Source organism: Mya arenaria, chromosome 10 (genome assembly GCF_026914265.1).
Source record: "Mya arenaria isolate MELC-2E11 chromosome 10, ASM2691426v1".
NCBI lineage: Eukaryota > Metazoa > Mollusca > Bivalvia > Myida > Myidae > Mya > Mya arenaria.
The window spans coordinates 49,782,830-50,052,005 of record NC_069131.1 but is presented as its reverse complement, the minus strand read 5'-3'; the positions used below and the strand labels follow the sequence as shown (position 1 = coordinate 50,052,005).

Below are 269,176 nucleotides of genomic sequence, written 5' to 3'. Positions count from 1 at the left end.
TTATTAAACGCTTGTGTAGGCGTTTTACATGAGATACAAACGAGTACCTATCTACTGCAAACATGGAGTACGCGGTTCGAATCCTGCTGCCGGTAGATATTTTTTCTTTTCCTTTTGAAAATTTTCTTATTTACTTTGTCAAATTAATTTTATTTTTTTAACACATCACCATGCTAGGTTTTGTGTATTTATCTTTTTATAATAGTTGATCTTATCGATACAGTAGCTTACGTGTTTTTAGCCCTAAGATACATAATAGTGTATCCTAAGTCATGACCAAGTAGGTAGTGCAACCAAACTGTACTTCCATTGAAAACATGACATTGTTGATGAATTACAGGAATTTGCAGGGCCTTGCCTAGATTCTGTGTATATGCATAATGATTAAAGCTTTATCGACATTCAACGAGGAATAACATGTGGCAACAAACGTAGGAATTATTGAAATGTATTTGTGTATCATCACATGTAGGTCCTCCTTGAAATTATCGACATTAATGGCGCTCATTGTGGGTTGATCTTGACCTAGCACGTATCCCAGCATTAAGTTTTTAAACACAGACCATTTTAAGCAAAAGTCTCTCAGCACGAAACAATGAATTAACAAGGTATTTAAAGACTGAAGCCAAAACAACAATGTCTTATAATTACTAAACAAAATAATTCGCATAGTTTGCAATATCTTCAAAATCGTTTAAAGTGTCATATTGGCAAAGGAACATAATAAATATCTTGATTTTATATATCCTTTCATGTATCTTGTTTGCATGATGCAATAATTTGGTAGTAGTCATAAAGTGGAATCCCAGATTGCACAACGTTTTCAGAAAATACGAATAACGCGGTTTACATCTCGTAGAAGGTTAAATATAGTCAGACATGATTCATAAACATTTCGGCTAGTTTGAAAGGGTACATAAGAAATATGTGAAGTCAATAGATGAAACACAGGTTGTTTCTAATATACTCAGGCCGAAAAAACAAATATGATTGTTTCCTTTTCCACATCCCACCCCCAACTCACAAATACTCCCAAAAAGAAAGGTGTGTAGGTCGGGATTCTTTCATTTATTTCTTATTACAAGTTTTTGTTTTTCATATTATTGTTACATTTAAATCAAGCGTCATTTGATCAGGGCAATATTCAAAGGTTTTGTATTTTTTCTTAGGCTCTTAATAGTTTTATATTGAAGAGGATGTCAGATGTCGGGATATTTTTTAAATATTACAGTTATAATTTTTAAAAATTGTTGCAGCTGTCGTGCTAATATATCGACAAACAATTAATTAATGGTAACAGCACAAAGTGTATAACACACTTACATTGTCAGGTCTTCAAAATTCAAGATTTAAATGTTAATTAATAGAAACCGTTAGGAAATGTTTTGATTGACTTATCTACTGAAGATGTTGCATATGCTTATTCTATATTAAGGCATATGTTTAGTTATTGTTTAAATTAGTATTATAGATGCATTGATTTATTTGAAAACACTGTATGGTGTATTTATAATTCAAACAAATGTCCCAGGATAAATCGTGTACCTATAACAAATTAAAAACAATGTATTAATTACAAAATGGTTCTCTGCTCTAGAACTAAACTGCCAATTCCTGAACCTGGGTTCATGAGCTTGTATAGTTCACGAACCATGGCTCAATAATATATGTAAGATTCATCTGGCAAATTGGGTAAGCCTTTCCAGATTAATATTTCATAATTATGATGTTCCACATAGTATTGGTATCCTATACTTCTCGTCTTAAGTCCACAGAAAACAGGGGGGAAACGAAAACACTAATATAAACATCATAATGCATAATGCAATGTAAATAACAGGGATACGCAGAGGGACGTTCTCAAATGAATATGGTGTATTTTGCTACAGCTATATATGTATGTCTACATTTAGTACATTGTGAAGGCAGTATTATTGAATACAAAATCACTGTTCTCTTCCTTACAAGTCGGATTCGTATGAATGCATCATACGAAGCGGTTACGAAATAGCGATAACAATTTTAAGCATGTGGAGTGTCCCTGGTATACACGTACCAGCAGTATCAGTAGTTCAAGAAAATGACCCCGTTTTCAGAATATAAACCCTACGCCTTTTCAATGAAAAGAGTATATATAAACTAAGTTAAATAATATCAGGCCTTGAACTTGGACAAGCGGCACTTGAAAAAGGCTTGGTTCAATAAAGTAGTGCCAAACACAATATTTTGGAAATCTGATCATCACGGAGGTGCTTATGGAAAGAAAACAACAAACGGTGGAAATTGGAAACGAAATAAGATGATGAAAATCAAAGACAGCAAACCAATGACGACTAATACAAAATTGGTCTAATCTATGATTATCATTTGAATTGGGGAATCGCTCAAAATGGAGAAGTTAATGCAATGCAGACCTGTCAGAGACCTTTTATAAATATATTTGCCTGTCCCTATCTGACTTACATACTTAGTTGTTTTATCAGTTCCTAAATGTAAAACAGATAAGTAAATTTTAAGTTAAGAGTTTAAAGGTTCAAATACTGTTAAATAATTGGTCTATATGCATACCCAAAACTTCTCAGGGGATATAATGACAGTGCCGACATGTCAAATTGTCCCAGAGGTTGAAATGTCCGGAGACTCTTTCGACACATGACCAGATAATATTTAATAAAATACATACACATGTACTTTACCGTGGAACAAGCGGTTTTAGTTTTTTACTTATAAAACTACGTCCTTAGTTTTGAAAAGGAAAGAACAATTTTGTGTTGTTAAGTGAGAGTCTTTGTGTCGTCGAATTTGTCTGTGTCGCAATGTTCTATGAACTGCGTTTAATTAGGTCATTACTCATTTCCAGAATATTTACATATCACATGGCACCGGTGGTATAACGCTCGTTTATGTTTAATACATATGCAAAAAGCTACAGAAACATGCTCAGTAGCAAAAAGTTTAAACATAACCCCGGTTTAGTGGCAATGGGCAAACGCCAAAGACATAGAACACAAAATCACACACAAGAAACATAGAACAGCACAAAACTCTACAAACAGCACAGTGCATAAATACTATATATATATATATATAAATAATTGGTATGTTTATCATGAATTGTTAGGTACCGCCTTGGAACGGTCAGTAAAATGTAAATTTACTGGGGGTTTAAACCAGTTTATGTGCACAAACCTCACTCTTATCCCAACAATTCTTAATAAAGATAAAACGCAAAAGGTAAATCTTATCAAAGTATGCATTAACTTGAGGAAACTTATCAATACAACAAATAATAATAAAAAACGAAAAGGTAAACCCCAAGTACTTCAATAATTAGAGATCCCAACTCTATCTGCAGACGGAGGTAAACAATTCAGAGCACCTAATGCAAATACTTTTCAAAGATACTTTTCAACAATCACCAATTGCGTTGCCTTTATTTGTGTTTGAGAAATAAAACCTTTATCGACAGAGAAAATGCAGCGTTGGTATACACTTGTCACCGGATGCTCTTACAAAAAACGCTAGCGAGTCTTAATGCAGATTTAACATTGTCAATTTTACTGATATGAATACAGAAATCAAATTAAGAATTACTATTTTTACAAATGCAGACAAAAGAATTGAACAAGAGTCCAACATTTCTGCTTAAACTACTATTTGTAAAGTAAGCAAACACGATTAACAGTTGAGCAAAGACATAAAGGTTAAGGTAAAACGGTTCCTCTAGCCAAGGGTCATTGTATGATACGGGTACGGGACTAAAACGCTATATATTTTTTGTCTCCGTATTTATTGATAACAAGAAGTACTAAATATTTTACAGACATATAACTTCTACGTAAGCATTTCGAATGGTCATGTTTTCAATAAACCGTATCATATGCATATTCTAAGCAAGGCTCAGTTGCAAAAAAAGAACAGTCTTGGCAACATCGCCAAATCATTCACGATTGGGAAAACTGTATATTTGCCTCATTTTATATATTTCACATATACATTTAATAAGGATCACATTCAGTTACTTAGGTTATCGGTTTAACAATCTGTCAACAAATAGCTGCAAGAAGGTATTAATTAAAGAAAAATGTATGTAGACGATTTTGCTGAAAGCCATTATCCGTTTTCCAATTCGAACTGGCGTCTATTTGAGGATTGTATAGTACGATTGATCGAAAAGAAACAAATCATTTTTCTTTTATAAAAATAAAAATGTCTAAAGGTTAAATTTCATAAAGGTAAATCATACAGTGTCATCGTTTATTCAACGGCATACAAGAGTTGTAGCCCTTAGCAGCATACTATGGTAAATATAAAGTCATTTGTGATAAAATGAATGTATTCATCTAATGGAATTGTGAAGAAATGGACAAGAAAGTAATGTATTGACATAAATAGTATATTATTATACAAATACTGAATGTCTGTAAACAGCAAGATATATTTATGATTCGTAGAAAATGTTGAAAGCAAATGATTTTAGCCACTTCCTTGATATAATATCAGTCTTGAAATATTTTACTTTAGCAATGCTAATATAACAATTAATGTGTCAAAATGGTATGCTATCCGACTACATTTGGCCGCTGGAATAGCCTGTTACAAGACTGCATACAACGTGGCGTGAAATCAGACGTATCGCAAAGGGTTGCATTGCAAAACACGTCCAGACCCTCTAGATCGGAAGAGTACTCAAAGTCTTGAAACATGAACGTGGTCTCGTGCGTTGACTGCGACATGATGTGTGTATACTTGTCGACCTCACACCTAAAATAATTGATGATGAAACATAAACAAAGGGCCATTTAACCAAAACACAAAACAAACATATATAACACGCTCTACCAATTCACACAACACACGTCTATTATAAAAAAAAATGTTAAATCATATTTAAATATATTTAAACTTACAAATACATATCACACTTCATAATATATGCACTTTGGTTTGCAGAAGTATTTTTCAGACTTAAATTTCGACGGGTATCTTTAAGATTTAAACACAAGGCTGTAACACAAAGACATCAATATGAATAATCAAGAGGTTACTAACGTTATATGGCGTACGAATTTAACAAAAACATTGCAATTATTATAAATTTAATATTCCGACGAGATTATAAGTATCTTCCATGGCCGAGAGTGTAAGATAGGTTCATTCCGACCCGAGCGTAGGGTAAACCTCGTTTCCGCAAAACACCCTGCGCGAGGGTCGGGATGAACCTATCTTACACGAGCGGCTATGGTAGATGCTTTTTCTCCCATCTCAGTTAATCAAAATTAAGTAAAAATGTATTTTTTTGCTGGAACTCGTTTGTGCTTAGTGAAAATAATTGCGTACGGATATGCGATAATTCGTCGTTGTCACGGATATTAGCGCAGTGATTCAGAGTATTTAAATGGTCTGATCCTTCTTTAAATAGTTCTAAGAAGAGTGAAGCATTATTTCTTGAAAGGTGCGTGAAAACTGTTTTCTGGTGACATTTGATGCAAGAAATAATTAACTAGCGTTCTAAATATTGCCACAAGACAAGGTTTCCATGATGCGCTACAGACGACAGTCTTCAACAAGGGAGGTAATTACACTGTGGTGACCATTAAAAGAAGTTCCATCCGGGCATTTTATCTTCGCCCGTGGGCAAGATAAGAATTTCTAGCATGGTTAAATGAATGGATCTACTTATCTGAGGTGGGAGAAAATAAGAGGTAAACATCATTTCGATTTGCTATTCTTACCCATCCTTAATAAGAAAATAATTTGTTGCGGCTCCTGAGCTAGTTTGTCTTGTGAAGCACGAGTGTAGCCTCAATTTCATTGACCAATCAGCAATCGTCGTAAATACTTTGACGTAAACATTATCACCAGTGTGAACTTCCACGGGATTGCCTTTTATCTGATCGGCAAAGTTAGCATCACTGTAAAAGGCTAAATTGATATTGTTTTGAACTGTTATGGCATGATCATGATGTACGCCATGGTGAATATGGGAGGAAGATTGGCCGCTTGTTACCAAATCACATTCTACTTCATACTCCCAAATATGTTGGCGAATGATCATTGCATTGTCTTCGTCAAACTTGGCGTATACAAGTCTGTTATTGTAAACAAAGAAATCATCATGTTTCTGAAAATGCAAATATTTGAAGCGATTATTTTCAGTGCCATATACACAACACGCCATGTAAAGGTCCTATGGATGACTTTTTCCAAGAAGTGTTTACAAGAAGGAAAAACAATAAAGTGAAAACACTTTTTCTCTAAACCTTCTTTCGTAAGTCGAATCTCACAATTAGCTTTTTTGTATGACTTTTTAAATAATTAATAACAACGTGTATGTTTGGTCGTATTACATTGTGTATCAAATAAAAATAACTGTTTAAACGAATGCATCAAATAAAATACATGTTGGTGCATATAACATTGTGTATGGAATAAGAAAATGTGTTTGTATATGCGACATTGTGTATCGAATAAAAAGCTGTTTGTATGTATGGTATTGTGTATGAAATGATATACATGTCTGTATATATTTCATTGTTTATGAAATAAAAAAGTGTTTGTTCGTATGTATGACATTGTGTATGGAATACAACAGCTGTTCGTTTGTTTGACATTGTGTATGGAATAAAATTACCTGTTTAGAAGTGTGACATTGTGTAAAGTCATACTCAAACTCGAGCAATGTTCCATTTATGACACCTTTGCAAGAACTTCCACCAAGAAAAACATCTGACTCCGTTATATTTGGAAACTTCTGCTGCAGCAATGCCAGGTCCATGCTTATGTTCCAACTGTAGCTTGTGCAACCATGTTGGATCGCCAAATTTATATAATCAACTGCAATCATAAGATCAGTTTTTACTTATATGTGCTTAAGATAATGTTCACTTATGTTTGTTATGACAGCGTGCATAACTATTTATACAATACGATACAAAGTTCCTTTTCATTCATAACAGTATATTTCTTGAACAATTACGTTTAGTAAATAATACAATGAAAACTACAGGGACAAACCAGGAAGTCAAAATTTCAAAACTACACTGTGTGTAGGAACACAAGACAATGGTTGAAACGAAAATGACCTAATGATTAAAATAATCAGTACTACATACACAATTTCAAACACCGAAAACAAACTAACACCACATACACAAATACAAACACCACAAACAACTCTTACTTTCAATGCATCTAAGACCCATGAATCCTTTGTCACATCCACTTGGACATGAGCCGTTCACTGGGTCACATACAGAATTGTTCAGACAGTTTCCACACATCTCACTGCAGTTCTGGCCATATGTCCCGTCATCACAACCTGTAAAATTGATTTGGTTTACTCTTTGTTTATTTCTAAAAGAACATACAAAGAATCTAAAATCAAATGTAAGGGAAAATATCAATTGATAATGCATTGATATGCTTAAAAGAGAACCTCCCTGGGATTTATATATATGAGTAACATACTTTATGAGCACATATATTAGAGTGGAGTGCATAACGTATGTGTACAGCAATAAACTAAAAGGACCTGGATTCACAGAAAAATCAGAGGTACTTTCTTTCTCATTGGCTTGAAATGATCATAAAACCGCAATAGATGTTGTCTAAATTTCACCCTTAGAGTAGGGAAATTGGTCAAAATCCCAAGGGACAGAGGAGTGTCCAGGCACAAAAATGTCTCCTTATACACATACACATACACATAAGTTTAAGATAATTTATTATAGTACGGTGTCATATTTTAACTGACTTTTTCATTGTAATTCAGCAATAAGACCATTTACAATTATAACTCTTAATTAATCAAAATCTAGGCAACGGTTACTTCTGTTGCAGTTCCGAAGTCATTGTTGTCATTAAACGTCACTATGATTCAAAGCACGTAAAAGCAGCGTTCAAAACATTAAAATACATTGAATTACAAACGAATTTCACCTTAAATTATGAAACAATCATTTTTAGAGGATTTTATCAGAAGTAAGCTGCAATAAGTTAAGTAAACATTTCTAAAAAATGATTAGCTGGACAGGATCTACTCTGCTCGTCAATAAAACGTACTTGTATTACAAAAAGGACCCGTCAAACCTAGTTTGCATACTTCTTTAGTTGGTTTCATGATATTTTCAAAGGATGATTCATTGCCATAAATCGTACAGTTTTCGATGCCATTCGAGTCACAACCTTAATTCATATAATATGAGTAATATATAAATGAAACTAAAGTGAGGTCATAAACAACATTTAATGAGTTCACCAAAAACATTTAGAGAGGTCCTCAAAACAACAATGTTTAGGAGAGGCAGATGCAATGCAATTGAAATTCGTTTTATGATTTATATTTGAGATTTCTACATGTGAAGATCCATATGTCTTGTATATAGAACTTTTCATAAAACAATCGAGTTCCACGTTGGGCAAAGGAAAAACGCAGTAGCAGTAAATATTAATAAATGAACATATGTTATAATACGAATCGACATTTTTATACGCTTACTAGTATGTGCACAATTACTCACCGTTAGTACTATATCCAAATACTTCTACCTCACACAGTACGATAGGTATGTCATATATACTATCGGGCATCTCTAGGCGCACAAAACGTGCATTTGTCGGTGAAAATCTCATGTCGAAAAGGCCATTGCTTGGATAGATACTTGTGTTTGTTTGTGTAACCATAGGGGTTGATGTATTGCTTCCCGTTACATTGGACATCGAGAGGAAGACCTTAAATCCTTCGAGCTGAACTGCATAGTGAATAATAATGAAAATATTGCAACGGTATCGCTTCGGATTAAACACTTGCTCACAACTGCCAAGATCGATGGTTTACCGGGCAATACAATAAGATTAACATGCTGTTTTCACTACGTCATGCATGGTGTTAAATTTCACAAATCTACATTTGATAAAAGACGAGAAATACGTAACACTGCACTTAGAATTCAAACAAAATGTGCTTACGGACAGAAAGGAACACATTTTATGACAGGGCTTTAGATAAAACTAGTAATATATTTAATGTAAAAACTAAAATAATGATAGAAGTAGGACTAGACACAGGAATGTAATAACAGATAATATGCCTGCATAATATGGTTCAACCATGTGTCCATTATCTTGATAATATCACTGTTATTTGAACAGAGAATAGTGTTCGTTTTGATTTTACACAGGGCGCCGAAAGGGTGTAATACCGAGACGATACTTTGTTGATCCGGTGTTTTACCAAAATCACGTCTTTCAATCATTTTTCAGACACATGACAGATCTATCATGATTTTTACATAATCGGTTTAACATTATTATAATTACCCGCAACGCCATCTGATCGCCCGTGGACCTTCATTCTCTCGATAATATAAGTAGACCCTAAATCGACTTGCCACCAGGCATTTTGCCCATACCCAGATAAAGTTAGGTGTCTACAAGATTGCACGATTTATTTCCGTCCACCGCGTTACTAGCGGACCAAATACCATCTGTGGTATCTCGATTATCAATGAACTGCCAGGCGTGCTTATTCAAAGCAATATTTTCTGAACAAAAGAAAACATATAGCAATATATAAGATAACAATCGATGATAAATACTCTTAAGTCAGCTGGGCATGTAGGAATGTAAACAATAATGCAATACGAATGGTAACGCTGTAGGATGAGAACATAATATTATGTATATTCCTCTGACAAATGATGCGTGGGTATGAGCTCTACCATTAGCATATGTATTTTCCTCTTAAAGGCACACTCGCTCATGTATTCGGAAAAAAATCTCTTTTTCACGGTAATGCATCTGAAACACTTATATCATACTTTGTTTACTCTTCGATACACAAAAGGCATAAATACAATTAAATACAATTAATGTATAAAAAACCTTGTTGTGGTGGGGAACGAACCCACACCGGTGCAGTCAAGGAGTAGATAAAGCTGTCACCAAAACTACTCGCCAACATGGACTCCTACCAAAGTGGACGAAACATTGAACCTTTTTCTCCCACCTCAGATAAGTAGATCCAATAGAACCATGCTAGATATATTTATCTTGCCCACGGGCCAAGATAAAATGCCCGTATGGAACTCCTTTTTTAATGGTCACCACATTGTAATTAACTCCCTTGTTGAAAAATGTCGTCAGTAGCATCAAGGAAATCTTGTCTTATGGTAATATTTAGAACGCTAATTAATTATTTCTCGATTCAAATGTCACCATAAAACATTTTTCACGCACCAATCAATAAATAATGCTTCATTCTCTTTAGAACTATTTAAAAACACCGATTTGACCATTAACATTAACTGTATCACTGCGCGCATATCCATGACAACCACGTGCTATCGCATATCCATACGCAATTATTTTCACTAAGCACAAAAGAGTTCTAGCAAAAAAATACATTTTTACTTAATTTTGTTTAACCGAGGTGGGAGAAAAAGCATCTACCGTAGCCGCTCGTGTAGGATAGGTTCATCCCGACCCTCGCGCAGGGTGTTTTGCGGAAACTCGGTAAACCTCGTTTCCGAAACGAGGTTTACCGAGTTTCCGCAAAACACCCTACGCTCGGGTCGGAATGAACCTATCTTACACTCTCGGCCATGGAAGATACTTATTATGTTACACATTGGAAGTATCACGTGATAGTATCAAGCAACCAATCACGCAGCAGCCATTTGTTCAATCGCGTTTCTAACGCTATTCAAAATTTTATACATCAATATTTGAGCATATATCAACATTTGTTGAAGCGTTTCAGTCGTAAGAATCTTTGTTCTTTAACATTTTTTATTTGCCACACTGTTTTTCGTTATAAAAAATTGAATTTAAAAAAGGACGAGTGAGTCCCTTTAAAATGACAAAAGAGCTCGTTTTGAGAAGCAATTTCTCTCAGATGAATATTATCGTTTTTAAAAACATGCTACCACAAATAAATATTAACTAATTATTCTTTGACTTGTCAATATAAATGTTGTTGTTAAATATAGATGGTATCACTGTTATGCATAGGATATCATCAAAAACTGAATAGACGAAACATAAAAAATAAAATTAAAAAAAATAAAAAATCACCTGTTTTTTATTGAATCGTTTGAATCTTTCAAACATGTGAGATAATATTTAAAAGGAACAAAATATAATCAAAATATAACTAGAAGTACATCGATGGACGTAGCTCTATTTTCAAATTAATGGTCCGTCGTGCGATTAGCCTTCGATAAGCTATGTAGCTTTGAAATACTAATGAGCAGAACGAGACTCAATGTGAAATAGGCGAAAATCCACATAGATATTAACCTTCATTTGCTCAATTGACCTATTTTGTCAAATGACTTACCTAGGTCAAAGGCCACTGTTACATACTGTGTTAAAACAAGAACACACCAAATTCGCCTCATCTGTAAAACAAGCATTTTCGGTATACATATCTGGACTACAATGTTGAAGGCTATCCACGTCTTTGACAAACGACATTTTATTTTTGGATATTGCATAATTAATTAATTAATTTGGATTAATGCTTCCCACCTGATTTGTTTGGTACTCACTCATCACTCACCAATTCTCATTTATCCGAATTTTACTACAACTTTGAAGCTTACGTTACGATTCGATATGTTAATCTAGCAACCCTTTCCCTTCGAAAGTGTTTTCTTAAGTACAAATTATTGTTTCAAATATAAACCTACTCATTATTATAGAAATAGCTTACAATACCTTGATAATGGAAAGCATTAAGTATGATATCCTCAAGTTTTGGCCGAACACTGCATTTGACTCCAAAACAATTATTCATTGATATTGAATTGCGAACTTCTATTCTCATCGAATGTTATCTGCTCCCACAACATATGGACGCTGAAGTCTTAACAAGCACTACACATAATATTCCTAATATGGAGGTCGAGTATTATATTTTGATAACTTTCATTTGAAGTCCTTTCAATGCCGTTTTGGTGATAAGAGTTATAGTTGTTTAAACAAACCATTCAATTTATTATGGTAACTTCATGAAACTAAAAACACTTCTATCACCACGAGACAGTTCGACAGATAAAAGGGGAATGTTATCTGTTTTAATTTTTTAAGTTGTATTTTCCAATATAAACATTTCAGATGGAAGAACATGAAAAGAAATGAAAGATAGATTCGCATTTAATTCAAAATACAAACAGGAAGTCTTAACTAGATGTAAGTATCATGATAAACGATGATAAAGTATAACCAGTCAGCTTTAAAAGCATGTGTCAATCTCCACATAGCGGCGTTGACATAATTATCAAACATGTCAATGCTCTTTCATCCCAACACAGGTAGCCGTAATCCTATAAGTTAAATCAACACATCCCAAGCGCTGAGAACTTTACAAATGATGACAATTAAAAATAGGAAAAGAAAACATTGCACACAGATAAGAATATTGAAAGGGGAGTGTTCTATCAAGTTTTATTTATCATCACCATCCATATTTCCATCCATTTTCTTTTCCCTGTGTTTCTTTTTACGTTTACGACGTTTAGAAACCCCAATTAAGTGTTCCTCTTTTTCACCTTCTGCTTGATCTTCATTTATATCGTTGTCATCGAGGTTTTCCGTGCGTATAAGCTTCTTCCTCCTCTTCCTCTTCTTCTTCTTCTTGGTTGCATTCCCAGTGTCGTTATCATTACAAACAGTCAATGATTGTTGCTGTAGGTTTAAAGGGGATAGTGTGCGCAGCACATAACTTATTCCGGCATCATCATTGTGTCTTTGGTTATGAAAAACTTTGGCAAATGCTGACGCGGGTGCTCTCGTGTTCGCCACGGTGTCACTTGCAGGTTTGTCATCCGATGGTTCGACTTTCTGTTTCTGGAAAAAATAAAACCCTTTCTATGATTAATTAATCTATTGTTGTTTTTGTATGATATATCAGCAGTGCAGAGATATTCAAAAATTGAAATGAAACATCTTAAATATCTATAAATTAGTACTTAAACTCTATTGAATACTATTGGCAAATTTTCGGCAGAAAGTCCGTAGTCATGGATAATTTATGAGGTGAAATCCGGAATTCTCATAAAATACGGGAAAAGCTGAGAAGTAACTTAAAAAAAAGAATATTCATGCGTTTCGCTAGCCTATTTTCCCACCGTATACTCTGTAGCGTAATAAAATGATATAGCCTGGACTCCGACCATGTACATTGAGTAGAGTCATTTAAAGTGCACATTAAAATATTTTGCCTCTAGATGTCAAATTTCATTCTGTTATACGTAGTTCATTTTAATCTCATATATTACCTGTTTCTTCTTCCTTATAATCACGATAATGATAACAATGACTGCAATGAGAACAATCAGTCCAGCTACGAGGATGATGTACCATGGAAACTCTATAAGAACAAATGTGAATTAATTTGAATTAAAACAAATAAAAGCTACTTCAATAGTACATGTCTATGGTATTCAACGTATATATTATAAGAGTATAAGTAATGAGGTCTCAATTTGCATAGAAAACATTTATTTCAAATATAACTGGTGTGTAATGTGTATTGTTTATATTTGTTGTTTGTATTACAGATACGACATGGGAAGATATGATTGATTCGATTTGTTAATTGAATAAAATGACATAAAAGGTTTGTTTATAACATATGAGTCGCGACGTTAAATAAGAGTGTGACGTCATCAGCGTTGTAAATTAAACTTACATAGCCATTAATTGTGATACTTACTAATCTTCTCTTCCGGTGGCTGAGATTTACCAACAGCTGGTGTTTTAGTGAAAGAAGAATTCGTCAGACTGCGAATAAAATAAAAAAGACAGAGTACTATTATACTTAAGGATACATAAAATACAATTTCTGTTATAATTCTTGGTCAAATGACTTACAATGGGGTTATTTAAGGAATGAATTGTGGGGTTTGTGTCATTATCGGGGTATGAACGCAATTGGGCTGGTCTAAGTGTGTGAAGTCCGAAGGACTCCACGCGTATTTTCACCAGCCCAATTGCGTTCATATCCCCGATAATGACATCAACCCCCTAATTCATTCCTTATATTGACACCAATAGTTCATTATTTTATTCAAGAAACGTTAAAAAAATACTTCATTTCATTTCGGATTACCTTTCAGTAATCCTTTCTTACCCATTATGTGAATAGGACGACCCGACTGTTACCGGAAACATTTTTTTCAAATGACGTTACAATAACGCGGGAAAAGATCAACCACTTGAAATCACTTTTAAATGTAAAATTAAAACACTTTTGACAACAAAACGTTTAAAATATAATAACTTAACACTTTCTAAAATGTTGATTTATATTTTACGGGACCTGCTGACAATACAAACAATAACAAGATCAATAGTTTTCATGTATATTGTTATGCGATGAATTGCGATCCGAACATATCCGAAGATGTTGCGTTCATATTGTTGAACGCAATTGCCGAAAGGCAGTTCATTTAAGGAATGGAAGTTGAGGTGTAAATATTAAAAAGTGAAACGTCGTTATGACTTCTTCATAATTGGCATTGTTAACTGTTTTCATAGTGACAAATTTAATATATCAGTACCAACCCAGAGTATGTTTTTGTTTTGATTGTCCCTGTGTGCCTTGAAAGGACTTACCTAGTTACGATCTTAGATGTTGACGAAATGTCATCTGTAGAGACTGTTTTTGGTGCTTTCGTTGTTGTTTGGGTTGCAGGTGTTGACTTGCCGGTTGGTGATGTTAGAGTTTCAGATGTTGACTCGTTGGTTTGTGATGTTTTAATTGCAGATGTTGGCTCTCTGGTTGGTGATGTAAGAGTTACAGATGTCGGCTGGCTTGTTTGTGATGTTTGAATTGCAGATGTTTGCTCGCTGGTTGTTGAAGTTTCTGTTGCTAATGTTGACGTATTCAGACCGATACCTTTTTCACATGTGACGTCTACTGTGCCATTTGTTACTATGTATGTATTTTACAATTACAGTGACATACGTGTACCATCAATTCAATTGTCGTTATAATTATGATTACAGTAAAGAATTGTATTGTATTTTTGAATACTTGAATACTTGAATGTTAAACTTTGTTCAAATAATTTAATTCTACCATCAATACAAAATAGATTAGCATGTTATATTGCTCAACTTTATATTTGTACAAAATATTTTAACATCGACATTTCCTTCAAAATTACAAAATTACCTTCTAATCCAATGAAGAAAAGCTCTTGTTCCAAATAATGATTAGCCCATTCTAATGACATATTTGTGTTCACATTTCTAAGCACACTGCTTTTACTTCTTACATCGGCAATGTTGAACGGAGATTCCCAATCCTGATATGTTGATCCATTGGAGAAAGTTAAATTCAACGACTGGCCATTGGTCAAGTTATAATCATATTTTTCAATTTGAAATTCCTCGGCATTTATATGTATATTGCATGTACAGTATCCCCTATTTGACTGAGCACCCGAGGCAATTGGGTAACTGTTGGTCCATATTGCACCTCTCAAATTGAATGCCTGACTGGTATGTTCGCATATTGTTGAAATATGCTCAACTGCGGAGAAAGAACACCTATATTTTGATATTTTTTGAACACATTGCATAATAAAATGAGAATCAGAAGCAAAATAAAACTTTAAGACCATATTGTTTGCATATTTTAAGAACTGCATAAAATCCATGTAACTATTTGAATTATATAATTATGTTATTGTGTGCTTTATATGATTTTTTTTGTTTCTGATACTCTCTTTGTTCTTGTTTTACCTAACTATCGCCATATATAAAGCAAAACATCGATATAGATAAGGCTTTTTCCATTCTCAATAACAACTAAAGAAACAAATAAGAATTATTTTTATACAATGGATTGATGTTAATAGCCTAACAAAGATATCCTGGAAAAAATAAAACATGTGGAAGAAAATTTGATTGACCTTAAAAACGTAACATAACAGTAAACGTAACAAATTATATTCTTACTTTGAGTACATGTAAAGTTGAACCGGTGAATAAGTCCATCGCACTTCCATTGTTCGATAATGGCTTTAGAATATTGTATTCCTGATATCGCTCTTAGCTGTGCAATCACCTCCCCACTGACGTCACCCTGACTTCCACCTATTAGTGTTTAATAATTAATTTAAAATCGATCAAAACACTAGATTTACCGTTTTTGTAAATAAAAGTACATAATACAGTCAAACAACATTATTTGTATACGGCGTACCTGTAGTAGAGCTTACCAAAACGTTGGTAAGTCCAACGCGATGGTCATCCTCATCACATCCCTCGGAACAGAGCCACTTTTTGGTAGGTAAACATTCACACCATTTTTCCGACAACGCGACTAGAATCATCCAATGCAATGATTACCTGAACAGGCATGTACGCAAAACCATTTAAGAAACCGGATATCCGATAAATACTGTGCTAGCTCCTACAATAAATAACTTCTATAAGACAATAATACCTCTTTGATTAAAAGTGAAATACTAAAACAAATACCTGATGTTGCCCGTAATAGAAAGAGAGCATAAGCTATTTGAAACATTAACATGATATTAAGTCCTGTTTCAATCAAAACATCATCATAACTGCAGTTCTACAGTAGTCGAAACTACCTATTTATCATGAACATTTGATAGAACGTCAATTTAATCTACATAATTGTCAGGATAAATCTAGATTATTGTATTTTAGTGCTGATAAGCAATAGGCAGATAATCAAATCTTGGTTGTTTTTGTATGATATTCTGATCACTTTTGTTGTTTTATTGATGATTTAATACAGCAAACTTCAATAAGGAAGCCAATGCAAACTCCCCAAGCTGTATGTGATTGATTTCCACAATATTGCAAGATACGAACAGCAAAGTAAACAAATGAACGCGCGTCTCAAAGGCGACTAAATCACTGTTCTCGGATTAAAGTAAGTGTCTCGTCCAAAATAGCTGATATTAAGTATCTGTTCTCTGTTTCATGATAAAAGAAATTTATTGCCTTTTCTCAATACAGTACAACCTTTACAATGCAACAAATAGAAAGAGTGTTTTGCATTGACAGGCTTTTATAAACACTACTTTATTTCGTATTCTACCTGGAGCAAAGAAGAACAGATGTGGCATTTGTGGAAACCCAAAGTAGCAATAAATCAATTAAACAATGGAAACAAAATGTTGAAGCATTTTATATTAAATTTAAATGTTTAGCAGACACACGAAACTGGTAAGAATTTTGGTAACAACATTGGCATGGTCAGTGAATACAAAGTTAGAACTCACTTGGACTTGAATTGTTAATTGGACGTTCAACTTTGCACTTGTAAAGAAAAAAACAAAACAATGCAGTTAAAAACTAACCTTTTAATACACCTAGCTCAGCAAGACATATGTATATACTTGGAACAAAACTAATTCCTTTTGACACAAATGTGATCAAAGAGGATAGCTTATTGAGCACAAAACTGGTATTGGTGTCCAGTTTGAGGGACCATGAAAATGTACCCCTGTTGGGGTTCGAACCCAGACTACCTCTTGGATGAGATGCCAGACCTATTCCACTAGAATACTCTTACCATCTAGTTTAACTGGTTCATGGTAACGTTCATGTTTTAAATATATATGTCATTACTGTTGCTGCAACTGGTTGTCGACATAATGGTCTGTTTCTTAGCCAATCTAAGTACAAATAATGTTTTCAATTATGTTAATATGTTCAATGCTTGAATTGAAGTTATGAAATGCTTAGACATTCAACCTATTGGTCCTAAATATTTCATCGCTATTGAGAGTGTCCGGAATACTACATTTTATCATGACCACGTAGTTTACGACAATAGCTGAATTGGCTACTAAGCACAAACATATATAGTTTCAAAGTTATGGTTTGAAACGGAACACTAAAATTCACATTAACCTTGAATAATCTACAATTCTCTAAAACCCAGTTGATACCAAAATTGTTCTCTAATCTCAACCAAATGAGGATTCTAATTCATTTCGCCCGATATCTCGCGTTCTTGCCTTCCAGACTGCTCTGCCTTCTGCCTTTTATCATGCTAGCATTTCAAGGACATTACTCGTCTCTGTCATTAAATCGTTTACTTCAGTTAAGCTTATTTGATATACATATTGGTTTAGTTATGAAAGAGGTATTAACACTTTGATGTTCATGAAAAAAGTAGTTTTAAAACAATATGTCTCTCTCTAATTGATTTATTATCCCCTTGAGTGTTGTATTCTCTTTTGATATAACAGACCTTACTTCAGACTGTATTATCATTTGGTGTATTATTTGCTTAACCTTTCAAATGTAAGCACACTTTCCATTTGTTATCAAAATTTTCTTTAGCATGAAGAATTGTGGGACTTATGCAATCATGCACCTAAGCCATATTTTGTTTTTGTATGTTTCAGAGCTGACGCATATACATGTAAATCCAAAGAGCGCATTGTTTTAGTATATGCCATCAACTTACTTTTAAGCATCAAAAGAAACTCTGAAAATAATGACATAATCATAAATTGTTTAACTTCATTGGTTGTGTCACGTTTGCATAATACTTTAAGAAATTTTCAGTTAAACCAAATCAATGAAGAGTACCTTCTACCCAAATTTGGACATGAATTTAATTGGACTTACCATTTGGTCTTTACAAGTATTCGCGAAAGTGTTAAAATTGTCAATGTATTTTGTTAATAATCGTAGATGAAACTTCATTCATCCAATCCCTTTTTTGATAAAAAACACATGCCGTTTCATCTTTACATCATTATTCTTTATCTGAATTATTTATTCACAGAAGGCATATTGATGGAAGTCATCGATTACATCTACGATGAAACGCTTAATGTGGCCTGCATTAGAAAATAAATGAAATGTACCTTAAATGCTAAACCAACGTGTACAATACAGGACAGCCTTCTAATTGTACCAACTAAGGAGTAATACGCTTTAGGACCAGAGTAGATCTAACCTTGGTTCTCTGTGAACTATGAAACGTTCCGTAAAAAGATGAATGCTACCACTGGGACCGAGGCCGACGGATGTATTTCTCTGAGATATCGTTTTATAAACGTAAATTCCCCTCTTTGTCGTCTTAACGCTCTAGGGCGAATTTGCAATACCATGACGAGCGTAAGCAATTCTGTGAAATTTGCAAAATCGTCCAAAGAGAAACATTTTAAGATACAATCTTTTTAGGTAATGTTTGAGACATTAATAAATTATCGGCACATTAATCCATTATCGGCGAAAAGGAATGGCGGATATTCGAAATTTTTCTTACTATTGGTCAAATGTTTCCTAATCAGATTTCAGCATTAAAATAAATCAACATATCATAATGCCGACATGTCCATCCAAAATAAACCTCATTTTTAAGCCAAAGAAAAGACTAGGAACGATATCGTTCCAGACCATATGTAAGCCGCCTTTAAACGTATCACACCAAACCACCTAAGCGTGACCATAGCTTTCATCTTTCTTCTACAGACTTACTTACTCCCTTTCGCGCGTAGCAAAGAGAACCTCGACTTTTCTAAAGTGTCTTAAAACAGGACGTTTGCCACAAACTTCTTGGCGAAAACAACATGTCGATAACGCTTATCCATTTCATCCGTATTTGGCCACTTTGACTTGTCATCCGAAGACCCTAGTAAAGTGTGTATGCCTGTATTTCGTCCTCACGCAGACGATTCCCCACTATATCGCCGGAGATCCGGTGATAGTTACTTGCGTGCACATACCCATCTCATCTGTGTCTGTGAATCTGATACTAAAGTATGCAATGCAAATCTGTTTGTTCTGTCTAACGTTCGTAGCACGTGGTTGTCCAATACTTAGTCTCGTCTGTTTGACAATTTTCACACGTGTACCATGTATTTGAGTGTCACCCAGCAAAAGCGATTATTATTATTATCATTATTATTATTATTATTATTATTATTAATTATTATAATTGTTATGATTATTATTATTATTAATAATATTATACCTCATTTATATAGCACTCTTTTCATAAAGCAATATACGTTCAAAAGTGCTTTACAATACATATACACAAACACAAAAATTCAAATCAAACAATTAAGCTATAAATTAAGCGTGATTACACTCATCCTTACATATTATTCTATGAACTTAATTTTCGGCCAATAAGAATATTGATAAAATCAATAAGACAATGCAACTTTAACTTAAATTAAAAGGTAAATGAAAAGGTTAATTGTTTTAAAGATAATGCTTGGTTATATTATTATGCATACATTGAATAAGGATCACACAAAGTTATTTCGGTTATCTGTTTAATAAGAGATCAAATGATCCAATAAGAAATAAAATAAAATATGCAGACGATTTTTTTAAAAACAATTATACGTTTCCCTATTTGAACACGTGCCTGGTTTTCAAGTACGATTTATCAAATAAAAACAATTTATTTATTGTATTGCTATAAAGAACTAAAGGTTAAATATCATAAAGGTAAATCAAGCAGTGTTATTAATTATTCAACGTCATACTAGAGTTGTAGCTCTTGGCATTATACTGTGGTAAATTTAAAATAATTTGTGGTAAAATATATTAATATATCGAATTGTTAAGAAACTGACAGGAATAATATGTACTAGCATAAATAATATATTATTGCTGAATGTCTGTACACAGCAGGAGATATTGATGATTCGTAGAAAATGTTGGAAAGTAAATGATTTTCAGCTATTTCTTTGATATAATATCAGGTTTGAATTATTTCACTTCGGCTTTGCTTGAATAACAATTGATGTGTCAAAATGGTATGCTATCCAACGACATTTGGCCGCTGGAATAGCCTGTTATAAGACTGCATACAACTTGGCGTTGTCCAGACCCTCTAGATCGGAAGAGTACTCAAAGTCTATAAACATGAACGTGGTCTCGTGCGTGGACTGCGACATGCTATGTGTATACTTGTCGTCCTCACATCTGAAATAATTGTTGATGAAATAACAGTTTTCCAATACACACAAAACTCATGTATATATTTTTTGTTAATTGTTTATTAATTAATTATCCGTTCATTATTCATACAAAACTACATGTAAATATCAAACGTCATTATACATGCATTTTGGGTTTACAGGAATTTTTCTACTTAAGATTCGACGGGTATCTTTTAGATTTAAATACAAAGTTGTAACACAACTCTTAAATTTATTAAGTTGCTTGATCAAGAAGTAAATTACTTTATATGGTGAACGATTTTAACCAAAAATGACAATATTGATATTCGACGAGATAATAAATTATTAACAACATTTCGCAATGCTATTCTTACACATCCTTAATAAGAAAATAATTTGTTGCGGCTCCTGAACTAGTTTGTCTTGTGAAGCACGAGTGTAGCCTCAATTTCATTGACCAATCGGCAATCATCTTAAAAACTTTGACGTTAACATTATCACCCGTGTGGACTTCTACGGGATTGCCCTTTATCTGATTGGCAAAGTTTGGATCGCTGTAAAAGGCTAAATTGATATTGTTTTGAACGGTTATGGCATGATCATGGCATTGACGCCATGGTGAATATGGGAGGAAAACTGGCCGCTTGTTACCAAGTCACATTCTACTTCATATTCCTAAATATGTTGGCGAATAATCATTGCATTGTCCTCGTAAAACTTGGCGTATACCAGTCTGTTGTTGTAAACTTATAAATCATCATTCTGAAAATACATTCATTTCAAGTGATCATTTTCTGTGCCATATTTATAAAAAAACATGTCGAGGTCCGATAGACGACTTTACCAAATCAAGTGTTTACACGAAGGCAAAAGCTTTCTTTTTTATACTAATTCTATTTAAAACACTTTTTCTCTAAACAGTCTTTAGTAATATCGAATCCCACAATTAGCTGTTTGTATGACTTTTGGTAACAATTAATGAAAAGCATTCTTGTTTGATTGTATAATATTGTTGTATATCAAATAAAAATGCCTGTTTAAATGAAAGACTTTATGTATTAAACGAAATACATGTTAAACTTTTAGCATATGACATTGCGTATAAAATCCAATTAGCTGTTTGTATATGTGTCATTGTGTATTGAATAAAAGCCTATTTGTAGGTATGATATTGTGTATGAAATGAAATGCGTGTTTGTATATATTGCATTGTGTATGAAATAAAAAATAACTTGTTTGTTCGTATGTATGACATTGTGTATGAAATAAAATAGTTGTTCGTATGTATGACATTGTGTATGGAATGAAATTACCTGTTTAGAAGTGTGACATTGTGTAAAGACATACTCAAACTCGAGCAGTGTTCCATTTGTGACACCTTAGCAAGAACTACCTCCAAGAAACACAACTGACTCCTTTTTTTTTTCGAAACCTCTGCTGCAGCAATGCCTGATCAATGCTTATGTTTCAACTGTAGCTTGTGCAACCAGGTTGGATTGTCATATCTAGAAAATCAACTACAATCATAAGATCAGTCTTTACTGATGTTCGTTATGACAACGTGTATAAGTTTTATAATATATGCGATACAAAATATATTTTCATTAATATATATTTCATAAACAATAATTATAATAATAAATAATAAATATATTATATTATAAGTAAGTTACTTAAACAATGAAAACTACACCACAAACAACACTTACTTTCAATGCACCCAAGACCTATGAAGTCTTCGTCGCGTCCACTTGGACATGAGCCGCTCACCGGGTCACAAACAGAATTGTTCAGACAGTTTCCACACATCTCACTGCAGTTCTGGCCATATGTCCCATCCTCACAACCTGTAAAATTAATTTGGTTTACTCTATGTTTATTTCTGAAAGACCATTTAATAGCTAAAACAATCCTCTTTATGGGGAGTAAGAGATCATCGTTAATACAAAATGAACGTCAGACATTGTTAATGTTCTGTTTTCACTAGTGAAAGGACAAATGCTGAAATTTACCAAGTAAAACTATGAAAACATGTAAAAACAATGCTTTAACGGTTAACAAAATTCAGTCATTTAAGGAATGAATTGCGAGGTTGATGTTTGAACGCATATTGACTCCACTCGTTCTTTGACCAGCTCAATTGCGTTCAAACCCCCGATAATGACATTAACCCCGCAATTCATTACTTATATTTACACCAATAGTTCATCATTTTATTCAAGAATTGTTTAAAAAAACTTCATTTCATGTTAGAAAACCTTTCAGAAATTCTTTCTTACCCAATCTGTGAATAGAGTAACCCGACTGTAACCGGAAACATTTTTTTTCAAATGACGTCACAATAAATTATCAACCACTTGAAATCACTTTTAAACGTACAATTGAAACACTTAATATGGCAACAATACAGTAACAATATTATAAATTAACACTTTCTATAATGTTGATTTATAGTTTACAGGACCTGCTGACACAGTACAAACAATAACGAGTTCAATTGTTTAATGCATATTGTTATGCGATGAATTGCGATCCGAACATATCCGAAGATATTGCATTCATTGATTGATAAACGCAATTGCCGAAAGGCAGTTCATATAAGGAATGGAAGTTAAGGTGTAAATATATCTATACGAATAGCTAAATATTCAACAAAAGTTTTTTTCATAAATATTACTTTAACAGAAGAAACTACACATTTGAAACGTTCTTTTACAGTAAAAATGTGCGCCATTGTATAACACAAAATTGTACTTTTACATTTACTTAAATAACATTTCAAATCCTTTTTAATTACTAGTTTTAATATAGTGCTGACAATGTCGTTAACATATAATATTATAACCTTTTAAATGAGTTAGTGAGTAAACATGATTATCACTTCAAATAGATAACTGGGCTCTCTCACGTTTATAGGACAAAGCAATGATTATTGAATGTTCATGTATAATGGGACAAAGTGCATGTAGCAACGCTAAATTGAAAGTAGAAGTTCACATCTGAACACGTTTGTTTTAAATAATATAATTATGAAAATACTTTATTTTGTTGAAAAACGTATAAAACGCTATTTTATTTAGTAAATTTTTTGTATTACAAAGTCTTTAAAAAATGATATCTGTAAGATAGTGTTAATGAATAATGATGCTAAAAAAGCAATTCTATTTCGTCATGAGCCATTATTTATTGTCAAATGTACATACGATAAAACTTCTATCGTAAACTTTGAATTAACCTCCATGCACTTTAGGTATGTATAATACACGTAAATGTGTCAGTTGGTGTATGATTAGGGAAGGAATATCGCAGAAGATATTTAATATTAATATATGAACATATGTTATACTATTCATAGGCATATGTAAGAAAACTGTTATGTGCACTCACCGCTAGAACTATATCCAAATACTTCTACCTTACATAGTACGATCGGTAGGGCCTTGATACTATCGACCATCTCTAGACGGATATAACGTGCATACGTCGGTGAAAATCTCATGTCGAAAATTGCCATTGCTTGGATAGATACTTGTGTTTGTTTGGATAACAATAAGGGTTGATGTATTGCCTCCCGTTACATTTGACATCGAGAGGAAGACTTCAAATCCTTCGAGCTGAACTGCATAATGAATAATAATAAAAATAATAAAAATTAATACAGAGGTATTACTTTGGATTAGAAAAATGCCTTGATTAATCCGGAAAGTAAAATAAGATATAGCATGCAGATTTCGCTATGCATGGTGTTCAAATCCACAAAATTTTATTTGATTAATGTGGACCAACACATAAACAAATCAAACAAAATGAATTTACGGACAAAAAGAAACACCGTCTGTGACAGGAAGTAAAATAAAAGTAATAGTGTAGTTAAGATAATAATATATACATAGATAATAGAACTAGGACTAGAAACAGGGACGTTTTGATACTATGCCGATATAATATTCATCAACAATGTTCGATGATCTTGATGAAATCACTGCAAATTGAGAAGAGAATAGTGTTCGTTTTGATTTTACATAGTACGACGAAAAGGTCTTTTACCTAAACGATAATTTGTTGGCCCTGTGTTCTACCAAAAAATCGTCTTTCAATACTCTTGCAATTGTTTTCAATTACATTACACAATTATTATAATATTTACATAATCGGTTAAGCATTATATGTTTAAACGTAACACCATCTGACCGCCCGTAGACCTTCATTCTCTCGATAATATAAGTAGACCCTAAATCAACCTGCCACCAGGCATTTTGGCCATACCCAGATAAAGTTAGGTGGGAGTTGTCTATAAGATTGCACGATTTTTTTCCGTCCACTGCGTTACTTGCGGACCAAATACCTGCTGTGGTATCTGGATAACCAATGAACTGCCAGGCGTGCTTATTCAAAGCAATATTCTCTGAACAAAAGAAAACATATAGCAATATATAAGATCACAATCGATGATAGATATTCTAAAGTATGCTGGGCAATGTAAATAATAATGCAATGTGAATGGTGACGTTGTAGCATGAGAATATAATATGTGTATCCCTCTGATGCGTGGGTATGAGCCCTACCATTAACATAATATATTAGCCCCGTAAATGGAAATGCTAATGTGATTTGACCAAGTTTCTTTTTTCACTGTAATGCATTTAAAACAGTAATACTTATTTATTTTACTCTTTGATACGATAATTGCAGAAAAACACAATCAGCGTATAACAAACGGGTTGCAGTGGGGAACGAACCAACTCCAGCAGTTAGATTCATTTTTAGAAAACTGACTCCTACAGCAGCTGACATGAAAATTAACCTTCAAAGAATACATTGGTAGCATCATGTGATAGTGTCAATAAACCAATCAATCAAGAGCCTTTTGCTGAATTGCGCTATTAACGCTGATTTCTGGACATCAAAGACAATATTTGAGCATATAACCACATTTGTTGAAGAGTTCAAGCCGTCAGTATCTTAGTTTCAATACCTGTTATTTTTTGCCACACTTTATTTCGTCATTTGAAATGTGTATTTTACAAAACATGAGCGAGTCCCTTTAAAAGTGAACAAGGGCTGGTTTCAAAGTAAACGATCGAGGGCGATATCTCTCAGATTACTATAACCGTTTAAAAAAGCATGCTTCCAAAATAAGTATTAACTAATTATACTTATTAACAAAAGTGCTGCCGTAAACAAAAACCTGGTGTCGCTGTTATAGTAAGGATATCATCAAGTACTGAATTTAAGTAACATATTTCAAAATAATGTGAAAAAAATGATCATTTTTCTTTTCACCTGTTGGTGATTAAAATGTCTTGCAGAATGTGAGACAATATTTAAAAGGAACAAAATCTAATCAAATCTAAATACAAGTACATCGTGGGCTCAATGTAAATTTTTGGTCCGACTTTCGCTGAGCCTTCTATAAGGGGCTGTAGTTTTGCAAATCTCATGAGCTGAGCAAGACTCAATGCTAGATCCACACCTTCTGTTGTCAAATGACTTACCTATGTAAAAGGCCACTGTTACATACTGTGTTAAAACAAGAACACACCAAACTCGCCTCATCTGTAAAACAAACGTGTTCGATACACTTTGAATACATTTCTGGACTAAAATGTTGATTTTGTCCACGTCCTTGACGAAATATATTTTATGCTCGGATATATGTAATGCGTTACCCCTGATTTGTTTGGAAATATGCAAAAGCAATTGATTCAAACAATATTTTTGTCCAATGAAATAAAACTCATTTCTTCTCATTAATCCGAACTTACTACAACTTGGAACTTCACGTTACGATTCTGTATGTTGATCTAGCCACACTCTGTAGTATGCTTGAATGTGTGTCTCAATTTACAAATTATTGTTACAAATTTAAAGCTAGTAATCATTTAAGAAACTTTAAGCTTACATTACCTTAAAAATGGAAAACATAAGGTATGATATCCTCAACTTTTGGTCGAACACTGTAATTGACTCCAAAAATATAAACGTTGCTTTTGACACACGACCTGCCTTTTACATCGGGTGTTATCGGCTATCACAAAAATAGAACGCACAAGTAGTCTTGTAGTCTAACAAGAACTTCACATAATATTCCTAATATGGAGATCTATTGATCTAAGTTCGAGTATTATAAGTTGATGGCTTTTATCTGAAGTCCTTTACATGCCGTTTTTGGTAATATGGGCTTTAGCTGTTTAAACAATCAAATCAATTTAATATTGTTAACTTCTGAAGGAAACTATTTTAAAACACTTTAATCATCGTGAGACAGTTCGACCGATAAAAGGGGAATGATAACGTGTTTTAAGTTGTATTTTTAAAGTAAGGTAGAAAAAAGTAAAAGGAAAGGAAAATGAAAGATAGATCCGCATATAATTCAAAATACAAACAAGACGTCTCAACAATATGTAGGTATCATGATAAATGATGATAAAGTATAACCAGTCAGCTTTAGAAGCATCTGATAATCTACACATAACGGCGTTGACATAATTTGTATCAAACATTCCAATGCTACTACATCCCCGCACAGGTAGCTGTAATCCTATAAGTTTAATTAACACCTCACGAGCACTGAAAAGTTTCCAAATGATGACAATTAATAAACGCAAAAAAACATCGCACACTCAGATAAGGATATTAAAAAGGAAGTGTTTTCCTATGGTTTATACATCATCACCATCCATATATTCATCCATTTTCTTTTCCCTGTGTTTCTTTTTACGTTTACGACGTTTAGAAACCTCAATTGAGTGTTCCTCTGTTTCACCTTCTGCTTGATCTTCATTTACATCGTTGTCATCGAGGTCTTCCCTGCGTTTGTGCTTCTTCCTCCTCTTCTTCCTCTTCTTGGATGCATTTTCTGGTTGATGTTCATTTCTCTCAGTGTCGTTATCATTACAAACTGTCAATGATTGCTGCTGTAGGTTTAAAGGGGGGAGTGTGCGCAGCACATCAATTGATCCGGCCTCATCATTGTGTCTGTGGTTATGAGAAGCTTTGGCAAATGCTGACGCAGGTGCTCTCGTGTTCGCCACTGAATCACTTGCAGGTTTGTCATCCGATGGTTCCACTTTCTGTTTCTGGAAGAAATAAAACCCTTTCATGATTTAATGCATCTACTGTTTTTATTGTATGACATAACAGCAGTGTAGAAGTATTCAAAACTTGAAATGAAAAATCTTGAAATCTATAGATGAGTGCTTAAATAGTAGGAAGAGAAAGAATACATGTAACACCCTCGGTTTCCAGTCTACTGATAACGTATAACTCCATTGAATACTATTGTCGGCAAAATGGCCGTACTCATGAATAATTCATGGGGTGGAATCCGGATTTTTCATAAAATACGGAAATACAAAGTTACGAAAAAAAGAATATTTGTACATTTCGAAGTTTCGCTAGCCTATTTTCCACCGTATACTCGTATACTCTACAATGTAGCGTAATTATAATAATATAACCTGGACTCCGATCATGTACATTGAGTATAGTCATTAAAAGTTCACATTGATATATATTGCCTCTAAATAAAAAGTTTCATTAATATCATTGTGTTATACATGATCGATTTTATACTCAAATAATACTTTCATAATTATACCTTTTTCTTCTTCCAGATAATCACGATAATGATAACAATGACTGCAATGAGAACAAGCAGTCCAGCTACGAGGATGATGTACCATGGGAACTCTATAAGAACACATATGAGACATTTAAATTAAAACAAATAAAAGTTTCCTCGATTGTACATTATCTATGGTATTCAAAGTACAGTTTTCAAGAGTATAAGTAATTAGGTCGAAATTTGCACGGGGAACATACATATCAAATATAACTGGTGAGTAATGTGTATTGTTTATATTTGTTGTTTGTGTTACAGATACGACATGGGAAAATATCATTGATTCGATTTGTTAATTGAATAAAATGACATAAAAGGTTTGTTTATAACATATGAGTCGCGACGTTAAATAAGAGTGTGACGACATCAGCGTTGTAATTTAAACTTACATAGCCACTAATTATGATACTTACTATTCTTCTCTTCCGGTGGCTGAGATTTACCAACAGCTGGTATTTTAGTGAAAGAAGAATTCGTCAGACTTGAATTGCGACTAAAATAAAAAAGACAGAGTACTATCATTTTTAAGAATACATAAAAAACAATTTCTGTTATAATTCTTTGTCAAATGACTTACAATGGAGTTATTAAAAAGTGAAACGTTGTTATGACTTCTTCATAATTGGCATTGTAAACTGTTTTCATAGTGACAAATTTAATATATCAGTACCAACCCAGAGTATGTATTTGTTTTGATTGTCACTGTGTGCCTTGAAAGGACTTACCTAGTTACGATCTTATATGTTGACGAAATGTCATCTGTAGAGACTGTTGTTGGTGCTTTCTTTGTTGTGTGGGATGCAGGTGTTGACTCGCCGGTTGGTGATGTTAGAGTTTCAGGTGTTGACTCGTTGGTTTGTGATGTTTTAATTGCAGATGTTGGCTCTCTGGTTGGTGACGTAAGAGTTACAGATGTCGGCTGGCTTGTTTGTGATGTTTGAATTGCAGATGTTTGCTCGCTGGTTGTTGAAGTTTGTGTTGTTAATGTTGACGTATTCAGACTGATACCTTTTTCACATATGACGTCTACTGTGCCTTTTGTTACTATGTATGTATTTTATAATTACAGTGACATACGTGTACCATCAATTAAATCAAAATTGTCGTTATAATTATGAGTACAGTAAAGTATTGTATTGTATTTTTTAAATCTTGAATGTCAAACTTTGTTCAAATAATTAAATTAAATTATCAATACAAAATAGATAGCATGGTATATTGCTCAACTTTATATTTGTGCAAAACATTTCAACATCGAGGACATATACCAACAATCAAAGTTTGCTTTACGGGCATGGACTATAAGTAGCTTCCATGGCCGAGAGTGTAAGATAGGTTCATTCCGACCCGAGCGTAGGGTGTTTTGCGGAAACGAGGTTTACCGAGTTTCCGCAAAACACCCTGCGCGTGGGTCGGGATGAACCTATCTTACACGAGCGGCTATGGTAGATGCTTTTTCTCCCATTTCAGTATGGATATGCGATAGCACGTGGTTGTCATGAATATGCGCGCATTGATACAGTTAATGTTAATAGTCAAATCGGTCTTTTTAAATAGTTCTAAGGAGAATGAAGCATTATTTCTTGAATGGTGCGTGAAAAATGTTTTATGGTGAAATTTGAAGCAAGAAATAATTAATTAGCGTTCTAAATATTACCATGAGATAAGATTTCCTTGATGCTTCTGACGACAGTCTTCAACAAGGGAGGTAATTACAATGTGGTGACCATTAATAAAGTTCCATACGAGCATTTTATCTTCGCCCGTGGGCAAGATAAGATTATCTAGCATGGTTGAATTATTGGATCTACTTATCTGAGGTGGGAGAAAATGTTGTATCATGTTAGACATGTCAAAACAATAAGCTATTTACTTCAAAATTACAATATTACCTTCTAATCCAATGAAGAAAAGCTCTTGTTCAGGATTAGGATTAGGATTAGTCCATTCTAATGTCATATTTGTGTTCACATTTCTAAGCACACTGCTTTGATTTCTTACATTGGCAAAGTTGAACGGAGATTCCCAATCCTGATATGTTGATCCATTGGAGAAAGTTAACGTCAACGACTGGTCATTGGTCAAGTTATAATCAAATTTTTCAATTTGAAATTCCTCGGCATTTATATTAATAGTGCATGAACAATATCCTCTATTTGAATCAGCCTCTGAGGCAATTGGGTAAGTGTTGGTCCATATTGCACCTCTCAAAGGGGATGACTGACTGGTATTTTCGCATATTGTTGAAATATGCTCAACTGCAGAGAAAGAACACCAATATTTTGATATTTTTTGAAGGAGCAAGCCATTTTATAGGCAATTTCCTTGCTAAATAACAATTACAGAAAGAAAGTGAAAATGAGTTTTGTTCATTACATAACATGCAATTATTTGGTGTAAAATTATCTTATGGAGGTACCCTCATTATGCTCAGACATCTTATTTGTCTATTTGAAATATGTTTGATTTATCATTGTAGCATTCGATCGGAGATTGATTTTTCTTTTAGCAAAAACTGACCGGAGCAATAAATTACCAAAACCTTAATTTTGCAGTATACAATGTAATTCTTACACACAAAACATGTTAAGTTGAAACTGTTTATTCGTCCATTGCAGTACGTAAGGTTTTTAATGGCTACAGAATATTGTATTCCTGATATCATTCGTAGCTGACCGATCGCCTCCGTCATTTCGTCTCCATGGCTGCCACCTATCAGTGGAAATAACGAAACAATATCAGCTTCTATCTTAACGAAATTATAGTTTCTTTTTTTTTCTTTTCTTTTTTTGTGCGTGTGTGGGGGGGGGGGTAAAAAAAATACAAAAACACAACAATCAAACATCATGTTAATTATATGGCTTACCTGTGGTTACGTTGACCAAAACGTTGGTAATACCAACGCGATCTTCCGAATGATCACATGCCCCATGACAGTTCCACTGATGTGTAGAGGAACATTCACACCATTTCTCCGACAACGAACCTAAAATCATCCAACATAATAAAAAATAACAAACGCACAAAAACATTCCAGAAAAAAATGCAGAACGTAGCATAGCATAGTATGAACACAGGTCCGTGGTTCAATTGAAACTGATCAATGACAGATAAAGTAAGTGAAAGATTGTCAACGCCCCATAGCAATCTACTTTTAAGATTCACTAAGACATATTAATTAAAATCGATGCCAAATACCAGACACTAACTGGCTATATAGTGTTTTTTTAATGTTATCAAAGAGGTTGAATTGTCATACTGGTCGATAGTTATATCTTCAAATGCTTTAACCTTTAATTAGTAAACGACATTTTTATGAGTGAGTTCTTTCTTGTTCTGTGACAATGTGTGTGTGTCTCGTTTAGAACCTGTTAAGCCTTAACATTGTCCGTCTAAGCTATATGTTATTTTCCATATGGGGATACTGCGCTAGGCCTTCCAAGTTCTTTTGTATAAGTTACTTCAATACATAGCTTGCTCTTTATTTATTTTGCTTAATTATAAATTATTAATTATATTATAACCTCATTTATATTTAAACGATTACCTGATGCCGCCAGTAGCAGAACGAAAATATAATATAATTGAAACATTAACATTGTATTACATGTATGTCCTGTTTCCTTCATAACATAACCATATTTTATATCTTAAAACTTATATCTACAGCTCTTCAGTAGTCGAAACTAGTTTTATGTATCATGAAAATATGATAAAATGCCGTTTTAATATACTCTATTGTCAGAATGAATCGAAATTATAGTATTTAAATGTGATAAGCTATTGGTCGATGAGATAACGTATTGAGTTTTGTGAGATATTCTGATCTCTTTCGTTGTTACTCTGACAGTTTAATAAAATCAAACTGGAACGAGGAAGCCTGTGCAATCACCCCAAGTTGTATGCGATTGGTGTCAACATTATTGCGAGATAAGAACAGAAAAGTAATCGATTGAGCGCGCGTAACAAAGGAGCCCAAACCTATTTTCTCCGATTAAACTTAAAGGGGCTGAACTCCGTATGATGAAATATGGGGAAAAAAGAAAATTGTCGAAAACTGACATAAACTCGGTATCATTTTGTACAATGCATTGAAACTTACTAACTGAAGTACCAAACAGTTAACAATTAATTTGTTTTCGCAGTTTTTTCGTATTTTTCCATTAAAAAGTATTACTATGTATGTCTACCTAGTAGAATTCATTCCATATGTGTGATTGGCTAGTCGATGTTATCACGTGATATTACCAAGTTAGGTATATAGTTTAAAAATTCCAACCTATTTAGGTCAGCCTTCGTAGCACAGTGGTTATGACACTATATTGCAATTTTGGAGACACGGTTCGAACCCGGTCTCCGACTCGATTTTTGTTAATATTTTGGTATATTTTTACAGTTATGATACCAAAGAGTAAAACAATTTATTAAATAATTGTCTTGAGATTCGCTACAGAAAAAATCTATTTTTGGTGCCAATCTGGTGTACAGTCCCTTTAAGTGTCGAGTCCGAAATTTCCCATATGATGTCTTTGTATTTTATTAAGATTATTTCATGATGAAGCATTAATTTTGTTTTCTGGTTCAAGATGAATATTTATATGAAAAACTACAGAAACAAGCCCAGTAGCCAAAAGTTTCATGAACCTCGTTTAATGACACAGGGTAAACACCAAAGACATAGAACACAAACAATCACCAACCAGAAACATTGAACAACAGCACAAAACTCCTCAAACAACCCAGTACATAAATACTATATAAAAAACTAGGTGTGTTTATCATGGATTGTTAAATGTATTGCCTTTTTCATAAATACAGTATCCAACTGACAATACATAAAGGGTTTATACGAATTGTTTTGTTTTCATGGGGTTATATGAAATATCGTATTCAGTGTACTACAAACAAGATGTAGCATTTGTGATTAATCCAGTCAAGGAGTACAGCAATAGATCAATTAAAATGTGCAAACAATATGTAGGAGCTCAGTACCCTTTAATTAAAATGTTAACCAAGACACAAAGTATATGGCTGATCAAACTAAATATGATACTCTGCGCTGAAAAATAACACACAATACCAAATATCCAAATATCGTCATTGGTGAGTGTTTGGGTAACTGACGCGGTTGTTATAACTAAGTAAAAACTCACGCGAGGTTTGAATTTGTAAACAAGGGTTCAACCTCACACTTGAGACCAAAAATGCAACAATGTTAACGTTGTTCAAAACAAATCTTTAAAAAGACAAAAATGTATATGGTACAAAATGGTTAACTGGTCAGTAATGTGCTTTTACCTCGCTTATGCTGAAAGCATATAACTAATAGAATCACTTTAAAGTCGGGGTTTTCCGGCAGAAACTAATACTGTTGTCTATTTGAGAGGCAATGAGAAAACATCTCTGTTTGGGATCGAACCTATTCAACATCTTAGGTTATACCACTAGACGACTCTCATTGCCTGGTTTAACTAGTTCACGGGTACGTTAAGTAGAATGAACATGATAAAGTTATAAAGTAATTTGTTCGCTGGATTACAGATACATTAATCTTATCTATAAACTTATGTTAGATGATATTGAAATTTAAATCCATCTAAAATATAACTGGGCTAATCAAGTCAAATTTGTTCTAAATACATTCGGATTATATCGTGTTTTGTTATCAAAAAGTGTTTACCCTAATTATAAGGAGATTTCCCTAAATTTTTGAAGATAACTTTTGTCCAAAATGTGTGCATGATAGACTTCACAATTCTTCTAGGGCCTTTTTATAGAAATATTTTTCATTTCCCATTTTATTTTAAATGTATTGCTATTTCAAACTATAGGAATACTCTCAGCAAATGTAAATTATCATAGGCTTAATGTTGAAACTGGGAGATGGAATAATACAGATATTAATGAACGGACTTGTCCATCATATAACATGAATTTCACTTCCTTTTTTAATATTTTTTTGTAATTCGAAATTAGACAAGGATACATGTCCGGATATAATTGTAGAAATCAAAGCATGTTTAAAACCATTGAGATTTTCATGTCAAAGAGTGTTAATAAAGTTAAAAGCCTCGTTGTATTTGTATATAGAGCTTTAAAAATGATAACAGTTAACTCTTAGCTTAAGCATGTTTGTAGATGGTATTATATTGTGTGAATGTCTTCTGAAAACGTAATAATCATTGACATGTCAAGGTCTAACCTACATTTATTTTTTAGAATCAAATTAATGTATTCAGGACAATAAATCATACTGTGTTCTTAAATAACAATTTCTTTTGTTTCACGTTGACTCGTCGATCGCTATGCATATAAGATGTATTATTTTTTGTTAATGATCAAGAGTCATTTTGATTTATTTCATTGCATGTTCTTATTTTGGTTGTTTGAACTGAAATAAATTTTCTGTTCTGTTATGTCATTCTCCTTACCAATTAAGACCTCACGGTTGCCCTAACTGATAAATGCCATACTAGGCATTGTCATAGACTAATATACGTTATATATTTGCAATACTGTTAATTCGTTAAATGCTGGAAATATCTTATTGCAGTGCTGTTCAATTCGTTATTAAGCACTAAGAAATTTAAATGATCGGCCCTTAATGTGTATACGGTATACAGAGATAAATATCTAATTACAAAGTGACAGTGATAAATGGAACACTATTAATGTGCATTAGCCTCATCTAACATGCAGTCGTCAATACCAAGCCGATACCAGGTTTCTGGACACAAAATTATTTTCTTATATCGACCCAATTACCCGATTAGCATGCAGTCTGAATAAATTGAATAGTTAATTCCAGAGTTTCGACGAATGAAAATGCCAAAACTTCACCACATTTACTTTTTCAACATCAGTTGGAAACGCCAAACAATTGGAACTATGATTTGATTATAATTATTTAATTTCGTTTATGTCCGATTGTCGGCATTAAAATTATTATATTTGGTGCAATGGTTAAAAGATAAAGATGCATTCTCACTCTCAAATATGATTTACCACAAATAATACAAATGTATTGATGTACCAAAAAGATGATTAAATGTCAAAATCCATGGTTCGTATAAAGGATACCGAGTTAAACTTGAAAGAAATGTGAACTAAACATGGTATTTCTACCTTTGAGACAAAAGAAGATCACAGTAAATATTACTTACCAATTATTTAATATTTTTGCGTTTTAGCTATTAAATACACGGTGGCAACCTTGTTATCAGTAATTAATCTTATAAATGCAATAATCAGTAAGTAGTTCAAGGTTTATCACTCGAAATTTATGTTTGTGTATGTTTTGGTATTGAATAAGAGTGCCACTTAAACGAAATCAACTTTAAGTATTTAAGTAAACCTGTGGTACGCCCTTGTCCTAAACATTATATAGAACTGAAGAAATATATTTTTGTATCGTTCATGGTAATTGATGTCGCCGCCGTGTCGCAAATTATTTTCAAATATTTTTTTTTATTGTACATTAATAACGTTTGATTATCGACTATTATAATATATCAAATAATAAATATAAACAGTTTTACCTTGCAAATCAAAACCGGCCTAATGTTTTGTTGAGTATTAGCTGAAGTGGACGACGTGAAACAAGGGCAATTACAAAGTGCCGCATGTTAATAAGCAGTTTTAGAACTTTGTGAAAATTAAGTGTGATACTGGTGTGGAATGTTGAACTATTCACCGGTCGTTTAACAGGTCAGACACCACTAAATAAATTTCCTGTATATGCTTTAGTCAAGTGAACAATTTGCATGTAAGATAATACTAATTTCTAGTTCTTTACTGCCCCCAACACCATCTATTAGGAAAAATGTCCACTTGGGTAACCTTTCATTAAACAACGTCCGTAAAAAGCTACGTTTCTCCTTACAAAACATTATATTGGTTGAATGTAGCCACTGCGTAATCTGTAAATTGACAATATCCAGTGTACGAGGAAAATCAATGCGGTGAAAACAATAAAAAGTAAATCTAGTAGATTCAGCATGGTCAGCCTAATTTGAAATCACAAACCATTCAGCTTCACAGCCTATACATATGGAAGGTAGCCAATCAGAGATGGTATAAGCATGGTTTGATTCATGGTCATGTTTCAATTAAAATAACAATAAGGCATGTAATAATGAGTTGGCACTTCTGAAAAGATGTAATTTGCCCTTCCTCAGTTAACCAATGGGAACAACACTAATTTCTTTGAAACAGGTAGCTGCTGTATTATTATGTAGTTGTATTATTTTAACAGTCAGGTACTTATGATTTTTTCTAGTAAAGTTAAGATTCATCTACTGCTTGAATTAATATTAATCTTACTTTTTCTGCCTGTTAATGTTTTTTTTCCTTGTTATGTTTTTTTTTTTTAAATTGCCAAATAGTTACTTGATTTTGAAACACTTCATGTTGTATTCACTCTAAATTGTGTGTAGTTTATTTTTACTCGCACTTGTCCATTCGGCGAGAGCTCCGATAAGATTGCTAGTCATTTTAGGTTTTTGGAGCATTGTGCACATACAGAATGTAACGCTGTTAAGAGCTTTCCTGGTTCTTTAAGGTGCACCAGTGTATAGCACTTACACAAGGGAGCCCCATTTTCAGTAATACATTTCAGTGAAATGTAAAAGAAGTACCCTAAGAAATTTGAAATATGATACCAGCTCATAAAGACTTTCAAAATGAAATAATTACACAGGGTAACTAATTCCCTCAAAGGGTGTTAAATTATTGTTCACGACATTTAATAATTACAAAAAGGTGTTGTTACCCAAAGAGATTCAAATGTCTAAAAGTCACCTTGTGTCGCTTAAAGTAAACATTAATTCAATTAATCAAATGTAATTACACACTGTTTACAAACAAACTTTGAATATTCTGCGGACGGTGGTTAGCAAAAGATCAAAGTGACAACATTTGAATTCCACCTTAATAGAAATATTTGAGTTATGCCAAACTGAAAAGAACAAAAGTATTGATCGCACCATATTAAGCAAATATAATGAAACATAGCCTACATTTTACCATATAATCATTGATTTACCTTGCATTTTCATTTTTGATACTGCAAATCCTTTAAATGATTAACAATAATTTTTTGGACGTGTTAGAAATAAAGTATGATTAAACAGTGGGTTAATGTGAAAATAGGCAATATATCCATGAACGCATATCCGGCTAATATCAGAAAAAAATGTATTGAACATGCTTAGATGTATTTGGATGTTTTACTGCAACTCAAAATCTGTTAGTTTAAGGTTCCTGCATAGCTTTTTGAAAAAACGTCTGATTGCTAAGAAAAAAACATGTTAACTGAGCAATCAACAGAATTATTTACCTGCCATTTTGAAACATTCAACAATTCCTTTTTTAGACCAAGTCGATTTAATTTTATGCGATCGATCGCTAATTATTCGATCGATCAGGTGTTGCCGATGCACATTTTTGGTGTCGATCTATGAGCCGATTGTTAGTCGACCGTAAGTCGTTTGCGAGGCGTTCGCGAGTCCATGCCGTCGAGAGATCTAGAGAATTAAAAGTGCTGATTTGTTTTTATCAAAGGACATTGGGGGATCCATGGTCTAGTGGTAACACACTTTCCTGTCTATCTAGGTGTCGCAGGATCGAATTACCGCCGCATCACTAAAATTCGAATTGTCTGCGGGAGTTACGTGTGACAGTGCTATACACTGGTGCACTTTAAAGAGCCAGGGTAACTCTAATCAGGGTTACATTCTGTCTGTGCACTATGCTCCAAAAACCTAAACAATCATATCGGAGCACTCGCCGAATGGGCACACCCGGTTGCAAGTATGAATAAGCTTATAAACCATCGGAGGATAGCCTGAATTTGGTTTAAGTTGTGATGTGGATAAGCAGCTTCTTCATTGATGCATACTGTGAAAGTGGGCAGAAAAGATAGTTTAGCAATATTTGAAAAGAGAGTTGTGGGGCTTGTGCATTGAATTTGTGCATATAACCCTCTGTCAGTTTTACAAGTTACCTGTCTGTTTCAAGTTTCATAGAAACCCCGCAAGTAGTTTTTAATTTAATTTTCAAACAAAAACGTACCGGACATTTGAAAGGACGGACAGACAGACATACCAACGACTACAAGCTCTCCCCTCGGAGAGCATAATTACCATCATTTATTCATCATCGCTTATTTGATAACAGAAATGACAGAAGGGCAAACTTTCGTTTTAATTTAACAGATTATTAAGTAAAATAAAAACTGACAAAATGTGTGTGATTCGGACAGTCTAAAGTAACGGAGATATCAGTCATTTTATGCATCAGGTTAAAAAGCGTGCTACCTTTATTGCTTTTTGTGATCACTTAGTTAAACTATTTTCGATCTTATACTTATATTCTACAAATATCCTCTACCAGTTTTCAAGTTATAAAACACTTGGTTATGCGCCCCTGTGACACAACATTTAAACCATGCTTATTGTTTCGACGACGGAGAGAGTAAATGTTATTTAACTGTGATCAGCGCATGCATGTTTACTAGCGTTTTCCTAATGTTTTAAAGTGATTTTTTTGAAGACAGGTACAAGTGTTTTAACATAGAGGAATGTATATAATTTGAATGTAATGATAATAAAGAATTTTAAAGACAATAAGGTTATAATTAAATTATTATATCGTGGGTTCAGAGAATCTGAACATAGGAAATTGACTAAAGAAGTTTTATTAATTTCGCCTCAGAGTTATATCTAATTTACTGTCTCTTTTTATTGAATTTGCTGTAGCATATCTAAAAAAGTTAAGCATTTATAGCATGCACATCGATCTACACAGGTATATGGAATAATCGTTTATCTTTGGATAAACCGTATCATAGGTAGTTCAATATACCCTAGGAAGGGCTCAACTGCAACAGCTCCGAACGATTGACGAATGTGAAACTGTAAATGTGTTTCTTTCAATGCATGATCATTATAAACATTCACTGTAATTTGATAATAAGAAGTCTTAAATCCTTTCCATACCAATTGATAAACGTCATATTAATCAACGACAATTGGCTGCTGGGATTGCCTGTTGCAAGATTGCATACATCTTGACGTGAAATCGGATGCTGTACAAAGAGTTGCGCTACAAAACACGTCGAAACCTTCTAGATCGGAGAAGTATTCAAAGTCTTGAAACATGAACGTGGTCTCGTGAGTGGACTGCGACATGATGTGTGTATACTTGTCAACCTCACAACTGAAATAATATCGCAAATAAATTCGTTTTATTTAAGATGTGAAACAAGCGTGAAAATCAGAACCGCTTTACCTCTCTCGTTCGCAAATCATATATGGATAAGCATACCAAACAGTACAAAAGATATGCATTGTCATAAATAAAATAAAATCAAACGGCATAAAAATGCATATGGGTGTTTTCTTAGGTTTCGACGTGTTTCCTTAAAACTTTACCGTAAGATTGTCACACACCTTTCAAACGTTTAAAATACTTATTTGTCCGACGACTTTAATGAAACTTTGCAATATAAAGGTTTAATTGAGAGTATAACTGTTTGACTTTAAAGCATAAACTTATGCTTATACTTATACTTACCCATCCTTAATAAGAAAGTAATCTGTTGCAGCTCCTGAACCTGTCTGTCTCGTGAAGCACGAATGTAGCCTCAATTTCATTGACAAGTCAGCAATCGTCGTAAACACCTTAACGTAAACGTTACTACCCGTGTGGACTTCAACGGGGTTCCCCTGTATCTGATTAACGAAGTTTGCATCGCTGTAAAAAGCTAGATTGATGTTGTTTTGAACGGTAATGACATGATCATGGTGAACGCCATGGTGAATGTGGGAGATCGACTTGCCGCTTGTTACCAAATCGCATTCTACTTTATACTGCCAAATATGTTGGCGAATGATCATTGCGTTGTCCTTGTCAAACTTGGCGTATACCAGTCTATTGTTGTAAGCGAACAAGTCATCATATTTCTGAAAATACAATCGTTTGAGTTGATCAATAACATAATTAATAATGTTTCTGTTCTTAAACCTTTACAAACGACTTTTCCGGAAATCAGCTATGTATGTATGACATTGTGAATCGAATAAAATTACCTGCTTGATTCTATGGCGTTGTGCACCGAATAAAATTACCTGTTTGTATGTATGACATTGTGTAAAGTCATACTGAAACACGACCAATGTTCCATTCTTCACACCTTTGCAAGAACTACCACCAAGAAGAATATCTGACTGCGTTACGTTTGGAAACTTCTGTTGTAGCAGTGTCAGGTTCACGCTAATATTCCAGGCGTGACTTCTGCAACCAGGTCGGATCGCCACATTTAAGTAATCAACTGAAAACATTATGTTCGTTCACAATTAACGAAAAGACTGTTTTAAAAGTTACTAGCGTTTTATATTCGCAATATTAATATTAGATTAATTCATGTAAATGTTAAGCTTACTTTCATTGCATTCAACACCAATGAAACCTTTGTCACACCCAAAAGGACACGAGCCGCTAACTGGGTCACAAACAGAATTGTTCAGACAATTTCCACACATCTCACTGCAGTTCAGGCCATACGTTCCATCCTCACAACCTTTCGATGAAATCAGCGTTAAAGGTTTTACATTTTAAACTTAAAGCTTAAAGCCGGTACAGGACCGTATCAGTCAATATAAATAAGCGCAAATACTTACACCTGGAAATAAGAAGCCGGTACAAGACCGAAACGGCCAATATAAATAAGCACAAGTGCACACACAAGGAACCAAGAAGCCCGTATAGGACCAAACCGGCCAATATAATTTGAATACCCCCCCCCCCCTTCGAATTAAAGAGTCGGTACAGGACCGAATCCGCTTGTATAAATACGCGCACAAACAATCACCCGTAACTAAGGAGGCATTTTTTTTTTCTTTCAAAAGATCACATGTTTCTCCTTAAATATATCTCGTCAAGTGAAGCAAATGTCGATTCAAAGAGGATAAAGATACAATATGTGGTTTTGTTTAAAGGTAAGGTATCTTATGTTCAATAATGTGCCATGTTGATGCTTGGTGAACCCATACTAATTTGGAAGGGTTAAAGGTCTAGATTTGAAACTATACACCTTCAAATATTGCATACACTCATTCTCGACCTTAAAAGAAACATTTCACTTTAATTTCGGCTGAAATCAAGAACAAGATTAAATGGCCGTAAGTTTATTTGTGACATTTCTTCGATCATTTCTTTTACATAGTAGTTATCATTTAGCAATACCTGATAGACATGGTAGCAAAATCACATGAGGTCACAAAGCATCAAAATGTATCATCGTCGGCGTTGGTTTGATGAAATGGCAAGATCATTTCTTCATCGGATACCTTTAAGATCCCCTTACTCCCAAATAAGATGTACCACAATTAATTCAATTGTTTTAATTGACCGAACAGGATGACTAAACATCGAAAACAATTGTTCTTATGGATAAGGATACCGTGTTATATTTAAAAAGGTGCAGAAAACACGGTCTTTCTACCTTATGAGACGATAGTTGGTTGATCACTGTTAATCTTTTAGCACTTACCAATCATTTAAAATGTATGCGTTTTCTGCTATTAAATACACAGTTACAATCTTGTTATCAGTAGTTAATAGTTTCCATAAATGTATCATTTAGTAAGTCGTTTTTAGGTTTATCATTCCAAATATATGTTTGTTATACATTTGTAGGTGTTGATCTGAAATACGAATGTCACTTTAAGTTCAAACTTCAGCAATCGTGATACATGTGTCATCAAGTACATTTTAGAATAAGAAGCAATATACATGTAGTGAACATACAATACCATACTTCTAATACCATAAGCACTACACTCATTTTAATGCTTAAAATTATTTGTAAATGTTACTCACCGTCAGTAATATTTCCAAATATTTCGACCTCACATAATGCGATAGGGGTATCTTTAATACCATTATAATTATCAAATACATCTGGCATCTCCAAGCGGACGAAACGTGCATTTGTCGGTGACAATCTCATGTCAAATATTCCATTGCTTGGATATATAGTTGTGTCTGTTGTAAGATTCATAGGCGTTGACGAATTGCTTCCTGTTGAATTTGACATCGAGAGGAAGACCTTAAATCCTCGGAGCTGAACTATATAACGTAAATAATGAATAAATAAACGTTATCTTTGTATAAAATCATGAAGTTAAGGTTTTGCAATACATTTTCACAAATGCCCTGAATCAGAAAACTATAGTTTTGAGGTTATCAAACATAAAACAGTTTTAATTATATATTAACACTTTTTCGAAGGCTAGAAAGAACACAAAATATAAAGTTAAAATGTATAAATACAACAAATAGACCAAAAAGAGAAGGAAACGAAGTGCAGTCTTAAGTGTTAAGGCTCCCAAACCTTGTGACATGTGACCTTCATCTTCGAACGAAGAATTATACACGGCCTGGCTTCTCATTGTGTTCTATAAGTCTTCGAAATCACTAAATACTTATTTCCATGAATCTATGCATGATACCATTTAACACTGAGTAGTATCTTTAAATGGTTTAAATTTAGGCTGTTGACCAAATCTGGTATTGCATTACTCTTGGCAGTGTATTCGACACTTATTCTATTAACATCATCGATTAAACATTATGCTTACCCTCAGCGCCATCAGTTCGTCCGTGCACCTTCATTCGCTCGATGGTATAAGTGGAGCCTAAATCGACCTGCCACCAGACATTGTAGCCGTAACCAGATAAGGTGTAGTGGGAACTGTCTACGATGTCACACAATTTGTCACCGTCCACTGCGTTACTTGCGGACCAAATACCTTCCGGGAACGCTGGGTGATCTGTGAACTGCCAGGCGTGCTTGTGCAAAGCAATATTATCTGAACAAACGAAAACAAAGAGCAATAACTCACTCAGCGAAAAGTTAATGACTATCACTCTTCGCCTTTTTGGCATGTTTACAAAAAAATGCAATATGGAATATCACGATATATCGTGATATATGACTATCCTACTTAACCACGAGCGAGGTCGAGGTTTCAGGCCCAATGGGATAAATAATAGCATGGCCTATACAATACTCGTTTTTCATTAAACGAACTCGGTGTAAATAGCAGGTTTAAAACGCAAGCAAAACATATTAGTATAACTTAATCTATAATAAAAATAAGATAAGACCAACACACACAGCATATCGCAACGCACTTGTGCTGCGTTGCATTTTATTCTTAGAATATTGATATAAATGTTTGAGTGTTCAAATCTGCACTAATTGTACTTTGAAATTTGTGTTTTATTTTAGTATAAGAAAATACCTAATTGATGTATCTGTAAACTTAAGACACTCAATCGGAATGACTGAATTAAAGAAACTGTTTTTAATCCCTTGATTTCCACCGGAATGACATGTTCAATAACAGTAGGGTAAAAAGGGGACTCTCGCGGCCATCTTTGGCGGTTTCCCGCGTTAGCGGCCATCTTTGGCGATTTCCCGCGTTAACGGCCAGGGGACTCTCGCGGCCATGTTTGACGATTTCCCGCGTTAACGGCCATGGGGACTCTCGCGGCCATATTTGACGGTTTCCCGCGTTAGCGGCCATATTTAACCATTGTTTGAAATCCAAGACAAAGGGTCATTGTTTAACTGGGTCTCCATTGATTAACAGTATTCATTTCAATAGAAGGGATATAAACAATAGCATTGTAACACTAACCACATCAGTGTATTGTATGTCAAAGGACAACTCATCCAACGTTTCTAACATAGGGTCATCGACCTAGGATCTATTTAATGGTATTGTTTTCCCTCATCAGACGATGGACTTATCATAACCTCCACCATCTTTATATGTGATCAAACGGATTCTTTTATATGTAAGATCACAGGTCATTGACAAACAAAAGTTCATCAGAACCCAGCCATCGCGTGATCGAAAGTGATTTCAAGAAATTGAATGACTAAAACCTGACCGTTTAGTGTCAATTCGTACAACAACACCATATCTAATAGCCACCCAATTACTCTCCGACGTACCCATTGTAATAACTTAAAAGTGAAGACAGTTAAATGAGCTGCTGATGGCTCAAAAGACGAGATTGTCGTTATCATATATCTAGTTTATCATTCAGGGTGACTAAAGCTCTTCCACTGTGGTGAGCTATCACAATAAATCACTTATTAAACCATTGTCAAATGCCAGCGCTCGATTCACTGGACTCTGTTTATCATTATGGACACCTCCGTTGAACCTTACAATGACATGAAAGTTTTTCAAACAACTTACTAAATAATCTTTTATTTTGACCACCAAAAGTAGGTTTTGAAGATATAACAGTTTTGTCCTCTCTTAGCTTCTTTTGAGTTTCACTATTTTTATTAAATCGGTAAAGGATTCACACAATTTCTTTATCAAATAACCTCATACCTTAAAGGTATGATGTATCGTTTACATTTCATTAAATCAACCCTACAGAAATGTTAAGATGTGTTCGATCTTATTGTAATGAAAACGTGAATGTTTTTTATTATTTATTTTTGTGTATAACTATTTCATTCCATTAATACAATATTTTAAAATTTAACAATACCAAATTGAGATTTATAAGTTGAGGACATGTCTGACGAGCTATTTTATACCATTCCGGTATGTTGTATCAATAAATAAAATATCAGACAAGATTTTAATATTTATTTTCTTAAAAATACAATACAATGCAAATACAAATAAAGTTGATTATAATTGAATTCAAACAATTTGTTTAACAAAGATCATACATTTTTATTTATTTTTTTTATTTATTTTAGGTTACATTTCAACAGTAGAGCAGTAGATAACATCACATGAAATTACATGAAATTAGATGTAATTTGGTATAAAACATAGAAATTATATCTCTTGTATCTTATAATGTCCATAAGCATATGATTTAATTCCATCTTCTAATAAAAATCTTTTGTCATCAAAACTAGATAATCCTACTTTGCTGATTGTTTCCAGATAAATTTTATGGTTATGACTTCTTAATGAATGCATTGTTGAGTGCATTTGAGAATTATTAAATAATACATGTTTATAATCATTAAGAGTCAATGATTTTTTAACAACCGCTTTTGATATCCCTTTTGCTCTTTTCTCGTCTATATCATCACACTTAAATGCATACATTTTCGATCGCAAACCGCAATATTCACTAATACTTTTCTCATTTGTTTCACTTTTCATTTTTCCCATTACTTTTTTGTTGAAGTCACTATATAAAAAATGATCTTTAGGGAAATCTGAAGTGTCAAACAAATGTGAATAGGCCAACATATCTTGGAAAATGTCCGGTGTTGTACATGATACTAAAAATAAATCTGTGTCCGTTAATTCTAGCTCAACGTTGCTACCATACACATTTTTCAAATGATTATAATAAAAATCGTACATGGTATATTTTGACAAATCAAGGATACTCATTCCAACAAAAATTGGTTTATTTAATTTAATTTTTTTGCGACTTAATTCAACACCAACAAGGTCTTCAGAAAAAATCCGGTGCATCTTATAAGTGGGTTTGGATGACACCTTCTGTAGTCGTTTTTCTGTATGAACAAGTTCTACGGACCGATGCTTCCGAAGATTTTCCATGGTTTTTCCTGAGATTAAACAAAATTTTTGGTAAGTAACTTTTCATCATGTTAATCTTTACTCTGAACTGCTCAATATATGTTTTTATGATGGTATCCGTCGTTATCTTAGATACCTGTGTTTTGGATGAGGGATATGAAAATGGGACCGAAAAATACACTTTTTACTTGCCGGTAGTTAGTTTTGGTCAGTTTTACTTTAGGTTCCTAATTGTACATGAGCACTTGTAAGCGTCTGATTCAAGATGAATGAAATACCAAAAAGTGAAACTACGCCTGACAATTATTGAACAGTTGTTTTTGTAGATAAGTATTAGTGGTATGGAAGTGACAATAAATTTATTGTATAAATTACATACGGGCAGATCATACAAAAATGATAACAATGCAATAATTAACACGAACCCCAAAAGAACAAACTAAAAAAACAACAATAAACAACAACCTTACCGAAGACCGAGTTGTTCATGAGTTTGAAGAAGTTCTTCTCGAAAGCAGTCTTGGCTTGTTGTCGCATTTTGGTGTTGAACTCAACGTAGGGTTTCATGAAAGCCTCTTGTTGGAACTCTAATACTTTATGTATTTTTTTCAATTTTAGACCGAGTTGGAGATACAGTTGCAGGTTGCGATAGTGAAGTACATAATTCTGTTTGTTTTCTAAAGTGGTGAGTAATTTTTCCACCTTTGCTCTGGGTGGAAGTTCCTCACTGTTGTGTAAATGTTTCAATACATGTTGAGCATAAGGAGATAATTTTTCATTGGGTGTGAATTTACGTTCCGGAGCTAATGGGTAGTCGTTATGACTGTCATGTAAATGTTTTGGATATTCTAGATCTACTTCTAGAATATACCCCTTAGATCCATCCTCTGGTATTTTTTCAGGTTCAAAAGTATCAATTTCTTCCTTCTGTAAAAACTTAAAGAAGCCTGTTGGTAGTTGTTGTGACATACTGTAACCATAAAGATTATTGACATCATAATAAGCTAGAAATGAGGTTTCTTTTGTAGGATCATAATCATTCAAATACTCATTGTTTGCTTTTTTGTATCTATTTGATATTTGACTAATACCACCTCGAATACCTTTTTCGATAAATAAAATTTGATCAATGTATGTCATGAGCTCTAGAGTGACTTCAGTCATTTTCAACATTGCCTGCCAGCTCAATCCCGGACTGGTGTAAAAGTGACAAGGGTCTAAACCATAACACTTCAGTGACATATCACGAAAATTTTCAAAAACATCAGCTAATAACAATATGTCTGTTTTTAGATAGAGATCATGGTATTCTCCAAGACTTTTTAGTTTAAATGTTTGATATACTTGCTTTTCATGTTCATAGTCTTCTTTTGATATATTTTCCTCAGTCAATGAAGAGTAAAAATTCTCTATTGCTGGAAGATCAGCATCTTCAAATTTATCCCAGTCAGTCATGAACTCGTAAGGATAAACCCCCTTTCTTAGCAGGAGGTTTCCATGATCTTTGATTTCTGAATGAAAGTGATGGAAAGACTGTGGGCCATTTTGAGCTAAGTTATCTACAAGGGTCCCAAGAGATGAAGGGAGAAAACCCAAAGAGTCAATAAACCTAGGATTTCCAATACTAAAACTGATATACTTTTCAACTGACTGTGGGATGCAATTGATTTTATAATTTTTAAATGTACCAATGCTTTGACAAAGCAAGTGACCATCAAAATTTTTAAGATTGTGGAAGATGACTGGGATGAAACTGGGTTGTTTACATTGTAAATTACAATTCATATGTGCAGCCCCTATGTATTTCCCACTTGTGTGATCATGATGTCTTGCTTTCTTTTCCTTGTTACCAAATACTTTTTGACATAAACAACATGTGTTTGCTTGTTCGAACTGTTTTTCTTCACTTTCCTTTAAAACTAGGGGTTTGATATTTTCCATATGTTCCTGTATTTCATGACTTTCTCGTAAAAGACATTCTAACAATTTTTTGGGTGCATCTGGACCTCTGTAGATAACAGTTTCTTTGGTTAATTTTGAATCAGTTGAAATAACTTTATATCCAAAGGAACAGGGTTCTAACAATTGATTTTTTGATGTTGAAGCTGTTTGGTTGTTAGTCTCTATTGGTTTATTTAATGTTTCAAAATCAGCCACAATAACATAAGGGACACGCAGTGTTTTTTCATAATCTTTAATTTCAAGAAAGCAGTCTGCTCCTGATGGAAGTTCAATTTTTTGAGCATCATGGACTTGACAGTATGAAAGGTGATCATCTAATAAACTTTGTTTACTAAATCCATGGAGGCAATATCGACAATAGTAATATGCACGATGTCCTTTCTTACCATGACTAAGAAACCTGTTTGTGTTTTTTATAAGCACATAATGTGAACTGTTTTCTGATTGCAAAAGCAATAAGTCAATATGATGGAGTCTGTTTTGGCAATTTGTAATGCGTAGTGGAAGAACATCATTGTCTTCAAAAGTAAACACATTTACAGACAAAAATGCGTTTTGCTTCTCAAATTGATTTATTTGATTCAATGACATTGGAAACAGCAGACCTTTTGTGTTTAATTCATTTTCAAATTGTTCATAATCACTCACCAGAGGGGAATCCAAGGGATGAAGAGATGCTAAACAACACCATAGAAAACACTTTTGGTCAAGATTTCTTATGTTTAGTAAACTTTTATAGTTATTAAGAGGCTTTGGTAGCTCTACAAAACTAGATCCGGACACTGGAGAATATTTCACAGTGTGCACAGTTATACTTAATACTTGTTTGAGAACCCACCCAGAGCTTTCTCTTATGTACTTTTCAAAACTTTCAAACATTTTTTGAAATGCTTCATTTTAGTTGTTTTCATCAAATGTTATCAAATTTAAACTTCTATAACTCTTAGATCTAAAATGTGGAGTTGATGTATTGTCTCCATCTTTTGTGTGTTTCACTAGCTCAACCTGCACTGATAAATACCATTTAATAGGATACAATTGAAGTCTTTTTTCTAAAATATTTTGAATGTTTTATTGGCATTGGCAAAAAATGCCAGCAGATCATATTGTTCATGTTGATTTGGTTGTATGGTGAAATCTTGAATGTTTTCATTAATAGCATGTTCATAACTGTGGTCCATTGTTGTAGATGATGGTGTTCTTGCAGTGGAAGTTGGTGTTGATGATGGTGTTGATGATGGTGTTCTTGCAGTCGAAGATGGTGTAGATAATTGACTGTAGTTGTGTTCATTTTGAAGGTGCGGACTTGGAGAGAGCGGTGTTCTTGCAGTAGAAGATGGTGTAGATAGCTGACTGTAGCTGTGCTCGTTCTGAAGTTGTGAAGTGGTGAGAAGTCCTGTTGTATGATCTACATTGCTTGTTGAAGAGGAGCTTTGGGTGTCGCTGCTTGGAGGTATTTGATTATATGGAGTTATTTTTCCACCAGTTTGTTGATGTTTTCTAGACAAGTGTTTTTTAAGATAATCTTTTCTTTTAAATTTGTCTCCACAAACTTCACAATTGTAAAAACTTTTGTGTGTGAGCGCATGAGATATCAAAGAAGTCTTGTTCTTAAAGTGTTTTCCACAAGTATCACACTCAAATATTTTTGAATCCAATTTTATCCTTTTTTGTCTCTGATATTCCTCATATTCATGCGCATATTTTGAAGTAAGGTAATCACTAAAACTTTGATCATCCATGTTTGAAGGTTAATGTTAAACTGATCCCACTTCAAGTCAGAAATGCTTTAAATATTCTACCTTTTCCCGCTTAAACATTGTAAACGATCCACTTTTCTTGGGTTGGTTTTTTCCTAACAATAGCTTTTGTCGTTTTAAGCTCAATTTTCATTTTTTTCTTTGGTGATTGTTCTGTCTTTGTAGTTGTTCTTTTACGACCTTTTGTTTCTAATAAATCTTTTGTAGTAGGCCATGCTTTTTCAAAAACAATATTTGATCGTTTTACAAACTTTTTTTTCTTTGGATTTAAAAGTTGTCCTCCTTTTTGATGTGAAGTATCCTTAATATCTCTTGTATCATCGTTCGATTTATTATGTATTGATGATTGTTCCAATTTTTTATGATGAAACTGGTTATTGTTATCACTTTTTGTAAATTCCTTCCTCATATGTTCATATTTTGATTTTGAAATCAATACTAGTTCTTGAGCCATGACTCACAAGGTTGTATTAATAAAATAAATTGCTTAAATTTTTTTAGGAGGAGAGCTCTTCTCTTTTTTTGTGATAGCCCTTTTACCACAAACTTACGAATGACATTCCTATATCTTTTCAATGACTTTTTGATATTGTCGGAATTTTTTAGATTTCCAATGAGAATATTGTAAACCACTTCCACAATCACACTCATTTGTGATTTTGTTAATGCTTTTATCAGCATTTTTTGTTGATTTTTACTTGTGTTTAAGAGAAATTTTAAAAAATACTTTTCCTTTTCCATTTTTTCACTCATATTTTTCTTTTTCAGGTCGAAAGACAATCAACGTCTGAGAGGGAAATATGTTGGTGCGCAATTTATACAACTTGTTTGAATGTGGGCTTACATCAACGAGTAAGTAAGAGTATTTGTTTTGTGTTGCTTTTTTATAGGCATCCATAAAATACTTTAAATCACCTGGAAACATTTGACGAGCAAGTGTTTGAATCTGAAGTTGGTCTCTCTGGTTATTAAACAATACAAAGTAATGACTATTCAGACTAATAGTTCGGAAATACTTTCCTCCAGAAAACAGATTTTGTACCACAAAAAACACTGAATTTTTTTTGTGGTGACTATAAATCGTAAATAAGTTCACAATGTCAATACTTTCTGAAGCCTTTTGCACTAAATCATCAATGACTAAAATCTTAAATCCAGAGTCGTATGCCCAAAGATCCATATCTTCTTTAGATGGTAAACCTTCAAAGAATTCTATGTTTTGCACATGTGTTTTCATGCTGTCATATAATGGTTGATAAGTTGAATAACAGTATATAATTTTTCTTGGAGCATCATTAAACATGGAATTTGCACTCTTAAAAAGTTCAAAAAGAAAGGTAGATTTTCCGCTTCCACTCGCTCCAGCTATAATGCAAGTAGCTGGACTTTCAAATTTCACAACAGTGTTTGTCATGATGTTTATACGAAGACTTCAGCAATATAAATGATCTTAAGATTGAAAAACAACAACACTTTTAATGTAGTTATACATTTTTTATTAATGCTCTATATGATTGGTTAAAAACACATTGATTTTGTACACAGTCATTAAACATGCTACTGACATAATTGTATACACATAAATCATTACTATGAACATCATTGGAAAACATATTTACAATATCATAAAACAATACACCATTCAATCTATGAATCAAGAAAAATAAACAGTACATTCCACACACATCACTATACAAACTTTGTAATTGCTTTGAATTTGTTATAAGTGATGAAAAATTTGATGTGTATTGAGGGAAATAGTCATTAAAGTAGTTGACAGGCATTCCATAACTATCAAAATATTCTATGGTGGTAGAGTTTGGAAAGTAAAAGGCACACCAATGCCTTCCTGTCTTTGTATGATCATCTGTATTTGCTATAAATCAACATGGAATATAATTTCTGTAGGAAGTTCATTTGCTGCATAAACACCAAGTACAGACTTTCTTAGCAAAGGGAAACAATCTAAACAACACTGAATTTGGGATGTATTCATTCTGTAATTATGTCTCTTTGTGAATTGATTTAAAAAAAAGCAGGAGAGCTACTATGTACAATACAACTTGTGGTATCTGTCAATGATGTCTTAAACTGAACCTCTAAACGCACATTGCCTGTTTTAACAAGAGAAAGAAATGTGTTGTCATCTAAAAAGTTTGGTTCTAACTGAAACGAAAAAAGTGTTGATGATTTGGCAAAGTCCTCTCTATTTATATCCAGTCCTGAGTTTTTGCCCCACTGTCCATTTGTTAGAAACATGTTTGTGTAGGCTCTCATAAAAGATTGCCCTTCAGATGCATCAAAATTTAATTTTAATGGGCTACCCCACACTGGAACACCATCCACATATAAACATATGCTTTGAATGTTACAGTTTAAGAAATGAAATGGATTGGATTTATAATCACCAGATAAAGCCTTTGATTTTACAAATGCCATAACTACTTTGTTTGGTTTTTGTCCTTGAAACAAATTATCCCATGTAAACATTGTACTTCCAGCAGCAAGACTTGGCGATCGACACTCTACTCTGTCAAATGGATATTTAGCTGTGCTGTTTTTCAACAACTCTGCATGAGCTACAATAAGAGCTGGATTGACTCTTACCTTCTTTGCTAGTAAGTAAATGTCTATAATCTTTATTTTATAGTTGGGAGATGCATCCCCTGCTGATAAACAAAATGCTGGAGAGCTTCGGTATAATTTCAATTTGACATCAACTTGATTTAGTAAATAGCGTTTAATAGTAAATAAACTGTGATATATTGGTCCTTGAAGCTCCAGAATCTTGGAGCCTGTAATGTATCCTGATCTTAAAAAGAGACCATTATTACCAGCGCTGGCATCCGTAATAACTGCTCCAGTACTGTCATTATCATCTTTAATTTATAATTGAGATAATAATTGCGAATGGCTAGCATCATGACCGCTGTGTAACAAAGTCTGAATCATTGCATTATATGGATTGTAATTTGAAGAAATTACAGCTTTGTTTTGTAATGAGACTTCAGTGGCTGAAAATAATGCTTGTAAGAATAAATTTACAGGTCCCACTTTAACACTTGTAATATCACTACCATCTGGATTTGTAACATTTAATTTCACACATAATTGTGTTCCTCGAAGATCGAGATAGTCCATTGAATTTTGTCCACTTATTTGGAACTCGATATGAGTATCATCTGACACTTGTGATAAAGGTCGAATTTCTTGGTAATGCACATCACTGACAGCAACTTGTGTAGGTGGTAAATCAAATAATAATAGTTCATTTGGAACACCCTCAGAAAATCCATCTTGTAAAAAGTATGACATTTTTAATAAGTGAATATGTCCTGGACTGGTCTTGAAGTTTTTCTGTTCACTTTTGTAGCACCGTTTTTAAAGTTTTTTTCTGTAGTTTTTGATGTCTTTTTCACAGATTTTGATGCCTTTTTCAAGTTTTTTAATCCTTTTTTAACGTTTATTTTGGTGGTATTTTGATCTATTTTCGCTGTCTTTCCGTGTTGTTTTACCTTTTTGATTGAACCCTTAACGTTTGACTGATTGGATGATGTATGCGAAAAAGATGATACTTCAGGTGTTTTTATACCTTCTCGTTTCAGTTCACTTTTCGCTTGATTTACAATTTGCTGTGTGGGGGAAGTCACGTTCAATGTCAAGTCACTGCTCTCTGCGGAAGCCTTATGAGATATGGCAAAGCCTTTCCCAACCTGTGATTTATTTTGTTTAAAGTAATTAATCCATTTTTCTGGGTTTGGTACATACAACTTAGAGCGATTCATAATTAGGGTAAAATGAGTAACGTTTGAAGTGAAGTGTGAGGTAGACCGGTGAATCAACAAATGTTGCAAAATTGTTGTCTACTGTCTTTATATCAAATTCCATTTCCTGAAACTCTGTTTTATTTAATGGTAAATAAAATGGGGTATCAAACACATAACTCCATTTTTATCGTAATTTTTTTCCACTCTTCTCAGTAATGCGTGTTCACTACCATTTACAATGCTTTCTTTAGATATATTCGAATAAATAAATATGGTGTCAGTTAAATCCTTCTTTTTAACTTTATAGTCTGTTTGTAAACAGATTTCTTTTAAAGCTACTTTCCAATATCCATCAAAATGAAGTGGTAACTTCAGCTGCCTTTTAAAGCTATATGGTTTATTATCAATAAAAATATCATTGCTCTCATTGTCTCTCACAAACACATAACGTTCCATTATTATTGTTCTTGAACTTGATCTGCATCAATCCAGCTATCAAATGATTTTGGAAATCCTTCCCATCGAACAAAATACTCTAATTTCCCTTTGACTTTTCTCTTTTTTAAAACTTTATCAACATACCAAAGACTGTCTGCATCTTTATCAACAGGAATTATTTCATTTTGATTCACATAACCTGATATTGGTTCTTTATTCAAGTCTATGATCTTATACAATGGAAAACCTTGTTTGAAAATCTTGCTCTTTATTTTAAAAACTTCTGTAGTATATTGTTGTTGATAAGCTCTTCTAAAGGGATGTTTCGTGTAACTTAATCTAACCAAATCACCAATTTTATATTTAAAGCGAGGAGGCGTTTTGGGGAATTTTTTAGGTTTTAGATACATTTTACTCCAAAGTTGTGTCTCGTTTTTCTTTGTAACATCACTTGGTGCTAATCCATCCAAACTCCGATGAGGGGAATTATTGTAACTATTTACAATATCTTGAAGGTGATCTATATATCTATAATTTCGCTGATATCTTAACATTCTAAATATCATACCACGAAGGGTACGAATGACTCGCTCTGCATAGTTTGCTTTAGCGGTGCTTTGTGTATTAAACAAGTAAACTCTCTTCTTTTGCATAAACGCTTTTAATTCACGATTGATTAATTCAGAACCTCGGTCCGTTCTTAACTTTTTAAACTTATGAACACTAAGAATATCCTTGATTGCTAACAATACCGTGTTAGATTTTTTATTAACTAAGGGTCGAACGGATAGAAAACGTGAAAATATATCTATAACAATGAGTAGGTATTTAACTCCATCATTGTATTTAGCAATGTTATCAACTGCCATTAAATCCATATCACCCTGATCGTTCATACCCGCCACTTCAACACGTGGTCTTTTATATGTATGTCTCGCCTGACGTTGAATGGCATACGAATCTTGATTGTTGAGCCATTTCTGTATGAAATAAGTAGTAAATACTCTTGGATAGTTTTGGTTTAATATCCTGTGTAACTTTTTTGCACCCAAAAAGCTGCCTGCGTTTTTAGAATCAAAATAATATTGTGATAGGATATGTTCCTTCTGCGTTTTATCCATGATTAAACATGATCATCGTTGTTAGTAGTTTATATTATGGGACACATGGGTTGTTAATTAAACTAAAGCAAGGAAATGAAAACATGTATAGATATAAATACATTAATTTGAAACTAAACATGTATAAAATAAGTCAGCATATGATCATACAAGCATATACATACAATGACATACATGTACATAAAGTGAATTAAATATTTATTTAAAACATGCAAAAAGGAAATTCGTGAAGTAAAAAATATAACAAATCATTTTACGCCACACAATGCCAGAGTTCTTAATTTCTCATGAATTCTTTTTTTGAAGAAAAATGCAGTAAAACACATACAACATTGCATAATATGTCCATTTTGTTGTGTTGTAAATATTCTTTTGCTCAACGTGATGGACGAAACAGTCGATCTTCAATGCGATTGATTGTCAACACCATTCTTTTCATTTTTTCACACCACCGCTCGGTTTTCATTATCTGCAGATAGTCATTGCTCTCTAGCAAATGTTTGTGTAAATCAATCATTTCAGAGGAAATGTTTGAAATGCGCAAAATTTCTTCCCAACTTTGTAGTATATTTTTTCATTAACTGCGTTTAGCATGTCACTAAAGTAACGTTCTATTTTATACTCATCATCATCAGGGTCTGTATCCATGATACAATCGTGATCTTTTTGAGATGGGAGATCCATCTGGCAACCATAGCAAAGTTGTCTAGTCACCATACCCATAACCTCACACAGTGCCTTCGCATATACAAAGTCAAAGTATGAATTCATTAGCGCGACACTTGTAGAAACTGGAGTATAAATCTCTGTAGTGTCCATAACATTCGTTTTGGAGTCACAATGTTCATTTTCATAAATATCTTGAGATAGTTCACTGCAATCCATGTTAAGTTTTTCTGCTGCGATATGATCACACCAAATGTCGATGAAACACTGAATGTTTGTGCTGTGTTGTATGTCTTTTATAGTTACATATGGTAACGGAAAAATTCAAATTTGAATTTTCAGATCATCCGGGGATATCGCCATATTGAAAACCCGCCAGAGGTTCGGTCCACGTCCATGGTGCTCGGGATGAGTCATTGGAGGACGAAGATCGGATGTCCTTATGCTGCCATGAAATGTCGTTTTTATGATGTCCAATTATGTTCAAAAATAAACAACTTGGAGAATGTGTTTTATGTTCTAACAACGACTCGTCTCCTTTCTGCCACTGATGTAATCGCAAACCGCAAGAAAAACACTCTACTGTGTCATTTCTGCCAGTATAATAAAATCCTGCTGAAGATAATTGGAACTTGTTTGGTTCTATTTGAGGTGGCCACATGTCGAACGTTTTAAGTCTGTCTTGAAAGAATAGCATGCTTGGAGAACTATATTCAAACTCTAATAGTTTTGAAGTTGTCATTTCGACTGTCCGTGTAAGAATGAAGCCAATAACTGAACACTTTCCTTCATATCACAGAGAGTTTCAAAAATATCAAATGGTAATTGAAAACTTTGGTGACCCTTTTTAAATATTATTTTAATGCGTCGCTGTCTCTCTTTCACAACTATGACAAATTTGTCACCAAGTGTGCATGTAATTTCCCTTCTTATTGGTGACCAAGAGACATTTTCAAAACCAAAACCTCTCAAATATGTCTGCAACTCGTTAGAAAAACGTATCTGAGCTTGAGCCATTTTAGTATTTTTTAAACACTTTAGACAACTGCTAAAGCACAGACTTACAATATCCAATTTGTTCGGTTTGTTATATACCACTATTGACAATCCAAACAAAAATGTCTTGTACGTTGATTATTCTCGTACTATGGGCTCGTCTTTAAGTCCTGTATATGCGGTTAAAAGGGGAATGAATTTACATCTATCCGGATATTCTTCAATCTCTTGATGGCTATTGTACTGATCAACTATGGTTTGAAAATTGTTAGTTTGTCTTAAAAGAGTTACCATTTTTCTGATGACTCTCCTTAACCCACAAATATATACAACGAGCTTCACTATCGTTCCAGGGTAACATATTACCATTCTCATCCCAAAAGGAATCAAACATTCTCCTGTTTGAGTCATATGGTGTCAAATTATAACTCATATTAGCCGGTAAAACAATGGCTGCCAACTTCAATCGCAAAAAGATTAATACTGATAATCAATGGAGACCCAGTTAAACAATGACCCTTTGTCTTGGATTTTAAACAATGGTTAAACATAACCGCTAAAAGCGGGAAATCGCCAAATATGACCGCTAACGCGCGAAATCGCTAAATATGGCCGCTAACGCGGGAAACCGTCAAAGATGGCCGCGAGAGTCCCCTGGCCGTTAACGCGGGAAATCGCCAAAGATGGCCGCTAACGCGGGAAACCGCCAAAGATGGCCGCGAGAGTCCCCTTTTTACCCTACTAATAACATCGGTTATATTTTAAGATATTATGAAATACACCGTGTGTGATAAGAAGCTGTTGTTACACCGCTGGAGAAACTAGATTTCCGCGGGAATTGGATGTTACGCCGGTTTTGAGCGCCAGCCATTGTCAACCCAAGTATGCAACAATTTTAATGTAAAATAAACAAACTCGTTGAGCAAATTGCGAACTTTTTCTGATCATTATACCGAAACAAGAAGTAAGTCATCTATATTTTGATGTAAAAGCGGCATTACTCTTGGGTAAATATATATCTCACGATCGAACTTGGTTAAAACATGCGTACACATACTGTTTGTTTTTCTTATACACAAGTAAGTAACTGCTCGCACAAGGTATTTCACTACTAATTGTATTGTTAAAAGCCCTGATCTCCATAGTTACTGCGGAGATATATCCTTCATTTGAATACATTCAAAACACCGAAAGATATTGCAACCATCGATGTATTTAAGACAAATAGATAAAAATGTTAAACCGATGGGTTCGAAATGTTTGGTATAAAATGTCCAAAGTATGTATGAATTCGAAACGTTTATGGTACGAAACATAGAAATATAACACATCACTGTGGGTCAGATGACATAAAACGGGCCGGCTAGTCAACTCCGTATGTATTATTGGACCGAGGCGTGCCCCTATATAAAATACGTACGGAAACACGAAGACATCCACACGTTTTATTATATATATCTAAATTGACCTTCCACTGCTTGGATGTCATTTTTGTCAAAGACTTACCGAGGTTAAAGGCTACCGCCATGCACTGGGTTAAAACAAAAACACACCAATGTCGCCTCATCTGTAAAAATGTATGTTTATTCTTAATTCATTTCTGAGATAGCATTGTCGATGTTTTCAGCGTTTTTGACAAAGTGCATTTCATTCTATGTTGTAATATGTGAAAGCAATTAATTCAAACAATATTTTAGTCTACAATCGTAAAGTTACTCATCTTTCCTCATTTTACCAAATTTTGCTACAATATTTAGCTTCACGCTTTTATATTTGGTAGAGCCAACATCTTTACTTTTCGCCAACGTGTGTCTTAATTAACAGCAAATATAAAGCAACCAAACATTGAAGAAATAACTTACAATACCTTGAGAATGTAAAGTATTAAGGATGATATCCTCAAATTTTGGCCGAACACTGCAATTGACTTCACAAATTGATATTGAAATACAAACTGCTATTCTCATCGGATGGTTTCTGCTTTCAAAAATTGTGAACGCTGGAGGCTTACGAGCACTACACATAATATTCTTAATATGGAAACTAATTGATAAGGTCGAGTAATATAGTTTGATAACTTCGTCTGAAGTCCTTACCATGTCGTTTTGCTGATATGGGCTTCAGCTATTTAAAAAAGCAAATCAATTTCATATTTATAAATTTAATAGGAAACTATTTTAAAATACTCATATCACAGTGAGACAGTTTGACGGATAGACAGAAGAATGATACCTCGTTTATGTTTTTGTTTTAAGTTGTATTTTCATTAAAACCTTTCAGGTAGAGAACCATGAAAGGGATAGGTAATATTATTATTCACAAATAATTCGAAATACGATCAAGATGTTTCAACAATATGTAAATATCATAGTGAACGAAGATAAAGTATAACCAGCCTTTGTAAATCTTAACACAACGACGTTGACAGAATAAAAAATCAAAAATCACAATAGTATTACATCTTGCATAGGTTTCAGTAATCCCTTAAGAAAAATTATAATCTCTCAAGCACTGAAAAATTTCCAAATGATGTTAATTGAATATAAAAACCAACATTGTACGTTGAGTAAAGGAAATGAAAGGGAAAGTTTCTCTCAAGTTTTATCCATCATTCCCATCTACATCTATATCTTCATCTGTTTTCTTTTCTTTGTGTTTCTTTTTACGCTTACGACGTTTAGGCAACTCAATTAAGTGTTCTTCTGTTTCATCTCCTGCTTGATCTCCATATACATCGTTGTCATCAAGTTGTTCCCGGTGTTTATGCTTCTTCTTTCTCTTCTTCTTTTTCTTCTTCTTCGTAGCAGTGTCTGATTGATCTTCATTTCCCCTATTTTCGTCATCATAACATACAGTCAAGGTTGGCTGGTTTTGGTTCAAAGGAGGTAAAGTGCGCAACACATCTACTGTAATTGCTTCATCATGGTTGTCTTTGCTATCGGTTGTTTTTTCATTAAATACAGATTTGACAAATGAAGCTGCTGGTGCTCTCGTGTTAGCAACGGTGTCTCTTGCAGATTGATCTTTACGTTCATCAGATGGTTCAACCTTCCGTTTCTACAAAAACAAAAAGGACACTTATATAATGAAGACATACACAGCTGTTTTGTAGGAAATAACACCAAAGCAATGCTATCCTTTATATGACACAATATATATAAATATTATGATATAATATATTGATCACTGCTTAAATACTGAGTCTAAACATAACGTATAACTCCATCGAAAACCTTGAAAACCCGCGTAATAATGAATAATTAATGAGGTGAGTTTCGGATGATTTATTCCACACCTAAGACCAACCTTGACGGAATATGGAAATATCCCAGAGCTACTGTTGGATATGAATGTATGCATTATGTTTTGCCTATTTGTATACTGTACATTTTGTAGATGCATCATTATAGTAACGCATGGGTTTCTGACGATTTACATTTTGTTGAGTCATTACAAGTCAACGTTAACATAAAATGCCTCTATATGACAAATGCCATGTAGAAATGGAACACTAAGTCGAATTTAAAGTCATATTATACTCTCAGCCTACCTGTTTCTTCTTCCAGATAACCACAATTATTATCACAATAATTGCAATGAGAAGCAAAAGTGCAACTACGAAGATGATGTACCATGGGAAACCTGCAAAAACACATTTGAAAAGTGTAAATAAAACAAATCAAGTACAGTTGGTATAAAATGTTAATTATTGTGCATAAAATTTAATATGGGGATAAAAAGTGTCTGTATGTTTTTGTGCTTATTATATTATATAAGAAATAAAGCAGTTCAAAACATACATAAAATAACGACGTCATCAATAAGAGGTTGCCGTCATCGTTAATATCTAAAGCCACCTTTATCACTTTTGATACCTACCGCTCTTCTCTTCCGGTTGCTCAGATGTTTCATGTGTACCAACAGCTGTAGTTTTATCGAAATCCAAAGTTGGCGGACTCGATCTAAGACTGGGGTAAACAAGGAATATCAGATTTTTGACGTAAAATCATTATATAAAAACATTTTTATATTAAATACTAAATGTAGCAGTACCAACTTAGATGTTTGTTTATTTTGTATTGTAATGGAATTACCTGATAGTACTAGTAGCAATCTTAGATGTCGCCGTTGTTGGTGCCCTTGATGAAACGTCCCCAGTGGAGTCTGTCGTTTGTTTATGTGCGCTTGTTCCTGATGTTTGAGTTGTTGATAATGGCTCGCTTGTTGTCGATGGTTTTTGTGTTGATGTTGACTCGCTGGTTGTCGATGTATGTTTTGTTGATGGAGTAAAACTGCTACCCTTTTCACATGTGAGGTCCACTGTTCCATTTGTTACTATTTATAAACTAAACTATAATTGTGTACCATCAAAGAGCAATACAATTTATAATAAAATGGAGTTCGTAATCATTATATTTACATTAAACACTTAAATAATACCTGAATGTGAATACATGTTTATATTATAATATAAGAAGTTTATAAAATATACTATGACCTGTTTTATTTTTAAAACCTATCTTTTTGCAAAACATTACATCGTTGAACGAAAACAAAAACACTCAAATACTGTATTAATTCATTTGCACTGCATGTGCGGTTTCATGTAAGACATGCCACTACAATAAGCGAATTTAAAGACTTACCTTCAAATCCAATAAAGAAAAGCTCCTTGTCCAAATTGGGATTTGTCCATGTTAAGCTGATATTTGTGTTTACATTTTTCAGAGTGCTGTTTCGATTTTCAACATCATAAATGTTGAAAGGAGAATTCCAATCTTGATATGTTGACCCATTGGTGAATGTGAACTTTAACGACTGGTCATTCGTCAGGTTATAATCATGATTTATCACTTTGAACTCCTTTGCTTGTATATGTAAATTGCATGTACACGTTCGCATATTTGTGGCAGCGACCGAGGGTTCTGGGTAGGCCGGAGTCCATATTGCACCATATAACGGGAAGGAAACAGTGTTACTACTGCATATGGCGGCGATATCTACAGCTAAATAAGAAAAGAGCATTTTACATAAAGCTTAGAGCAAATCGTAAGAAAGATAATATCTTAAAAGCATTTAGTTAAATCTAATGAACTATATTAAAAGTAGACAAATATCGTTAGTGTTCTTACACCGAATACATGTGTAGTTGAAACGGTTAATCGTCCCGTTGCAATACGGCCTGTCTTGCTTCAGGTTATACGGTTTCGTAGAAGCATATCTGTTTCCCGAGATCTCTCGATACTGTGCCAGCATTTTCGTAAACTCTTCTTGGCCTGCAACTAACGGTATATTGCATCATCATTACAAATCACAAAGTATGTCTTATGATATGGTTATATTTTTAACAACTTATCTTGAAACAATTAATGTGTACTTGTATAGAATTATATATATCTGTGAAGCATTAAATTGTATGCCCCTCTCTCTCTCTCTCTCTCTCTCTCTCCCTCCCTCGCTCCCTCCCTCCCTTCTCTCTCTCTCTCTCTCTCTCTCTCTCTCTCCCTCTCTCTCTCTCTCTCTCTCCCCCCTCTCTCTCTCTCTTCTTATATTAAAATGTATTTATGTTTGTTTAAAAGTGAATGCAGCGATTTTTGTTGTGTGGAAACAAAGTCTTATTAGAGACCGCCCATACGGAATCATCGTTGCTCATATCGATCGTAAAGAGTTCATGCGTCGACTGATCCCAAATAATCTTTTTTATTCCTTGTAGTATAAAAAGATAAGAAAACAATACATTTACTCAAATAACTACACAATAAGTAAATATTATCACGATTCAAGTCCTTTTACTGTTTATATCATTCAAACAGGTGTAGAGCGTTGAATGTTATTTATGGCAACTAATAACCGATTTCGAAACTTGTTATTATTGTCTAAGGCAACATAATTTGAATGTAGAGATACATTACACTCAAATCGTACAACAAAATCCGGCTTACCAATGGACGCGTTCGTAAAAATGTTTGTAATGCCAACAATATCCGCGTCTTGACAAGACCCATTGCATGATCCCAATTTCGTACTGGAACATTCACACCATTTTTCCGACAACGCCGCTAAAATATGACAAAACATTTACCGCACGCAATATGGTAATTTATAATTCATTTCTTCAAACAAGCCAATCAAAGTTAAGGTTGTCGTTTTCTTAATCTGAGTATGTTTATTTGTAAGACATGAACTATAACCTATGCCATTGTTCATTGTATAGAAATCGTTTTGCTTTGGAACCATTTAATTCAAAGAATTAAACCAAAAGTCTGCGTTTAGTTGAGACTGTCAATTGACAGCAGTAAATTTTGTATGCAACACTGTAAATCCCAATGGTAACGGCTTGTTCCAAGGCTATCTTACCTGATGTGTGTAGCAGTAAAATAAAACAACCTAGATGATACATAGTATTTTATAAAGTCCGTTTTCGTTTATAACATAATAAAATTCAACATTCAAAATTCATATGGTAAAACCATAGATTATATTTAAAGCTCTCCGGTAAGTGATAAAACTTTGTTTTAATAACAAATGAAGATTACTGTATTCGAGTGAAGATAAACTATTGGTCGTTGAGCTAATCTTGAGTGATAAAAGGAGTTTGTGCTATATTCTGATAGCTTTTCGATGTTTCATCGACAGCTTAATAAAGTGAATTAGAATGAGAAAGCAGTTGTTTTTGATTAATTTCAACAATATTGCAAGATAAAAACGAAAGGGCAAACAAATGAGCGCGTGTGACAAAAGGAACCAAAGCCGATTTTCCCAAAACAAGCATGTGTCTCGATCGAAATTACTCGTATTACTTTTTAATTATGATTATTTCATTTTGAACAATTAAATACGTTTTTCGCTCAAGATTAAAGCAATTTCTCAATACAGCATCCAGCCATTACAATACAAAAAAAGTAATTTGATAGTTTTGCGTATATAGGATTATATAACTTACTTAATTAAGTCTCGTTTTTCACGTGGTGCATTTAAGAACAGATGTGAAAATTGTGATAAAATCCAGAGACAAAGAACAGCAACTAAACAAAACAAACAATGGAAACAACATGTTTAACCCCAGTACACTAAACTTTAAATGCAAACCAACACACAGGAACCAACGCTAAACACCAAACAAGAAACAAAACGCTACAGGACAGCACACATTACCAACAATCAATATCTTCGTTGTGAATGGTTGAGTACGGTCAGTGAAAACCAAGTAAAAACTCACTGGAAGTTTTACTTGGTTTACTGGCATTCAACCTGGCACTTGTGCCAATACACAGTAATTATGTGCTAAACAAAGCTACTTTAAATCAACATTAAGACATATTTATATGCCTCGTACGAAATGTTTAACTGGTTAGTTCAAACGTATTTCTTTTTACCCGATTATGATGAAAGCTGATAGCTTATAAAATCACCTTTGGGTTGTTTTCTGGGCAGAAACCACCACTGGTGTGAGGCCATGAGAAAGTTTCCCTGTTGTGAAATGACACTAGCTCTTGTGTAAGAGAAGACATCCTACCCCTAGACAACTCCCATTGTCTGGTTTAACTGGTTTTACGGTTACGTCATCATCGTACGGTTATGTTTATTTTACTTAACATCAAGGTCATGGCGGCTGTTTTCTTCTGAAAAACGCCATAGTGGTCAGTGTCATAGCCGATCTTAGTGTATTCAATCTTTGCAATTATGTATCAATTAAATGTTGGAAATATTTTCGAGAAGTGCTGTAAAAGAGGTCAACCACTGAGACATTCAAATTATCACCCATTAATGTTATTACTCGGTATTCAGAGTGCCCGAGATGTTGAATGTAGCATTACCGCGTGGTTGACAGCATAGCCAATATGTCCACGGCTTAAAATGGATCAAAATATATGTGAATTAGCCTGGATTAACGAGAAGTACCCCGAACCCAGCCGAAATCTGGTTCCTGGACACAAATCTGTTTCCTTATCTCGACTCAAAGATAATTCGAACTTATTTCGCTATATCTCGCGCTTTCTTGCCAGACAGGTATTTCCTTCTGAACTTCATTAAGTTGGCTTTTAAAGTGGCTCGGGTTTTTTCAATTATAGCTTAAGTTAAGGGCATTTACTATAAAGTGATTGAGTAAAATAAAATCTTGAAACATTGATGTTCAAGAAAACAGTAGTTTTAAAAAATATGTCTCTCCCTGAATGATACATTAGCCTCCTGTGTGTTCAACTCTCTTTTGATATTACCGACCTGACGTTTCATTAACGTAAGGTATTTTATTTGCTACACTGCCTTTCAAATGCACATAAGCCTCCCACTTGTGCTCAAAGCTATCAATAACATCAAGAATTAATGTGACATATGTATAATAATTATGTATTTATTGCAATTTCAGTTGTTCTTGCTTGCAATGTTATTTTTAAGCCATATCAATGAGGAGTAGCTCTACCAAAAATTGGACATAAAAAGCTATGTGTCTGTTTTAACTGCAGTAAGATGTTGGTCTTGACAAATATTAATGTGTTTTTTCGGAATTGTCAATATGTCCTAAGTGTTAGTTGTCACGTTTCGTTGATGAAACTTTTTTCATTAGATCCCTCTTTCGGTCATGAACACAGCCAGTGTCTCCTTGGAATAATTGGCAAAATCAGTTACACAGTCAAAAATGCGTAAAAGCTGCTGACTAAATACTGCCAAAAACATCCTGCATTTATAATACGTAGCAATCAGTGGTAAAATCTGAACCTAGTATTGAATACTTTATGACAATTGAATGTTATTTCAATGATTGAAATATAACTGCCTAACTGTTTATGTATTTTGTTTGGTCCACAGACATCACGGCCACCGATCAAATGTCTAAACGGTATAATGAGCCCCGATCCAATTATGTCTTTATATAATTAAAGCGCTGAAAGCATTGAAAGACTGTACCTTTTTACAATTGTATGTGCATCATGCTACCAACGGACTGGTTTTGCCTCATAGTTATTTGTTAATATTAAAACACGTTCTACCTATATCTATACAGTTAAAACCGACAAGCTTGTGTGGAAGGCAAACCATTCTCTTAATTAATGATCATCGTCTTGCCAACGTTACCTTTACATGTATCTCCGGGATAAACTAACACTATTCCAAAAGTGTGTTCCTAAACTTAAACCCGTTCCTTAATTTTAATTATTTCTTGATCGTTAGTGTCTTCTCATCTGAATGATATTGACAAAGAGCAAACGGATCCCATAGTACAAGGAGTATAAGAACACTCTGTGTCAGGTTTTATGATTTATTTATCACCTTTTGGTGAACGAATCAAGTGCATACAATTCTCGCATGAAAAAGAAAAGGGAAACCTTGAACTTCGTGAATATAAATAGCATGATAAACGAAGATGTATTTAGCAGGTAAAATAGTCTTTGTCGGTATAGACATAAAGAATTGGATATAATTAGTATCAACAAATGAATAATATAACATACACACACACATAAATCATTTTGAGTTTTTTGTACTACGATGATTCCACATGACCTCCAAGGCAGTTTCCAAAAATGTATGTTGACAATGACAAGACGAAAAAAGTGTTCATTGAGAGATTAATAACAATAAAGAGTAGGATAAGAATAAACCTTGACCTCAACTTATGTTTAATCCATACATTCACCTTTTTATCAAAAAATTGTATAAAACTTAAACAAGTTGTTTAAATGATTTTGTTGATTTCTGTAAATTGTTGGATAAGTATTGACCGATCGACGAACGTATGGACAAGCTTTCACCAAACCAAAGAATATATCTTTTTTATGCAATTTGCCGCTACTGATTCGTCCGTGCCTTTTCAGTAAACGGTTAGGCAATTTTGGAGTGTTTTCCTTGATTTCTAGGTTTTACCTACGGTACCACATGCGACTACATCGGCATTGTTCTAGTGGTAAATGTAGCTTTTTTGTTATAGCGAGATTTTATCAATGCAGACGTGTGCGTGTTTGCCACTGTGTCGCCTACAGGCTGGTCTTCCTTTCTTTTGATTGGTTCAACTTGTTGTTTCTGAAAATGAAAACCAATTTTGATACAGACAACCATCAGCATTATCATTATATGTTATAAAAGTCCCTTACTCGTCGCATGTATACTGGTAGGAAAAGGAAACGCAACCATACGTGTGTGATTATATATTGTCACAGCCATGTGATTAAAACATACGATTTAGTCACGATATACGTGTGAACGACAGCTACCTTAACAAATCAACTATAAAAGCCGGTATGTGACAGTTGCGGGTATGTCACTCTCTCGTGGAAGTCCTGCTTTTATTTGGGATGGCATAGAACTGATGAAGGAATTAACACGGCGCATAGTAATATTATTGCAATCTTCAGTTAACGCAATTTGAAGCTCTTAAAGCCTTGCTGGTATGTCGACGCGAAGCCGTATTCGGCGATCCAAATCATACCATAAATGTTCTATGGCAGACAGTTCTGGAATATTAGTATAAGCTTGCCGCTCAGTGACGTCAATGTTGTTTATGACAAGAACATCGAGACATATAATTGCGTCGTGATGCCAAGCGATAGCATGTTGAACAGATCGACTATTATGTACCGTTGTAGAGATGAATTGAGGCTTAATAACTTCATTTCCGTACTTGAAAGCGCCATCAATGGTCACCAGACTGTGACCAATACCGCTCCAGACTATGATTGAGCCGCCCCTAAAATAATCACGCTCAACCACGCAATCGTCATCATAGCGTCCATTTTTTCATAACGCAATGACGCCCATTTGCCCAAAGAGAACTTCGATGGGTTTAAAAACAGGACCTTTGCCATAGTCGCTACGGGAAAACAACAGGTCGAGCCAATTCATACGTAGTTTTCGTATTTTGCTCATTGACGTGTCCGAGGAAGACTTTTGAAACGCGTTTATGCCTATATTTTGTTCTTATACAGACGATTCCTCAAAATTAACCTGATATAAAAGTGAGCAGTGCGAATCTAAAGTTCGTAACAGGTGGATGTTCAATACGTGTACTCAGTGGCATTAGGACGATTCCACAGGTGGATGTCCAATACTTGTATTCAGTGGCATTAGGACGATTACACAGGTGAATGTCCAATACTTGTATTTAGTAGCATTAGGACGAGTCCACATGAAGATGTCCAATAAATGTACTCAGTGACATTAGGACGATTCCACAGGTGGATGTCCAATACTTGTACTCAGTGGCATTAGGACGATTCCACAGGTGGATGTCCAATACTTGTACTCAGTGGCATAAGGACGATTCCACAGGTGGATTTCCAATACTTGTACTCAGTGGCATTAGGACGATTCCACAGGTGGATGTCCAATTCTTGTACTCAGTGGCATTAGAACGATTTCACAGGTGGATGTCCAATACTTGTACTCAGTGGCATTAGGACGATTCCACAGGTGGATGTCCAATACTTGTATTCAGTGGCATTAGGACGATTCCACAGGTGGATGTCCAATACTTGTACTCAGTGGCATTAGGACGATTCCACATGAAGATGTCCAATACTTGTATTCAGTGGCATTAGGACGATTCCACAGGTGGATGTCCAATACTTGTATTTAGTGGCATTAGGACGATTCCACAGGTGGATGTTCAATACTTGTACTCAGTGGCATTAGGACGAGTCCACATGAAGATGTCCAATACCTGTACTCAGTGACATTAGGACGATTCCACAGGTGGATGTTCAATACTTGTACTCAGTGGCATTAGGACGAGTCCACATGAAGATGTCCAATACCTGTACTCAGTGACATTAGGACAAGTCCACATGAAGATGTCCAATACTTGTACTCAGTGGCATTAGGACGATTACACAGGTGGATTTCCAATACTTGTACTCAGTGGCATTAGGACGATTACACAGGTGAATGTCCAATACTTGTATTTAGTACATTAGGACGAGTCCACATGAAGATGTCCAATACCTGTACTCAGTGACATTAGGACGATTCCACAGGTGGATGTCCAATACTTGTATTTAGTAGCATTAGGACGAGTCCACATGAAGATGTCCAATACCTGTACTGAGTGACATTAGGACGATTCCACAGGTGGATGTCCAATACTTGTATTTAGTAGCATTAGGACGAGTCCACATGAAGATGTCCAATACTTGTACTCAGTGGCATTAGGAAGATTCCACAGATATATGTCCATTATTAATACTCAGTGGCATTCGGACGATTTCATAAGTTACCAAAGTCGTCCGATAGACATTTAACGCCTATGTATGCATATGCACTAAGTATTTGACTGCCGCCCAGCAGAAACAACCCCTACGTGTGTTTTATTGTCGTTGCCTTTACATTGCACTTATACGTATATACGTATGCGTTTTTTTTCGCGCCAGTATGTACTTGCCTGATGCTGATTAATAACACTTGTTTAATCGTGTTACACTTAGTCGAGCGTGTTTCATATGATCATAAATATACATATTATAGTTGAATATAATATATAAATGTACATATTATATTCAACTTACCTTTTTTTTCTTCTTTCACACAATGAACCCAATGTTAATAAAAGCCAAGAGATGCAACAGAACAGCTATAAGGATGATGTACAATGGAAATCCTATAAAACGACAAATGCATATAAAAAAGTGTATTATTTTTCAAATCACCACAATTATTCATTGCCTTTTGGTTTTAAAATATATATATGAGTGTGTAATAATACACTTGGAATAATTATTTTATTATACATTCCAAGAGTATAAATTTCCCTTCAAAATTATATTTGATACAGCGTCTGAATTAGTTATTGGTTTATGTTGTGCACTGGCAAAATATATATCAAAACACACTACTCTGTTATGAGTATTGAATAGAATGTATGGTTGTCTAGCAAATACGATATGGGGGTTAAACAGATGCTTTATATTGTTAAATTTACGGGTAAATATGGGAAAAATTAAGTGATAATTTAAAACAATAAGCAAATCCTTGTTTTACATTTATGTTGTAACTAAATTACAATGATTTTTTATAAACGGTTAACAACCTACAACATTGTGTTGAAAAATAGAACTAAAAACAGAAATAAACGTAATTTGCCAAACATATGTTCGAGTTAACTCCCTCCCATTTGCTTTACTATAGACGTCTGCAGTTGAAAATAAAATTATTCGATTGTTTGTGTTGTAACAAAACCAAAAGCACGTTCATTCCGTCCAGGAATTCAGCCGTTTCAAACAAATTAAATAAATTCTTAACTGCGTGACGTGAAGAAAAACAGTGTGGAAAGCGCGTTCATTATTCCTATCTTACATATTCCGTCATCATTAACGATAACATCAACTAAGTCCCTCTTATTAAATATGTACCTTACTATTTTTCTCTTCAGGTTGCTCAGATGTTTCACGTGCAATTTTACCAACTGCTGCTGTCTTCGTGAATAAAGACTTTGAGAGTCTCGAACTGTACGATATAAGCAAACGGATGGTAAACATTTTGAAAGACATAGCTTACCATGTATATCATAACTAAATGACTGACCCTTGTGTTATTAAGACGCAGCGGGTCTGCGATAACTTTTAAATGTATTATTCATAGTGACTATATATTAGCAGAATATGGGCAGATTTAGGAACGTAAGTGCGCATGTGTAGATCACAGCAGCCACGTGTCGGTCATTTTAATGTATATATTCGGGGTTATGTTTTGTTTGGATTGTCAAAGAATTACCTGCTAGGATTAGAAGCAATCTTAGGTGTCGACGGTGTTATTGTAATTGTCGAAATACCACCGGTGGAGACTGCTCTTGATGCTATTGATGCGTTCGTTGCTTTTCGAGTGGCAGTTGTCGGCTCGTTGGTTGGCGATGTTTGTTTTGTTGGTGTTGACGGAATCAGACTGATACCTTCTTTACATGTGACGTCTACTGTGTCATACTTTACTATTTATATGTTTTACAAATTGAAATAATTATGAAAGTGCACCATCAAAAAAAGCACATGATTCTAAGTAAAATGGTCGTTATACTTAAGTTAACACTAAAAACTTGTTTTTAATACTGAAATGGCAGGCATAGCCGTTATTATTGTGATTACACTAAAACCTTGTTTAAGGTTTTGGAATATCAGACATTGTAAAAATGATTTAATTAAATCACTAATAACACTAGATCTGTTTAAACAAATACAACATCGAGTGAATATAAACAATCGAAGTTTGCATAATATATCATGTAATAATTATGTTGTATCATGCTAAATATGTCAATTTAGTAAACCATTTTCTTCCAAATAACAAACGTACCTTCCAATCCAATGAAGAAAAGCTCTTGTTCCAAATTAGGATTTACCCATTCTAATGTCATATTTGTGTTCACATTTCTAAGCACACTGCTTTGATTTCTTACATTGGCAAAGTTGAACGGAGATTCCCAATCCTGATATGTTGATCTATTGGAGAAAGTTAACGTTAACGCTTGGTCATTGGTCAAGTTATAATGATATTTTTCAATTTGAAATTCCACAGCATTTATATGTATATTGCATGAACAGTATCCCCTATATAAACCATCATCTAAGGCAATTGGGTAACTTTTGGTCCAGATTGCACCTCTCAACGGGAATGACCTACTGTTGTACTCGCATATTGTTGAAATATCGTCAACTATGGGAAAAGAACACATATTTTAATTATCATTGCACACATGTAACAGTGACAACATGACAAGCAGCAGAAAAATATTAAATTTAAAGCATATTGTTTGAAATGATATGAACTATATAAAACGATTATTTAAATAATTGAATGATGGTATTGACTTTTATATAATAAAGACGAAGCCGTTTCTATTTGCAATGTCCTTGCTAAATAGCAATTAAAGAAAAAAGTGAAAAGGAGTTTTTTTCAATACATATGCAATTAATTGGTGTACAATTACCTTATGATGGTACCCTCTTTATGTTAGGACATATGATTTGTTCATTTGGAAAATGTTTGATTTGTCAATCGGAGGCTATTTTTCTTTTAGCAAAAACTGACCAGAGCTATAAATTATCAAAACCTTAATTCTGTCGTATACGATAGTATTCTTACACACAAAACACGTCAGGTTGAAACGGTAAATTCGTCCATTACAGTACGTTAGGTTTTTAATGGCTTCAGAATATTGCATTCCTGATATCGTTCGTAGCTGACCAATCGCCTCCGTAATTTCGTATCCATGGCTGCCACCTATCAGTGTTAATAACGAAACAAATTCAGCTTCTATCTTAAACAAGAATGGAGTTATAGTTTCTTTTTTTCTGTTTTTTGTTTGTTTGTTTGTTTGTTTGTTGTTTTGTTGTTGTTGTTTTTTGGGGGAAATACAAAAATACAATCAAACATCATGTTCTATATATGGCGTACCTGTGGTTACGTTTACCAAAACGTTGGTTATTCCAACGCGATCGTCCGACTGATCACATGCCCCATGACAGAACCACTCATTTGTAGAGGAACATTCACACCATTTCTCTGACAACGCCACTAAAATCATCCAACACAATAAATTTCATTAACAAACGCGCACTCAAATACATTCCAGTAAGAAAATGCAAAATCTAAAAGCAAAGTATGAATACAGGATTATGGTACGAATGAGACTGATAAAAGACAGATATAGTAAGTTAACATTGTCAACGCCCAATAACAATCTACTCTTAAGATTCAATAAGTAATATTACTCTCAAAAACTAAATTTAATTTGAGAGTGAGTTAGCTGATCGTAATCAAGCCAAAAGGAAATAAGAAAGCACAACTGGATGGCAGGTAAACTTTAAAAGAAGACTTCAAACTTATGGAATAAGAAAAGAAAACATGTGTATTAAAGAGTTTAATATACGGCATATCCGGGCTGTTGAGTCATAATTGTTCCTCGACTACTTCTCGGGTCATTATGAGTCACTCTGGCCAATTATCACTCAACGGCCCGGCTATGCCGTGTATTAACCTCTAAATATTGTCCCTCTAAACTGGATGTTATTTCCATATGGGGAAACTGTGCTAGGCCCTGTAATTTCTTTTGTACAACTCACTTTTACATGACTTGCCCCTTATTTGCATTGTTTAATAATCAATTATCAATCATATAATGACCTCAATTGTTTAAAGTGAAGTATTAATATTTGTATGAAAAAATACATAACCCCCGTTTAATGGCACAGGAAAAACGCCAAAGACATAGAACACAAAAGCAAACGATCACAAACCGGAAACATCAAACAAAAGCACTCAACTCCACAAACAACTCCGTACATACATACTTAAAAAAAACTAGGTGTTTTTATAAATGATTGTTAGGTTCCGCATTGTAACGGTCAGTAAAACGATTACCTGATGTCGCCAGTAGCAGAATTAGAATACAATATATTTGAAACACTAACATGGTATTACATGTATGTCCTGTTTCCTTCACAACATAATCATATTTTATATTTTAAAACTTCTATCTACAGCTCTGCAGTAACATCATCGTACATGGGTTTTTTTACCTTTCGATTACATTATCGTACATGTTTTTTTTTACCTTTCGATTACATCATCGTACATGTTTTTTTTTACCTTTCGATCACATCATCGTACATGTTTTTTTACCTTTCGATAACATCATCGTACATGTTTTTCACACCTCTTGCATACAGCCGGTACAGGACCGAATCTGCTTATATAAATATGCATAACTATATCGGTATTATTATATACAGTTATATATACAAAATCGTCAATTGTGCTGGCCTAAATGACCTGAGGTTGTTTCACTATGCAATCTAAGACAGTCTTATGGTTATACATATTTAACTTCATTCACTACTGTATTCAAAATATGCTTCATCATCAGTACAAAAATGAGAAATAAACATATGACTTGCTAGAAATTGACAATTTAGCAATTTTGTTTTGCCAATTTATTTGTTTACAGACATGTAAAGTGGACTATATTCTGGTTAATAGTAATAGATCAATGTTATATAACATATGGATATAACATAACAAATACATATTGGCTTTATTAAACCTGAAACAAGGTTTATCATGTGATATAGTCTATTTTCGGTCATAAGGTCTTTAAGCATCAAAATCACCATTTTTACCATTTGTTCGATGAAATAGCAAGCTCATTTGTACATCGAGAACCGTAAATTCATAAAAAATTATATATAACTACTAGCATTGATACAACTCTAGTTTTGTTGTTGTTGTTGTTGTTGTTGCAATAATAAGCAAATGTAACTCATCGTCAGTAATATTTCCAAATATTCCGACCTCCCACAATACGATCGGTATTGTTATTTATTTTTTTTCATTATAATATGAATCGATGAAATCAGTCATCTATCGACGAACAAAACTTGCATTTTTCGTTGAGAATCTCATGTCGAATCTTCCGTTATTTTGATATATACATGTGTGTGTTGTTTTTTATCTTAGCCGTTGACAAATTGCTTCCAGCTGCATTATACATCGACAGGAAGACCTTAAATCTTTTGAGCTATACTGTATGATGTATGTAACGTTATTAATTAAAGAAACTGATGTTTTGCATCATATGTTCACAAATGCCATTCTCAATTAAATACCGTTTTGAAATATTCGAAGATTAAACATAATGCTGAATTATTTTTTAAAACTAGTATGAAGTTTGGAAGAAAATATATTTTCAATTAAATGTAAAAAAAAATAGAAAAAAAACATAGAAAAACAGAAAGAAAAGTTCCACCATCAGCAGGACATTTTATCTGCATGCATAGGTATAAATGCTTGGCAAAAAAAAAAATTGAATTTTGACGGGCGTGAAAATATCATTTCCGTGAAACCATGTATATCTGCATTTGACACTGTGTGTAGTATATTTGAATTGTTTAATACTAAGTGGTAGTTCTTTAACCACGTATTTTACTGGATGTAAGTTTTGTATTACTCGACAAATATTGTGTTAACATTAACTGAACATTATAATTCTTCTCGGTGTCATCAAATCGTCCGTAGACCTTTATTCGCTCTATGGTATAAGTCAAACCTAAATCGACCTTCCACCGGATGTTGTAGCCGTAACCGTATAACATGTATCTCCTATGATGTTACACAATTTGTCACCGTCCACTGCGTGACATCGCCGTAGAAGGCCCCCACTAGACTTCAGAGAGTGGAACCTTTATGTTTAGGCTTCTCAAAAAGGGTATGTATTAGACGTCGTGCAGAATGTGGGAGCGTCATATTTACGAGCGCAGAACATTATTAACGTACAGTAATATATAGTAATAGAAGAAAATGAGTATTAAATAGAACGGTATTTATTTCAAAATGGTAAAATAACGTTTTATTGATAGTACAGGTATCTTACACACTTTATTCAACGTATGAAAGACACAAGTTTGGGTACGTATTAAAAATCTGATCAAAGGATAGTATACTCTGGTCGGAGATACGCATTAATGTAAAAATGGCACAAAAACAAGCAATAGCCTCAAATGACTTATCTCACGTTGTGGGTTGATTTTGTAAAAGATAGACATATTTCATATTAAACAAAGAATACAATCAACACACCGAATGATAGTGCAACCATCAATGTATTTAAGGCCAGATAGTGAGAAATGTTTAAGGTGAATATGCCGGTGTCTATGGCACGCCCAATGAAAATTTTAAGATGTGTAGAAAATGTCCAAATGAAAATTGCTACGAAACGTCCAAACTATTTCTTGGAACAAAACTTTTACGGTATGAAACATTGAAGTTTCGTGTATAAATATGTTCTGATAGTGTACAGTGATTTTCATTTCAAAATGATATTATATGAGTTTTGTTCATTCTAAATTTGTATAAATTTGCACAATCTTATCATTATTCATTCCCCTGTGTGTAGTGTTTCTCAGATTATCAGATTGATTAAGGCGGTTGTTAAAAATAGTGTATCATTTTACTTTAATATTCACTGCAAGACCGCTAAAGATGCTATAATAGGTTCAGTACAAAATATACAGTGAACTTTTGTCAACAATATCCAAATATTCATATAAATGCTTAGGACAACAGTTTACAAATATACACAAAAGTTTCTTATAAACATATCGAAAGAATAGCGCAAGACGGCGTAACTCCATTTTGAACTAGACGTTTTCATCTAGGCCCTCGATTTTTACTCATATATAATAACCGTACGAACACAAACACACATGAATACACACGAATTGTGAGGTATCTCTCAATGGACCTCACATTACTAAGATGTTTTTTTATAAGACTTAACGAGGTCAAAGGCCTGGATGAAAACGAGAACACCTCAGCTTTTAAACCTATTTGTTATAGTTGTATACAGTTCTTATATAAAATATGCATTTTTGTCTACGATTTAAACAAAGGCATTTCATATTCCATATTTTGCTTTACCCCTAATTTGTTGGAAATAAATGGAGCCATTAAGTAAAGCAACATATTTTGTCCACAGTCTTTAAGATTCATATCCTTCCTCATTTTTCAGGTTTTTGTTACAATTTTGAACTTAACATCACGTTTTGATATGTCAATCTTGTCAACCTCTATAGTTTACTCAAACATGTGTCGTAACTAACAAAAGGTACCAAACATACTTCAATAACTTCAATAACTACAATACCTTGAGAATGGAAATCATTAAGTGTGATATCCCCAAGTTTTGGCCGAATACAGCAATTGAGTCCACAAATTGTCTTTGTTGATATAGACATAATAACTTGACATACGACCTGCTATTCTCATCGGATGTTATCTGCTCTCACAAAATTTGAACGTTGTAGACTAATTGATAAGTTCGAGTATTGTATTTTGATAAACTTCATATGAACTCCTTGTCATGTCATTTTGCTGATATGGGCTTCAGCTATTTAAAAGAAACGAATCAATTTAATATTGTTAAAATTCTTTAGGAAACTGATAGACATAAGACTGATACCTTGTTTTTGTTTTAAGTTGTATTTACATTCAAACCTTTCAGGTAACGGAACATGAAAGCCGAAGGTAATATATATTCGCCAATAGTTCAAAATACGATCAGGACGTTTCATTTAATATTGTTAAAATTCTTTAGGAAACTATTTTAGGACACTAATATTACAATGAGACAGTTCGACTGATAGACAAAAGAATGATACGCAGTTTTTGTTTTTGTTTTAAGTTTTATTTCCATTGAACCCTTTCAGTTGGAGGAACATGAAAGGGAAAGTAAATATATATCCGCAAATAAATGGAAATACGATCAGGAAGTTTCAACAATATGTAAGTAGCATAGTAACGAAGATAAAGTATAGCCAGCCTCTGTCAATCTAAACACAACGACGTTGACAGAATACGTTTCAAACATGTCATTACTACTTCACCCCTACATAGGTCTCAATAATCCTATAGTCAAATTATAACCTCCCAAGCACTGCAAACTTTCCAAATGATATTAATTGAAGATGACAAAAGAATACATTGAACGCTGAGTGAAGGTTATGGACGGAAAGTGTTCTCTCAAGCGTTATCTATTCAACACCATCTATAACTTCGTCTGTTTTCTTTTCTTTGTGTTTCTTTTTACGTTTACGACGTTTAGGCAACTCAATTAAGTGTTCTTCTGTTTCATCTCCTGCTTGATCTCCATATACATCGTTGTCATCAAGTTGTTCCCGGTGTTTATGCTTCTTCTTCCTCTTCTTCTTTTTCTTCTTCTTCGATGCAGTGTCTGGTTGATCTTCATTTCCTCTATTTTCGTCATCATAACATACAGTCAAGTTGGGTTGGTGTTGGTTCAAAGGAGGCAACGTGCGCAACACATCTACTGTACTTGATTCATCATGGTTTTCTTTGTTATCGGTTGTTTTTTCATTAAATACAGATTTGACAAATGAAGCTGCGGGTGCTCTCGTGTTAGCCACGTTGTCTCTTGCAGGTTGATCTTTACTTTCATCAGATGGTTCAACCTTCCGTTTCTATAACAAAAAGGACACTTATATAATGAAGACATACACAGCTGTTTTGTAGGAAATAACAGCAAAGCAATGCTATTCTTTATATAATACAATATATATAAATATTATGATATCATATCTTGATCACTGCTTAAAGAGTAGAAAGAGTTAAGCATCCTCAATACTGAGTCTATACATAACGTATAACTCCATCGAATACCTTGAAAACCCGCGTAATAATGAATAATTAATGAGGTGAGTTTCGGCTGATTTATTACACACCTAAGACACACCTTAACGGAATACGGAAATAGCCCAAAGCTACTATTGAATATGAATGTATGCATTATGTTTTGACTATTTGTATACTGTACATTTTGTAGATCATTATCATTATAGTAACACATGGTTCTGACGATTTACATTTTGTTGAGTCATTACAAGTCAACGTTAACATAATATGCCATGTAGAAATGGTACATAAAGTCGATTTTAAAATCATATTATACTCTCAGCCTACCTGTTTCTTCTTCCAGATAACCACAATTATTATAACAATAACTGCAACGAGAAGCAATAGTGCAGCTACGAGGATGATGTACCATGGGATGCCTGCAAAAACACATTTAAGAAGTGTAAATAAAACAAATCAAGTACAATTGGTATGAAATTTTAATTGTTGTGCATCAAATCTGATATATGGATAAAAGGTGTGTATATGTTTTTTTGTGCTAATTATATTATATAAGAAATAAAGCAATTCAAAACGTGACATAAAATAACGACGTAATCAATAAGAGGTTGACGTCATCGTTGAAATATAAAGCCACCTTTATCACTCTTCTCTTCCGGTTGCTCAGATGTTTCATGTGTACCAACAGCTGTAGTTTTACTGAAGATCAAAGTAGGCAGACTCGATGTTTGTATTGTTGATGGAATAAAGATGCTTCGGTTTTCACATGTGACGTTCACTGTTCCATTTGTTACTATTAACATAATTTCAATTTTAATTTCAACCAAAAATCAGTACAATTCAATCTCGAAAGTTCAACATCATTAGTTTTGCAGTCAAACCTTAATACTTATATAATACCTGAGTATTTAAACATGCTTAAATAAAATATAAGGAGTTAGTAAACAAATACAATGAACTGTTTTATTTTTAAACCCTATTTTTTTGCAAAACACTAAATCGTCGTGCGAATAAAAAACACATTCCAACACTGTATTAATACATTTGTACGGCATTTCTTGTTTCATGTAAGACATGACACTACAATTAGCGAATTTACAGACTTACCTTCAAATCCAATGAAGAAAAGCTCCTTGTCCAAATTGGAAATTGTCCATGTTAAGGTAATATTTGTGTTTACATTTTTCAGAGTGCTGTTTCGATTTTCAATATCATAAATGTTGAACGGAGAATTCCAGTCCTGATATGTCGACCCATTGGTGAAGGTGAACTTTAACGACTGGTCACTCGTCAGGTTATAATCATAGTTTATCACTTGAAACTCCTTTGCTTTTATATGTAAATTACATGTACAAGTTTGCATCTTTCCCACAGCTTCCGAGGCATCTGGGTAGTCTGGAGACCATATTGCACCATTTAACGGGAAAGAAACAGTGTTACTTCTACATATGGCGGCGAAATCTACAACGAAAAATGAAAAAGGCATTTCACATAAACCTTAGTGCAAAATTAAAGAAAGATAACATCTTAAAAGTATTATATTCAATCTAATAAATAAGGGATATTTGTAAGATCGTATTTTATTTCACGAGTGTCATAGAAAAAAACAAATTTTGGCGAAGCCACTTGTGAAAATATAGTTTTTCTTTGATCACGAGTGGAATAAAATACGATCTTACACTGAAATAAACACATTTTCTGTATCTTTTATGCTTATTTTCCGAGTTTTATAGAATTTTAATTTATTTTCTTGATTACCCCCTTTTTGAAAAGGGTGTTATTTACGCCACTACCAGTGGGGCGCCCTTCATTCAAAAGTGTAGCTGTCAATTTTCTCTTTCCGGTTTGTTAAGAAAGAATTCTCGGGTACATTTTTTTTCTTAATTTAAGAGTGTGTTTCATGATACATGGATTTTAAGCCATCTTTATACTGTCAGAGACCAGTCTGTTTTGCTTGAAGACAGGTCGAATTTCAGGTAATGATGAGGACCACGCTAGTTTGTTGACAAATTTTGAGGCGTGGGTTGGGTAAAAAAAAATCAGTAAATCTGTAAATTGTTGTGTGAATGTTCGTAATACGTATTACAACGACAAACAGTTCAAAATACACTTGAACGATAATATAACATTATTTTTATGTTCGAACAGTTGTTTTCGTCTGTAATTTGTTTGGTATGAAATTCATTCGAATATCAAGAAAACGGGATAACTATTTTTTTAATAAACGGTAGGTTGTTAATTTCCAAATATATCTGTATTTAAACTTGTGTAACATTTCTTTAAATTTAAAATATTTTATTTTCAAACATTTTCTGCTTCAAGAGTGAAGTGTTCTGTTTTGATCAATGGCAGGTAACAACAATGGATTTCAAAAGTTGTTCTGAAAGTTGATATTTTCACTCCTTATTTTGCAGTGAAAATATCAAATTGATATTTTCACTGTTGTTATTTCATTGAGAAAATTCCATATTTCATCGAAAAGCATGAAAGAAATTATAGTAAAAGTAGAAAAATATCGTTAGTGTTCTTACGCTGAATACATGTGTAGTTGAAACGGTAAATCGGTCCATTGCAATACGACCCGTTATTCTTCAGGTTATACGGTTTCGTGGAAAAATAATTCGTTCCAGACATCTCTCGATATTGTGCCATCATTTTGATAAACTCTTTTTGGCCTGCAACTACCGGTATATTGCAGCATCATTACCAATAACAAAGTACTTCTTATTATATGGTTATATTTTTACCAACTTATCTTGTAGCAATTAATCAGATCCACGTATAGAATTAAATATATCTGTGAAGCATTACATTTTATGCCCCTCTCTCTCTCTCTCTCTCTCTCTCTCTCTCTCTCTCTCTCTCTCTCTCTAATAAAACAATACATTTTCTCAAAATAACTACACAATGAGTTAAAGTCCGTTGACTATTTATATCATTCAAACAGGTATAGAGCGTTGAATAAATTTATTTGTAAGTAATAACCACGAAACTTGTTATTTATTTAGACAAAATAATTGGAACATACAGATACATTACGCTTAAAATCGTACAACGAAATACCGGCTTACCAATGGACGCGTTTGTAAAAACGTTTGTAATGCCAACAATATCCGCGTCTTGACAAGTCCCATTGCATGATCCGAATGTCTTAGAGGAACATTCACACCATTTCTCCGACAATGTCGCTTAAATAAAACAAAACATTTACCGCACGCAATAGGGTTTATTCATAGTTTAGTGCTTCAAACAAGCCAATCAAAGTTAAGAAAGTCGTTTTCTTAAACTAAGTATGCTTATTTTGTAAGACATAAACAATAACCTATGTTATGATTCATTTTATAAAAATCTGTGTGCTTTGAAACCACATAAGACTTAAGACAAAGAATTAAAACAAAGGTCTGCGGTTAGTTTAGACTGTCAATTGACAGCAGCAAATGGTGAATGCAACACTGTAAATCCCATTGGTAACGGCTTGTTCCAAGGCGGTATCTAACAATCCTTGATAAACATACCTAGTTTTTATAGTATATATGCTCTGTGTTGTTTGTGGAGTTTTGTGCTGTTGTTCCAGGTTTCTTGTTTGTGAATTTTTGTTTTTGTGTTCTATATCTTTGGCGTTAACCCTGTGCCATTGAAAGGGGTATATGTTTAAACGTTTGGCTACTATGCTTGTTTCTGTAGTTTTTTTTTTTACATAAATATTATCTGGAATTATACTTTCAAGAGTTAGAGCTATTTGGTATGTCAGCCAGTGTACAAAAAACATCCTTATGCAGCTATCAATAAGATCATATATAACAAATATTTTAATATGCTACTGTATCCGTCTCTAGCAACGCAAACAGAATGGAACATAATGTATACTTTAACCTCAAAACTAGCAAATGACATTACAATTATTGGTGCTGCAATTTAATGCAAAGGGTTATGTTCGACTAGAGTGAACCGTGTAACCAAGTTATGCACATTTTCATGAAGAATCGACCATAAGCTTAAAAATCATTTTATATATACCGTACTGGTTAAAACCAGTGAGAATACTTGTACAAAATTCTAATAAAAATATTTTCACTCCGTTATTTCAACATCGCGTAATGGTACATGTTGAACGTAACGTCAGCAGAGTGAAATACGGCCGTTTTCACTTTTATATTTTCACGAATGTTTAGTTTGGAATCATAAGGGTTTATTTTAATTAACATGAAGTTATCAGAATGTTCAGAACTATAACAATAATGTTCGTACATTGCATTTTGCAAAAAGACTAAACCTAAATAATAATAATAATAATAATAATAATAATAATAATAATAATAATAATAATCATCATAATAATAATCATAATCATATTCATAATAATCATAATTATAATCATAATCATAATAAATAATAATAATAATAATAATAATAATAATAATAATAATAATAACAATAATGATAATAATAACAATAATATATCTTACCTGATGTTTGTAGCAGTAAAATAAAACAACATAGAAGATACATAGTACTTTGTATAGTCCTTTTTCGTTTATAACAAAATAAAATTCAACATTCAAAATTCATATGGTAAAAACCAAAGATTGTATTTAAAGCTCTCCGGTAAGTAATAAAACGTTGTTTTAATAACAAATGAAGATTATTGTATTCGAGTGAAGATAAACCATTGGTCGTTGAGCTAATCTTGAGTGATAAAAGGAGTTTGTGCTACATTCTGATAGTTAAGATGTTACATCGACAGCTTAATAAAGTGAATTAGAATGAGGAAGCACTTGTTTTTGATTAATTTCAACAATATTGCAAGATAAGAACGAAAGGGCAAACACATGAGCGCTTGTGACAAAAGGAACCTAAGCCGTTTTTCCCAAAACAAGCATGTGTCTCGATCGAAATTACTCGTATGGTAATTTTGTATTTTATTATAAATATTTTATTTTGAACCATTACATTTGTTTTTCGCTCAAGATTAAAGCAATTCATTGCTCATTTCTCAATACAGTACTCAGCCATTACAATACAAAAAAGTAATTTGATAGTTTTGCGTTTACAGGATTATATAACTTACTTAATTGAGTCTCGTTTTTCACGTGGTGCATTTAAGAACAGATGTGAAATGTGTGATTAAATCCAGAGACAAAGAACAGCAACTAAACAAATAAGCAATGAAAGCAACATGTTTAAGCCCAGTACACTAAACTTTAAATGCAAACCAACACACAAGAACCAACGCTAAACACCAAACAAGAAATACAACGCTACAGGACAGCACACATTACCAACAATCAATATCTTTGTTGTGAATGGTTGAGTACGGTCAGTGAAAACCAAGTAAGAACTCACTGACAGTTTTACTTGGTTTACTGGCATTCAACCTGGCACTTGTGCCAATACACGGTAATTATGTGCTAAACAAAGCTACTTTAAATCAACATTAAGACTTATTTATTTACCTCGTACGAAATGTTTAACTGGTTATTTCAAACATATTTCTTTTTACCCGATTGTGATGAAAGCTGATAGCTTATAGAATCACCTTTGGGTTGTTTTCTGGGCAGAAACCACCACTGGTGTGAGGCCATGAGAAAGTTCCCCTGTTGTGAAATGACACGAGCTCTTGTGTAAGAGAAGACATCCTACCCCTAGACAACTCCCATTGTCTGGTTTAACTGGTTTACGGTTACGTCATCATCGTACGGTTATGTTTATTTTACTTAACATCAAGGTCATGGCGGCCGTTGCTACTGGTTAACGCCATACGGGTCAGTGTCATAGCCGATCTTAGTGTAATCAATCTTTGCAATTATGTATAAATTAAATGTTGGAAATATTTTCGAGAAGTGCTGTGCAAGAGGTCAACCAATAAGACATTCAAAATTATTGCCAATTAATGTAATTACTCGGTATTCAGAGTACCAGAGATGTTAAAAGTAGCATGATCGCGTGATTGACAACATAGTCAATATGACCACTGCTTAAAATATATATTTTCAAAATAACCTGTACAAATGGATCAAAATATATGTCAATTAGCCTGGATTAACGAGAAGTACCCAGCCGAAACCTGGTTCCTGACCACAAATATGTTCCCTTATCTCAACTCAAAGATAATTCGCTAATAAAACTTATTTCGCCATATTTAGCGCTTTCTTGTCATACAGGTCCTTCCTCCTGCACTTCATTACTTTTGATATTACAGACCTGACGTTTCATTATCGTAAGATATTTTATATGCTACACCATCCAAATGCACATACACTTTTTATTTGTACTCAGAGATATCCATTACATCAATAATTTATGTGACATATGTATATGTATTTATGGCAATTTCAGCTGTTGCTTGTACAAATTTACAAGCGGAAGTGTCACTGACAAGAGATTAGAGGCGGCTAATTAGTATGGTTATATGGTTTCATGGAGCCAAAATAAGTGGCCGCGTTAGACAGTTGGCCGTTTAATGCACGTATATTATATAGTAAAAACGTACGGGGGGATTCGAAGTGGCCCGATAAGGCAGGTGACCCTTTACAGCAAGTGACCGTTCAACCAGGTTTGACTGTAATGTGATTCTTAAACCATATCAATTCGAGTAACTACTGCCCCAAATTGGACATTAAAAGCTATGTGTCGATTTAACTGCACTAAGCTATTGGTTTACACAAATCTTAATGATATTTTCGAAATTATCAAAATATATCAAAGTTTTACGTGTCACATATTGTTGATGAAACGTTTTTCATTCGATTCCTCTTTCGGTCATGAACACAGCCAGTGTCTTCTCTCAATAATTGGCAAAATCAGTTACACAGTCAAAGATGCCTAAAAGCTGCTGACTAAATATTGCCAAAAAACAACCTGCATTTATAACTCCTAGCAATCAGTGGTAAAATCTTAATGATAATTATCTGAACCTAGTATTGAAGATTATATGACAATTGTATGTTATTTCATTGATTAAAAATATAAGTATTAACTTTGTACGGGATTTTATTGCTCAACAGACATCACGGCCACCAATCAAATGTCTCAAATGGTATAATGAGCCACGGTCCATTAATGTCTTTGTAGAATGAAAGCGCTAAAAGCGTTGAAAGGCTGCACCTTTTATTACAATTTTATTCACATCATGGTACCGTGCTACCACACACGCACGCACTCACGCAACGCACGAACACACACACACACACACACACACACACACACACGCACACAGAGGGAAATCCCTTTGCGTGTTTTGTACTACTATGATTTCACATGACCTCCAAGTCAGTTTCAAAATATGCCTGTTGACATTTTTGGTACAGACAACCATCAGCATTATTATTACATGTTATAGTAGTCCCATATTTGTCGCATATATTCTGAAAAAAGACAACTGATACTGTAGCAAATACTTAAATGTTGGGAAATATATACTCTTTGGATATATATATATATATATATAGTATATACTAATTTAAGTGTATTATAGATGAGCTCGCATGTGTTAATACCATATATATATATATATATATATATATATATATATATATATATATATATATATATAACCAGAAGGTAATGAATGGTCGTAGTGATTAAAAAAAATTAAAATGATTAACTAAAGCTAAACGTAGCAGAATGAGAATGTAACATATTTGAAAAATTGATATTGTATTAAGTCCTGATTCGTTCACAGCATATATATATTCCAGTTTATATTTAGAGCACGGCAGATGCCGAAAATAGTATAAGATATTATAACAATCTGATAGAAGGTCGTGTTTTTATAAACTATAAATGTAGAGTATTGTATTCGAGTGCTGATAAGCTATTGCTCGATAAGCTAATCTTGGTTGGTTTTGTGAGATATTCTGATGGGTTTCGTTGTTTTATTGACAGTTTTATTAAAGTAAACTAGAATGAGGAAGTCGATGCAAACTCCCCAAGTTGTATTTGATTGAGTTGCACAGCACTGCAAGATAAGAACAGTAAGGTAAACAAATGAAAGCGCCTAACAAAGGAACCCAAACCATTTCTCCCAATTAAATTTATGTTTTGCGTCCGAAACTACCCGTATGGTGTATTTTGATTAACATTATTTCATTCAGAACCATAAACGGTGTTCATTATGAACACAATTCGTTGCCTTTTTTCTCAATTTTATAGTCAACGTTTACAATATATATATAAGTATTGTTCCATCGGGGGAGAAGGGAGGGGGGTGAAAACTCGGACTCAACTTAATTCATATTATACATACGTTGATTTTTGGCGGGTTGTTTTAATTTATCTTTCACTCGGCAAGCCAAGACACTAGCATCCGCACGCACCCTTGGGTAGGATTAGATAATTATACTTATTGTTCAAGCTGTTGATCATCAAACGAACCCTACCTCTGAGGTTAGAGGGAGCACCTTCACCCCAACATCACTCTCAATATCTAGTTTAAATGGTTCGCTGGTACAGTTAATTTAGTTTAAACTAAAGTTATGCTTGCTGCCGGTTAATGCCATACAACATACAGTGTATAAATTATTTGCGATTATATTAATATGTTAATGCTGGAAAACATCTAGAATGTCTGCAAAAAAAGTCAACCACTAAGACATTCAAAATATCAGCCCTTAGTGCTTTTACAATCATCAGAATGCCCGAAATGCTTAATGTAGCATGACCGCTCGGTCGACTACATAGCCAAAACTTCCGTATTATATATCTAGTTTCAAAGTAACCAGTAAAAACGGAACACAATCTATTTGCGTTAGCTTTGCAGCATAACGGAGGGTCGCTAAAACCTAGCCGAGACCTGGTTCCTAGACACAAAAATGTTCTCTTATCTCGATTAAATGATTATTCGAACCAGTTTCGTCCCATATCTCGCTTTCTTGCCAGACCGATCTGCTCTTCTGCACTGTATCAAGTAAGCATTTCAAGGGACATACTCGTCGCGATGATTGATTATGTTTAGTTAAGTTTGTTTGCTATTAATTTATCTAGATATGAAAGAGGCGTTGGAACTTTGATGTTCATAAAAACAGTAGTAATGAAACAATATGTATATCTTTGATTGATATATTATCCCCTTGTGTTTCCAACTCTACTCTTTTTTTGATATGACAGACCGGTTGTTCCAGTGCATTATCATTTGGTATATCATTTGCTTAGCCACCTGAAAAAATGTTCACACACTTTACATGTACATAAAGTTTCTAAATCATCACGAATCTATGCAACATATGTATTCATGCGCCAAAGCCAGACTTTGTTTTCGCATGTTTCACAGCTAATGCATAAACATCTTTACATAAAAGAGCACATGACTATCACATGTGTCTTTAAAAGGTAATACTAGTAACATAATAATAAAAAGTTTAATTGCAATAATTCAATAACTTGTGTGCCGGTATCAGTTGTTTCCGCCTTTGTGCTGATTCTTGAACTATATCTATGAAGAGAAGCTACAACCAGTCATTGGGCATAAACAGATGTTGTCTAATTTATTTGCACTTATTCTTTGGTCCTGACAAGTCTTGGCGAATATGTTCAAAAGTGTCAATATCTCTTATGAAACTTTCCAAGAATCGTTAACGAAAGTGCATTTATACAATCCCTCTTTTTATCTTTAACACAGGCAGTTTCTTCTTCGTCATTATCATTCTCCAAGTATATAATATCCGAGTAGGCAATGAAAATGTAAGCATCGGTTACATCTACGATGAAATGGTGACCTGAATTAGAAAAAAATAATTTTTAATACTTTAATTATGTTTGAAATATCCTTGGCACTTATGTCATTTTGTAAAATTATTTTCTCAATAATTGGTAAAATTAGATAAACAGGCAAATGAACGCTGACATACGACGACCGATTAAATTTCTAAACAGGTATAATGAGCCCCAAATGTCAAGTTGCCTATTTGATACAGTGTCAGAGAGTAGATATCAGACCATTTTTGTGAAAAATTATATTATGAAAACACAACATTACCTTAAGACGTCGTTGTCATTTTTAGTTTGACATTTTGCCTTTCTCTTGCAACATAATTTGCCAATTATTTTCGATTCTTCTGTCAATGTGTTTTCCTAGTATGCAAATGCTACAAACACAACAATTGACAAAATTCGATAGACCTCCCCTTAATTTTCCCCAAAAATATGGAACTGTTAGAAAAAGTACTTAATCACGATGTAGAAGGTTTTTGTAATGTAAACGCAATGTATTTCAAGTCGTTCAAATGTTTATTATATTGGTAGATAACCTAATAAAACGCATTTCTGCTTGTGAATATAAATACATACAAACACGTCCAAATTGATCTGTGCACTGACTTTGCAGTCGATGAGTTATTAATAATCAACATTGTAACGCTTAATAAATCATGAAGGCAAGATGACACTAAGAAACGTAGCTTACAGACTTAACCAACATGAACGAAATAAGAAATCCAATAAATAGTATCAATAACGGTTTAATACGCTACACACTGGTGTACGTTTAAAACCAGATTACCTTTAATCAGGCTACGTTCTGTATATGCACTATGGCCGATACGCTCACAATACTTATACCCTCACTGAGTCCGAAGCCGATTAATAAATTTCCCTGAGACGCTCGAGTGCGACTTTGTGAATACAGGACGCACGTAAGTACTTCTTGGGAAAGTTGAAAAATCGCAAAAAAAGTTGTTGTTTTTAGGTTTTGTTAGAGATATAAATCTGTTATCAGCATTTTATGTTGGTAAAAAGGAATGGCGGATATTCCAAATGTCGCATACAAGATGTCAAATAACATCTCGGTTGTCCAATAAGAATGTAGCATTACAATCAATCTAGTCATAACGTTAATCGGTTCATGCAAAATTATCGTCAGTTTTCCTCTATTGAAAAAAAAAACTACGGCAAAGTAAGTGTTTGACCTTTTATTCATAGTTGCCATGGTCAGACTGAAGGGTCGAATACGATGATAAGACATGTTACCCCCACAGATATCACAGAACATATTTAAATTAGAAAACAACTATTTATATACAGAATATTTATAAAAGCAAGCTCAATTAAGCGGTAAACATTAGGTTAATAGCGTTAAAATACTAAAAGTGTCTCGCTCATGTCTTGTATTATGCACGTTTTCGACGAAATAACGTGTGGCAAACCATTACCAGGGAGCTACTGACTAAGATACCGACGGCTTGAACCCTTCCACGATTTTAAGTAGCGATAGTAACGCTTTTAAAAAAAAAACGCTTATATGTAAACCTCAGGTTTTGTAAGAATCCTTGTGGGCGAGTGGTTTTGGTGTCAGTTTTCTAAAAAAAAATCTTGACTGTGCCGGCGTATCTTTGTACCCCACTAGTACCAGGTTTTACACTTTAATTGTAATTTCTTCTACAATTTCGGTATCAAAGAATATGTTAAAAAATAAAACAATATTAGTGTTTTCAGATGCATTACTTTGACAGAAATTGGCCCAACAACATGAGCGAATCCCTTTTAGGTGTCTGGTTGACAATTTTGTGGATTTTGGAAGGCATTTGATTCAATAGTATTATGGTTTAAATTGAAAAGTTATATTCTTAAAGGAAATATACGCCAAAATAATATATAGATAAAAGAACAATTTTACATACACCTTTTGGCCTTAAAAGATTGCAGAGCGTTCGATTTCAATTGAGGCAAAGACAAAAAATCTGTACATATGATATGTTGTCTGTGGTTTCACCAGGTTTCATAACCTTATCACTATGGTTAAAGGAGTTATAATAAACAGAATACAAAACCTTAAGAGTGTTATCATACTACCAACAGACTGGTTCTATATATCAAAGTTTCCCGTTATAATAACTCTAAAATATTTAAGAAATACATTCTACTTTTCAATTTATACCGATTAATACAGATGAGCTTGTGTAGCAGGCAAATTAATTTCTGAATAAGTGATCGCTATCGTGCCAAACATCCCTTGAACCGTGTCTCTAGGATAACTTTAGAATTATTCAATAGTGTTGTCCTAATTTTCTTGTTTTGCTCTCTCTTTAATTCTTTCTTTATCGTTTGCGTCTCCAAATTTATCATATTTGACAAAGAGCAAACGGATTTCTATTTCAATTTGGCCATGTTAAAAAGAACAAGGGGTTTAAGCAGGATCTCATTCACGCTTTTGTTTGTTTCATCTATGACCTGTCATCGAACATGAAAAAAAACAAATCACAACTGCATATAGTTTGAATGAGAAACAGGAAGTCTTGAACATCTTGGATATAGGTAGCATGATAAACGAAGATAACGTATATAATAAAGCAGGTGAAAATACCTTTGTCGAAGAGATAACAATTAGAATAATCAAATGAATAATATAACATCCCCGCGCAAATTCCTTTGCCTTCATTGTACCTTATTATTTGACGAGACCTCCCAGACACTTTCCAAATCATGTCGATAAATAATCACAAAATGAAAACATTGTACACCGCGAAATATAAAATTTAAGGAATAAATAAGATAAGAGGGCATTGGGTTCTCAATTTTTGTCTAATCACATAATCCACCTATTCATCTGAAGAATTGTCCGTGTGTTTCTGTTAACGTTAATGCTATTCAGTATAGTTTTCTTGGATTTCTTCTGCTGTTATATATCGACATCACGTGCGCTCACTCCAGCATTATCTTCGTTAATGTTAGCTATTTTGTTATGTCGCGATTTCATAAATGCTGACGCTTTCGTGTTTGCCACCGTGTCACATGCAGGCTGGTTTTTGTTTACATCAATCGGTGCAATTTGTTGTTTCTGAATAAAACAAAATACGTTACAGAAAAACATTCACGATTATGATCATTATGACAGTTCAAATATGCGATGGTTTTCATAAAAGTCACGAAATCGCCGCGTATAAACTGCCAGGAAACAGAAACGCATATGAAATATACTGATATAAAAAATATATTATTATTGTACTTTCGATATTTATTTTGAAGGAATAATAGTTAACCCTTTTTTAAAGATCCACAATTAATGAATATACCACGAGCAACCACGTGCTTTTCACAAACCTTTAACTCGTACGATACATGTGAACATTTCAGCATTAAATATCGGTCTGTATCAGTAGCTTCTTTTGCAGCCAAACCTGCTCTTACTTACCTCTAGATCGTCCCGTAAATGTTTTATGGGAGAAAAGTATCAACTTATAAGCTTGCCACTCAAGAATGTTGACGTTGTTTATGGCAATAATATGTCATCATGTTAAAGAGTTAGACCATTCTGTGCCGTTGTATGCATTTTGCATTGTAGTTGGCATCAATTATTACCAGAGGGTAATTATGAGCAATACCGCTCCAGATCATAAGCGAGCCGCATCTTAACCTTCCAAGCTCAACCACTCAAAAGTCATCGCAGCATTCACGTTTCTTCTATAGGCTCTCTTATACCTATCAGCCCGACAAAGATAACCTCGACTTGTCTTAATAAAATGGATGCTTTGCCACATTAGCCTAGGGGAAAGAACAGGTCGATGCCGGTTAAGCCAATTCATGCGTATTTGCCGACGTGTCACGGGAGGACCTTTGTAAAGTGTATCCTTTCCGGACCATTCCTCAGAGTATCGCGAGAGATCCGGTGGTTGCTACCATTTCCTCCGATACGTACGTGAGCAAGGCGAATTTATAGTGATGTTTAATCGTCGTCACGCTTGGACGTTGAATACTTGAGCGGCCTCAAGAAGACCACCGAAGATGGTTCCAGAGGTGACTTATGGTCGTCTGATGAACGTTTAACACACGTGTCCAATGTATTTGTCTGACGCCCTGCAGTAGCAACCTTACCACTCGTTCATATCCGTCTTTGAGTAGCCATAACATTGCAATTATACGGAATGGAATATTAATAGTGTGCAAATGTAAGGTCACTGCTAAGATACGATTTGCTGCATTTAAAAATCAAGGCGACAAAAAACGATTAAATTGACAACTTGTTTTCGTAAGATACGTTCACAAGTAAAGTAACCATTGCACTGTAGATACCTGACTGATCACATTTTGTAGCGTTTTCATGACACAGCTTATACATGTGTCTAAAATGTTAATGCAATTGATAATTGGGTTTTAGCGGAAATGTTCATATGCGTTCTTTTTCATGCCAGTATGTATTGCCTAAAGTTGATAAATATGACTTAATAAATATTATGTTACATAATGTCGAATCTGGTTTATATTATCATACCCTTTTTTTCTTCTTCCAGAAAATGACGCCAATGATGATACCAGCGATGATTAGCAGCAGTACCACTATAAGGATGATGTACCATGGGAATTCTGTAAAAGGAAAATTACATATAAGGAGAGAAAGCATGTAACTTAAATATACATTCAAAATTTGTAACCGCGTGAAGTCAAAACAACAGTTGGAAGGGGGTCTACTAATTCCTTCACCATCAACGAAAATATATACAACGCCCCTCTTACAATATCTGATACTTACTATTCTTCTCATTAGGTTGCTCAGATGTTTCCCGTGTACTTTCACCAACAGCTGTTTTCTCAATTGAAGAGTTTGACAGACTCGAACTAATAAATATAAGAAACAGAGAAGAAATATCATATTTAAAGGAAATATCTTACGTTCTTGTCCAAATGATCGAAAATGTTGTTATCAAAAAGCAGTAGGTTTGTAACAACTTCTAAATATATTACTGATATTGTAGCAGTCAATATAAGTAGTACAGGGCCCGATTTATTCCAAGATTTATTCCAAGATTGCGCATGTCCAAATGACGTCATGGAAGGCTCGCGTCGGACCTTATACGTATATATGTATCTACTCGGGGATATGTTTTGTTTTCATTGCATTAGAGTTACCTAATGGAACTAGAAGCGATCTTAGAAGATATCGATAATGTTGATGTTATTGAAAAAATGTTGCCATTGGAAACTGTCACTTTCTTCGTGTTCGATGCAGCTGTTTGAACAGCTGGTGTTGGTGCTATCGACGTAATGTTGCCAATGGATACTGTTGATGTATTTGCGTTCGTTGCAGCTGTTGGGGCGGCTGGATTTATCTTGTTGGTTGGCAATGATATTGTTGACGGAGCCACAATGACACCTTCTTCACATGTGACGTTCACTGTACCATTTGTGACTATAAAGATAGTTGAATATAAAAACGTATAGTCGGTAGTGAAAAACGTATTGCGCCATAACAAGGCCAGTAAATTCAAACTGACTGATAATAATTACTATTGCAGAGAATACTCTTCAATGACAAATACTATTTAGGCTGTAGATCATCAAATAATTAAGTTTAAGAACCTGTTTAATCAACACTACTGCCTAACACATCCAAATTTAAAATTCCTACTTACTAACCTTCAAATCCAATGTAGAAAAGCTCTTGTTCCAATTTCGGATTTGCCCAATGTACAGTGATATCTGTGTTAGCATTTTTGAGAGAGCTGTTTCCATTCGCAACGTCATTTATGTTGAACGGAGAATTCCAATCCTGATATGTTGACCCATTGGAAAACGTTAACCTCAACGACTGGTCATTCGTCAGGTTATAATCATACTTGATCACTTTGAATCCCTTTGCATTTATATGTAAATTGCATGTACAGTATCGCGATTTCCTATCAGCATCTGAGGCTACTGGGTAGCTCTTTGTCCAAATTGCACCATTCAACGTTAAGGACACGGTCTCGCTTGAGCATATCGAGGAGATATCTGCAACTAAAGAGGAAAGAGGCATTCCACATATACCGTAGCACAAAATGTAACGAAGATGACATGCTCCACGAGATTGTATTTTCTGAAAAGTGTTAATTTTTATCATATGAATTAAATCTAATTGAAATCATATCAATATATTTTGATTCGTACTTTATACTTCAATCGAAGTCAGACAAGATGTAAGTGAGACAGAAACTTGCTAAGATGAGCAATGGATAGAATACACTTTAAACCGTGATTTGTAAGCATGACAGAAACTTGCTTAGTTGAGTAAGAAAATAAATACACTTTAAACCATGATTTGTAAGCATGACAGAATCTTGCTTTGATGAGCAATAGATAGAACACAGTTTAAACCGTGATTTGTAAGCATGGCAGAAATTTGCTTAGATGAGTAAGAGAATGAAGACAGTTTAAACCGTGATTTGAACGCATAACAGAAACTTGCTTAGATGATTAAGAGAATGAATACAGTTTAAACAGTGATTTGTAAGCAGGACTGAAGATTGCTTACATGAGTAAGAGAATGATACTTAATACACTTTAAAGATACTAAATACACTTTTACCGTGCTTTGTAAGCATGATAGAAACTTGCTTAGTTGAGCAATATATTGAATACACTATAAACTGTGATTTCAAAGCAAGACTGAAACTTGTTGAAAAAGAGCACTTAACCGTGATTTTAAGCAAGACAAAATTATCTTAGTTGAGTAAGAGACTAAATACACTTTAAACCGTGATTTGTCGGCACTTTATGAGCTTTAGGGAACATTAATGTTGTTGTTTATTTATGTCTGCATTGTTATTTAATATTTTTCATTTTTTAACGAAATCTGAAATTTAAAAAATGGTATTCTTACGCTGTAAACAAGTGTAGTTGAAACGGTAAATTGGTCCATTGCAATGAGGCTTGTTCTTCATGTTCGTAGTAGAATACTTTATTCCTGACATCTCTCGTAGCTGCGCCATCATATCCGTATACTCTTCTTGCCCTTCATCTATAGGCATTTTGAAACAAGCATACAAGTGTAATTATCAAGTGACACAATACATATTAAGATACTGTTAAAATTAAAATCTTTAATGTAGAATATAACCATGTGTCTTCTTTTAGTTCAATTTTAATGGCATTAAGTTTTGTCCTGCCCTGGACAGTGAGACAAAAAATACGGAACTGTATATTGCCGTTGTATGGAAATTCATACAACGACTAGTTTCAAGTTACCGTTTTATTTCAGATAAGCAACAAAAAAATGACTCAATCCACTTTTACTAGACGTAGATCCATAGTTGTGTTTACAACATTGATATTAACGTTTTTGAATATTTGTTAAAGTAAATTGAATACTTTTTAAAATACGACGAACGTCTGTTGCCAGGTGCAACACGATTTCATCGTTATCGAACATTTAGACTAACAAAAAATAAATTTATATAGAAATGTATTTCATGAAGACAAAACATTCCGTCTTACCAATGGAAGAGTTTGTCACAGCGTTGGTAATTCCAACATTATCCTCATCATGACAAGTCCCATAGCAGGAGCCGTCTATCGCGGAAGAACATTCACACCATCGCTCTGGTGATGCGGCTTCAATAAACCAACAATTGTATCTATTAAACTAAGTAATAGAAAAGTATGTGGAAAGCAGTGTACCTCAAAGGATTTACAAAATGTAGTCTCGGTTCGATTTAGACTGTGAATTGACAGCAAGGATTGGAGCTACCCTTCGCAACAGCTTAACAGGTTAGTTATATTTTCCAGTTTCAGTTACACAATGGAAACTTCAGGGACAAGGACAAAAGTCAAAAAATCAAGTATAAACACAGTTTAGGTAAGGTAAACAAGGTAAGGAACCTAACGACAATAAACGAGAAACCGACCACACACGTATCAAATAGGTTTAATCACGAAATGATGGGATAACCACCTTGGAAAGGTTAGTGCAAAGGGAGTTCACTAGAACGAGAGTCTTCTCAGGGTTTATACCAGTTTAAATTCACACCACTTAACACTTATCTGAACATCTAACAACAATGTACAAACAGTACTATTTAATAGCCACAAACAAAGATTACACAGTAAATACATATGAAACAAGTGGTTAATTGATGAAAAATTGAGTACCGCCTTGGAACGGTCAATGAAAACACTCACTTAGAGTTAAACTAGAAAATATGCTCAGAAACTCACAGTTGTACGGACACTTAACAATAGTGTAAGGATAATATGTTATATATATGAAAAATAAAGTAAAACTTGAATATAAGTTTAACTTATTTAAAAGTATTTCAGAAAAATCAAGGTGTAAAATTATTTCCTCATATAGTTTAATAATGCATGCACCTTGTACAGACCAGTGAGAAAACAAAATGAAAAGATAATACAATGACACTTAAACATAAATGCTGTCAAATATTCTTCGCGATGTCCAAACGAAATGAATCAAAGACTTTTTACGAACGGTCTCTTATATATAAGGCATATTTGGATGGCATCATTGTTCTGGAAACGGTCTCATGATTACCCTGTAGCTCGGAGATAAAATTCCGCGGACGACAACTATCAAATCAGGCAAAAAAGGTGGTGAAACATACTGAAGTAACTGAAGCAAAGGTCATCACAATATAATAATTATGTTATAAACTTTAATTTAAGATAAAGTATATTAGTTCAATTGCAATACGGACCTTATATAAAGCAAGTGGCAGTTGAACACTGCCATTTTTTCACTGGACACGTTTTACTCCAACATCGAAATATACATATATGCGAACGACTATAAATGAAACAAAACAAATATTACAACAATAATACCTAGCCCGAAAATTGTTTTTACATCCAGAGGTCCATTGATCGGGGTTTTACCCCAAAAAAACCTGACATTTTTGCCTTAAGAGCTATGTGTGATATTTCTTGTTCTTCTTTCCGTTAAAAGCAAATCAGGACAATACAACAATTGATAAATGTTTAAAAAAAACTGCCTAGTAGACTCAGTAAAATACAGATAATAAATAAAAATGAAAAGATGACACATACTTAGCCATTAATGATTCATGCTTTATTTATTTTTACATAGCATGAACATTTCATTAGCAACCGTTTGCCTTGTTTTCCACAAAACAACTTCGAAAATACAACAGATTAAAGAGAAATCATTTCTTAATTAAAATGATCAATAATGGATTGACAAACAACATTCTTTTGATCGTTCTTTGATGTAGTGCAGATAGTTTTCCACAAGTTGTGGGGCTAACATTTAAAGCTACATTTGCAATTAAAATAATTGATTCAAACAATTGTAAATAAAACACCTAAAAAGTAATTTAATCCGTGATATCTTCTCATCTTTTCACCAAACCAGCCGAAAAAAAAATTACTCAATTCATTTTAATGAACTGCCATTTTCGATAAAAATACACAAGCATCCGTCTTTACGTACACTTTAAGGAGTATATAAAATAAATTAAACAAAATAAGTCTTAAAAAATCTTTAATTTCAAAACTTATTGTTTTTCCTTCTTTGTCTATATGGTCAGCAATTGGTCAGCAACTCTACTCTATTTCTATATCGTCAGCTAACTCGTCAGCACTTTAGTACGTGCCCAGAAACGTTGCGAAAACAAACGTACGAAAGACAACTCTGTAAAGACATAGACTGTGTCTACATTATTAATGTCAAAAGTAACACCGTTTATTTAATGACGAGACAACCATTATGGTAAGAACGACAACTCATGTATTCAAGGGAAAAATTGACTGTGTCTGCATTTTCAGCTCAAAAGTACTTGATTTTTTAGGGAAAAGAGTCGTATATTTTCAACCAAGTTCTTAAGTCTCCATAAACCTTTTACTCACCACGTATTAAATATAGCGGGCCGCTGTAGCGGCCCCGGCCCGCAATGAGTGCACAACTTAGGAAAATCTTACGCTCAATTCTGTCGTGAAAGTGTCATAATAGTTCTTAATCAAAGTCACAGAAAGTTGAGATCAACAGGATTTATTGTTCTAAGATAGTAACTGACATATATCATGTAATATAGTACCGTTTTACCCCCGGTTCAAAAAAGGATTTGAAAGGACACTGAATAAATTAAAACGCTATTTTGGGGCGCATTTAAGATCACGTAGTTCTTTTAAGAATATCGACATAGAAACCATGATGGGTAAACCCTTTATGATCATGGAATTAAGACTGAAATTGAATTTATGTATGTCATGATACTGAATGAAAAATTTCGAAAAAGGGATACTTTAATTGATGATATCTAAATTCATTCTTTAGAAGTAAAGCAGTTAAGCAGCGGGAACAAAACTCAACCACGTCCGGACATATTCTAGAGAGTATAACCAGTTGCGAAATGTAGTTCGATATGACGGGGAAATAAGAACATCGCGGTCTGAAAAAAAGATATTTAACAAAATTTAAAATTAAAACCGTCCAGCTTGTCATAAAGTCTGATGGTCAACTTCCCAGCTGTAACTCCAAGCTCAAGATATAAAAACGAAGCATCTTGATCAGATGTGTTTTATTCTGAAAGGTAAATAATTAACTTGATATTTTAGTAAATAATGGATTATCCATACTCAAAATGTCATCAACGTATCTAAAAGTTTGGTGAGATTTATAAAAAAAACCAGACTTCATGATGTCAAACGGTATTCAGGCTCGTAACAAGATAAAAAAAAAACATGTCTGCAAGTAACTTTGCATATTTAACCCCAATGATTGACTACTGTTTGCTTAAAAAACAATGTTCAAATTTAATGAATGAATAATCTAGTGAAAAGCAAAGCACTTCATACACATCAGAGCACGTCCAGTTAATACTTTTGTCAAAATGAACATTTGAAAAAGATGCCCTTTTTATCATTTACTGCTGTGAACGTATTTTTTTCTAGCGCTAATGTTATTTTTGTTTCAATTAGAGGAATTAATTTCTTGAAAAGCAAATGTTGAGAATACAGGTATAAAGTGTTGGAAACGATTATCAACATTAGTCAAATTTGGCAAACTACAAATGTGTAGTTTCTATTGTATATCAATGTTGTAATATTCATGGTGCCGTTAACTAGATATGAGTATATTTTAAAATCAACTGCACCTTTTCCTTAGTACAATGTCATAAGACCGTACAGTAAAATCCCTATATGCGACCACCCCTTTTCACGACCAACCCGCTAATACCGATTTTTTTCAGACCCATTTTTTTTCCTCTGTAATTTAATGGTAATTGATAATTACTGTATTATACAGCCATATTAAAGAGTGTTTTCTTTGATGTCGTTTATGCATCAATTTACAAATATAGAACGGTTATCTTATTGTCAATTTCACTACATTCTAAATATGAGATATATTATTTGACCTCAGGACTCTAGGCTTTAAGTAGAACCACTCGTATAAAGTTGTGCCATAGATTCAATCGACAGAATAATCGAGTCAAATAAAAAATTTAAACGAAACGCCTTCCTAAATTATAGTTCTACTCCGGCTACAATGAAAACCAGCGCCCAGATCTCAGCCGAATTTGCATTGGCAACGTGTCTTTGCTACATCGGCATGACCCGCACACAACTTACAAGAATCCAACCTACGTTTTCAGCCTATCACCAGGTACTAGGCCTAATCATTAATTTTAAGTGTCGCGGTGTTTAAATGTCCACCTATTGCCGCTCCTCCGATTCAAACTACCTTTGTCAGATTCAACGAATAAAAGCTGTTCACAAGTTCTAAATGTAGAACACTCAATAGTAATCGACTAATCAATGTAAGCCAAAAAACATAAAATAACGTCTTGAGTATGTTCGCAAACAAGATACACGGTTGATAGTGTTCAAGTGATAAAGATAACTGTCCCACTTTAGCTAATCGAATGGTTATTTAATATCATACATCCAAAAACAATACCATAAACGCTTGCATTAGCAATCATGTACTTGATACCCATGTAAACCTGTGTAAATAATAAATCTATTCATAAGAAAGTTGATTCCTGGCACCAAGATTGTCAGGGCCCTACGGGACTCCGTGTGGGTACCGGATATTTTGGGGAATTGGACGGGCATTGAGTTGCTTTTAAAACCTAGTGTGGCCTTTCGTATTGCAAATTGATTGCCAAAAAAACGGTCGAAGCACGACAAATTCAGGTGTCTCTGTCGTCGTTGAGGAACCTTATCGTCCTCTTGGAAGATCAAATGTTCCAGCCAGGACATGTTAAAGATCTCACAGTTCAAGTCAGATTCAGGGAAGCCAACTTCAGCCCACATGAACTTGCAGCCGGCTTCCACGACAGCGAGGCTCGCAATGGAAAGGAATCCTTTGTAGCAGTAGGAGAAAGTCCCACTCTGCTTTGCCTTCTTAATGGCGACGTGTTTGCCACCTTTTGCTCCGAACGCATTGGTACAGTTACACCGGTCTTGAAGCTAATGGGCCTCCATCCGCCACTGGTCGGCTAGAAGAGGTGCTGAACACTTCCTGTTGGTACTCGTCGACAATGTCTCGGCAGACTTCAGGGAAGAAGGGTATGGTGCAGCACGCAATCGCCGGGGAGTGATACGAGTTTCCCGTTACCAGTAAGCTTAAGGAAGTTGGCTAACTTCAAGCCTGCTGACAAGGGCGCTGGCACTACAAAATAAAACAGTGCACATAACTATTAGCTATAGTTTGAACACTAAAATTACCCTTTGAAGTCATTTTTAATATAAAAAAACTTGCTTACCCTGTTTTTTTTTCGATGCGCGGGCCGACTAGTTGAAGGTGCTCGTAAAACATTTTGGGTTCACTTCTGGTGAAGGACTTAAGGGTATCATCCCAACCATGAGGGTTTCGTACTGGCCTTAAAAGAGTATGCGAATCAACCAGGGTCGAATTCACCATCTCCATCTACTGCACAAAACTCTGCATGCCTCTCTTCTCCAGCCAACACTGCACTGAGAACAAGGTTTAGCGGTAGCGTACAAATGCCAACCTCTCACTCAATCGGCCGACTCGTACGCGCTTTGCAGGTGCCCGCAAGCGCCGTGGATTATCAACAGCGTTTCCTTGATTGTCTTCTTGTTTATCCGAGAGAAAGGTCGAAATGAATGAGTTTCTACATATCCTCATCCAAACAACTTCAAACGGCTGCTGGACCGCAGCTGTTGATCGCTAACCATTCGACAGGCACACTACAGATACCCATACGGCCTGTAAGAATTGACCGACACCCCGCTGGATACCGCTGGGTTATCACAAGGACATAAGCTGGACATCGGACGTGTGCCTGCCGGACACCGGCCGATAAACAGGCTAAAATTTCAACCTCATTTCCAGGAAACCCGGTCTATCGCCGGTCGGCGTCCCCACAGGCCATGGCAGTGTGCGGGTCGGGGTGGGGGTGGGGGTGTCTCTTTAAATTGTGACTGTGATCGTCATATTGCGCAATCTTTTACCGACCTCATCAGGCCGATCGATGCCTAAAAATCGCACACGTCGCTCGGCCTACGCTAGGTATTATCTATGTTTGTCAATGCTTTTTTTTGTATGTCAACTGCATGTGCTAATGCCCTTCTTCCTGATTCTAATCTGCGCTACTATTAGTCTTCCGCGTTTTATATTAAGGTACCAGAAATTGATTCTGTTTTATCTATTAGAAATAACAAAATATTAAAGAGACCGACGCAATACCCGATATGTTAGCATATTTCAGTATGTATCATAAACGAATATGTTTTGAACATATATCACCGTTTAATTATCTAGGCATGTTAAAGTTATAATTGTTATCATCTCAATAACAACTAAGCTTAACATGAGTAGAATGAAAAAGAAAAACAAAAGTGTCGCGACTAGTAAAGCGGATTTCTAACTTTGAGGTTAATACATCGTGAAGCTGTGCCGTCGATTGAGGGGGCTAATAATAACGCTATTTAATACATATATCTTTACTTCTTTTGTAAGTTCACTACAAATTTGTAAAGTTTTCCCAAACTGTATATGTATTCCTATCATCTTTAAGGTTGACGACGATGAGAAAACTTACACTCAAATGGAATATATTTTTAAGTCTACTTCTCGGGCGAATTATCACACAACGGACCAGCTCCGCCATGTATTAACATCTAAAAAATAACGTGCCATTAAATTTCAACGACATTCAAATAAAGGCAGGCTACTTATTACACTGTTTGTGTCATAACAGACATCAGGAACGTTTCATAACTTGCTATTACCGTCTACACCGTCATCTTAGGTTGCAGACGATTATACGGTTTAGAATGGTACGAATTAACAAACACTTTAAATAAATAAGTTCATTAGATTACCTCGTTAGTGTGAATGTGAAAGCAAGACGAAGAAACTTAAATAAGTCTTGATGAGGAACCGATGGGAATAAACTATTTTTGATAATCACCCAGAAAATTGAAATGTGTTGACTAAAAGAACCTGCCTTATTTTACTTACTCTAAAAATTCCAATGGTCCACAGCCGATGTCGGGTTTGATTTAATTACCTTTACACTAGCACTAGTATTGCGAGATGAAAGCAATGTGCATAAAGCCTAGTTCGTATTGGTTAATCAGCTATTATAATGAAGTCAGCTACTTGTATTCAAAAATCATTACCTATTTTGCACTTACAGGTTACAGTTTGGGCACTCTAAAGATTTTTTGGGAAACGATTTTTGTTGCTGGTGAACAGAATTGTGAAAAAGTAAAAATCCTTTTAACGCCTTTTAGCGCTTTCATTACTAATACAGCCGCATTCCACTATATTGCATGTATACTTATTATCTATAATAATAATAATAATAATAATAATAATAATGATAATAATAATAATAATAATTATAATATAATAATGATAATAATAAAAATACTAATAATAATAATAAAAATACTAATAATAATAATAATAATAATAATAATAATAATAATGATGATGATGTTGACGATGACGATGACAATAATAATAATAATAATAATAATAATAATAATAATAATAATAATAATAATAATAATAATAATAATAATAATAACAATAATAACAACAGTAATAATGATAAAACATTACCTGAAGCTGCATGAACCAGTAAAAGAACAGAGCATATTCGAAACATGAACATTGTATTAACAAAATCCTGTTTCGTTCATAACATCATCATTATAATTTTTATATATCTTTAAAAACTTATATTTCAAGTTTTGATTAAACGTTTTAATAAACCATTGTAAGGATGTAACTATATACTTAAGTTGAATATTGATAAGATTTTTGGTCATTGAGTTAATCTTACAAGATAAAATACAGTGATTTCTGTGTGAAAAGTCGATTATGTTTCAGGGTTTTTTTTCACTGACAGTTATAAATTCCACTGAAAAGAGGAAGCCGCCAGCTTATGTGATTGATTTCCAAGATAGTGTCAGATAATATAAACTGTCATTTTGCAATTGAACTCCAAATCGGATATATTTTTTATTATTAAAGTCAAACAGGTGTTAAACATGACAATGCATTAAAATTTTATAAAAATGCATCGACCTATATTGTGCGTTTTTAAACTGAAAGTTAACAATTAATTAAATATGTTGCAAAAATATTTTTTTTGTAATGTAAGATATAAAATCTATATATGTTTAAAATCCACTCGTTCGCCTCTATTAGGTATATATCATTGATATGATCTCATCAATGTAATCATGTATTAGGACGAGTGACTTGATAATGATAAGGCACGTTTGGTTCACGATGAAGGCAATCAATTGCTTATTTACCTTTCTTTGCATTACTAATTCAATTCCTGTCATGCTTTTCGATGAAATATGGAGTTTTATCAGTGAAATAACAACAATGTAAATATCAATTTGATATTTTCACTGCATCATAAGGAGTGAAACTATAAATTTTTAGAACTACTATCAAAATCCATTGGAGTTACTTCCCCTTGTTCAAAACATAACGCTTCAATTTGAAACAGAAAATAATGTAAGAAAGATATATTTGAAGTTTAAATATAGGTTACATAAGTTTAAATAAATTTATATTTGGAATATTGGAAACTCGTGATCATAGAAAAAACACTCATGAATAGTTCGTGTTTCTATGACGCTCGTGAAATAAAATACGATCTTACACGGAAATAAACAAATATCCTCTATATATTTAATGAATAAAGAGTTCATTAATTTCATATGCGTAATAGTAAATTCAATGTCAAAAAAGTACTGGGTTTCAATATGCAACTTAAGTTAATTTTAGGGTCATACATCATTGACTTAATTTACACTATTGGTCAGTTATTAATAGAAATTGATTCGATTAGCTTCATCGTTCTAAGATCCAATTAAGACCAATATTGAATACCAGCCCAGAGCCCATATTTAATAAAGTCTTCAGCCTCGGCTTGAGACCCTATAAGCAGTGATAACAATTGCTGCATATGTTTAAAATAATATTTATCGCTGATATACACATCTTCTGTCAAAAAGATATTTAAAGGCCTAGTTTAAGGAATGTTTGGCATAACAATCCTCTGCTGTGCATCTATGCTTTTTGCACTAATGTCACAGTAGGGGACAATCTGTTTATTTGTTTATTGGCTCAGGGCCATTTAGGGTCAATTTCTATAATTTAACTTCCAAAACTGCACAGCAGGATACTCAGATCAGAGATCTGATAAGGCAATTAGGCAATACGTTTAAGATATGTTTGGGGGAAGAGGGAGATCACTTATAGAAGAATTTAACTAGGCCTTTAAGATACAATGTAACTTTTAAGAATGACTCAGACTCGTGACTTTACTGAATACGGGTCGTTATGTTGCACATGGAGTGAAGTGCAGGAACTAATCCGGACAGAGCACGAAAAACACGAGCACGAAAGACACGAGCAGAAAAAAAACACGAGCACGTAAAACACAAGTACGAAAAACACGAGTACCAAACAAAACGAGTACGAAAATCACGAGTACCAAATAAAACGAGTACGAAAAACACGAGTACCAAATAAAACGAGCACGAAAATCACAGGCACGAAAACACGAGCAACGATACACAAGCACAATAACACGAGCACAAAATATTCGAGCGCAAAACACGAGCACGGAAATCATGAACATGAAAAAACGAGCACGAAAAACACGAACAATACAAACACGTGCGCTGCTAGCTTTGTAATGCCCAAGAAAGATAAATCGTTCAAATAATAAAAAAGTCGTTTATTTTCATAATATACAAAATATCTATATTACATGTACGCAGAATACGTGTCCGGTGCATGCAGACGTTTCTTTTAATATACGTGAAATAAAGGTCATGGCTATCAGAGTCACGTTTCGTGTAACGGACATTTTAAGATACTAATAAGATTGCATTTGAACGGGTGTCGTACGTTTTGATAAAAAAAATATTGAAAATTTAGCCCGCTCCCAATTTGAAATCAAACGGCAGCACGCACAGGGCTTGAACACAATTTGTACGACGTCAATGTCAAGGCCACTGATACTTGAAATAGAAAAGAATAACAGTTGAAAATAAATCTAACAACAAAGGCAGACGTTCTTCTGTCAATCATCGAACATCTGGTTCTGTCGCTTTCCGGCGTTTCTTGTTTTCTTTTAAAGTTGACACATTATGAAATGCAAGTTAGTACACATAAGGTATATATGTATGTTAACATAATCAGTGATAAAGTAGAAAAACAATTGCAAAATATAGCGATAAAAATTCATGAAAAGTTCAGCCAAATTCTATATTTAGAATGGAAATACAACTTACACTGTTTGCACTTATTTATAACGGATACATCTAAATAAAAGTTAGATGACATGAAGTAAAACTTTAATGTTTAAGAATGGACGGAGCAAGCGTAGCGAAATTCTTAATGATTAAGCCTAGTACTTAATAATGATTTTCTATCTGTAATTTCTTTGGATGTAAATACAGGTGGTATTTTAACAATATATGAATATGATATTATAAATAGCCAGGTATTGAAAACACTAACTTCTGAACTTGTTGAATAAGTGGAATTTGGTCACTCTCAAACTTGAGTTTTGTATGTTTGTGATAGAGATATTACAGGAATCTCTATATATCTTCTCTTTAAAATGAAGTAGAAACTCCCTAAATGTAGAATGTGAACTCATCTGTTATCTGTGAAACCACTTAATATAGAGACTTAAGTGGGAACATTTCGTGTCTGCACTTTAAAAAATAGTCCTAGATTCTACTACGGAGGGGTGTTACAACGTTGGAAAATTGCAATTTTTTAATAATAATGGAAAGGTATTGAAGCAAAAATTTCGTCTTACTTTCTGACTTGTACTTCTGGCATTGTGACTTTCTACATCTTGCTTTCTTTCTTGTACGTCTTACTTGATTGCATCCTTAATTCTTTATTTGGGCATCTGTATTGCTAGCTTCGTGAAAGTAATTTCGTGTATCTTGGCTGGTCTAAAGAGACATTCAACTTTTGCCTATGCATACATTTAAATGCGTATGTTTTCTGAATAACTTTGCGGTCAATTATCAATTTATTCATTAATCTTAGTTATAAACGCGGTAAATATTCTTATTTTAGCTAGCCTTTAACTCTAGCTAACTTTAAAGCTTACTTCCTGGGTTGGTATTCAATATTAGTCTTAATTGGATCTGAGAACGATGTAGCTAATCGGATTACTTGATACCAATAACTGACCAATAGAGTGATTGAAGTCAATGAAGTATGACCATAAAAATAACTTATTAAGTTTAATATTGCAACGTACATGTACCATAATCCCTCTTTCCTTGCTTAGCTTAAGAAATTAAGTTAACATTTAAAGTTAAATACTGGAAACATTAGAACAAAAACGCTATTGTGACAAAAGAGACGGCTCCAATCGGTTTTAAAGCTGCATCATTTGTTTCTTTGTAAAAATAAGACAGTTTATTCTCACTTTATAGTACAAATTTAATTTTGACTTAAAGGGACTAGACACCAGTGGGTCCCAAAATCGGCAAAAACAATATTTCCTCAAAAAAGCCTAGAATGATCAATACAAGCTATAATCAGGTCGATAAACATTATTTTACATTATTAAAATAATAGTTCATCGCTGTCTCAGCTAAGTTTACCCGTTTAAAAATAGCGCATATAGGTTTCCTAGTGTATAAAGTGTATATTTAGCATGTAAAGGTCCCATGATTAGTACATATACATATACAGACACTTTTTTTTAATTTACTGGGATTTAAATGGTAAACAAAACCAGTAAATTTCGCATTGGAAAAGTATTCAAAAAACTGCAAAAGATTTGTCGTAGGCGACGTGATACATCAGTGAGTAAATTCAATGTGTTGTACGCAATGATATCAATTTTATGTAACTCATTGATGTCACTAAATATACTTATCTTCATGCGAAGTTGTCTTTCAATCTTTTAGTACGACCCTCATTGTGCACACTTATAAGGCATGTATCGACTTCTGGTATCAGACTGAAGTCATTTTCAAAATAGTGACCAAAATGAAAGCTGTGATCTGCCTTCTTGCTGTAGCCCTTGTGGGTATGTACAATATTGTAAATATAGACTATTTTTATATATTCAAAACCACACTACACTCGTTGCCTTAATAAAAGGCACACGCTCAAGTTCGATGTAAAATGCAGTTTTTTGTATAACGAATTGTGTGGCATACCATTACGAGAATTAAAACTAAAACCAAAAGCTGAAACCCTTCTGCAAAAGTTGATATTTGCTGAAATGTCGTCTTTGAAGACCATAATTTTCATTAGCGTTAACAACGCTTTCAATAATTTTATTACAGCGTTGTTGATGAGTGATTGGTTGATTGACTTTATCACGTGATGTTATTAATGTTTGGTTTAAAGGTCAAAATATCTACTTATTTTGTAAAAGTCCCGGTGGCCTTGTGTTTTTTAAAGTTTCTTCTTGACTCTACCAGCGTGGGTTCGCACCCCACTAAAACAAAATACCATTTTTTATAATATAATTGATTTTTTTTTCAGTTTCGATATCATATAGTAAAATAATGATAAAAGTTTGTTGAGATGCATTTCTGGGAAAATAGGTCCACAAACATGAGCGAATGTAAATGTAATATTCTAATCAAAATTAAATGCTGTCATTAAAATCTTTCACTATTCAATTTTATTAAATGTTTTGATGAAATTCAAGGTATCGCCATAATCCCAAACGCAGTGATGTCCCTTGTCAAGCAAAAAGCTCTTCGTACTTGTACGAAAATGTTTGTTTATTTGAGTTTATCGAAGTCTGTCCGCGCCCATTGACTGGATTATGGCTTGGCCCCGTCGTGACGCCATCACGACTTAAATTGTGATTAAATGCCATTAAGTAACATGGACTAGACATGACAGCAATTCGCAGTCAAATCCAGACATTGGAAGACTTTACGAAACAGAGTGAGATTCGGGAGATCCAGGTGCGATACCCTAGCTATTTGCGAAGAGACCTCTTGGTTTTTTAACGTGCTCGGTGTAAAGCACCGATACACGGGATACAACTTTTCTGGGTTGGACCAGCACTGAGTACACCACTTTTCCAAGCACTACCCTTTAAATGCCGAGCGCCAGGTAATGGAGCTACTTGTACCAATTTTAACGTTTTTCGGTATGTCGCGCCCAGGGATCGAACCCACGAACTCCCGCTCCGTAGGCGGACGCCTTAACCACAAGGCCACGGAGACGGTATTCGTACAAAAATAGCTGAATCTCAGCTTTTATAAATGTTTATTTTCATAATATTTTTTTACACGTATATATGTCATAATTTAAAGATGAAAAATAAACTTTTTGAATGACGTCACGTTATTTAGAACATAATCACGTGACATGTGTGTTGAAATACTGAACAGCAAGGCACGTAACCGCTGTGTGGAGTTTGGTATTGCGGCTTGATCGTCTTTGCCTTCGTGCACAAACTTTGAGCTTTGCTGATATCGTTATGTAGGTGCATGCAACTAATTAATATGTTAACAGTCGCAGAATGTATATACATGTGTAACAACGCTATAATTCTGAAATCATAAGAATCAGTAAGTGCATACCACGTGATAAATTGCGTCATAAACGCTTCGTCGGAACGCAATATTTTGCTTCTAATTACCATTTTAAATGAAAAATAGCGCAATCTACGCCGCTTACAGACCCCTGCCTTCGGTCTTTTTCCAGAGTTTGATTGAGAGTAACATTTCGACAAACCTTTGCGCAAAACCACCGCCTGATGGAGCACTGTTTAAACATTTTTTTTAAACAGGTTTGTCGAAGTGTTTAAGAAAACTAAGCACCAAATCAGACCCCGGTAATAAAACAAAGGCAGTGCTCTTTAAACGGCATAGACTGCTCTTTGTTTTATTTAAAATTGTGAAGAAAAAGAAAAGTTATCATTGTTTTAAGTCTTTATTCGAAGCAAAATGTTGCCTTTCGACGTAGAATTAATGACGTTTTCATCACGTGGTATACACACACTGAAATAACTGTTATGAGTTCCCACTGATTTTTTAGTGGCTGGCATTTAAATAAGACAAAATCAAAAGTACATTGGGATAATCAAAAAACACTATATACGCACGGTACCATTAAAAAAACGCGCATGCGCAGCAGGACCTACTTTTGCTTAAACAACTGCATTCGGAACACCTCGGCCATTTTCCATCGAAAACAACCTCGGAATTTCTATTTAACGTTGATTTAACGCTACGCTTACTCCGCCCATTCTTGTTCAATAAGAATTTACTTCATATCATCTTACTATTGTATCTACAGTATATTGATAATCATTCTGTTTTGTTTATTCTATCACCTAGTGTGTGTGACTGGCCAGCAGGTAGGTCCTGAAACGTGTCAACATGCAGCCGACTGTCGGGAAACAGTTTGTCATACGGAGCACGGATGGTTTTTGCATTGTGCTAAGGGATACTGTTTCTGCTCGCACGATACATATACAGGTATTATTGTTTATCCAGGGATGGTATTCAATATCAAACATCATTTAATATTATGGTCGTGCTTCATTGACTTTATTCACTCTATTGGTCAGTTATTAATAACAAGTAATCCGATTAACTACATCGTTCTTAGATCCACTTGAGAACAATATTGAACACAAGCCCAGATTCTTTTTGACTGATTGCTGCTACCATGACGTAGAAATATGTATTGGTTTAACTATCTTATTTAACAAGTCAATTTAGAGGTATAATGCTTTAGCCTTTTTTATAACGCAAAACATTGCTTTTGTAGCATGGTTTGCAATATGTATTTTGGCAGGAAGAAATTATCCAGAACGACTCAAATATTCCAAGATACTTTTACTCTTTTTTGTATATTAAAACAGTTGTATTATAACTGATAATCACCCATTTCGATGCTATTTTATCTCTTTAGTGTTAAAGAATTCGTGAAGGTCGTTTAGGAACAGGAAAATTGACTTCGGGGAAAGATTTTCTCCTTGTCTGACCCCTATATTACTTACAAAATAGTAAGACGACTCACCATTAACACTTTAAAACAATATTTAGTATAAATCTACAAATTGGTATAGGTTTTAGAAATTTAGCGCCAATAATTTATGAAATAAGTTTTGACCAAAGACCAGAACGCCAAACACAGTCAAATGCACCTTTAAGGTCAATAAACGCACAGATTAATTTCTTCTTATACGAGATGAATCCTTATCTTATTGTAACTCGTGTGTATTAACGCAGTATATGTGTTCCCTTAAAGGGCAATTACAGGCAATAGTTTAAACTACTAAGTTATATACCTATGTTGCCGTGGTCCATGTATTGTTACGGTGTATATTTGTTCACTTTCAAGCAATAGCTGTACATACCAGCTATTATCTCATACTGTCGTACATGTGTTTTAATTTTGTACAGCTGTTCCCTTTCAGACAATAGTTGTAACTACAAGCTATATCCTTAAGTTGCCGTAGTCCGTGTATCTTAACGGCGTATATTTGATCCCTTCCATCAGTGTGTGTATACCACGTGATAAATTGCGTCATAAATGCTACGTCGGAAGGCAATATTTTTATTTAAAAAATACTTTAAACAAAGTTAACTTCACTATTTCTTTACCATTTTAAATGAAACATAGTGCAGTCTACGCCGCTTACGGAGCCCCACCTTCGGTCTTTTACCAGAATTTGATTGCGAGCTTAGTTTCTTAAAACACTTCGACAAACCTTTTCACAATACGGCCGTCTGACGGAGCACTGTCAAAACATTATTTTGGAAACAGGTTGTCGAAAAGTTTGAATAGTTGTACTTACGAGTCATATCCTTAGGCCTAAAAAAAAAAATACATTTGGTTCGGGTTACCCGACCCTACCTACGGAATAGGCGCCGACCCTACCGTTTTTGTAGTCAGTGTGAAAAAAAAAAAAAAAAAAAAAAAAATTCGTTTTTTTTAATTGCTTTTTAATATTAAGTTTAAACCTTAAATGCTTGTACAGAAGATAGCTTTAACACCATTCTCCAATGATGAAAATTATATTCTTATATAAAACCTAATAAAAAAAAATAAAAAAAATAAAAAGCCTACCTACCCTACCTATTTTTTTTAAGGATGTAACCCTAACCAAACAATTATTTTTTTAGGCCTTATTCCGACGAGGGAAATGTGTATAAACAGCGTGTATTTATGCATTTTAGGCAAGAATTGTACTGACGGCTCGGTGGCCACCTGCATCGCAACACACGGAACTCGGTGTCAAGATAATGGCCTTCGCTGGCACTGCCTTGACGGGGTTTGCCACTGTGCAAGAATCTAATCACAGGATGTTCGTCAGTGCTTCGAATATTTACGCACGGGTTGAATTTTGAATGTACGCTTATCCAAAAATAAATCAAGAAGTCATGTTTGTAAGTATTAGGAACGTTTTGTTGGTCATGAAGTATATAAATGTTTGAGGAGCTTGAAATGTTCTACTCTTGTTTGTGTTTTATCATTAATAAAACGTTTTTTATTCGCTACATGTGTTGATGTATTAAGGAGTTCACGAAGTTATATTTCATAAGCCTTTTGTGTTTAAAGCTGAACGTTTTGACAACTTTTAAAAAAAAAAAATCTTGGAGCAAGCCGATTTTTGCGAAATCCATGGAAACCAGTTATATAAGACTGCTGACAAAAAATAAGATCGCAGATTTTTATATTTAAGTTCAAAAATTGATGTTTTATGCATTTTTCTTAAATCGTTAGTTTAAGGCATAAAACATAAATTTTCGAATGGAAATATCAAAATCTGCGATCTGATTTTTTGTCAGCAACCTTATATCATTGGTTTGCAGATATTTACGCAAAAATTTGCTCTTTCCAAGACAAAAAATAAAAAAAGTTGTAAAAATGGCAAATCTGTGAGAGTGCAGCTTTATGGATATCCCACGAACGTCGTGTGGCTTCTTGTTCATTTACAGTCGAACTTTTTTTATCGAATGTGGTGGGTTAGTTAATTTTTTTTTGTATTTCGGTTATATCGAATGTTCGTTATCACAAAGTACTTTCCGAGGTCCCAAAGATTTTCGGCATCGCAAGTTTTGACTGTATATTCAAAACAGAAGGAGGAGAATACTGACTTAAATTCACAAGTACCTTTCGAACGATTGACGCAATTGATGTCAAGCTCTTCGGCGCATAAAACTTGTTGCATCCGTGTCCCACTTGTTCGTTATGAATGCAATTAGCTTTTATAACTATAGTCTGACAATTTAAAATTCATATGCATACACTGGCTAACACTGAAATGGTTAACAGACTCGAAGATGATTCATAGCATAAGCACACCGGAAATGGTTTACAGACTCGAAGATGATTCATAGAATAAGCACACCGGAAATGGTTAACGAACTCGAAGGTGATTCATAGCATAAGCACACATGAAATGGTTAACAGACTCGAAGATGATTCATAGCATAAGCACACCGGAAATGGTGAACGGACTCGAAGGTGATTCATAACATCAGTACACCGGAAATTGTTAACGGATTCGAAAGTGATTCATAGCTAAGCACACAGGAAATGGTTAACAGACTCGAAGATGATTCATAATATAAGCACACAGGAAATGGTTAACAGACTCGAAGACGATTCATAATATAAGCACACAGGAAATGGTTAACAGACTCGAGGATAATTCATAACATTAGTACACCGGAAATGGTTAACGGACTTGAAGGTGATTCATAACATTAGTACATCGGAAATTGTTAACGGATTCGAACGTGATTCATAGCATAATCACACAGGAAATGGTTAACGGACTCGGAAGTGATTCATAGCATAAACACACAGGAAATGGTTAACGGACTCAATTTCAGTTTCTTTCTTTTACCAAATGTGTTTTCTGAACCCAATTTCTCGAAACAAAGTTTGTCTTTTATTACAAGATGAAGTTCTGCACACTATTTTTGATTGGATATAAATTGTGAATTATTCTCTTTTTAAGTTGTTTGGCTTTAAAACGAAATATTATTTGAGATGAATAAGACAAACTACTTATGGTTTTATAAAATCATATTAAAGTGAGTAATTTTGCTAAATGAAATAAGACATTTAAGTAAGTTTCGCTTAAGATTTTTTGGGGTCCGACCTATTGATTAATAATTCTTCTGATTTCTTCCTGTTCGGAACGCTCAAAGAGGTCTTCAGAAATGAACTAAACCATTTAAAGGTAAAGGTACAATAATCAGTGTGTATACCACGTGATAAAGTGCGTCATAAATGCTACGTCAGGTGTCAACATTTTGCTTCGAATGAAGACTTTAAACTTTGTCGTCACAAATCACTAAATGCCGCCGGCCGACGTTGTAAATGCCAGTTTTCACTAAATATCGGCCGGTGGCAGGACTGCGGCAGTTACGATCGGCCGGCGGCAGTCGGCATTTTAGACGTTGCCAGCAAGCAGCTGAGATTTTAAGAAAAAGTTAAATTTCTGGCGACGTCGTGGCGATTTTTTCTATTTTTGCAAATCGGCAGGTGGCAGGGCGGGCGCATTTTTTGTTCGCGCGGTGGCAGGCAAGTGGCAGGCAAGTGGCAGGCGGGGTGCAGGGCGATTTTTCCTCCGCGATCGAGACCTCAAGAGTCTACAAAAATCGGCCGGTGACTGCTAGAAACTAACTGCCACTCTCCAGCACCCGGCCTGCCACCGCTCTGCTACCGACATGCCACCGCCCGATTTCAATATATCGGCCGGTGGCAGCGCGGAGGCTGGGAGGCGGCAGTCAATGTCGGTAGGTGGCAGGATTGCGATCTGCCGATTTCAGACTACCAGACATTAGTTTATAATGAATTGACTATTACCATACATAACAGATCCCATGGCGTTCTTAATTGCACCAAATCGACTAAGAGACTTAAGAATAGCGGAGTTAAGATGGCGGCTTCCATTTGGTTCAGCCTCAATCTCGTCTTCGCTGCTAGTTTCTTGCTGCGGTCGACCTTCCTGTAATTTTCTCTTCGGGGCTGGTGCCTTGCCCTTTCCCTTATCAACACTGACCTTCGACCGCATATTGTGATGTTACAACTTTTACAACTATGAGAAATCAAGACCATAAGGTATGATTTATATATCAACCGAAATTCGGCCTGCCACCGTCAGATTATCGGGCGGGCGCAGAGCGGTGGCAGCTAGATCGCTCAATCGCCGGCCGGCGGCAGTTGTAAATGGGCTGTCCCCCGCCAGGTCGCAGGGCGGTGGCAGTTTAATTCTAGCTGCCGCCGCCCTGCCACCTAACTGCCACTTGCCTGATATTTTGGGGTGTCACGTTTCCCGCGAGCCTTTGAAACCAACTGCCGCCGACAGGCGGCATTTTGTTGGCAGTTATATGTGACTGCTCTCAGCGATGTGTAAAATATCGACCGGCGGCAGCCAACATCACGACTCTGCCGATGTCTAAGATCGGCCGGCGGAATTTAGCAATTGTGACGCTAGCGTTACAGAGCTCCAAATACGGTCTTTACCAGATTTTGGTTGAGAGTTTAGTTCTTAAAACACTTCGACAAACCTTTTTACAAAACGGTCGACAGAACACTGTCAAAACACTATTTTAGAAATAGGTTTGTCGAAGTGTTTGATGAAACTAATCACCTAATCAAACTCCGGCAATGAGACAACGGCATACACTGTCCTTTGTTTCATTTAAAATGGTAAAGAAATAGTAAAGTTATCTTTGTTTAAACTCTTCATTTTATGCAAAATATTGCCTTCGACGTAGCATTTATGACGCAATTTATCAGTTGGTATGCACACACTGATGACGCAATTTATCACGTGGTATATATACACACACACTGATGATGCAATTTATCACGTGGTATACACACACTGATGGCGCAATTTATCACGTGGTATGTACACACACTGATGGCGCAATTTATCATGTGGTATATATACACACACACTGATGATGCAATTTATCACGTGGTATACACACACTGATGGCGCAATTTATCACGTGGTATACACACACTGATGGCGCAATTTATCATGTGGTATACACACACTGATGAGTAATAGGTACAGACGAGAGTAAAATATTTATTTCAAATATTTATGACCACAACAAGACTTCAATTCTATCCAACGACCTTGTCAGTTCTATGGTAGATCTGAACCTCTCCGTGGACGCCGCCACGCACACAATTCACTACTTCCCCTCCCGACATCGTCACGTTCCGTCCCTCCGGAATTATATGACCATCGTGCATACAGTTGCTACCTAGTGAAAAGTAAAATTGGTGTAAATAAGTAAAATCTAAAACATATCAAAACCTGTTTTACAATAGACCACTTCCAATGACGTCACTGTCAATTTCAGTCCTCCGATCAGTTCGTACCTTTGCAAGAAAAACAACAATTATTAAAAAATACAGGCAATGCTTGCTATATCGAACTCTGTTATCTCGATGTTCTGGTTATTTCGAACTTTTTCGGTTTAGTTTTACACTTTATTTATTTCTGTTATTACGAATGTTCGTTATCTCGAAGGATTTCCCAAGGTCCCAACAATTTTGACATATCGGGTTTCGACTGTAGTCGCTTTGAAAAGTTGTGTTGTTTGAAAATATGATCATTGTACCTAAATGTGTGACAAGCGAAAAAACATAACGCAACCATTATTGCAACGGACCATGTCATTTGACAACATTGTGACGGTAAGTCGCTGGGAAAGACTTATCATAGTGCATCCAGTTGTGGGGTGGTTCCGATTAACTACATCGATTAGCTTCATCGTTTTAAGATCCAATCAAGACCAATATTGAATACCAGCCGTGACCTGGACAAACAAAGGCAAATTCAGACTCACCAACAAATGAACTAAGTTCAAAACAATATACCGCCGGTCTAGACGGATACGTGTTTACACACCGAACTCGGCGTGATACAGGTCACCAGCGTCCTATAGTAATAATATATTCATTCTATACCTTACTATTTATTCCTATTTTCGGTTGCATCCACAAAACCAGTTTGTTTTTAAGTCAAATACTGGACGTCTGGAGGGGACGAAATTAAACTGAACAATGACCAGATCGGATTAACACATAAGCGACTATGGGTGACTGCGCATAGAAATAGTTCCCATACTTTTAGGCTAATATGTATTAATACAGAAGCGCATATAAAAAGATTCAATTTAATTCTTATTAAAGAGAAAAAAAAGAATAGTGAGCTTGGTTTAATCCTGTCATCTGTCTGGCCCCAATATCGTAACAACACTAAAGTCAAATCTCAATTAGAATGCATCATTTTCGGATATCAAATGCCTAGAATTTAGTACTAAGTACTGAATAATGTTGTTAACACTTGTTTGCTGTAGTCGGAACTACCAGGGTAGCTCTAACCAGGGTTACATTCCTTCTGTGCACGATGCCCTAAAACCTAAAATGACTAACAACCTTATCGGAGCACTCGCCGAATGGACAAGGCCCGAGTGTGAGTATAAATAGGTTTACGCACCACCGCACAACATGAAAGAAAGATTCTTTGGAAACAAACAAAAATACCCAACGTAGAAAAACAACAGTTTTTATTTGATTGAGACCGTTCATAATGATAACTAGCATACCTCAGCCGGGTACCAGTAAATAAAGAACACAAATTTTGATGGCAGCTGATTAAGACGTTCTTAAACAAGCATAAGCCAGGTTTAAGTAAACAAAAAAGCTAAAATGCATTCGGAACTTCTCAGCTATTTTTATCGAAAATAACATCGGATGTATACCGGTACTTCAGTAGAAGTAGTTCGTAAAATTTTGAATTTATCATTAATTAAATGTAGTGTTTTAACTTGTTGATCTAAATTTAAATTGATTGCCCGTGAAGTGTTTTATTGCAAACATAAATAAGATTTCCAAGCGTTTGGTCAGAGCGTTTAACTGCTAAATTGAATTACTACGCGATCTACTTACAGCGGACTTAAAAAGACCCGATTTTTGACATTGTAAACAGTCCATATAAATCCGAGGTTGTTTCCTATAAAACTAGCCGAGGAGCTCCGAATCAGCTACAGTCAAAACTTAATGGCTCGATATTTTAGGGACCGGCCGGCCAAAGTATTTCGAGCCTCGAGAATATCGAGCCAAGCGGGATTGCTTACAGAATGTTATTTTTTCATTTGTTAAATAAAGTCTTATTTACCTCGTTTGTTATTGGCTACGCTATCTCCGCAAGAGAAGGAAGAGTATTTATTGGGCATAGTTACGCACCCTTAATTTCGTAAAATGACTTATTCGATTATTAGAAAATATCTTCTTTTTTTCATTTATTATATAATAAAAATACATTTATGCGAAAACAAGCAATTGTGAACAGTGGGTAACATAAACATAGCTGAAAAGTTATATCAAAATGCATAATAATTTAGGGATGGATAACAATTAGAGACAGAACTTAAAGTGATGGCATATTTATTCAAACTGTTAAACCAACTGTTTAACTGAACCCGCGAAAATGACATCGACCCAAGCAAACAAATCTAAGTGTGAAATACTTGTTTGGGACCGCGAAAACGACTTCGAGCGTGGAGAAATATCGACTCTCAAGATATCGAGCCATCCGATCGAAATTTGTATGAACAAAGAGTAAATAAAAATCGGTCCTTTTAATCTGGTTCGAGCCAACGAGGATATCGAGCCAACGAGTTTCGACTGTATAATATAGATGGTAAATTATGACAATCCGAAAAAGTGTATCATTTCTAGGCTTAAAGATGCACTCTTACTCCCAGCTAAGATTTACCACAATTAATAACATTGTTTTAATATTCCAAAAAGGATGAATAAATGTCGAAAGCAATGGTTCTTATGAAGGATACCGGGTTTAATTTGGAAAAAAAGAGTATAAAAAACGGTATTTCTACCTTATGAGACTATAGTAGACCACAGTAAATCTTTTAGCATTCACCAATCATTTAATATTTTTGCGCTTTTAGCTATTAAATACAAGGTTACAATCTTGTTATCAGTTATCAATATTTTCCATAATTGCATTATTTAGTAAAAAGATAAAGGTTTATCAGTCAAAATTCATGTTTGTTATACATATGTATGCATTGATTTTGAATAAGAGTGTCACTTTAACCTACCATGGAGACAAATCCGGCAGCAATTTCCTGGCAATTTGAGGCCGTCCACGCATGGTTCATCACACGGTATCTGGAAGCAGAAGAGCGTTCCGTTAAATCTGCACGGGTCGCTGCACTCGGTGGTCGGGATGGGGTAGATCGTCGTTGTTGTGAGGTGTGTGTGGTGTGGCTGGTTCGGTGAAATTGTTGGCGGCGTGATGTCGCGTTTTTCCGGGTCACCGAATAACGATTTCGGGTCCTCATTGTCAATGCTGTTGCCAGAGGTTGTGACGCGTTCAGTTGTTGATGACGTCATTTCCGGTTCGGGGCACGAGCCACAGCAATTCCCTGGGCCGAACACTGGATTCTCACATGGCGGCAGCGCGCAAGGAAAAGCAAACGGGCAGCCGTGTAGGAAGCGTCTGAATGCAAGCTTGTCCGACGTCAGTCGTGCTCCGACGTCAGTGACGTCATATAATGCCAAAACTATCGCCGCTAACACCGAGACAGAAACGCTGGTATTCATTATGTACGCTCTTTTCCTACTGCATTTTCCATTGATGAATATTTCACCGTTATGAATAATATCTTGAGCTCGCAATATGAAAGTGTACGTTGATATGCAAAACGAAAATGCTTCACATTTTCTTTATTACTTACATTATTTATTGAATCTCTTTACATTAATCTTTGCAACATTTTTGTGGCATCACATATCATCATGCGTTACACGGGTAGGATAGATAAAGCCAACACGGCTCGACGAAACGGGTGGGACATGTCCAACCCTGTTGCAAATAGATTGAAGATGCTTGTAATGATGTTATATCAGATATTTTAATGTCGAGTGCGAGAAAAAAAAAATGTCATGAAGTTTGTATCAATGCTCATAACACGTGCTTTGTTCCCTTTTGTCCGTTGCCAAAGACACGCTTTGACTTCTAGCTAATCGACGTCAAAGCAGGGAGTTTCCCCTTTTACTGAGTCGACGTTGTGTTCTCACGCTTTTTGAGGCTGGTACATTTATGTACATGTATGTACAGTCGAAGCCTATTGGTTCGAACTCGCTAGGCTCAATTTCCTCGTTGGCTCGAACTGGATGTAAATGACCGATTTCGATTTACTGAAGGAGAGCATTCCCGCTTGGCTCGAATATCCCGATGCTCGAGGTAATTTCGTCCTTTCCAGGGAGCTCGAGCCAACGGGGTCCGACTGTGCCTAAGTTCAATGGTCTCTTTTGTTTGGTGTGGATGCAGCTAAGTATTCCCTTATCGGCATGTTGTGCACTTATTAGTATAGAACCATGTCCTTGTGTTTTTGCAGCACGCAAAACTACGTTAAAGGGACTAGACACCAGATGATACATTTGCAAGAAACAAAGAAAATTGTCAAAAACTTACATAAAATTGATATCGTTTGTCTACCAGGTAAATCCCTGTCAATTTAAAAATAGCGTCGATATATTTATCTGTACTAGTCACGTGACTTTCTCATGCTAAATATACATACTATAAACTGGGAAACCATTATGTGTTTATTTTAAACGGATAAACTCAGCTGATACATCGACAAAATATTATTTTATGATATATAATAATATCGGCCTCATACTAGCTCGTATTGACAATTCTATGCTTGTCTTATGGAAATAGTGTATTTGCCGATTTTGGAACGATCTGGCCTCAATTTCTCGAAACTTCTTAAGTCCCTTATAACAGGATTAAGCTAATCTCACTATTTTTGTTGTTCTATAAAATGTGTTATATTTACTTCTTCAAGAATTTTTAGAAATTATGTAGGAATAATCTGTATGATTATCAGAATAAACCATTTTTCATTTATCAAAATCCATTTTCAGTATGTATTTTGGCTAATTAGAATAAGCGACTTAAGCCTGTTAAGCTTAAGAAGTTTCGAGAAATTGGGGCCAGATGTCTAGTCCCTTTAAGTAAGCCATTCAGTGCATGACGTCATTTGTCCAAAGAGACGCATTTTAGGTGTGGCTCGAGCATGTTTTGATTTGTGTATTTTTATCTTATGACCTCCTCGTGATTCAGGCAAAGCCTATGCTTGTTGGGGGAAACCTGTCCTTGATGTTGGTAAATTAAATACAGCTGTTTTAGGAACCTTTATTTAACTATTGTATTGATTTAAGTTCCAATCAGGTGACATCTTGTTCGGGCAGTGCTAAACTGAACAGAAAGGGAGAGAAATGCTGCTTTAAGGGAAATATAACATTTAACTAGTACAGTGCCTTCGGTTATGCACCAGTCAATTGTAACCACGCCCCCAAGGTCCGTGGAATAGCGGGGACTTTGACTTTCGGTCCAGCCAACCCCGGGTTAAATCCCCGCCCTGCGGGGATGAACTGATGGTAAAATCCCCGCCAAATACCCCCGCACCCGAGGGACCCTAGGTAAGGCGCATTCCCCGCTATATTTTGCGCGAAGACAAAACCACCGCATTCACCCGGCACTGCGCGGACACCTGACAGGTAAAAACACGGCCCATTTCCCCGGCTATCCCCGGTAAGGCCCCGCACCGGGGGCGGGGGGGTTACAATTGACTGGTGCGTTAATTGCACTTAAAAACATTCCTAAACCATACAATTTCATATCACTAGCGGATCCTATGGGGGTGAGGGGGAGATCCCCCGGCTTACTTTTTATGTTAATATAGGAGACAAGTAATAAAGTACACTCAAAATCACCATTTCGGACTAGCAATTGTTAAAACCCACCTGCCGACACATCAAACACAATAAATTTCGGTTCTGACGGTGGGCCGCAAGTCAAAAGGTTAAGCCCCTACGTTACGCCACGGTATCGCCCCTGCCAACGCGTCTAGTTCTATATCTAGATATACTGGTAGAGTGACATGAATAGTTTGTTGTTGTTGTTGTTGTTGCTGCTGCTGCTGTTGTTGTTGTTGTTGTTTCGTGTGTGTTTCTGTTGTTGTTTTCTGTCTTGAATGTATGTTCGTCTGTCTGAGTGTCAGTCTCGAGGTGTCCTATTCCCGAACCAGATAATGTTTCTGTAAGTTGCAGTTCAAAAGCATGAAACCAAGTTATTTTAAGAAATTCTGACAATTACAAATGCTTTACAACTTCCGACTCAGCCACATGCATTTTCCAATTGGGAAGATATTTACAAAACCAAATTGACACAAGCTATAAAACCATTTAGTTAGTGTTTCAGCTAAAGACTTATGGAGGGGTTTCGCACCCTGCCCTTTTCTGGACGCACACCTCCGACATCATGGAGATCAGCATGTGCGCCCTTCTGCCTTTATGAAGTTAGTAAATGCTCCAGATCATCAAATAATTATTTTGCTTTGATTAATACTTAAGATGTGATTATAATTTCACACAACATTGACATATTTGGCACTTACAAGCTAATATTACTTCAATAAAGCACATTTCGTTACTGTTTCTGTGAAATTCATAATATTCATTGTTTTCAAAACCTCACACAATATGCCTTACTCTACTTTAGCACCCTGTCCCTTTTCTGCAACAAATTGTCGTTTTTTTTAAACCTAGATGAAACACTAATTTAGTATAATAGTAAAAAAAACAACTGCGTTGCATTTTTTGTTGGTGTTACATGTATATTGCATTAATGATACGCTTAAGTTCCATTGAAATTGAATTTGAGTAAAGAACAGACGTTTTAGTAGTACTTAACTCTTTACATCTTCATACCTTACAAAATAACACTAAAACTTTTCGTCTGGCCGGCCCGTTTCGTTGCCACGTTAAATTTAATTATTTAACACTGTCTTGGTAGTCTGCACAAACAATATGTTGTTGTCCTAATAACTCTCATCGCAGTGTGTTACATCAGACGGTTTTTTTTCCAAAAAAAATAATAGAGATGCCCGGACAAGTGGGTTTCCTCCGGGTACTCCGGGTACTCCTGCCCTTCCCCCTCCACACCACAAGACTACACTCTCGCGTTACATCGTGCCAACTAAAGTGATGAATATAATGTCGAGATAACTTGTTCCACAATCGTTGTAAAATTCAAAACCAGTACTCCACTGGCTGAGTTACTGGGCTGGTTACACACGTATCAACACCGATGTAGGCTGAGTTACCGGGCTTGGTTACACACGTATCAACACCGATGTAGGCTGGGTTACCGGGCTGGTTACACACGTATCAACACCGATGTAGGCTGAGTTACCGGGCTTGGTTACACACGTATCAACACCGATGTAGGCTGAGTTACCGGGCTGGTTACACACGTATCAACACCGATGTAGGCTGGGTTACCGGACTGGTTACACACGTATCAACACCGTTGTAGGTTGGGTTACCGGGCTGGTTACACTCGTATCAACGACGATGTAGGCTGAGTTACCGGGCTGGTTACACTCGTATCAACACCGATGTAGGCCGAGTTACCGGGCTGGTTACACTCGTATCAACACCGATGTAGGCTGAGTTACCGGGCTGGTTGCACACGTATCAACACCGATGTAGGCTGGATTACCGGGCTGGTTACACACGTATCAACACCAATGTAGGTTGAGTTACCGGGCTGGTTACACACGTATCAACACCGATGTAGACTGGATTACCGCGCTGGTTACACACGTATCAACACTGATGTAGGCTGAGTTACCGGGCTGGTTACACACGTATCAACACCGATGTAGGCTGAGTTACCGGGCTGGTTGCACACGTATCAACACCGATGTAGGCTGGATTACCGGGCTGGTTACACACGTATCAACACCGATGTAGGCTGAGTTACCGGGCTGGTTACACACGTATCAACACCAATGTAGGTTGAGTTACCGGGCTGGTTACACACGTATCAACACCGATGTAGGCTGGGTAACCGGGCTGGTTACACACGTATCAACACCGATGTAGGTTGTGTTTCCTTATTTTAAGCTCCGTAACCTTCGTGTAAGAATAATTGTTACGGTGCAGTCAAACAGGGGCTCGACTGACCGGAAACCAGCCGCTGAATAAACCAGTACTCGATCGGCTGAGTTACCGGGCTGGTAATACATTTTCTCAAAACCGGTGAAGGAAGTGGTACCTTAACTCAAGCTCCAAACTTCTGTGTAAGGAAACTGTTGACGGTGAAAATGCTTACCTTAAGAAGCGTCAAGGGAGGCCACTGCGAAGGGCTTGATTTTTGCCATTGAAGCCAGTTACTACTTATGCGCCGTTTATGTGTAGATGTAACTAGAGTGCTGATGCCATGAGAAGAGATTTAAATGACAATTGATAACTATTCAAACATCACATAAAAGAATGATGATGTTGTTGTTTTGTTGTTATTGTTGTTGTTGTTGTTGTTGTTGTTGCTGCTGCTGCTGCTGCTGCTGCTACTACTGCTGCTGCTGCTGCTGTTTCTCCTGCTGCTGCTGTTGTTGTTGTTGTTGTTTTCATTAAAGCTTTAATATATCTCACAATATGAGCTAATTTTTTGTTTTAAATGATTTTGGAGGAGCTGAGGATAGAAAGTTATAATTTAGAACATTTATTGAATGCATACAGAGGATCCAAAATCGATAAATGTCAATGTTCGATATCTCATTGAAGATTAAATGCTACTTCACATATTTTATAACCACTTCAGGATGTTTTAATATTTCACATAAAAACGAAATTTAATGACAATGCTGAAACTCTTTAAAAGGAAAAAAATCATGTTCAGTTAAATTTCAGTATCATTCAAATACGTTCTTTAAAATTGAAATTGAAATATCATAAAATAAAGTAAATGCCTTTATAAACAAAAATGTAATAACTATGGTACTAAATATACTTTTGAACAGGAGTTCATCTTTAAATGTACATTACAAATAAAACAAAGAAGATATTTTGACATTTTTGTGCGCTGTAATTTAGTCTTTTTTAAACGTACTGGCTCATGTTTTTGGACCAAAGATTAGTTTTTCGGTAATGCATCTTAAAACACTTATTTTATCATTATTTTACACTATGATGTGCAGAAAAAATACAGTTTAAGTTTTTGTGGAGTGCGAACCCAGGCTGGTAAATTCAAGAAAAAAACGACACCAAAACCAGAAGGCCACAGGGACTTTTACAACATTTGGAGATATTTTGACTTTTTCGCAATACATTGATAACAACACGTGACCTTGTCAATCAACCAAAAAGGCAACAATAAAGCTGTAATTAAGTGATTTTAGCGTTGTAAACGCTAATGAAAATTGAGGTCTTCAAAGACTATATTTGAGCAAATACCAACATTTGCAGAAGGGTTCGAACCTAAGTATATAGAAAATAAAGTTTCAAATGTTTTAGGAGGCAACCGTTTGTCAATAAATGCTACAAATATGTAAAAAAAAACTTCAAAAAACCTACGGAACGTAAAACCTGTTATAAAAATCGAGTTCTAGACAATTAGATTTTGATTTTAATTCATAACTTTTATATTAAAACCAACACATAGCTAACCCCATGTGGAACTTCAATCCCCGATAAAACATGTGGATGAAACGCGTGTAAAAAAATAAAACGGTTTTCGAAAACCCCAACTTTTGTTATATTTTAAACAAGTGATTTCTAACAAGCGCTTTTGCTTACCTCATTTTTTATGATAAAAAGCATAGTAGAACTTCCTTCCATTCTTCAAAAAATTAATAAGATGTACCTGTGATGGTATTAGCATCCCAACGCATTCGAGTAGCAGGTATGCGTTCTTTAAGGAGAAACTGATTTATTGTATCATAATAATTAACAAGATCAAAAGCTTTCTTAAGGTCTATATAGACAATATTAAAGTACAAATGTAAGTTTTTGTATAAGAACTTTAAGTACAAATACTTAGGCCGTGAGTATACTTGAAGATTTTAAATGTGCGTTCATGTACATTTAATGAATACTGCATTGTAGAAGGCATTAAGATAAGTTGTTTGTTTATCCTTATCAGAATTGTTTGTTACAATTAGTTTGTGGTTCCCGTGTGCATTCTTCTGCAGTTAAGGAAAATTGTACTATTTAGACAAGCGTATATGGGCTGGAATAATGTGTATACCTTTTATTAAAGACTTTTAACATCCTGATTTATTTTAAATTGAATATGCTTGGTACTATAAATCAGATATGAATAGTCTGATATATTACCCCATCACTTTATAGTTTAAACAAATATGTACTAGAAGCTAAAGATTGTGTTTGCTAACAGAGAAAAAGTGTCAGAGAATCTCTGATGTTTTTATTTTGTTTTATTGTTTATGAAGTGGTTTGCTAGTATGCTATAAAAATATGAAGCACTGATATAAAGAAACGAGTTTTAGTTATTACTGAATATGTCCCGCGTAGATATTAAAAATAAATATTTGATAACAATGTTCAACTGTAGCGGGGGGGGGGGGGGTACCATGCACGACCACACGTACGAGCGGTGGCTCTGAGATATCTACAACACTTTCCGTGGAAATGATTAATTGTCACGCGATAAACGCACGCTGTTGTAGACAAAACCATTACATACTATATCACTTCATTTTTAGTCTTTTGTTCTAAAATTATAATTCATTAACATTATGTTAATTGTCGCACTTAAGGGATTTATAAATACGTTGTGTCTTCCGAGTCGTTCGTCAGTCTTCTCAACTCAACTCAACTCAACTCAACTCAACTCAACTCACGAATTCTCACCATAACAATGTTTTGGCCATTTAAGTGGGGAAAAATGTCCATGAAGGACAGACATTTAGGTAAGTAACACGATGGTACATGTACAAGTTTTGCGGAAACCCATGTGGGGTTTTGGAAAATGTTGTATTAAGTCACACTTAAAGGGGTCAAGCCATGTGCAGCCATTGTACGGCGCGGGTACACCATTATAAACTCAAAAAGAAGAACATGCAAAATATATTTTGCTATTAACTGTTTAAGTATAAATCTTGAAACATAAAGACTACTTGATGCTTTCAGGAAACCTAACGTCACACATGACATGCTGTCAGTTTTCCGTGTTTTAGTTTTAAATACAGTCAATCATCGGTAAACCCTTTTTCTGATCCACAAAATACTTTAAAAAGAACATTTCTCTTCTCCAGAAAAGAGATATGAGTACTCATTATAAGGCCAAAATAATTGAGTTTCTCGGACATAAAGCGAAATTGTTTGTTTCTGTTTAAGATCGTAATCAATTTTACTGAGTGCGTAGTAAAAGCTCTATTTCTACATATAGCAGGAGCACTAGTGAACAAATTCCATGAAGCCCGCTTGCAAAATTCACAACAAACAACATTAACAAACGAAAAAAAAGGTGATCAGTCCTGAAGTATACATTTTAAATGCGTTTATGCACTAGTCAATTGTAACCACGCCCCCCCCCCCACAGGTCCGGGGTATACCGGGGATAGCCGGGGAAATGGGCGGTGTTTTTACTTTCCAGGTGGCCCCGCAGTGCCGGGTGACTGCGGTGGTTTTGTCTTCACGCCAAATTTAGCGGGAAATTGGCCTTATCAAGGGTCCCTTGGGTGCGGTGGCATTTGGCGGGGGGTTTACCAGCAGATTGTCCCCGCAGGGCGGAGACTTTGCCCGGCCTTGGCTGGACCAAAAGTCAAAGTCCCCGCTATTCCCCGGACCTGGAGGGGGGGGGGCGTGGTTACAAATGGCTGGTGCATTATCATATTGTGAAAAGGTCTGTTTAATAGAAAATAACTACAAGCGAGTTTATTTATTTTTGAAATAGTGAAATAAATTACCCTCCCCCCTTAGTGTTATTCCAAAAAGTGCCTGAGAAAATAATAAGGATGATTGTGTCTTGGCCTAACGGAATGACAGAATAGATAAATAGAACATAAACTTTATACAACGATAAAGAAACCATCTCAAACTTATCTGTATCACATGCCATCTACGGTAGGCGCAGAGAGAATAAAAATAAACACTAACCAGGGAGTCTGGGGACCGTTTCAACAAGATCTTAACTTTCTAGGCGTAACTCCGTTTTTGGCGTAAGCTGAGTTTCAATAAAAATATCGCCAGGACATGAGACGCATAGATTCTGCCTGTAACTTTACAGCTGAACCTGAGCACTCTTAAAGCAACATAAGGTTGACGAATAAGATACCTTTATTGAAATGTAGTGTTTGTTACAGTACACGGACATAATATTACCCTGGTTAGAGACTATTAGAGTTTTAAATGGTTATATACGCAGGGAATTGAACCTGCGATACCCGGGCTAATAGTCAAGTGGCTTGCCACTAGACCACAGAGTGTCCTTCCAGTCCATGTTGCATTATATTGGAGAGGTTTTGAAACGCAACCTGTACGTGTACCTGTCTGCTACATTTTTACGCTACGTAATCCAGGTACGTAGGCGTGTGCGTGTATGCTACATTTGAGGGCTACATTCTTTAGGTACATGTGCGTGTATGCTACATTTGAGAGCTACATTATTCAGGTACGTGTGCGTGTATGCTACATTTGAGGGCTACAGTATTCAGGTACGTGTGCGTGTATGCTACATTTTGAGCGCTACGTAATCCAGGTACGTGTGCGTGTACGCTAAATTTGAGGGCTACATTATTCAGGTACGTGTGCGTGTATGCTTCATTTAAGAGATACATTATTCAGGTACGTGTGCGTGTATGCTACATTTTGAGCGCTACGTAATCCAGGTACGTGTGCGTGTATGCTAAATTTGAGATCTACATTCTTTAGGTACGTGTGCGTGTATGCTACATTTGAGAGCTACATTACTTAGGTACATGGGGGTGATACATTTTGAGCGCTACGTTGTCCAGGAACTTGTACTTTGTGCACCTTTAAAGCATGAAGTTAATAATCAGAACACACGGTACATTGATAATCTACGCCATACTGGTAAGGGTAAAATTTAAAGTTGAACATTTATTGCAGTAAAAACATCTACAAAATCGAGAGGAATGTGTTGGGTCGACGTGCCTACTTGGTACGCATGGAAAAAGAAAACTCCAATACGACTTTATTTATGATGTGTTATTTTGTTTGTACTGGTAGCTTTACATGACACGCACAAGTAGTGTTTCGTAACATTTTTATTGTTACAGTTCAAATCTCAGTTCGTATATGTTTACAAATAAAACTAAAATGTCTGGCTAACGTATCGTGATATCTCTTTATTTTCTTCATAATTTCAATTAAACAACCCTTTTGAAGCCACAGCAGGTCAATGAAAGATAAAAGCTATATTAGGTTTTTAAGGCTATAGATGATAAAAAATAGTTTTGTAACAAGTGCTATTCAAATCTTTGCCGAAGCAAGTTTGTGTAGGAATTATTGTTATAACTAATACCATTTCATTACGCTAAGCAACGCACAAACTTATAAACATTTGCATTTATTTCAGCCAAGTTTCTCTTTGTTAGTTAAATTTGCCCTCCCAAGAATAAAGCTCACAATGTTACTTCTCCAAATGCGTTCTAGGGTTCAATAAATGAAATTCCAATGTTGCTAACATGAAATATCGACCATCCGCCATTACTTTCTGTCACGTGATCTGAGGTATATGTATTTCTACGCTGTCAGACACGCTTTTACCATGTTTGAAATATTCCTCCGCGGTTAAAACCAAAATGGAAACGTGGCGAATAAGTTCGCACTTTGAAACTGCGTTTAACCGTTGTTAAAATTCCAAAAGTTCAACAATCGTGAGAGACGGACCAAATTTAACCATATGTGCCCTTTCATGTCAGCCTAAGGTTTGAAACCTCGCCGAAAGATGACAAATATGTGCACATTGTACCTCTCATGGCAGATTACGGCCAACTAACGATTGGCTGGGGCAGTTCCGTTATCAACAGCTGCTTTAAGTAGGTCCTGAGACTTAGATAGTGAGACACTTTATCTCTTGGCTATCTTATCAATGTTTGCACAGGTAAAATGTCTTCATGTATTATTAGCTACTTGTATCTTTGTAATCTGGTTGTAAATATAAAAATTTATAATGTCCGCCATGTTTATTGCTTATTTGCTTAAATTCAAAATAGGGCTATTTATGACACTCGATAGGAGTGTTTATATATTATGCAAATTAGCTTCAGTACAAAGATCAAAAAGTGTCGATTTTACGAATTCCGTATACAGCGTTGTTTTATTCCTATCCGAAACATAAACTTTATATGTGACCATCGTATAAGACTCACTTCCTGTGTATAAATGACACGTTTTCCTGGAGTGTCAAAGAAGAGCCGCCGACGGCATTTCTGGGTTTTGGACGGGTTGCCTTGAATCCAAATTGAAGACTGATTTTATCTGCGTATGGTGTTGTAATTTTAATGTTCTAGAAGTGGATTTTATATGGCCGAACTGATAACAGGTAAGGAGATTGCGGCCGTTGTGCAGGTCGCCATATCAGTGGAATAGGAACTGATATGGCATTTTATGAATTTAATCAGGAAAGTGAAATTTGGCGCTTGTATGAATATAAATGAGGGGTTGGGGAATCGGTATCAGCATGATGATTTATCGCGTTTTATGGTGTTTGAGATGTTTGTCAACCTGCTAAATTGTGTCCTCATATTTTTGTTTTTATCTTTTGGACACTGGGGCTAAATATTGTGGTGATAGAAACAGAATTTGCTTCAAATGTGATAACCGTTATCTTTACACTGATATTTGTGTTCTTTAAGTCCAGTTTACATTGGTGATACCTTTTAATTCTTCGTCGAAATTCATCGGGTGCAAATGCGTCTTTTTTCTACATAAATTTCATTAACACAAACCACAAAACGGATTAATGAAGTTCTATTTCTGAATCGTGATTAACTACAAATCATGTATATTGAATACTCGACGTTTTACAATAAGAGAATTTTGGAATAATTAAAGGAAAGTAATTGAAAAGAAAACAAAAGGCAAGTCAACTTAATTTGAATTATAATTGAAAGACGCAATGTGCAGTTCACTCGCCGAAGGGACTACTTTTTACGGTCGCTACTTAGCGGTATTAGAGCGCAGGTGAGGTACTGTTTTAGTAATGGCGGACAGTGTAAAATTAGTCCGCCATATTGGATTTTGATTTAAATTTATGTTAATGTAAGGTAGGGTGTGATTTTAACTGTTATTTGACTTTACATGTTTATTGTAAGATGTTTTAGCTAGAAGAATGTAAACTTTGTGTTTGGTTTAAGGGTCTCAGAATAGCATAAACCCAGAAGGAATATTGCGTAAACTCGTGACACGTTAAACGTTGTGTCGGTAATGTCTTTCCTCAGATCGTATTTCATGTCATTATACGTGTTTTACTTTATTCAACTTGATATTTTTTTCATAGACTATAGCATTTTACGTAATGAAGGCAAAAACTAACTAAATCCGAAAGCACTTAAACGTGCGGTTGTGTGCATATGCAAAAGGGGGTCAAGCTAAATGCAGAAAGGGCTTTTCGCGTCTTTGATCCGAAAATTTCTGTAAGGGGGGGTGCTTAATTCCACTTTAAAATGGTAAATTTTCATTTAAAATAACTAAACAGTATACTATGCATTATATACATGTATAAAATGATTACAAGCTGCAAGGTTCTCTGAATGTGTGTTCGTCCTCAAACACAAAGGGTGCAAATTGAAATGTTAAGCATTGAACCCCATTTTGGACACATTTTATGCCTTTTATATCTGCATAATTTAACGGGAAAAGTTCCTGTTTACATGTCCAAGTTATAAATTACTGAGACTACTGATAAGCATATCGATTTCATACACATTGTGACAAGTGTTCAGAACCTTGTTAAAGCTCACAACTTGATAAACGACATCATTGTTAACTTTTAAGCGTGAAATATTTTATGGTGTGCGAATATATTCAAATAAAATAAATACAGCTGAAGAAGTTGTCATATTTTTTTAGAAAAAAACTGCAGTTTTCAAGTATACCCACTAAAGTTCCAGAGCAGTAAAGATTAATAACTTGGTTAACTTTAACATTGTTCTGAACAATCGAACCAACGTTCACCTGGGTGTATTTGCATTCACACGTTCACACTGAACACCCATTGATTTCATGTAGGAGTTTAGCTAAAGAATTATGGAAGGGTGCTGCACCCTGTCCATTTTTGGTAACAGCCTTCTGTTCTTATGGAGACCAGCATGGGCAGCCTTTTGCATTCATGTAGTTAAATGCCTAAGACTGTCAACTATGTATATATACAAAATTATTAAAACTTATAATAAGATTAAAAATGCATACGAACTTTACATATTAGGCACTAAAAACATAATATTACTTCAATTAAACAAAATTCCATACTATTTTCTGTGATATTTATCATGTTCAAAATCTTCACAGCCCAAAACAATGTACCATCTTCTTCCATAGCACCCTGTCCCTCTTTTACAGAAACGTTTTTATAAACCTGGCTTAAACCCTTGTTCATGTTTACGTCAAAGGGAACATATGCGAAAAAAACTTCAAAACTTCTTTCTCAATTTTGTTGGGATGATTTTGTTTTGCGCAACTATCACGTGACTTTTTTCGCGTATTATTGCCCCAGTTAATGATTGAAAATGCTTTAACTTTATTAATCTGGAGCTGGAAATTGTTCTATAGGAACAAATAGTTTTTTAACCAAATGGGTTTAAACCTTTAGTTGCACTCTCACAGATTGAACGTTTTGACAACTTTTTTTGTCTTGGAATGAACCAACTTTTGCGTAAATGTCTGGAAACCAGTTATATAAGACTATTGCTTAAAGCAGTACTAAAATGATGTCAAAAATCAGCTGGATATAAGACGAAACATTAAAGAACAGTCGAAACTGTCAATCTGTGAGAGTACAGCTTGAATGCATGTATTTGTCCTTGACCTTTATAAACTCATACGACAAGTTCAAAGTTTGTTTTAGTTTAAACATATTACTTTTTACTACTTGTTTTCATAACAACAACAACAACAACAATAATAATATTAATAATAATAATGATAATAATAATAATAATAATAATAATAATAATAATAATAATAATAATAATAATAATCATCATCATCATCATCATCATAATCATATTCATTATCATAATTACCATAATGATAAAAATTATATACATTTTTAGAAAACAAGTACACAATTATATTTATTCAAATGGTAAGGAGACAATATCTAATCACATAAAGTAACTTTACTGAAAATACTTCAGCATTTTTAAATGTATATCACAGAAGGCTGTAAATGTAAGTTTTATCTTTTCAACAGCTAATTTAACATTAAACATTGCTCTTGAGACCGTTTTTTAAAAACTACAAACTCCGTATTCAAGTTTGAATAATATAACAAAGTTGCATGTATTCCATGCAAGATACTTTCAGGATTCGTAGCATTATTAAGACAGGGACTCACTCAAAAAACATATTTAGAACGATTTTTTTTTACTTTATACTTTAATGGAGTTGAATTAGTGTACTTACTTTTATGAACAAACGCCAAAGAGCAACCGACATACACTCATTTGAAAATAATTCTGAGAGATAAAAAGGCTTAAAATAATACAATTTTAAATGTAGAGCAGTAAAAATTAACAACTGTGTTAACTTTACCATTGTTCTGAACAATCGACCCAAAGTTAACCAGTGTGTATTACAAATTCAATTTTCAAGTTTGAACAATATAGCAAAGTGGCTTGTATTCCATACATAATGCAATATAGTTATTTTTAATAGCGGAACTAAAGCTTTTCGACAAACTGGGGCGGTATTCATTTAACATCTTTAGCCATTTCCTGTCTTAAAGCTGCACTCTCACAGATTGAACGTTTTGACAGCTTTTTTAATTTTTTTGTCTCGGAACGAGCCAATTTTTGCGAAAATCCATGGACACCAGTTATGTAAGACTGCTGACAAAAAATCAGATCGCATTTTTATATCTATGTTCAACAATTGATGTTTTATGCTATTTCTTAAACCGTTAGTAACGGTTGAAGCCATAAATCCTTAATTTTCTAAAGGAAATATGAAAATCTACGATCTGATTTTTTGTCAGCAATCTTATATCATTGGTTTGCAGATATTTACGCAAAAAATTTCTCTTTCGATATAATAAATAAAAAAAGTTGTTAAAATGGCCAATCTGTGAGAGTGTAGCTTTAAGTCATTATCCGAAGATAAGTATCTCACTGTTAATATGATACAGAACAGAACATAACACAGAACTGTTCTGATAATATGATACAATAACTAAATTATATCTGAAATATTTTAAGGTCATTGATTTTATTAATTGATTAATATGCCCACATGTACATACTTTTATTTTAAAAACACGTATACTTTTCTTGTAATTTGACTATAAAATAAATCATGTAAGAAATCGACTTAAGTTAAGAATCGACTTAAAATGTTTTATAAATACCATCCAAGATTCAATTTCTGTCACATTTTAAAACATTGACTAACAATAGACCTCTTACTACAACATCTGATGATGTTGTTTCATTAAAACAAACAAAAAGAAAAAAGAAGCCAGCGCATTACAATGTTAATGCGAAATGATTTAAATACAGAACAAGTTTAATTACAATGTAAATTATCTCCGTGGTTGAAGTGGTTTCATCAGAATAGGAAGCAGGTTTAGTCTTTTTCTTTGTTTTTGATACTTCTTTTTCAATAAAATTAACATTTTCATTAGTTTTACTTTCCATGTAAAATTACCGAGCACGTGTGTTATAATCTATAAGAAGATAGCCAAGAAAAATTACATTTTCAATTAAATGTCTTTCATAGCAAAATTAGCAAGTACGTTTGTCATAATCTGTGCAAAAAATAAAAGCATAGCTATAAGTATATAATTTATTATAGTGTTATTCTCAGCTGCCGTTATTAACTATGGTCCCATTACCAAAAGGGATTTATTTTCCCAATTTGAATGCAAAATTTCTAACTCAATCTTTGTCCAGTTTTGCTCAAATTGTACACATTAGGGGCGATCATTCTTACACAGTCAATGTATAAATGCATATTGTGTTATCGCTGAATATATGTATAATTGAATTAATCTTTTGATCAAGTAACGAGGAATACGTTTGTGTTCAAATTACTTCATTAACGTCTTGAATCTTGAAATATTGAATTATAATTGGCATTGATTGGTCAATTAATCACTATCTTTGCGCGCGTTACTATTATACTTGTATACCTTAATTATCAATATAATGTTCATTAGTTACCCCATTTATAACATTGAAGATCCAAAATTTCCGTTTTAACGGGTATAAGCATCTCTCAAAACAGCCAAAAGAGCTCTGGAAAATGCTGTTATATTCATGTTCTTTTTAGTGTACACAGCATTATTCCAAGACCGACCAGGTTTCCAAGACCGACCCGTTTTTTTCTGTTTTTAAAAAAAAAAAAATCGTTTATGAATATTTGCTTAAAAAACTATTAATATTGTTTAAATCCTTTCAGAAATGATTTTCTAAAAATTAATACACCGTTTGCTCATAACGTCCAGATGACGCATTCTCTTTTTCTCTATTTCTTCAGGTGGGAAATATCTGTTTATAGACAGCTGCAAGGCTTTCGACGGTACGGACCGGACTCGTACATCACCGCATACTTCAAAGCTAGAAGCCATTTGCGAAAATTTATATTCCTTAAACATAGACATCCGTGTTTGGAAAGTGTGGGAATAACTTGATAAATGGTACAATTAAAGAGGTTTAAGTCTCTATTTAGTAAGATATTGATAATCCGAAAGGGTTTCAACAAGGGGAGATAATGGGACGTGTTCCGTTTGTTTAAAATATGGAATATACGTTTTTTGGCCATACAAAGCTGGATTAAATGAAAACTTTAAAACTGAACTGATAGTTTGCATCTCTGTGAAGTACAAGCACATATTTTAAACAAGATATTTAATGATTTTCATAAAACGGGATATTTTAAAGAAGTTTTAAATCGTGTTTAAAAATGTCGGAGGCGGCAGTGGTTCAATCTGACAATATACCTTATAACTTGTCGACATCAGCTAAGGCAGAATTGAAGTACAAAATCCACCAGCATTTTCGCGATGAAACAGCCTCGCCACACATTCGAACAGCGTCTCCATACCAACAGCATGTGACATCATCACCTGCACGTGCATCTCCTAGTTCTGTGGCTTACTCGCCACATCCGGGTTCTCAACAACATGGAAATGACTCAGCAGATATGGATTCGAACTCAAGCAATGTCGAACCAAATGTGTACGAAAATGGAGCGAGTGGGGACCATTCTGAAGGCATGTATGCGAGTGATGGGACGGAAGTAGCGTACGCAAGGGAAGATAACTCAGCTGCCTACCAAGATGAAGACCATGACATTTCTCAGTCAGAGCAAGACATGACAAATACGGGCGCCATGTCCTCAGAGGCAAACATGGCGGCCATGACCTTGACCCATGAGGAAAATCTGGACTCTCGTATGAACGGCCTCCCGAATGAGGAGGCAATGGGAATGAACCAGCATCCTGTCGTCAAACCAGACGAACGTGGTGAAGTTTTGAACTATTCCTCCGATGGTAATGTATATACCCAGCTAGGCGGGTCTGAACATGACGGCAGGTCGGAGCAGCTTATTACTATCGATCCAGGTTACCAGCATGAACATACAAACCACCACAACCAGCGAGGAACCAATCACAGTGTGTTGAGTGCGGCTTTACGTAGCGGGTACACAGTCCAAAACATGACCCACTTAACCCCATCTAGTCAGATGACGACTATCACAAATTATGATAACACAACTCATCTCCTCCCTCAAGCCGATGTGGAGGCTTTTTTCAGCGATATGGAACGGCCCATGGCCACAACTGTGAGTCTAACATCGGGGATGTATGCAACCGGAAATGGTCAGTTCACCACCTTGACTAATCCGCCCGGCCTTGCGCTCGCTCATGCATATCACGCGTCTGAGGGTGGACGGCTCGTGACTCTTCAGCCGCCTTCTTACAGTGACAGCCATGGGGACTATGGGTTAACCCAGCTGTATCCGTCTCGCCAGGGCGCCGTACCTTCCGCCTACCTTAGTAGTGATGGCAATGCTAGCTCATCACCGACACCACAGGCGAATGCCGCCTGGGGTGTCTCACAAGATGCCCTCTACGCGGCATCAAATCCCGGTCAATCCATGGGAAATCAGAAGTACGCCTACTCAGAAAGCGGAAGTGCCTCTCCGCAGGATCACGAATCACAGCTCCAGAGCGGCGCGTACGGGCGCAGTTCCGGTATGGTGGCCCCGGGATCATACACCGGATACTTGACCCAGGACTTGAACTCGGCGGCCGGCTGGTACCAAAATGTATCCAGCCCCTATTCCGACGTCCGACCCACGGGTGAGTTAGATTTAGTTATTTCCACCCCCATTGAACCGTTGTAAGCCTAGTTATTTTTGTCCCATTAACTATATGCAAGGCGATCTCTTTAATGATATCATTTGAAATAAAAAACGATAGATAGATAATATTAATCTGTGACATAACAATACATAGTAGAGCTTGTATTTCGTTCGACATGTCAACGAAATGTAAGAATTAACATCAACGTGATCCGTGTTCCATTATTCACGGCCTTAAACATAGATAATCTACTTCGTATTTCTGTCCTTATGAACATTCCATCAAAACAGTGCCTTGAAAAGATATCAATTCTTTCGGTTTAACCAAGCATCAAAAAAAGTTTTGAATACTTAAATAAATGCGATAAAGTTTATCATGTTAAAGCATTTATTAACCTTCCCTGAAAATGGATAGGTTACTTTAGTCTTGACGTGATCCAAACAATGGTGTCCATCTGTTGACTTTTAATTCTTCCTTTATCTTATCATTGGATATATCTAAAATTGTTGCCTTATTTAGAATTCTTCCATTCTGTTCATTCAGTCATTCGTTGGTTCGCTCATTCGTTTATTCATATATTAATTATTTCTGAAAATCAAGCAATTAAACAGCGAATCACAATCCAGTCATTCACTCACTCACTTAATAATTGATTGCCTGATTGCTTTGTTGCTTGCTTGATTGCTTGATTAATTCACTGATGAATTTATTGGTTGGTTGGTTGGTTGATTGATTGATTGATTCATCGATTCATTCGTTTATTCATTCACTTATTCATTCATCCATCCATCCATCCATCCATCCATCCATCCATCCATCCATCATCCATCCATCCATCCATCCATCCATCCATCCATCCATCCATTCATTCATTCATTCATTCATCCATCCATCCATCCATCCATCCATCCATCCATCCATCCATCCATCCATCCATCCATCCATCCATTCATTCATTCATTCATTCATTCATTCATTAGTTCGTTCGTTCGTTCGTTCGTTCGTGTTTTTTTTATTCATTCCTCAGATCATTCATCCATTCGTTCGTTCAGTCATTCATTTATTCACTTAATTTCTCTTCGATCACACATTATTCATTGAAGTCATGAAAAAGGAACACGTGAACAAAAACTATTTTCAATTACTTAGAAAATCAGGCAATCGACAATTTTGACCGTCAATTCGTTCTGCAAAAGCGACCAAGCGTTCTATGGGTTATAAAATGGAGAAAATTTGAATATACATGTAATGCTGATTCCTCATTGGTTCACAAACAATTATTAAGGTTGCTGAATGTATGTCAATGGAACATTTAAACGGAAGTTCCTATTTTGTGTAGGCCTTCTCTTAAAGATGCACTCATACTCCAAACAAAGAATGTTATGAAGGATGCCGAGTTAAATTTGAAAGAAATGAGCATAAAACACGGTATTTCTACCTTCTGATACTATAGTAGACCACTGTAAATATTTTAGCATTCACCAATCGTTTAATATTTTAGCGCTTTCCGCTATTAAATACACGGTTACAATCTTGTTGATACAATCAGTAGTTGATATTTTCCATAAATGCTTAATAAAGTAAGTGGTTAAAGGTTTATCACTCAAAATGTATGATTATTGTACATGCGTATGTATTGAATTTGAATAAGAGTGTCACTTTAAAATAGCACCGGACTTGATTCTAGCATGTATAAATGCACCCAATTCTTGATACAGTTCTAAATCATACCCACATTAAAACAAAATAATATAAAAGTGCAATTCCAAATATTGCCACAAGTTGTAAATATTACCGAATATTCCTAAACGGCTTCAATAATCGTTAATAAGTTGGTGTCTAAGGTCGTAAAACTTTTAATATTGGACCATAAATTCCTGGATACCGTGTAAGGCCCGGGTTTATGGGCGTTGTTCAAACATAGCCGTATTTACAAAGCATTATGAGCTAAACACCGGCATATGAGGTACCGGTGATTTATATACAATCAATGGTTTTGCAGTAACGTATTGTAAAACTAAGTCCATTTGATCAAAATGTAGTGACTTTGATAAAGTGCTTTTATTTAAAGTAGTTTACCCACAAATAGTCTCTGTTTTTAGTCCCATATTGAAAATTATCTGTCTCCATCAGGCATAGAAAGATGGTTATTTTTTGTTGAATATAAAAACAAAACAGAACATTACAGAAAAGAACATAATGTGAATATAACTTATGCATATACAGCTCATCGTTAGAAAAATAAACAAATACAAATCGTAAGTGCGTTCTAAATGAAAATATGAATATGTTTGCAAAATAATTACAAACATTTTAAACAATATTGTGAAATTTAAAGATAATTTAACAGAAATATATATAAGGGTGTCTTAAAAGGTGATTTTATACATATATTTTGACATGAATAATATTCTCTCATGCGCTCTAACCTGCGTTCAATAAAAGTGTTTGTGGCTAACGCTGTGTGATTTGGTTCCCCGCATGCAGGGTATACACTGCGATTTAGCAGGGGCACAAAACTAAGCTGCATTCACTCTCGAACTGGCAAGGTCGACAACTCTTATAAAGTTGGACTTCTTGTATTTAAAGTTGCGGAGGTTCATTCTCTTGAAAAACAACTATCTGAAAATTGTTGTCGATATAACGTGCTTAAGTGAAGAAAGAAAAAAAAAGAATATTCGGATATGATCTTAATCCGATTAGGGTGCAGCACTTTTTCACAGAAAACGTTAACACAAAGCTTTGATTTATCGGAATCATCAGTGCTGAAAAATTGGAGTTAGATGCTTTTTCACTGTTCCTATGTAAGATTCAATCTCCACATAAAAAATAGAAATTTATATTGTATTGTAATATCTAATGTTCACCTGCATTTTTGCCGTCTTAAAGGGCTATCATTTGAATACAGATACTTAAAGGATTTTGACAAGTTTGACTACACCTGTGTATTTAAAGGGACTCGCTCATGTTTTTGTAAAATGCTTTTTTTCTGTATGACGAATAAAGTGTTGCAAATCATTAGGAGTGTTAAAACTAAGATATTGACGGCTGGAGTCCGTCAACAAATGTTGATAAATGCTCAAATATTGTCTTTGAAGTCCATGATATTGAAAAACCTTAGTAACGCGTTTCAATAAAAGTCTTAATGCACCAGTCAATTGTAACCACGGCCCCCCAGGTCCGGGGGTATAGCGGGGATAGGGGGGGGGGGGAAATGGGCCGTGTTTTTACCTTCCAGGTGGCCCCGCAGTGCCGGGTGACTGCGGTGGTTTTGTCTTCACGCCAAATATAGCGGGAAATTGTCCTTATCTAGGGTCCCTTTGGTGCGGGGGCATTTGGCGGGGATTTTACCATCAGTTCGTTCCCGGGATTGGCTGGACCGAAAGTCAAAGTCCCCGCTATTCCCCGGACCGGGGGGGGGGGGCGTGGTTACAATTGACTGGTGAATTTTGGTCGTGTGTCATGAGTTTTCACTATACTGTGGTGGTGTTAGTAGTTTATACTCCGGGTCCCGGCGTGAGCACATTGAAGGGTCCCAGAGTGACAGTTTAACCACCGCACACCTATCCTGGGCGGTGAACCAGTACTAGGTGCCTTCACTTCTGCAAGGAACTGACAACTTCTGTACATACCAGGGGCAGTGGTACAGTGCGAATGGTCGTAGAAAGTATTTCATAACCAATCACAACGGAAGTGACCTGGTCCGCCCGGGAATCGAACCCTGGTTGTCCGATTAACAGTCCAACGCTCTACCGACTGAGCTAACCGGGCGGACGTTTTCACTATACCGGCGTGGGTTCGCACCCCACTCAAACCAGAATATTTTTATACTTTAAGTGGATTTTTTCTGCAATCTCGGTATTAAATAGTGAACTTTTTATAATAAAGGTGCTCTCAGATGCCTTGCCGGGAAAAACAATTGGTGCCAAAACATGAGCGAGTCCTTTTAAAAGCAGGCTTACATTGAACGGTAACACACGTCTTAGGAACAATTTATTATAATAGTTTAATTCTAAATTATATTCATGCCATCCCGGCTCAATAAAGGATTTTTAACCTAAAAAATAATTCAACAAATTTTGAGGAAATTTAATAATTATTAAGGGAGGGAACTCTTTCTCATTGCCGTAGGTTCGAATTGTCCGCCCTTCTTCATTTGGCGCCATTTTCATTTGTCTTTTAATACGGCTGGGACGTTTGTTTTCGGGTATAGATGGCTGCTTTTAATAGAAATAAGCTAAATGTCTATGTTAATATCATTTCGGTCTAGCAGCCAATTATTCGGCCAAATTAAAAATATATTTTACATTTTCTTTTGTTTTTCCTGAGCGCAATAATTTCAATTTAATTAAGTCACCTTTGAATTTCAATTCGCAAAATAAAACCAGTGTTAGTTTCGAATTCACAACAAAAGCCCTAGTAAACTGTCTGTAAGCTCTGCCAAGCGTCTGTGCCCTTCACGAGTGAAACTGCATTTTTTCAATTAATTCTTCATTTATTTCCAAGTCTACGTAGCTTATAAGAAGATCAATTTTAATGCATGTAAACATGAATCCATCAGCGCAAAGATTAGTCAATAATTATGCCGCAAATCTTGCTTGAAAGATAAAATGTATTTAATAAAATTAAATGTCTGTTCGCGTTATCATTAGTGGTTATCCATTAAGTTCTGGGGCTGAATTGTCTCCATAGATTCTGCTCGTTCGAAAGATTGAGACGTGAATGAAGAAGATAACATAAATGCATGTCATTGTCGGTCCAAAATTACTATTTTGGCGAATACCTCCCCCCCCCCCCCTCTCCCCCCTCTCGGTGGGGATAAAACCTCCTTCTTTGACTCCCAAAATTATTAAAGTTATACTGGGGATGTGAAAAAAGCACTAACGGGTTTGAGAGGGGGTAGGATTGTAGAATTTAACTTTTCATGTTACTATGATAGGAAACATATGCATAATTATATAATGCATTAATTTATATAAGAAACTATATTTTCGGCTGGAGTGTACAACTGGATTCATACGAAAGATTTTAAATAAAGCATTTTAGGTACAAGTGTATTACATATTGAATTTGTCTGGTTAGCGCAGTGGTTTGAGCACATGCTTTTTCGCCTAAGCGACCCAGGCTCTCCTGTTAGTCCCGGTTTTTCCGGTTAGCGCAGTGGTTAGATCACTCGCTTCTCACAAGAACCCGAGTTGTCCGGTTAGCGCAGTGGTTAGAACACTCGCTTCTCACTAAGGTGACCCGGGTTCGATTTTCCGAACTGGGCGCATGTGAGTTCGGTTGGTGATCACCAAACCAGACAAGTGGGTTTTATCCGGGTTCACCGGTTTTCCCTCACAATACATGACCACACTCGCACAAAATATTGCCAGCGAGTGTGACTTAGCATAAGTTAATATAACTTCCTTCGCAATCATTGTAAAATAAATACAGATTAAACTAAATGGATTTAAATAAAAAAAATTCGTTTAATGTAACTTTTAAGGTTTGGAACATGTACAAAAGTCGCTGATTTAAAACAAAATAGCTTTGAAATTGTGACTCATCTTAAATTAAAATATTTGTATCTCCAAGGGTATTATTTGGGGGATTTTATGGGCTCATGTTTGTTTTTTAAATTTAGTGGTAGTGTTTTAGCTATTCGTGGAACAAAGAAGCCATGTCGAGCCGTTAAAGAACGCATGCTTTAAAGCATAGTAAATTCGAACGAAGTCATTAAAGATCGTCACACATTTAATCGTAAAACAAACATCACTCGTTTTATTTAGGTCGACACAGATTATTTCTGCACTTTGATCTTTTGGCCGAAGATTATCGCTACATGTAAAGTTGACATTAGGGAAATATCCTTTGTTTCATCTACCAAAAAAAATAGGATAGGTAGGTAGGTATGCATAACTTTTTCTCTCTTTTTTTTGAGAACCGGGATTTTCTACCGAACCGACCTATATCATATCAGGGTATATAACTATTGTAGAAAAAAATAATATCAAAAGGTATCATTTAAACATGTACATCTTTTAGGAACGAAAAAAATAAGGACGGTCGGTGTAAGTGGAAACACAAAAAAATACGCCTTAGTCAAGTTTTGTATGTATTCCTGGGTTCTCTTTTTGCAGTTAAAGATGGGTATAATTTGTGCTTACTTTTCCGGTGGTTTTGGCTGGGGGTATATGCAGTGGGAAACGAAAGTACATTTTGAGAAACGAAAGAGGATTATTTTCCTTTTTTTATAGTCCATTCGACATTTCTACCATAACCAAGAGCGGTGTTTAAAGCTGCACTCTCACAGATTGAACGTTTTGACAACTTTTTTTATTTTTTGTCTTGGAACTAGCCAATTTATTCAAAATTGTATGAAATACAAGTGGTATAAGACTGCTGACAAAAATTCAGATCGCAGATTTTCATATTTAATTTCAAAAATTGATGTTTTATGCATTTTTCTTAAACCGTTAGTAACGGTTCAAGACATAAAACATCAATTTTCGAACGTAAATATGAAAATCTGCGATCTAATCTTTTGTCAGTGGTCATATACCATTAGTTTGCAGATATTTACGCAGAAATTGGTTCATTCCAAGACAACAAAATAAAAAAAAGTTGTCAAAACGGTAAATCTGTGAGAGTGCAGCTTTTAAAGCGTTCACCATAATTATTTAATACATCTCGATAAAAAAAATGACGAAATGTTATAACGATTTTTAAATTTTAACTTGTAAACTTGTAATCTAAAAGTAAAAAAAAAAAATCAAAGTTTAACATTTATAAAATGAAAGTTGAAAACAAAGATTAATTGTCTAAAGTGCTATAAAGTCCTTAAAATTTTATTTTACATCTTTATCCAACAAAAATACACATGTGTCACCCACGTGCCAAAAATTCCAATCAAGCAATAAACGGTTCTATTGTTTATTCTACGCTCGATTTATTACGTGTTTATTCAACTGTGACACTTCCTCCCCTAATAAGTATGTATACATGTCGGATAGTACCGAGGTAATCCGCATCAATGTGACATCTGACATAATTATGCGAAGTCATAAACAGACACTTTTGTATCCATCCCAGATTCATCATATACATGTGCGAAGTGTTCAGTTAGAGAATTTCTTTATCAGTCGAACTTTGCTGGCGTATTATTTGGACAAACTGAATTGGCTTATAAGTTATAGCAAATTATATCAGTACATGAATGATAGAGTTTTAATCGTTTTGAGATAAGAATAAGTTAGTTAAGAAATATAATATTGTGCCAAGATGATGTCATATAATGGGATATTGCCACAGTTTGATTATTTCTGTCAAAACCAGGAACAGTTTCAGTATCAGCAACACTTCGGTGAGTTTGACTTCGTGTAAAAATGATGATGATGATGATGATGATGATGATGATGATGATGATGATGATGATGATGATGATGATGATGATGATGATGATGATGATGATGATGATGATGATGATGATGATAGTAATAATAGTAATAATAATAGTAGTAGTAATAATAATGAAATTGATAAGAAATCATATTTATATATACATTTTAATTATTATTTTGTGAACATAAAAAAGTACAGTACAAAAATGATGATGATGATGATGATGATGATGATGGATTGTAAATTGTTGATGATGATTAAAAATATGTTGTTGTTTTTTAATTCAATTAATTTTCGAACGAGAGTAACTAATCATTATTGAATTATTATAATCCGGTAGTAATTATTGATAAATGAATATGGAATTGATTATTGAATTAATGAAATGTCATGCAAACCAATGAATGAATGAATGAGTCAGTGAATATTATAAGTGTTAAAATGAAGGATTAAAAAGTTGTGTCAACATAAAAATACATGAGTAACTACAAATAAATAAATAAATACATTCCCCCTAGCCTTCAGCAAATAAACCCAGAGTGTATTTTAGTGCAATGTGATGTCTGTGTATGTCAAAATAAACATTGGCATTTTAGTTCGTTCACTCGAGCCAGTGACAACATGGCACATGTTCGACAAACATAAGATCTATCTAAATATTACCTTCCGCATAAATTTGAGTAAAATAGAGAGAAAATGTTCATTTATTTGTATACATATATTATTGGGTAATTTGCGTTTTATGTGAACCGAAATCCCCGGGGGTCAAACTCACCCCACCCCCAAACATGAGACAAAATTGCCCACAAGGGTAAAATTTCCACTGTGGGTTTTTGTGTTTACAATCCACATATTTCCCTGTGATATATTTGCCGACTAAACATACATGATACTTCTATATGCTAACTTGCCTCCGAGGGAAAATATCTTTATGTAAAATCAGTGAAATATATTCCAAGAAAAATAGCATTTATTGAACCATCTTGATAACTGCTTGAACTTAGGATACGAAAATCAGCGGTATTGCAATAAGTGTGTTTCCCAAATCATTGACTAGCCTATACACTGATACACATATCTAAGTTCACTTTAATGTGGGATTCGGATCTTTTCTTAGAACATATACGATATACAGATACGATTTTTGACAATAAATGAATAGAAAAAAAAGTTTCAAATATTTGCGTATGTCCCAATGTTTTAACTTTATAACAGGACTGGTATGTTGATTTCTTAAATTAGCCATAGTCAGTTTCAAAAAATAAAAAAAAATCAGTTTTTCAAGCAGTAGCGTATCAATATTTCACAAAGTTAATGAAAACAAAGTATTTTGATATGATTGAGTTATAATAGCACACGACCGGTAAGATACTTATGAAAATGACTTAAGTAAACGTTTTGTGAATACCGCATCAGGAAGGTCCTCTTTCTCTCGTCAAAGTCCGGTGTCCGATTTCACAGAGATTTGGACAAGGGCGTAGCTAGCCCACAAATATTTTTCATTCAAGATACTGAAATACTTTTAAGTATCATTTAAGTTTGTGTTTATTCGGTTTAGCTTAAGGGCAACGGAAGGGTGCTGCATTTTGCTTTGATTAAACCTCTATTGTGATTGTAAATAGGGACGAACTTTTCATTTTGGGCAGTAAAATCTATAATGACTTTAATTTAACATAATTTCTATCATGTTTCGTCAAATTTGTAATGTTCAAAATTTCCACAGAATAATACAATGTACCCTCTTTTCCCTTAGCATGGAGTCCCTCTTTTACAGCAACTTGTCCATTTAAATTCTTGCTAAAACCCTATGTTTAAAGCTTAGTTTTAAAGATTATGTGTGTTAATGTACAAAAGCACTCTAGCAGCGTAAGATTTTTCTTGGAAGGACCCTTCATTGGAATCATTTATAACATTTTATGCCTCGTTTAAGCATATTTAAGGTATTTAACCACTTAACAAAGCTAAATTCCTCAAGAAGAAACCTTAACAAATTATAGGTTACAAGGTTTTAACAATGCGACAAATACTGTATTCGTTGACCCCCCCCCCTCCACCGCACCCCCCCCCCCCTCTCCTTTCAACAAAGCTACGCCCCTAAGTCACATTAACATGTTTTGCCTCAGTCTCTCAAGAGCTCTACTCACTTCGACATTTAACGGGGACTCGGGAGCCGGATGGCTGTCTGAAAAGTTTGGTTTTAACTGCAAAATGCTGGAATATATAAGATTTTAACTTTTGATAAAATAATTCGTGCATGAAAACCTGGGCGTGATAATGGATCTTGATGCTGATATTAAACTTTTGGCCAAGTTCTATTTGAGTGGTAAGGATACTTTTGTTTAGAGTATCAATCCAATTAATAAGACAATTATTTTGATAGTACTTGTAAACTTTAAAGATAAACACTTGTTTTGATAAATATTGTGGTCAATGTTTCATCGTATGTGATTAAGAATATTATATAGATTTGCATTTCTTTGATGTTAAGTATGTTTATGTATAATAGACATGCAATTTCGCCTTTTCTCTGAGTCGCATATCATTGTTGTTGTTTTTTGTTGCATTTTCTTGCAAAATATTACAACCATAACACACAATGGCAGGTAATATCACAATCTGCGTCATGATGAATTCATGACTTTGGACTTCACTGGTCATGAATTCAAGACTTTTGACATTGTATGGTAATAAATTGAATGACTAAGAATTTAAGACTTTTGAATGGTCTTAAATTTCATCGTTTGACATTGAATTAAGATAAATTTAAGACTTCGACATTGAATGGTCATGAATTCAATACATTGACCTTTAATGGTCATGAATTCAAGACTGACCTTTAATGGTCATGAATTCAAGACTTCGACATTGAATGGTCATGCATTCAACTTGACCTTCGATGGCCATGAAAAGAAGCCTAAGTCATTGACCTTCATGTATTTAATCTAATGACATTGAGTCGATCGACTCTTTAGTCATTTATCCATTGTATAATCCATATATATTATTTATATCAGACTCATGGTATATTAAGTAGATTTATGGCTGGGAATGCTCATTCAATACTTTCATTTCGATATATATATATATATATATATATATATATATATATATATATATATATATATATATATATATATATATATATATATATATATATATATATATATATATATATATATATATATATATATATATATACATGTACCAATGTGAAAGACGCCGATATGCAAACATGTACAATTTCAAACCAACCTTAAACAGAAACTGACCGAACATGACTAGAATTAAGTTGTGCATTTGTAAATGAGCATCAATATTTATAAGCACGAGTCAAAGATGCACATGACCAAACATTTAAGACTTTGGTAACTGCTTTACAAATGATGAATGCTGTTGTAGCAGAATTCCAACCGGGTTGTCTGTCGGCATGTCTGCAGTTTTTGTCATAACAGCTTGCATGGAGACTGCATAACAGTCAGATGGAACAATTATGCTTTAGTGGCACTTTTGAATATAAAATTAAAACCGTTATAAAATTTATTTCCTTTGAATTTTTGCTTGATTGAAGTTGCCTTATCTGTAGTCATTTAAGCTACCATGTAGTTTTAAAGCAGTTAATTAATGCTAAAATTAAATTCATGATTTAAACATTGGGACCAAATTAGTTAATTAAAACAAATTAAAGGTTTTTCAGCTACATTTCGGCGCTCTCATCCTGTCTTCCGATATTTGGCTTGGGACTAAAATTCCACATTATATACTATTACTATAAAAGTTTTTTTCTGAGATGCCTTTGATTGCACTTATTGCATTGAATAAAATGCTCCATCGCAGAAGAATTTCTTGGGTGGCTGAAAATAAAACACATCTGGAACTATGTTTATTTCTCGGTCCCTGCTAAGTTCCCCAGGACCCCTTTGCGGGCACCCAGCGGGGCTGATTAGCGCGTGACTGACAAATAACCCTATTGATTTATTGTTTCTTTAGCAATTTATTGCCGTTGCAAATGGAAAAGCACTAAAAATGTTTGATACCGCGCCCGGATCAAAGATGATTTGTGTTCGCCCGATGTTTTGCAGATTTGAGTTCCACGAAAATACAGGTGGCAAATTAATTACGTGACTTTGGTATAAATCATGCCCTTCGCTCATTATTTATACAGTTTGTCACTTGTGCTAAGGAAAAAGTGTTTTTTATGATTTTGCTGAAATGATAGAAAAGATACCGCCTGCTGCATAGGTGGCAGTATTAATTAGAGATGGTGAAACGACGATCGGAACTCCTCGGCTAATTCCGCCATACGAAGAGCCTCTGATGTATGCCGGTGCGTTAATAAAAGTAGTTCATAAAATTAATTATGATAATATCTATTGTAATATCTATTTATTATAATGTACTTACGTGTTTTTTGTATTACTCATTGATTGTCAATGAAGTGTTTTTTTGCATATATAATTAAGATTCTCTAAGAGTAAACTAAAGACATTAAGTTGAACTGTTGAATTGGAATTACTACGCGATCTACTTGCCGAGTAGTTAAATGTTAAGATTCTTACATCGTACACTGTCCATATACACCGAGCTTGTTTTTTTTATGGAAAATGGCCGAGGAGTTCCGATTGGGCTCGGCAATCTCCGCCATACGACGACCATCTGATTTATACCGGTGCGTTAGTAAAAGAAGTTCGTAAAATTTATAATTATATTATTATTAATTCGTTGTAGTGTGTTAAAGTGTAAGTTTTATCACTTAGTTCAAATTGATTGCAATTGAAGAGTATAATTGCATACACGATTCTTAAGAGTATTGTCCTTAGACTTAATTGCACAATTGAAATTACTACACGATGTACTTGAAGCGTTGTTAATTGTAAAGTATTATGATTTTGTAAAACGTCCATATACATCCGACGTTTGACTTATTTGGTCACCTATGGTTTCATATGAATTCTTGCAGCAGTGAACTGATAAAGCTTTTTATTTATATTTATTGCTTAAAGTTACACTCGTTTTAAAAATTAATACATACACATGTATAACAAACATCAATTTTGACTGATTTATGTATCAGAATGCACTCATTTGGGTTTCTAAATATCACATTAACATTATTGACCGTTACAATGATGCGGAATCTTTATTCTGGCTGTTTTCTCTTATCATTTGTTTTAGACGTTATCTTGCTAAGTACGTAATTTCAGTGTTTAAATCGCTGATTCTTAAGGTTTCTTTGTCGTGAAAATGTACGTAACCTCATTGTGTTTCTTTACATATGTCAAAAAGTGTAATGAACATTCAGCAGGCAAATTAGACTTGTGTCAATTATAAAACACTTCAAGACCTAAGTGGCTGTAGTAATTTTACCCTCAAAGAGTCAAAGGCTAATAGCAGTGCACTTGAATTGTACACCATGGTATTATGATATTTGTAAGGTGGGTTGGGGCAAATAGGGGAGGGGGGCGGGGGGGGGGGGTGAGGTTGAGCTTTTTTCCCTAACCATAGGGTCAGTCGGCAATAGCTGGGACGTTGTGCCCAGAATTGCCCTGAAGTGTTTGGTGGAACCCTCAAAATGTTTTAAAAAGTTATGTTTGGAAAAGATGTTCGTTGATATTGATAACTTGTTTTTTTATGAATGTTTCTTATAATAATAATAATAATAATAATAATAATAATAATAATAATCATCATCATCATCATCATCATCATCATCATCATCATCATCATCATCATCATCATCATCATCGTCATCATTATCAATAATAATAAAAACATATACTTCAAACAATTCTCATATCTTCATAAACATAACTGAAGTGTTGGAAAATATTTTTTTACTACGCAGTATAATTGTCAGAAATCTAGATGCCATTATGCACAGAAACGTCTCAGAAAAATCTCATATTTCACTTGTGGAGTTCACATTCACTCTGAACGTCTGTTCTGTAAATGTTTCTGGTGGCGAATCGCAGAGAAAATAAACAACTTGGAACATTTTATGAAAAGACCCATTCTTTCCAATGTTTATACAACAGACTGTGTGCTCACACATACTTTGCTTCGAAATTCAAGCCTTTTGGTTATGTTTTTGTTTCTCCTTATTATTTTGGGTGGTGGGGGTTTTGGCTGGTCGGCGGCGGGCGTTAGTGAGGGAACTTTGAAAGCATAGTGTTATAAGGGCATTTTTGTCTTTGGAGTATCAAGTACCACCTCCACCTCCGTTAAGACTTTTTTCTCTGTGTGTGGGGGGCGGGGGGCTATTTGGACGGGGCGGGGGTATGTGGTTGGGAGAGAGAGATAATCGCAAACATAATGTTTAAAGGGCAATTGTGTCGGTAATTTTTAACTGTTGTTTATAATTTCATCTGCACCCTTGTATAAATTTAGAATCTCAGCACTGCCACCAACTCCCCCACCCTCAGTTTGTAGGCGGACTTACCCAACCCATTGTTGTATGCTGTGCAACATACTTTCTCATCATGTTGTTTGAGCATAGTGATGAATTAAATGAAAGGAAATTAATTTGACAGACAATCATAATGGTACACAACTTCAAAAAATACCATAACCAGAAAAAAACAATAGGGTTAGCCTCGATTTTTTTGCCTATTGCATTCTACGCGTATGAGTAGTTCCAAACTCCTACATAAGGCCGGAGAGTATACAATTCGGAATATCTCGGCCATTTTCCATCGGAAACAACCTCTGATATATATGGACGGTTTTGAATGTCAGAAATCTAAACATTTAACTACGCTTCAAGTAGATCGTGAAGTAATCGTAATAAGCGGTTAAACTTAATGACTTGACTCTTGGGAAGCTGAATTATTTATGTAATAATACACTCCACTGGCAATCAATTTAAACTTAGTTATACAAAATACACATTTAAATACTACAATTAATTAATACTATTATCTAAAATATTACGAGCAACTTCTACTGATGTACCAGCATACATTCGAGGTTGTTTTCAATGGAAAATGGGAGAGATGTTCCGAATAAGAGTCAATGCGTAATTCCAATCCCCAATATACGGCCAGTTCATACATGCTTCATAGCTCCAAACTCCACCACACGGCCGGTGTATCAAAGTTCATGTTTTTCATTGATGGAGGGTGAATGTCCGTTTATAATTGGAAATAAAAACATCATTTGCCGCTTTCTAGATGAAGGTTTTCTGTTAATTTGTTTTGATTTGCCATATGATTTATTGAAAGATTAATGAATTTCGGGCGTTGGTATGTATTTACATGTACAGGCCGGAACATATGTTGATGTTCTTGTTGCCAGCAATATAAGATGATAAATTATCGGTGTTTCAGCTAGCGGGGTGCCCCACCCCGTTGCCCTTTACGGCATCCCTCTGTCCGTTGACCACCCACTGCTGTGTCTTTTAAATTTTCAGAAATAAATATAAAAATAATAAATATACATATTTTTGACACTGAAGTAAAGATAACAGCTACGTAATTCATAACAAATTATCAGTATTGAAAGTAGTAACAACACACACTATCAATTTGAACATTGTCCATTACAAGTGCCTAGTACGGCTCATTCCAATGATCTGAGGGTCAAGAGTTTCGCAGCTCACCGAAGTGGCCTGGGGTTTGAGCCTGAAATGACGTCAATACCTGGAGTACTGATTCATAATAAATTTAAGTCGTATCTCCGAAAATCGGAAATCTGAAGGGACATCACAGATAGCAAAAAGTGGATATTTTTTATATTCTAATCTTTGTTTTCAACTCTAATAATGGCCACTTATATATAACAAAATAGACACTAAGCTCATTTTAACTTACGACAAAATTCTTAAATAAAACGGACATCTGGTTTCTACTCTGGGAAACGGAACCTGCATTCACTATAGAGCTAACAAATTCAGTAAAAACTCAAAGTGACACTCCTATTCAAAGTCAGTACATATGTACATGAATTACAAAAATAACTTTTGAGTGATAAACCTTTAACATCTTACTAAAGATAACAAGATTGATATCGTGTATTTCATAGCTGAAAATGCAAAACTATTACCGGATTGGTGAGTGCTTAAAGATTTAGTAATCAACTATCGTCTCATACGGTAAAAATACCGCGTTTTCTGCACCTTTCTTTCAAATTAAACTCGGCACCCTTCATAAGAACCACTGTTTTCAACATTTATTCATCTTTTTGAGTATATTAAAACAAATGTGTTAATTGTGTTAAATCTTATCTGGGAGTAAGAGTGCATCTTCAAGGGTCGATGTTATATTATTTAAAAACTTGCAACAGATTTATCCAACATGTACAAATGCGTGCTTACGACACAATTCTGTTTCAACAACTAGACGCTAAACTGCAGAAAAAAGCAAAGCAAAAAAACTTTTAACGCAAAAACTACACAGTTGCAAAGTTAATAGAAGAAATGTGAAACCCCTGTGCTTCAAGTATTCCTTCTCACGAACTTGAATAATTCAGGCTAGATGTGCATGATGTAAAGGCCTACACGTGTCTTCAACTCATGAGCGGTCATAATAATGCAAAACTTAAACAAATTTGCACTTTAAAGGGACTGACTCATATTTTGGTGAAAAAATAACCTCGATGATGCATCTGAAAACACTTAATACTTATTTAGTACAGAAATTGCAGAAAAACAAGATTTTACATATAAAAAGTTATTCTGGTTTTACTCCGGTATAGTCAAGGAAAAAGAAGAAAACTAACAACAAAACCACACACCCACACGAAATCATACACAAACAATAGGATAACTTAGCCTTTGAGCCTTTTGCTGAATTAGGTTACAAACGTTATTCAAAATCGTGGACTCAAATGACGATACTTGAGACAATATTTGAGCAAATATCAACATTGTTGAAGGGTTTCAGCTGGCAGTATCTTAGTTTTAACGCTCTCACTTTTTGCACATTATCTTAGTTTTAACGATCACATTTGTTCGCATATTACAAAAACCTGAACTGGTCCCTGTAATAGCTGAATTGTATTATGGATACATTTTACAGATAGTACATGTATCAGCCTGTTTTCCCCGTATACTTGATACGTTTACGTAACTTTTGTTAACAACGTAATTAACGAAATGGTTGTTAGCTTTAAAAGGTGATTTATATGATATATTAAATGTCTCAAATCTTGTGAGGAATACTGAAAATCATAAGTGTATCAATCAAATTTACGTTGCTATACATATTTGAAAGTTAACAACGATGATGTTAACAACGTTGTTAACTTAAACATAGTTCTGAAGAATCGGCCCATAATAAAAATGTACTCGGTAGCAAGAGTATTTCAACAAGTGATCATGACTCATCGTGACATTTTTATGTAAAGGTCTCCTAGCTTTCTAAAGCTGCACTATCACAGATTTTCAGTTTGACTTTTATTTTATTTTATTTTTGTCTCGGAGCCAGCTCATTTTGGCATTACTGCCTTTAATTTAGTCGTTAAAGACAACACACTGAATTATAGATCTCTATTATTTAGTAAACTGCCGAAAAACTCATTTTCTTAGAGCGCTAGTAACGCTTTTATATCGTCATTAAACGTCAGTTTTCGAAAGTAAATAAGGAAAACTGCTGTCTGATATTTTGTCAGCAGTCTTATATTACTGGTGTCCAGAAAATTATGCAAATATTCAATCCAAGATAAAAGAAGTTGTCAAAACGGTCCATCTGTGAGAGTGCAGCTTTGACTCAACTACAAACACACACGAAAACATGTATACACCATATGTCGAATGTTAAAGGCTACTGATAGACCTAGTTTGGATCATTTCTTTGACATTTTTCATCTTATCAGCAGAGCCGTGATTTATCAAACAGTAAACACACATCTTGTCATTGCATTACAGCCGAGCAAACATCCATGTTTTCATGATCTTTCAAAACTCAAAATGGGAAAAGTTTGGTTTTACTGAAATATAAATATTAAGAATCGATCTTGATTTTTAACTTCCTGCTAAATAGTTTAATATTATTAACTTTTAAAGATTTGATTTCCCACTCCTTTTTACTGCTCGTCCATTGAATAATTGTGAATATTCAAATCATGAATGGTCAATCTTCACCAAAAAGTTCAAAGTCAAAATGTAGAACATCAATCGGCCGATTGTTTAATACTTTGTTAAAGTTATCAACGTTGTTAACGTCGTCGCTGTTAACTTTCAAACCGTTATTGCTGTGGAACTAAAAGGAACCTTTTCCGACCTAAAACGGTTCGAGAAACCTGCTTCAGATTTACGTTTTTATCTAAATATATGAGCATGTTACAAAATAGTTCACCGTTTAAAGTTAACAATGATTATTTTAACAACGTTAATAACTTTAACGAAATTCTGAACAATCGGCTCATTGATAAGCATATAATTCAAATTCATGTCGTTCTTACGGCGAATATCTTAAATAAATGCAACGTAGATGTGTTTCATGGAGTTTTCATGTTGTCTCTTGTGAAGATTGCCTATTGTTTAGACCGCCCAACAGTCTGGAACGATCTTTTTAACACCTACGTTGACGTACGTCCCTTAAGGTGGTTTGGTTTACAGAATGTAGCGATTGGCCAGCTCAGAGACTATTTCTGTACATATATATGATAGATGAATCAACCTATACTTTGACCAAAGCATATATATATGTATGCTATTAAAGACAAAATAAATATTTATTCAGACGAAGACTACTATGCCGAGGGCCGGGAATGTGTCAACTGCGGGGCCATCTCCACCCCTATGTGGCGGAGGGACGGAACCGGCCACTACCTCTGTAACGCGTGCGGCCTTCATCACAAAGTCAACACCATCAATCGATACCAGGGTAAATCGTCGCCTTCCACAGCGGTAAGTTGACAGAGACCACAGGATGCGTGGTACCACGTGTAATGATAAAATATCGTCTGTAATCTACGAAATACTCCTTGCCACATTTCACTTTCATGAATTAATGATTTTATATTCACGGATGTATGAGTCCAACTTCATGAATTCACGATTTCATGTTTGCATCTTAGCGATTACATGTTTTTACGAATTGTCGAATTCATGGTCATGCACGAAATCTCAAGCTGAAATTTCACAATGAGTCTTTCGTAATGAAATCATTATTCGTTTATATATAAATTCACAAAACAGAAGCCAATACATTGACTAAAGTGAAAGTGAAAGTATTCATACAAAAGGGGCGTATTATATTTCCGCCTGCGGCGTACGTGCAGTCGGGCGGCGTCAAGTTTGTTGTCCGATCAATATCTTTAGGAGCAATCTTCACCAAATTTGGTAAGAATGTGAATGGGCGCAATATCTCGGAGAAGATCGATAACCAGCCACATCACTTTAGTCACTCGAGATTTATCGCCCCTTAAATTACCTCAAAATCGGTAAATTGTCCGATTTATATCTTTAAAAGCATCTTTCCGATCATCACCAAAGTTGGTCAGGAAGTGTATGTTGTTAAATAGTATATACTGTCAGTCACCCATCGTCGGATACCCCCGATACACTCTACGCTATGCTTCGTTGTATACGTATGAAGTGTAACGGAAGACAGTGCCGTGGTTGCCGACGATGGAGTTCAACATTTTTAAGAACAAACAATCTCGAACTTACACTATGATAATTTCTTGTTTAATTTTTCAGGATGATCCTCCAGAGGAGAAGATACGAAAGTATGACCAGAAATATGACCAGAAATATGACAAGGTAGGTAACAGCGAAAACGATACATAGCTTATACATCAATCCGTTCCTATTGATACAAATGTGTACCCAAAAAAGTGTAATACTTTTGAAGGCTTATAACCATTTAGCATAATCAATTTTGCTTTATTTTATGCATGTAATAGTATATTTTGTCATAAAACATCTACTAGTAATTCAAACACTAGTATTTTTATATTGAAAAACAATTATTCCCGTATAATAATATTTGTTTTTTTTTTATGAAAATGACATTCGTTTCCGACGTTCATGTGACAAACAGTAAAAATAATCGTGCAAACAAAATAAAGGAGACAACCCTTGCAATAACATTATTTGTATTCTCAGATCATATTTATTTCCCTTCCTACGCACACAAGTACCAAGAAAGACAACCCTTATTTTTTATTACGATTATTCTTTAGTACAATTTACCGTTCTTTACACAGTCCAGAAATGAGAGCTATGTAAGAGCCTTACAATCTAACATGATGTTATTACTTTTAGGGAAAATATTTCAAACTGACATGATATCTGCATAGATGTGAAATTTGGGCTACCATTAATTTCTAAGCGCCGCATGGGGTTACAGTGAACCATCTGCGACATGTCGTTTATTTCTGTTTCTAAAAGTATGTCTGGCCCATTGACTGCATTATGGCTTGACCCCGCTGTGTGCCGTCACGACATTATTTAAAACAGATGTAGAGCATATAAACATGACAAACAATTTCTCTTAATTTAAACAAGTACAAGGAACTCCAAACTTCCAAGTTTTACCCTCTAAACCGAGCACCAGAAAAGGGAGCTACTGGTACCAAATTCCCATAAGCGGTTCCATTGGGCGGCGACCGCCCCCCCCCCCCTCCCAGTTACCCCTTTAAATCTTTTAATTTAACTTTTTATGTCAATATCGGAGAAAAGAATTAATTAAATACGCTTAAAATGCACTGTTTCGGATTAAAATTGTAAAAAGTCCCCCCCCCCCCAGCGTCAATTCCTTGATCCGCTCCCGACTCCAACGTTATTCTGTTGTGGGTGAACCCAGGACCTTTCGATTTCAACATATCTGTTATCATCTACTCACGCAGTATCGTTATATATATTGCAAGTATTATTGTATAACAAACCCTTGCTTTTTACACACGAATTCCCAAGTAATATTTATCTCCCATTCCACAGTCGAACAGCAACAAGAGTCGCATGGGTCTACAGTGTGCCAACTGTAACACGACGACGACCACGCTTTGGCGGCGGAACGGGGAAGGCGAGCCGGTGTGTAACGCCTGTGGCCTCTACTTCAAGCTCCATCAGGTACGGGTATTTTCAAGCAATTTGAAACGTGTCATTAGTCTATCGTAAGATTATAACCTTCATTTATAGAAAGTGAAAACGTTTATCGGAATCCAATGGCAACTTTAATGCTAAACAGATATGACGTCAAAATTTGATCCCCCGCCTAATGAAAACACAATACAATTTAAGTTAAGGAACGTATCACTGACTATATGTCGCTGGCATCTCTCCCTCCGCTCCTTTAATCATTAAGATTTTACATATTATGTTCAAAATATAACTAAAGCCATGGTATAGTCATATCACTCGTGACGTCATGGTTAACACTTGTGACGTCGTCGTTAACAAGTTGAAATACTAAGTAAATTAAAAAAGACTGTTGTTTAGTACTTACTTTTTAGTATTATTGATTCCAAACAAATGCACAAATCAACTACTTTTAATCTATTTCAATTTTTATGTATAATTGTTCATCAGTAGGCCTACCAATGAACAAGTTTTGGAAGTTTGTTAAAAATAATTGTTTATTTAAGGAATGAATTGCGGGGATGATGTTATTATCGGGCAATTTATTTCTTATATTTACACCAATAGTTCATTATTTCATTCAAGAATTGTCAAAAAATACTTCATTTCATTTAAGAAAACTTTTCAGTAATCCGTTCTTATCCATTCTGTAAAAAGAACGACCCGGCTATAACCGGAAACATTTTTTTTCAAATGACGTCACAATAACGCGGGAAAAGATCAACCACTTGAAAGCACATTAAAACGTACAATTGAAACACTTCTGGTACCAATATATTTAAAATATAATAAACTAACACTTTTAAAAATGTTGATCTATATTTTACGGGACCTGCAGACACAATACAACCAATAACAAGATCAATAGCTTTCATGTATATTGTTATACAATGATTTATGATCCGAACATATCCGAAGATGTTGCGTTCATCGATTGATGAACGCAATTGCCGAAATGCAGTTCATTTAAGGAATGGATGTTGAGGTGTAAATATTATTGCTTGTATTAATTGCAGGTGAACCGCCCAATGTCCATGAAGAAAGATGGCATCCAAACGAGAAAACGAAAACCACGGACCTCCAGCGGTAAGAAGGGGTCGAAGGATTCCAGTGCGCATGCGCACTCATCTCACTCCCATATGACGTCACAGTCTATGAGCTCCGCCCACTCGCCAACAGGGTTACTCGATTTGAGTCAGCGAAACGAATCGCCTATCAACGCATCCAGTATGTAGTCAAACTATTAAAGTTACTAAACAGGTTAAAGTTTGGATCAATGATAGGTTGCAAAATAAGTCGTTTTAACTCCGATTTCATTTGAAATAAAGAGCAAATAGACTGACTACAATAACTTAATGTATGCTGAGCCTGTACTTTTTATGTACACAGTCGAACCCCGTTGGCTCGAATTCGTTTAGCTCGATTTCCACGTTGGCTCGAACTTGATATAAAGGACCGATTTCTTTATACTGTATGTAAGCATTTCCGCTTGGCGCGAATTATTCGAGGCTCGAGGTATTTTCACCTGTCCCTGTGAGTTTGAGCCAATGAGGTTCGACGGTATATCATAATTAGTAATCAGTTACTAAAAACTCTTCGAATGATACCAAACTTATATGGGGTCACCATGCATCCATATTTAATATTAACGTTAACAGAGTTAGTTGCTAGAAATGAGCTTTTATCACTAGCGGAACTAGGGGGAGGAGCAAAATTCACCATTTCAGACTGGAAATTGTTTTGAAAACATTGAAGATTAAAATTTTATAATACTTGTGTAGAAGTAACGGTGTGCAGTTGTGAGTTGTGAATAAAGCTTATTTTCGGCTCAAGTATAGGTTGGAAAAACTCACGTGGTTACAATTTTTATATTTGAGTGAAATCATGTCATTGACTAGAATCTTACTGTATGGGAGCTGTGTATGAATAACCCGCCTTATAAACACTAACATTGCTATGTTTTTCAGTGCAAGACATGAAGACGCAGGTTTCAGCTTACCAGAACATGTACCAGACCCATGGCGGAAGTGCCGTCCTGGCAGCACTCAACAATCCTCAGCCGCCCCCGCTACTTCCGGTTGGTGCCCTCGTGTCCCAGCTGAACGCTCCCGTCAGTAGCGGCTATCGGCCACCATCATCACAGGAAATGATGTACGCTAAGGCATATTCACAGTCCATGGACCGAGATCAGCATTCAGTTACTAAAAATAACCCCAACTTAGCTAGTTTGATGAACTTTAATCCGCCTGTTTCCGCTTCTCTATCGCCTAAGCCAATGTGTTTGCCAGTGAAAACTGAACCGATGCCTACGTCATTGGATTCTGACCAATCAAATTACACAGTTTACAAAATGGAGAATGCGATGGCATATAACGGCGAACAACCAATGACATTCAAGCAGGAACCTATCGACCAATCAACGCTCATGAAATCATCACATGACCTGTTCGAACCATCACCGCCAAAAGCAGTGCCCGTTTCTGTGGATACCGACTTGGGAGCGATGTCGCACAATAACGCAGTCCAGGATTCGAACGCGGAAATGACGCCATTAAAACCAGCAGCCGTTGGGCAAAGTTAACGAACTCTACTGATAATTTTGACCACTATTTGTCGCCTATCTCTGGGTAACAAATGTTTCAGGGGGTCAAAATTTATGACGAATGTTTGAAATTGTGTAGCAAGGGAGATACTTACATTTCAAATTGTGGTCTACGCAGTTAAAATGCTAACACAGTAGAGAAAACATTCAGATACGGTTGTTGCTTTTATCATAATTTGTGCAGCAAATGCCTTTGAAAGTGAGGCTGGTGACATCTTAGGGTACGGACTTATACTACTTGTGTATTTGATGGGTCCAAAACTTTCAGAACATTGACTCATTGTCATCATGGGTAAAATGCCTTTTTGCAATCCTTTATAGCATAATATGTATCATTGCGTGTACATTATGTGATAGTTATCGGAATGAATATTATTTCTTTGTATATTATGATAAAATTTGAATTTTTATACTTGGGACGATTTCTCCAAATCTGACGCGACCTCGTAGTGGTACGACTATTCGGTGGTACGACTATATGGTGTTACGACTTATCTTGTACCCAACAAGTTTATGTATTTGAATATACTCTATCAGCATTAACGTCAGCATTGTGAAGTCACGTAATATGATTAGGTCAATCCTTATGTTACATATCGATACGTGTTTATTGGTGTTCTTAATTATATTTTGTCCAATGGGATGGCAGTTTTCTTTCAAATTTGTCTTATACAGATATTTTGGTAAACCAGCTGTCATTATTAAACAAAAGGCATGACCAGAAAAAAAGAACGTACATTTTGAACACTTAGCTGGTTAATGTAAACTCATACAAGTATTTATCAAGTTTAAGTGGTCGACGGGTTGCGCCGGGTCTGACAACGATTAATCAACATTAACAAACATTAACTTGTCATAGTATGAACGCCTTAAAACAATGCTGTTTCTTTCCGATTCCCGGCCTAAAATAAGAAGAACGGACCCAATTTTCTCGAAACTTCTTACGCTTAACAAGCTTAAGAAGCTTATTTGAGTTTTTTACTAATGAACAACGGTTAATACTGAACATCATAAAGATAATTCTCAGAAGTTAAAAAAACTCTTAAAAAATGAAACATTACACATTTTTTTCCAAAATAAAACAGTTAGCTCAGTTTGATCGTGTTAAGAGAATTAAGAAAATTCGTGAAATTTGGGGCCGGGATGTCGATTTTCAGTGAAGGTGTTCCTATGCCATAGGCTATGGTCATTGAAATTATATAAAATATATATTCTAAAAGGAGAAACAAAATAGTCTTCAAAACATATCTGCTTGCAATTAAAATCTGGCACAAAAAGAATAGAAACAAGCTCCTTTTGTTACTTCTTAGAATGAAGTTAACCTACTTTGTTCATGTTTTAAAAATGATAATCCTTCATTTATACCATTGTGACAAAATTCATATTTCTTGCCACGATTTGAAATACTTCGATTAAATGTTGAGAATGATGATTGACTCATTGATATGTGTGTATGAACGCGGTATATACTGAAATGTTTGTACGATTGTTTAGTATGTTCTGTATATTTTACTAATATCATGATATGTGCTAACGAGAATGGCATCAGCATTTCAATAAAAGTTGGTTGTAATGTCTTTTTCTTGTTGAATAAATCTACACCTGGCACATAGCTGACTGTACGCAAATACGCAGTTGTGTAATGAATTTTGACAGTTAGAACTGTTTGTCATACGAAAACCCCCGAATTAAAAAAAACCACACACGAAGGGGGGGGGGGGGGGGGGGGGGGGGCGTGTGAAGGCGTTAACATGCTATCCGACAACTATCTACGTAAAACAATAGTGACTTTTTTACGTAGATAGTTGTCGGATAGCAACTAATTAAAAAAACTAATCCTAAATTGGCCCTAGCTTAGCGCCTGTACACCAATCATCCACGTTATATTTCATTCACTACATGTCATAGGCTTCCTGTCATGCGGTTGCCCAATTTCGTCCGTCTGTCTGAAACAGAAGTGAAGCTGAAATCGAACTTGGCACAAAGGTTCACCACAGCCACCAAATCTGATGAAATCACACCCGAAATATACACTCCATTACCCAGATCCGGGTGTATACCGGGGATAGCCGAGGAAATGGGCCGTGTTTTTACCTTCCAGGTGGCCCCGCAGTGCCGGGTGATTGTGGTGGTTTTGTCTTCCCGTCAAATATAGCGTGGAATGGGCCTTACCTAGTCCCTTGGGTGCGGGGGCATTTGGCGGGGGTTTCACACGCAATTCGTCCCAGCAGGGTGGGGACTTGCCCGGGCTTTCATATCTGCGTTCATATCCCAGATTATGACATCAATCACGCAAAACATCACAATTATAATTACACCAAAAGTTCAGTATATTGTTCCAGCATTGTTAAAAGACTACTTAATATCATCTAAGAAAACCTTTCAGTAATTCTTTCTCAAAATTCATAGTTTATAATTATGTTAAATCACCTTTTAACTTAAAATTGTAACGTTAATGACAACAATTCACCTACAGTCATAAATACACATGTTTCAACATGTTGATTTAGGTTTTTCGTGACCTGCTGACAGACACAAACTATATCAAGAAAACATTTTCGAATTATACTTGAATCAAGGTCGCGCATCAAGGTCGCGCATTACCTGAAACAAGCCTGCTTTCATCTCGGATCTGTAGCGGCAACAGTGGTTCTATGCGCCGTATTGCAAATCTTAATGCGGGCTCGGACATTGCTCTTCGAACTCGAAGTTCAAAGGGGGACCGTGACCTTGATTTTCGAACAGAAGAATAACTGGTGGCCTCGACATTGATTAGCGAACTGAGTTCACAAGCAGACTGTGACCTTGACCTTCAAAAAATCATTATACAATTCAAAGGAGTTAAGACTGTGACATTGGCCTTCTGAATCATATTCAAAGGTGGGCTGTCACATTGGCCTTAACTTCAAAGAGAGTTGTGTCCTTCGACTCTCACTCAAAGAGTTCCGTGTCCTTGGCCGTAAACTCAAAGGGGGCTGTGTCGTTCGCCTCTACCTCAAAGGGGGCTGTGCCCCTCGCCTTATACTCAAAGAGCGCTGTGTCTGTTGCCGCTAAAGAGGCTGCATCTTTGGCCTCAAACTCAAAGAGGGCTGTGTTCTTGGCCTAATATTCAAAGAGGGCTGTGCCCTTCGCCTCAAAGTGTTGTGTCCTTGGCCTCTAATAAGGTTGTTTTTGGCCTCAAGCTCAATGGAGGCTGTGTCCTATGCTTCTAACGAGGCTGAGTAATTGGCCTAAAACACAAGGGCCTGTCAAACACCTTGGCATCAAACGAGGCTGTGTACCTGTCCTCTTAAGAAACCGTGTCTTTAAAACTCAAAGGGAGCTATGTCCTTGACCTCCATCTCCAAGGGGACTGTGTCCTTCGCCTAAAAAATCAAAGAGGGCTCTCCTTGCCTTTAAACGCAATGGAGGTTGTGCTCTAGGCCTTTATTGAAGCAAAGTCCTTGCCTTAAACTCAAGGCTGTGTCCTTGGCCTCAAATTAAAAAGGACGGTGTCCTTTGCCAAATTGTCAAAAGGGGACTGTGTGCGTGGCCTTGGGCTTAAAGGGACGATGTCCTTAGCTTCAAACTCGAAATGGACTGTGTCCTTGACCTTACACTCAAAGGGGGCTGTGTCCTTGGCCTAACACTCAGGGGGGGGGGGGGGGGGGGGGGGCTGTGTCCTCGGCCTTACACTCAAAGGGGGCGGTGTCATTGGCCTTACACCCAAAGGGGGCGGTGTCCTTGGCCTTACACCCAAAGGGGGCGGTGTCCTCGGCCTTACACTCAAAGGGGGCTGTGTCCTCGGCCTTACACTCATAGGGGGCTGTGTCCTTGGCCTTACACTCGAAGGGGTCGTGTCCTTGGCCTAACACTCAAAGGGGGTCGTGTCCATGGCCTTTCACTCAAAGGGGGTCGTGTCCATGGCCTTACACTCAAAGGGGGTCGTGTCCATGGTCTTACACTCAAAGGGGGTCGTGTCCATGGCCTTACACTCAAAGGGGGTCGTGTCCATGGCCTTACACTCAAAGGGGGCGGTGTCCATGGCCTTACACTCGAAGGGGTCGTGTCCATGGCCTTACACTCGAAGGGGGTCGTGTCCTTGGCCTTACACTCAAAGGGGGCCGTGTCCATGGCCTTTCACTCAAAGGGGGTCGTGTCCATGGCCTTACACTCAAAGGGGTCGTGTCCATGGCCTTACACTCAAAGGGGGCTGTGTCCATGGCCTTACACTGAAAGGGGGCGGTGTCCTTGGCCTTACACTCAAAGGGGGTCGTGTCCATGGCCTTACACTCAAAGGGGCGGTGTCCATGGCCTTACACTCTAAGGGGGTCGTGTCCTTGGCCTAACACTCAAAGGGGGTCGTGTCATTGGCCTTTCACTCAAAGGGGGCGGTCTCCATGGCCTTACACTCAAAGGGGGTCGTGTCCTTGGCCTTACACTCAAAGGGGGTTGTGTCCATGGCCTTACACTTCAAAGAGGTCGTGTCCTTGGCCTTACACTTAAAGAGGGCTGTGTCCATGGCCTTACACTCAAAGGGGGCTGTGTCCATGGCCTTACACTTAAAGCGGGTCGTGTCCATGGCCTTACACTCAAAGGGGTCGTGTCCTTGGCCTTTAACTCAAATGGGACTGTGTCCTTGGCCTCAAATTCAAGGGGTCTGTGATCTTGGCCTTCAAACTAAAGACATGAAAGGGGGCCTGGGATCATTGTCTTAAAACTCAGACAGACTGAGACCAGTGAACCTGAAATCAACTTGAAGATTGACTAATCACTGGTCAACACTGCATTACATGATTTATAACCTAACCATATGTCTAGTAGTTCTATTGCCTGGACAAGTTCTTTTTCATTAAAAAAACATAACGGGTAGAATTCAGCAATTTTTAAACCCAGAGTTATGGGTCTTGCTAGTCGGTTGCACATTGGACATTGCAACATGTGTACCAAGTTTCATTTGAATATCTTGATTTTTTTTTAGTTATGAGGTAAGTTACCAAGGATATGTTAAATATTTGTTTGAAATAATAGACTAAAAAAACTAAAATTAGAGCATAACTCTTTGGCCAAGTTATAGAGAAATTCTTTGAATGCTTTACAAAAAAGTAGGGATGGAAGCGAATGTACGAGTATCCGGATATCATTCAATTATTCGGATACCAAAATGGGTATTCGAATATTCGTTAAGAATTGAAATTTCAATAGCTTAGCAGGGACATAGCAATTGTAATAAAACTTTTCAGATATATTTCAGGTGTCCTTGTGCATCACCCTGTGAAGTTCTATGACCTTGTTTACAATGGCAAGTGTTGTTTCATAATCTCAGATGTGCTCAGTTGACACTAATTGGCACTAGTTGGTATTAAACGGATTGATCATTAATCCGTAGGAATTGATCGTCCAATCACAAGATAAGGGTCGTGCAATCAAAGCTATTAATGACCAATGGTATTTTTGATGAATATGCATGAACAATAAATACAATTATATCCTTCATTACAAAACACCGAAGAAATTGTAGGTATTGCATTAAATCAAACAATGTAATGAAATAAAATTACAAACAACTATCAAATAATCAAAGCGGCATTTAACGTGAAACCTGCTAATACATAACAAACTCGTAAGCACATGGCAGTAACCAAGCAACCACCTCGGCCGAAGTGACTATCAAATTCGCAAGGTGTTTATGTGGTATTCATAATGAGTTTTATGACGTAAAATGAGTTGTTTAGCTTTGATTATAACATTATAAATTATTAAGACTGAGAAAGAATGAATGAAAAAGTGAAATTGCCATATGACGAATTATAAATTAAGTGGACAATTATGTCAAATAACAGAAGGTGGGTGACATATAATAGGAAATTTACTTATTATGAAAACAATTTGATACGAGTATCCGAGATAGTATTCAAATAATTGATACGAATATCCGGATACCGATTTGGTATCCGGTTTCCATCCCTACAAAAAAGCTCTTATTAATTGGCTTTGGGGATCATAAAACACATTATTTTAGAAAGTTCATAATTTATTCTACAACATATTCTCTCAATGAAAAATAATAATAATCAATTTCAAAGAAAAACTCAAACCAAATACAGCACACATACTTAATGCCTCCTGACACATGAAGAAATCATCAGAATCATTTTTCAAATAATTAAAAAAAAGCTTTCAATTGTATTACTCAAAACTTGTATTATTTCTTATTTAAGTTGTATTTATCCTAAAAAGATAATCCTAACAATCTTTCTCATCGAGGGAACTATTGTATTACAGTAATAGCTGTACCCACAAATGACTCTAACATCACACATTATACAATGAGGTCATAACCATCTTTTTCAGAAACATATCCTGATGTACAAAACAATATTAATCTTTAAACCGTCAACCTAAAACTGTTTAGCACTTGAGAGCAAAAGTCAACGAGGTGTTCTGGAATCTAGTTGGAGTCTGAACCATCCACTTCATCTAACTTTGTAAGCTGTTTCTTATGTCGAGCTATCGCCTCCTATAAAGGTAAAGAAGAGAACAATTTAAACATCAACAACAACAACAACCTTTAATGCTTGGCGATATTCATCGCAACAGCACAAAGCTAACAAATGAGTATACATGCAAAGGATTTATATATAATTGGTTATTATTATATATCATTATTATATTATTATTATATTATTGGTATATATGTTTTAGTTATAATAATGAAAATCTAGGCGGGGACAATGTTAGTACATCTATATGACATTATAAAGATTCAAATCAATAAAATATTCTGAGATTCAGTAAAAAAGAAATGTAAGAAAATAAATAATGGTTTAAAAAGTAAGGTCGTCACATTTCACACTTACATAAGGCTTAATAAAAAAATGTTATGAATCTAAAGCAGCACTGCAATCTAAGTTTAAGTTACAGTTTGATGACATGAAGTAATATTTTCATGATTAAGAATGGGTGGAGTGAGCGCAGCAAGAGCCCTTTCTTAATCATCTAACTATTACTTCAGGTTATCTGTCTTAGAATACAACCCCATTGACTGACACATTGTCAATGCAAAATCTGACGTAGGGATGACTGGCAGAAGGCGGATCTTTAAACACCCGCGAAAGTTGAAATTCTTTATGATTTAACATACTACTTAATGATTGCCTATCTGCAATATTAAAGGTTAAAAATGTAGGTTGTATTTTAATCCAACTTCAATAAATATTCAAGTATTGTTGTTGTTTTTTCTAAATAAAAAGTTAAAAAATAATAAAAATAAAATCTGACTTTTTCCAACAAGGGCAACTTTCAACTTCGTTGTTCACTACATGAAGTACCATAATAAAGTCTTCTAGCGGTTTCATTACACATGATATAATTACTATTTTTTAAGAGAATATGAACTACGAATAATGAGCGTAATGAACAAAAATTCTGTGGCCCTGGTCCCAATTTCTCGAAACTTCTTAAGTCCCTTATAACAGGATTAAGCTAAACTCACTATTTTTGTTTTTCAATAATTTGCTTAATATTTACTTCTTTAAGAATTTTTATACTTTAGATAGGAATTATCTGTACATGTTTATTACATTGAACCAGTGTTCTGCCAAGGATTGAAAAAGATGGGGCCGAATGGCCCAGCAGTCATGAAAATTAGGGGCCATTTTCAAAAGTGAAGGGCCATGACCTTTTCCAGGGAAAAATGAAAACTTTTAAATGAAAGTGTTTTATTTACCCATTATATACATGGTGAAACATCCACATGACATCAGTATTCTCAAATATTGGACAGATCCATTTGACATTTAGAAAAAAAACTATAAACATGGCACAAATGAGACACAGTGATATATGTTAAGAACAGTTTCACATGTCAATGTGTTGTTATGCTTTATCAGGGATGTGATTGACCTGGCAGCTGTAGGGCTTAAATCATTTCGGTCATTGGGGCACTTTTGGGGTCAAAAGCACACTGCCGTAGAAGAAAAATTGGCCCCAAAGCACACTAGTATCTTTTTTAATCAGCTAAAAAAAATAAAAAATCTTTTATTTTTATTTATTTATTTTTTTTTTTTTTTTTTTTGGGGGGGGGGGGGGTCCTTGGGGCCATTAGTTCCGCGGAATTCCGCGAACAAATCACATCGCTAAATTGTAACCCTCCCCACCCAGGAATATTTTCCTGTTTTGCATTCCTCTAATGCACCAGGGCCTCATTGAAATTGAATTTGTTTATATCTCCCCCCCCCCCCCCCCCCCCAATTTGAGTTGTTTTCTTTTTCTCAGCCTTGATGATGACATTGAATTTAGTAAAAAAAATATACTACCCCTCGCAGTTGGATAGTTACATGTATTCGGACCAATGAAAATCGTTGTTTTATCGAATGAATGCTCTGCTGTAAAACTTCTGAAAAAGAAATCGATTAAGTAAAAACGGCTCTTTAAAAATTCAATTAAGTCAGAACGGCTTTTCGAAAAACGGGCGCGCCGATCGGCCCGTCTACAGGTATTTCGTTGCGCCATCCCGATTTTTTCTGCACCAATGGCGCAAGGGCGCGTCCTTGGCAGAACACTGTTGAACCATTTTTCATTAATTAAATTAAATTTAAGTATGTATTTTGGCTAATTGAAATAAGCTACTTAAGCCTGTTAAGCTTAAAAAGTTTCGAGAAATTTGGGCCTGGTCCTTATTTTTTTAAATGTGTCTGAGACACAAAATATTTAGGTCAGACTCAAGGCTTACCAAGACCATTTAACTTTCTAAGCATTCCACGAGCTAGATATTTTGGGTCAGATATGTTTGTAAGATGCTGACAATGACACCAACATGTATGACAAATTTCAGAAAAAATATATACTAAAAAAATTGACAAGCTAAATCGACAAAAGGTCAGTTTATTTATAGGGATTATAGAAGTATTTAAAATTGAAAAACATAAGCCTGTAATTTAAACAAACCATTTGACCCATAAAAAAAGTGGATTTAACAAGGAGACAGATTTAGTTCAGCGTTCCCAACAAGAGCAAATCCAACAACCCAACATTAGCCGATCTAACAATTGAAACATAAGCAGGTTTAACAATTCAAACAATAGCGGATCCAACAACCAACATTAGCCGATCTAACAATTGAAACATAAGCAGGGTTAACAATTCAAACAATAGCGGATCCAACAACCCAACATTAGCCGATCTAACAATTGAAACATAAGCAGGTTTAAAAATTCAAACAATAGCGGATCCAACAACCCAACATTAGCCGATCTAACAATTGAAACATAAGCAGGTTTAACAATTCAAACAATAGCGGATCCAACGAACCAACATTAGCCGATCTAACAATTGAAACATAAGCAGGTTTAACAATTCAAACAATAGCGGATCCAACAACCCAACATTAGCCGATCTAACAATTGAAACATAAGCAGGTTTAACAATTCAAACAATAGCGGATCCAACGAACCAACATTAGCCGATCTAACAATTGAAACATAAGCAGGTTTAACAATTCAAACAATAGCGGATCCAACGAACCAACATTAGCCGATCTAACAATTGAAACATAAGCAGGTTTAACAATTCAAACAATAGTGGATCCAACAAACCAACATTAGCAGATCAAACAATAAAACAAAAGCGGGTAAATTAACCAAATATTAAAATGACATCATAAAACAAAATAGTGCGTCGTAAAAATGCCATTTATTATAAAAACATGTGGCTTTTAATCTTGATCAATCATCCAAACATTAGCAAGTTTAACGGACTAAACCATCAAAATATTAGCAGGTTAAACAATTCTAATACAAGTGGATCCGAAAACCCAACATTAGGGGACAAAGCTTTCAAAGTATTAGCAAGTTTAACAATTTAAACAATAGTGGATCCAACATTAGGGGTCTAAGCAATCAAAATATTAGCAGTTTTTACAATTCAAACATTAACCTTCTTAAAGCTGCACTCTCACAGATTGAACGTAGTGATATAAGACTGCTGACAAAAGATCAGATCGCAGATTTTCATATTTCCGTTCGAAAATAAATGTTTTATGGCTTAAACCGTTACTAACGGTTTAAGAAAAATGCATGAAATGTTAATTTTTTGTCAGCCGTCTTATATAACTGGTTTCCATTAATTTTCACAAAAATTGGCTCATTCCAAGACAAGAAATAAAAAAGTTGTAAAAACATTCAATCTGTGAGAGTGCAGCTTTAACAAATCAAACAAAAGCGAATCCAACATTAGCGGATTATACATCCACAACAATAACAAACAACAGGGGATAGAACAATCCAAACAAATTAGCAAACCAACAGTTAACATGTAAATAAACGGTTTTAACAATCAAACCTCATGCTTCTTAATTTCTTCATCATGGAAGAGAATGGAATGCTTTTTGATCTCGTCGAGCTGTTCAGCATTCTGTTAATACAATACAAAGGTTAATACAGCAATACACAGAGGTTGAATTCATATGTAACAAACCTGATGTTTTCTGATTTCATCTTCATGAAAGTCTTTCTGTTCGTCAACGTTTTTCTTGAAAGCTTTCAGCTGTTCATCTCTCTGTAAGGTATCACATGATATGAAGATGAAATTAAGGAACTTGATAATTTTTTCAGTTGATTCCTGTCTTTTATGCTTTCCAGTGGTTTATGGGGATTTAACAGTGATAAGAAAATATATATTTCACTGTTTGAACCAGTGAAAATGTCAAATTGGTATTTTTCAATTGTAAAATTTAACCCAGTCCAATTCAAACATCAGCATGCACAGAGCAGGAAAATGATTTCAAGATGTCATTTCTGAAATGACTTCACGCTCGCAACTTCAGCAAGCACACAGCTTGGAGGTAATGTTCCCATATCATAAATCATTTTGCGCGTTTTCCTGAAAAAAAAACTACAAATAACTGTCATTATATATCCCTTTATGGTATCTTTTAATAAAACAAGAGCTGTCGTAAGACAGCGCGCTCGACTACGCCGCTTTGACTTAGAATACAATAACGATGTAATAATACATAGTTTGGTCTCTTTATGTCAAACCTAACTAAAATTATTCGATACATAAGGTGACTTCGCACTGCCCTCCCACCAGCCCGCCCAAACAATGACGCAAGTCAAATAACTTGATTTCCCATTATGAAAATGTGGTTAAGAATATACAAATATGCCTTTCAAAGGAATTAAAAAAAAATAATAAAAAAAATAAATAAAAAAATTCAAGGGCCATAACTTGTATTTAGGCTTAAAACGGAGTTATGTTTCTTGATGGTCGTAAATAATTTTGAATTTTATTAAGTACATTTAATGAACAGTATAGAAGTTTTTTTTATTAAAATCCCAACTTGCCCTTAACTTTTACTTGCCTTAAACTTTAACCTAAGTCAATCAGGGGCCATAACTTGTATTAAGGATATGGAGTTATGTAACCTCATTGAGTGATGGTCCTGAACAATTGTGTGAAGTATTAAGTCAAATGAATGAAGGGTATAGAAGTTATTAAACAATATCCAAACCTGCCCTAAAACTTTAACCTAAGTTCCATAGTCAATCAGGGGCCATAATTTGTATAAACGATAATATGGAGTTATCTAACCTCATTATGTGATGGCTCTGAACTTCTGTGTGAAGTATTAAGTCAATTTAATGAATGGTATTGGAGTTTTAAGTGAAAATCCCAACTTGCCCTAAAACTTTAAACGGACGCCGACGCTGATGCTGGGGCGAGTAGTATAGCCCACCTATTCTTCGAATAGTCGAGCTAAAAATGCTTGTTTCAGTGTAAGGTCGCAAAATATTTCATGTCAAGAACACCAAAAGTAAATATTTTACCGTTGGTTCCCACTCGGTGAAATATATTGTGATCTTACCCAATAAATATCTAACACCAATAATTGTCTTGATGAGACCAGACCAATGAAGCGGTTCTAATTTGAGCCTTTTAACTGCATCTTAACATTCATTTTGTAAGGGAATTTTTTAGTATTTGTTTGAATTGGAGACTTTTTTGTAAGGACTGCAATTAATGTCATAAAAACACAACAACAAAAAACACCCAGGCCTAAAAAAATGACATTTGGATCGGGTAAAACAAATCTTCCTACAAAATAGGCTCAGACCCTACAGTTTTTATGTTTAGTTTGTTAAATAATTATTATTTTCTAATAGTATGTTTTTATATGAAGTTTAAAACCTTTAAAGCTTATAATTCAAAAAGAGTCATTTTTTTAACAACAGAATTCTAAGCCAAAAATATAAAATTATTTTACCATTTTGAGTGTTTATAAGATACAGTAAAAACCCTATATGTAACCACCCCATTTTCATGACCAACCCGGCAAATAAGATCGATTTGTTTTATATATTGGTCTTTAATTAAATCCTTTTGATTGGATTATAGGGCAGTGGTCGAAATTAACACAAGCATTGCACTGGTAAAATGTCTTTCGGGCTTGCTCAAATTCTAAATTTTATATAGCAGGGCTTGTTAAAAAACTCGCTGCCAAGCAATAGTATAAGAATTCGGGCTTGTTAATCCAAAAGTTTTGATGACTGTTAAGGGAGACTTTCTGTGAAAACTTAATTACAGGACCTATATATAAACTGACACAAACATACATGTATGTACAAACTAGAAAATTAACTGCGCAATACCAACACCCAGCAAAACAAAGTAAGATTATTATGTAATCCACAACTTGACCATTCACAACCGTAATCATCACAAATTCAGTAATGAGACCCATCCGCTATTAGGCAATAGGTGGTCTGACTAGAGAGGTTTTACTGCACATGCATTCAGAGTAAAAAATATTGGTTCATGTATACATTTGAGAGGTTGTGAAAAACTGAAACATCACTTAAGGTATTGTTTCCAGATTTGGAAATTTTTTACAGCATGAAAATGCTTGTGTAATAATTTTGGCATTTGCATTAAAAACTACTGACATCATTTCCAGAACATTTGGAAGTCATCTGGGACCAAAATTACGAACAGTCTTGAGTCTGCATTCAGACACAAGTGACAAATCGTGATTTTCCTTCCATAGTAACTGAAGTTTTGACCACATAGTCAAGTATAAAGTAACAAACCAATTTTCGGAAATATTGCTCCTCGTGCGCAGCCTCCATCTTGCCGAACGAGCCGCCAGCATCACGGATTGAGCCACCACTGCCTCCACCCTGTAAAAATCAAGAAATTTTAAATAAAACCATACATAACAGTGTTATTTTCCCTACCTAAAATAGAGCATAAAATTAAACATGAGAGTGGTCTAGTGGTAAAGGTGTTTGTCTTTCACCCAAGAGGTTATGGGTTCAATCACACCCTAGCTGAATCTTCTCTTGGCCTTTCACAAAGGACACCAGGATTGGTTTATATTCAAGAGTGATTCATATCAGCTTTCAGCTGCCTTCACTATAAAGCATGAATAACCTTTCATTACAGGGTGACAAATCTCGTGACTACAAAGGGGTTCTCACATGTAAACAAACAAGTTACATTCATTTCTAAATAATTTGTTGACAAAAAAATATTTCTAAGTCTTTAAAATACTTTGCTTTTTTCTGTTTCTTCTCGTGTGAACTATTCTAGATTTGCCTGTATTTAAATGATGCAATCCTTGGCCAAAATTTCAACTTGACAGAATATTATAGAACGATGCAATGCTGAAATATTTCCAAAAACTGCAAGAATAAGCTTCTTCCCAAATTTTGCTGGAAAATCTCTAATACTGGTTTAAAGACAGCTACTGGTGTTGTTTAAGCAGATTATTGCTTGTCCCAATTATTTGTTGACTAAATTATTTTCAAAGTTTTGACGATGTACAATTGGCAAGCATATTGAAATGTAAACTTGTGCATGCAATATTGAATTTGTTTCCTTGTGCAATTTCAACTAAAATATGATCATACCTTTCCTGCACCACTGCCCATATCTCCCGACATGGCTCGAACTCTGAAACAAAATGGTACAACTGTTCAGAGATCTCCAAGATGTCTATTTTCAGATTTTCTCCTACTTTCACTTCTCACAGAAAAGTGTTACTAATGATTCACAATCAACAACTCTGCAATATAAAACGCATTATTTATCTATATGGTGAAATAACACCTAATAACTGCGTAATTTCTAAGAAAATATTGACCTTCACCTGTTCACATTCCCCACCCACTTATTTATTATGAACGAATATTGAGTTGTATCGCAATTTCTACAAATTGACAACTCACTGCAACGGCATATGGAGACAGATAAAGATATGATTAATATGACTCAATAAAGCCTTACCCAAGAATCCTCATAGGTTGAAAAACTTTTGTTGTTAATCTTAGTGCCATGTTGTTTACTTGGACGCTACCGGAAGTAAAAATTAATTGAGACACCGGATAATAAACACTTCCGGTTAAATAGTTCTCTTATTATTTTCCAAGTAAATACAGTTTGTTTTTACTTTTTTAGCCGAAGCTGTATTGAAAATGGATTTTAGACCATGTGCTTGCTATTGAAGACACATTTGTCCATTGGAAATATTTAAATATTATGTCGTCAACTATGACAGAATTTTGGTTTGTAAATAAGCAAGCCCAGACTCAGCAGCTTATATGGTTATCTTTTTTGGACTCATTGTCAACAATGAATAAAATTTATTTCAGATCAATGGTCAATGGTCTTGCATCAAGACTCTTGACTGAAGTAACTCAAGTGGCAGCAGCCGTTATAGGTTTGACAGCCGAACCAGTCAAAAATACTTTCTTCCTTGAGGAATGTTTTGACTAATGCAGTCACTGATTTTCAATAAGTAGGTCCATTAAATGTTCCAGGTTTCCTAGAACACAATATTAATGTACAATGACTACAATCAGTTAGAAAGTAGCATATTAAAATAAACCTTCTTTACCAACATACTATCTAGATAGCCACAATAATGCACGTTTAGGAAACGTTTTTTAACATTTGGATATTTATTGTGTTCCCTATAACGAAGAGTCGCCAACCCAAAAATTATCAAAGACTCTGAAGCGGCTGTTTATATGGACTAACTATCTAGAGTAACACAACTTGGTTACATATATTGTCATCCTCGGCACCCAGTGTATTATAATATATATATAGGTTATAATACACTGGGTGCCGAGGATGATATATTGTATGAATATATTTTTATTGTTTACGATAAGCTAAAATCAATGATTCAAACATCTACAATATGTTTATTAGTTTAAAACCAAAGCACACATTTTAGGGATGTTTGGTCAGACAAACATTACCTCAATTTAACTAAGTACCCTTTGGTAAATTAATTGATTAAACTTTCGTTAAAATTATCTTTCCCTGACCCGGTAAGCAGGTAGCCAGGTGTTAAAACAAATTATATTGGTTGTAAGTATTGGAGCTCAGACTTCATTTATGCAAATTATTACAAAGATTTGCCATTTAATATCAGGAACAACTTTGTTACTTAAACATTTGTTACCCAAACTTGCTACCTTTACACTTGTGAAGCTATTTCAGTAATAGCTTAACATGTTGATGTCTTCAGCCAGTGTTGCCTTCCCTTACACCACCAAACACTTAATTTCTGGCACCTATTTAAGAAAATAAGATTTTTACTTGCATAGACATTCTACACATGCAGATAGCTTTTACCAATATATTAAATATGATATGCTACCTTATTTTCACAGTAGTGTTCAACCTTTTCTTGGTTGGTATTATGCAAATTAGCAAAGCTCGGGCTCTGTGTGTACATGTATATAAAGACCAGTTGACCCCTTCAGGGTCGAGCATGCTTTTCTCTGAAGGGATCTGTTGCATCTTTGACGTCGCATTTGTTTTTATGTCAATGTTTAAGTAATTAAGTTATCATGTAATGTATCTTAGTTATGTAAAGTGATCAATTGAATATTGCAAACAATTATCATGCTAAATATTGCAATGGTCCAATAACTGTAATAAAGACAGTATAATTATATCAGATTGCTACTAATTACTTAACAAAAGTCCATTTTGGGGGTCACATCGATTGATGCACAGTAATTTGAAAAAAGGGGTCCCTGGCAAGGAATTTGAGACAGGGACTCGTTTTTTTTGTGTCAGGAAATTATCTATATAATACTGCAGCAGAGATTTAAAAAATAATATTCTATTTCTTGGATTCCACTAATGTACTTAAATAATAATGGACAGACGATATAAAAACATAATTTTGATTTTTTATATGGCCACACCAATTTCATTTCATTTTTGAATTGCTCTTGGCTGCTATTTTACGGGTCGTTAAAGTTAAAAAATTAATGTTATCAAGGTCTTTAAAAATCATTCAAATTGATGTATACATTCATTTCTAAAATTAATACTTTCAGGAGCGGAGTCCAGACTGGTAACACAAGCTCTCTGAAAGTGTCAGACTGCATCCCCTTGTAGATACAAGACTGGTAATACTAGACCTTTGACATGGATTCAATACCGGAGCCACCACCACCTCCCTCACCCCCTTGCAGATATTTCCTGCCACCTGACCTGCTGGAAGATGATGAGTTCTCGGGTAGGTTTCTTTTCAAAAATGTACTTTCTTTTGCACTTTTTTTTTGTCTCCTGCAAGGTATGGCAGACATATATAGAGAGATGATTTTATCTGGTGATGTCGTATCTGCATTGTCATGGTCACACTTTTTGGTTCTGATCAAAACCTTTTGAGCTACTTGTACTATTTCAGAGTAGTTGTTTATGTACCATTTTGAAATCAACTCAATCTGTTTTGTAAAATATATGAACATGAATAAAATAAACTGTAATTAGATACCTAGCTTTTAAATAACTGACTTATGAAGTCTTTTATTAGTGTATCAATATCACTTTTAGTTAAAAGTACTCACTCATGGTTTTGGACCAAAAATTAGTTTTCCCCCCTTAATGCATTTGAAAACACTTTTTTTATTTTTTTTATTCTATGATTTTAAAATTGCAGAAAAAACAACAGTTAGAGTATAAATAAGTATTTTGGTTTTTGGGTGGTTAGAAAGCAAGAAAGTTAAGAAAAAAATATACTTAATTTCGTCATACAAAAAAAGTGCATTTTACAAAAACATGAGCGAGTCCCTTTAATGTGTTTAAGTTTGAAATATACAAGTTATGATTGAAGTGCTTGCATCTTTTTTTTTCATTTCACAAAATGATTTAAGTGGACACACTGTTTAACTATCTCCACAATTCCTGAAAATCATTAACACATTTTGTCTGACCCAATATTTTAAGAATTATACTTTTTAAGTTCACTTATTTGCTTCTTCTTTTTCTAGAAAAGCGAAGGCAAAAAGAGCTTCAGTTTCACCTCGTGTCAGCGATAGAGCATGAAGACACAGAAAAAGTTAAATCTCTGATTCATAATGGCGTTAATACGAACGCTACAATTATGCTAGTAAAAACACCTCTGACTCATGCTTTAGATCAAAACTCTACAAGTAATCTTGACATTGTCAGGATGTTAGTCGATGCTGAGGTTACAGATGTGAATTACGGGGATTTGACTCCATGGGGTTGGAAGCCATTACATTACGCAGCAAATAATGGCTCGGTCCCTCAAGCTCAAGTTTTAATCGAGGGGTCAAAAAAGGGACAGTGCAATATTGATGTCAGAGACAATGGGAAAGCCACCGCTTTGCATTTCGCTGCGTGGTTTGGACATGTGGAGTTATCGGAATACTTGTTAAAAATGGGGGCCGATGCGAACTTGAAAGACAACTGTGGCAGAACGCCCTTACATCGAGCTTGTGAGTCAGGAAATTTGACAATTGCAGAAATTTTGCTGAAATATGGAATGGATATAAATGTTGCTGATAACTATGGATGGAGCCCGATTTTTCAAAATGTTTTCTTTTTACAAAATGATACAGTCAAATTTCTTCTTAAGAATGGGGCAAATCCTAATCTAAGAGATAAGTTCGGGCAATCCCTTCTCCATTTAGCTAGCTACAATAAAGTGTCACCAATTCATAAAGAGGGGCATCCAGAAAGGGTAGTGCTGATGACAGCGTTCAACTTCTATGAAAGGAGCAGACGGATACCTTCCAGTTTGTTACAGGTAGGTTTCCAAATTCTGTGTTTGTGTTCTAGGAATTCAACTAGAGGGTTATGGAAGGGTGTCCTTTTTTGAAGCACCCTTAATCCCTCATGGAGACCAGAATGCACACCCTCCTGCCTTCAAAGAATTAAATGTGATGTGGCACTCTAATTCAAAATCAAAATACACATGTATAACAAACATAAATTTTAAGCGATAAACCTTAAACTGCTCATTAAAAAATGCATTTATTGAAAATATTAATGACTTATAACAAGATTATGACTGTGTATTTACTAGCTGAAAACACAAAAATATTAAATGAATGGTGAATGCTAAAAGATTTACTCTGATCTACTTTCATTTCATATGGTAGAAATACCATGTTTTCGGAACCTTTCTTTCAAATTAAATTTGGTATCCCTCATAAGAACCATTGTTTTTGACATTTATTCATCCTTTTTGGTATATTAAAACAATTGCATTAATTGTGGTAATTCCATTTGGGAGTAAGAGTGCATCTTTAAGATGATCAAATTTTTCTTTTGTTCTGATTACAACTTGAAATATGAATATGAATTCAAACAAACTTTACATATTTAGTAACTGAAACTTAATATTAGGTTGTAATCATAGGTCCAGCTTTTATACCAATAAGACCATAGTTCTGTGCATTTTTCAGTCGCTGATATACTTCATGGATCATCGGATTAATGACACGGATATGTTCACATGTGTTAAGATGCTGCTGAATGCTGGCATTGATCCCAGATTGTATCCCTCAGATGGCTTCAGTACAGATTCCTGCTCTGGTAAACTTGAACTATTAGCTACCTATCATCGTCGGCAGCCATGGTACTTCATTTGGTTATACTTCATAAATGCCATGGTACAATTAACTGACAATGTCTTGTTTGAACGAATATGCATGAGGCAGGGGAGACAAATCTTCTTCCAATGAATTTGCATGTTACAATAAAATGTTCTTCAATAACCTCCATGGCCCAGTGGTCTTGACTACTGGCAAAAATTATTGTATTGAAATGGCGGACCTGGTTCAATCCCGGCTTTCGCCAGGATATTTTTCCACGGGCATCTGGTACCTTGTTGAACCAATGAATAACTTACGATCATGATTACGAGATTTCTTAGCCAAATCGCCCACAATACACAATGAAGCATAGCATAGCAGTGAATCGGGGTATCAGACAATGGCTCCCCATCAGCAAAATTGCGACCATCTGTTGCCTGTAATATGTTGTCAAAACTTTCTTAAACAAACTTTCTCTGTGTTTCTGCTTTACTTCATTTTTTCAAAATTTAGGTAAATTTTTCTCACTCTTTAGTTTTGTGCAATTTTGGTGAAAAAATGTTGAGTTATTGTTGTAGCCTTGAACAATGTCATCAGGGTTTGTGCCATCGTGCAAAAAACTTGGCCCCCATAACTCAAAATCCATTCAAGCCATAACTTAATAACAATTCAGGACATTCACATGAAACTTAATACACATTTTACTTGTCACAAATTTTACATGTGTACTAGTACATTAAGGTAAGACTCATTATCTTGAATAAGTGTCAAGGAATGCCCCTTGGTTGGTTGAAAATGCTAATGCAAAAACTTGAACTTGGTCTTTAGTTAATAACCATTCAAGATATCCACATGAAACTTTGTATACATATTAACAGTGACAATGTGCACTTGTGTAACAAGGCCCATTACTCTTCCTTTTAATAGTTGCCACTTATGCCCCTTATAAAAACAAACAGAACAGACGTTAGCATAAGCACCGCAGTGCTCTTAGTTATATTTGATATGACAAACATGTTTAGTTTGTGAAAATAGTCTGCTGCATGATAATGATGACTGTCAATCGGCTTATCAGCCTTTCTTCCCATATCTAGATCTACCTAAGTACCCCTTGACTGTTTACTGGTTTGTCAATATGAACTTGTGGATGAACAAAGCATCGAAAGCATAGTTTGTTGTTATAACATTGTTATAACTGAAATTCTTTTTAGTTATGTGTAGCACTTGATTGTATTTGTTTGGCATTTATATACTGAAATGAGAAAGGTATAAATTATAATACTTTTTTCCAGTTGTTGCCCAAATTCGAGCCTATTTGACCTTAGCGGGTGCCGGACTAAGCCCAGATGACAGCTGGGTCCAGCCAAGGTCAACACAGGGTTCAAAATGGAGGGAATGGTTTAAATACGAGATCAATGACCAACTTGGTCTTCGACGGTTGTGTAGATATAAGATAAGGAGCTGCTTAAATCATACCGGGGACCTTCGTGGGGCTATAAAACTGTTGCCCATTCCTGGAATGTTGAAAAAACTTTTGACACTTGATCAGGATTTTGAAATGTTCTCAGAGTTTGTGAGAAGAAATCAGTAATTGCTAATAAGATATCTACAGAGAGCGTTTTTTTTATTATTTATTAAATAGCATGTCGTGTATCAGCTTATTTTTGCAGTGTATTTCAATGTAAAATAATATTTTGATGCCAATTTTTGTGTTATCAGTGATTAATTTTGGTGCAATTTACTTCCTTCTCTGGGCTGTTTCTGGGCGAAAAAATGTCCATTTTCCCAAAATTTTATATTTTTTTCCCAATTTGATAAATGTAGATTATGTTTTAAATTATGAATAAAAAAAGCAATGAATTTCTTGAAATATTAACAAAATCTTGACAAAAAAGTTAGAACATGTATATTTACCATTATATTAGCTATTTTGGTCTGATTTTGTATTTTTTTCCCAAAGTCAACTTTTTCCCACTTTGCAAGGCAAAGGCGGGAAAAATAATTCCAAATTGTTTTTACTGCTTATCCATAAATGCTAAATATCTATAAACAATAAGGCTCCAATTCTCAAACAATCTTTACACCCTTACAACAGGACCAAGTAAAGCTCCTTATTGTCTTTTGGTATAATGTGAATAATAGTCTCATTTTGATGATTTTTGAAACAGTTAAAATATATATTGAAGTAGAATTCAATATTTAATCATCATCAACTGTTTTTCATGTTTACAAATCTACTTTAAATAACTAATTTTGCTAAATGAAATAAAACACTTAAGCCTGTTATGATTAGTTGTTGCTATTGTGTTGTCGTAATATTTTTTGTTGCCATTGTTGTTAAAATTATTTACAAGCTACAACTAAATAGTAAACAAAATTCAATATCATGAAACTTAGCACACATATTCAAAATAGCAACTTGCATTTGGATAAAAGTAGACAAAAAATCGTGAAAACAGAGCCAACACAGCCTGACCTAATTTTTTGGTTGTCCATTGTTCAGAAGAGGTATTGTTATAGCCTTGGTGTAATTATCGGTCTTGGGCAACATCTTAAAACTGGGCCATAACTCTTAAACTGTTAAAGATATTAAAATAAAACTTATTGCCATGGCACCAAGGCCCTTAATTCTAGCTTTAGTAATTATTGAGTAGTGTCCCTTTTTAAACTGAAAAATAACGGACCCGAACGGTGTTTCCTTCGTGGCTCTGTTGTTTTATAAATCAGGATGAGAATGATTTTTCTCTGGCCTACTGACACAGTGTGTGTGTTCCACGTCATAAATTACGTCATAAATGCTACGTCAGAAGGCAACATTTTGCTTAAAATAAAGACTTTAATCAAAGATAACTTTTCTTATACTACACCATTTAAAATAAAACAAAGGGCAGTCTATGCCACTTAAAGAGCCCCGTCTTCGTTTTATTACCGAAGTTTGATAAGGTCATTAGTTACATCAAACACTTCGACAAACCTGTTTCCAAAATAATGTTTTGTCAGTGCTCCGTGAAAAGGTTTGTCGAAGTGTTTTAAGAAACTAAACCCTCAATCAAACTCTATTAAAAGACCGAAGGCAGGGCTCCGTTAGCGGCGTAGACTGCGCTATGTCTCATTTAAAATGGTGAAGAAATAGTAAAGTTATCTTTGTTCAAAGTCTTTATTCAAAGCAAAATATTGCCTTCCGACGTAGCATTTATGACGCAATTTATCATGTGGTGTACACACACTGTGACAGTGTGTTCACTTAAAAAAATACCATGCTAGGGAGGGCCATTCTTGTTAACCAGAGTGATGATGCTAAGCGTACATGAAAAAAGATATTTGCTAAGAAAACCCTTATTTGTATCAAAACGAATAATTAATTAACTTGACCGAAGTCAAGGGGGAGGACGTAATTTCATTTCATGCAAACATTAAGCGAGTAAAATGTTTCATGGCAAACAAATGGCGGATTTAGAATGAAAAGTACCGATTCTGGTACCAACTTTTGCCTGGTAAGTGGCTATTTCTTTAAATTTTGAAAACATTATTCTCACTTAATGTTTTGCATGAAACAAAATTATGTCCTCCCCCTTGCGAAGTAATGAAAAAATAAATTAGTAGCAAAACAGAGTATCGATGGTCAGTGTTGAATATTTAAGTATGCTTAATGTAACGAGTAATTTGATTGGTCGATGATGATATCAAGAAAATGATCTATTGATGGTTTTGCACTCGATTTTGGAGCATTTGAATCAGAGGTTAGATTTATCATTATCAAACCTCTGATGAATGAGAATGGGGAGGGCAGATAGCAGAACCAGACCAGACTAAATTTTTTGATTTTGTAAAAAGCATAGATATACCAAATAATATAAACCAGTTGGATGAATACAAGAACTATCGTACATAATGCTTAACACACACATGACAGGGATGTGATTCAAATGGCCCCTGAGATCCCCCCCCCCCCAAAAAAAAATAATATAAAAAAATCCTGAATTTTTAATTTTATTTTGTTGCTTTCTGTTGTTTAAGTTTATATTCCAGTTTGCTTCAAATTTAAAGTCAGGAGAACCCTCAAAAGAGCTTCTAAAAGCCATTTTTTCTTCTACAGCAGTGCGCTTTTGACCCCAAGAGCGCCCCATAAACCCATGGCCGAAAATGTTTCAGCCCCCCAGCTGCCAGGTCAATCACATCCCTGCATGACTGCACTACAAATAAATGCATACATTAAAAAGGCAGCCAAGTGTAACACAAATATATGAAGTTATCACAACAATACAAAAGTCAAAGTTGAAATTGTTCAAATTGCACTTGTATAACAAATTAAGAAAAAGGGGATCTCAATTTGTGACAAAAAAAATCAGATAAAACTGATGCCTTTTATTTTTGTTGCTTTTTTTGCAATTTAAAACTGATACTGTTATAAAAATACAGTTCAAAAAGTTTGTCACTTATTTGTACTTTATAATGTCATAAAAGCATTTGTGCTTGTCTGCCTTAAAGTTTAATAAAATATTATTTTTGAAACTTACAATTTTTAAAATTGAATTTGCCTGTTGGTTTTACCAAAGATGGGACTTATTTATAAGCTTATTCTAGTGAACAAAAGATGTAAAATTATAAATGGTATCTTTTTTATGTTTTTTTTTTAAAGATAACTTGGTTGCCATTAAATTATGCATTTATTTGTGTTTCAGTCATATAACTGATATAACTATATCTCAACAATCAAGAACATCTTTTTTATGTAAAGGCAAAATTTACATATATCACATATATTTGAATACTATAAAGCAATGAATGCCTGGAAACGTCTTTAAACAATCAATAACATTAAAAAGCATATATTAAAACTTTTAAAAGTATTATACATAAAATGTTCATGCTATTTCCCCCGGCAGGGGAAAATCCCCTGGAATTCCGACCACCCAGTCCTCTGGCGGGGATCAATATTCCCTGGAATTCCAACCCTTCCACCCAGTCCCCTGGCGGGGGATCAGTATCCCCTGGAATTCCAACCCTTCCACCCAGTCCCCTGGCGGGGGATCAGTATCCCCTGGAATTCCAACCCTTCCACCCAGTCCCCTGGCGGGGGATCAGTATCCCCTGGAATTCCAACCCTTTCCCCCAGTCCCCTGGCGGAGGATCAATGACAATATCCCCGGGAATAAAAAAAAAAATTCTCCAAAAACCAGATCAAGGTTGACAGAAGAAAGAATTCAAAACCAAAATTTATGAGTGTAAAATTCAATAAACACAATCTGGTATGGTAATGGTACCACCCAGTTACCCTATGTTTTGATAATATTTTTAAACAAAAATTGGTAAATTTTATGTTGGTAAAAAGCCAACTTGAACCATTAATTTTGGCAAAAGGCTGGTTTAAGCGTTATTAAAAAACCCTGCTACAAGGCTTTGCTAAACAAACCTAGCGAAACATGAAATGGCCGCTGTTGTTGCTGCACTTAATATAGTAAGAGAAGTTTAAGAGTTTACGGCACATACTTGAACAACTTGATAGGTATCAATAATAGGGATAAACAGCGACTGTTTAAATAGTGTTTTGTCAAAATTTAGTGAATGTACAAACAACACCTCTGACATTCCTGTTTTTATAACTCACCTGTAATATAAACTTCAAGTGTTATTCATAAACATATATTTTGCTTTGATACAAAGCAAGCAATTAAAACATTAAATGATTATGTCAGATTATAAAAATATTAAAAAAATAACTTGTGTGTGTGTATCATTATTATGCAACAATTGTTACATATGGCAACTTGACTATTATGTTAGCGCAGGTTCCAGGATATAGGAAGCAGAATACAGTTTTTGCTACCATAATAAATTGTCCGCATATTTCACAATTCAGTGGGCAAGCACAATCCTTTGAAGCAGTCTTTCTGCCAAAGGACTTTCTGCCTTCAGCTGCTTTCTCTCCATAAGCAGGTTGCTGGAAAATAAAAAGAAATATACAATATATATAAGGTGAAGCTGCTTTTTCTCCATAAGCAGGTTGCTGGAAAATAAAAAGAAATATACAATATATATAAGGTGACTATAAATTAACTGATTTTCATCCTCCGCCCACCCCCTTTTTTCTATTGACCCAAATAAAAGTGTTGATTTGGAGTCTGTATTTGTGTTTAGCTTCGGTACTGTCTGGGAACGACGTTTATTCATACCAGCGAGTGTCGATAAAAGGAGAAAACATGTAAACATGTAAAAAAGGAGAACTGTTAAGATGGTGTTCTTTGTTTCTCCAGAAAAACATTTTTATGGTCCCTTATTCAATATGGAAGAGCATGAACACAAATTTGATGGTGAATAAGTCATTAAAACATAAAATAAGGACATGTTTTTATCTGATAGTTTTGCATTACAGTCAAACGTGCACTGTTTTCTGATTCTGAATGTCACAGTAGCCTAGTGGATATGCGCAATGCATTGAATCTCACTGATGTATCACATCCCTTATCAACACATGTATTTTCGCAGTTTTTGCGTATTTTTCCAAACTGAAATTTACTAGTTTTTCTTCCATGTAATAACCAGTCAATTAGAAAAATAGCATTGGTATATGAATCTCTACTAATCAAGTGTTTTTCACATGCTTAATATACACGCTATTAACTGGGAAACCATAACATGCTCTATTTTTAAATGGGTAAACTCAGCTGAGACAGCTTCAACAAACTCTTTTAATCATATGAGGTAATGTATTATCAGTCTTATTCAGCTTATATGTTGAATAAATCAATAACACATACCTGGCATATTTCTGGCTTTCTGGACTTTTTGACCTTATGCCTGCATGGATGGTGAGTAAATTGAATACATCCCTCTGAAATATTCAAAGGGCTCATTTTTAGCTCTGCTTGAAAAAGGCCATGTGATGGCGCAGTGTTTGCCATTGATGTGTGCATCTGTAAACATTTAAGGGATAAATTGCGGGATTGATGTCATCATCGTGGTATGAACGCAGTTGGGGTGGTTAAAATGTGTGAAGTCCGAAGGACTCCATGCATACTTTGAACAGCGCCATTGCGTTCATATCCCTGATAATGACATCAATCCTGCAATTCATTACTTACATTTACACCAAGAGTTCATTATTTTTTTCAAGAATTGTTAAAAAAATACTTCATTTTATTTAAGAAAACCTTACAGTAATTCAGTACAAACAATAAGAAGATAAATAATTTTCATGTATATTGTTATGCGTGATTCGCGATCCAGAAATATGCGAAGATGTTGCGTTCATCGCATGATAACCGCAATTGCTGAAAGGCAGGTTATTTAAGGAATGGAAGTTGAGGTGTAAATATTTGCTAATGAACGTGATCAAGTCTTAAGTTTCAATAGTATCTTTATCAAATTTATACGGTAGTTATATATCCATAAGAGCTCAGTTCCTTTCTTAAACCAGCAAGATCGGCCCATGCATTACTGGATTATGGCCCTTAAAATTATCAGAATGGGTATTGTTGCCAAGTAAAAATTTACCGCCTAAGGGAGACAACCTGTATTCAGTCGCTGTATTTTTTTTTGTCTTTCACACTCCCATTCAACAGGTGAAAATTACAGTTTGTTTTACTAGTTTGTACATTCGGAGCTCCTCGGCCATTTTATCGAAAACAACCTCGGATGTATTTGGACGGTTCGCATACTCAAAAAGTGGTACGTTTAAGTCCGCTGCAAGTAGATCGCATAGTAATTTTATTTAGCAGTTAAACTTTGTGACTTAACTCTTGGGATTCTTAATTATGTTTGCAATTATACAATTCAATGGCAATCAATTTAAACTTAGATAAATTAATCCAACTTTAAAATATTACATTTAATTAATAATATAATTCAAAATTTTACGAACTACTTAAACTGATGTACCTGCATACATCCGAGGTTGTTTTTGAAAAAAATGGCCAAGGAGTTCCGAATGTAGTTTGTACTGACTGCATTTGGTTTTCTCCCTTGCCTTGTTAAGTATCATCATGTTGAGTGTTGATTACCTGTACCATCAGCCTCTGGATTGACCAAATGACCAAGACCCATTCCAGTAGAGCATGGGCCCCTTGTTTTTGAAGCCAAGTTCTTCGGCATTTTTATATTTAGCATGAAAAACAGAAACACTATACCAACCTTTACATCCTTTTTGAACTATGTAAAACTTAGACAAAAAATAGAGCGTGAAACAGCTCTAGTCAACAACAAAATAAACTTCCATGAAAACAAATGGCATCTGTTTTCTATTCTATCTATCTATTCTATCTATCTATTCTATCTATTCTGTCTATTCTATTTATTCTATTTCTATTCTATTCTTTCTATCCATCCTACCCTCTTTCATTATTATCTTCTTACTTTTATTTTAACACTTAAATATTGAAAGATTAAAAGACTGCTTCCTGCATTGGCAGTCACCTATACTGTATAGACCTCTTTGTACAATATGTTTTTGCATGTGATATCACAACAAATTTGAATGCTTTAAAAAAATGTCCAAAGCATAACTGAGAAACTGCTGGTAGGTTTTGAGTGATAGTTTGAACATTGATGTATGAATGGATATATTACATGTTAAGTTATGCACACTTTACTCTTGCAAGTTTTCCATTTGACTAAAATTTGGCTCTGTTTCCAATTAATGATCATTTTTGCTGAGTTATACAAACAATTTATCATTCAAAAACTTACTGGACATACCTTCTAATATAAAACTTGATCATGTGACACACTATACCTGAGCATTGCTGCCGCCTATGCGGCTCATCTGATACTTCAGGGGCCTCATTATTGTCACCGCCGTGTCATATTCCCCCTCGTCAAATGCCATCAGGGCTTCCATGACGGGCAACGTCAATTCTTTATAATCTACGGCAATGTCACCCTCATCGTTCCTGCCAATGAAGATATCCGATGTATAAATGTGTTAAACATCCATTCTTACTCCCAAATTATTCTATACCTAATTTATACGTCCAATCGTAGACGCTCTTTTGAACCATGTGACCATACAAGATATCTCCGTATTGGGACACAAGCGTACAAATATCCCATATTTTTCCCATATTTTATGATTCACAGGTCCCATGTTAAACCTATGATAAAGACAGAAACCCCTGAAAAGGTGAAAATATCTAACAAAAAGGTAATTTAACATTTTCTATACAATACAGAATATATTTGGGATAATATTTATATAGGTATAAAATAAAAAGGTCATTTAACATTTTTCTGTACAATACTGAATATATTTGGACTCGTAGACAGATTTCTAAGCTGTGTACTCATCCAAATATATATCTGTATTGTACAGAACAATGTTAAATAATCTATAATTAGCAGTACCACGATTAATACCAAAAAGGATGAACAAATATAGAAAATGGTTCTTATGAAGGATACGATACCGTGTTTAATTTGGAAGAAAGCTGCAGAAAACACAGTATTTCTACCTTATGGGACGATTGTTGTGTTCAGGGCTCATCGAGATATTTTCTTGCTCACCGCTCCATGGAACTATTGCAATAGTGTTTAAATAGGCTTTCCAACAAGAAATGAAATGAAAGATACAGTCAAACCCGGTTGGCTCGAACTCAGAGGGACTGGGGAAAATACCTCAAGCCTCGGGGAGTTTAAGCCAAGTGGGAATGCTTACATATGTTATAAAGAAAATCACTCTTTTACATTCAGTTCAAGCCAATAAGGAAATCGAGCCAAGCGAGTTCGAGTCAACAAGGAAATCGAGCCAAGCGAGTTTGAGTTAACAAGGAAATCGAGCCAAGCGAGTTCAAGCCAACAAGGAAATCGAGCCAAGCGAGTTTGAGTCAACAAGGAAATCGAGCCAAGCGAGTTCGAGTCAACAAGGAAATCGAGCCAAGCGAGTTTGAATCAACAAGGAAATCGAGCCAAGCGAGTTCAAGCCAACAAGGAAATTGAGCCAAGCGAGTTTGAGTCAACAAGGAAATCGAGCCAAGCGAGTTCAAGTCAACAAGGAAATCGAGCCAAGCGAGTTCAAGCCAACAAGGAAATCGAGCCAAGCGAGTTTGAGTCAACAAGGAAATCGAGCCAAGCAAGTTCAAGTCATCAAGGAAATCGAGCCAAGCGAGTCTGAGTCAACAAGGAAATCGAGCCAAGCGAGTTCAAGTCAACAAGGAAATCGAGCCAAGCGATTTCAAGTCAACAAGGAAATCGAGCCAAGCGAGTTCAAGCCAACAAGGAAATCGAGCCAAGCAAGTTTGAGTCAACAAGGAAATCGAGCCAAGCGAGTTCAAGCCAACAAGGAAATCGAGCCAAGCGAGTTCAAGCCAACAAGGAAATCGAGCCAAGCGAGTTCAAGCCAACAAGGAAATTGAGCCAAGCGAGTTCGAGTCAACAAGGAAATCGAGCCAAGCGAGTTCGAGCCAACAAGGAAATCGAGCCAAGCGAGTTCGAGTCAACAAGGTTTGAATGTAAATGTAAAAGTTAATTTAAACTTACCTGATAGTCTCCTTGATTCCTGAAATCATTCTGTCAGTAAGCTCCTTGTCCCCTCCCCTTACAAATGACATAAGCACGTGAAAATCTGCGTATGACATCATGTGATGATCAAGGTGCTCACTTGCTACGTCTCTACATGACGACCAGCGCTTACCAATGTCGTAACCTGCAATTTCGAATTCAACATAGTACAAGGTTCAAATTGAATAATGATTTTCCTATTCATATGCCCAAAAGATGATAGCTGTCTTATGGAGTATATAGGTGTCTGTTTCCAACTTAAAAGAGTTTGATCATATATATTTCCCTGGCCCCTCAAAAAGGACACCAGGGCCAGTATTCATAAAAAAGTATCTCACCTCAGATTTGATGTCACATGACCTACAAAGTCAGATTTGATGTCACATGGCCTACAGAGTCATAGTTGATGTCACATGACCTACAGAGTCATAGTTGATGTCATATGACCTACAGAGTCATAGTTGATGTCATATGACCTACAGAGTCATAGTTGATGTCACATGACCTACAGAGTCATAGTTGATGTCATATGACCTACAGAGTCATAGTTGATGTCACATGACCTACAGAGTCATAGTTGATGTCATATGACCTACAGAGTCATAGTTGATGTCACATGACCTACAGAGTCATAGTTGATGTCACATGACCTACAGAGTCATAGTTGATGTCACATGACCTACAGAGTCATAGTTGATGTCACATGACCTACAGAGTCATAGTTGATGTCACATGACCTACAGAGTCATAGTTGATGTCACATGACCTACAGAGTCATAGTTGATGTCATATGACCTACAGAGTCATAGTTGATGTCATATGACCTACAGAGTCATAGTTGATGTCATATGACCTACAGAGTCATAGTTGATGTCACATGGCCTACAGAGTCATAGTTGATGTCATATGACCTACAGAGTCATAGTTGATGTCACATGACCTACAGAGTCATAGTTGATGTCACATGACCTACAGAGTCATAGTTGATGTCACATGACCTACAGAGTCATAGTTGATGTCACATGGCCTACAGAGTCATAGTTGATGTCATATGACCTACAGAGTCATAGTTGATGTCACATGACCTACAGAGTCATAGTTGATGTCACATGGCCTACAGAGTCATAGTTGATGTCACATGACCTACAGAGTCATAGTTGATGTCACATGGCCTACAGAGTCATAGTTGATGTCACATGGCCTACAGAGTCATAGTTGATGTCACATGACCTACAGAGTCATAGTTGATGTCACATGGCCTACAGAGTCATAGTTGATGTCACATGACCTACAGAGTCATAGTTGATGTCACATGACCTACAGAGTCATAGTTGATGTCATATGACCTACAGAGTCATAGTTGATGTCACATGGCCTACAGAGTCATAGTTGATGTCACATGACCTACAGAGTCATAGTTGATGTCACATGACCTACAGAGTCATAGTTGATGTCACATGGCCTACAGAGTCATAGTTGATGTCACATGACCTACAGAGTCATAGTTGATGTCACATGACCTACAGAGTCATAGTTGATGTCATATGGCCTACAGAGTCATAGTTGATGTCATATGACCTACAGAGTCATAGTTGATGTCACATGACCTACAGAGTCATAGTTGATGTCATATGACCTACAGAGTCATAGTTGATGTCACATGACCTACGGAGTCATAGTTGATGTCACATGACCTACGGAGTCATAGTTGATGTCATATGACCTACGGAGTCATAGTTGATGTCACATGGCCTACAGAGTCATAGTTGATGTCACATGGCCTACAGAGTCATAGTTGATGTCACATGGCCTACAGAGTCATAGTTGATGTCACATGGCCTACAGAGTCATAGTTGATGTCATATGGCCTACAGAGTCATAGTTGATGTCATATGACCTACAGAGTCATAGTTGATGTCATATGACCTACAGAGTCATAGTTGATGTCACATGGCCTACAGAGTCATAGTTGATGTCATATGACCTACAGAGTCATAGTTGATGTCACATGACCTACAGAGTCATAGTTGATGTCATATGACCTACAGAGTCATAGTTGATGTCACATAACCTACAGAGTCATAGTTGATGTCACATAACCTACAGAGTCATAGTTGATGTCACATGACCTACAGAGTCATAGTTGATGTCACATGGCCTACAGAGTCATAGTTGATGTCATATGACCTACAGAGTCATAGTTGATGTCCCTACAGAGTCATAGTTGATGTCACATGGCCTACAGAGTCATAGTTGATGTCATATGACCTACAGAGTCATAGTTGATGTCACATGGCCTACAGAGTCATAGTTGATGTCACATGACCTACAGAGTCATAGTTGATGTCACATGACCTACAGAGTCATAGTTGATGTCACATGGCCTACAGAGTCATAGTTGATGTCACATGGCCTACAGAGTCATAGTTGATGTCACATGGCCTACAGAGTCATAGTTGATGTCACATGGCCTACAGAGTCATAGTTGATGTCATATGGCCTACAGAGTCATAGTTGATGTCACATGACCTACAGAGTCATAGTTGATGTCATATGACCTACAGAGTCATAGCTGATGTCATATGACCTACAGAGTCATAGTTGATGTCATATGACCTACAGAGTCATAGTTGATGTCATATGACCTACAGAGTCATAGTTGATGTCACATGACCTACAGAGTCATAGTTGATGTCACATGGCCTACAGAGTCATAGCTGATGTCACATGACCTACAGAGTCATAGTTGATGTCACATGACCTACAGAGTCATAGTTGATGTCATATGACCTACAGAGTCATAGTTGATGTCACATGACCTACAGAGTCATAGTTGATGTCACATGACCTACAGAGTCATAGTTGATGTCACATGACCTACAGAGTCATAGTTGATGTCACATGACCTACAGAGTCATAGTTGATGTCATATGACCTACAGAGTCATAGCTGATGTCATATGACCTACAGAGTCATAGTTGATGTCATATGACCTACAGAGTCATAGTTGATGTCATATGACCTACAGAGTCATAGTTGATGTCATATGACCTACAGAGTCATAGTTGATGTCATATGACCTACAGAGTCATAGTTGATGTCACATGACCTACAGAGTCATAGTTGATGTCACATGGCCTACAGAGTCATAGTTGATGTCATATGACCTACAGAGTCATAGTTGATGTCACATAACCTACAGAGTCATAGTTGATGTCACATAACCTACTGAGTCATAGCTGATGTCACATGGCCTACAGAGTCATAGTTGATGTCATATGACCTACAGAGTCATAGTTGATGTCACATGACCTACAGAGTCATAGTTGATGTCACATGACCTACAGAGTCATAGTTGATGTCACATGACCTACAGAGTCATAGTTGATGTCATATGACCTACAGAGTCATAGTTGATGTCACATGACCTACAGAGTCATAGTTGATGTCATATGACCTACAGAGTCATAGTTGATGTCACATGACCTACAGAGTCATAGTTGATGTCACATGACCTACAGAGTCATAGTTGATGTCACATGACCTACAGAGTCATAGTTGATGTCACATGACCTACAGAGTCATAGTTGATGTCACATGACCTACAGAGTCATAGTTGATGTCATATGACCTACAGAGTCATAGTTGATGTCATATGACCTACAGAGTCATAGTTGATGTCATATGACCTACAGAGTCATAGTTGATGTCATATGACCTACAGAGTCATAGTTGATGTCACATAACCTACAGAGTCATAGTTGATGTCACATAACCTACTGAGTCATAGTTGATGTCACATGGCCTACAGAGTCATAGTTGATGTCATATGACCTACAGAGTCATAGTTGATGTCACATGACCTACAGAGTCATAGTTGATGTCATATGACCTACAGAGTCATAGTTGATGTCACATGACCTACAGAGTCATAGTTGATGTCATATGACCTACAGAGTCATAGTTGATGTCACATGACCTACAGAGTCATAGTTGATGTCACATGACCTACAGAGTCATAGCTGATGTCACATGACCTACAGAGTCATAGTTGATGTCACATGACCTACAGAGTCATAGTTGATGTCATATGACCTACAGAGTCATAGTTGATGTCACATGACCTACAGAGTCATAGTTGATGTCATATGACCTACAGAGTCATAGTTGATGTCACATGACCTACAGAGTCATAGTTGATGTCACATGACCTACAGAGTCATAGTTGATGTCATATGACCTACAGAGTCATAGCTGATGTCATATGACCTACAGAGTCATAGTTGATGTCACATGGCCTACAGAGTCATAGTTGATGTCACATAACCTACAGAGTCATAGTTGATGTCACATGGCCTACAGAGTCATAGTTGATGTCACATGACCTACGGAGTCATAGTTGATGTCACATGACCTACAGAGTCATAGTTGATGTCACATGGCCTACAGAGTCATAGTTGATGTCACATAACCTACAGAGTCATAGTTGATGTCACATGGCCTACAGAGTCATAGTTGATGTCACATGGCCTACAGAGTCATAGTTGATGTTACATGGCCTACAGAGTCATAGTTGATGTCACATGGCCTACAGAGTCATAGTTGATGTCACATGACCTACAGAGTCATAGTTGATGTCACATGGCCTACAGAGTCATAGTTGATGTCACATGGCCTACAGAGTCATAGTTGATGTCACATGGCCTACAGAGTCATAGTTGATGTCACATGGCCTACAGAGTCATAGCTGATGTCACATGACCTACAGAGTCATAGTTGATGTCACATGACCTACAGAGTCATAGTTGATGTCATATGACCTACAGAGTCATAGTTGATGTCATATGACCTACAGAGTCATAGTTGATGTCATATGACCTACAGAGTCATAGTTGATGTCATATGACCTACAGAGTCATAGTTGATGTCATATGACCTACAGAGTCATAGTTGATGTCATATGGCCTACAGAGTCATAGTTGATGTCATATGACCTACAGAGTCATAGTTGATGTCACATGGCCTACAGAGTCATAGTTGATGTCACATGACCTACAGAGTCATAGTTGATGTCACATGGCCTACAGAGTCATAGTTGATGTCACATGACCTACAGAGTCATAGTTGATGTCATATGACCTACAGAGTCATAGTTGATGTCACATGGCCTACAGAGTCATAGTTGATGTCACATGACCTACAGAGTCATAGTTGATGTCACATGACCTACAGAGTCATAGTTGATGTCACATGGCCTACAGAGTCATAGTTGATGTCACATGACCTACAGAGTCATAGTTGATGTCACATGACCTACAGAGTCATAGTTGATGTCATATGACCTACAGAGTCATAGTTGATGTCATATGGCCTACAGAGTCATAGTTGATGTCACATGGCCTACAGAGTCATAGTTGATGTCATATGACCTACAGAGTCATAGTTGATGTCACATGACCTACAGAGTCATAGTTGATGTCATATGACCTACAGAGTCATAGTTGATGTCATATGACCTACAGAGTCATAGTTGATGTCATATGACCTACAGAGTCATAGTTGATGTCATATGACCTACAGAGTCATAGTTGATGTCATATGACCTACAGAGTCATAGTTGATGTCATATGACCTACAGAGTCATAGTTGATGTCATATGACCTACAGAGTCATAGTTGATGTCATATGACCTACAGAGTCATAGTTGATGTCACATAACCTACAGAGTCATAGTTGATGTCATATGACCTACAGAGTCATAGTTGATGTCATATGACCTACAGAGTCATAGTTGATGTCACATGACCTACAGAGTCATAGTTGATGTCATATGACCTACAGAGTCATAGTTGATGTCACATGACCTACGGAGTCATAGTTGATGTCACATAACCTACAGAGTCATAGTTGATGTCACATAACCTACGGAGTCATAGTTGATGTCACATAACCTACAGAGTCATAGTTGATGTCACATAACCTACGGAGTCATAGTTGATGTCACATGGCCTACAGAGTCATAGTTGATGTCACATAACCTACGGAGTCATAGTTGATGTCACATGGCCTACAGAGTCATAGTTGATGTCACATGGCCTACGGAGTCATAGTTGATGTCACATGGCCTACAGAGTCATAGTTGATGTCACATGGCCTACAGAGTCATAGTTGATGTCACATGACCTACAGAGTCATAGTTGATGTCACATGGCCTACAGAGTCATAGTTGATGTCACATGGCCTACGGAGTCATAGTTGATGTCACATGGCCTACAGAGTCATAGTTGATGTCACATGGCCTACGGAGTCATAGTTGATGTCACATGGCCTACAGAGTCATAGTTGATGTCACATGACCTACAGAGTCATAGTTGATGTCACATGGCCTACAGAGTCATAGTTGATGTCACATGGCCTACAGAGTCATAGTTGATGTCACATGACCTACAGAGTCATAGTTGATGTCACATGGCCTACAGAGTCATAGTTGATGTCACATGGCCTACAGAGTCATAGTTGATGTCACATGGCCTACAGAGTCATAGTTGATGTCACATGGCCTACAGAGTCAAATTTGATGTCATATGACCTACAGAGTCATAGTTGATGTTACATGACCTACAGAGTCATAGTTGATGTCACATAACCTACAGAGTCATAGTTGATGTCACATGGCCTACAGAGTCATAGTTGATGTCACATGGCCTACAGAGTCATAGTTGATGTCACATGGCCTACAGAGTCATAGTTGATGTCACATGACCTACAGAGTCATAGCTGATGTCACATGACCTACAGAGTCATAGTTGATGTCACATGACCTACAGAGTCATAGCTGATGTCATATGACCTACAGAGTCATAGTTGATGTCATATGACCTACAGAGTCATAGTTGATGTCATATGACCTACAGAGTCATAGTTGATGTCACATGACCTACAGAGTCATAGTTGATGTCACATGGCCTACAGAGTCATAGTTGATGTCACATGGCCTACAGAGTCATAGTTGATGTCACATAACCTACAGAGTCATAGTTGATGTCACATGACCTACAGAGTCATAGTTGATGTCATATGACCTACAGAGTCATAGTTGATGTCACATGACCTACAGAGTCATAGTTGATGTCACATGACCTACAGAGTCATAGTTGATGTCACATGACCTACAGAGTCATAGTTGATGTCACATGACCTACAGAGTCATAGTTGATGTCACATGGCCTACAGAGTCATAGTTGATGTCACATAACCTACAGAGTCATAGTTGATGTCACATGGCCTACAGAGTCATAGTTGATGTCACATGGCCTACAGAGTCATAGTTGATGTCACATGGCCTACAGAGTCATAGTTGATGTCACATGACCTACAGAGTCATAGTTGATGTCACATGACCTACAGAGTCATAGTTGATGTCATATGACCTACAGAGTCATAGTTGATGTCACATGGCCTACAGAGTCATAGTTGATGTCACATGACCTACAGAGTCATAGTTGATGTCACATGACCTACAGAGTCATAGTTGATGTCATATGACCTACAGAGTCATAGTTGATGTCACATGACCTACAGAGTCATAGTTGATGTCACATGGCCTACAGAGTCATAGTTGATGTCATATGGCCTACAGAGTCATAGTTGATGTCACATAACCTACAGAGTCATAGTTGATGTCACATGACCTACAGAGTCATAGTTGATGTCATATGACCTACAGAGTCATAGTTGATGTCACATGACCTACAGAGTCATAGTTGATGTCATATGACCTACAGAGTCATAGTTGATGTCACATGACCTACAGAGTCATAGTTGATGTCATATGACCTACAGAGTCATAGTTGATGTCACATGACCTACAGAGTCATAGTTGATGTCATATGACCTACAGAGTCATAGTTGATGTCACATGACCTACAGAGTCATAGTTGATGTCACATGACCTACAGAGTCATAGTTGATGTCATATGACCTACAGAGTCATAGTTACCTACAGAGTCATAGTTGATGTCATATGACCTACAGAGTCATAGTTGATGTCATATGACCTACAGAGTCATAGTTGATGTCATATGACCTACAGAGTCATAGTTGATGTCACATGACCTACAGAGTCATAGTTGATGTCACATGACCTACAGAGTCATAGTTGATGTCATATGACCTACAGAGTCATAGTTGATGTCACATGACCTACAGAGTCATAGTTGATGTCATATGACCTACAGAGTCATAGTTGATGTCATATGACCTACAGAGTCATAGTTGATGTCATATGACCTACAGAGTCATAGTTGATGTCACATGACCTACAGAGTCATAGTTGATGTCATATGACCTACAGAGTCATAGTTGATGTCACATGACCTACAGAGTCATAGTTGATGTCATATGACCTACAGAGTCATAGTTGATGTCACATGACCTACAGAGTCATAGTTGATGTCAAATGACCTACAGAGTCATAGTTGATGTCATATGACCTACAGAGTCATAGTTGATGTCACATGACCTACAGAGTCATAGTTGATGTCACATGACCTACAGAGTCATAGTTGATGTCATATGACCTACGGAGTCATAGTTGATGTCATATGACCTACGGAGTCATAGTTGATGTCATATGACCTACGGAGTCATAGTTGATGTCACATGGCCTACAGAGTCATAGTTGATGTCACATGGCCTACAGAGTCATAGTTGATGTCACATGGCCTACAGAGTCATAGTTGATGTCACATGGCCTACAGAGTCATAGTTGATGTCATATGGCCTACAGAGTCATAGTTGATGTCATATGACCTACAGAGTCATAGTTGATGTCATATGACCTACAGAGTCATAGTTGATGTCACATGGCCTACAGAGTCATAGTTGATGTCATATGACCTACAGAGTCATAGTTGATGTCACATGACCTACAGAGTCATAGTTGATGTCATATGACCTACAGAGTCATAGTTGATGTCACATAACCTACAGAGTCATAGTTGATGTCACATGACCTACAGAGTCATAGTTGATGTCACATGGCCTACAGAGTCATAGTTGATGTCATATGACCTACAGAGTCATAGTTGATGTCATATGACCTACAGAGTCATAGTTGATGTCACATGGCCTACAGAGTCATAGTTGATGTCACATGGCCTACAGAGTCATAGTTGATGTCACATGACCTACAGAGTCATAGTTGATGTCACATGGCCTACAGAGTCATAGTTGATGTCATATGACCTACAGAGTCATAGTTGATGTCACATGGCCTACAGAGTCATAGTTGATGTCACATGACCTACAGAGTCATAGTTGATGTCATATGACCTACAGAGTCATAGTTGATGTCACATGGCCTACAGAGTCATAGTTGATGTCACATGGCCTACAGAGTCATAGTTGATGTCACATGGCCTACAGAGTCATAGTTGATGTCATATGACCTACAGAGTCATAGTTGATGTCATATGGCCTACAGAGTCATAGTTGATGTCACATGACCTACAGAGTCATAGTTGATGTCATATGACCTACAGAGTCATAGCTGATGTCATATGACCTACAGAGTCATAGTTGATGTCATATGACCTACAGAGTCATAGTTGATGTCATATGACCTACAGAGTCATAGTTGATGTCACATGACCTACAGAGTCATAGTTGATGTCATATGACCTACAGAGTCATAGTTGATGTCACATGACCTACAGAGTCATAGTTGATGTCACATGGCCTACAGAGTCATAGCTGATGTCACATGACCTACAGAGTCATAGTTGATGTCACATGACCTACAGAGTCATAGTTGATGTCATATGACCTACAGAGTCATAGTTGATGTCACATGACCTACAGAGTCATAGTTGATGTCATATGACCTACAGAGTCATAGTTGATGTCACATGACCTACAGAGTCATAGTTGATGTCACATGACCTACAGAGTCATAGTTGATGTCACATGACCTACAGAGTCATAGCTGATGTCATATGACCTACAGAGTCATAGTTGATGTCATATGACCTACAGAGTCATAGTTGATGTCATATGACCTACAGAGTCATAGTTGATGTCATATGACCTACAGAGTCATAGTTGATGTCATATGACCTACAGAGTCATAGTTGATGTCACATGACCTACAGAGTCATAGTTGATGTCACATGGCCTACAGAGTCATAGTTGATGTCATATGACCTACAGAGTCATAGTTGATGTCACATAACCTACAGAGTCATAGTTGATGTCACATAACCTACTGAGTCATAGCTGATGTCACATGGCCTACAGAGTCATAGTTGATGTCATATGACCTACAGAGTCATAGTTGATGTCATATGACCTACAGAGTCATAGTTGATGTCACATGACCTACAGAGTCATAGTTGATGTCATATGACCTACAGAGTCATAGTTGATGTCACATGACCTACAGAGTCATAGTTGATGTCATATGACCTACAGAGTCATAGTTGATGTCACATGACCTACAGAGTCATAGTTGATGTCACATGACCTACAGAGTCATAGTTGATGTCATATGACCTACAGAGTCATAGCTGATGTCATATGACCTACAGAGTCATAGTTGATGTCACATAACCTACAGAGTCATAGTTGATGTCATATGACCTACAGAGTCATAGCTGATGTCATATGACCTACAGAGTCATAGTTGATGTCATATGACCTACAGAGTCATAGCTGATGTCATATGACCTACAGAGTCATAGTTGATGTCATATGACCTACAGAGTCATAGTTGATGTCATATGACCTACAGAGTCATAGTTGATGTCATATGACCTACAGAGTCATAGTTGATGTCATATGACCTACAGAGTCATAGTTGATGTCACATGACCTACAGAGTCATAGTTGATGTCACATGACCTACAGAGTCATAGTTGATGTCATATGACCTACAGAGTCATAGTTGATGTCATATGACCTACAGAGTCATAGTTGATGTCATATGACCTACAGAGTCATAGTTGATGTCATATGACCTACAGAGTCATAGTTGATGTCACATGACCTACAGAGTCATAGTTGATGTCATATGACCTACAGAGTCATAGTTGATGTCACATGACCTACAGAGTCATAGTTGATGTCACATGACCTACAGAGTCATAGTTGATGTCATATGACCTACAGAGTCATAGCTGATGTCATATGACCTACAGAGTCATAGCTGATGTCATATGACCTACAGAGTCATAGCTGATGTCATATGACCTACAGAGTCATAGCTGATGTCATATGACCTACAGAGTCATAGTTGATGTCATATGACCTACAGAGTCATAGCTGATGTCATATGACCTACAGAGTCATAGTTGATGTCACATGACCTACAGAGTCATAGTTGATGTCATATGACCTACAGAGTCATAGTTGATGTCACATGACCTACAGAGTCATAGTTGATGTCATATGACCTACAGAGTCATAGTTGATGTCATATGACCTACAGAGTCATAGTTGATGTCATATGACCTACAGAGTCATAGTTGATGTCACATGACCTACAGAGTCATAGTTGATGTCATATGACCTACAGAGTCATAGTTGATGTCATATGACCTACAGAGTCATAGTTGATGTCACATGACCTACAGAGTCATAGTTGATGTCATATGACCTACAGAGTCATAGTTGATGTCACATGACCTACAGAGTCATAGTTGATGTCATATGACCTACAGAGTCATAGTTGATGTCATATGACCTACAGAGTCATAGTTGATGTCATATGACCTACAGAGTCATAGTTGATGTCATATGACCTACAGAGTCATAGTTGATGTCACATGACCTACAGAGTCATAGTTGATGTCATATGACCTACAGAGTCATAGTTGATGTCATATGACCTACAGAGTCATAGTTGATGTCATATGACCTACAGAGTCATAGTTGATGTCATATGACCTACAGAGTCATAGTTGATGTCATATGACCTACAGAGTCATAGTTGATGTCACATGACCTACAGAGTCATAGTTGATGTCATATGACCTACAGAGTCATAGTTGATGTCATATGACCTACAGAGTCATAGTTGATGTCACATGACCTACAGAGTCATAGTTGATGTCATATGACCTACAGAGTCATAGTTGATGTCACATGACCTACAGAGTCATAGTTGATGTCATATGACCTACAGAGTCATAGTTGATGTCATATGACCTACAGAGTCATAGTTGATGTCATATGACCTACAGAGTCATAGTTGATGTCACATGACCTACAGAGTCATAGTTGATGTCATATGACCTACAGAGTCATAGTTGATGTCACATGGCCTACAGAGTCATAGTTGATGTCACATGGCCTACAGAGTCATAGTTGATGTCATATGACCTACAGAGTCATAGTTGATGTCACATGACCTACAGAGTCATAGTTGATGTCACATGGCCTACAGAGTCATAGTTGATGTCATATGACCTACAGAGTCATAGCTGATGTCACATGACCTACAGAGTCATAGTTGATGTCACATAACCTACTGAGTCATAGCTGATGTCACATGGCCTACAGAGTCATAGTTGATGTCACATGACCTACAGAGTCATAGTTGATGTCACATAACCTACAGAGTCAGATTTGATGTCACATGGCCTACAGAGTCATAGTTGATGTCACATGGCCTACAGAGTCATAGCTGATGTCACATGACCTACTCACATGGCCTACCTTCTGCTTCTAACCTAAAACACAGCGAGGCTGCATCCGTCAAGCTGAACCAGGATTTATTCTTGCTCATGGTGGGTAGAATCTGAAACATAGAATCTACAAATGAATGCTGTATCAATTAAATATGTTAAGTTGAAAAAGTTCATTTATCACATATCAGTATGAATTCAGGGGTTCTAACAGATGAAAATTGTCAATCATGCAATTGAGTGTACTGGTAAGGGATTAATGCCCATAGCATGGTAAAGGGGCTTTTAAGACTCCTTTTAAAAATGTTTGCAAAGTCATTAATATTCATTTCACAGTATTTCCTACTGTTTTTGATGCTAAAATGTCCGAGCAAAAAACAACCTTACCTAATAACTGTACAATAGTCTGACGTTAAAAGCTGATTGCAAGAAAGGTCCTGAACTTTAGAACCCCTAGACAATAAAACTAAGGACTACTATTGAGAGTGATTCATATAAGCAATCGACTGTATTTGAGAACTAGTTTCCAAAATATTGATACTAAATTATAAGGTTTCACTTAGTTTATTGTTTTTTTGTTATCTAATTGTCAAACACACCTAGCTATGTAGGCACTGCCTCGAAATATTATAATTGAGTTCACTTCTGTACTAATAGCATCATAACAAGCATATAATTTTAGAAGTATCAAAATGTATAGTCCTATAGCCTGTTGAATCTCCATTCACTAAAACCCTAACATGTTTCACTCAGTATGTGGTTTAGGGATTAGGGAATGTCACTTGTCTGGAATTCTCACCAGTTTGAAAAGAAAAGCTGTGATTGTCCTGGTAACTAAAGGGCTGAAACAATTTCAGTGATAAATATGGGGGGGGGGGTCTTTCGGCCCCCGATTGGGTCAAAGGGGGTAAACCACCCTGTCGCAGAAGCAAAACTGGCTTTTTTGAAGCCCTTTCTGAGGGCTCTAATTTTAAATTTAAAGCAAACTGGGGTGTCAATCCTATGAACAAATAAAGAAACAACCAAACTTTTTTTATTATCTAATCCCTTGAGCCATTTGATCCATCGAAATTGGCGGACAAATCATATCCCTGTTAAAAGCAAGTTTGCAGGCTAAGGAGTACCTAAAGTGATAATCATTAACATCATGGTTATGAAATGTCAGTTTTTAGAATTTTGTGAATCTGTTAAGGGTAAGAGTGGTCTAGTGGTAAAGGTGTCCGCCTCTCAGCAAAGAGATTGAGGGTTCGATCCCCACCAGGGCTACTATCTCGCGGCCTCTTAATATGGACACCAAAACTGGTTTCTACCCAGGAACTGGACACGAGAGTGATTCTGTAAGCTATCAGCTTTCGTCACAATAGAGCTAAAAGAAATTAGTATAAAATAAACTAGAAGTCTCACCTGTTTGTCAAGAAGGCTTACTGCTGTTTCAAATTCCCCCATCTCAAAGTAGTGCAGGGCCCAGTGCCAGTAGTTGTGACACTGCAGGCCATCATCCTAGAACAAATACAATATGTATCAGAGGGTCAGTTGGGTATTGTCCGGTAAGCGCAGTGGTAAGCGCACTCGCTTCTTACCAAGGCGACCCGGGTTCGATTCTTGGTCTGGGTGCATGGTAGTTTGGTTTGTGGTCACCAAGCCTGACAAGTGGGTTTTCTCCGGGTACTCCAGTTTTCCTAACAACACAAGACCACACTCTCGCGCAATACCATACAAATAAGAGTGACTTATGTTAAGGTTATCATAGTTTCCTTCACAATTGTTGTAACAGAGGATTCCAGCATTGATAACCTTTTTGCATGAAATCTACGATTGTGCCCCTGTTCAAATATCGCTTAAATACCTTACTGGCATGGCATATGTCAGACCTGGAACACAATAGCCTTTAAAACATTTATATTCAAGATGTTTTCTATCCAGGCAGTAAACTTGACCCCTCTACTTTGTTGAACGATTAATTCATTGATATTCAATTAATTACGATTGCAGCTTTTCTTGTTAGAAACGCCGCATAATTCGATTAGAATCTCATTTGAAATTAAGTTTGTATCAATTACTATCACACTCGTCTTTGATGGTTCTAAAGCCCTCTTACACATTGCCAAATCGCGAAAAACATATTGACAGAATACACATCACAAAAATGTGTGACATAATTCTTCGGATATTTCTATATAATCAAGACTTTGAAACCAGTCTTTTTTTTGGGGGGGGGGGAGGGGGGGGCGGTAGGGGGGATCTTTTTTTTTGGGGGGGGGGAGGGGGGGGGGGGTTGTTGTTGCTTGGTCTGGACCGATTAAGGTTCCAAAGTTTTAGAAGCCCTGGATATGAGCCATGCAGTGCACAACACAAGACTTTGTGTCTAGTCGCTGGAACTCTGCAGCCCTTTAAACCTACATTCTTGTCGAAATTTTCTATCCAGGGAATGAACCTGACCCTTCTACTGTATTGAACTATCATTTCATTGATACCAACCATACACATACAGTGGATGTCTATTAATCTCTGGTTTCCTAAACATTTAAGCCCTTCTTAACTTACATTCCAGTTGTTTTCTATCTGGGCAAAAAACTTAACCTATCTAAGAAATGTGTTGACCTAGCATATCTACTTTCATTTCATTAATATTAACCAAACAGTGGACAGCACATACAAAGTCATAGTGTCTGTTAATCTGTAGTTTCCGAAACAATCTAGCCCTTTTAAACCTACATTCCAGTTATTTTCTGTCTGTTCCATGAACTTCACTCCCTTCCTGGCTTCGCCTGTCATCTCATTAATATGAGCAATACAGTGGGTAGCCCACGTATCATGTCGGTTAATTTCCAGAGCCTGAAATATTATATTGAGAGTGATAAAAAGTGATAAAATCATGTAGTTTTAAAAGTTAACAAATCATACGGCAAAAAATAAATTATGAGTGGTTAGGGTTACATTTTTTCAGTTTTGGTGTTTTTTTGCCATTTCCTTTGTTGCGCCATTTGTCCCAGAAGCATACAATTTGTCATATTGTGGTGTTTAGACTGTCTATAAACACATAATCACCAAATTTCTTTTGTTAAACTGAACAGTTCTGTTACCTTTGTATATAAGTGGACCAGAAAAGCAAGTTTGACAAGTTGAAGCATTTCAGTTTGGCTCTTTGTCTTTTTTTAAAACACTAAGCCGATGAAGTGGAAAAACCTTATTTTGCTCAGAAAAAAATCTTAAAAAAGTAAGCAGGCCATTTTGTGTGGTCTGTTCTATAGACACTATTGAAAGCTACAAGGAAAACTTTACTTGGTCAAATTATTCCAATGCATAAGGAAATAATGGCTCTTCAAAGGTTTGCGGCTTACCATTTGAGGGAAATGGCTGTTTCTGCTTTTTTATGAAAATACCACAGGTGCTAATACTTGTCTCATTCATTTAGTGTTTAATATATCATTGTTTAACTTTCAGTATGTGATGCATATAGCCTGCATATAGCATGAAGCTGAACTATAGGAGTTCTGAAGTGTGTTTCTGAAAAAATGTTGCTTCAATAGGCTCAAGACCACAGTTATCTGCCCAGACCACAGTTATCTGCCCCCCGTTGACCAAGATCTGGATGTGCAAAAACTGGTTTTCAGCGTAAAAATTGGAAAAATCATTGCCTATGGAACTATGAAAATTGCTTACATGTATTAAAATGTATTGTGAATCTGGTTACAACCGGTGTTTGCCTTATTTTTAAACGACATTTCCAAAAAAATGACAGCTAATGTAAACAAACAATAATTACAGAATGAATTGATTAAACTTGAAAGTTGTGTTATGGTAAAAATCTTATATATGTATATAAATGTAACTGTGTTCGGTATAATAAAATAAATATTCCATGGCTTCCAGTGTGACAGTACATATTGTCAACATTCGGGTAAATACTGTACTGTCACACTGGAAGCTATGCAATATTTATATAATGTCATATTTTGGGATATTACGCAGAACAAAAACATCAAGAAGACTTTATAGCAATGTAATAGCACTGTTCTTGTCATAGTTTAGGGATAGAGTTTCTATCCTATTATTATCAGAAATTAAACAGCTTTTTATGTAATTTATTTTCTGACATGTGTGATACCTGTTTTTTTCCATTTATTGTGATATCTGATGTTTAAAAGCTGCACTCTCACAGATCAACGTTTTGACAACTTTTTTATTTTTTTACTTTGAAAGAACAAGTTTTTGCATAAATATATGCAAACCAATGATAAAAGACTTCTGACAAAAGATCAGATCGCAGCTTTTCATATTTCCGTCAAAAAAACAATGTTTTATGGATTTTTATTAAACCGTTAGTAACAGTTTAAGTCATAAAACATTATATTTGGAATGGAAAAATGAAAATCTGCGATCTGATCTTTTGTCAACAGTCTTTCATCACTGGTAAGCAGATATTTACAAGAACAAAATCTAATTCCAAGACAAAGAATAAAAAAAAAGTTGTCAAAACAGTAAATCTGTGAGAGTGCAGCTTTAAGTAACAGCAAAACTTTTTATGGCATTTTGATATTTTCCTCCATAATCAAGTGTGTGCAGAAATGACAACCTCAAATTAGTGGATTTTTCTTTATTATATATCAATGCTTTAAAGGAAAACAATCAAAAGCAAAAAGTACTTGCTTTAGTTCATGTACAAACAGGAAAGTTATTAACAACTTCTAAACTTGACAAACATGTACATTACACTGCTTAATTAAGACCATGATTGTTAAGTTACTTTCAATCCATTATTTTTCAATAGATTATCAGTTATTCTTTGTATAAGCCTTAAATATATTTTAGCATTAACTTAGTCATTCACTTATGTTGCCCTCCACATTCAAATGATAAAACATTTTTGTTGAAAATTGTAAGGCTCACTTTTGTTTTCATTTTCAAATTAAAAAAAATCCATGCATTTTTTCTGTTACTTTTTTATATATTTATTTTCTAATTACAGACTTATTCTTCAATTATACTTACTATAAACAAAGCACTTATGTGATGGAAATATATTGCAGATATTGAAATGTGCTTTAAAAAGTAATACTAGTTACTAGTTTTTGAAAATGGAAGTAAACCCCTTAAATCTTTTGGTTTGAAAAAATGAAGTTTTAATAAAAGTTGAGTAATGTTCTTATGTTTGACCTCAATGGGCAATTTATTGCATTCATATTTTTTCTTAACTATTATTTTATTTTTATTTTTTCTGTGTAAACAATATAGTTTTTTTTTCAAATGTGATAATGCTTTTGACATGTGATATTAAAATGAATTGTTTTATTTACTGTTAATCAAGGATTATACTCATGCATTTGGTCAAAGGAATGTTTTACTGATGTTGAAGTTAAATCGACATATTTTATGAAATGGATAGTGTTGAAGTTAAATCTTCAAATATGAGTATTGAATGTTATTGTTACAAGAATATAATAAATCACCTTAGTGCAATAACTCAATAACTGCATATAGATATAGAAGCAGATATTGAGTTCTTGCACTAAGGTGACCATATACTCATCTTTTACTTTTTTTAAAAAATGTCTTCAGTATCAGCTGAATGCTCATGTTTTATCCTCATTATACTTATATGCTACCTAGTTCTTGTTTATAATAATTAATAATTTGTCTACTGCACCATAACTGTATGAATATCACATTACTTATTTACAATAGCCATATACATACTTATCTCATATTTTATAGCTTTAGTTTATAAATGTATATAGATAGTGTATCTATGTAAATTAAGGACTCATAAATAAACTGTGAAACACTTACTGCTTGCTTTATGGAAGGTGTGAAAGACCAATACTTATAAGGATTTACATCTGGTAATAGGAATGATTTCCTTCACACTACTTAGCCGATTTCTTTCACTATGTCTTAATTACTAATCAAAATACTGAGAGATCATGAAAAGTATGTTGCAAGGAATATGGCGAACAATGGAGATATGCCTGTATTATCATACTAGTATTCATTAAATCATGGACAAATAATGGTCTGTATCTTTTACTTCTTCCAAAAAAATGGTTTTCTGGTAACTGGAGTGTAGACCCGATATCAAAATAATTATACAGCTGAAAAACACATTCAAAAAAGCCTCTTCGTCCTTGCCACATGAATATTCATAAATTAAGGCTCTGTGCTTAACTTTAAAGAACATGTACTGAAATGTTTTTCGACTTGTCTATATAAAACAGCTTCTCGTTCTTGATGGCCCGAGAGGCCAAATATGCCGGCCGCGATGTATTGTAGAACACGTGTTTCATAAAAAGAACTACGATTCCGGCAATAACACTTCAATCCCGTAGAGGCAGCGCCTTAGTTCATATTAAGTATACCTTTTGAGCATATTTCTCGGCCTCAGTGAAAGTGTTGGTTTCTTCAAGTCCGAACGCATACATTGAAAGCATATCTCTGAAAATTGTACCAGAAATAAAAAATGCTGACTCAAAGAACAATAAACTGTAAACCGAATCAGATGTGTTTTTTAGGCCTTATAACAAAAATTAAATTTAGTAACAGTCTTACAACAGATATACTACTACAGTTAGTATGACAAACAAGAGTTACACATATACTCATTATGGCAAAAGGAGTGTACCCATAAAAAGGCATGTCCGGTTTCCAATAGGGCACCACACCCGCACAGCTGTGTCGCAACCCTAGGGAGTTGCCATTCAGGATGTAGGTATCGTGCAGGAACTTTGCTGCCAGGATATCTGTTGGGTGTTCAACTAGAATGTCTTCCCATACTAGGCTAGCCGCTTTTGACTTCCTGAAGTATATTGCACTCTAAGATCAGTTCAATATTTGCTAAAATATTAAAGGATTATGAAAATAACAGACTATTAGCTAATGATTTACTCAATTTACCAACAAGTCGTCATGTTGATCAAGAGCGCCAAGGGTCGCAAAATACAACCATCTTAAGGCAGCAAGTTTGGAGATAGGTGGTTGTAGGTTAAGCCAAATTTAGAGAGTGGACACTGTAAACTTAGTTTTTGCCAACTCAAGGGCCATAACTGGTTATCAAACCTGACCAAGATATTATGCCCATACACATTCTGACTAAATTTGGTGATAATTGGAAAAAGACTTCTATGGTGATTGATCGGACAAGACTGATTTGAGGTAATTTCTTTAATTAAAGGGTGATAACTCTCCTGTGTCTTTAGCGATATGGCTGGTTATCAAACTATATGGTATTATGCCAATACACATTCTGACTAAATTTGGTGGTGAATGAACAAAAGCTTCTAAAGTAACTGAGCAGACAAGACCATATTAAGGTAATTATCGTAAATAAAAGGCGATAACTCTAGGGCCTAAAAAAAAAATACATTTGGTTCGGGTTACCCGACCCTACCTACGGAATAGGCGCCGACCCTACCGTTTTTATAGTCAATTTGAAAAAAAAAAAAAAAAAAAAAAAAAAAAAATATCTCGTTTTTTTTTTAAATTGCTTTTTAATATTAAGTTTAAACCTTAAATGCTTATACAGAAGATAGCTTTAACACCATTCTCCAATGATGAAAATTATTTTCTTATATAAAACCTAATAAAAAAAATAAATAAAAAAAAATAAAAAGCCTACCTACCCTACCTATTTTTTTTAAGGATGTAACCCTAACCAAACAATTTTTTTTTTTAGGCCTAGAGTGACTACAGCGATATGGCTGGTTATAGAACTTTGACCAAGATATAATGCCAGTACACAATCTGACCAAATTTGGTGATGATTGGACAAAAATTATTAATGGGACAACATACTGGACACTGAAATCCGCCACAGGTCCTTACTTGTTTGATGACATTGGTTGTGACCCGTGGTGACCCAGGTGAGAACCCCTTTAAGACACATGATTCCTCACCCTGAACATGGGGCATACCTTGACAAATATTACAGCCAGGATTATAGCCCTTTCAATACATATGAGTATTTTCTCTGGTAGCATAGGTACCAAGTTCCATTTCAATATCTTGATGGGCAAATAATGGCCGAGGTTAAAGTGCTTGCACTAAAACAACCACGACACTAAGGCTATCATAATAGCTTGACATTTTTCTTGGAAAAAAGAGATGAGTTATAATTCACCCTTCCGAAAGCAATTTCACCGCAATCGCATGATTGCGCTCCCTTTTGTTCACATGCGGTAGACTCGCAATTTCCATCATCCGGTACACTTCCTTTGCATGTGTAAAGTCCTGGTAAACATGCTTCGAGGCAAAGGCATTTTTCATTGCAAGGCCAAGGACTGAAATAATAATGAAACATAAAATCCATTCTAGGAATGAGATTAAGTTCAATTTCAAATTAGTTTTACTTATTTGTTTGTCCGGTTTTAATAGCAATAGCATACATTCCCCTGTTTTTCTGTTTTTCTAAAATGGCAACCTCTATTACAAATATATGGGGCATAGTATGGGCTTATGTCATTTGAAGTTTCATGTTTATATCTTTGACATGGTCATCATCTAAATTTTAGTATATGGCAACAGTGACGACGATATTAGCTTTACTACTAACCTGGATATTTTTCCTTCTACGATCTAAGAAGGTATCAAATAGTTCTCATATAGACGTCTCAAAAGTTGCATTGATAAAATAATAAAACACGAATATCTTTCATATATGACTAACCAAACTCTGGATCAGCTGTGAGCATCCTCTCCAGACATTTTTCCATTCCACCTAATGCTTCATCATCGTAATGATTTACCATCTGAAATACAAAGTAGTGATGTAACTACTATCTTATGCACCAGTTAATTGTAACAACGCCCCGCCCCCCCCAGGTCCGGGGAATAGCGTGGAATTTGAGTTTTGGTCCAGCCAAGCAGGGTAAAATCCCTGCCCTGTGGGGACTAACTGATGGTAAAATCTCTGTGCAAAATGCCCCACAACCCAGGGACCCTAGGTGATGCCCATGTCTCGCTATATTTGGTGCATAGATAAAACCACCGCACCTGGAAGGTAAAAACACGGCCCAGACCTGGGGACGCAGTGGTTACAATTGTCTGGTGCATTAAACACTAACTCGCTCCTACAAATACAATATGTTATTAAACCCTGCATGATTTCATGTATGGCTCAAAAATTACGGATTCAAACTAAATCAACTCAATGGAAAAAGTTCATATCTTGTTTAACCTTGCAAAATTAACATATCATAGGAGTTCACTGTATTTCTCTTGAATATGACTCATTCTTTTAATGTTAGTGGTACACACACTTGTTTAACCATGCAATTCATTCACATTCATTCTCTTGAATATGAATGATTTTTTCCATCTTAATGGTACATGTACTTGTTTACCCATGCAATTCATTCACAAATCAACGTTTGTGGCTAATGAAGGTTCCATATTTTTTTATGATGATTTACATATCAACTTTAGTTTAAGTTTAAATATAACAGAACACAAAACTTTCATTCACCTGTGTCAGGGTGGCGTCAAACATTTTGCATGTCTCATCGCTGGGCGTTGACATTTCCAAACCAAAACTTTTCCATGCCTACAATTCAAACCAGGCAGTGAATTTAAATACATTTTAAATCTGTCAACAGTGTTTTGTTTTATAGTTTGAAAAAGCATATTGTGTTCTTAACTTCTTTTAAACAACAATGTGATACTAGTGTAATTCAAGTAAACCTTGGAGGAAAAAGTGTGCCCGGTATGGGGCTCGAACCCACTTTGCCGGAATACTAGCTCTAACCCATTGAGCTAACCGGGCGACTTGTTCTAGCCCACACACAATACACTCCTCCCCCAATCAACCTTTCGGCCGTCAGAGGCACTCCTGCTGTTTACCGCTGCCACCAGTAAAACCAATATTTATATTTACCAGTAAAGTAAACATTGGAGGAAAAAGTGCGCTGGCATGGGGCTCAAACCCGTGACCGCCAAAACACTAGCACAGAGCATTAACTAATTGAGCTAACTGCTTACTGGGTGGCTAGTTCAATGCATTTTTGTCTTGTGACATTGTATGAATAAAAGGATAAAAACTGTTGATTTTGATGGTGATCGTGATAAATGGTCATGTTCCAACCATTTTTGGTCTTGAAAAACACACCTTTTTTCATCATCTGGTGGGGGTGGAGACCATAGGGTTGGTCTTGTGGTCTTGTCAATCTGTAAATTTAACTGACGCCTGTGCTCAATGCATGAGTTGCTTTATCTGTGACTGATTTATCATTTATCTTGAAAGTACAAATACACGTCCATGATGTGTACTGATGACATCATTGATGTATATAAACTGATAAAGACATTGCCACCTCATTAATAACTGTATCGAAATGATTCACGACCGAGTATTACCTGTGCATCTCGCCAGTGAGTATGTGGATGTGGAGGCATTTTTGCAAAAGCACTCGAAAGAAACTAGACAAATCTGAATTATGACCCGGATTTGATATCTTATAAAAATGTTTTTTTTTAAATAAGGGAGGCAACTGTGAGCAGGCGACATTATACTGTTTTTAATCGAAACGTTATAATCATTGAAAACTATTTGTACACAAAAGCCTAGGGACGTAGGGCTTTACCGAGGGTTCGTGATCCCAGTGCGCATCTGTTCCCGCGGGAAGGGGCACATAGCAATAAACATATGTTGATGTATATAACATTCCTACGCTGTTCAGCCAAATATCATATCCTTAGATTTAAGTGTGTAGATCTTTACGTGTTCTCACTCACTCACTCTCCGCCAACGCCCCCGCACTCCGAGTGCCTTCTGCTGCTGATTAGGATCGATGATGATGATGATGATGATGATGATGATGATGATGATGATGATGATGATGATGATGATGGTGATGATGATGATGGTGATGATGGTGATGTTGATGTTGATGGTGATGATGATGATGGTGATGGTGCTGTTGGTGGTGGTGGTGGTGGTGATGATGATGATGATGATGATGATGATGATGATGATGATGATGATGATGATGATGACGACGACGATGACGACGACGATGATGATGATGATGAGGAGGAGGAGGAGGAGGAGGAGGAGGAGGAGAAGGAGGAGGAGAGATACCATATATCCATAGGCATTTAAATCGCTTCACAACGGAAAAGACAAACTAAAAAAATGGTGAACAGGCCTCGATTAAAAATAGAACGAAAAGCTCAGTTAGCATATTTCAAAGAGGCATTCACAAGTAGAGGCATAACGATTGCACTTTGAATTGTACGCGCGTACACATAAGCGAGCTGTTACAATATGATATACGGTGTGTGGACGAGATGAGTTGTTCCCTCTCATGCGAAATGTTTGAATACTAGTAATACAGATTGGAAGAGCCATTTTCAAGCATTCTATACGTCAACATTCTATAGAATAACAACAAACTTTAACCAGTACAATGCTACATGTATATGTATACATACCCAGTGCTCCCACTAGGCCTAACGAGCAGGGTTCGGGACCGCGCTGTCAATTTCCAGCACCCTGCTGCCTTTTTACAACACCCTGCTGTGCCCCTTTTTAACGAGAGTCAACTTTCTAGCACACGGGATAGGCATTTCCGGTGAATTTGAACAGCCGTGCTGGAAAACTCCATCTGGCATCCCCCCATGCCAAATGAGTCACGCGCTGTGACGTAATACTTTCGATTTCTTTTATTAAACACTAAATGTAACCAGAGTTATATGACTTCAATTGATGAGTTCCATTGACATTAACTTTACAAAAATATTCCTTAAAAATAAATCAAAATAACCCTTAAAAGACGTGATATCGAAGGAACTTATTGACGTATGCAGTGAATACAAATTATTGCGCGTCGGCAAGCCTCCTTTCCTGGCAACGCAGGTGCCCTCTGGTCGGATTTTTCTATCCGGAACGGGAACACATGACAGATATTATTATTCCGAAATCGGAAATTTTGCCACAAAAATAAAGATAACAGCAAAGGTATTCATAAAAAAACTATAAGTATTGAAAGACATTACAACACATGCATGATAAACATTGAATATTGGCCCTTGCAAGTGCCCCATTAAGGCACATTTACTGCGCATCGAGTGGTGCCATTTCTGACCATGCTCCCATTTTTTTTAAATCCCAGCTGGAGCACTGCATAACATTCCATTTTTTGCATTGTATTTTCTGACCGCCAAATTTAAGCGTTGACCATTTCGAGGTAGCCAACATTGATTTGTACGGGTGTACTAGAGTACGCCCCTCCCAAGGAAGGCTTCGAGTCCAATGTCTAGTATTTACCATTTTTCGTATCTTCTTCTTAAATGTCACTTTAGATAGTTATTTATACGTTTCAATTTAAATGACATTATAAAATTTGATGACTTGGAATTATTTAAGTAATTTAAGTAATTACTCGCTGATGACTGGGGACTGTTTCCAAATGCAAAATAAACAAAAGTAATGATTTTCGAAAATGGCCGCCATACTTCTTACGACTTCTACATATATAACTCGTAGAATCTTTATTCAAGTATTTGGGTGTAAATTTGTTTGCAAATGAAATCTAACAGAGAATTCAACAAAGCACCACTGAACATGCATCGTTCTTACTCCATAAACTGCAGCTCAGTTCATAATAATATCAATCTTCTATCAGTGATATAATTTAAGTGTTTGATTCGCATGTTCTACCAACCCAAAGTTATGGTGTAGAAATATGGGGTACTAAGTATGATGTTGAAATTGTACACTAGAAACTTTGTCTGAAATATTTATTGTGAGACGCTCGTCTAATAGTAAAGTTCTTTAAAGGGCCTGTACTCCGTATGATAAAATAGCGGAAAAAAAAGAAAATTGTCGAAAACTGACATAACTTGGCATCGATGTGTACAATGCATTGAAACTTACTAACTGAAGTACCACATAGTTTACAATTTATTTAAGTTTAGCAGTTATTTCGTATTTTTCCATTAAAAACGATTACTGGGTATGTCCACCAGGTATAATTCACTCCTAATGCGTGACTGGCTAGTCGGTGTTATCACTTTAGCTCAGTGGATACGACGCTGGATTGCAATTTTGGCGACACGGGTTCGAACCCGGTCTCCGACACTTTTTTTTACATTTTGATACATTATTTTACAATTATGATATCAAAGCGTAACACATTCTATTAGATAATTGTCCTGAGATTCGTTACAGAAAAAAACGTTTTTTAGTGCCAATCTGGTGAATTTAAGACGAACATGGTCGGAAAACCACGTCAGAATTTTTTTAATCATGAAACACTGGATCAGATTAATCACTTTAAAACGTACACTATTCTAAAATGATACTGACTTATCTGTAATGTCTTTAACTGGGATTGGCAAGTGTTTATGAATCAGCATAATATATTTAGGTGAAAGTTATATAAGAGCGTGTACTGGATCCGAAGGGTACGAAATGACCAAAAATCGGAGGGTTTCGAAATGGTCAAGGTACGAAATGACTAGTTCCCGTACTGGATAATTATCATCAAAGGTAGTATTCATCCATTAATAACTCCGGGAGTCTTGAAACGGATTCACGGTCTATAAAAATGAATAAAAAATATTTTGTATATCTAACGTAGAACACTATGTTAACATTTTAAAATACTACACGTTTAGAAATCCTCTGTCTAAATTGAGGGTCGTCGATAAATAGACATTCTAAGATCTCAAAGAGTATGTAAGAAATGCATTCAAATAATGCTTGAAATTGAATACCACTTTTATTAGTATGCCAAACATATTTAGACTTAAGGTAGCACATCCCTAATGAAAACCTCCTCTTGAAGGTTAATATTGTATTTTCATTGAAAAGTAATTAAATACATTTTTACACATACATATTAACTTCTGTGAAGAGTTTATAACTTGCAGGCACGGCTGAATGAATAGGTGGTTGGGAAATACAAACTTTTTTTTTAAATGAGACGGTAAAATAGTTTGATTTTTTGGCATACTGTTAAAAAAAAAGATTAAAGATAATTATTAATAAAGAACAGGTCATGAGTATTTCTAGAACTTATTAATTTTGCTTTTAAACATCGATGTTCCAATTTTACGCGGTCAAAACAGTATGTTAAAATTGAAATACCATATGGCTATTTCAGTACAGTATAATTATATTTGTTGATAATGTGACCAATAATGTATTATTTCTGAAAGCAAATATTATTCTTGTTACTCTTGATATCAAATTATTACCAAAATGTTGAAAACTAAATGAAATAAAGGATTGTTCTTGTCTCTAGGGTGATGTCGTTTTTATCGACAATGAAATGGGGGTAGGGTAATTCAAATTTAAATAAAATTGTTATTTGACGGTAAATTTCTTTTAATTTTGTTTGTGAATCCAGGAAATGATACACATTAAGAAATTATCAAGCTGTTAATAGTTTAAAATAGAGCTCATTAGGGGTGTATTACCTTAAGTGCCAAAACCAAAATATAAAAGATATCACATAGCGCCCACAAAGCAAGATATCAATTTCTCACCTGAAAACGCCAACTGATCTCTGTATTACCTGCACAAACGTCAAGAAACGAGTAATTCTTTTTATCCATCTTTATATTATTTTGATCTTCTGTAAAACCTTTTTAAAATTACAAAGATTCATACCTTTGATTTTGCTATTATCATGTTTATATGCTTTATAAACAGAAATGAATTGAGTATTAGTTGGAAGCAAAAGCGACCGTAATACAGAATTTCGCCTTTCTCCTCAGTGCGTTGTATTAGTGGGACATAAGATCCCCCGAGTTGTATTGGCTGGACGTAAAGTTCACCGTAATACAGTGTGTCGCCTTACAGCTCAGCGCGTTGTATTAGTCGGATGTAAAATCCACAGTAATACAGTATGTCGCCTTACACCTCAGTGCGTTGTTTTGGTTGGACGTAACATCCACCGTAATACAGTTTGCCGCCTTACACCTCAGTGCATTGTATTGGATGGACGTAAAATCTACCTTAAATCAGTGTGTTGCCTTACACATAATAGTGTTGTAATGGTTGGACGTAAAATCCACCGTAGTACAGTTTGTCGCCTTTCCCCGCAAGTGTAGTTTAACATCTGACACACCGCACTTAATTGTAAGGTGATATACTGTATTACGGTGGATTTTACGTCCAACTAATAGAGCGCTCGCTGTGTAAGAAGAATTACGAAGAATTTTACATTTTAACTGAGAAAATACACTTGAGGTCTAAGGCGACATCTCGGAGATGGCCGAGTTGTTACGATTATATTTACGAGGTCTATCTCGAGGCTTGCCGGAGATGGCCGAGTTGTTACGATTGGCATAATTGGTGTCTGTGGCAGTCAAGTTTCGTTTTTTTTTAAAGGTTAATCCCGTGATTTAATGCATTTAGAGCCTGTTTTGTGCAAAATATCTTTGCACTTACATGGTAAAATATGAATATAAACCTTTATTATCTATTTTAAACACAACATACTTCTCTAAATACAATTATAATATTTTACCACCCCCCCCCCCTATTTTTGCACAAACCCGTTTAGACGTTAGGGATTAGAAGAATCCCGTATTACACGTCTATTGTTTTAGACTAGTACGTATATATGTTATTTCCAAGTGTGCTTGCTACCAGCAATTATTACCTAGATTTTTATAAAAGTCTTAGCTTGGCCCCAATAGTTTTTTTATGTAAATAGGTGAAATAAATTAACTTTCAATCGCGCTTTTATTAGATATGTTTAATACATTTGTTTAATACACACGTCAATAAACTTATAGGAATGTATGCAATACAAAAGCACCATTCAACCATTATTATAAAAACGATAACAATGAATTCAAACTATAGCGCTAGAAAAAAACAACTACAAATAACTAGACTATAAATGTAAAACTTACTGAATTTCGCGTTAATCAACTCGCCTATCCCTATATGACCAGCTGTGCATGGCCGTAACATCTCTTAAGGTTTAAATCGTATATAGTTTTTTTCTGAAAATAGTCAACTTATTCATAGTGTACAGCAGTGTTTACTAAGTTAACTATCTTTGTCTTATCAAATGTTCACAGAAATAACTTAGTTTTTCTTTCCTTGACAAGTGAGTAGAACTCATCATTCGATAACTCTGCAATGCGACAATTAAGTTTTTTCCACGTCTTGTACTTTTTCCCAGCTCCTGTTTTGTCCACCACTCGAAAAGCGTCAGTTTTATCACGGGAAACAAAATACTTTCGTATGTGCAAAGTGTTCCTAGTTCCTTTTGGCAATCTTTTTGTATACAGAATATCTTGCCTCCATACTTGACATCATCAGGTTCGATAAATGCAGGCTCTCCCCTCTGCAGTTTTATTTTCTTATTTACATCGATATTGACGACAATGTGATGAGCACCTTTTATTGTGCGTATGTCCTCCGATAAACAAATACTTGAACTGCATTTCATGCACTGAAACTCACAAGCGTCGTCGCTTAGATGTTTAAGTCTTTCTCGTTCCATTTGTTCTTCTTTGTCCTTCATAACTTTTTGCATGTCAAGCATTTCTTTATCCCAATGGTTTTCGGGGCTTTCCAAATATCTTTGTAGTTTTGGGACAATTTCAATCATTAAATTTTCACAGAGTTCGTTCTTCAATTCTTTAGCTAATGTAGGACTTCCCTTCTCGGCAATAACAAAGTATTTGCTTTTTTCTGCCCTTGCTCTTCCTAAAATAAAGAAGCGATCGTATAAACACTTATCTTTTTAAATACTAGTAATGCAATTGAAACTTTCAAATAACACAGGCAGGTCACACATACATTGGCATATCTTTATCAATAAATGTTGGAATCACAGTCTTGGAACGATAGAGTTTGTTGTTATTTTTATGAGAAGATTGAAAAGACAGGTAATTGAAATACAATGGCAAAAGTGAATGAACTAAAAGAACATGAAATGGTTACACACAACCAATTCTTAATTCATACAAAGAATTTTACCCTGTTACAATGATATCTTACCTCTTGATTGCAAACGAACAATCTCGTTTGTAACATGCATGTATCTTATGACCAGATTACATTGGGCGATGTCCAATCCCTCTTCTGCGACAGAGGTCGCAATTATAAGTCGATGTACACCCTTTTTGAAGAAGCCTAGGACATCTTTTTGTGCAACCTTTGTCATACCTTGAAGAATTGACACAATCTTACAGCCGTGTATCATTTTAAGACTGAGGGAATTTTGCAAATGTTTCAACCCCCGAGTGAGTAGTTAGTTTGTTTTCATTAAGGCCGTTTAACAATGACAATGTTTTAACCACTGTGTAATGTGTGTGTTCTAGTAGCATTTTGTCGCCTGTAAGTGTTTGAACCTTGTGTTTTTAAAAGAGTCTTAGTTATATTGAGGCTGCTGGGCTATTCCCTACAGTTTCCATTATTTATCTTTAATGTTTATTAAATTTTCTAAATTTCATAATTATCGCAAAATCAATATATAACAATTATTCAAAAATTGACTTCCAAGAAATAACTTCTTGTATAAGATACATAACTTTACAAAGGCTAATGTATCAGGAAAATGAGTTAGCACAAAGAAACTGACCACCGTCTGAAGACGCCGTTCCTTGGCCTAAACACACTGCAGCATTTAATTCACAGATTGGCTCTTTGTTATTATTCCAGTCCACAAGGGCATAAGCTAGCTCCCTTGTTTTCACAAATATAATTCCCCGAGACTCTTTGAACGGCAGAAGGTTTTCAAGATTTCTTGCAGCTTTATCAGCTTAGGGTTTATGTCTTCCAAAGCAGACGTCTTATGCTCTAAATCTTCAAATATTGCTTTGATGTTAAATACATAACTTTTATTACAATAATTTTATTGGTACTGTATATTGACCAGGAAAGTCATAATTGAATCTAATCGATTTTTTACGGATCGAGGCAATCGAAATCCACAAAAAAAGAATCAAAAACAATTTACCGGATCAACATGCAGAAACATTCACTAATTCGAATCGATATTTGTGAGTGGAAAAAGTCTTTATTTAAATATATTAAGAATTTAACATTGCGTAGACTGCCAATACATGATCGGGGGCCCAAGGGTACACGAATGTTTCTGACTAATCTCATGTCTTATCAATCTTACATTTTTCTGTTAACAATATCTAGCAAAAGTATATGCTAACCAGTGTACAGCTCAAGGAGAAAATTGTCCGTTGAATGATAAGTTTGTACTTTCTTTACGTTCAATATAAATTCTGAAAGAATCTTCAAGGCTTCCTTCAATCTTGCATCGTTGTAAACTAACAAAGCTTTGTTATATTCCTGAAAACAGAAAAAGTTAAATTTAAGAAATGGAAGAGTCGAAAAGCGTATAGCAGTAACGTGCGATTTTTGGAAATGTGGAGTTTCACTCAGTTACAATGAACAGAACTGTGGGGTTATTGCCGCATTTAACACTATGATGCGACTGTAAAGTTCAACTCCAAATTCTTCAATAAATCGTAATTCGAAATATCCGGAAATGGATAGCCTTTTGTAACAAATACGGTGTAAAGCGTGGCTATCAACGGTATCTGTTATTATATAGGAAAAAAAGTTATAGAAATTGTCTGCTAATAATGAGCACTTAAATTAAGCTTTTAATGGAAACAGTGAAACGATTAAATTAAGATGAGCTCTAAACTTGAGAAAAAATTTTGGGAGGGAATATTGAATCACTTATAATACAAAATTCATAAAATCGTTAACTTTCGACTTTAACCGCATCTCACTGATTCGTACTTTTATAAACAAATATATACATAGTGTTGGAATGATAGATTATAAGTATCTTCCATGGCCGAGAGTGTAAGATAGGTTCATTCCGACCCGAGCGAAGGGTGTATTGCGGAAACGAGGTTTACCGTGTTTCCGCAAAACACCATGCGCGAGGGTCAGGATGTACCTATCTTACACGAGCGGCTATGGTAGATGCTTTTTCTCCCACCCCAGTTAAACAAAATTAAGTAAAAATGTATTCTTTTGCTGGAACTTATTTGTGCTTAGTGAAAATAATCGCGTATGGATATGCGATAATTCGTGATTGTCATGGATATGCACGCAGTGATTCAGATTATGTTAATAGTCAAGTCGGTCTTTAAATAGTTCTAAGGAGAGTGAAGCATAATTTCTTGAAAGGTGCGTGAAAACTGGTGACATTTGAAGCGAGAAATAATTCATTAGCGTTCTAAATATTGCCACAAGACAAGGTTTCCATGATGCTACAGACGACAGTCTTCAACAAGGGAGGTAATTACAATGTGGCGACCATTAAAAAGGAGTTCCATACTGGCATTTTATCTTGGCCCATGGGCAAGATAAGAATTTCTAGCATGGTTAAATTATTGGATCTACTTATCCGAGGTGGGAGAATAACCTATCTTACACGAACGGCTATGGTAGATGCTTTTTCTCCCACCTCAGTTAAACAAAATTAAGTAAATATGTATTTTTTGCTGGAACACTTTTGTGCTTAGTGAAAATAATTGCATATTAATATGCGATAATTCGTGGTTGTCATGGATATGCGCGCAGTGATTCAGATTAAGTCAATAGTAAAATGGGTCTTTAAATAGTTCTAAGGAGAGTGAAGCATGCGTGCGTAAAAACTGTTTTATGGTGACATTTGAAGCGAGAAATAATTAATTAGCGTTCGAAATATTGCCACAAGACAAGGTTTCAATTATGCTACAGATGACAGTCTTTAATAAGGGGGGTAATTACAATGTTGTGACCATTAAAAAGGAGTTCCACATCAAGATAAGAATTTCTAGCATGGTTAAATTATTGGATCTACTTATCTGAGGTGGGAAAAACAATTTCTTAACCTAGCTTGTTATTCAATAGATTAATGGTATAATGCAACACCCTTAATGCTTATTAAATCAATGCATACGATTATCTTATATACAACAATGTATCTTTAATTCAATCACAGATATATGCATCAGGTGTAGGAAAATATTTCCGGCAACCCAAACAGCTATACACTATCTCAAACCATTAAGGTATACATTTCAGTTATTACCTATCTCTTTTCGATTAAGAATGGTTAAATTCTGCAAGAAATGATCTTAATGACATAACTACCTGGAGAAACTCCCAACACGGCTGAAGAACTCGTCTTATATCATCAGAAGAAATCTGTGCAATTTTGTGCTCAAATTCAGAACTCCATTGCATGTATTTGTCTGTTCCAAAGGTCGGTGGAATTCTGCATTCATCCAAAAGCTCTTTGTCGTCAGACGTGCATTCAATAATGGCTTCAAAAACGAAAATATGTTGCGCGCTTACAATAGTTATTTTTCTGTATCTCGGTTAGTCAAACAGCTGAAAATAAAGCCGACCGAACTGATATTTTTTTTCTATTTTTGTCACCGACAATTACTTCAGTTAATATTTGCAGATGCGCCTTAATTTGAATATTCATCACCGTTACTCAAATGTAATCATGTGCAAACGCCTTTCAAACGAATGCAAAAGATAAACGTTGTTTATTTACTTTGATTTGGTGTTATGTAATTGTTAATTTTCTGCACAATATCTTCCAAAGCTTGTTTAAATACATCATTTGATCGACCTTCAACCTCGATAAGCTCTGAAAATAAAATGTATTTTTTGTTAAACTGAATAGTAGGGTATTCTACATGTGCAAGGTAAATATTACACAATATATCATCATACAAAGAATAACCATTCAAAATAGTCAATTCATTTTTGTAATTGTATATAATTGTAGCATTTTTGAAGGTCAATGCGGGGTTTTAATATAACTGTGATAAACTCCTTGGAAATTGTGTTTGTGTATTCCCGGCCTAATATATCAAAAATGAAACTAAGAAAACATTCAACCAGTTACCTTGCAAAAGATTGAATTTACAAACTACATACTTCTGGGTTGACAATGAAACATTTCTAAAAGATTTAGAGAGAGGCCGATTACGGTCTGAAACGTACGTTGTCTTTTATACTGTACCTTCTTTAGGGCTGCTGACATATTTGCTCAGTTCTACTTTTGATCTCTCACTCTGAACTGTACACAAGAATGTTGCATCCATGTTTGCAACTATTTGTTTCATAAATTTAAGTCCTTCGGCTTCTGTGGTTTTTCCTCCAACACCAAGAGAAGCGGTCAAGCCAACGATCTGAAAGAAAGAATTAAAATATCCAAAAAGATTTAGAACAAAAAAGAACACAGATCGCTGAACCGTGCCCGTCACATTGATCGACCTTAGTCGGGACATCAATACTTATGCATTTGTATAAGCGTCATAAATGGTAACAGCTTAAATTTTATCCTTATACTCACATGGACTAAAAATGAAAATATCACACTAAGACAAATAAAATGGGCATCGTAGTTATAGCATTCCTGAGGGGCATCGAAAAAATAAACTTGCTTGTTAAAATATTGACTTCCTAGAGGCGTGCAGTGCATTTTGTCACTCTGATGGAACATTTACCAGTTTCAGGGATATGCCATTATATGCGAACAGATAACATCGATCATTAAGACTTAAACAAAGCTGTTTATTAAGATGACCCCTTTGGATTACGACCCTTCTTCGACCTTTGTTTTCTGGTATAAGTCTAAATATCAAAGCTGTAAACCATGAGCTTACAGATGCAAATATACTTGACAATTATTTATTTGGTAATATAATAGTTGTGTAATGATTCTAAAATAAGTCTTAAAGAAAATGTATTAATAACAAGTCGCTTGTTAGTGGTACAACAAACCCCACTACATATCATGTGACATGTACTGCTTATGAACAAAAAAAGTTCACCAAATGTTTAGGAGATTTTTCGGTCGGAGATAAATCTTCCTCATCTGTTATTTTTTCATTAAAGCAGTGGCTCAAAAAGTAACTCAGAGAAATATGAATCGAGTTTAATTATTTATGCATTCAAAGGCTTTTTAAAAAAGGACTCTTATATTAAAGCGTGATAACAAGTACAAAAAATATCACCTGCGGAAGATCCGACCCGCTGACTTTGCTTTTAATTTTCAAGTCCAGGTATTTGCTCATTATCTCATTGTACATGTGCTGTTTCTTTGAGTGGTGGCACTCATCAAATACTATCAGACTGAACACTTGCAAACTTTCTATATTACCAGATTTTAAGGCATTCTACCTGGTAGACATATCCAGTAACCTTTTTTAATGGAAAAATACGAAATAACTGCTAAACTTCAATAAATTGTAAGCTATGTGGTACTTCAGTTAGTAGGTTTCAATGCATTGTACACATCGATGCCAAGTTTATGTCATTTTTCGACAATTTTCTTTTTTCTCTCGCTATTTTATCATCTGTGAGACAGCCCCTTCAATGTTAGTAATCGAACAATTACTTTCCGACTTTAATCTCGATACCAACACCGGAGTCAGTAGACAAATTTTTGAAATCCCAGCAATACAAAATATAACAACATATCTCAGGATTATAAGTAACGAGTAAAGTACGAGCAAATTAAGATATTTTGTATGTGTCTGTGCGCGTTCTTTTGATATCATTTTCTCGATTTTTTAAGCTTATGCTATAGAAATAACACATAATGGCTGTTTAACTGAAATAAAACATCAGACATTTTTAAATAAATAATAATTGGATTACTTACCGATTTTGTAGATTGTTGATTTGTATTCGCTTGAAATTCTCCTCTCAGACAGTTCTGTTCAGTTCAGACAGTTCTGCCATATTTAGTGATTACCATTTAGGAATGTGATTACAGTGAATGTGATTATTAGTGATTACAATTTAGTGATTACCATTACCATTATCATTTAGGTCTGAAATGAAAGAGGCAATAAAAAAGTTCAAATAAATTCCTCAAAAACTTTTAATATCACATAAAGGCAATACTATATCCGGATTGGTCTTGAAGTTATTTGTTAGATTTAAATCAATTTAGCACATCCAATATTTTTCATTTTGTAAACAATTTGAATAAAAGAAAATTATATTGAAACCATCGAGCAGTCTTATATTAAGATAAAACGGATAATACTGAATGAGGTCGAATGGCTATTTTTAAAATCAATTCCATTTGTGAGTGTTGGCGTTAGTTATCGAGTTCGTGTTTTACACTGTTTATGATGAATTTGGGTGTTTAAATATGGTAATTTCTGTGATGATGACTTTTGTTCAATACCTTTAATAACGATATAACTTGCCGATAGACATTCAAAACATGCTCCAAAGCTATTGTTCAATGTACACAATCAACACCCAGGTTCAATTCAATTATTGATTTACCCACTTCTTTATAGTTTGTCTGTCATGTAATTTATTCATTCAATGTTCAGTTGATTTTTCTCAAACATGAAATAGAGAACAATTTATACATACAAATAATGTAGGCAAAAGGTACCATGTGACATTAAATGTAGAAGCAGATAGAACCATTTTCGCTTCGAACCCTCTTCACAAGCTACCTATGCCAGCACATCAAGTATTCCATCTCAGGTCTCAATTTAAGGTCATCAAAACGTTCTTATATTCCTTAAGTTTATCATGAACGTTCTGAGACAAGCACCCAATCACAGCCATTCGATCAACTTAGTATGCATGTACATGTATATTGTATATGCATCTATATAGAGTCATTTAAGTGCTCACAAGTCTCAGGAACAATACACTGGTATGTGTTATGTCTTGGGAGCGAGCGTTGTCGTGATCTATATATTGAACGCCACCAAAAGATACACTTGTACACGCTTTATGAAAAATAAAAACCAGAATGAGCGTACATCTAAGAAGATACCCTTATCGGAGACCCATTTTCGCTTGTATTCATACATTGATTTTGTCGCCGTTTGGAATAATTAATCTTGACCTATAGCTAAATGACATTGGTACGATCATTCGGAGCTCCTCGGCAATTTGTATCGAAAAAACCCTCGGATGTTTGCCGGTATATCAGTAAAAGTGGTTCGTTATTTTTTTTAATTATATCATTAATTAAATGTATTGTTTTAGCTTGTATTTGTTGATCTAAATTTTTAAGCGAAGAGTTACAGAAACAAGCTCAGTAGCTTAAAAGTTTAAATTGATTGCCAGTGTGCGCATTTCAAACACGAATCAGATAATACTTATGCAGATTTACTTTTACATGAAATATATTATCAACAATTGTATATTCAAACGTATATAATTTATTTCCCGTACTTGTTAATATATAAGTGTTTAAATAAACACAATTTCCTGTAATAATAATGTGTTTGTTATCGAAAACAAATATGAACGACAAACCTGTCATTCCGAAAGCTATAAATAGAAAGACCATTCAGTCTAAACAAACATCTTTAACTTATCGCCTTTCAGAACAGTTTCATGTGATTCATGTAGTTTAAAAAAGTATATCCATGTGCTAAAATTCCAACTGAAGGATACCAATTGATCGATCGCTATCAATATATTTAAGACGCTTTGTAACTCGATCTTCCGTGCCTTTATCGGTTTTATAAATGATGAGCAGTGTGTATGTATACTTCACACAATTTATATCTGACACCTACGCTAGTCTGGTCGATTTAATATTAAATGAAAATGTGGTAATGTGATATATATGTATTGTCAAATGCATAATGCTTTAGTTAATGTTTATCATTGTGCAAAAAAACGGATCGCTATTATATAAACGAGTGATCATGAGTTTGAAATTAACCAATTGATTACATTTATAGCTTGAATCAACCCCGGGATTTGGCGGAAGGTGCAACTCTCAAAAGATGCCGCGTAACTGTCTGCATGGTTGGGAAACACGAGCTGATTTAATGACTACTATATATATTTAATGCGCCATATTCCTACGTAACAAAGTCATAGACCAAAACCGAAACCCTGGCAGCTTCAGTTATCTTAAATATGTTTATTCACTCTCCTATTGCACGTCCTCATAAATGAACGCATATTATTTCAATGCCACATACAGATTACCGCACTTGGTGTTTTGTAAGTTCAGTATTCTTAACATATTTGCGTTCATCGCAATATGAATGCAAACATATTAAGTGTGAGATGCTCGACTAAGAGTGAAGCTCCTTTTTGAGAACATGGTCGAACACCAACGAATTTTTTAATCATTAAAGACCTGAGCAGATGGATCACTTTAAAACGTAAACTATGCTAAAATGGCACTGATAATGGAATTACATGTACCTAAAACGGCTACAACAATATATGGCATTTATTGGATGGATCAGATTAATATACCAAAAAACAAAAGTTATATAACCACGTGTACTGGATGATTATCATCAAAGCTGAAATTCATCCATTTATAACTCCCGAAGTCATGAAGCGTACAGTCTATTTAAATATACCTCTAACGTAGAAAAATATGTTAACATTTCAAAAAGACTACACGTTTAGAAATCATCCGTCTAAATTAAAGGTGGTCGATAAATTAACATTCCAAGATCTCAAAGATTATATAACAAATGTATTCAAATAATGCTTCAAATGAATACCACTTCTATAAATATGCCATAATATTAAAACTTAAGTGTCAGATATATAAAAGAGATCACATCTCGCCAACAAAGCAAACAAGTTATTTATTTATCATCTAAAACCTCAAAGAAATCTCCGAATAACCTGTCAACGCAAACGTCATGAAACGAGAAATTATAATTCCTTTTATCCATGATAATAGTGTTTTGATATTCTGTTACTAATAGATCGTTTTAAAAATGCATCAATTCATACCTTTGAGAACGTTCTATTTGTTGTTTATATAAGCATATTTATATGTTTTATACAATAAACGTAATTGAGTTGAGTTGAATAATAGTTGGAAGCAGTAATTGGAAACGGTATGTAGCCTTACAACACAGTGTTTTGCATCTTTTGGACGTAAAATCCACCGTTCGTTTTTTTGGTCAGACGTAAAATCCATCGTAATACAGTATGTCGCCTTGCATTTCAGTGAGTTATACTATTTGGATGTAAACTCCAACGTGACACATTATGTCACATTTCACTTCAGTGCATTATTTTAGTGGACGTAAAATATACCGTTATACAGTATGTCGCCTTGTATCTCAGCATGTCGCCTTGTATGTCAGTACGTTGTTTTGTTTAGACGTAAAATTGAACCGTAATACAGTATGTCGCCTTGTATGTCAGTACGTTGTATTGTTTAGACGTAAAATTGAACCGTTATACAGTATGTCGCCTTGTATGTCAGTACGTTGTATTGTTTAGACGTAAAATTGAACCGTTATACAGTATGTCGCCTTGTATGTCAGTACGTTGTATTGTTTAGACGTAAAATTGAACCGTTATACAGTATGTCACCTTGTATGTCAGTACGTTGTATTGTTTAGACGTAAAATTGAACCGTTATACAGTATGTCACCTTGTATCTCAGTATGTCGCCTTGTATGTCAGTACGTTGTATTGTTTAGACGTAAAATTGAACCGTTATACAGTATGTCGCCTTGTATGTCAGTACGTTGTTTTGTTTAGACGTAAAATTGAACCGTTATACAGTATGTCGCCTTGTATCTCAGTATGTCGCCTTGTATGTCAGTACGTTGTTTTGTTTAGACGTAAAATTGAACCGTAATACAGTATGTCGCCTTGTATGTCAGTACGTTGTTTTGTTTAGACGTAACATCCACCGTTATACAGTATGTCGCCTTGTATCTCAGTACGTTGTTTTGTTTAGACGTAAAATTGAACCGTTATACAGTATGTCACCTTGTATGTCAGTACGTTGTTAAAGTGGGACGTAAACCCGATTGATATTCAGTTTGTAGCCTTGTTTGTCAGTACGTTGTATTGTTTAGACGTCCACCATAATTCAATATATCGCCTCACACGTCAGTGCGTAGTGACAGTAAGTTGCTGGTATATAAATTCGAAATGTTAAGATGAAATAATACTTCCAGTTGGAAAATATTGACATTGATGTATGTGTTGGATATATATATGCATACAGCTAAAGATCAGCAAGGCGGGGGTGGGGGGGATTTTAACACAGATTTTAGTCGTAATCCATATTATTTTAGTGTCATAGTTTCATTATTTTGTTGATTATTTGAATGAACTGAATTTTAGCCAGAATGAAAATGAACACAACGTAGATGAACAAAACATATCCATGTTTTGCCATTTTTGACTTTGAAACACATTTAAGCTTATTGATAATACGACTAAAATCTTTTATTGAAATGCCCCCCAGAACCTGGTTTCACAAAAAGCGAAGTGACATAACAAACTATACAAAAACTTTTCACCTGATTGGATTGTTATTATTACAGAGTACTAATTCTAGTATCTAGGGCGGGAATTCTTTAATTTTTTATCGTTTTATCGATGGAGATTAATATGTTCGAACCCATATGAACCTAGCGCATCGCAAGAACAACGTGTGTGTTTTATTTCAATTTTCGATACCATTTGAAAAACAAAACAACGCTTATATCAATAAGGAAACATGTGTTCCACCAAACATCTTGATGCATTTTTGCGAAATGCCACAGAATGCATAAAGTCGCTTTGAAATCGTAACTTTATTAAGTAAAAACACATGGAAACCCGTATTAATCCACCACACGAAATGCACGAAGAAAATCATGTTTACAGTCGAGACCCGTTGGCTCGAACTCGCTCGGCTCAATGTCCTCGTTGGCTCGAATTGAATGTAAAAGGCCGATTTCCTTCGTCTAAAGGTAAGCGTTTCCGACATGCTCGAATTTCCCGAGACTCGAAGTATTTTTGCCGGTCCTTTGGAGTTCGGGCCAACGGGGCTCGACTGTATTCATAAGAGAGGAAGATGGACGATAATTAACGAAACATTGGGGTCATCCTAACGAGGCTCGACTGTATTCATAAGTGAGGAAGATGGACGATATTCACGAAACATTGGGGTCATCTTAACGTGGCTCGACTGTATTCATCAGAGAGGAAGATGGAAGATAATTCACGAAACATTAGGGCTATCATAACGGGGCTCGACTGTATTAATATGAGATGAAGATGGACGGTAATTTACGAAACATTAGGGTCATCCTAACGAGGTTCGACTGTATTCATAAGAGAGGAAGATGGACGATAATTTACGAAACATTAGGGCTATCCTAACGGGGCTCGACTGTATTCACAAGAGAGGAAGATGGACGATAATTTACGAAACATTACGGCTATCCAAACGAGGCTCGACTGTATTCATAAGAGAGGAAGACGGACGATAATTTACGAAACATTAGGGCTATCCTAACGGGGCTCGACTGTATTCATAAGAGAGGAAGATGGACGATAATTCACGAAACATTAGGGCCATCCTAACGAGGCTCGACTGTATTCATAAGAGAGGAAGATGGACGATAATTTACGAAACATTAGGGCTATCCTAACGGGGCTCGAGTGTATTCATGAGAGAGGAAGATGGACGATAATTTACGAAACATTAGGGTCATCCTAACGAGGTTCGACTGTATTCATAAGAGAGGAAGATGGACGATAATTTACGAAACATTAGGGCTATCCTAACGGGGCTCGACTGTATTCACAAGAGAGGAGGATGGACGATAATTTACGAAACATTAGGGCTATCCTAACGGGGCTCGAGTGTATTCATGAGAGAGGAAGATGGACGATAATTTACGAAACATTAGGGTCATCCTAACGAGGCTCGACTGTATTCATAAGTGAGGGAGATGGACGATAATTTACGAAACATTAGGGCTACCCTAACGGGGCTCGACTGTATTCAAAAGAGAGAAAGATGGACGATAATTCACGAAACATTAGGGTCATCCTAACGAGGCTCGACTGTATTCATAAGAGAGGAAGATGGACGATAATTTACGAAACATTAGGGCTATCCTAACGGGGCTCGACTGTATTCAAAAGAGAGGAAGATGGACGATAATTCACGAAACATTAGGGCTATCCTAACGAGGCTCGACTGTATCAATATGAGAGGAAGATGGACGATAATTTACGAATCATTGGGGTCATCCTAACGAGGCTCGACTGTATTCATAAGAGAGGAAGATGGACGATAATTAACGAAACATTAGGGTCATCCTAACGGGGCTCGACTGTATTCATGAGAGAGGAAAATGGACGATAATTCGCGAAACATTAGGGTCATCCTAACGGGGCTCGACTGTATTCATGAGAGAGGAAGATGGACGATACTTTACGAAACATTAGGGCCATCCTAACGGGGCTCGACTGTATTAATATGAGAGGAAGATGGACGATAATTCACGAAACATTAGGGTCATCCTAACGGGGCTCGACTGTATTCATAAGAGAGAAAGATGGACGATAATTTACGAAACATTAGGTTCATCCTAACGAGGCTCGACTGTAACATAAGTGAGGAAGATGGACGATAATTTACGAAACATTGGGGCCATCCTAACGGGGCTCGACTGTATTCATAAGAGAGGAAGATGGACGATTATTTACGAAACATTAGGGTCATCCTAACGGGGCTCGACTGTATTAATATGAGAGGAAGATGGACGATAATTTACGAATCATTGGGGTCATCCTAACGGGGCTGGACTGTATTCATAAGAGAGGAAGATGGGCGATAATTTACGAAACATTGGGGTTATCCTAACGGGGCTCGACTGTATTGATAAGAGAGGAAGATGGACGATAATTTACGAAACATTAGGGCTATCATAACGAGGCTGGACTGTATTCATAAGAGAGGAAGATGGACGATAATTGACGAAACATTAGGGTCATCCTAACGGGGCTCGACTGTATTCATAAGAGAGGAAGATGGACGATAATTCACGAAACATTAGGGTCATCCTAACGTGGCTCGACTGTATTCATAAGAGAGGAAGATGGACGATTATTCACGAAACATTAGGGTCATCCTAACAAGGTTCGACTGTATTCATAAGAGAGGAAGATGGACGATAATTCACGAAACATTGGGGTCATTCTAACGGGGCTCGACTGTTTCATTAGACAGGAAGGTGGACGATAATTCACGAAACATTAGGGCCATCCTAACGGGGCTCGACTGTATTCATAAGAGAGGAAGATGGACGATAATTCACGAAACATTAGGGTCATCCTAACGAGGCTCGACTGTATTCATAAGAGAGGAAGATGGACGAGAATTCACGAAACATTGGGGCTATCTTAACGTGGCTCGACTGTATTCATAAGAGAGGAAGATGGACGATGATTCACGAAACATTAGGGTCATCCTAACGAGGCTCGACTGTATTCATAAGAGAGGAAGATGGAGGATAATTTACGAAACATTAGGGTCATCCTAACGAGGCTCGACTGTATTCATAAGAGAGGAAGATGGACGATAATTCACGAAACATTAGGGTCATCCTAACGAGGCTCGACTGTATTCATAAGAGAGGAAGATGGACGATAATTCACGAAACATTGGGGGCCATAAACGAGCGAACAAGCACATTTAGTAAGATCAATACTGTGAATCATAAATTGAATCCAGACACATGAATGAGGCTCAACATACATATCGAAATATGACAAATGAGCACAGGTATCCAATGTTAACCGTCTCTGGTTTTTCCTGGCCGCTCCGTTGCACAGTTAAGAACTTCTGTACCCAGTGCTTCCTTCTTTGGTAAAGAGTATTTGTGTTTACATATCTTGAAAAGTCATGTGTATTCTTTGTCGGCTGCACGTCATCACTCAATAAACTGCTCGTCTGGTATTGCATATATGAGTTGTTGTTTTAATAAAAACAAAGTAAAACAAAGACTTCAAGATGAAGATTGCCCTAATATAACTTATTAAATTGAAAGTGTTATTTTCAAATACAATCTACCTGTGTTATATGTGACAAACGAAACAAAGTGTTTTAAAAAAAATAGTTGTTCGAGGAAAGATCAGTTTAAAAATGTGATCGAATGATACGATCGTCGATACGTGTATCCCATAATACGTATATATGCACTTTTTCAATTCAGTAAGATAGCAATAGTACCCAATTAACTTTTATTTTTATTTTTATTTGGATATAAGTGAATGAAATAAATCAATGTTTAACAATGTTCTGAATCAGTATGTTTTATACATTTGTATAATGCACAGCCAATATTTTTTAGCAGCGTACAAAATATAAAATAATCCATTCAAGTATGAAAACGGTAGCAATAATTTCAAACAATAGCGGTTACCAAAAGACTACCAAATATGTAATTTGAACTGAAACACTCGTGTTGAACGACGCTTGAATCCCGCCAAATCAAACATTTTACCACATTTGCACGGTCGTTGAAGGTTCTCGCTTATAGTCATACTGACATTAATGGCACGACTTCTAGTATAAATTCATATCCTTACAACAATAAGTTCATTTTTCTTTCCTCGACAAGTGAGCAGAACTTGTCATCCGACAGCTCCTGGATGCGACAAGTGAGTTGTTTCCATTGCTTGTACTTATTTCCGTCTCCATTTTTGTTCACCACTCGAACCAATTTCAATCTGATCAAAGGAAACACAATATCTTTGTACGTGCAAAGTGTTCCTAGTTCGTTTTGGCAGTCGCTTTTCATACAAAATATTTTTCCGCCAACCTGAGGTTCGTCCGGTCCAAAAAATTTAGGTTTTCCCCTCTTCAGTTTTAATCGCCCATTTACCTCAATATTGATGACAATGTGATGTCTACCTTCGATTGTGCGTATATCTTCAGATAAACAAATTAATGAACTGCATTTCATACACTGAAATTCACAAGCATCATCGCTCATATTATCTGTTCTTTCGCGTTGCATTTGGTCTTCCTTGTCCTTTATGACTTTTTGCATTTCAAGCATTTCTTTTTCCCAATTGTTTTCAGGCTTCTCCAAATACTCTTGCAATTCTGGGACAATTTCATTCATTATTTCTTCACAGCGTTTGTTTTTTTGTTCTTTATCTAGGGTAGGACTTCCTTTCTCGGCAATAACAAAGTATTTACTATTTTCGGCCCTTGCTCTGCCTAAAATAAAAAAGCAATTGTTGCGATAACAAAGATAATATCGAAGTATTGGTAAATATTTTTCTCAAACTACTTACTGTTTGTGTTTTACAATATTTTATATTTCATCTTATTTCCTTTTATCTTTTTTGTTTTTGTTTAACAGAATAAACACAATTTTCTTCTATAGCTAGCTTTTACGTTGTTTTTGTCAACGATTAAAAAATACACAAATTACCTCTAGATTGCAAACGAACAATTTCGTTTGTTACATGCAAGTATCTTATGACAAGGTTGCATTGAGTGATGTCTAATCCCTCTTCTGCAACAGAGGTCGCAATTACAACCCGATGTACACCCTTTTTGAAGAACCCCAAAACATTCTTTTGTTTAACCTTTGTCATACCTTGAAAACAATGACAAAATATTATTTCCGAAATATAGCAGCAGATATCTGTAACGGTTTAAGTTATTATTATTCTCTTTAATTCAACCCTAGAGGGACATACTACATACTTAACACATATTCAAACATAGACAATGAACACATATGATACAAATTACAATGTTTACGTACAGTATACTAGATCAAAGACTCAATGAATATGTAACGCTATAAATAGGGAGTATAATGCATATCTTTACTACAAGACCATCCTCACCCGCCTTCTTTACTTAACGTTAATTTCAATGAGATGAAATATCTTGTTGAATAGTTCACAGCACAGAACAATTAATTATTAAATAGTGAAAACATCAATTGGTGGCATGTGTTTTCTCAATAGAAATGTAAATTTGGGGTGAAGTATTGCTTCTTAAACTAACGGCTCAATATGAATACAATGAGTCAAAGAATTGGAAAATTAAGAAAGTACTGACGTGTTGTTTCGATACAAGAAATTTACTTTTGGTACACAATTGGCTTTAATACTTCACAGTTCAATGACCACCATCTGAAGACTCAGTTCCTTGACCAACAAACTGCGCAGCATTCAAGGTACTGATTGGTTTTGTGTTATTTATCCAGTCAAAAAGCGCAGCAGCTAACTCTCTTGTTTTCACAAATATTATTCCCCGAGACTCTGTAAACGGTAGAAGGTTTTCTTCCAGGATTTCTTCATCAGCTTAGGGTTTCTATCTTCAAAACCAGACGTCCTTTGTAGCAAATCTGGAAATATTTGATTGAATATTCGTGGGTATGTCCCGACCTATATTACTACTATTTTCATATAAAATATGCTGACGATAACTCGAAACAAACAAAAAACAAGCGCTCGTGCACCATTGCCGGTCCCTACTTCACAAATCATACACAAACTCGAGGTCATAATTTCACAAGTGTTAAGGCAAGTAAGAGGTTGGGTTCCCATAAACTAGTAAAAAATCCAGTGATGTTATATTTCATTGACAGTTCCAAGGCGGTATCCCCAACTTTTTTATACAGACTTGGATGAATTTGAAGTCTGTCTGTATCGTTTTGTAATATTGTTTGACTCTCTCAGGGTGTATCGGACCTTTATCGTTTTCCTCTAAACAGGGTTTGACTAGTGAACTTGTTTCTTGAATTGCCATTGTATTGTGAGAAGTTGATCGCAATAGCCGCATATTGTACAAACTATACGAGAACAGCAACTATGTTTTCCAACAATTTTGCGTTGCAAACTATGTTGAGTATTTGTGATGTACGATTAATTTAAAAGAGAATATTAACATCAACAACGAAACTTCTCATGCATGTCTTATAACAATACGTGATCATGTGTATGTCCTATTTTATAAAAAGCTTTATCCCTTATTCCATAGTGTATGGTTCCTGTCGCGATATTTAGCAAAGGTATACTCGCCATTGTAGGTTCCAAGAAGGAAACTGTCCGCTGAATGGTCAGTCTCTACCTCTCTAACGTCGTCTATAAACTCTGAAAGAATCGCCATTGCTTCGGTTAGTCGTGCATCGTTGTAAACTAGCAGAGCTTTGTTATATACCTAAAAAGAGAACAACGTCCAGTTCAAAAGTAACTGTCGGGGATCGCGCAATTCATATCGTTAGAGGTAAAAACTCAATCTCCAATGAAATCCTGTTTTGAGGATCGTTCCAATATGGTTACACCAATACTTATCAATATAGTAAATTTGAATCATGCGTAGACTTTGTAGCCTTTTTGTTGTTGTTTTGTTTAATGACGTTATGAGTTCCTTGTTTAGAGTCTGTAAGTTGTCTATAAACAGAGTATTCGTTGTATTTTGGCAGCTTGGCGTGTCCCTTATGTTTTCAAAGTGTTTTAAAAAAATACTCATTTATAATAATTTACTTGTTTTGTTGATAATTAATAATAATTATAGTATTTAACACTTTAGCGAGTCGATTAATCTGCACATATTAAAGGTTGCTAAACGTTGTCTAAACGTGTAATGATACAGGAGAAATGCAAATATTTGTATGACCGAAAAGAGGAGTTCTTGAATATGAAGTCGCACAAAGTGGGAGTTATCGTGAGCTCGTCAGCTATCGACGTTGGTCAGATGTCACAGATTTATACTTCACGATTGACATTAATAGAACTAACATAAACACTGCCAGCCAAATGATGCTAAACAAAATCAGTTTGTTGTAACCTAAATTAAAGAATTACCTCAAGATATTTCGAACATGGCTCAAGAACTCGTCTTATGTCATCGGAATCAATCTTTGCAATTGTTTGTGCAAATTCAGAACTCCACTGCTGGTATGCGTCTGTTCCAAAGGTCAGTGGGATATTGCAGTCTTGTAATCGCTCTTTGTCTTCAATAGAGGCTCCCATGACAGCTTGAAAAGGAAAATATGATGCACAATTAAATGATTATTATTTAATTACTTCATACATAGTAAAACATCACACATAAGTCGACCAAACTTAAACGTTGTCTATACCCGTCACCGTTTTCAAATTCAGTTTACCTAAAATTAATGTTATAAAAAATAAATATTCATCCACATGATGTAGATGCGCCTTGTTTTGTTTTGATTATTCATAATCGTTTAGCCAATGAAACCATGTTTATTCACTTTTAATAACAAATGAACATGGTGAATTTATATACAGTACGTTACTTTACTTTGATCTGTGTTGATGTATTCGCTGATATTCTGTGCAATATCTTCCAGAGCTTTCTTAAAAACATCATTGGCTCGGCTTTTCACTCCGATAAGCGCTAAAAATATATCGTAAAAAGGGCTTTTTAACACAAACATTAATATGTTTTGATCTTTATGTTTGTTATGCAAACAGGTTTTCAATATGATTATGAAAAATCGACCTTTGTAAAACATTCGAATTCTTGACCTATGATACCAAATTATGAATAGATTTTAACACACTTTCCCAAAATTTCTCTAGGGGCTTTTTTACTGTATTCCATGCAATGTGAATTTTAAACGCCTACTTATATCAAGGATTTCAATGATGTTTAATGAAAGCATATTTGAAGGTTTAGGGAGAGGCTGATTATAGTCTGTCGTCTGTTATACTCTACCTTCTTTGGGGGCGCTGACATATCTCTTCAGCTCTGTCTTTGACGCTTCACTTCGAACTGTACACAAAAACTTGGCATCCATATTAGCAACTATTTGTTTCATGTATTTCAGTCCGTAGACTGCTAATGTCTTTCCTCCTACACCAAGGGAAGCGGTCAAACCAACGATCTAAAACATACACACATTTCTAAAATAAACATAACCTTTCCTGCAATATACAAAGAAAATAAAAACGGAACCAGCCCGTTGAATGCTCATACGGGGCCTGCTTCCTTAAGGCTCCAAAAAATAACTTCAACAATCTTAAATATATATATATAAGGAAACACTTCCATTGTTTAATAATATCAAAACTTTGATTGCTGATATTTTAGTAATACTTACTACAGTTTAATTCACACAAATATGTAGCAAATTAACGATACTAAGATCTTTTCAATAACCGACTCAAATCGACTAAATCTTAATTGAAACGGGCATCAGAAAAAAAGGTCAAATATTGAAGCATTCCTGATATGCTTTGAATAAACCGGGTAGTGAAACAAGATGATTGTTCTCTTCCTGGAGGGGATGAAGCGATTGCAGTGATCTTGTTAACTCGAGCGAAGAGTGCACAGAATCAGTGTTATGCCAGGGTGTTTATTAAATAACTGCCTACATTCATGGTAGCATTGGTTCTTTAAACTACAACGTATGGGTTTATTTAGATGAAATATATGCATGAAGCTACTTGAAAACCAAGACAAATCAAATGTTAACAACTCTAACATTTACTTTACACTAAACGGAATTCAAATAATATGTATGGCAAGTATGTAAAGCATGTTCCCTTTAGATTAAGACCATACTTCTAATTTTATTTCTTATACGACTAAAACGACTGAATTTGCACCAGCATATTGCTAACAATTACTCTTTGATTATGATTCAAACAGGTAATGTGGTGGATATCTAGATGATACTAACTAATATTTATGCTCTATACTGTTGCAATTTTAGGAGTTGCTAAGGCTAAAAGCACCTGTTCTGAGTCCTCTTTTACAATTGTTAAATATTTTTCATATTTGAATTTAATGATTCAGGATAAGCCAGCTGGTTGCTCTGGTTGCACGGCAGTTATGTAATACTGCCGGCAGTGGGCACAGCCGACAGAAATTGGTTATGTAATTCTGCCGACAGAGGTAGCTAAGAAACTTGTAGGTACAGCAAATACATAATACTGCCGACAGAGGGCATTGCCGGCGGAGATCAGTTTAATAACACTGCCGACACGCAGTTATACAGTACTGCCATCTTGCATTGGTGTATAGAAGGGGAACGTTAGGGAAGAGAAGAATGGTTGCTATACATCTAAGTTGTTGGGGATTGTCATGATAATGATATTTAGTTTAAGACATGTTGATTCGTGAATATGTTTTGGGTCTTTTAACTATTAATGAATAAATGGTAATAGAGGAAAATACGAATATGTTCATTGCTTCATGTTTGTGAAGCTCTCTAGATAAAAGGTTAGTGGATTATCTAACGAAATATTGGTGGCAGTGAGCTATTCGACCGAACAAGGAATCCTTAAATGGGTCTTTGCTTCAAGATTAGCCCTTGTCGTAGCAGGGGCGGATTTGGAAAGAATGCCATCTGCTTTATACACAGATATAGTTGACAGTTATTTCCTTCGGCATATATTAATTTCGTAATGAAACTGAAATAAGTAATTAAGGAAATGCAATACTAACAGGGAGCACAGCTAAACAAAGAAAGCTGCTGTTTGACTATTCAAAATAAATATTTGGGTTTTACGGACATTAGCACCATGACATACCACGTGAAATTGACGTCATAAGCAAACAAAATGTATTCCAATGTTTTGGGCATTTTTCGGCCGGATAAAGGTCTTTCGAAAGATTTATATTTTCGTTCTAGGTTTGTCTCAAAATAAAATGTAGCGCGTGATAACATCATTGATTTTATGTTTTGCACAGACTTTTAAGAAGAATCTTGTGATTTTAATATTAAAAGTGACAAACATCACAAGTATTAACAAGAGACGAATGTAAAGAAAATATCACCTGTGGAAGATCCGACCCGCTGAGATCGCATTTTATTTTCAAGTCCAGATATTTGCTCATGATTTCATTGTACATGTGTTGTTTCTTTGAATGGTGGCACTCATCAAATACTATCAGGCTGAACTCTTTCAAACTTTCTATTTTACCAGGTTTTAAAGCGTTGACCAGAATCTGTGCTGTGACAACGAATATGTCCAGCCTACAAAAAACTCATAATGTCAAGTTTTAAAAGAGTTTAACATAAATGACAATGTCCATAATAATTCACTATGATTCTTCTTGAATCAGAAAATAATGGCAACGTTGGACATACTTATCTAAATAATCCCATATATATTGACTCTTCGAGCGCTGTGTGTTTCCAGTAAATACTTTTGTTCGTTTCCAACGCAACAGTTTTTCACAGACCTGACCCTGCTGCAAAGCTAAGGCCTCATTTTCAACCAGAAACAGGACTCTCGGCGTTCTAGTGTTGAAATTCTGGAAGTGCATCTGAAATGTAATACTGATTAGCAGAAAGTTTAAGGAACATTCAATTATGAATATTTTAACGTCTTATACGACAAAACATGATGCCGCCCATCACGTAATTCATTTCTATATATTGAAATTAAAGAAGAAAGGATTAATAATCTAAAATCTTTGTTCAAGCTCTTAATATTGCTAAAAAATTAAATTTGATAGAAACGTTGTCGATTGAATATATACAAGCGTTAAAAGGTCCCTCGTATAACAGAAAACCAATCAATTATGTGATAACTGAAGAAAGCATCTTGTATTGAAACGTTAATGCGGAAAGTGGCCATCTATGTTGAGGTACTCCTCTGTATCCTAGCAATATTGGTATGGTTAATTTTCGGGTAAATATTATTTATTTACCGAGCGCCCCCGGATCGTCTAATGCAATTTCTTATCATGAACAGTTACATTTCCGCTAGTATGTACTATTATACATATAAGTTTTAAATATACTATTAAACCTTTCTCTTCGTCATTATTCATTACCTCAACAATTTTGCAGGCTACCTGTGTTTTGCCTGCGTTGGTCGGCGCCATGATTATAACATTGTGTCCATCACATGCTTTTTCGGCAAGCTCTTTCTGGTATCCGCGTACTGATATCGCATCTTTTTCGAAAATAATAATAATTTAATCAGTAAAATCAGTACTGATATCGCATCTTTTTCGAAAATAATAATAATTTAATCAGTAAAATCAGAAGATTTTTTTCTTATATGACAACGTCTTAACGTCAAATACGTAGTAGTAAATTCAGTGTTAATCAAACTTTAGTTAGACGTAGTCTACCGTGGTGATAAATATCATGCCATGCGTTACAACGTGTCAAACTTTGGGAATGTTGAAGCGGATTGAACAACAAAAATAAAGACATTCGTTTTCCAGAAGCATCGTTTAACGTGAATTGCTTGTTGACAGAACTGTCCGTTCGTTGTTTTCAATAATTAAGATTAGGAGTATGAAAATACCATACCGTTTAGTGCAAGGGAAATTTTAGGAATGTTGACATCATTTTTGTGTTTGAATTCAAGTAACTTCCCTGTAAACGATTCCTCTATTCCAAAATCCCTTTTGGTAACTGTTTGAAGGACCAATGCTATCGTCTCGGACAAATCTGGAGGCAGTTCCTTTACAAATCTCCTGGCATAATCCTGAAACTCTTCACTGGTATCATTCGTGACGATAAGCACACCACGTCCAAGTATAGTAAACGTATCCTTTAAATTCCGAAAGCTATGTACACCATACAATTGCATTGTCGTTAATGCCATCACAGTGGGAACAAATCCAAATGAATCTTCAAGTCCGGCAGCTATAGAACGTGCAAGGGCTTCATCGGCTGGGCAGTGAAATATGAGCAGTGAAGACATAAGACCTGAAAGAAAATAAAAGAAAATATATGAACCATTTCATAAAAACAGTACTGTTTGTTATGCCTTAAATCGAATTTAAGATACATAAATAGTTCAGGACATTATTTTATTATTGCAAGCAGCAAATTGTCGGACTGTTCGTATGGGATTTCTTTTAAGAACATGAAACACGGAACAACAGCGCAAAATCCACAAACAACACAGTGCAAATATACTATATAAAACTATATGTGTTTATCAAGAATTGTTGGGTACCGTCTTGGAACGGTCAGTAAAATAAAATTACTGGGGGTTTAACCCAGTTTGCTTGCACAACCTTACTCATATCCCCAACAATCCTGAATAGAGTAAAAACGCAAAAGATTAATCTTATCGAAATTTGCATTAATTTGAGGACCAAACTCTATCTGCAGACGAATGAATACAATTCAGAGGTACATACTCATACTTATACTCTACCTGTATAAGAATTTGTACAAACGTGATGGCCTAGTGGTAAAAATGATTTATAGAAACTTGCACACTATGTCAATAGGTGGATTCGATTGTATGGACAAATTCTTCGCAATATAGCAATATACCTTATTGCAATACGTTCAAATTCAATATTTGTCCTCATTAACATATAAGATCCTTTATAAGTTTGGCGTATCACTTTAAAAAACAACAATATGATATTATAGGCTTACTTTAATGTATGCACACTATAAGCCTACCTGAGGTAGTGGATAGTGCGAGGATCTCTTCGTCCACGCTATGGGACATACCAGGGCTTACGTTGGACACAGGCAGTTTGTCAATGATGTCATCGATCCGTCTTTTCTTTGCTTAAATATTAAGGCGATTTTTATGTATTTCTGTGTATAAGTAGAATAGGTTTTTGTTAGCAAAACGACGATGTTATATTCATTTAGTTAAGTGGAATTCTGTTTTGTTATGTTGTTACCTTGCAAAGGCCCAGATGCACCTTTTAATTGCGCTAATAATGGTGACTTGTTTGTGTGCTTATCGTGTCCTGAACATTCATCAAAAACATTCGCTTTGTGATTTGTGTCAAAAAGAGATGTGTTCTGCTCAATATCACCACGTTCGTTGTCTTGGTAGACAAATGCAAAAAAAATGAACGCAATAGTTATTACTTACTTAGTGTTTTCTCATACTTTATCTAAATATAACCATGTGCAAAATGGATGGCATTATCGTACAAATGATCAAGAGAAACTTGCAGAATTTGTGAATTGGTAGAATCGACTGTATGATCTAAGATTTCGCAACATAGCAAAATGCCTTATATGACTTATTTGAATAAGTTCTGCAACATATATGGTCCTTTTTAAATTTGGCGTATCACTTTTGATGATTGTTTTATATAAAAACCTTACTTTAAGTAAGTACACTATTTGCCTACCTGTGGCAGCTGTTAATGTGATGATCTCTTCGTCAACGACAGTGGAACTTTCGGGGCTTAGGTTGGGCACAGGTAGCTTGTCATGTGTGATATCGATCCGCCTTTTCTTTGCTTTAATATTATGGCAACAATTAGTCGTACCAATTTGCAAAGTTTGTTTTACTAAGAGAAATGTACACATTTATTCAATTAAACTAACGTTTGATAGAGTAATGTACAAGAATGATTAGAAAATCCACCAAACCTGTCGGTTCGTTCTCTCCGTTTATCGTCGTGACACCGATTATAGCAACTTCAGGTTCTTGTTCAGGGATGTCTTCCGAGAAGCCTGATTCACAAGAAATGTGGCTAGTAAGAATACTTTCACCTGCAATAAATTATACTAAAACGTATAATGGTGGTATTGTTTTTGCCATTCGCATTTCGTTCTGAAAAAAATATAATCGAATGAACGGTGTGCATTTATATACAACATACAGAGGGGAGGTAATTTGTAGCCTAACATTCAATAGGAGTATTCCTGCATTTAGGCTATCGAGCTAGTAATTAATGTTAAGTATGTTTTGCTACTTAAGTATTATATACTCATCAAGCATCCACCAATAAAATGCAGTAATTGTGTAAGATATGTTCTCTTTTGTTTTGTCGTCATTAATTAGGTTAACACAAGTCAACAAATGTCTTAAGATAATTGTCAAGGCATGCTGGAAGTAACAACACTTGGAGAAAACACAGGCTAGTTGAAACATAAAGGTAAAGGTAAAACAAAATACCTTTATCGTTTATGCAGCGACAGACATACGTTAAATAGGCTCGGACATTTTCAATTCGTGTAAAAATGTACAAGCCACTTGTAATAATGCTCAAATGGCATTATCAAATCAATGGAGATATATCGCATTTATGATTATTTGAAAATAAACAAACATGCTTCAATCAGCTATATAAATCGATGGATTTTATCTCGAATTTATTTAATTATTTTCAAGATCTTAATTTCTGCTTGATGTTTATTCCGATAAATAAATAAAATATAATCATGTTTTGAAGATGTTGTTACCGAACTTTGTGAGGGAATCCTTTCAACAAAATATATAGCCATTATGAAAAAGCGAAGTATATGAACAATTGTTTTACCCTCATTTTTCTTCTTTGGATCTTCATTATGTGGATTTGGCATGTCAATGCTGTATGCATCTGGTCCTGATTGTATCTCGATACCCACACCGGAGTCAGTAGACAAAGTTTTTGAAATCCCTGAACAATAAATAATATACTTAGGCTTATAAATAACGAATAAATGAAGAGTGAAATGGAAGACGTTTTCATGGGTGTTCTTTTGTAAGTATTTTTTTCGACTTTTTTCAACTTATTTGATCACAATTTCTTGTAATGATTGTCTAAATGCAAAGCAGATATAATGATTAAAAAACATTTAAGATAGTAATTGGATGACTTACCTATTTTATCGAGTGTGGTACAGTATTTGCCAACAATTGTGTTAATTTCATCGATGTTCAACTTGTTCTCGAAAATATTAGCAAAAGGTAGATCAGTGTTTATGCTTTGCTTTTTACACCCGAGTATCAAGTCATTCATGTTTTGTTTCAATTCTTGGTCCTCCAAATATCCAAGGATAAATACTTCAAACTCACAAACATCGCATCAAAGTCTGCGTTGCTCAACCTCAGTTGTTTCTGATTCAAATCATTGTAAACTTCTGTACATCTTTTCAAAATATCCTTTGGTTCTGCGTCTTTTCTGATGTATAGGCAGACCATAAAAAGGACATGTTCAAGATTCAAACCATCAATGTTGGTAATTATATTCTCATGTGGGAGGTCAAATGTGTGACCTTGCCCTGGAGGTGATCCGCGTCGATGATTGAAGTATTCATCCAAGCATCTTCTTACATCTTTATCAGCAATTAACTCACTGAACGGGAGCAGGTATGACGTACCATCTGACTTTACTATACAGGGACCTTGTCTTAAAAGTTGCCTTAGAGCCCTTAACAAACATGTCTCCGTAAGGAGTTGTATTCTATGGAAATTCTTCTCTTCTTGAGATAGCTCTTCCATATTTAGTGTTTATAGCATTGGCCTGAAATAAAAGAAGCTAATAAGAAATAACATTCTCATTTTACTACAGTCCCCAAAATTAGTGAAGAATCACATAAAACAATCTAAATATTGCTTTGCATTTGAAACACATACCCGACTTTAAATAAAGATTCTTGAAAGAGTTTGTTACACTTAAAGTAAATCGACACGTACAAGGTTCTTAAGAGCATTTACAAACAATTTGAATAAAAGGAAATCATACTGAGCTCATTCGAGCAGTCAAATATTACAAATCTCATCAAAATAATGAATCAGTTATCTAGAACTAGTGTGTTCGCAATAGGATTTCAAGCAATTATTGAAAAGAAGAGATTGATAGATTGGAAATATTTTTACAACAATTTCGACATTTAAGCATCCCCCCTCTGATTTGTTAGGTTATAGTGATTTTGATTTAAAAGAATAATGTTCATGCAATGCCCGACTTGACTGCAGTATACGAAACGTTTGAGTGACTGTAGTGTTTGGCAATCAATTATAAGTTTTTAATGTTTAAAAGAAGTCGTTCCGTTTTTTTCCCAGTTAGTTGATGTTCTGTAAATTCATTTTTTTAAATTCAGATTAAAAGCAAATACCACCAATAAAATCATTAGAGCATGTAAAAGCAGGGAAAGTGCCACCAAAAACAAAATGATAATTTTCGTACATAAGAGAAAGTTTTAAATGTATAACTGAACATTTAAATGTCTCTCCTAGGTACGAACTCGCTCTAAGCTACGAACTTGCTCTTGAGTACGAACTTGCTCTAAGGTACGAACGTGCTCTTGAGTACGAACTTGCCCTAAGGTACGAACGTGCTCTTGAGTACGAACTTGCTCTAAGGTACAAACGTGCTCTTGAGTACGAACTCGCTCTTGAGTACGAACTCGCTCCTAGGATGCATGAAGAAACTAACCCATTGTTATAAAGTACCACAATATGACCACAATTCATGATACATTTGGATTAAATAGTGTGTTTTTGTAATACATACTGCATACAAGTAAAGGAATGAGGAGAAAGCCATAGTCCTATTTGGAACCCCTTAACTTATGCTCCATTTATACAAGTAAGATGATACATGAACCTTCCACAAATTGTCCGCTTAATTCATACATTGAGTTTCTTTCAGTTTGAAAGAGTACGAACTCGTTCAAAGGTACGAACTTGCTCTTGAATACGACCTCCCTCCTAGGATACATGAGGAAACTATTGCATTGTTACAAAGTACCAACGTATGACCTTAATTCATGATACATTTGGTTTAAAAAGATTTTTTGTAATGCATATACAAGTAAATGAATGAGAAGAAAGCCAAAAAGTCTTATATGAAACCCCTTTCATTATGCTCCCTTCATTCGTGAATGTACATGTAAGATGATATATGTACCATACACACATTGTCCCCTTAATTTATACATTGATTTTCTCTCAGTTTGAAATAGAAGATCGTGAGTTAAAGCTCAATGACATTTGTAAACATTTGTGAGATAAAACACAAAAACAGATAGTATAAAGTACCGTTGCTGTATTTACAATATGACAAATTGTACATCTTTATATGAATATAGTTTATTTCCGTTTCAAAATTGTCATCTGCTAGAGTTGTTTGTAAACAAACTGTATGCTTTATGTGACGAATTCAACCTTGATTATCATACTAATTATGCAGATTTAACACAGATGTACATGTGATATATTGTTAACATGGATGTTTATTTTATTTTATGTTCTAGTAAATTGATAGAAGTAAAATAAGATACAGAATTTCCTGTCATAAGAATGTGTTTGTTATCGAAAACAAATATGAACGTCCTACCTGTCATTCCGGAAGTTATAAATAGAAAGACCATTCAGTCTAAACAAACATCTTTAACTTATCGCCTTTCAGGACAGTTTCATGTGATTCATGTAGTTTAAAATATTATATCCATGTCCTAAAATTCCAACTGAAGTATACCAATTGATCGGGCGCAATCAATATATTTAAGACGCTTTGTAACTCGATCTTCCGTGCCTTTATTGGTTTTACAAATGATGAGCAGTGTGCATGTATACTTCACACATTCATTTTGTATCTGACACCTACGCTAATCTGGTCGATTTAATATTAAATCAAAATGTGGTAATGTGATATATATATATTGTCAAATGCATAATGCTTAAGTTAATGTTTATCATTGTGCAAAAAAACAACAACGGATCGCTATTATATAACAAGTTATCATGAGTTTGAAATTAACCTATGGTTTACATTAATAGTTTGAATCCACCCCGAGATTTGGCGATAGGCGCAACTCTCAAAAGATACCGCGTAACTGCCTGCATGGGGGGAAACAAGACCTAATTCGATGACCATTATCTATATTTAATGGACCGCATTCCTACGCAACAAAGTCATAGACCAGAGCCGAATCACTGGCACCTTCAGTAATCTTAGATATGTTTGTTCACACTCCTATTGCACTTCCTCATAAAGGATCGCACATTCTTTCAATGTCACATACAGATTACCGCACTTGGTATTTTGTAAGTTCAGTATTCTTAATATATTTGCGTTCATCGCAATATGAATGCAAAATTATTAAAGCGACACTCTTATTCAATCAATACATAGTTACATACACATGTATAACAAACATACATTTTGACTGATAAACCTTTAACTACTTACACAGTAATGCATTTATTGAAAATATTAGTTACTTATAACAATAACAGTGTATTTAATAGCAGAAAGCGCAAAATATTAAATGATTGGTGAGTGCTTAAAGATTTACTGTGGTCTACAATAGTGCCATAAGATAGAAATACCGTGTCTTATGCTCATTTCGTTCAAAATTAACTCGGTATCCTTCATAAGAACCATTGTACAGTATGGAGCCTTACATGTCAGTGGGTTTTATTTTTTGGACGTAAAATCCACCATTCGTTGTATTGGTTAGACGTAAAATCCACCGTACTTCAGTAGTCGCCTTTCACCTCAGTGCATTGTAAAAGTAGGACGTAAAACCGACCGTTATACAGTATGTCGCCTTTCATCTCAGTGCATTGTAGAAATGGGACGTAAAACCGACCGTTATACAATATGTCGCCTTTCACCTCAGTGCATTGTAGAAATGGGACGTAAAACAGACCGTTATACAGCAAGTCGCCTTTCACCTCAGTGCATTGTATAAGTGGGACGTTAAACCGACCGTTATATAGTACGCCGCCTTTCACCTCAGTGCATTGTATAAGTGGGACGTTAAACCGACCGTTATACAGTATGTCGCCTTGTATGTCAGTACGTTGTATTGTTTAGACGTAACATCCATCGTTATACAGTATGTCAGTATACATTTCAGTGCGGTGTGATAGGAAATATATAGTAAGGTGCTTGTACCTAAATTAGAAATGTTTAGATGAAATAATACTTTCAGTTGGAAAACATTGACATAGAGGTATCGGAGTCAATGTTCATTCCATATATTAAATATGGAGAATATAACCTAGAACAAACGTATGAACAATACTTCATGTTAGATACATGTACTAAGTTACGAGGTAAGGTACCATTTATCGTGTATTATGAGCATGAATAGAGCACATAGATATGTATGCTTTACGTCATCGGTGTTGGATACATTTATGCAAATAGGTAAATATCATGGGGGCCATTTCAACAAGTCGTAAATTCATATTATTATAGTGTCATAGTTTCATTATTTTGATGCACATTCGAAAGAACTGTATTTTAGCCTGTATGAAAATGAACACAAGGTTTATGAACAAAAAAATATCCATGTTTTGCAATTATTGACTTTGATACACATTTAAGGTTATTGATGGTACGACTAAGATCGTTTATTGAAATGGCCCCCAGAACCTGGTTTCACAAAAAGCTAAGTTACATAACAAACTATACAAATACTTTGCAAGCACCTGCTTGGATTGTTATTATTTCTGTGTACTTATCTTAGGATCCAGCGCGGGAAAAATATTTTTTATCGTTTTATCGACCGAGAGTAATGTGTTCGAAACCATCTTAATGAAGCGCATCGCAAGACCATCGTGTATGTGTTTAGTTCAGTTTTAGATGCCCTTTGAAAAAACAACAACAACGTTTAAATCGATTAAGAAACATGTGTTCCACCAAACATCTTGATGCATTTTTGCGACATGCCGCAAAATACATAAAGTCGCTTTGAAATCGTATCTTTATTAAGTAACAAACACATGGAACCCGTATTAATCCACCAGACGTAATGCACGAAGAAAATCATGTCTACAATCGAAACCCGTTGGCTCTAACTCGTTCAGCTCGATGTCCTCGTTGACTCGAACTGAATGTCCGATTTCGTTTATCTAAAAGTCAGCTTTTCTGCTAGGCTAGAATTTCCCGAAGCTCGAGGTATTTATCGCCTTTCTCTTGGAGCTCGGTCTAACGAGGTTCGACTGTATTCCTAAGAGAGGAAGATGGACGATAATTAACGAAACCTTTGGGCCATCCTAACGGGGCTTGACTGTATTCATAAGAGAGGATGATGGACGATAATTCACGAAACCTTGTGGCCATCCTAACGAGGCTCGACTGTATTCATAAGAGAGGAAGATGGACGATAATTCACGAAACATTTGGGCCATCCTAACGGGGCTCGACTGTATTCATAAGAGAGGAAGATGGACGATATTTCAGGAAACATTGGGGTCATCCTGGCGGGGCTAAACTGTATTCATAAGAGCGGAAGATGGACGATAATTCGCGAAATATTGGGGGCCATAAACGAGCGAACAAGCACATTTAGTAAGATCAATAATGTAAATCATAAATTGAATCCAGACACATGAATGAGGCTCAACATACATATCGAAATATGACAAATGAGCACAGCTTTCTAGACTTTACCGTATCTGGTTTTTCTTGGCCTCTCGGTTGCACAGTTTAGAACTCCTGTATCCAGTGCTTACTTCTTTGCTAAAGAGTATTTGTATTTACATATCTTAAAAACTCATGTGTATTCTTTGTCGGCTGCACGTCATCACTCAGTAAGTTGCTCGTCTGGTATTGCACATATGAGTTGTTGTTTCAAGTAAAAACAAAGTATAACAAAGATTAAGATTGCCCTAATATAACTTAATAAAGTGTTATTTTCAAATACAATCTACCTGTGATATATTCGACAAACGAAACAACGTATTTTAAAATAAATAATAGTTGTTCGGGGAATGATCAGTTTAAATAAGTGAGTGTATGATACGATCGTTGATACGTGTATCCCGTTGTACGTATATATGTACTTTACAAATTCAGTAAGATAGCATTAGTACTTAATTAACATCATTTTTATTTTGATGTTAGTGGATAAAACGAATCAACTTTTAACCATGTTCTGAATCAGTATGTTTAATACATTTGAATAATAAACAGTAAATTATTTAATAGGAATATAAGCAATATAATATCACCCATTCATCCATTCGTATGAAAATGGTGATAATCTTTTCAAACATGACCGCAAGCCAAAAGACTACCAAATCGGTTAATTGAACTGAATCGCTCATTTGTAATGACGCTTGAAATAAATCGTCTATCATTAATACTACCCCTTTTGCATGGCCTTTTTAGGTTCTGGCTTATGGTCATCCTGCCAATACATAAACAACAACTAGTATAACACTGTTCTTTTTCCTTCTTATATTCACTAAAATAAGTTCGTTTTTCTTTCCTCGACCAGGGAGTAGAATTCGTCATCCGACAGCTCATGGATGCGACAAGTGAGTTGTTTCCATTTCTTGTACTTATTTCCGTCTCCATTTTTGTTCACCACTCGAACCAATTTCAATTTGATCACAGGAAACACAATATCTCTGTACGTGCAAAGTGTTCCTAGTTCTTTTTGGCAATCGCTTTGCATACAGAATATTTTCCCGCCATATTCAACATCGTCGGGTTCAATAAAAACAGGTTTACCCCTCTGCAGTCTTATTCGCCCATTTATGTCAATATTGACGACAATGTGAAATGAACCTTTTATTGTGCGTATATCTTCAGATAAACAAATAAATGAACTGCATTTCATACACTGAAATTCGCAAGCATCATCGCTCATATTATCTAGTCTTTCGCGTTGCATTTGGTCTTCCTTGTTCTTCATGGCTTTTTGCATTTCAAGCATTTCTGTTTCCCAATTGTTTTCAGGCTTCTCCAAATACACTTGCAAATCTGGGACAATTTCATTCATTATTTCTTCACATCGTTTGTTTTTTTCTTCTTTATCTAGGATAGGACTTCCTTTCTCGGCAATTACAAAGTATTTGCTATCTTCTGCCCTTGCTCTCCCTTAATGAAAGAATACCATAGATATTTTTTTAGTATTCATGAATATAGTAACTATACTAATTGCTGCTTGGCAATGCTATGTAAACATTATTTTTTCCAAAAAACAGCTTTGCCTTTTTTAGTAAATGGTTTAAAATAAAATCTTACCTCTAGATTGTAAACGAACAATTTCGTTTGTAACATGCATGTATCTTATGACAAGGTTACATTGGGTGATGTCTAATCCCTCCTCTGCGACAGAGGTCGCAATAACAACCCGATGTACACCCTTTTTGAAGAATCCCAAAACATCCTTTTGCCTAACCTTTGTCATACCTTTAACAGATTTACCAAATGTTACAACAGTAATATTACAACATATATCTGTTACAGTTTAAGTTATTATTATTCTCTTTAATTAAGTCTTAGAGTGAAATACAGCATACTAAACACATATTAAAAAACCTAGACAATGAACACACATACAATACGTACAATTTTACATAGAGTACAACTGAATACCTACTCAATGATAGATAGGGAATAGTTTACATATCTTTACCACAAGACCATCTTCACCCGCCTTCTTTAGTTAACGTTAATTTCAATGAGATGATATATCATGTTGTACATTTCACAGCACCGAACAGTTAATTATTAAATAGTGAAGACATCAATTGGTGGCATGCTTTTTCTCAATAAAAATTTGGAGTTAAGTATTGCTTCTTAATCTAGCGGCTCAATATGAATATGATGAGTCAAAGTATTGACAAAATCAAGTTTGCTTAAATACTTGGTAACAGTTTACTGACCACCATCTGAAGACTCATTTCCTTGGCCAACAAACTGCGCAGCGTTCAAGGCACTGATTGGTTCTGTGTTATTTATCCAGTCAACAAGGGCAGCAGCTAACTCTCTTGTTTTAACAAATATTATTCCCCGAGACTCTGTAAACGGTAGAAGGTTTTCTTCCAGGATTTCTTGCAATTTCATCAGCTTAGGGTTTCTATCTTCAAAACCAGACGTCCTTTGTAGCAAATCTGGAAATATATGAATGAATATTCGTGGGTATGTCCCGACCTATATTACTACTATTTTCATATAAAATATGCTGACGATAACTCGAAACAAAAACACAAGCGCTCGTGCACCATTGCCGGTCCCTACTTCACATATCATACAAAAACTCGAGGTCATAATTTCACAAGTGTTAAGGCAAGTAAGAGGTTGGGTTCCCATAAACTAGTAAAAATCCAGTGATGTTATATTTCATTGACAGTTCCAAGGCGGTATCCCCAACTTTTTTTTTATACAGACTTGGATGTATCGTTTTGTAATATTGTTTGTCTCTCTCAGGGTGTGTCGGACCTTTATCTTTTTCCTCTAATCAGGGTTTGACTAGTGAACTTGTTTCTTGAATTGACATTGTATTGTGAGAAGTTGATCGCAATAGCCGCATATTGTACAAACTATACGAGAACAGCAACTATGTTTTCCAACAATTTTGCGTTGCAAACTATGTTGTGTATTTGTGATGTACGATTAATTTAAAAGAGAATATTAACATCAACAACGAAATTTATCATGCATGTCTTATAACAATACGTGATCATGTGTATGTCCTATTTTATAAAAAGCTTTATCCCTTATTCCATAGTGTATGGTTCCTGTTGCGATATTTAGCAAAGGTATACTCGCCATTGTAGGTTCCAAGAAGGAAACTGTCCGCTGAATGGTCAGTCTCTACCTCTCTAACGTCGTCTATAAACTCTGAAAGAATCGCCATTGCTTCGGTTAGTCGTGCATCGTTGTAAACTAGAAGAGCTTTGTTATATACCTAAAAAGAGAAAAACGTACAGTTCAAAAATAACTGTCGGGGATCGCACAATTCATATCGTTAGAGGTAAAAACTCAATCTCCAGTGAAATCCTGTTTTGAGGATCGTTCCAATATGGTAACACCAATACTTATCAATATATGAAATTTGAATCATGCGTAGACTTTGTAGCCTTTTTGTTGTTGTTTTGTTTAATGACGTTATGAGTTCCTTCTTTAGAGTCTGTAACGTGTCTATAAACAGAGTATTCGTTGTATTTTGGCAGCTTGGCGTGTCCATTATGTTTTCAAAGTGTTTTAAAAAAATACTCATTTATAATAATTTACTTGTTTTGTTGATAATTAATAATAATTATAGTATTTAACACTTTAGCGAGTCGATTAATCTGCACATATTAAAGGTTGCTAAACGTTATCTAAACGTGTAATGATACAGGAGAAATGCAAATATTTGTATGACCGAAAAGAGGAGTTCTTGAATATGAAGTCGCACAAAGTGGGAGTTATCGTGAGCTCGTCAGCTATCGACGTTGGTCAGATGTCACAGTTTTATACTTCACGATTGACATTAAAAGAACTAACATAAACACTGCCAGCCAAATGATGCTAAACAAAATCAGTTTGTTGTAACCTAAATTAAAGAATTACCTCAAGATATTTCGAACATGGCTCAAGAACTCGTCTTATGTCATCGGAATCAATCTTTGCAATTGTTTGTACAAATTCAGAACTCCACTGCTGGTATGCGTCTGTTCCAAAGGTCAGTGGGATATTGCAGTCTTGTAATCGCTCTTTGTCTTCAATAGAGGCTCCCATGACAGCTTGAAAAGGAAAATATGATGCACAATTAAATGATTATTATTTAATTACTTCATACATAGTAACACTTCACACATAAGTCGACCAAACTGAAACGTTGTCTATACCCGTCACCGTTTTCAAATTCAGTTTACCTAAAATTAATGTTATAAAAAATAAATATTCATCAACATGATGTAGATGCGCCTTGTTTTGTTTTGATTATTCATAATCGTTTAGCCAATGAAACCATGTTTATACACTTTTAATAACAAATGAACATGGTGAATTTATATACAGTACGTTACTTTACTTTGATCTGTGTTGATGTATTCGCTGATATTCTGTGCAATATCTTCCAGAGCTTTCTTAAAAACATCATTGGCTCGGCTTTCCACGCCGATAAGCGCTAAAAAAATATCGTAAAAAGGTTTTTTTAACACAAACATTAATGTGTTTTGATCTTTATGTTTGTTATGCAAACAGGTTTTCAATATGATTATGAAAAATCGACCTTTGTAAAACATTCGAATTCTTGACCTATGATACCAAATTATGAATAGATTTTAACACACACTTTCCCAATATTTCTCTAGGGGCTTTTTTACTGTATTCCATGCAATGTGAATTTTAAACGCCTACTTATATCAAGGATTTCAATAATGTTTAATGAAAGCGTATTTGAAGGTTTAGGGAGAGGCAGATTATAGTTTGTCGTCTGTTATACTCTACCTTCTTTTGGGGAGCTGACATATTTTCTCAGCTCTGTCTTTGACGCTTCACTTCGAATTGTACACAAAAACTTGGCATCCATATTAGCAACTATTTGTTTCATGTATTTAAGTCCGTAGACTGCTAACGTCTTTCCTCCTACACCAAGGGAAGCGGTCAAACCAACGATCTAAAACATACACACATTTCTAAAATGAACATAACCTTTGCTGCAATAGACAAAGAAAAGAAAAAACTGAACCAGCCCGTTGATTGCTCATCCGGGGCCTGTTTCCTTAAGGCTCCAAAATCATACCTTCAACAATCTTAAATATATATATAAGGAAACACTTCCATTGTTTAATAATATCAAAACTTTGATTTCTGATATTTTAGTAATACTTACTACAGTTTAATTCACACAAATATGTAGCAAATTAACGGTACTAAGATCATTTCAATAATCGACTCAAATCGACTAAATCTTAATTGAAACGGGCATCAGAAAAAAAGGTCAAATATTGAAGCATTCCTGATATGCTTTGAATAAACCGGGTAGTGAAACAAGATGATTGTTCTCTTCCTGGGGGAATGAAGCGATTGCAGTGATCTTGTTAACTCGAGGGAAGAGTGCACAGAATCAGTGTTATGCCAGGGTATTTATTAAATAACTGCCTACAATCATGGTAGCATTGGTTCTTTAAACTACAATGTATGGGTTTATTTAGATGAAATATATGCATGAAGCTACTTGAAAACCAAGACAAATCCAATGTTAACAACTCCAACATTTACTTTACACTAAACGGAATTCAAATAATATGTATGGCAAGTATGTAAAGCATATTCCATTTAGATTAAGACCATACTTCTAATTTTATTTCTTATACGACTAAAACGACTGAATTTGCACCAGCATATTGCTAACAATTACTCTTTGATTATGATTCAAACAGGTAATGCGGTGGATATCTAGATGATACTAACTAATATTTATGCTCTATACTGTTGCAATTTTAAGAGTTGCTAAGGCTAAAAGCACCTGTTCTGAGTCCTCTTTTACAATTGTTAAATATTTTTCATATTTGAATTTAATGATTCAGGATAAGCCAGCTGGTTGCTCTGGTTGCACGGCAGTTATGTAATACTGCCGGCAGTGGGCACAGCCGACAGAGATTGGTTATGTAATTCTTCCGACAGAGGTAGCTACGAAACTTGTAGGTACAGCAAATACATAATACTGCCGACAGAGGGCATTGCGGGCGGAGATCAGTTTAATAACACTGCCGACACGCAGTTATACAGTACTGCCATCTTGCATTGGTGTATAGAAGGGGAACGTTAGGGAAGAGAAGAATGGTTGCTATACATCTAAGTTGTTGGGGATTGTCATGATAATGCTATTTAGTTTAAGACATGTTGATTCGTGAATATGCTTTGGGTCTTTTAACTATTAATGAATAAATGGTAATAGAGGAAAATACGATGATGTTCATTGCTTCATGTTTGTGAAGCTCTCTAGATAAAAGGTTAGTGGATTATCTAACGAAATATTGGTGGCAGTGAGCTATTCGACCGAACAAGGAATCCTTAAATGGGTCTTTGCTTCAAGATTAGCCCTTGTCGTAGCAGGGGCGGATTTGGAAAGAATGCCATCTGCTTTATACACAGATATAGTCGACAGTTATTTCCTTCGGCATATATTAATTTCGTAATGAAACTGAAATAAGTAATTAAGGAAATGCAATACTAACAGGGAGCACAGCTAAACAAAGAAAGCTGCTGTTTGACTATTCAAAATAAATAGTTGGGTTTTACGGACATTAGCACCATGACATACCACGTGAAATTGACGTCATAAGCAAACAAAATGTATTCCAATGTTTTGGGCATTTTCGGCCGGATAAAGGTCTTTCGAAAGATTTATATTTTCGTTCTAGGTTTGTCTCAAAATAAAATGTAGCGCGTGATAACATCATTGATTTTATGTTTTGCACAGACTTTTAAGAAGAATCTTGTGATTTTAATATTAAAAGTGACAAACATCACAAGTATTAACAAGAGACGAATGCAAAGAAAATATCACCTGTGGAAGATCCGACCCGCTGAGATCGCATTTTATTTTCAAGTCCAGATATTTGCTCATGAGTTCATTGTACATGTGTTGTTTCTTTGAATGGTGGCACTCATCAAATACTATCAGGCTGAACTCTTGCAAACTTTCTATTTTACCAGCTTTTAAAGCGTTGACCAGAATCTGTGCTGTGACAACGAATATGTCCCGCCTACAAAAAACTCATAATGTCAAGTTTTAAAAGAGTTTAACATAAGTGACAATGTCCATAATAATTCACTATGATTCTTCTTGAATCAGAAAATAATGGCAACGTTGGACATACTTATCTAAATAATCCCATATATATTGACTCTTCGAGCGCTGTGTGTTTCCGGTAAATACTTTTGTTCGTTTCCAACGCAACAGTTTTTCACAGACCTGACCCTGCTGCAAAGCTAAGGCCTCATTTTCAACCAGAAACAGGACTCTCGGCGTTCTAGTGTTGAAATTCTGGAAGTGCATCTGAAATGTAATACTGATTAGCAGAAAATTTAAGGAACATTCAATTATGAATATTTTAACGTCTTATACGACAAAACATGATGCCGTCCATCACGTAATTCATTTCTATATATTGAAATTCAAAGAAGAAAGGATTAATAATCTAAAATCTTTGTTCAAGCTTTTAATATTGCTAAAAAAATAAATTTGATAGAAACGTTGTCGATTGAATATATACAAGCGTTATAGGTCCCTCGTATAACAGAAAACCTATCAGTTATGTGATAACTGAAGAAAGCATCTTGTATAGAAACGTTAATGCGGAAATTTGCCATCTATGTTGAGGTACTCCTCTGTATCCTAGCAATATTGGTATGGTTAATTTTCGGGTAAATATTATTTATTTACCGAGCGCCCCCGGATCGTCTAATGCAATTTCTTATCATAAACAGTTACATTTCCGCTAGTATGTACTATTATACATATAAGTTTTAAATATACTATTAAACCTTTCTCTTCGTCATTATTCATTACCTCAACAATTTTGCAGGCTACCTGTGTTTTGCCTGCGTTGGTCGGCGCCATGATTATAACATTGTGTCCATCACATGCTTTTTCGGCAAGCTCTTTCTGGTATCCGCGTACTGATATCGCATCTTTTTCGAAAAAAAAAAAAAAATAATCAGTAAAATCAGTACTGATATCGCATCTTTTTCGAAAATAATAATAATTTAATCAGTAAAATCAGAAGATTTTTTTCTTATATGACAACGTCTTAACGTCAAATACGTAGTAGTAAATTCAGTGTTAATCAAACTTTAGTTAGACGTAGTCTACCGTGGTGATACATATCATGCCATGCGTTACAACGTGTCAAACTTTGGGAATGTTGAAGCGGATTTAACAACAAAAATAAAGACATTCGTTTTCCAGAAGCATCGTTTAACGTGAATTGCTTGTTGACAGAACTGTCCGTTCGATGTTTTCAATAATTAAGATTAGGAGTATGTAAATACAATACCGTTTAGTGCAAGGGAAATTTTAGGAATGTTGACATCATTTTTGTGCTTGAATTCAAGTAACTTCCCTGTAAACGTTTCATCTATTCCAAAATCCTCTTTGGTAACTGTTTGAAGGACCAATGTTATCGTCTCGGACAAGTCTGGAGGCAGTTCCTTTACAAACCTCCTGGCATAATCCTGAAACTCTTCACTGGTATCATTCGTGACGATAAGCATACCACGTCCAAGTATAGTAAACGTATCCTTTAAATTCCGAAAGTTATGTACACCATACGCTTGCATGGTCGTTAATGCCATCACTGTGGGAACAAATCCAAATGAATCTTCAAGTCCGGCAGCTATAGAACGTGCAAGGGCTTCATCGGCTGAGCAGTGAAATATGAGCAGTGGAGACATATGACCTGAAAGAAAAAAAAATATATGAACCATTTCATAAAAAACCTGTACTGTTTGCTATGCCTTAAATCGAATTTAAGATACATAAATTGTTCAGGACATTATTTTGGTATTGCAAGCAGCAAATTGTCGGACTGTTCGTACGGGATTTCTTTTAAGAAAATTCATCAAATAGATATATTAAATTTCGTTCCATTTTGTTGTATTATCAATGTTTTCTACTGTGTCATGTATGTTTGTAACCATTGGCATAGTATATTGTAACTACCTTACATTCTTTGTTGACAAAGTTGTTGTTTTTTCCCAGTGTTCACTCTATCAATGTTTCAACATCTAACAAGGCTCGAATACTTTTCGAATAGGATATAAATATGAGGTTACTACCAGTAGTATTTTTACCGCCAAAGTCTACAAGGCGAATACATATTTTGGTTTGGCTAACACTAATATGTTGGGAGTTTTACGCCCGATAGCATCGTGGTTGAGTGTCCGCTTCAGGTGCAGAAGGTTGTGTGTTCTATTCTCGGCTGCGTTATTCCAAAATACGTTAACATTCCGTACTAGTAGCACCGTTATCTTGCAATTGGCGTTATAAGTGTAGTACCGATTAATGTGTAACAGTACTGAGTATGTATATGAAAAGCTACAGAAACAACTTCAGAAGCCAAAAGTTTAAACATAAACCCTGTTTTATGGCGGAGGGTAAACGCCAAAGACATAGAACACTAAAACAAAAATCGCAAACATGAAACACGGAACAACAGTACAAAATCCACAAACAACACAGTGCATATATACTATATAAAACTATATGTGTTTATCAAGGATTGTTAGGTACCGCCTTGGAACGGTCAGTAAAATAAATTAACTAACATAATTTTCGAATACAGACACTCATGTTTGTCTATCAAGTTATATAAACGTTAGGGAGCAGATTTGAAAGCGTTACGGAATGGACAAGGACAACGACGAAGACGACGATGCCGAAATATATGGTGTCTATGTGTCTACCATGCTAGACAGGCGACATAAAACATGGGGTAATGTCGCCTTAACGTTGTTATCTCTGTATAACGCTATATGGAAATAATAGTTGTTTTTTAAACAAAATGCATGATTGATGAAATAGTAACTTGTTAATGTATTGCTGAATATAAAAAGAAAAGGCAAAAGCTGTGTCGGGCAAACCAACGAAGTATTTTTTTTAGTTAGGTGGAATAAAGTTTTGTTATGTTGTTACCTTTAAAAGGCTCTGATGCTGTCGACATGTTGGTGTGGGTATCGTGTCCGACACATCCTTCAACAACATTTGCTTGCTGATGTATGTCAGAAGTAGATGTGTTGTGCTCAATATGACCACGTTCATTGAGCTCATAGTCTACATTGAAAAAATATAAACACGAGATATTTTGTTTTTCTCAATATTACTCGTACTTATACTATACCTGTATAAGAATTTGTACAAACGTGTTGGTCTAGTAGTAAAAATTATTTAGAGAAACCTGCACACTATGTCAATAGGTGGATTCGATTGTATGGACAAATTCTTCGCAATATAGCAATATGCCTTATTGCATGTTCAAATTCAATATTTGTCCTCATTAACATATAAGATCCTTTGGCGTATCACTTTAAATAAAACTCATTATATTATAGGCTTAATTTAATGTATGTACACTATATCCCTACCTGTGGTAGCGTATAGTGCGATGATCTCTTCGTCCACGCTATTGGACATACCAGGGCTTACGTTGGACAACGGCAGTTTATCAGGTGTGATATCGATCCGTCTTTTCTTTGCTAAAATATACAGCCAATATTTTAAGTATTCCTGTATATAAGTAGAATAGGTGTAAACTGTGTTAGGCAAAACGAAGTTGTTATATTCATTAAGTTAAGTGGAATTATGTTTTGTTATGTTATTACCTTGCAAAGGCCCTGATTCACCTTTCATAGGCACAGATGCTGGCGACTTGTTTGTGTTGTTATCGTGTCCTGAACAGTCTTTCATAATATCCGCGTGCTGATGTATGTCAGAAGTAGGAGTGTTCTGTTCAATATCACCAAGTTCATAGTCTTGGTAGACAAATGGAAAACGCAATAGTCATTACTTCTTAGTGTTTTCTCATACTTTATCTAAATATAACCATGTGCAAAATGGATGTCCTTATGGTACAAATGATTAAGAGAAACTTGCAGAATTTGTGAATTGGTAGAATCGACTGTATGATCTAAGATTTCACAACATAGCAATATGCCTAATATGACTTATTTGAATAAGTTCTGCAACATATATGGTACTTTATTAATTTAGCGTATCATTTTTGATGATTGTTTTATATAAAAACCTTACTTTAAGTAAGTACACTATTTGCCTACCTGTGGTAGCTGTTAGTGTGATGATCTCTCCGTCAACGGAGGAACTTTCAGGGCTTACGTTAGGCGCAGGTAGCTTGTCATTTGTGATATCGATCCGCCTTTTCTTTGCTTTAATATTATGGCAACAATTAGTCGTACCATTTTGCATAGTTTGTTTTACAAAGAGAAATGTACACATTTATTTAATCAAAACACACGTTTAAAAGAATAATCTATAAGAATGATTAGAAAATCCAACAAACCTTTAGGTTCGTCCTCTCCGTTTATCTTTGTGACGCCCATTATAGCAACTTCTGGTTCTTGTTCAGGGGTGTCTTCCGAGAAGCCTGATTCACAAGAAATGTGGCTAGTCAGAATACTTTCACCTGCAATAAATATACTAAAACGTATAATGGTGGTATTGTTTTTGCCATTTGCATTTCGTTCTGAAAAAAAAATCGAAAAAATCGAATGAACGGTGTGCATTTATATATAACATACAGAGGGAAGTTAATTTGTAGCCTAACATTCAATAGGAGTATTCCTGTATTTAGGCTATCGAGTTAGTAATCTATGTAAAGTATGTTTTGCTACTTAAATAATATATACTCATCAAGCATACTAGAGATGGCATTCATCAGTATAATGCAGTAATTAGTAAGATATGTTCTCGTTATGTTTTGTCGTCATTAATTAGGTTAACACAAGTCAACAAATGTCTTAAGATAATTGTCAAGGCATGCTGGAAGTGAGAACGCTTGTAGAAAACACTGGCTAGTTGAAACATAAAGGTAAAGGTAAAACAAAATACCGTCATCAAATATGTAGCGATAGACACACGTTTAATTGGCCCGGACATTTTCAATTCGTGTATAAAATGGAGCCACTTGTAACAATGCTCAAATGCCATTATCAGATCAATGGGGATATATCGCATTTATGATTATTTGAACATTAACAAACACGCTTCAATTTGCTACAAAAATCAATGAATTTAATCTCGAATTTATGTAATTATTTTCAAGTACTTATATGTAGATCTTAATGTCTGCTTCATGTTTATTCAGAGATATAAATAAAATATTATCATGTTTTGAAGCTGTTGTTACCGAAATATGTGAGGGAATCCCTTTAACAAGGTATATTGCCTTTATGAAAAAGCGAAGTATATAAACAATTGCTTTACCATCATTTTTCTTCTTTGGATCTTCATTATGTGGACTTGGCATGTCAGTGTTGTATGCTTCTGGTCCTGATTGTATCTCGGTACCCACACCGGAGTCAGTAGACAAAGTTTTTGAAATCCCTGATCAATTCATATATTTTATGCTTATAAGTCACGAATAAGTTAAGAGTGAAATGGAAGACGTTTTTTATGGGTGTTTTTTCGATTTGTTTCAGCTTATTTGATCACAATTTCCAATAATGTTAGTCTAAATGCAAAAGAGTTTTAATGATTAAAGTAGGTTTTAAGATAGTGATTGGAAGACTTACCTATTTTGTCGAATGTGGTACAGTATTTGCCAACTATTGTGTTAATTTCATCGATGTTTAATTTGTTTTCGAATATATTAGCAAAAGGCAGATCAGTGGCTATGCTTTGTTTTTTACACCTGGGTATCAAAGCACTCATGTTTTGTTTCAATTCTTGGTCCTGCAAATAGTCTGAAATTTCCAATGATAAATACTTCAAACGTACAAACATCGCATTAAAGTCAACGTTGCTCAACTTTTGTTTCTGATTCAATTCATTGTAAATTTCTGTACATCTTTTCAAAATATCCTTTGGCTCGGCATCTTTTTTGATGTATATGCAGACCATAACAAGGACATTTTCAAGATCCAAACCATCAATGTTGGTCATTGTGTTCTCATTTGGAAGGTCAAATGTGTGACCTTGCCCTAGAGGTGATCCACGTCGAAGATTGAAGTATTCATTCAAGCATCTTTTTACATCATTATCAGCAATGAACTTACTGAACGGAAGCAGGTATGATCTACCATCTGAAGTCACTATACGGGGACCTTGTCTTAAAAGTTGTCTTAGAGCCCTTAACAAACATGTCTCCGTAAGGAGTTGTATTCTATGGAAATTATTCTCTTCTTGAGAGAGCTCTTCCATATTTAGTGTTTACAGCATTGGTCTGAAATAAAAGATGCTAATAAGAAAGGACATTCTCATTTTACAACACTCTTCAAATAAGAATAAGTCAAGAACCACATAAAGACAATCTATATATTGCTTTGCATTTGAAACACATACCCGACTTTAAATAAAGATTCTTGAAAGAGTTTGTTACACTTAAAGTAAATCGACACGTACAAGGTTCTTAAGAGCATTTAAAACAATTTGAATAAATGGAAATTATACTAAGCTCATCAAGAAGTCAAATATTACAAGTCTCATCAAAATAATGAATCAGTTATCTAGAACTAGTGTGTTCGCAATAGGATTTCAAGCAATTATTGAAAAGAAAAGATTGATAGTTTGGAATTATTTTGAAAACAGTTTCGACTGTAAAGCATCCCTCTGATCCCCTGATTTGTTAGTTTATAGTGATCTTGATTTAAAAGAATAATGTTCCTGCAATGCCCGACTTGACTGCAGTATACGAAACGTTTGAGCAGAGCCTTGTTTGGACTTAAGTGTTTGGCAATCGATTATCATGTATTTAAAAATACAAATAATTCGCTCCTTTTATTTTTCCAGTTAGGGGTTATTCTGTAAATCCTTATTTTTAAATTCCGATTAAAAGCAAATACCAACATGAAATCATTAGAGCATGTAGAAGCAGGGAAGTGTCACCAAGAACGAAATGATATATTTCGTACATAAGAGAAAGCTTTTAAAGTATAACTCTACATTAAAATGTCTCTCCGAAGTACACACTCGCTCCTAGTTACAAATCCGAATTCGCTCATATGTATGAATTTGCGCCTATGTACGAACTCTCTCCTAGGTATGAACTCGCTCCTAGGTACGCACTCGCTCTTGAGTACGTACTCGCTCCTACGATGCATAAGGAAACTACCATATTGTTTTAAAGTACCACAATATTTACCTTAATTCATGATACATTTGGTTTAAATAGTTTTTGTAATACATTTACAAGTAAAAGAATGAGGAGAAAGCTATAGTCTTATTTGGAACCCCTTTCCTTATGCTCCATTTATTCGTACAAGAATGATGATAAATGGACCTTCACACACATTGTCCGCTTAACGCATACATTGATTTTCTCTCAGTTTGAAATAGAAGATCGTGCGTTATAGCTCAATGACATTTGTAAACATTTGTAAGAGATAAAACACAGAAACAAATAGTGTAAAGTACAGTTGCTGTATTTACAATAAGACAAATTGTACATCTTTATATGAATATAATTTATTTCCGTTTCAAAATTGTCATCTGCTAGAGTTGTTTATAAACAAACTGTATTCTTTATGTGACGCATTTTAAGCTTGATTATCATGTATTTATGCAGCTCTAACACAGATATACATGTGATATATTGTTAACATGGATGTTCTTCTAGTATCTTTTTTATTATATGTACTCGATAATTGATAGAAGTGTAATAATAATCATAATTTCCTGTCAAAAGGATGTGTTTGAAATCGAAACAAGAAGTGAACGTCCTACCTGTCATTCCGGAAGTCATAAATAGAAAGTCCATTCAGTCTACACAAACATCTTTAACATATGGCCATTTCAGAACAGTTCCACGTGAATAATGTCGTCCATATTCTTAAATTTCCAACTTAAGCATGCAAATGGATCGGACACACTAAATATACTTTCAATTCATATACTTGCAAAGCGACGTGGTAACATAAAACGTTCGCACACTTATCAATAAGAACGTGCACTAGGTGAGCACATGGAGTAGTGTGCATGTTTAAATAATATTCATCGATTGCAAAGCCGCGAGCGGTTCCAGAAATTTGCGTTAGAGGGGGCGCAACCTTTGAACATGCGCCCCTTCCAACAGAAACGAAACTACATTGTATAAACTGTTTGCATGTGGAATCAGGGTAACTCCCTCGAGGAAACTTCAGAAACTTGTCGGAAATGGTGCATTATGAACGTATTTTATTACTTTTTTCATCCATATTAATATATAAAGTAAACTTCGACGATTTTATAGGGGGTGCGCGCCGGGTACGCCCCCTCTAAATCCGCTAGTAAAAGCGGTATCTTCGTACGTGTGGCCAATGTATTATCACTGATTATTGAATGAAAATGTCGGAATGTTTTCTATGATATCAAATGTATAATGCTTAATGTTGATCATTGAGCAAAGAAAGTGATCGCTTATATAACGTGCTATCAAAAGTTTGAAGTAGGTGTTTATTAATAGTTTGGTTCGATCTAGTCGCAACTCTGAAACATGCAGCAAAACTGTCGAGTTGATGGATGACAGGAGCTGATTTAACAACTATAGCGCTATTAAATGGGCCACATTCCAACACAACAATAGCATAGACCAGAACCAAAACTCTTGCAGCTTCAGTTATCTTAACTATATTTGTTTTATATTTTATTATTCATGACAATAAATTGATTGCGGAGAACTGGAAGCTGAACGTTCGTCTGCAGCACAGAGCAAACACGGCGAATGGTCTGTCAGATTTCTTCTTGTTTAAAGATCTTTTGGTAGTTTTGAGTTGTTTAAGCCGGAATTGAGTGCATAAATTTTAATTGTAAAAATATTGTCTTAGGCAAGAAATTATGATAGATACATTTCAGAGTTTAAACAAGTCGCCTTTACGTAAATATCTTACCTGAAAAGTGTTGTTTTTCCGTTTCGAAATGGGAAAAAATGAGGAGTCGACAGCCATCATTGGTCTCATTGTTACTAAATTTAACTCCACGTGTCTCCAAGACGCATTCGGAGCTCCTCGGCCATTTGTTATCGAAAACAACATCGGATGTATATGGACGGTTTACATACTCAGAAATCGGTATGTTTAAGTCCGCTGCAAGTAAATCGCATAGTAATTTAATTTAGGAGTTTTTAAATCTTTATGACTTAACTCTTGGGAATCTTAATTTTCATTGCAATAATACACTTCATTGGCAATCATTGAAACTTAGATCAATAGATACAAGCTATAACACAACATTTAATGAATGATATAATTAAAAAATACGAACTACTTCTACTGATGTACCGGCATACATCCGAGGTTGTTATTGATTTGATAAAAATGGAAGGAAATCCGAATGGCCAAGACGATGACGTATTCATACGCGTGGGAAGGCTGAATACTACTTGGAATTATCGAGTGATGAATTGCGGTTCTTGGATAATAGCTAAATTAAAATGATCTCTTATATTTTATAGTTGTAATTTTAAGTATTGAATATTATTTTTCTGCGTTTGATGTATGATGTGTCAGAAAAAATACAAGCAATTTACACAAAAACACCTTCGGTGATAATGCACATTAGGTGTAATTTTTCCGACAGTTCATACATCAATGAAACTCAGAAAAATAATGTTCAATTCTTAAATGACGTAGATACAGTGTGTGTGTATACCACGTGATAAATTGCGTCATATATGCTACGTCAGAAGGCAACATTTTGTTTAAAATGAAGACTTAAATCAAAGATATTTTTTTCATTTACTTCACCATTTTAAATAAAACAAACGGCAGTCTATGCCGCTTGAAGAGCCCCGCCTTCGTTGTATTACCGAAGTTTGATACGGTGATAAGTTTTATCAAACACTTAGACAAACTTGTTTCAAAAGTTATGATTTGAAAGTGCTCCGTCAGACGGCCGTATAGTGAAAAGGTTTGTCGACGTATTTAAAGAATATAAACGCCCAATCAAACTCTGGTAAAAGACAAAAGGCGGAGCTCTGTAAGCGGCGTAGAGTGCGCTAAGTTTCATTTAAAATGGTGAAGAAATAGTGAAGTTATCTTTGTTTACAGTCTTCATTCGAAGCAAAATATTGCCTTCCGACGTAACACATATGACGCAATTTATCACATGGTATACACATACTGAGATAAGACAGGTGACGTCGTTGAATAAAACGCTGTTCAAACAGCCGCAATTATGATACGTTCTATTTTCTTACAGTAATTATTTTTCAGACTTTTAGTTGGACTATCGCAGATAAATATTGTGGTTCATCTCTGTATGAAAACCTTTGGTTAGTTTACGGATTATCCTGAAGTTCTTCGGACTTCACTACACATGCACTGTCCAGATGTTCCCATACACCGATGATCTGCAATACATGTAACAAATGGCAACACATTTCAATCCATTTAATATTCTCAACGTTGTTTCAATTGTTATACTTGCCAAAGATCAGTGCAAAGAAGTACACTTGTAGGTAGAAAAAACAACGATTACGTGGCTATTGGATCATTTTAATTTACGACAAAGATCGACTTCGCTCTCTGTTGTAACGGGAGCCAGTGGCATTCAGTGTGTGTATACCACGTGATAAATTGCGTCATATGTGTTACGTCGGAAGGCAATATTTTACTTCGAATGAAGACTGTAAACAAAGATAACTTCACTATTTCTTCACCATTTTAAATGAAACTTAAAAAACAAGTGAAATGTTCTTTAACAAATATGAAATATAAACATAAATATAACAAAAAGACATACAAATATACCATATAATACTATGTATTTTGTTTTAGGAACTTACTTCAAAATTGATTATATTACTATAAACACACAACGAACAAGGTATGTTTGGTTATATGACCGTCGTGTTATGTGTTATGGCAATCATTTTAAGTATATATTTGCATTGTATTTTTCCCATCAAATATACCCTATGAAATAAGATAATCTGAAGAATTCAAAAGTTTTATGAATTAAGCATGGCAAGTCATGTTACTCAATCATTTTTACATTTTTTCAGTACAGCTGTGAAAGGATTTTCGGCCAATATGAACTTCGTGATATATGTCTATATGTACACATACTTCAATTATTTTAATGACAAATACTAATTTAACTAACTTACAGGTTTGAAAAATTGACATTTAAACATATGTAATATAATAAAAGAGCTTCAGTGCAGGTTTCCCGGTTTTGTTGATAATTTCAGGGGGTGTCCGAGATCTACTTCTGTCGAACTGAATTTTGACCTCTTTTAAGTATCTCATTCGAAGCCAACGAAAATGGACTTAAGTTGTTGAATTCCTCACGAGATTGCATTATTTCAAAAGAAGAAGAGCTGAAGTTTATTACAATCATTAAATTGTCATATATCTTTAAAAAATAAGGATACTATATCGATAAAACCTTAAAAAGTGTCCGAGAACTACTCGCCTACTTGCGTCATATATGCTACGTCGGAAGGCATAATCTTGCTTAAAATGAAGACTTAAAACAAAGATAACTTTTCTTTTACTACACCATTTTAAATGAAACAACGGGCAGTCTATGCCCCGCCTTCGTTCTTTTACCAGAGTTTGATTAGGTGATTAGTTTCATCAAACACTTAAAAAGGGTTTGTCGAAAAGACTTCGCTCTTTGTTGTTACGGGAGCCAGTGGCATTGGGACCTGGATAAGACAAGCGGCGACTCGATGATGTTCCACAAATAGGCCGATACACTCACGCCATTTCCCATTGAATACAATCTCGCATGTTCGTGTACGGTTTACAATTTCAGAAATCTTTATATTTAGCTACGCTGCAAGTAGAGCGCGTAGTAATTTCAATTTAGTAATTAAACACAATTACTTTAGTCCAGGGAACCTTAATTATTTATGCAACTTCACTGGCAGTCAATTTAAACAAAAAACAAAATGAACGTTTAAACACTACAACTAGTTAATACTATTATTCATTTTTTTTTTCAGACTATTTCTACAAATCTACCGACATGCATCCGAGGTTGAATTTGTTGGAAAATGGCCGAGGTGTTCCGAATGCCGTTACACTTTGTATCAGTGGGTCAAACTGAACTGTTCTTTCTACAACTGCTGCATGCAGTAAGAAGTTAATGTTTCATTATTCATTTTTTTTGTTATGCATGTGAAAGTGTAAGTATTGATTTAAAATACGAGTACAACTTCCGAACCATCTTGACCAGCGTTATAACACAATATTAATACAATATTCTTTTGGACGCAAATGTCTTTTTAACAAGCAAATTTGATCAATATAGAAATAGAAATCACACAAATAAGTGTCATTGATATTATATATGTTTAATATTTAAAAATAACAATAATTAATGGAAACCATGATGACACTTTCATAAAGTAAGTATGTCAATATATATATATATATATATATATATATATATATATATATATATATATATATATATATATATATATATATATATATATATATGAAAATCATCAATGCGAAGCTTTGTTATGACCTCGTCCCTGAATTCCCGTTGACCACTCGTCCCTGTACCAGCGCGATGAAATAAGTGTATATAGTTAATATATAACTGAAACCCAGCTTTACTCGCTCACGGCATAGATGTATTCGGCTTGTTAGAGTAGATCACTGCGTATGAGATAGAACTTGTATATCAGCTTGCAAGCATTGACATGGCGAATACCGATTGGTTGATCTTAGGCCACATTGCCTGTCCCGAGCGCTTGTGTATATTTGTATATGGCTTGTTCGGGCGAGGTTATGGTTGATTCCAACCGCGGACATACTGTTCACATACCATATTTTAGCAATGTATTTGTTCTTT

At 35.3% G+C, this 269,176-nt stretch overlaps 14 protein-coding genes and 1 long non-coding RNA gene across 26 annotated transcripts; 4 read left to right on the top strand and 11 right to left on the bottom strand.

Annotated features, from left to right (window-relative positions):
• Nucleotides 1-4,435: 4,435 nt before the first annotated feature.
• On the bottom strand, nucleotides 4,436-11,894 carry LOC128207027 (CUB and zona pellucida-like domain-containing protein 1). Of its 2 annotated transcripts, XM_052909823.1 has the most exons (6): nucleotides 11,722-11,894; nucleotides 11,342-11,402; nucleotides 7,184-7,321; nucleotides 6,635-6,837; nucleotides 5,736-6,124; nucleotides 4,436-4,764 (listed from the first exon to the last, which is right to left on the bottom strand). In XM_052909823.1, the coding sequence occupies exons 1-6, from the start codon at nucleotides 11,737-11,739 to the stop codon at nucleotides 4,563-4,565; spliced, it is 1,011 nt and encodes a 336-aa protein (XP_052765783.1). In that variant the 5' UTR covers nucleotides 11,740-11,894; the 3' UTR covers nucleotides 4,436-4,562. The 2 variants fall into 2 exon arrangements, with proteins under 2 accessions (XP_052765783.1, XP_052765782.1); XM_052909822.1 differs by lacking the exons at nucleotides 11,342-11,402; nucleotides 11,722-11,894 and adding an exon at nucleotides 8,523-8,647.
• Nucleotides 11,895-27,332: 15,438 nt separating this feature from the next.
• Nucleotides 27,333-30,516, bottom strand: LOC128204778 (uncharacterized). Its single transcript, XM_052906183.1, has 5 exons — nucleotides 30,450-30,516; nucleotides 29,283-29,565; nucleotides 28,971-29,050; nucleotides 28,534-28,625; nucleotides 27,333-28,012 (listed from the first exon to the last, which is right to left on the bottom strand). The coding sequence occupies exons 1-5, from the start codon at nucleotides 30,514-30,516 to the stop codon at nucleotides 27,596-27,598; spliced, it is 939 nt and encodes a 312-aa protein (XP_052762143.1). The 3' UTR covers nucleotides 27,333-27,595.
• Nucleotides 30,517-46,708: 16,192 nt separating this feature from the next.
• On the top strand, nucleotides 46,709-56,235 carry LOC128204154 (uncharacterized). 3 transcript variants are annotated; one of them, XR_008256108.1, is made up of 5 exons: nucleotides 46,709-46,845; nucleotides 49,421-49,575; nucleotides 50,651-50,734; nucleotides 52,384-52,500; nucleotides 56,217-56,231. It is a non-coding gene; the product is annotated as an uncharacterized LOC128204154 (long non-coding RNA). The 3 variants fall into 3 exon arrangements; XR_008256107.1 differs by lacking the exon at nucleotides 56,217-56,231 and adding an exon at nucleotides 53,488-53,579; XR_008256109.1 differs by lacking the exon at nucleotides 52,384-52,500 and having other exon boundaries at nucleotides 56,217-56,235.
• A 2,826-nt stretch (nucleotides 56,236-59,061) lies between these two features.
• LOC128207016 (uncharacterized) lies at nucleotides 59,062-63,287 on the bottom strand. Its single transcript, XM_052909809.1, has 8 exons — nucleotides 63,228-63,287; nucleotides 62,813-62,929; nucleotides 62,003-62,152; nucleotides 61,517-61,876; nucleotides 60,965-61,205; nucleotides 60,750-60,838; nucleotides 60,421-60,512; nucleotides 59,062-59,927 (listed from the first exon to the last, which is right to left on the bottom strand). The coding sequence occupies exons 1-8, from the start codon at nucleotides 63,268-63,270 to the stop codon at nucleotides 59,472-59,474; spliced, it is 1,548 nt and encodes a 515-aa protein (XP_052765769.1). The 5' UTR covers nucleotides 63,271-63,287; the 3' UTR covers nucleotides 59,062-59,471.
• Nucleotides 63,288-92,434: 29,147 nt separating this feature from the next.
• On the bottom strand, nucleotides 92,435-102,830 carry LOC128204777 (uncharacterized). The gene is made up of 6 exons (XM_052906182.1): nucleotides 102,757-102,830; nucleotides 95,175-95,291; nucleotides 94,561-94,698; nucleotides 93,339-93,698; nucleotides 92,832-93,111; nucleotides 92,435-92,540 (listed from the first exon to the last, which is right to left on the bottom strand). Exons 1-6 carry the CDS (start codon nucleotides 102,806-102,808, stop codon nucleotides 92,435-92,437), a joined length of 1,053 nt encoding a protein of 350 aa, XP_052762142.1. The 5' UTR covers nucleotides 102,809-102,830.
• Nucleotides 102,831-107,148: 4,318 nt separating this feature from the next.
• On the top strand, nucleotides 107,149-111,571 carry LOC128206465 (serine protease inhibitor Cvsi-2-like). The gene is made up of 3 exons (XM_052908895.1): nucleotides 107,149-107,230; nucleotides 109,512-109,652; nucleotides 111,363-111,571. Exons 1-3 carry the CDS (start codon nucleotides 107,191-107,193, stop codon nucleotides 111,479-111,481), a joined length of 300 nt encoding a protein of 99 aa, XP_052764855.1. The 5' UTR covers nucleotides 107,149-107,190; the 3' UTR covers nucleotides 111,482-111,571.
• Nucleotides 111,572-115,227: 3,656 nt separating this feature from the next.
• On the bottom strand, nucleotides 115,228-118,831 carry LOC128206810 (uncharacterized). Its single transcript, XM_052909494.1, has 2 exons — nucleotides 118,293-118,831; nucleotides 115,228-115,424 (listed from the first exon to the last, which is right to left on the bottom strand). Exons 1-2 carry the CDS (start codon nucleotides 118,795-118,797, stop codon nucleotides 115,282-115,284), a joined length of 648 nt encoding a protein of 215 aa, XP_052765454.1. The 5' UTR covers nucleotides 118,798-118,831; the 3' UTR covers nucleotides 115,228-115,281.
• Nucleotides 118,832-129,404: 10,573 nt separating this feature from the next.
• On the top strand, nucleotides 129,405-161,150 carry LOC128206672 (uncharacterized). 4 transcript variants are annotated; one of them, XM_052909281.1, is made up of 7 exons: nucleotides 129,405-129,583; nucleotides 134,737-136,564; nucleotides 154,606-154,793; nucleotides 155,589-155,651; nucleotides 156,831-156,962; nucleotides 157,988-158,198; nucleotides 158,939-161,150. In XM_052909281.1, the coding sequence occupies exons 2-7, from the start codon at nucleotides 135,163-135,165 to the stop codon at nucleotides 159,550-159,552; spliced, it is 2,610 nt and encodes an 869-aa protein (XP_052765241.1). In that variant the 5' UTR covers nucleotides 129,405-129,583; nucleotides 134,737-135,162; the 3' UTR covers nucleotides 159,553-161,150. The 4 variants fall into 4 exon arrangements, with proteins under 4 accessions (XP_052765241.1, XP_052765240.1, XP_052765242.1 ...); XM_052909280.1 differs by lacking the exon at nucleotides 129,405-129,583 and adding an exon at nucleotides 129,769-130,224; XM_052909282.1 differs by lacking the exon at nucleotides 129,405-129,583 and adding an exon at nucleotides 130,232-130,307 and having other exon boundaries at nucleotides 154,627-154,793.
• A 4,415-nt stretch (nucleotides 161,151-165,565) lies between these two features.
• LOC128204213 (ATPase inhibitor mai-2, mitochondrial-like) lies at nucleotides 165,566-173,957 on the bottom strand. The gene is made up of 5 exons (XM_052905603.1): nucleotides 173,839-173,957; nucleotides 173,463-173,505; nucleotides 172,641-172,730; nucleotides 170,029-170,109; nucleotides 165,566-166,072 (listed from the first exon to the last, which is right to left on the bottom strand). Exons 1-5 carry the CDS (start codon nucleotides 173,886-173,888, stop codon nucleotides 166,004-166,006), a joined length of 333 nt encoding a protein of 110 aa, XP_052761563.1. The 5' UTR covers nucleotides 173,889-173,957; the 3' UTR covers nucleotides 165,566-166,003.
• Nucleotides 173,934-180,704, top strand: LOC128204212 (poly [ADP-ribose] polymerase tankyrase-2-like). 3 transcript variants are annotated; one of them, XM_052905599.1, is made up of 6 exons: nucleotides 173,934-173,980; nucleotides 174,204-174,349; nucleotides 175,914-176,095; nucleotides 176,850-177,631; nucleotides 178,293-178,422; nucleotides 179,714-180,704. In XM_052905599.1, the coding sequence occupies exons 3-6, from the start codon at nucleotides 176,005-176,007 to the stop codon at nucleotides 180,010-180,012; spliced, it is 1,302 nt and encodes a 433-aa protein (XP_052761559.1). In that variant the 5' UTR covers nucleotides 173,934-173,980; nucleotides 174,204-174,349; nucleotides 175,914-176,004; the 3' UTR covers nucleotides 180,013-180,704. The 3 variants fall into 3 exon arrangements, with proteins under 3 accessions (XP_052761559.1, XP_052761561.1, XP_052761562.1); XM_052905601.1 differs by lacking the exon at nucleotides 174,204-174,349; XM_052905602.1 differs by lacking the exons at nucleotides 173,934-173,980; nucleotides 174,204-174,349 and adding an exon at nucleotides 173,987-174,155.
• A 901-nt stretch (nucleotides 180,705-181,605) lies between these two features.
• LOC128204211 (tetratricopeptide repeat protein 38-like) lies at nucleotides 181,606-212,061 on the bottom strand. Of its 2 annotated transcripts, none has more exons than XM_052905597.1 (13): nucleotides 211,940-212,061; nucleotides 211,053-211,130; nucleotides 210,255-210,336; nucleotides 209,709-209,868; nucleotides 208,215-208,388; nucleotides 207,952-208,027; nucleotides 204,311-204,430; nucleotides 203,000-203,095; nucleotides 201,618-201,708; nucleotides 188,892-189,057; nucleotides 187,153-187,309; nucleotides 185,180-185,253; nucleotides 181,606-184,362 (listed from the first exon to the last, which is right to left on the bottom strand). In XM_052905597.1, the coding sequence occupies exons 1-13, from the start codon at nucleotides 211,976-211,978 to the stop codon at nucleotides 184,278-184,280; spliced, it is 1,398 nt and encodes a 465-aa protein (XP_052761557.1). In that variant the 5' UTR covers nucleotides 211,979-212,061; the 3' UTR covers nucleotides 181,606-184,277. The 2 variants fall into 2 exon arrangements, with proteins under 2 accessions (XP_052761557.1, XP_052761558.1); XM_052905598.1 differs by having other exon boundaries at nucleotides 181,607-184,362; nucleotides 201,627-201,708.
• A 5,407-nt stretch (nucleotides 212,062-217,468) lies between these two features.
• LOC128204184 (ATP-dependent RNA helicase DHX58-like) lies at nucleotides 217,469-222,693 on the bottom strand. The gene is made up of 6 exons (XM_052905560.1): nucleotides 222,553-222,693; nucleotides 222,079-222,174; nucleotides 221,667-221,906; nucleotides 219,722-219,860; nucleotides 218,553-218,720; nucleotides 217,469-218,258 (listed from the first exon to the last, which is right to left on the bottom strand). Exons 3-6 carry the CDS (start codon nucleotides 221,757-221,759, stop codon nucleotides 217,597-217,599), a joined length of 1,062 nt encoding a protein of 353 aa, XP_052761520.1. The 5' UTR covers nucleotides 221,760-221,906; nucleotides 222,079-222,174; nucleotides 222,553-222,693; the 3' UTR covers nucleotides 217,469-217,596.
• A 9,869-nt stretch (nucleotides 222,694-232,562) lies between these two features.
• Nucleotides 232,563-234,577, bottom strand: LOC128205840 (interferon-induced helicase C domain-containing protein 1-like). The gene is made up of 3 exons (XM_052907848.1): nucleotides 234,459-234,577; nucleotides 233,750-233,917; nucleotides 232,563-233,532 (listed from the first exon to the last, which is right to left on the bottom strand). The coding sequence occupies exons 2-3, from the start codon at nucleotides 233,913-233,915 to the stop codon at nucleotides 232,892-232,894; spliced, it is 807 nt and encodes a 268-aa protein (XP_052763808.1). The 5' UTR covers nucleotides 233,916-233,917; nucleotides 234,459-234,577; the 3' UTR covers nucleotides 232,563-232,891.
• On the bottom strand, nucleotides 234,541-246,492 carry LOC128205839 (antiviral innate immune response receptor RIG-I-like). Of its 3 annotated transcripts, XM_052907845.1 has the most exons (16): nucleotides 246,310-246,492; nucleotides 243,849-244,491; nucleotides 243,526-243,645; nucleotides 242,633-242,755; nucleotides 242,389-242,499; nucleotides 241,927-242,076; nucleotides 241,697-241,807; nucleotides 240,581-240,982; nucleotides 240,094-240,215; nucleotides 239,402-239,580; nucleotides 239,089-239,287; nucleotides 237,022-237,190; nucleotides 236,605-236,700; nucleotides 236,142-236,314; nucleotides 235,356-235,494; nucleotides 234,541-234,679 (listed from the first exon to the last, which is right to left on the bottom strand). In XM_052907845.1, exons 2-16 carry the CDS (start codon nucleotides 243,985-243,987, stop codon nucleotides 234,579-234,581), a joined length of 2,334 nt encoding a protein of 777 aa, XP_052763805.1. In that variant the 5' UTR covers nucleotides 243,988-244,491; nucleotides 246,310-246,492; the 3' UTR covers nucleotides 234,541-234,578. The 3 variants fall into 3 exon arrangements, with proteins under 3 accessions (XP_052763805.1, XP_052763806.1, XP_052763807.1); XM_052907846.1 differs by lacking the exon at nucleotides 241,927-242,076 and having other exon boundaries at nucleotides 246,310-246,490; XM_052907847.1 differs by lacking the exons at nucleotides 241,697-241,807; nucleotides 241,927-242,076 and having other exon boundaries at nucleotides 246,310-246,491.
• Nucleotides 246,493-249,856: 3,364 nt separating this feature from the next.
• LOC128205838 (antiviral innate immune response receptor RIG-I-like) lies at nucleotides 249,857-264,331 on the bottom strand. The gene is made up of 19 exons (XM_052907844.1): nucleotides 264,113-264,331; nucleotides 261,964-262,613; nucleotides 261,656-261,775; nucleotides 260,733-260,855; nucleotides 260,491-260,598; nucleotides 260,038-260,187; nucleotides 259,801-259,911; nucleotides 259,352-259,489; nucleotides 257,715-258,116; nucleotides 257,228-257,349; nucleotides 256,536-256,714; nucleotides 256,223-256,421; nucleotides 254,158-254,326; nucleotides 253,739-253,834; nucleotides 253,276-253,448; nucleotides 252,490-252,628; nucleotides 251,604-251,831; nucleotides 250,960-251,127; nucleotides 249,857-250,812 (listed from the first exon to the last, which is right to left on the bottom strand). The coding sequence occupies exons 2-19, from the start codon at nucleotides 262,589-262,591 to the stop codon at nucleotides 250,175-250,177; spliced, it is 3,891 nt and encodes a 1,296-aa protein (XP_052763804.1). The 5' UTR covers nucleotides 262,592-262,613; nucleotides 264,113-264,331; the 3' UTR covers nucleotides 249,857-250,174.
• Between the last annotated feature and the right edge of the window lie 4,845 nt (nucleotides 264,332-269,176).

Excerpts from the sequence above, each read along its gene's own strand:
- LOC128205839 (XM_052907845.1), bottom strand. The coding sequence starts at position 243,987 with ATGAATGACTTGATACTCGGGTGTAAAAAGCAAAGCATAAACACTGAT. Across the intron at positions 242,077-242,388 it reads CACATTAACAGCTGCCACAG|ACAACGAACGTGGTGATATT; the intron begins GTAGGCAAATAG and ends TTGTCTACCAAG. Across the intron at positions 236,315-236,604 it reads ATACATCAACACAGATCAAA|CTGTCATGGGAGCCTCTATT; the intron begins GTAAAGTAACGT and ends TTCCTTTTCAAG.
- LOC128204778 (XM_052906183.1), bottom strand. The coding sequence starts at position 30,516 with ATGACATTAGAATGGACTAATCCTAATCCTAATCCTGAACAAGAGCTT. Across the intron at positions 29,051-29,282 it reads ACATATAAGATCGTAACTAG|TCGCAATTCAAGTCTGACGA; the intron begins GTAAGTCCTTTC and ends TTTTTATTTTAG. Across the intron at positions 28,013-28,533 it reads TTATCTGGAAGAAGAAAAAG|AAACAGAAAGTGGAACCATC; the intron begins GTATAATTATGA and ends TATTTCTTCCAG.
- LOC128206672 (XM_052909281.1), top strand. The coding sequence starts at position 135,163 with ATGTCGGAGGCGGCAGTGGTTCAATCTGACAATATACCTTATAACTTG. Across the intron at positions 136,565-154,605 it reads TTCCGACGTCCGACCCACGG|ACAAAATAAATATTTATTCA; the intron begins GTGAGTTAGATT and ends ATGCTATTAAAG. Across the intron at positions 154,794-155,588 it reads AATCGTCGCCTTCCACAGCG|GATGATCCTCCAGAGGAGAA; the intron begins GTAAGTTGACAG and ends TTAATTTTTCAG.
- LOC128205838 (XM_052907844.1), bottom strand. The coding sequence starts at position 262,591 with ATGGAAGAGCTCTCTCAAGAAGAGAATAATTTCCATAGAATACAACTC. Across the intron at positions 260,599-260,732 it reads CGGAGAGGACGAACCTAAAG|CAAAGAAAAGGCGGATCGAT; the intron begins GTTTGTTGGATT and ends ATAATATTAAAG. Across the intron at positions 250,813-250,959 it reads TGTTCGTTTACAATCTAGAG|GGAGAGCAAGGGCAGAAGAT; the intron begins GTAAGATTTTAT and ends TCTTTCATTAAG.
- LOC128204184 (XM_052905560.1), bottom strand. The coding sequence starts at position 221,759 with ATGCAATGGAGTTCTGAATTTGAGCACAAAATTGCACAGATTTCTTCT. Across the intron at positions 219,861-221,666 it reads CGTGTTGGGAGTTTCTCCAG|GAATATAACAAAGCTTTGTT; the intron begins GTAGTTATGTCA and ends TTCTGTTTTCAG. Across the intron at positions 218,721-219,721 it reads TCTCCTTGAGCTGTACACTG|GTATGACAAAGGTTGCACAA; the intron begins GTTAGCATATAC and ends CAATTCTTCAAG.
- LOC128204211 (XM_052905597.1), bottom strand. The coding sequence starts at position 211,978 with ATGCCTCCACATCCACATACTCACTGGCGAGATGCACAG. Across the intron at positions 201,709-202,999 it reads TAAGCCTTCTTGACAAACAG|ATTCTACCCACCATGAGCAA; the intron begins GTGAGACTTCTA and ends TCTATGTTTCAG. Across the intron at positions 187,310-188,891 it reads GGAATCAAGGAGACTATCAG|GAACGATGAGGGTGACATTG; the intron begins GTAAGTTTAAAT and ends CTTCATTGGCAG.
- LOC128206810 (XM_052909494.1), bottom strand. The coding sequence starts at position 118,797 with ATGAATACCAGCGTTTCTGTCTCGGTGTTAGCGGCGATAGTTTTGGCA. Across the intron at positions 115,425-118,292 it reads CTGCCGGATTTGTCTCCATG|GTAGCAACTGTATGCACGAT; the intron begins GTAGGTTAAAGT and ends ACTTTTCACTAG.
- LOC128205840 (XM_052907848.1), bottom strand. The coding sequence starts at position 233,915 with ATGACAAAGGTTAAACAAAAGAATGTTTTGGGGTTCTTCAAAAAGGGT. Across the intron at positions 233,533-233,749 it reads TGTTCGTTTGCAATCTAGAG|GCAGAGCAAGGGCCGAAAAT; the intron begins GTAATTTGTGTA and ends TTTTTATTTTAG.
- LOC128204212 (XM_052905601.1), top strand. The coding sequence starts at position 176,005 with ATGGATTCAATACCGGAGCCACCACCACCTCCCTCACCCCCTTGCAGA. Across the intron at positions 176,096-176,849 it reads GGAAGATGATGAGTTCTCGG|AAAAGCGAAGGCAAAAAGAG; the intron begins GTAGGTTTCTTT and ends TTCTTTTTCTAG. Across the intron at positions 178,423-179,713 it reads CAGTACAGATTCCTGCTCTG|TTGTTGCCCAAATTCGAGCC; the intron begins GTAAACTTGAAC and ends ACTTTTTTCCAG.
- LOC128204777 (XM_052906182.1), bottom strand. The coding sequence starts at position 102,808 with ATGTTCATGTTTCGAATATGCTCTGTTCTTTTACTGGTTCATGCAGCT. Across the intron at positions 94,699-95,174 it reads TGTGACAAACTCTTCCATTG|ATGAAGGGCAAGAAGAGTAT; the intron begins GTAAGACGGAAT and ends AAATGCCTATAG. Across the intron at positions 93,699-94,560 it reads CAACTACACTTGTTTACAGC|TTGCAGATATCTCCTCGATA; the intron begins GTAAGAATACCA and ends TTTCCTCTTTAG.
- LOC128207027 (XM_052909822.1), bottom strand. The coding sequence starts at position 8,634 with ATGAGATTTTCACCGACAAATGCACGTTTTGTGCGCCTAGAGATGCCC. Across the intron at positions 6,838-7,183 it reads GGGTCTTAGATGCATTGAAA|TTGATTATATAAATTTGGCG; the intron begins GTAAGAGTTGTT and ends TTATGATTGCAG. Across the intron at positions 4,765-5,735 it reads TATTTTCTTATTAAGGATGG|GTGTGAGGTCGACAAGTATA; the intron begins GTAAGAATAGCA and ends CAATTATTTTAG.
- LOC128206465 (XM_052908895.1), top strand. The coding sequence starts at position 107,191 with ATGAAAGCTGTGATCTGCCTTCTTGCTGTAGCCCTTGTGG. Across the intron at positions 107,231-109,511 it reads TCTTGCTGTAGCCCTTGTGG|TGTGTGTGACTGGCCAGCAG; the intron begins GTATGTACAATA and ends TCTATCACCTAG. Across the intron at positions 109,653-111,362 it reads CTCGCACGATACATATACAG|GCAAGAATTGTACTGACGGC; the intron begins GTATTATTGTTT and ends TATGCATTTTAG.
- LOC128204213 (XM_052905603.1), bottom strand. The coding sequence starts at position 173,888 with ATGGCACTAAGATTAACAACAAAAGTTTTTCAACCTATGAGGATTCTT. Across the intron at positions 173,506-173,838 it reads CAACCTATGAGGATTCTTGG|AGTTCGAGCCATGTCGGGAG; the intron begins GTAAGGCTTTAT and ends ATTTTGTTTCAG. Across the intron at positions 172,731-173,462 it reads TGGGCAGTGGTGCAGGAAAG|GGTGGAGGCAGTGGTGGCTC; the intron begins GTATGATCATAT and ends TGATTTTTACAG.
- LOC128207016 (XM_052909809.1), bottom strand. The coding sequence starts at position 63,270 with ATGTATCATCTAGGTTGTTTTATTTTACTGCTACACACATCAG. Across the intron at positions 62,930-63,227 it reads TTTACTGCTACACACATCAG|CGGCGTTGTCGGAAAAATGG; the intron begins GTAAGATAGCCT and ends GTCATATTTTAG. Across the intron at positions 61,877-62,002 it reads CAACTACACATGTATTCGGT|CTGTAGATATCGCCGCCATA; the intron begins GTAAGAACACTA and ends TTTCTTATTTAG.